Source organism: Lepidochelys kempii, chromosome 2, assembly GCF_965140265.1.
Source record: "Lepidochelys kempii isolate rLepKem1 chromosome 2, rLepKem1.hap2, whole genome shotgun sequence".
Taxonomy (NCBI): domain Eukaryota; kingdom Metazoa; phylum Chordata; order Testudines; family Cheloniidae; genus Lepidochelys; species Lepidochelys kempii.
The window spans coordinates 213,994,068-214,282,425 of NC_133257.1; the positions used below are offsets into that span (position 1 = coordinate 213,994,068).

General features: G+C 42.3%; 8 protein-coding genes and 1 long non-coding RNA gene across 19 annotated transcripts in view; 5 read left to right on the forward strand and 4 right to left on the reverse strand.

Annotated features, from left to right (window-relative positions):
* AGR2 (anterior gradient 2, protein disulphide isomerase family member) overlaps nucleotides 1-15 on the forward strand; it is a 9,048-nt gene extending 9,033 nt beyond the window's left edge. Inside the window, exon 8 of the mRNA XM_073333786.1 lies at nucleotides 1-15. This exon is cut by the window's left edge and continues 297 nt beyond it. The gene's annotated coding sequence lies outside the window, so the exon portion shown is untranslated.
* A 2,808-nt stretch (nucleotides 16-2,823) lies between these two features.
* On the reverse strand, nucleotides 2,824-31,601 carry TSPAN13 (tetraspanin 13). The gene is made up of 6 exons (XM_073333799.1): nucleotides 31,328-31,601; nucleotides 14,072-14,239; nucleotides 8,684-8,764; nucleotides 4,999-5,112; nucleotides 4,510-4,620; nucleotides 2,824-3,983 (listed from the first exon to the last, which is right to left on the reverse strand). Exons 1-6 carry the CDS (start codon nucleotides 31,388-31,390, stop codon nucleotides 3,909-3,911), a joined length of 612 nt encoding a protein of 203 aa, XP_073189900.1. The 5' UTR covers nucleotides 31,391-31,601; the 3' UTR covers nucleotides 2,824-3,908.
* On the reverse strand, nucleotides 26,396-28,861 carry LOC140907568 (uncharacterized). The gene is made up of 2 exons (XM_073333798.1): nucleotides 27,578-28,861; nucleotides 26,396-26,988 (listed from the first exon to the last, which is right to left on the reverse strand). Exons 1-2 carry the CDS (start codon nucleotides 28,134-28,136, stop codon nucleotides 26,501-26,503), a joined length of 1,047 nt encoding a protein of 348 aa, XP_073189899.1. The 5' UTR covers nucleotides 28,137-28,861; the 3' UTR covers nucleotides 26,396-26,500.
* On the forward strand, nucleotides 31,154-70,984 carry LOC140907570 (uncharacterized). Of its 3 annotated transcripts, XR_012157542.1 has the most exons (5): nucleotides 31,154-31,667; nucleotides 32,788-32,904; nucleotides 50,524-50,619; nucleotides 55,255-55,465; nucleotides 70,745-70,984. It is a non-coding gene; the product is annotated as an uncharacterized lncRNA (long non-coding RNA). The 3 variants fall into 3 exon arrangements; XR_012157541.1 differs by lacking the exon at nucleotides 50,524-50,619 and having other exon boundaries at nucleotides 31,158-31,667; XR_012157543.1 differs by lacking the exons at nucleotides 32,788-32,904; nucleotides 50,524-50,619 and having other exon boundaries at nucleotides 31,160-31,667.
* On the forward strand, nucleotides 41,656-47,997 carry LOC140907942 (uncharacterized). The gene is made up of 3 exons (XM_073335034.1): nucleotides 41,656-42,264; nucleotides 42,853-42,926; nucleotides 47,968-47,997. Exons 1-3 carry the CDS (start codon nucleotides 41,682-41,684, stop codon nucleotides 47,995-47,997), a joined length of 687 nt encoding a protein of 228 aa, XP_073191135.1. The 5' UTR covers nucleotides 41,656-41,681.
* Nucleotides 70,985-75,350: 4,366 nt separating the features above from the next.
* On the reverse strand, nucleotides 75,351-152,954 carry BZW2 (basic leucine zipper and W2 domains 2). Of its 8 annotated transcripts, none has more exons than XM_073333790.1 (13): nucleotides 151,777-151,858; nucleotides 147,220-147,269; nucleotides 123,055-123,119; nucleotides 114,361-114,537; nucleotides 111,877-111,980; nucleotides 107,008-107,073; nucleotides 100,722-100,857; nucleotides 95,131-95,240; nucleotides 93,168-93,338; nucleotides 92,615-92,761; nucleotides 88,664-88,802; nucleotides 78,845-78,967; nucleotides 75,351-75,787 (listed from the first exon to the last, which is right to left on the reverse strand). In XM_073333790.1, the coding sequence occupies exons 3-13, from the start codon at nucleotides 123,110-123,112 to the stop codon at nucleotides 75,732-75,734; spliced, it is 1,287 nt and encodes a 428-aa protein (XP_073189891.1). In that variant the 5' UTR covers nucleotides 123,113-123,119; nucleotides 147,220-147,269; nucleotides 151,777-151,858; the 3' UTR covers nucleotides 75,351-75,731. The 8 variants fall into 8 exon arrangements, with proteins under 8 accessions (XP_073189891.1, XP_073189889.1, XP_073189888.1 ...); XM_073333788.1 differs by lacking the exons at nucleotides 147,220-147,269; nucleotides 151,777-151,858 and adding exons at nucleotides 118,133-118,381; nucleotides 119,201-119,438 and having other exon boundaries at nucleotides 123,055-123,109; XM_073333787.1 differs by lacking the exons at nucleotides 147,220-147,269; nucleotides 151,777-151,858 and adding an exon at nucleotides 152,807-152,950.
* On the forward strand, nucleotides 152,011-176,171 carry ANKMY2 (ankyrin repeat and MYND domain containing 2). Of its 2 annotated transcripts, none has more exons than XM_073333796.1 (10): nucleotides 152,011-152,300; nucleotides 158,929-158,993; nucleotides 162,106-162,244; nucleotides 163,959-164,057; nucleotides 165,047-165,207; nucleotides 166,641-166,855; nucleotides 168,671-168,806; nucleotides 171,598-171,726; nucleotides 172,454-172,595; nucleotides 174,983-176,171. In XM_073333796.1, the coding sequence occupies exons 1-10, from the start codon at nucleotides 152,234-152,236 to the stop codon at nucleotides 175,204-175,206; spliced, it is 1,377 nt and encodes a 458-aa protein (XP_073189897.1). In that variant the 5' UTR covers nucleotides 152,011-152,233; the 3' UTR covers nucleotides 175,207-176,171. The 2 variants fall into 2 exon arrangements, with proteins under 2 accessions (XP_073189897.1, XP_073189898.1); XM_073333797.1 differs by lacking the exon at nucleotides 152,011-152,300 and adding an exon at nucleotides 159,662-159,914 and having other exon boundaries at nucleotides 158,932-158,993.
* Nucleotides 176,172-184,219: 8,048 nt separating this feature from the next.
* Nucleotides 184,220-231,911, reverse strand: LRRC72 (leucine rich repeat containing 72). The gene is made up of 9 exons (XM_073329549.1): nucleotides 231,878-231,911; nucleotides 224,100-224,173; nucleotides 211,570-211,639; nucleotides 208,955-209,036; nucleotides 205,977-206,090; nucleotides 195,363-195,452; nucleotides 191,115-191,279; nucleotides 188,047-188,074; nucleotides 184,220-184,419 (listed from the first exon to the last, which is right to left on the reverse strand). The coding sequence occupies exons 1-9, from the start codon at nucleotides 231,908-231,910 to the stop codon at nucleotides 184,254-184,256; spliced, it is 822 nt and encodes a 273-aa protein (XP_073185650.1). The 5' UTR covers nucleotide 231,911; the 3' UTR covers nucleotides 184,220-184,253.
* Nucleotides 231,912-278,645: 46,734 nt separating this feature from the next.
* On the forward strand, nucleotides 278,646-282,703 carry SOSTDC1 (sclerostin domain containing 1). The gene is made up of 2 exons (XM_073329550.1): nucleotides 278,646-279,049; nucleotides 281,622-282,703. Exons 1-2 carry the CDS (start codon nucleotides 278,725-278,727, stop codon nucleotides 282,035-282,037), a joined length of 741 nt encoding a protein of 246 aa, XP_073185651.1. The 5' UTR covers nucleotides 278,646-278,724; the 3' UTR covers nucleotides 282,038-282,703.
* Nucleotides 282,704-288,358: the final 5,655 nt, after the last annotated feature.

The following is a 288,358-nucleotide window of genomic DNA, read 5'->3' on the forward strand; positions in this document are numbered from 1 at the left end:
TACATTTTAAGATTTCTACAGCGTATGTTGTCTTATTTTATGGGGCCTTACTCAACAATGTATTCAAATAGTCATCCAACATTAACAAAAGAAGGCTACTTCGTTATAAGAGGCTGCAAAAGAGGTTATAGCTTCCCCACTGTAACATCCAAATACTAAAACAGATTATGATTTGAAAGCCAGGGAGGCTTCTTCTTCTCTACAGTTTTAACAGCCATCTAAGGTTCCTACACTCAAAAGGAGCCTGAGGAATATTTCCTCGCTTAAACATTAATTTTCTTTTTAAAACATTTTTTTAAGTGTACTGCAAGGATAGGAAAGATCAGCAGCTTGCAATACTGATTTGACCACCTCTCTCAAATTCTAAGGAAGTTATAGTAAAATGTCTACGATAGTAAGAGAAACAGTTGCTTGATATTATTTGCAATAGCTTCATAGTACATTTAGTTCATAATACTAACCCAGAAGTTATTTCCAGATCTATTACTTAAAATTAAAAAGTATAAGAAATTGTACTTAATGCTGAACATGAAAATTATTTACCTGTCTTCAGAAATTTTATATTGACTCTTTTTACATGTTTAGTAAGAGGAACACAAGTCTGTAACACTTGGGGCCTCTGTCAGTACAACTATGAATTCTAGTTGTTATAAAAATTCTTGTTTCATGGAACCCCTGTATGTATCCATCATTGCTGACAAGATTTCAAGTTTATATCTCCCAGACTGTGTACAACAGAGACATGTTACTCTTAACGACTGTACTTTGACCAAACAATAAGTACGCTAAGGGTATTGCTTGGAGCTGGGAGATGCCATCTCCTTCAGCTTCCCATAAGGGGCTGGTATTTGGGGAGTGGAAAATTACCAGCAGGAGAACAAAGGAAGCAGGTGCTATTGGAGGAGCATATACAACTAGAGGGATTCACTGGGACAGGAAACTTTGGGTAGGAGAGAGGAAGGGCACTGATCAGCCAAAGTCTGAGGTTTCAGAAGACAAGTCATGCACTGCAGCAAACTGACCCTGAATAGCCACAGAGACCTCTGACTCCAGCCCAAAGAATGTGCTGGAATGTTGAGGAAACCAAGGCAGGGAAAAGTATGTAAGGTTTTTTTTTGTTTGTTTTGTAAATGGACATGTATTTCTCATACAATTAAGTAAAGAGCAATAGTGGTTTAGAATCCTATGCAAAGTCTGTGCTGCTACACCTCTCATGTGCCTTTCAAGAGCTTAACTGGAGGACCCACCACACCCAGAGTTCTGGGAGAATGTATAGTTAAGCTACAGGGGAGGGAGACTGAGGGGTCAGTAGTGGACAAAGGGACTAGATACTGGACTGCAAGGTCTCAGGAGGTAGTTCTAGATAGATATCTGCACTGCAGTGAGAGCCAAGAAGCTCCAAGAAGGGCAGTGTGTGGACTCTGTCAGACTACAGGAAGCATAAAGCACATGGAAGCCAATTGTTAAATCCCCTCACAGCAGTCTAGTGACTGGCCTGAGAGGGCACACCCCTGGAACTGTGGCAGCACCTGCACAAGCCCTGAAAGCAAAATATCCAGTGACAATACCCGAGTCCCATACTTCTGACATGGGCAGTACCACAGTATCTACCATATTACTCTTGACTCTACAATAGAAAACCTTAACTCCCACCTCAGCAACACAGCAGCTGTGCACCAGTGAGCTGCAGGATACATTTTCCTATAGGAAGTGTGAGTGATGACTTTGTACACACTGAAGGGGTCTGGGATTTTAGTTATAGGGGAGGAAGAGATGAGCAACTGATATAGGCAGGTGGAGCCATGTTAAGGTGATTCTAGAGCTGGCCAGCTTTTGTTTTTAGGGGAACACAAACTCCCCCCCCCCCCCCCCCCCTTAAAGCAACCATAACAGTTTCTTTGCACATTTGACTTTGTTCTTAGTGGTTAAAAGCTTTATGACCAAAGAAGGAACCTGATTTACAAGGAACTCAATGCTCCAAGTTGGATGCAGTCTAGAGCTGATATGCTGCTCATCTTATCTACAGAAGGGCAAATAGGACCACAAAAGAATCCCTACTCACTTAACCATCTCAGGTAATAGATACTGCTTCCAAATATCTTTCTAAAACTCACAGCAGGAGGTACTACTGCTGAAAGCTTGCAAGTAGATCTGAGGGTGGGTGGCACTACTTCAGGATAAAAAACTTGTGTACTGCAAATAACTACTTCTCTGCAGCTCTGTACATGAAGTTCTTAATGCTTCTCCCTTCTGTCCCATCTCAAATCTCCACCTAGATGTCCTTATGCAATCTCAGTTTAGAAAGAAACTGAACATACAGATGCCTATATGGGTCCTATCACCTCTGTACCTGAGCACCTGCTTACCATACTAAATTCAGTTATCTCCTATTTAGTGAAGGCCCTTCAACATCCCACCCCAACCTACATTACACTTGTTTCCCTCATACTCTCCAACCTGTGCTGCCTGCGCTCTTCTGTAGCTGCTCTCCTAGATATTGTTTCTGGGCATCTTCCCAGAACTTTTTCAAGTTGAGTGTCATACAAGGAGAAGAGATGGAATTTCAGCCAAGATGGGCAGCTCCATTGAAATCCTTCACTGAAGACAGGACAACATTTAACCATAATTCAGAGAAAAGAGTGCATGTTAAAAACCACCATGCACCTTAAAGATTAGGCCTTCTGATCATCCAGTGTAGTGTATCACGGTCTATAAAGGTATCTATTTTAGCATATGAACAACTTGGTCAAGGACAGCGATTTCTTCTGAAGTTTTAGAGAGCATTCAAGTACAAGCACATTTTTTAAATTATTTTTAAACTACCAAAAATGCCACAATGATATTTTTACAATTACATTTCAAATCAAGTATTTTAAATAGATACTGAAGGATGAAGATGGGTCAGGTTTGACAATGAATGTCAGTATCACACTTTCATAAGTTACTACAACAATGAATTTAAACTACCTGTAAAAATAGTTTTATAAGAAATCTTTGAACATCGATCAAAATTTGTTACACTAACAAAATGGATCATTACCAGTTCCGATATTGTCTTAGTACCACAGTTCATTCGCCTATCAAGAAAGTTGCTTTTTTAAAGTAAAGTACTTCTAAAATTAGTTTCAATAGGTTAATTTTAATGGGTTTTCCTCACTCATTATTCTCAATTGCTTAGATACAGAGATAAAAAAAATGTTTTTATTCTCTTTAAATGCAATTCTAAAGATGTCAAAACTAAACCCTACAGAAGTCAGTTAACATACGTTTATATCCATGATCTAAAATGGTATCTTGAATTTATCTAAAAGAAAAGAAACACAATAAAGGGTTGATAAGCTTAAATATTTCAGATGTTCTCTATGGTATTTTTTAACCCACACAGCAGAATGGGAAACAGTGATTCAACAGAAAAAAAAGATTTACTGTATTTCACCCTACAGGCATTCAACATACAGATGCATCATTTTAAAGAGAAAGCATGGTTTTTTTGTAAAAACAACAAAAAACACACAAGAAAGTGTTAATGTCAGAATATATGTTGGTTGTATTTTTTTGTTGTTCAGTTGGGGTTTAAAAAACAAACAAACAAAAAAAAATACACTCAGAAAGGCAATACATTCTGGTGCCATAAAACTAACTAGAAACAGTAGACTGCAGCAATTGTTGTGATCTAACAGTTAACTATCATCTCAGAAGTGTTTACATTGCATTCAGCTACAGAATAGATATATCTATTTCCAGATAGAGAACCCAGAGGTGAAGATGGGAAACCAAAGATGACAAGCACAAACATCTCCATGTAGGAAAATTGTTTTCTTTCAGATCCTTAGCGTGCAGAAGTGCTAATTGCTAGAGAATTCATATTTTAACTGGAAAAGACATTCAGTCCTTGAGAAATTTTCCAATCAAAGAAACGCACTAGGGTTTGCACGAGAATCTTTTTGGTTCCTGTATCTATAAGTCAGCCAAACTCCCAAAATCTGCAAAAGAAGAAGATAGACACTTAGCAGTGCTTTTATCTCCCCACTCCAGGCATCTGGTTTAAAGAACAGAATATTTTCCATCGTGCCTTGATACATAAAATTTGCAAATGCAAGTTCAGGACGTGCTTGCACTGGTACTTAAGTCACAAGAAAACCCCACAAGTTCCCTTGTTACTAGTGGGAGGACATATCCTGGGAGAGATTTCATTCTAGCAACAAGGAGAAAAACCTGCATATCCAATGTGTGGGGTGTTGGCATATACTTCCCTATGACCACACCAATATCTACAATTATTGCTTACTCATTTATCTACAGTATTAACAATGTAACTGGAAAGGTGTGGCTACCACACGCACTGAAGATTAGAGACTTGGGAAACCACCAGTGCTGAAGACCACATGCCTCTTGGCAGTTTCTGTTCGCTATCCACTCTGCTTGAGTTGCTAGTCAGAAAAGCTAGACGATGTTGAATAATAGTGTTAGAGATTTCTGCAGTAAAGAATTATGCTAATGTGCACTCACCTCAGTGAAACTGAAGAAGAGTCCTATGCCACCTACAAATCTCAGTACCATTCCTGAATATTCTTCTATTATAGGTGCACATGTTAAACATCGGTTATCTTTAACGCAAGCCTGTAACAGAAGAAATTACAGCTTTCAGATTATTAAAAAAAAATGTAGCACAAACATGTGAAGCTAGCCAGAGGCACCTAGTCTTTAGATGGCATAGTTTTGCCCAAGACTGGCATTTTTAATAAACTGGACTGTAAATAATACATGACTCCTATGTCATGCTTTTTAATCAGAAGATCTCAAAGTGTCTAAATGAGGTAAGTACCATAAATGAATTGATACAATTTCAGTCTTGTGTATTTGATAATGATTTTTCAAACTATACAGTATTCCTGTAAATGTGATGATATACTTAAGCTGCTAAGCAATGGCAATATGGTTGCACACTTCTCTAGAAAAGAATAAGTAACAAAAGTTATATCTCAGTGATCTACTTACAGCAGAGCAGGTTTCACTTGAATTGAAGTTTCTGAAACCACAACAGTCTAGATTCCTCTCAATATCTTCTCTAGCACTCTTTGTGTTGTTCCATCCAACCTCGAGAAGTTGTCTCTACAAGACACAAAGTTAACACATGCATCATTTAATAAATGCTACCCTTGTTTTTTGTATTTCATTGGTGTCCATGTAGTATGCATGATACTCACAGACACAGCCCCCGCCCTGATGTATTTACAGTCTAAAACAAGCAATATACATATGTCATGAATATAATGTACAAATAGCCCAAATAGCTAAAGCAAGAAAAATATCCAGTATAAGGTTCACAGTCCGTATGGATTATCTCCACACTTTTTCAGATCTGCAGCTGTACCACCAGCAAAGTGGCAACATGAATTTGAATAGGCAGCAGGTTTAAAACAAACAAAAGGAAGTACTTTTTCACACAATGCACAGCCAACCTGTGGAATGTCTTGCCAGAAGATGTTGTGAAGGCCAAAGATTATAACAGGGTTCAAAAAAGAACTAGATAAGTTTGTGGAGGATAGGTGCATCAATGGCTATTAGCCAGGATGAGCACGGATGGTGTCCCTAGCCTCCGTTTGCCAGAAGCTGGGAATGGGCAACAGGGGATGGATCACTCGATGATTACTGTTCTGATCATTCCCTCTGGGGAACCTGGCATGGGCCACTGTCAGAAGACAGGATACTGGGCTAGATCTGGTTGGTCTGACCAAATTGGCCATTCTTATGTTCAGATCTCTCATTAACCAGATTTTAGTGAAATACTGGTTTTATTGTGACCAACGCCATGCATGGCTGATCATCTAGTTGCCATGCTCTTATTCGCTCCCTGCTGCTGATGGGTCATTGAATTGTGTCAGATACTAATGCTAAAAGTTAAGAGGCACTAACTGAAGGTGCTCCATAAAATCCAGCAGTAAAACAGTAAATTTTATGGGCAAGTTTGCTGGAGCTGGGACCTAGCACAGATCCTGCTGTGGAGGAACAAGAGTAAGTTAGTCAGAAGCTGTAGTAACCGCAGCATCAAGCTGCTCAGTTGCACTGAGTTGGCTGGTGGCCCCAGGGAAGTTCCAGAAGACTGGAAGAAAGCTAATGTTTTGCCAGTTTTTAAGGAGGCTAAACAGTATGACCAAGGTAATTAAAGGTATGTCAGCCTAACATCAATCCCACACAAGATAATGGAACAGCTGATACAGGACTCTAGCATTAATTATATTACTTTCCTTTAGTTCTTTATTAATAATCAACATGGGTTTATGGCAAATAGATCCTGTCAAACTAACCTGATATCTTTTTTTGATATTACAAATTTGGATAAAGGTTATAGTGTTGATGTAATATACTTAGATGTGACATTTTGATTAACATGGCACATATGAAATGGATTAAAAACAGGCTAACAGAGGTCTCAAAATATAACTGAACAGTGAATTGCCATGAAGTGAGTTTTTTTCCAATAATGTCCTGCATGGAGCCATTCTTGGCCCTACACTACTTAACAGTTTTATCAATGACCTGGAGGAAAAAAAACAAAAAAACAAAAAAAAACCCCAAAACACAAAAATCATCACTGAAAGTTTTCAGATGACACTAACATTGGGGCAATGATAAATAATGACGAGGACAGATTACTGTTTCAGAGTGATCTAGATCACTTGGCAAACTGGGCACAAGCAACAAATATTTTAATATGGCTAAAGTAAATGCATATATATGGGAACAAACAATGTAGGCCATACTTACAGGATGGGGAACTCTATCCTGAGAAAAAAGAAAAGGAGTACTCGTGGCACCCTAGAGACTAACCAATTTATTTGAGCATAAGCTTTCTCGATGAAGTGAGCTGTAGCTCATGAAAGCTTATGCTCAAATAAATTGGTTAGTCTCTAAGGTGCCACAAGTACTCCTTTTCTTTTTGCAAATACAGACTAACACGGATGTTACTCTGAAACCTATCCTGAGAAAGTGACTCTGAAAGAGATTTGGGGGTTGTGGTAGACAAGATGAACATGAGCTCCCAGTGTGATGCTGTGGCCAAAAGTGCTAATGTGATCTTGGAATACATAAATGGAGGAACTTCAAATAGGATTCTCGTGCAAACCCTATATTTGGCACTGGTGTGACTGCTGCTGGAATATTGTGACCCGTTCTGGTGCCCACAATTCAAGAAGGATGTTGATAAATTAGACAGGGTTCAGAGAAAAGCCACGAGAACGATTAAAGGATTTGAAAACATGCCTTATAGCGATGGACTGAAGAAGCTCAATCTATTTAGCTTAACAAAGAGAAGGCTAAGGGGTGTCTTATTTACAGTCTATAAGTACCTACATGGAGAACAAATATTTAATAATAGGCTCTTCAATCTAGCAGACAAAGGTACAACACAATCCAATGGCTGGAAGTTGAAGCTACACAAATTCAGACTAGAAATAAGGTACATTTTTAACAGTGAGAGTAATTAACCTTTGGAGCAATTTACCAAGGGTTGTGGTGGATTCTCCATCACTGAATTTTTAAATGATGACTGGATGTTTTTCTAAAAGAGATGCTCTAGGAATTATTTTGGGGAAGTTTATGGCCTATGCTAAACAGGAGGTCAAAACTAGAGGATCACAGTGGTCCCTTCTGGCCTTCGAATCTATGAATTAAAGATTAAAAGCTTTCAGAAAGGGTGGGTGCAAAGGTGAGGAAGAGAAAAAGGGAGCACCTTTCCTACTTCCACCTCACACAGAGCCATCAATTAAAGCCCTGCCACATACCCCCCTTCTCCCATGACAGCTGTCCCAGTTTTTTTTCCCCACATTAAGAGGTGTGATCACTGTCATCAGTAGCTCCAGCACAAACTATGCTTGATAACATCTTATCCATGGATGTGTAAACCTCACTAGGTTACAAAGCTTGGCTATAGAAGTGAAGCTGAATAAAGGAGGTAACCTTTAATAAATGGTACAGATTTGTGAAGTCTAACAGTTCAAACAGGATATAAACTTAAAACAAAACAAAACAAAAAAGACTGGCTCTTAGAGGCAGACTGCGGGCCCAGAGGATGGGGCTGGTTCCACGTGCCAGTGTATTACTAGATAGTCACTAAGCAGGGGGGTCAATGATCTGACTTGTGGATAGAGGGAGGAGATACACCTTAAATCAAATAGGGTTTACATGCTTAATAGACTGGATTGAATATACCTATAATAGCCATAGTTTCTGGATTATTCAATTTATTATATGGAAATGTTTTTTTCATGCGTAAGTAATTCAGTGTTAATCTAAATTTAAGATAACAGCAAAGGAAACTACTGAGTATTAGTTCAGCTTGTTCCAAATTGCTGAACTTCACATCACATAACTGACATACTTGAGAACAGAAATGTAACCAGAAAGTCTAAAAGTAGTAAAGTCAAAATATAAACCACTGAAAAGGAACACTGAACTGCATCAATGACCTCCTAGGAACCTGACACCCAGCACCGATTTTGCAGCAGTCCTTAGCTAAATAAAGGATGTGAAAAAGGTCCCCATCATCCTTTATAGAGACATATAAGCAATATACTATGCATACTACAGTTTGATCAAGTTGTCAAGGCAGCAGTACACAGCTCAAATCTACCGACAAACACATCATTTTTGTTCAACTGAAAATTCAGAAGAAATTTCTTACCTGCTGATCTTTGTTCAATGCCAAACAAGCACAGGAGACGGAAAACTGGACAATGAACACTAGCAAGAGAATAATCATGTACTGAAGAAACAGTTAAGGTTACATTTTCAAAGGAATTTTAGGTAAGCAAAGCACATGCTTAACAGTTACATGCAGAGTCAAGTATGTACATAAATGGTGCTTAAGAATATAAAAGCTATTGAGCATCTAAATGGGAGGGCTTGGCCATCTTTTGGAATGTATAAGTAAGCTATAAGGAATAAGTAAGAGCTCAACCAGACAATGCTTTATGATACAAGTTTAAAAAAAAAAATCTAGTTGCAATGCTTTGTATTTGTTTTCTATAAGTCACATGATTTTAAAGATCTAATGAAAATTCTTTATTTTCCACATATTAAAATTTTAAAAGGACTGGATCTGGGACTTTGATTCAAATACCCAATTAAAATTTTATTTTGATATTTCCTGCAACTACACAAGCTACATAAGGTTCATTCTTGCTCTACTTTAAGGCATTACCAGAACAGCCTCTTTGTGATGGAATAGCCACCTCATACTTGACAGACACTTGTCTTCCTCAATGACTCTTTAGACCACAATATTTCCCAATGCAGAGCAGATTTTACAATTAAAGGAGACTAAGTTCCAAACAAGTCTGTTTCTAAGTCAGATATTCCTTTTAACTGCAGGAGAGCCCATAGGACTTAGTTTAAACGCTTAATATTTACTAGAGCAAAGCTGTAACCACGGAAATAGAATAAATGGTGATCCTCAGGAAATATCTTTCTTGTATCAAGCATCTCCTGTATGTGTGTGTTCAAGTGTTTTTGGTGGTTTGATTACATCCAGGCCTGTACACAGCTGGGGAAAAAAGAAAAAAAAAAAGAGCTAAACTCAATTGTAAAAGTGACTTTGCAGCAAAACATGGCCATGTAGTAGTGTCACCTGGGCTTCCATACCTTTTATTCATGTGCTGCACCAGAACACGTACGTTTTCCAAGGGTTTCCTACAGGCATCTGCAGCACAGAAGCAATAGAACTTTACTGTAGCTGCAGCAGTGCCCATAAGCCCAAAAGCCTGGAATATTTGTGTCCTCTAGAATAGATGCAGTCTGCCATATATCCATTAAGAATTGGCTAAGATACAGAAGCAACCTCCCCCCCCCCCCTTTGTCCTTCTCTCCTCATCCAGCTACAGATAGGTATGGGACTAAGCTAGACTGAATACATTTTAACTTTGCAAGGAATGCTCAGGTCCCAGCTGCCCAGAAGATCATGTGAACCCATGTCATAAATATAAAGGGAAGGGTAAACCCCTTTGAAATCCCTCCTGGCCAGGGGAAAGCTCCTCTCACCTGTAAAGGGTTAAGAAGCTAAAGGTAACCTCGCTGGCACCTGACCAAAATGACCAATGAGGAGACAAGATACTTTCAAAAGCTGGGAGGAGGGAGAGAAACAAAGGGTCTGTGTCTGTCTATATGCTGGTTTTTGCCGGGGATAGACCAGGAATGGAGTCTTAGAACTTTTAGTAAGTAATCTAGCTAGGTATGTGTTAGATTATGATTTCTTTAAATGGCTGAGAAAAGAATTGTGCTGAATAGAATAACTTTCTGTCTGTGTATCTTTTTTGTAACTTAAGGATTTGCCTAGAGGGGTTCTCTATGTTTTTGAATCTAATTACCCTGTAAGATATCTACCATCCTGATTTTACAGGGGGGATTTCTTTATTTCTATTTACTTCTATTTTTTATTAAAAATCTTCTTGTAAAAAACTGAATGCTTTTTCATTGTTCTCAGATCCAAGGGTTTGGGTCTGTAGTCACCTAGGCAAATTGGTGAGGCTTTTTACCAAACCTTGTCCAGGAAGTGGGGTGCAAGGTTTTGGGAAGTATTTTGGGGGGAAGGACGCGTCCAAACAGCTCTTCCCCAGTAACCAGTATTAGTTTGGTGGTGGTAGCGGCCAGTCCAAGGACAACGGGTGTAATATTTTGTACCTTGGGGAAGTTTTGACCTAAGCTGGTAAAGATAAGCTTAGGAGAGTTTTCATGCAGGTCCCCACATCTGTACCCTAGAGTTCCGAGTGGGGGAGGAACCTTGACAACCCATAATTATGTCTGTTTTTAAAACCCACCTGTGCGGGCTAGCCACCACACAGCAATCTCTCTTGCTTGCCACACTTATACATAACGTGGAACTCATAACTGTAATATAAAGCACTAACTAATCAGGCAACTGCTCTATTTATAGGATATACAGCCTCCCGAGGGATCTTCTTGCATCCTGCATGTGCCATGCCTTTTCCTTTAAAAAAGGAAGGATTGGGGAAGAATGAGTGCAGGACAAAAAAAAAAAAATCTTACCATCTCTGAAAAATTGTGTTTATTTTGATAAGGTAAAAGCTAACTGTGGAGACTAGTCTGTATGGAGTCACCACCGCAATGGAAAAGCAGTAGATAAATGCTTTTCTTAGTGGTTTGAACAGATGTGCAAAAGCAGATCTGTAAAAGGCTGAAGATCCACTGCATAATCTACGGTCCTTTATGTACTAAGGAGCGACTCCTAGAGGTTGTCTAAGGAAAAATATTCAAAATTGATAAAAAAAGATATGTTTGGAGAGAAAATAGCGAGCTCTAACTCTGCTGCAATACACTGGACAGAATGGAAAAATATTTAGCCAGAACAGGGAATGTTCATTTGCCTTTTAATGCCTATTTAATCTATTTATTTGTATTAAAGCAACAGCCAGGAACCTGACTAGAGGATCAGGACCCCGTCATGCTAGGTGCTTTACAGACAAAACAAAGAAAAGAATCCCTGCCCCAGAGAACATTTATCTGCTGACCTTGTTAACAAGACTGCAAATTTAGATCAGCAATAAATTTTGTGATGCAGAGGACCGTCTGCAATCATTTTGATCAGACAGCTGACCTAAAAGTGGGAAGTTCCATACTCCCATTGCTAATCCCAGATTCAAAGTTAGCAAGGGTTTAAATGACAGATTTTCTGTGTACAAAGCAGTTAATTTTCCAGGCAGTCTTAGTGGGTAGGCAGCACCCTTTGTTCAAACATTCTTTTTCCTTAAGTGACTCAGAGTCTCACCTTATTACAGAACCTGAACCTGCATAAAACTTACACAGGAGACAATACAGGGTCTTTCTTCTCTTGTTTTCTTAAATCTGTTTTTTAAAATGAATCATACTGAAAGGGGAAAAAAAACCCTTATTTTTAAATATTGAAGAGGCAAGTTTTGAAAATTTGTATTTAGTTTCCTGTCGTTCATTGACAGATTTGTATACTTCTGGAAATTGAACTATTGTTTTAGCAAAATTAAAAAAGTCACTTTATTTTTCATTAGTGGACTGCACCCAGAAATCAAAGTTGGAGCTGATGAAGCTTTATCCCCCATCCAAACCCCAGAACGAAAGCGAAATACGATTATCATGATTTAATCATGGAGGGCATCACCATAAACTATTTACATAGTGCCAACAGAGCACGTTGTCAATACAGCATTAGACAAAGTCCATGCTGGGACCCCCAAGAGCCTCTCGGTGCCATCTGGCAAAGGGTTCACTGATCCGTAACAGCAACTGCTATCAGGCCTGACAAACTCACTACACTCAACACACTGCTTTCATAGTACACATCCAAAGAGGATCAAGTGCAGTATCTAATAAAAGTGTATGTCCTACTGATCATCTTTGTGAGATGTATGGGTGGGTGATATTTAAGATGTATGTATGTACTGAAATTCTATTTTAGAATCTGTGTCCCACGCAGGTCTGACAAACAGGTTTTGCCAGACAAAGATGTAGCTTCACCTGTCTGCCTTGGTTCACATATAAAGTAAGCATTGTAAGCCAACACAATGGAAGTCGGTCAACACACATCAACACAAAGATGTGAAAGCAACATGGAACCAGCACCCTAGGGCAGTGGTCTCCAAACTGAGCTGCGCGAGATCACCCCAGGGGGTGCGCAGCAGCAGCAGTGCTGACGGGCCACACTCAGCTGTTTTTTCCTTCGGCGGCAGCTCTGCACGTCCATGGCTGGTGTTCCCCTCCAGCGGCGGGTCTTCTTCTGTCGGCAGCACGTCTGCAGCAGGTCACCCTGGGGGTGCGTGAGCCTAGAAGTTTGGAGACCACTGCACTAGAGAATAAATCACAGGGGTCATCCTGACTCTAGGGACAAAAACAGTGGATTTGGGGGTGTAACAAAGCAGCAAGAGGACATGTTTTTTATCCTTCACTGAAGTACCAAAGAGAACAGGTGGATCCTAGTCATACTGATTGGCAAGGCTGAGAGATTGCTTTAGGTGAGTAACTGCTTTAGACAAAGATTCTAGCTTTTTAAAGTTAAGGTTTGACTCTAAGGATCATGTTATACTTTTTGTTTTATATGTAACCATTTCCGTTTCCACCTGTCAGCCTTACTCACTGTCTTGGGTCGTGGCTTTTGATAATAAAACTTAAGATTGTTTTTACTATAAATATATCTCAGCAATGTGAGGTTATCAAGGATCTGCTCCTGCACTGAACTGTGTGTTCCTTGGGGGACAGCAAATCTGGTCATTTCTGTGGGTGTCAAGTTAGAGGGGCTGGATGCTGCAGGGGGGTGTTTTCAGTGGTGCTTGGATACACCTATTGTTAACCTGCAAAACAGAGTCCTTCAGAGATTGTTTGTGTGGCTAATGGTGTTAGGGAGCCGACACCCAGTTAAGCACCGGCAAGTCTTCCTGTCACTGAGGCAGGAGGGTAACAAGGAGACTGTCAGTCCTGGGCACCCCAAGAAAGTGTCTTATATGCTCAATTCTAATTCAGGCTGACAAAGGACTAGATGTGAATGAAAACAAATGGAGGCTGAATGAAATAGGTGTAACCCACTTCATAGAGATCCAAAGATCCCATTGGTGCCTGAGAAATATCTTAATTTCCCTATAATAAATTCAGGGGAACCAGTTACACCAGGGCTGTCATCTGACTCCACTACAACACATTTGAGTTTACTTTAACCTAGAGTTAGAACTGTGTTATAATTAGGTCAGGGGACAAACAGGCAGTAAAAGTCTCCTGTGACTGTTATAGATGTAATGTAGATGAGTCCTTGACAGAAATAACATTCTCATCATACAAATAAAAAGGAAGCAAGAGGTTTTTAAAACAAAAACACCACACACCTACAGTGGATGAAGGGATGCATTACGGAGAACTAATTTTGGGCACAAACTGGGAAGGAGTGTTGGGGCACCTTTTTGTTCTGTGTTTATATAGCACCGAGCACAATAGGGTTCTGGTCCACAACTAGGGATTACTCTAACACACACACACACACACACACACACACACACACACTACAACTTGTGTTTGTAAATTTCCAATCAAAGGATACAAAGAAGAGTAACACCTGATGGTGTTTGACTGCACCGATCAATCCAACCAAAGCAATAAGGAACAGAAAGATCCCCACTGCAATTGCCACGCCAACTACTCGGAAACTAGAAATGAGGCCAAAGCCTATACCCCATGCTGCAATTCCAATCAGCAGCAGGCTGACCAGCTAGAAGGGAGGGAGGGGGAGAGAGAGAGAGAGAACAAACAAACGACAATTAGTATCTAAACAAAAAATAGTAGAGCTTGCTAGTACTCCTAGCACTAATGTTTCTTGAAATTAAAAGAGGATACTTCCTCTCCCTACCACTGAAAAAACTAAAGTCCAAAATATGAAGTTAACAATTTAAAAATTAGCTCCTGTAGAGTTCTCTTGTTCATAATGTGCAAGTGTACATTTACCTTTCAATATTGTGAATGTGAAGTCTGTTCCAACACATTCCATCCTCAGTTTAAGACCAATGTCTCATACCAGAGACACCAATATAACAATGGGGATTATAATAGAGTTGAGCATGCATCTGAAACAAGGATTAACAGCTTTATACCACAGATTGAGAAATAAATTAGAGTTCCAAATACCTTGTGAGAAATACAAGGTCTATTTAAAAAAAACAGGATATACTTGGCTCGGTTGCTACGTGAACAAGTTGGAAAAAAATACCCTACTTTCTAGACATATAGTCCAATCAGCACTACATCAGCGTTAATCTTCAACATTTTCTGAATTGTTGATGTTGGGACAATACACATTTACAGAGCTCAAATGCAAAGATGCTGTTTGCAGTATTTGACATGCTACTCTGACAGCAAAACAAACAGTCAGGAGTCTTGTCCTCACTGAACGTGCCTTTGGGAAGACAGCTTTCCTATGAAGCAAAGACGACTCTAATCATCACAGCAAATTCAAAACGCTCTCAGTAAGCGGTTTCCTTCCTTTCAAAGGACGGTATTCTGAAAATGCAGACTGTAGTTCAACTAGTTTACTGGAAATATTGTTTTATGAGCAGGAAGGCCCAGCCTTTCCTGTGTTCAATCTAACACAAAGAAAAGTGTTGGAGCCATGAAAAACTCCAGGATCTCTAGATCTGGGAGGGGATATGAAGGAGGGAAGTAGACCACAAATAATCAGAGCCCGGAACAAACTATGAAAGGAGCTGGGGGGAAAAAAAAAAAGGGTCTCACGTTTTAAAAAAAGAGATTGAAAACTGGAAGTGTTCTCAGTTTCTAAAACCTGGTCTTGCCGGTAATTCACAGTTTTGTAATTAAGTGCAGCTGTAAGTATTTTGCCTAGTACAACTATTTGATTTTACTAATCACATAAATGCAATCTGAATGCTACATGTGGCTTTCAATTTTCATTTAAACAAATTTACAGCAAGACATCTTCATGCTCCCTCCCTAAACCCAAACAAAAGATTTCTAACTCATCTTCAGTTCCAACATAGTTACCCAGGGCCATTTTTAAAAGGTATGTATTCAGAAGTCCCACTATGGAAGTTCAAAAAAAAAAAAAATCACATAGGCCCCGAAATACCATTTTTGACATATATAAATCCATTATGCCACTAAGGGCTTGTCTACAGGGGGCATAAGGGAAAATTAATCCAAACTAATTAAGGTATGAATTTGAAATGGATTAGTTAAACTGCCTTAAACTCCTGTATTAACACCCTCATTGAGAATTAAAATGGCCTTCATTTAGTTTAGTTTAATTCACTTCCAAAATGAATTAAGAAAAGCCAAATTAAGGCCACTTTAACTCTGAAAAACAGCATCCACATGGGGATTTAATGCTGTTTAACTAATCTGGTGTCTTGGATTTTTACTTTTACTGAACTAGGCTTAGGATAAAACTAGGTAAGCAAGACTCTGAATGACACTGGCAAACTGCCCAGTATCTCTCAAGGCCTTTTTCTGTGGAGGTAGGGAATTTGTTTTGTATTGATTTTCATAAAGAAAGACAATAAAAAGTTCAAAAAGGTAAAGATACACCTTGCATAAGTCTCTGAATATCACATGCTTCATGGGATCTCCCAAACTATTATGCAATTTTCTAATAGGTCTAAGCTGCAAGACCAGACAATGTTACATAGACGTGTTGGGGGTGGGGGATATCAGTAATAAACTAGGAAAAGACATACATGAGTAGGGAAAGGAGGGAGGAACAGGATGGGGGGAGGGAGGAAGGGAGGGAAAAAGAGGGGGTATTAGGTGGAATAGAGGTCTGGCATTCTGTAAGCCATCAACATTTTTTTAATCCAAGTTTATCTAGAAACAGGGTCCAAATTTCTTTGAAATCATAATTTAAAGCAACCTGTAAGAGAATTTGCCAATTTAGTAATATTACTTGTACAAAGGATGAAAACCCAGCTGTACTGAAGTCAATGGAAGTTTTGCCACTGACTTCAGTGGAGCCAGGATTTATTACAAGATATGCTACCTCACTAGTAATATGCAGCAGGTAATTCTCAAGCTATACATCAAATAATGAGAGAAGAAAATGAAATATAATGTACTCAACATTGGAACAAATTCAATCAGGAAGGATCATTTACTATACAGCATATCTGGTTGGGTCATAAGAGGAAGCCACTGTTCTCCTCAATTTAAAACGTTCAACTGTGAGTATATTCTTCAAGTACCATCAAATGTATCTTTACTTTTGATGGCAGTGTATTAAGATACACACTATCACAAATACCCAAACAATTAAAAAATATAGTATAGAGTAAGTGGGTCTATTTTTAGTTTATTTCCATTTGGAGTAACTGCAAGGAACCACAGACTGTGACTGTAGTAATAAGTACAAGTGGAATGTGGTAAAGTCCAGTTTACTCAAGTGGGCAGCATTCATACGTAAGCAGAAACTTTCCAGAATGAAGGATAGCTTGTGGCACTCCTCTTAGAACAGGCTAGTGCAATCAGGCTCTCATTCTCCCCTACTCAAATCCTTGGTGTCTCTGAAGAGAGCAAACAAAGATGCCTTCGGAAAGTCTGGTGGTGATGATTAAGGCTACAGTTTGGTCAAGGAAATTGTGGAATCCGTGACTTCAGCCCGCAGCAGCTGGGAGCTGGTAGTCCCACCTCCCATGGTGGCCGGGAGCTGGGGGTCCCCCTACAGCTCCCCAGCCAACACGGGCTGTGGAGGGGAAGGGCAGGGGCAAATCTCTTAGAGCTCCCCAGCTGCCACGGGCAGAGGTCCCTACCAGCTCCCAGCCTCGGGGAAGGGGCCACAGCTCCCAGGCACAGCAGGATGCTCGACCCTCCTACCTCCCTGTTTTGTCATGGACATTTTTAGTAAAAGTCTGGGACAGGTCATGGCTTCCGTGAATTTTTGTTAATTGCCCATGACCTGTCCGTGACTTTTACTAAAAAAGTCCATGACAAAAATTGTAGCCTTAGTGATGATTGCTTGTTCAACTAAAAACTGGACAGAGACTAAATGCATTTCAGAAACATTTATCAGATGACAACTTTCAGTCATTAACAACCTATACTGCTGCAGCTGCATGGTCTCCTGTGTAGCTGCTCTACACTGGCAGGAGAGAGCTCTTCTGCCGCCATAATCAAACCACACTCAATAAGCCTGTCTGTCTGTTGTCTGTCGCCAACATAACGCTGTCTGCACTGGGGTGTGTGTGTGTGTGTTCGTTCCCCCCACCAGCCCAGAACTGAAGCATGTAACTTGCCTTCATGGGGCCCTGGATAATTGCCCTGCTTGTCAGCCCCGAATGCCTGCCCTGCACTTGCGACCCCCCTAAACCTATCCTGCAACCCCCCAGGTTGAGAAACGCTGATCTAGGTGAGTTGAGTACACGCTGGAAGGCATGTTGAGTACTGCCAGGGGTATGCGTACCCCTAGTTGAGAACCACTGCTATAGATATATCAATGTCTATTAGAAAGTGTAAGGAGCCTGGAATGTGTTTTCTGTTCCTCTGCATTTAATCCGAGATCTCAAATTCATAGGCCACTCTTGCATCATATGGAAATTAAGGCTAAATGAATTCAGTTCTTTAGCTAGCTGTGATTAAAACTCCTATCAGCCCCTGCCTACCTCCTTCCTCCTGCACAGCTAAGGGGAAACGGTCCTGCCTGCCTCCTGAACCAGGAACTGGCTGAATTATGTTTGGAAGCAGCAGCAATTGAGAAGCTGAAGCAGTAATCAGATGACAAGAAGGGAGCTGGAGTAGAAGTGAACTTGGAGAAGGAACCACTTGTGCATGGAACAGACGGACACTGCCAGACATTACAGATTGTCGGTCCGTGTGGGCCTTATAGGGGAGCAGCAGCTGAGCAGGGAACCAGTGCAGAGGTGCCCAAATGAAAGTATGGCCTGGAAACCTGCAAGCACCTATCGGCTTGGAACAGAGACTGGACTGGAAAGGGCACCCTGGACACTAGGCCTGGAGAGCCCTAACTCTTGAGTGGACTGCTCCAGGGACCCAAACAAGAATCGCTTTTGCTCACTTTGAACTGTAACTTCTTAAGCCTTTGTACCAAAGATATCTGCTACCTCTTTTTCCTGCCAGTCCTAGCTAAACGCCTTTTCCCTTGGCCCAGTAACCACTCAGACACATGGCTAGCACCCACAAGACCTACACCTGAAGCACCTACAGCAGTGGTCCCTAGACTTTTGAGGGCAGTGCCCCCCCCCCCCACCGAGCTGGGAGCAGCTGGGGGGGGGAGGGGAGAGAAGATGTGGCCAGGGTAAGGGGGCTAGGGCCGGAAGTGGGGCCAGTATCCGAGCCGCAGCCAGGGGCAGGATCGGAGTCACAACTGGGATGTGATGGGGGCTGGCAGCCGGGGCTGTGTGCAGCTCCACTCCGGGGCTAGCCCCAGCCCCAGGCGGAACAAGCAGTGTCACAGTCATGCTCCCAGCCGGGTGCAGAGCCGTACCGAGCCGGGGCCATACCGAGCCGGGGCCGGGGCTGAATCAGAGCTCGGGGGGAGGAGGGACTGGGTGGCACTCTTCCCCCATGGGGCTGCCCTGAACCCACTGTGCCCCCCAAAGGCCCCACCCTACCTTCATAGGGGGGCACGACCCACACTTTGGGGTCCTCTGACCTACAGTATGTACCTTCAAGTGACAGCACACCTGGCATGCTACTGGCACTGTAGGGGTTTGGGGTATTGCCCCAACTTTCTGTCCCATTTATATAGTAGCCCACCTGTAATGTTGACTTTAGCTAAGATTTTCTCCAATATCACTCTCCATTAAAGTTTGTGTGTGTACTGAAGCAGCTATAATGAAAGGACTGGTGGACTCATGGCGATTGGTAACAGGCAATTTCACCTGTAGGTCACTGGTTTAACTAAAGGAGTGATCAAAGCCTAGTTACTAAACAACCTTGTGACGTGACAGGAAATATATGTGAAAGGAGAGAGGAATGCTGCAAGTCAGAAAAGCGGGTTGTGCCGTTGGCATGACAGTCCAGCTGAACTATGTACAATACTCGCTAGTTCAGAGCAAGTTGGGTTTGCTGCTTTTAACTGAAAGAATAATCCCCTTTTCAGAGGAATTGTAACAAAAATGCCTCTGATGTTTAAATCATGTTTTGTATACAGGTGTCAGAGGATCATTTATTTTTTGCAACTGTTAGAAAATCTAGGTGCCTGTATTTTCGTCTTTGTTGGTTTTCTGTGCCAATTTGAGACACTTGGTACCATATTTTCAAAACAGCTGAGGACCCAGTCCTCATGTTCTTTTCCACAGCAGGAATTGGAGGGTGTGGCAGCATAAAGGCAGCTTTAAGCCACCTTTGTGCCTCCTATATTCTGAGCCTTGCTAGGAGCCAGCCTAAGGGCTGCTCTAAATTGTGCTGATTTGTAAAAGCTGTCTAGGGACAATTATGCTGGTTTAAAAGAGCCAGACTATAGTGCACTCCACGCCCCTCCCTCCTACTCTTGATTTTTCCCCTGTAGCTGGACTGGCAGCTATACACCAATCACTTCCTTTCACTGAGGAGATTTCTTGGAGACCTGTTTCCTCCCTCTTTATATCATCAGAAAGGAGGTGGATAGTGCAGCAGAAATCTGGCCCAGGTGTATCTTAGACTCCACTCCCAAATATCGAGGCACACAAAATTAGTGAACCCTTTTGATATTTTGACCTTAAGTTTATTAACCAAATGACTGTTTGGTTACAACTAGTCACCTTTTGTGACTCAAATCTTCAAACTCTCATCAAAAGTACAGTGCTGCACAAAATGTAGAAAAATATATAGCAGCCATAGGCAAGCAAACCGTCACAAACCTACGCCCATCTGCTAAACCAAAGCCAAAGGTCAAAGTCTTGTTTTGACCACCTCTTGTTTCATCCAAGTGTTTGGAGATTCCTCAAGAAAGACAACTCTGGCAGCGTTGCCTATATAATCATGGTTTTGGCTTATTAGAAATCCTACATCATTTCCATACCAAAAGAGATAAAACAGGGAGTGCAGGCTGCTGGCAAATCCTAATAACGCCACAATTCTCGTAACAGCTCCTCATGGTACCCCAGACCTGTATGTGGGGTCATAGTGAGTTTAACACTAGCAGTTTACTACACATTTAAATTAAAAAAACAAAACAAAAGCCAATGGAGGTTTACTTTTTACCTGCTTGAGCAGACTTTCTACCACACAGTAAAGTCTGATCTCATGTTCTCGCATCTCTATAGCTAAATACAGACACCGTGCTCTGCTTAAGCTATTTGCATGAGCTATTGCCAGTCAATATGGAACCCGAAATATCAGAAGTTGCCGAGCTCCCCACCAGTATCTGACAATTATATAGGAAGTGGAATTGACATTAAACCTTGTAATAGACTGATGTATGGTAAATCCAAGTACATTTCCAGGTTTGTCACATGACTCTTAGAAATATTCCTAGGCCCTCTGTAGCCAATGTTATGCACTATCAAATGTGCACAAAGAAACTGGTGACAAGAGCATGCAATGGATCAATATGATTTAGTTTAGGTTAACAAGAATATTTACTAAACATTTAGAAACAGCTTCTGTATCATCATTTTGTATAGACATAAAAACTGAGTCCATCTTATAAAGCTACCTTCAAAGTTACCTTGGGTGGAGAAGGTGTTCGATATGGGGGAAAACAGTATATCTACGAATATCAAAGAGATAAGATGAGGTAGGGTTCTTCAGTACAAGCAGTTGCTGTGTAAACCTCCCCTTACTGTCTTGGCACTGCACACCCAAACTTTTTAATTAAAGACATTAAAAACTCTTGAGTGGAGATGCCAACCATAACAAGTAGTGTGGTCACTTAGTAGCTGCTTATCTACATCACAGGTTGAGAAATTCATTTTCATATTAACTCAAATGGAAATTTGCTCTGTTCTCCTACAGACTATGAACTAACCTATTACCCCATACGAACTTGTCCCATCCTGGCACAAAGTTAGAGTAGTCCTCTGGTTGCTCTTATTCCTGACTGCACATGATTCCAAGAAGCCATTGAAACAGTGAGAAATCACTGGGAAATAGGTACACCTGCCCCTGTTTACCCTGGGAAAACCCACTGTGCCAAGGGTAAGGAAGGGGTGGCAAAGAAACTGACATGGTGGCTCTTCTTGGCTACACTAGGATCTCCAATAGAGGGAATCCTTGAAAAGAGGACAGATTCACTAGCTTTGCATTGGAAGATATTTTTCCCATGATGGAGTCCACCCGCACTTGGCTAATGCTTTGCTATTAGCCATGTTCCTTGTTGTCAATAGCCAGGCTGGCAAAGGGTTGTCTTCTCAATATGAGAATTTCTGTCCTCATCCAAGATCTTTTATGAAATTCAGAGCAAATTTTATTTTCAGGTTATATTGGGAGATGGGGAAAGGGAACCTGTTGAAAAACAGAAAAAGGACGTAGCATTAATCCAGTAATTATAACAGCTGTAGTTACTATAATCCATCAGCACAACAGGCAGTGTTATAGAAATATGGAGCATGACATGACAAAGCATGACATAATTTCAAAGTAATACTAAAGTATAAGACAGTTTTACATACCCTCAGTAGATAAACGTGAGCTCAGTTACAAACCACTATCAGATATTTGGTATTTTCCATTGATTAAACAAACAAGGTGCAGTTACATCATGAACTCTGTACTAGCTAAAATTACATACCTTTAACTGGAAAAAAAAATGAAGCCACATCTACAGTAAATATTTATGTAATTTAAGTAAACATTCAATAATTTAAAAAAAAAATCCAAGTTGCAATATTGAAAGTTTTAAAAAAATTTCAAAGTTAGGTCTCTACAGTTCCTGCAGCAACAGAAATTTAACTCTTTAGGCTGTTGCTCAGAGGATACAAGACAAGTGGTTTTTGGTGGGAGGGTTGTCAGCAGGTCTTTAGTTAAATTAATCCTCACAGCAGAGCTACCTATTTAGGTTTTGATAGTTAACTGCAACTTCAATATTCCCCTTCCGATAAACTGATTAAACAAGATATTAACTGCCAGCACCTTTACTTAATCACAGTCATTAAAGAGGAACTATCTACTTAAAGAAAATCCTGTCTCATTTATGTAAGCTAATATTAGTGCAATTACCAACTGAAAGTTTAGCAGCATATTTTTCTTAATATATAATGTTATACACAAACCACATACATTTCTATTTGACAATACTTTGCAGACAGTCATTTTACCCTCTGGAATAGCAACAGGCGAAAAACCGTGTTTTAAAAAAATGTAATTGCAAAACCTCAAAAATCGGCACGGACGTGAAATTACATATTTTTTCTCCTAATTGACTAGATTTCAAATCGATGTTCCTTAAATACTGGGAAAATTGTTTTGTAAGTCTTCAGTCAAGAAAAAGCACTTAAAGTATGTGAGTAATCCCACAGGCTTCAGTGCAACTACTCACATTCAATTGACTGTATGCGGGCAGATTAGATTCCCTGTTCCCACACTGAATCCCAGTGTGGTGAGTGAGGCTCTGCATGGGCAGTCACAAATTGCAGGACCAGGACTTAAGCACATTTGAAGCAGACCTCCAACAATTAAGTGGAGGAGAGAATAAGTTATCAGCAAAACGTACTCGAAAAAGAAGAAAGTAATTAGCTCACTGAAGGCAGAAACATTTTAGACTTTTTGCAAGGTGTCAACAAAACAATACAAAAAAACCCCACCACACCCATTTCATTCACGGATTCGTTCAGACAATTTACAGCAATGAACTTATCATACTCAACAGAAGTAACTTTTCACTATTGTACCTGTAAAGTCAGTGCCAATAGTGACTTGTAATATCCTGCTTGGTTGTTTTGAAAATTAAGATATTATTTTAAAGTAACAGAATATGAATTATAAGCTTTTAGAGGCTACCGTGAGAACCTGCAATTCCCAGGATAAATTAGCTACTACTATGGAATATAAAAAGACACCTCACATACTAAGCTATATTGTCCCAATTCCAGACACAGAAATTGTTCAAGAGATGCCATCAACCAACTCATGTCAGAAAGAAATTTTTTTAGTCATGTTACTCACTCATTGGATTATTTGAAGAGGATCCATTTTTTTAAAATACAGTTTGTTTTTATTCATGCTTTGGTTGCTTTCTGCATTTCTTCCTACTTAGGGTATGTCTACACTACGGAATAAGGTCGAATTTATAGAAGTCGGTTTTTTAGAAATCGGTTTTATATATTTGAGTGTGTGTGTCCCCACAGAAAATGCTCTAAGTGCATTAAGTGCATTAACTCGGTGGAGCGCTTCCACAGTACCGAGGCTAGAGTCGACTTCCGGAGCGTTGCACTGTGGGTAGCTATCCCACAGTTCCCGCAGTCTCCACTGCGGATTCTGGAATTCTGGGTTGAGATCCCAATGCCTGATGTCGGGCTAAAACACTGTCGCGGGTGGTTCTGGGTACATATCGTCAGGCCCCCGTTCCCTCCCTCCCTCCGTGAAAGCAAGGGCAGACAATCGTTTCACGCCTTTTTTCCTGAGTTACCTGTGCAGACGCCATACCACGGCAAGCATGGAGCCCGCTCAGGTAACCGTCACCCTATGTCTCCTGGGTGCTGGCAGACGCGGTACGGCTTTGCTGCACAGTAGCAGCAACCCATTGCCTTCTGGCAGCAGACGATGCAATACGATTGGTAGTCGTCCTCGTCGTGTCCGAGGTGCTCCTGGCCACGTCGGCTGGGAGCGCCTGGGCAGACATGGGCGCAGGGACTAAATTTGGAATGACTTGACCAGGTCATTCTCTTTAGTCCTGCAGTCAGTCCTATTGAACCGTCTTATGGTGAGCGGGCAGGCGATACGGACTGCTAGCCGTCGTACTGTACCATCTTCTGCCAGGCAGGCAAGAGATGAGGATTGCTAGTAGTTGTATTGTACCATCTTATGCCAGGCAGGCAAGAGATGAGGATGGCTAGCAGTCGTACTGTACCATCTTCTGCCGAGCAGCCATGAGATGTGGATGGCATGCAGTCCTTCTGCACCGTCTGCTGCCAGCCAAAGATGTAAAAGATAGATGGAGTGGGTCAAAACAAGAAATAGACCAGATTTGTTTTGTACTCATTTGCCTCCTCCCCTGTCTAGGGGACTCATTCCTCTAGGTCACACTGCAGTCACTCACAGAGAAGGTGCAGCGAGGTAAATCTAGCCATGTATCAATCAGAGGCCAGGCTAACCTCCTTGTTCCAATAAGAACGATAACTTAGGTGCACCATTTCTTATTGGAACCCTCCGTGAAGTCCTGCCTGCAATACTCCTTGATGTAAAGACACCCACTTTGTTGATTTTTAGCTCCCTGAAGCCAACCCTGTAAGCCGTGTCGTCAGTCGCCCCTCCCTCTGTCAGAGCAACGGCAGACAATCGTTCCGCGCCTTTTTTCTGTGCGGACACCATACCAAGACAAGCATGGAGGCCGCTCAGCTCACTTTGGCAATTAGGAGCACATTAAACACCACACGCATTATCCAGCAGTATATGCAGCACCAGAACCTGGCAAAGCGATACCGGGCGAGGAGGCGACGTCAGCGCGGTCACGTGAGTGATCAGGACATGGACACACATTTCTCTGAAAGCATGGGCCCTGCCAATGCATGCATCATGGTGCTAATGGGGCAGGTTCATGCTGTGGAACGCCAATTCTGGGCTCGGGAAACAAGCACAGACTGGTGGGACCGCATAGTGTTGCAGGTCTGGGACAATTCCCAGTGGCTGCGAAACTTTCGCATGCGTAAGGGCACTTTCATGGAACTTTGTGACTTGCTTTCCCCTGCCCTGAGGCGCATGAATACGAAGATGAGAGCAGCCCTCACAGTTGAGAAGCAAGTGGCGATAGCCCTGTGGAAGCTTGCAACGCCAGACAGCTACCGGTCAGTTGGGAATCAATTTGGAGTGGGCAAATCTACTGTGGGGGCTGCTGTGATGCAAGTAGCCCACGCAATCAAAGATCTGCTGATATCAAGGGTAGTGACCCTGGGAAATGTGCAGGTCATAGTGGATGGCTTTGCTGCAATGGGATTCCCTAACTGTGGTGGGGCTATAGACGGAACCCATATCCCTATCTTGGCACCGGAGCACCAAGCCGCCGAGTACATAAACCGCAAGGGGTACTTTTCCATAGTGCTGCGAGCTCTGGTGGATCACAAGGGACGTTTCACCATCATCAACGTGGGATGGCCGGGAAAGGTGCATGATGCTCGCGTCTTCAGGAACTCTGGTCTGTTTCAAAAGCTGCAGGAAGGGACTTTATTCCCAGACCAGAAAATAACTGTTGGGGATGTTGAAATGCCTATATGTATCCTTGGGGACCCAGCCTACCCCTTAATGCCATGGCTCATGAAGCCGTACACAGGCAGCCTGGACAGTAGTCAGGAGCTGTTCAACTACAAGCTGAGCAAGTGCAGAATGGTGGTAGAATGTGCATTTGGACGTTTAAAGGCGCGCTGGCGCAGTTTACTGACTCGCTTAGACCTCAGCGAAACCAATATTCCCACTGTTATTACTGCTTGCTGTGTGCTCCACAATATCTGTGAGAGTAAGGGGGAGACGTTTATGGCGGGGTGGGAGGTTGAGGCAAATCGCCTGGCTGCTGGTTACGCGCAGCCAGACACCAGGGCGGTTAGAAGAGCACAGGAGGGCGCGGTACGCATCAGAGAAGCTTTGAAAGCCAGTTTCATGATTGGCCAGGCTACGGTGTGAAAGTTCTGTTTGTTTCTCCTTGATGAAACCCCCCGCCCCTTGGTTCACTCTACTTCCCTGTAAGCTAACCACCCGCCCCTCCTCCCTTCAATCACCGCTTGCAGAGGCAATAAAGTCATTCTTGCTTCACATTCATGCATTCTTTATTCATTCATCACACAAATAGGGGGATGACTACCAAGGTAGCCCAGGAGGAGTGGTGGAGGAGGGAAGGAAAATGCCGCACAGCACTTTAAGCACAGCACTTTGAAAGTTTACAACTTTAAAATGTATTGAATGACAGCCTTCTTTTTTTTGGGCAATCCTCTGTGGTGGAGTGGCTGGTTGGCCGGAGGCCCCCACACCGCGTTCTTGGGCGTCTGGGTGTGGAGGCTATGGAACTTGGGGAGGAGGGCGGTTGGTTACAGAGGGGCAGCAGTGGCAGTCTGTGCTCCAGCTGCCTTTGCTGCAGCTCAACCATACACTGGAGCATACTGGTTTGGTCCTGCAGCAGCCTCAGCATTGAGTCCTGCCTCCTCTCATCACGCTGCCGCCACTTACTCTCTTCAGCCCGCCACCTCTCCTCCCGGTCATTTTGTGCTTTCCTGCACTCTGACATTATTTGCCTCCACGCATTCGTCTGTGCTCTGTCAGTGTGGGAGGACAGCATGAGCTCGGAGAACATTTCATCGCGAGTGCGTTTTTTTTTCTTTCTAAGCTTCACTAACCTCTGGGAAGGAGAAGATCCTGTGATCATTGAAACACATGCAGCTGGTGGAGAAAAAAAAAAGGGACAGCGGTATTTAAAAAGACACATTTTATAAAACAGTGGCTACACTCTTTCAGGGTAAACCTTGCTGTTAACATTACATACATAGCACATGTGCTTTTGTTACAAGGTCGCATTTTGCCTCCTCCCACCGCGTGACTACCCCCTCAACCTTCCCCCCTCCCTGTGGCTAACAGCGGGGAACATTTCTGTTTAGCCACAGGCAAACAGCCCAGCAGGAATGGGCTCCTCTGAGTGTCCCCTGAAGAAAAGCACTCTATTTCAACCAGGTGACCATGAATTATATCTCACTCTCCTGAGGATAACACAGAGAGATAAAGAACGGATGTTGTTTGAATGCCAGCAAACATACACTGCAATGCCTTGTTCTACAATGATTCCCGAGTACGTGTTACTGGCCTGGAGTGGTAAAGTGTCCTACCATGAAGGACGCAATAAGGCTGCCCTCCCCAGAAACCTTTTGCAAAGGCTTTAGGACTACATCTAGGAGAACCGCAAATGCCAGGGCAAAGTAATCCTTCCATATGCTTGCTTTTAAACCATGTATAGTATTTTAAAAGGTACACTCACCAGAGGTCCCTTCTCCGCCTGCTGGGTCCAGGAGGCAGCCTTGGGTGGGATCGGGGGGTACTGGCTCCAGGTCTAGGGTGAGAAACAGTTCCTGGCTGTCGGGAAAACCGGTTTCTCCGCTTGCTTGCTGTGAGCTATCTTCTTCGTCCCCAAAACCTGCTTCCGTATTGCGTCCATCTCCATTGAAGGAGTCAAACAATACGGCTGGGGTAGTGGTGGCTGAACCCCCTAAAATGGCATGCAGCTCATCATAGAAGCGGCATGTTTGGGGCTCTGACCCAGAGCGGCTGTTCGCCTCTCTGGTTTTCTGGTAGGCTTGCCTCAGCTCCTTCAGTTTCACGCGGCACTGCTTCGGGTCCCTGTTATGGCCTCTGTCCTTCATGCCCTGGGAGATTTTCACAAAGGTTTTGGCATTTCGAAAACTGGAACGGAGTTCTGATAGCACGGATTCCTCTCCCCAAACAGCGATCAGATCCCGTACCTCCCGTTCGGTCCATGCTGGAGCTCTTTTGCGATTCTGGGACTCCATCATGGTCACCTGTGCTGATGAGCTCTGCATGGTCACCTGCAGCTTGCCACGCTGGCCAAACAGGAAATGAGATTCAAAAGTTCGCGGTTCTTTTCCTGTCTACCTGGCCAGTGCATCTGAGTGGAGAGTGCTGTCCAGAGCGGTCAGAATGGAGCACTCTGGGATAGCTCCTGGAGGCCAATACCATCGAATTGTGTCCACAGTACCCCAAATTCGAGCCGGCAACGTCGATTTAAGCGCTAATCCACTTGTCAGGGGTGGAGTAAGGAAATCGATTTTAAGAGCCCTTTAAGTTGAAATAAAGGGCTTCATTGTGTGGACGGGTGCAGGTTTACATTGATTTAACGCTGCTAAATTCGACCTAAAGTCCTAGTGTAGACCAGGGCTTAGACATTTAAACCAGTTTAAGTCAGCTGTACTGCTGTGATTGGAGTGCTTTGATTTTTAATATTGTCAGGTCAACACCCAAGGAACTGAGCAGACTCAGCATCTTGTAGGATCAGGCACTGGTGAGGCCAGCTTTGAGTAGAATACAGCATTACCAATACTATTGTGACTCAAAAATCTACAGACACAAGTCTTCTGGCTTGGTTTTACTTGACCTTAATGTAAGGCAGTGTTGGGCAACCTGCAGCTGCCGCATGCAGCCCATCAGGCTAATCTGCAAGTGGGCCGGCATACTGCGTGTTTACATTTGCAGAGCCACCTGCAGCTCCCAGTGGCGGCGGTTCTTGAGCGGATTACCCCGATGGGCCACGTTAGGCCCATGGGCCACAGGTTGCCCACCCCTGTTGTAAAGAGAAGTCCCATTTGTTTTTCTAACTACAATTACATTTCCTGCAGGGATCAGATGGGGTATTCGGGGGGTGGGTAGGGGGGGAAAGAGTGGCAATGCTCTTCACAAAATAAAACACAAGTTGTCAAAATGAGGCCTTCTCACATTAGATTGTGCAGGTGTTTAAAACAAGATAACGTAGTTCTCTGTGGATGTGTTTAAAACATGAACATGTAGCTCCCCCTTGGTGGTGCTGATCTGCCCATAGGCTCTGCAAGACTCCTTGGGCTTAGTTACTAAGTAACTGGGGGATGGAGGGGAAGAGAAGAGGGAAAAGAGGAAGAAAGTGGTGTTATCTTCCAAACACCACCACAGCCATGACACCAAAAGGAGAATGTCACTCAGTACATTGTGCAGACCTGTGAGTCTCTCTGTCCTCCCTTACATGAGAAATTAAACAGTTAACAATGTTGGACTTAGAAACACATCTTTGCATCAGTTTACACTCTTACATATTTGAGGTTTTCTTCACATCCATAACAGCTAGAGACTTACTTTTGTTTGTTAAATTAAAGCTGAGATTCAAGAGAACAAGATGCTATCTCCAGAAAGGTGCCAGTATGCAGAACTACAGCGGATTCCAAATGGGATATCCAGGCTGACCTGGCATTCCCTTACATTATTGTCAAATGTAAAAGTAACAAAAATATTAAATGCATGTTATAATGATTAAATTTAGATTTTTAGGAGATCTGTGGAAGGAAACAGTTATAACACCTCGCTACACTTCTCCCTGCTTCTGCACCAAAAAGCCTTATAATAAAAAAAAAAATTAGTTATAAATTTTGTTTTCTTTTATGTATTGGAAATAGCTACTTAGTTCTACTGGGGGAGGGGGGGTAAAATTATAAGGTTGTTTTTAAATTTGAGCACTGCAGTGAGTCAGTCATTTGCACATACAACTTTTAAATCCAGTAAAAAACAAAATATTTTACATCTCCTCCTCCCTAAACAGCCAGTACCCTACCCAACAATGTTTTGAAATATTACTCATTTTTAAAAAGGAAATGGACATATGAAATTATTGTAGGCATTTCTAAATCACTATTGCTAGAGTAGCTAGAGGCTCTTTAATATTTTCCCCTCACTGTGTATAAGTGTCTATTGAATGAACTTGCTCATATGTGCAGCCTAGATAAAAGATTTTGCAGAGCCAAAATGACATACAAGTACAGCAGTTTTACATGTAATCATGCTAAAGGGACCTCTTTTTAGCACCTTACTAAGCACTATGGCAAAAATGTAAAAAAGGAGCCTTCCTCATTCCTTCACTGGACAAGGAGATCTTCCTAACTAAAAAAAGGTGTGAGCAGATTTATTCTCAACTTTAACCAAATGACATTCAGGCTTTGCAGCGCTCTTTCCCCACTTTCTTGGTTTGGCTTGTTTTATAACATAATAAATGAGAAACTAAATGCAATAGGTGACACGTGATGATTTAGTCAGGTGGAAGTTTGGGGGTGGGGGGAGAAGGCTTCCAGAGCCTAAAGTGCACTGGTCAGCAGTTAAACAAGATAAACACCGGTCTCAAGGAGACGAAGGTGGATTTTGATCTGAAACAAGACACGTTGCTCCAGTTTACAAATCACCAGCATCACCAGCACGGCAGGATGGTTTTTAAAACAATTGGTTTCAGAGTAAACAGCCATGTTAGTCTGTATTTGCAAAGCCTCTTACAGTTTGTATGGCAACTTTCACCTTCTCTGTGTATATCTTCTTACTATATGTTCCATTCTATGCATCCGATGAAGTGGGCTGTAGCCCACCAAAGCTTATGCTCTAATCAATTTGTTAGTCTCTAAGGTGCCACAAGTCCTCCTCTTCTTTTTAAAACAATTGTAGTTAGTTAGCATTAGCAACCAGACTGATACTGAACACTGGAGACTTTACTGATCAACAAAATAGATTCACAGGCCAATCCAAGCTCCCCCCCCCGCATCCTAGGAGCATACAGATCTCTGCACCATCCCTATACAAGTCTGACGCGTGGTCAAACAACCCTGTCTGTCTCCCAGACGATTCAAGGTGGACTTCCCCCTTCAAAGAGACTGTGAGGCAAGCCGGACACCGAGACCCCAGCAGCTGCTGGTCTCTTAACTCCCTGGCCGATCGCTCTGCTCTGCCTGCACGCGCTGCCCAGCCAGGAGCAGCTGCTGATCCCGGAGGCTCCTCGGCGGTGCCCTGGCTGATGCGGAGGCAGAAGCACCGGCGCAACGCCCCAGCCCCGCCGGCTTCAGGCAGGCGGCAGCCTGAGACGCAGGGGAGCTGCTCTGCCTCCCTCTTCCCCCGAGCGGGGGGAGTTACACTCAGGCCCGGGGCCCCCCCAAGGAGCTGCCCAGCAGGGGCACAGGCTGGCGCTGGGCCGGGAGCAGCGGCAGCTACTCACCGTGTAGAGCAGGTTGAGGGCGCACAGGCAGTTCTTGGAGCAGGTGAAGCCCCCGCAAACCATCTCGCCAGCGCCCTTCGCCGCGGCGGGAGAACCGGGCGGGGCGGGCGGCCAGCGAGCGAGCGAGCGAAGGCAGGAGCGGCGAGGCCCTCGGGCTGGCGCCTGCTGTCCGAGCGCTCGCCTCTCCCTCGCGGCAGGTGGCAGCTCGAGCCCGCAGTGCGCTGGCAACTCACGCGCCCTCCCGGCGTGTCGCGCGCCGGCGATGCCGCCGCCTCGGGGCGGGTGGGAGGAGCTGCGCTGGCCGCCGCGCTCGCTGATTGGCTGCACTTCGGCCACAGAGGTAAAAATCTGCAAAGGAGCGGAGCGCTGCCGGGGGGCGGCGGCTGGGATCCGGGAGCGGCAGGGGTTCGGAGCGGATGGGCTTGGCTGCCAGGCGGCAGCAGGCGGGGAGCCCAGGTGAGGGCGGGGGGAGCCGGAGCTGCAGCCTGGGGGAGCAAAAGGTGACACGCAGCGAGCGGGATGTGCACTATTGAGGGTGCATCCGCCCTGGTAGGTGCCCACTGGCTTGGGGCGCCCTGGGGCTTGCACTTGTGCGCTCCGGCCTTAGTAGCAGGGTGCGTCTGTCTGAATCTCATCCTCCGCCCGCGTATCCACCATGCGCACGTCTGAAAACACAGGTGCAAGGAGATTACAGGCCTGATTCAGCCCTTGGGGTTTTAATTCCTGAGGCCAGGGCAGCAGGCTTGACCAGCAGGATGCCCACAGATCTAAACGATCAGTATGCAACTCTGGGTGCTAGATAAGTAGTTAGGCATAGACAGTGGGAAATAATGTAGTGCAAGTCCAAAGCAAGCGGTGCAGGTTAATAAATGAAAAAGGAGAGGTACCGAGGGAAACCTGGTCTGGGTTTGCAGAAGTTAAAACTGAAAGGATGACTAAAGAATTTTAATTGTTTCTTATGTAAGAATGTTTTCTGTATGGAATCTATTCCTGTAATTTCTGTGTTCGATTTTTGGCTGGTGTATACTCTGCTCGGCTCCATTTTATTTTCCCTTTTTAAAAAAATGAATAAAAATTATTTAGAAAGTCCTAGTTTATAGAACTTTATAGCTTCAGCATGCTGTACAAAATCATTTAAGGTCCTGGATCATGCCTTCTGATGTGTTGGGGCAATTCCTTTACTCTCTGAGTCCAGTCGACTTTAATAGGTACTGGAATACGTTATATTATACAATAGGGGCCTAATATTCTCAGAACACCTTATAAAGTAAACTAACTATGCTAACATGATCTTGCAATGTAAGTGGCACAATTTGATTATATCTGCATGAGATGTTTGTATCATAACCACAACAACTATGTCTCATGATACGTTTAAGATTGGCAACAAAAACATGCTTATAAATGGTGGGGAATGATTGTCTTTTGTTATGTTCTTTGCTTATTCATAAATTAAAAAGTAGGACTTCTGTGGCATTTCATGGGTCCCTGAGAAGGTGAAGTCTTCCCAGCTTGTGATTGAGGATAATAGAGAGAGAAAGAGAGAGACCATGCCATAACTGATGATACAATCCTCTGTGAGTACAGGAAAGGTTTTGATTTAAAATTGTTGTAGAAATATTAACTGTGCATTTCCATAATTTCTGTTTTTTAAATTATCTTAAAACAGTGGTGGGCAGCCTTTGGCCTGTCTGCAGCCTGTCAGGATAATCCGCTGGCAGGCTGTGACACAGTGTTACATGGACCATCCTCAGGCAGGGCCTGCCAGCAGCTGACCCTGATGGGCCATGTGCAGGCCTCAGGTTGCCCACCACTGCCTTAAAAAATTGTAGGTTTCCTATGGCTGTTTGAGAACATTAAAGTGTGCAAAATGTATTTCAGTAGCTGAAGGGGAAAATTGATTTTCTAGAGATGGTTAGGTGAATTATTTTTAAAATTTATCCAGGTCTAGGCTTAACTTCGCTTTAACCAGGTTTTTTTGCCTGAGAGTTCAATAGAATGGGACACCTGCTGCTGCATAGGGCAATTTTATTAATATTCTCCAAGGCCCCAATCCTACAAACACTTCATGCACATACCTTACTACATTTGAAATTAGGGTGACTGCTAACAGTAGTAAAATTAAACATGTGCATACATGTTGCAGGGTTGGGGCTTTCTAGTCTTCCTTCCGGACCTTACAAAGAGATAAGCAGGGAGTCACACGTTCCTTAGTTGTGAGCACATACACGGTTGTAGTGATCCAATGACAAGTGTTTAGCACTATAACTTTACTCTGTCCTCTCTGCATGTTGGGGAAAAACTTGTGAGGGCCAGGTCCTGGTAAATATAGACAATTGCATTTTCTTCCTGATGAATTTCACAGCAGGTCTTAAGGCATTTTAAGAAGGCACTTCAAATACATTTTGTTTTAAGTAATTTGGCTGGGTCCTGTTGGGCTGAGGAAAGCTACAGCAAGCGAATAATCCCAGCCAGCAGCAGGCTTTTTCTTTCTGGTCTGTTACTGTGATCTAGTCTCTTCGCATTCTCCGCCGTCCCCCACTCTTTCAGGTTTTGCCAGGCTTCTGCAATTAAATGCGGTTTGCTCTGACAATAGTAATGATTCTCCATTTTCCTACTGATGGATATTTACCTTTCAGTTGCCGACCAGGCATCTAGTTAAAATTTAGCAGCTATTGAGTGTTTAGATTTAAAGCTTTTAGTTGGTTGGTTTTTAAATGTGACAGGAGCGGAGCTATGCGCATTGTAAGATGACAAAATGATCCCGTGAAATGTCTTTTTCTAGTAAACTAACCTGATTACTGGGGTGAGTCTGGCCCATGGGGAGCATACATTTGGTGTATCAAGATGCTGTCTTTACGGGACCACCTTTCTGACTATACCCACCGTTTGAGACAAATTCAGAGCTAGTGTAAGCCAGTGTAAATCCACTGACTTCAACGAAGTTATACCATGTTACACCAGCTCTGAATTTGGTCATTAAGTTCATTGAGGAGTTTCCTTTTTTATTATTATGCCTGTGACCGATCAATCACACAACAATTTCTTAGATCCACTATACTTGTATATAGCCTGCCTTTCGAATGTAAAACAATTTATCCACACTGGGTATATTCTAGTACAGTAGAAAGATATGTAACAGTTCTTTATTTGTCAGAACGTTACCCTGTGTTTTGAGGAGGATTCCAAAATTGCTTTATGCTGTTATAAAATCATGTTACTATTTCATACAGAAACCTTTATGAGAGAGAAATAGAAGTCTTGAAAACTGATATTCACGTTTTTTTGTTGGACCAATGCAAACACACAGATATAAAGTTACTGTATCCTTGTTCCCTTTGTCATATTCCTGAATTATTCAACATTACCCACTGTCCTTCTTCTTGAAAGATCCATTTCTTCTGTTAATAATTGAGATACCCCAGCTTTCATTAATTAATGACAGTGTTTCTCATGAAGGACCTGATCCTACACTGAATGCCTCACAGGCCATGAAGCTGTTTCTACAGGATTAGACCCTTAAGTGTATAACAACATTTGAAATTGTTTTTCAAATATGAATACGTCCAAACATGGCTATTGCAGCATGGCTTGCATCCCCACCCAACACCACCCAGCAACCAAACTCTTAGGGACAGATCTCAACTGGTATAAACTGTCATAGTTCCACTGAAGTCAAGGGAGTTATGAAAATTCATATTAGCAGCCATCTGTCCCACGCTCTTCCAGCTTTGTTCATAAATCAAACTACCAACCTGCTATTGGGATAATCTGGTAAAATGGTTTAGTGACACACAGTTTTAAAAAAATATATATCTACAGAGACATCAAACTGTGCAAAAACCATGAGCTGTTACACTGAGCTGTTCAGTGAAAGTAGGGCCTAGGTTGTCTTATATTTTTGTGAATGCATCCCTACATGCTGTTACAGAAAACAGTCTTTCCTTGCATTTTGGGGAAAATCTTCCGCTCTAAAAAATTAAAACATTAGGTAACTGATTTTTTATTTGGGCTTAGTTTCTCTAAGCATTTGGTCCAGCTGACAATAGCATGTACCTGTCTCTTCTCCCTTTGTCTTTCTGAGGAAAAAATTCTGTATTCATTTATACTGGGCACAGTTCTGTTTTCTTAAATTTGGAGTCACACAGGTGTAACAGAAGGTGGAATTTGCCTTCTCTTTTTTGTCACTCATTCTGAGTCTTCCTTATTCCCCACTCCCTTAAATAGTCTTTGTTTCTTCCCCTTGTCTTCTTTAGCATCTTTCAGTGGTGTCCGTGGCAAATAGGACACCATTAAATTAGGCTTGAATAAAGACTGGGAGTGGATGAGTCATTACACAAACTAAAAACTATTTCCCCATGCTAATTTTCCCCCTACTGTTACTCACACCTTCTTGTCAACTGTTTGTTTGAAATGGGCTATCCTGATTATCATTACAAAAGGTTGTTTTTTTCTCCTGCTGATAATAGCCCACCTTAATCGATTATTCTCATTAGAGTTGGTATGGAAACCTCCACTTTTTCCATGTTCTCTGTGTGTGTGTCTCTCTCTCTGTATATATCTTCCTACTGTATTTTCCACTGCATGCATCTGATGAAGTGGGCTTTAGCCCACAAAAACTTATGCTCAAATAAATTTGTTGGTCTCTAAGGTGCCACAAGTACTCCTTGTTCTTTTTGCTGATACAGACTAACATGGCTACCACTCTGAAACCTATAAAAAGTGAGAGTCAGTTGTTCTTCCATGGGAAAATGCAACCGTGTGAGAGCCCAGATTGGTCACTTGTAATTCTGTGGTTGCTGTGAGTATCCTTGAGAAAAAATGTACTTACACATAAGGCTTGTCTACACTTACCATGCTGCAGTGGCACGGCTGCAGTGCTTAGTGTAGACACTACCATTGCCCTCCCATCAACACAGTGCTGTCTACACAAGTTCAGTCAGTATAACTGCGTTGCTCAGGGGTGTGCATTTTCCACACCCCTGAGCAAAGTAGTCATACTGACATAAGTCTGTAGTGTAGATCAGGGCATAGTGTGGTGCTATTCTGAGGGGACAGAGTAAATTCAGAATTACCATGGCCCAGTGCCAATACACTTCTTACAGTTTAGGACAGGCTTTGAATTAAGCCATTTTCATAGTTTACCATTCATTTGGATATATCTGAGGGGCTCGGAATGGGAAGGAGGTGCAAACTCAGTTCTTAATGAGGCAAGATTTTGATAGTTTTCAGTTAACTATGAATCAGTATTATTAAGTCAGAATCATGAGATCAGAAAGTCTGTAAGTGTCATGGTAAAAGATTCAAGTCTCCATAGCATCAATGTTTGTTTAATAAGTGATCAAACCATAAAATTGAAAGGTTGTTTGTGTGAATCTTTTTTTTGCCTATTATTATTACAAAAAATGTCTAAGAACACTGTAAATGAAAGATTAGACAGAGAAATCTTCCCCCCTGCAGTTATACTTTGTGCATTTCACAGCATCTTGTGGATAGTCAATTCCACTCTTTATCCAGTATAGTCAGTTTCCCGTGTTTGGGTGGGTCTCTGACACAGCAGCAAAGGAAGAGGGGGAAATTTTTTAAAAAAAAGAGGTGATCAGAAAAAATTAGAAGGTGCTCTCATGGCAAGAGTAACACCTTAAACTAAATTATAAGTCTTTTTTTTTAAATTGCTAGATTTTAACTTGTCTTTATTCCTTTAAGTGCAAAAACAAAGTTTTGGTTGTTAGAGGAAAAAATAAACAGCTTAATAATGTTAGTGAGTCCAAAACAAATCAGACTTGAGCTACTTGTTGTTGAACTAACAATTTTCTGATAAATGGGCTGCTGGGATAATGAATACTGAGGTTAATATCCTACTTAACTCCATTAAGATTTTCAGCAAGTTAACAGAAGCCTCATGCAAACTTTGTTCTTCAGCTGTTGTGGTTTAATTTTTGTGGAACGGACTCTTTGCTATCTTGGCTTGATTCCTGGCCTCAGCAGCATGGATTCTCTGCTTTTATAAGTAAAACTACAAATCACGGATTTTACATTTCCATTTCAGACCTGTGGCTATGATGATGTCACAGCTGGAGAATTTCTCATGTCCTTCAGCATTTGCAAAAATGGCCCATAAAAGATTATTTTTACAGATCATTGCATAGGACCCTAAAGACAAACGGAGCATTGCAGTTTTTCAGAATTGGATTCAGAGTATGTACTATAAATTGTTGGGATTTTTTAAGATGTTCATTTTGGGGTTCCCAGTCAATAGTATACATGACAGACATCCTCAGCTAGTTTAAATATACAGATTTATACCATCTGAGGATCTAACCCTTAAAATGCGCTCCTGTGCACAGATGTCATTGGTGTTTCTGTAGTTTGCTCCTACTTGACTATGGGATCATTACAGTCAGCATGGAGCAAATCTTTTTTAGGTAACTAGATATTTACTTGAACTGGCCTGTAATAGGTTTGGCATCACCATAACCACTTGCATACAGTGAGGCACATGGTTTCCCTCTGCATCTTGGAGCAAAAAAGCTGATCTGTGTGGAGAAAAGTAGTATTAACCCTGTGTCATTCCAACCCTCAGGGAGCCTCTTCACTGCTTTGGAAGAAAGCAGCATAGGGAAAGAGGTAGGCTTGAGACTATGTGTGGCATTGTTCCCTGCTCCCTAGGGGGAGCGGGGGGGGGGGGCTGGACTAGATGACCTCTTGAGGTCTTTCCAGTCCTACATTTCTATGATTCCATAAGTGAATAAGGTGCTCAGGCCCAGATCCAGAAAGGGACTTATGCATTCCCTGTTGCCCAGTGGTTTGAGCACCTCTCCTTAGAGATGTGAGTCTCCTGTTCAAATCCTGTCTCCCATCACTCAGAAGGGGGAATTGAACCCAGGTCTCCGCCATTCTGTGGTGCGGGGGGGGTCTACCCTCTGTGCTGTAAGTAGAGCCCTGTGTTCTTCACACATGTGAAATAAAAAGAAGAAACTATTAAAATGAAAAACTCACCCCACAACCGCAGTCCCTGTCCCTTGAGGCAGGGTCCAGCTCCCTGCTCCGAACATTGTGAGCCAGCACACAGGGTCTCAGTGCTGCTCAGGTTTGGCCCAGCCACCCCTTTGTCATCATGACAGAGAGACAGCTGGGCCAAATTTGAGTGAGTGGCACTGTGACCCTTTGCATCAAGTCACAATGTCCAGCTCTGAGGGACAGGAGCCCCAGCTGCAGGGTGAGTGCACAGGGCTGGACCTCCCCTTTGCCTTGGATAAAATGAAACAGGAAGTTCCTGAAAAATAAAATGAAACGTTATAAAAAATAAAAATAATTTCACACAAGGCTCTAGTTATAGAGGGGGTGGGAGGTGGTGGCTCCACCACCAGATTTTTGAATAGGTCTTGATTTGGTAGATGTGCTCCAGATTGGGTTCTGTAGGCAAGATAGGTGACCCCCACCTATTTTCCCCTGGGGTGTGGATCTCGCTCGAGCTCAGGCATGTAATAGGCCAGCGGTTCTCAAACTTTATTGCACCGCAACCCTCTTTTGACAACAAAAATACTACATGACCCCACAAGGGGGGACCAAAGCCTGAGTCCTGCTGCCCTGGGAGGTTGTGGGGGAAAGCCCAAGCCCCGCTGCCCCAGATGGTAGGGGCAAAGTTGAAGCCCAGTGGCTCCAGCCCTGGACAGGGGGCCTGTAATCTGAGACCGGCTGCTGAGGGCTGAAGCCCTCGGGCTTTGGCCCCAAGTGATGGGGCTCGGGCTTGAGCCCTGGGCAGTGGGGCTTAGGGTTTCAACTTTTTACTCGCACAAAACTGAAAACCCTTGCCCCCCCACCCCCGTCCAGCCCTTTCTTTGAGGCACTGCCCCTGTCCAGCCCCTTCTCTGAGGCCCCGCTCCTGCTCACTCCGTCCTCCCATTTCCTCTGTCACTTGCTCTCCCCACCCTCACTCACTTGCACATTTTCACCGGGCTGGCTCAGGGGATTGGGTTGCAGGAGGGTGTGAGGGCTTTGGCTGGGGGTGTGGGCTATGGAGTGGGGCCATAGATGAAGGATTTGGGGTACAGGAGGGGGCTGGGGCTGAGGGGTTCGAAGTGTGGGAGGGAACTCCGGAGCAGGCAGTTGGGGGGTGGGGGAAGGATGGGGGGGGGAGGGTTCCCGCTGTGGGTGTAGACTCTGGGGTGGGACTGGGGTTGAGGGATTTGGCATGCAGGAGGGGGCTGGGTCAGGGGATTAGGGTGTGGGAGGAGTGAGGGCTCTGGGGTAGGGCTGTGGGGTTCAGAGGGTGGGAGGGGGATCAGGGCTGGGGCAGGAGGTTGGGACATAAGGGGTGGTGGAGGCTGCGGGTGGCTTACTTCAAGCAGGTCCCAGAGGCAGTGGCATGTCCCCCCCTCCAGCCCCTATGTAGAGGCATGGCCAGGCGGATCTGCGCGCTGCCCCGTCTATGGGCGCCACCCCCGCAGCTCCCATTGGCCGTGCTTCCTGGTCAATGGGAGCTGCGGAACTGGCACTTGAGGCTGAGGCAGCGTGCGGAGTCCCCTGGCTGCCCCTATGCATAGGGCTTGGAGCAGGGACATGCCGCTTCTTCCGGGAGCCATGGCAGGCAGGGAGCCTGCCTTACCCCACTGCACCGCCAACCAGACTTTTAATGGCCTGGTCAGTGGTGCTGAACAGAGCCATCGGGGTTCCTTTTCAACTGGGCATTGCAGTTGAAAACTGGACACCTGGCAACCCCAGTGGGGCTTGGGCTTCAGCTTTAGTCTAACACCAGACCTGATGACCCCATTAAAATGGAATTGCAACCTTTGGGGTCCTGACCCACAGTTTGAGAACTGCTGAAATAGGCATCTGGCTGCCGAGAAGGAGGCAGCAGTATGCATGCCCAGAGGCTAAAACTTAGGTGCCTAGGGATCTTTTACAGTGAAAATGTAGGCACTGAGTGAATGTAGGCGCCTACAAGTTTAGGTGGCAGCCAAGCAGGGGTTTTGTGGATCACAATTGCACCTAAATTTGGGCCTTTGGTGCCTAAATCTGGGGATTGGGTTTGTGGAGCTGAGCCTCCGATAGTACAGGGATGAATGCAGTGTAAGAACCTGAATAGAACAGAAGCGAATGCTAACTCTGTGCTAGAAAATAAACTTGTGTCGGTTATGATAGTTAAAATCCTTTCTTGGAGAGAAGGAAGGGAGCATATAGGAAGCATTCTATGACAAAATGGATTATGCGCTAAACTCAACTCACTTATTTGTGAGAGGATAGGAAAATACGTCCATTGCTGCAGACCTACCCCTATCTTGCAACCTACCCCTAGAACAGAAGCTAGCTTACCAAAGGTTAGGAGATCTACTGAACAGAGAAAGTGTTGAGGATAATAATTCTGGCAAGCAATTACAACTGATTACTGATGAAACAACAGGTAGTTCCAAATTTATTAGTGGGTATACAGTATTCTGGAAAATATACTAATACTTTTGAGAAACTTATTCACTGAAATCAAGCCTGCATAATACTCTTCAGTCAAACACAGAAAGTTAAATCACTGTTGAAAATCTATGTAGAATGGAGGCTCTTTCCAGATAAGTATAGCTATAGGCAAGAATGAATGAATTGCTCAAACTGAGCCATTGAATTTCGGGGCTGGCTTTTTAATCCTTCCCCATAGAAATCCTCTCCAGCTGTGTGTATACAGGATAAAAGTAACAGTTTGGTTGGGAGGACAATAGAATTTATAGTTCTATTGATACCCTTTTCTTTTGAATGGTCTGATCCTTAGCATTTGTCAGACAAAAGTTTGTCCCCGTTATCCAGAAAGGTTGTTACGTCTGTAGATGGAAGGAAAGAGAGAAAAGAACTGAAATACCACCTTCATATTGACTATTAGTAAGATGTCTTTCTCAGAAGGACACCTTGGGGGAATGTGGGAGAGAGAGAGAGAGGCAAATAAATATTATCTTTATAGATTTGAGACGAATTCTTGAAATTTTGTGAAACTTGTTTGTATCTGAATATAAGCCCTGGTCTACACTAGGACGTTAGGTCGAATTTAGCAGTGTTAAATCGATGTAAACCTGCACCCATCCACACAATGAAGCCCTTTATTTCGACTTAAAGGGCTCTTAAAATCCATTTCCTTACTCCACCCCTGACAAGTGGATTAGCACTTAAATCGACGTTGCCGGCTCGAATTTGGGGTACTGTGGACACAATTCGATGGTATTGGCCTCCGGGAGCTATCCCAGAGTGCTCCATTCTGACCGCTCTGGACAGCACTCTCCACTCAGATGCACTGGCCAGGTAGACAGGAAAAGAACCGCGAACTTTTGAATCTCATTTCCTGTTTGGCCAGTGTGGCAAGCTGCAGGTGACCATGCAGAGCTCATCAGCACAGGTGACCATGATGGAGTCCCAGAATCGCAAAAGAGCTCCAGCATGGACCGAACGGGAGGTACGGGATCTGATCGCTGTTTGGGGAGAGGAATTCGTGCTATCAGAACTCCGTTCCAGTTTTCGAAATGCCAGAACCTTTGTGAAAATCTCCCAGGGCATGAAGGACAGAGGCCATAACAGGGACCCGAAGCAGTGCCGCGTGAAACTGAAGGAGCTGAGGCAAGCCTACCAGAAAACCAGAGAGGCGAACAGCCACTCTGGGTCAGAGCCCCAAACATGCCGCTTCTATGATGAGCTGCATGCCATTTTAGGGGGTTCAGCCACCACTACCCCAGCCGTGTTGTTTGACTCCTTCAATGGAGATGGAGGCAATACGGAAGCAGGTTTTGGGGACGAAGAAGATGATGATGAGGAGGAGGTTGTAGATAGCTCACAGCAAGCAAGCGGAGAAACCGGTTTTCCCGACAGCCAGGAACTGTTTCTCACCCTAGACCTGGAGCAAGTACCCCCCGAACCCACCCAAGGCTGCCTCCTGGACCCAGCAGGCGGAGAAGGGACCTCTGGTAAGTGTACCTTTTAAAATACTATACATGGTTTAAAAGTAAGCATATGAAAGGATTACTTTGCCCTGGCATTTGCGGTTCTCCTAGATGTAGTCCTAAAGCCTTTGCAAAAGGTTTCTGGGGAGGGCAGCCTTATTGCGTCCTTCATGGTAGGACACTTTACCACTCCAGGCCAGTAACACATACTCGGGAATCATTGTAGAACAAGGCATTGCAGTGTATGTTTGCTGGCATTCAAACAACACCCGTTCTTTATCTCTCTGTGTTATCCTCAGGAGAGTGAGATATAATTCATGGTCACCTGGTTGAAATAGAGTGCTTTTCTTCAGGGGACACTCAGAGGAGCCCATTCCTGCTGGGCTGTTTGCCTGTGGCTAAACAGAAATGTTCCCCGCTGTTAGCCACAGGGAGGGGGGAAGGTTGAGGGGGTAGTCACGCAGTGGGAGGAGGCAAAATGCGACCTTGTAACGAAAGCACATGTGCTATGTATGTAATGTTAACAGCAAGGTTTACCCTGAAAGAATGTAGCCACTGTTTTATAAAATGTGTCTTTTTAAATACCGCTGTCCCTTTTTTTTCCTCCACCAGCTGCATGTGTTTCAATGATCACAGGATCTTCTCCTTCCCAGAGGCTAGTGAAGTTTAGAAAGAAAAAAAAAAACGCACTCCCGATGAAATGTTCTCTGAGCTCATGCTGTCCTCCCACACTGACAGAGCACAGACGAATGCGTGGAGGCAAATAATGTCAGAGTGCAGGAAAGCACAAAATGACCGGGAGGAGAGGTGGCGGGCTGAATAGAGTAAGTGGCGGGCTGAAGAGAGTAAGTGGCGGCAGCGTGATGAGAGGAGGCAGGATTCAATGCTGAGGCTGCTGCAGGACCAAACCAGTATGCTCCAGTGTATGGTTGAGCTGCAGCAAAGGCAGCTGGAGCACAGACTGCCACTGCTGCCCCTCTGTAACCAACCGCCCTCCTCCCCAAGTTCCATAGCCTCCACACCCAGACGCCCAAGAACGCGGTGGGGGGGCCTCCGGCCAACCAGCCACTCCACCACAGAGGATTGCCCAAAAAAAAGAAGGCTGTCATTCAATACATTTTAAAGTTGTAAACTTTTAAAGTGCTGTGCGGCATTTTCCTTCCCTCCTCCACCACCCCTCCTGGGCTACCTTGGTAGTCATCCCCCTATTTGTGTGATGAATGAATAAAGAATGCATGACTGTGAAGCAGCAATGACTTTATTGCCTCTGCAAGCGGTGATTGAAGGGAGGAGGGGCGGGTGGTTAGCTTACAGGGAAGTAGAGTGAACCAAGGGGCGGGGGGTTTCATCAAGGAGAAACAAACAGAACTTTCACACCTTAGCCTGGCCAGTCATGAAACTGGTTTTCAAAGCTTCTCTGATGCGTACCGCGCCCTCCTGTGCTCTTCTAACCGCCCTGGTGTCTGGCTGCGCGTAACCAGCAGCCAGGCGATTTGCCTCAACCTCCCACCCCGCCATAAACGTCTCCCCCTTACTCTCACAGATATTGTGGAGCACACAGCAAGCAGTAATAACAGTGGGAATATTGGTTTCGCTGAGGTCTAAGCGAGTCAGTAAACTGCGCCAGCGCGCCTTTAAACGTCCAAATGCACATTCTACCACCATTCTGCACTTGCTCAGCCTGTAGTTGAACAGCTCCTGACTACTGTCCAGGCTGCCTGTGTACGGCTTCATGAGCCATGGCATTAAGGGGTAGGCTGGGTCCCCAAGGATACATATAGGCATTTCAACATCCCCAACAGTTATTTTCTGGTCTGGGAATAAAGTCCCTTCCTGCAGCTTTTGAAACAGACCAGAGTTCCTGAAGACGCGAGCATCATGCACCTTTCCCGGCCATCCCACATTGATGATGGTGAAACGTCCCTTGTGATCCACCAGAGCTTGCAGCACTATCGAAAAGTACCCCTTGCGGTTTATGTACTCGGCGGCTTGGTGCTCCGGTGCCAAGATAGGGATATGGGTTCCGTCTATAGCCCCACCACAGTTAGGGAATCCCATTGCAGCAAAGCCATCCACTATGACCTGAACATTTCCCAGGGTCACTACCCTTGATATCAGCAGATCTTTGATTGTGTGGGCTACTTGCATCACAGCAGCCCCCACAGTAGATTTGCCCACTCCAAATTGATTCCCAACTGACCGGTAGCTGTCTGGCGTTGCAAGCTTCCACAGGGCTATCGCCACTCGCTTCTCAACTGTGAGGGCTGCTCTCATCTTGGTATTCATGCGCCTCAGGGCAGGGGAAAGCAAGTCAAAGTTCCATGAATGTGCCCTTACGCATGCGAAAATTTCGCAGCCACTGGGAATCGTCCCAGACCTGCAACACTATGCGGTCCCACCAGTCTGTGCTTGTTTCCCGAGCCCAGAATCGGCGTTCCACAGCATGAACCTGCCCCATTAGCACCATGATGCATGCATTGGCAGGGCCCATGCTTTCAGAGAAATGTGTGTCCATGTCCTGATCACTCACGTGACCGCGCTGACGTCGCCTCCTCGCCCGTATCGCTTTGCCAGGTTCTGGTGCTTCATATACTGCTGGATAATGCGTGTGGTGTTTAATGTGCTCCTAATTGCCAAAGTGAGCTGAGCAGCCTCCATGCTTGCCTTGGTATGGCGTCCACACAGAAAAAAGGCGCGGAACGATTGTTTGCCGTTGCTCTGACAGAGGGAGGGGCGACTGATGACACGGCTTACAGGGTTGGCTTCAGGGAGCTAAAATCAACAAAGTGGGTGTCTTTACATCAAGGAGTATTTCAGGCAGGACTTCACGGAGGGTTCCAATAAGAAATGGTGCACCTAAGTTATCGTTCTTATTGGAACAAGGAGGTTAGCCTGGCCTCTGATTGATACATGGCTAGATTTACCTCGCTGCACCTTCTCTGTGAGTGACTGCAGTGTGACCTAGAGGAATGAGTCCCCTAGACAGGGGAGGAGGCAAATGAGTACAAAACAAATCTGGTCTATTCCTTGTTTTGACCCACTCCATCTATCTTTTACATCTTTGGCTGGCAGCAGACGGTGCAGAAGGACTGCATGCCATCCACATCTCATGGCTGCTCGGCAGAAGATGGTACAGTACGACTGCTAGCCATCCTCATCTCTTGCCTGCCTGGCAGAAGATGGTACAGTACGACTGCTAGCAGTCCGTATCGCCTGCCCGCTCACCATAAGACGGTTCAATAGGACTGACTGCAGGACTAAAGAGAATGACCTGGTCAAGTCACTCCAAATTTAGTCCCTGCGCCCATGTCTGCCCAGGCGCTCCCAGCCGACGTGGCCAGGAGCACCTCGGACACGACGAGGACGACTACCAATCGTATTGCACCGTCTGCTGCCAGAAGGCAATGGGTTGCTGCTACTGTGCAGCAAAGCCGTACCGCGTCTGCCAGCACCCAGGAGACATAGGGTGACGGTTACCTGAGCGGGCTCCATGCTTGCTGTGGTATGGCGTCTGCACAGGTAACTCAGGAAAAAAGGCGCGAAACGATTGTCTGCCCTTGCTTTCACGGAGGGAGGGAGGGAACGGGGGCCTGACGATATGTACCCAGAACCACCCGCGACAATGTTTTAGCCCCATCAGGCATTGGGATCTCAACCCAGAATTCCAATGGGCAGCGGAGACTGCGGGAACTGTGGGATAGCTACCCACAGTGCAATGCTCCGGAAGTCGACTCTAGCCTCGGTACTGTGGAAGCGCTCCGCCGAGTTAATGCACTTAGAGCATTTTCTGTGGGGACACACACACTCGAATATATAAAACCGATTTCTAAAAAAACGACTTCTATAAATTCGACCTTATTCCATAGTGGAGACATACCCTAAGAATTCCCTTTAGGCACATTTTAAATCCATCTTGAATTAAGGAGAGAGAGAGAGGATTAAGATAAGGATAAGTATTTTTCACCTAGAATATTGTGAGGCAGGCAACTAGGGGCTTAACGGGACAGTGTTACATCATTTTAAAAACATTTAAACAAATGTCTTCCGCAAGTTACTAATAGTACGCAGCAGGGGCCTGATCCAAAGCCTGTGGTGGTTTGTTCAGTTTAGGCCAGGATTTAGGAACGCACTATAATTATATAAACCGACGCTGCTAGGCCCAATCCGGGGGTAGAGGGGGAGCTGATGCCACTGGGCTTGATTCTATGCCCCCTGCTGGCTCACTCCCGCCCCTCTCACCCCGCTCTAGTCACGGCTCTGGATTTGTGTCTTGATTAAGGATCCCCTTTCTGTTCATTACAACAGAATCCTGACTCATTTCTGCTACAAGAGACACTGCACTCCTAGTTCCCTCTGGGGAGGCTAGCAGCTGCTGTCGTACCAGTGTTAATGTTCAGTCCTGTACTTACTGTATTGTATTCCATCCCAATGGAAGGGGGTGGGGGGCGAGGACCATTTGTGGCAGTACTGTGCACTAGCTCCTCTTTCATCCTACTCAAGTCTCAGCTTTCATTTTTCTTCTTAAAGTCAATCTCTAACAGTTATGGTGTGAAAAAAGCCTTGAAAATGTGTTCAAAGTGTAACCAAAGAAGCAATGTCTCCAAGGTTGCAGAGAGCATGAAACTGTAGCTCTGAGAAACTTAAAGTGCCCATTCATCTTAATGCAAACAGTACTTTCAATGTCAAACATCTAAGCAATGAAATTGTTACACATGTAGGAAAGGAGAGCGTTTCATATTATGAAGATGCGGACAATTCAGTGAGTGGAAGGATATTTTAGTGCCTTAAGTAGGTGGGTTTGACAGATACCACCACTTACCAACAGGGTTACCCACAGTCCCTTATTACAAGGGACGTCCCTTATTTTTTCCATCTCTGTACAACAAGATCGGGAGTAGCCGAGTGCTGCAAAAAGCAGCAGGAAATACTCTTGGTGAATGTAGGTTAGTACTGCTTATTATCAATAGTACATAATTAATATTAGGAGGAGAGGTGGGGCAGGGGTACTATTTTTGATATACAATGTTGGCAATCCTACCCAGAGAATACATTGTGCAGATTTTCAGAATTTGACCACTCTCTCTCCACTTCAACCCCAGGATCAGGAGATGGGCCTTGGGACTCTAATAACTGAGAAAGTTTGACAGAACTTTTACAATACAGAATAAGTATCATCTGCCATTCAATCTTTGTATTTCTTGCCTCACAAAGTTCTGAGGACATCAGCAAAAATGTTAAAAGCAGGTCTCCCAGAGAGACTGTGTTTGGAAGTGTCAGGTACCACAGGGCAGATTATATCACTGATTCTTCATGTATTTGTACTGGCAAATCACAAAAACTAACCTAACACTGAATATGGCTTTATTCATATGTATATCGCTTACTCTGGAAGAACCAATACATAAAACATTAGAACATATACATTGATAAACAGCTGTTAATGTTGCTCCACAAAACTGAAACAGCTTTTCCCTATGGTATATTAAGGACTAGATCCATACAATTGCTGTGCTCTACAAATTTATGTTTTGTATCACAAGAGTTTTTCTGAGCAGCTGTAGACCTCTGAAATCTTTTTAGTTAAATTGAAAAGTTAACTAAATATGCAATATGTAACAGCTACAGATAGTGAAGCTTGCATACAACAGCTCCCGCTTTCCTCTTCTTTATAAAGAGAGCCATGCCTGCATATTTTATATTTATCTTCTTTGTGTTCTTGTTTTATAGAACATTGAACTGGAAGAAGTTAAATTGTAGACTTGGGGAGAATGTGATGCATTATTCAGATAATACTTCACATCCCAGAGTTCATTTAACAGGTACTCCACCTAATGCAGTCGATCACAACATGTCAGATTAACAATGCTATTTTACCCTGATAGTACTGGGTGCATTTTGTTTTTAATGTGCAGGATCTAGATTTGATTTTTTTTTATTTTTATTTTTTTAAGATCCCTCACTGCTTTTACTTATCAGGTTCAGATGAAGGCCAGCTGGAGATGGTCTTGGTTTTCTGAGATGGTGTCAGCTGCTTACTAGTTACACTCCTTGCTAGTTGGTCAACAGGGAGTGACTTAAAGTGATCTTGAAGTGGCTGCACCTATTCTTGAGGCAGGAGGCAAGGATCTGAAAAGCTGAACCACTTGTAGGAGAACAGGAGAGCAGTAGAGGGTAATGAACTCAGTGAATCCCAACACTGTGATAGCTGGAGAGCAAGCAGCCCTCCCTCAGAAAAGTAAGTCAGGAATTGGCCAAAAAACAGGGATATACTTTCAGCTTCTTAGCTAAGTGCTCTCTAAACATTAACTATATTTACTGGCAAGAAGAACAGGAGGACTTGTGGCACCTTAGAGACTAACAAATTTATTTCAGCATAAGCTTTCGTGAGCTACAGCTCACTTCATCAGTGTGCATCCGATGAAGTGAGCTGTAGCACACGAAAGCTTATGCTCAAATAAATGTGTTAGTCTAAGGTGCCACAAGCACGCCTGTTCTTTTTGCAAATACAGACTAACACATCTGCTACACTGAAACCTATATTTATTGGCTATTTGTCGCTGTTTCTGCAATGGGACTCTGTTAAATGGATTGCGAGGCTGTTTAGCTTCACTCTGCCCCATCAGTAACTAAGGGCTTGTCTACATTACCTGCTGGATCAACAGGCAGCGATTCATCCAGTGGGGGGCGGGGGGAGGGGAGGGTCGATTTATTGTGTCTAGTCTAGACATGATAAATTGACTGCCAAGCACTCTCCCATCGACTCCGGTACTCCAGCAGGGCGAGAGGTGCAGGCGGAGTTGACGGGAGAGTGTCAGTAAATAGATCTAAGTACTTTGACTTCAGCTATGTTATTCACGTAGCTGAAGTTGCAGAACTTAGATTGATTCACCCCCGCCCACAGTGTAGGCCAGGCCTTATTCTGTCACCTTTGCTGAGATGTTGGATCTAGTTTTGTTGATACTACTTACAGTGCATCAAAACAGTATCTTTTTAGTCCAGCAATAGAGGGACACCACCGTTACAGAACTGTGCTAAATGAGTTTTCTAGACTTTTTTAGATCAGCATTTCTCAACAACCAGTCTGTGGACCGGCACCAGTCCCTGAGAGCTCCCTGACATTTTAGGAAGGCAGCTGGTCCCTGGTATCAAAAAGTTGAGAGCTCCAGACAGTTAACAGTTATTTGCATCTGCTAGGAGGCTACAAGCTACAGACTGCTTACCGCTTACTGCTTGGCCCTGCCAGCGGGACCCAAGCTGCTGCCTGATGCAGTGAGGCCTCCCTCCCCACTTGAGAGCAAGGGACCGCTACACCATGGCCCATGAAGTGATGTCTTGAAGGCTTGTCAGGCGTGCACACACTTGGATGTCTTGGGCATCTATAGAGACAAAGCTGACTAAAATCACGTAAGATGTGAGCAAAAAATTGTTCACTGGAAAGTGGGACAGCTGTGACTATAGGATGTTCTAGAGAGCCCCTGTTCTGTGCAGTCAAGGAATATTTTTGTTACATTAACAGCTACAACAAGAATGTGAGGGACATAAAATGAATACTTCTGAACTAATGAAGATGGTAACATGTTGTAAAACAGCAGAATGACTAAGCAGAAAAAAAAATACAGTTGTGGTCAGCAAGGCCTTTTCCTCAAGGATTAGTGTTGGTAACAAGAAGTTAAAATAATGTAACAATCAGAAGTAAATGGAAAATCTCACCAGCCTCATCAAAACAGTACTACACTTAAAGCTAATGATGGGGGACCTTCAGAAGGTTCTAAAATTGTTATGCTCAGCCAAACCTTCAATGTTGTTAATTTTCCACCAAATTTGGTGTATTTCTGAACTCTTCAGCTCCTGGAGTCAGATGTTCATGTGAGAATTTAAACAAAAATAAAATAAAAAAAATCATTGTTTCTAGCCCTTGTCATTGTGAAAGAAATCTGGAAAATATGACCCCAAAAGGCTCAGAATTCAGAAAGCAAATAAGATCTCAATTCTTTCTTTAGTATCATGTTTTGGGTATCTGACTCACAGTTTGAGTGAGATAGGGGCAGGCAGTGAGGGTGCGAGGCAAAGAGATTTTGATAAAATGTGAAGGAAAGAAGTGGGAGCAATAAGAGAAAACTACACTCAAGGGAGGAAAAAAAAAAAAGACTAAATGGAAACCACAATTCCTCTGGGGCTAATTTCAGTTGATTTGAAGAGAATGTAATTGATAGGGATATTTTAGATTCAAAAGCAGTGAGAGCTCTGGAAAGTGTTTTGGCTTCATTTTACTTTTTATTTTAGCACTGGCCTGCATCCTTGGGATATATCAGCTCTGGGAGATGTCAGCTTTTCACCACCAGTGGCTGTTCAGGAAGTCTATAGCAGCTTGTCTTACAGGTAACAGATCCCTTAGAACAAATCGACAAGGCAGACTGCAATACACGTAGAGATCTACACCTTTTCCGGTAGTGACAGACTGACCGTGAGAATCTGCAACAGCTGACAGAGCAGTAGCAACTGTGGTGCTGCCTAACATTAAATAAAACATCACAAATTGGAAAAAAAAATGCTGTCCAGTAAAGTGGAGTTGGAGAAGCACTTTACAGCCTGAAAGCTCTGTGGCTTCCCACTATATGATTTAAACTTCCCTTTCTGTAAATGGATAATACACAACTGTCTTTGTGTGAAAGAGGAAAGGGGGCAAATGAAAGCATGTAAAAGATTTGGGGAGCTCTCAGTGGGACACACTGAGTGTGAGTTTGGAGGCTGGAATGACTTTAAAAAAAATCTTACTAGAATTCACTGATGTTTTAGTTTCTAATTATAAAAGAGCAAAACATTTTTGATCTCTCCCATCTCATAATCGGTGCACCATACAGGGTGTGAAGGTTCTGCTTGGGGTAAGGTTTTGACCTTTTTTTTTTATCCTAAATTTGAGATCCAAACACCAGAAGATGGTGAAAGCTTCTCTTACCCAACACTTGTTCCCCCCTGTTCTTAGGATATTAAAAACCCAATCCTGCAAGATGCAGAGCCCCCATCAAATCTCAATCATCTTGCAAAGAACACTTGATACTTCTAAGAATCCAGGTCCAGATGAATTAGTCTTTCAGAAAGCTCTGTTGAAGACCACTTGCTTGAGCGATATTACCTAAATTATTCCCTGTGCACTGTATAATCCATACAATAATAGAATGAGATTTCAACATGCTACTTTTGGAGAATGATACAAACTTACAGTAAATGTATCAGCATGATTGTGTATTACTGATCCCTTTTAGTCCCTCAAGCGCATCCCTTAAGGGATAGGCCTCATGACCTTCACCCCTCTCTTCATGGAAACTTGCAGTTCAAGCATTAGGAGACTGGCCCTCTGGGTTGCAGCCCACCCTTGTTTCCGAACCATGATAATGTGACAGGACCAACTGCTTTTGGTTCCAGTGATATTTCTCTTCAGGAACTTGTGACAAGATGTTTGAAGTGACACAAACAGCATCTTCAAAACAAAGTATTATTTATTCATTCACCCAGAGGCCAAGGCGCTGGCTTTTATTTTTCCGGGTTGGTGCTCTGCCCTGAGGCCACGCCTGCACTCTGCCTCTTCCTGTCCCCGCTCCAGCCCCTCCCTGCCGTGAAATTGACGAGACAGCCAACAGTGGAAGTAAGTAAGTGAGTATCTACACCAACACTGCATCACCCTAACTATACAGACATAAGACCTACACCTCTCGCGGAGGTGGAGTTATTGTGTTGGTGTAGTAGGACACTTACATTGGCAGGACAAGGCCGTAGTGCGTACACTGACATAATTAGGTCGACATAAGCTGCCTTATGTCAGCCTAACGGTAGTGTAGACCAGGCCCCAGATTATCTCTATTCTGGGGTTGCAACTAACGTAAACATACCCGAGTTAGCTTTAATTTAGCTTGTCTAAGTTGGAGCAGTGGAGCCGCGGCAGCTTCTGTTTGCCAGAAGCTGGGAATGGGAGACAGGGGGTGGATCACTTGATGATGACCTGTTCTGTTCATTCGCGCTGAAACACCTGGCATTGGCCACTGTCGGAAGACAGGACACTGGGCTTCATGGGCCATTGGCCTGACCCAGTGTGGCCGTTCTTATGAGCTGTACAAGCACTCCTAAAACTCAAGGTAATTATTCAGGTGACAAGCCCACACAGAAACCTGTACTGCTGTGATTGCAGTTCTTTTTCTGGAGCAGTTTATTCACTGCTTTCCCTCTTTCTCCCCCATTATATCATTTAGAGGAGGCACGGTTTCATTGCTATGGCTCTTACTTGCTTTTTGGTTTTGTCCACCTTACAGATGAAATGTTACTGGCAGTAACCTAATTATTGTACCTGATTAAACCATCCCCTCATGGATTTTCACTCTGATGTTCAGTTAATTTGTACTGACATTTTTTCCTTTTTAAGTTTTCACAAAAAAATCATCAAGTTTCTCAGGGAATTTTCAACTCTAAAAGCTTCCGTGATTGCTCTGCAATATCACCACCATCACGTGCCCCAACTCAATATCTGCTAGCAACTTTTGAAACATTTAAAATTCTTTCTAGCCCGTGTGAAAACCACTGTAGTTTAAAATCCTCAGAGCCAACTGCTTTAACATTTCTTCCGTGAGGCATTAGTAAGAACTTGACTCGTCCACGTTGGTTTCATTCTGTTGTTACTTGTTTGAATGGGATAATGATTCGAGATGCTCAGCTAGCAGACTCAAATGGAATTATGTAGTCAAAGATTATTAATCAAAGATGCAGACAGCACTATACAGAAAGAAGACATACCCCTGTAGATGGTGAAGAGGTGGTAGTTTGGTCCCTTTCTCTGTACCTGGTTGCAATGCTGATAATGTTCATTCTCAATCTAACTTTCCAACACTAGTCCCCTTTATAGGGTGTGAGACAAAGAAACTGCTTTTTGGAGGAAAAATTCCTTTCCCATAATTCATTTTACCATGTGTTCTGTTTCTTAATTACTCATGAAATTTCTTGTATGATCCTCAGTTTACTTGATTGATGAGTAAAAAGGACTCTCTAACCTGGTCATTATTACTAACAACTGTGACAACCAACAGTTCTTAATGAGTTACCCATTTTTCAATGGGTGATTATTTTATCCACTACAGAGCCCATCTGCAATAACAAATATCCCTTATCAGTCACCCAGTTTTGTTTATAACATACTTCTGTAGCCACTTTTATTTGTTTGAGGGGTCTTTTCCCTGAACATCTATATTCCCACACACTTGGAGCTGCTGCTGATAATTAGATACAACCCAACACTCAATCACATTAAAAACTCCTGAGTACAGGTCACTCACAGGTTAAGAACTAATGCTCTGGGCCTTAGAATTCAAAGATACTCTTTGCAATATCATACAGATTCTGGGAGAATGGTTAATATGCAAATAACTGTAAGATACAAGAAAAAAAGGACTACAGAGATTCATATTTACTGACAATGTATATCTGATATTTTCATCTTGTGCCTCAAACCCAAGTCAGTTCTGGTTTAGATTGTAAAGTTGTTGTGTTTGTGTCTACAAACAACAATGCAATCACAGTGGCCATTTTCTCATTTCTTGCAATTACTGTATGTTACAATTCCAATAACTCACACAGAAGCCTCTTTGTCCCAAGCCTCTCAACTGAGCTGTATCATACTCTCATAACTCCTAAGCTCTATTCAATTTCTACTCTAGTCAGCTTTTAAAAAATAGAATTTGAAGTAGTTTCAGCTATTATAGCTGCCCTTAAATCCCTTTCCCCATTTTGGTGGCAGTACAATCACATTTTTTATAAAGGTTTTCCTCCCTGTTTTGTGTAAGACCACACAACCAAAAGGGAGGAAGACGACTGTATAAGGGAAACAGTGAAACTAAATATACACAAAGAAATGTTGAATGCACAAAGTGAAGAAACTGGAAAGAAAGAGAAATAGTTTGTCTCTGATCTTTGTTACAGTAACCTTTGGTGTAACCTGTATGAATTTAAATACTTACGACTGTTAAAAAAGTGTGATTTTTTTTTAATTGAAAGTGTCCCATTAATTGTTACCTCAAAACATAGTTCAAAAATGTATTTTATTCTCCACTAAATTTTGAAGAAAATGAAATGTTTTCATTTCCGTTAGGAATTTTTCACTGAAATTTTCAGTTTTCAACAACTGAAAACTGAATTTTTTGTTTTTTTGTTTTGTTTTTTTACAAAGCCCTAATAGAAATTTTCTCATGACAGTTTCCATTCATCAAAAAGTAATTTTTCATTGAAAAAACTGATGAACATTTTAATCAGTTCCAGTCACCACATTTCTTTTAATCAATATGTTAAACATCCATTTTTCTTTTAGGCAGAGACAGAGAACTCTTTAGTTAAAGGATTATTTTAAGGAATTAAATTTAGCCCTATCAGGTGGGTTCTGGGTTTCAGGCACAAATTTACATCCATGCATGAGCATCTGTTCCTTTTGTTAAAACACTGATTTTTACATGAACCCCGTCATCAGGATCTGAGCACCTCACAATCTTCAATGTATTGATCCTTAACACCTAAGAAATATTATTATCTCCATTTTACACATGGGAAACTGAAACACAGTTAAGCTTAGTGACTTGTTCAAGCTCAAGAAGTCTGTGATGGAGCAGTGAATTGAACTTGAGTCTCAGAGTAGTGCCCTGACCCCTAGGCCACCCTCATTCTCTAGAATGTAAGTAGAAAGTAACTGACACACATGCTGTCAGAAAGCTGCCCAGTGCCGGATTCAAACTCTGAGTACATGGGTACTGCTCAGGTTCACGGCATGTCAGCTTGAATCACCCAGTTACTCTGACAAGTTGCTCTCCCTCCTGCTTGTCAGTTCCATTCATGCGGGGCGACAGGGTGGAAGCCCCCTTCCGTGGGCAGTCATTCCACACACTTGATTGCATGTCCTTGTTTAGAGTCTCTAGTCACTGCTATAATACAAATAAAAATTCTGGGATATTCCTTTGTTTTTTGCATTGCTCTGGATTTCTTTAGGCATGTAAAGATGCATGTATGGAGACACTGTCCCTTTTCTGCTCCCTTGTGCCCTGTGGAACCATGTGACTTGCTCATGAAAACGGAAAAGAGACATGAGGAGCAGGCGTTTGGATGCTACAGTGAAGAAGATGAGGGCTCCTAGGTATTTGGACACCAAGACCTGCCCAACAAGGATTCACACCATCACACAGCCAACCAGTTTTGAAAGGTAAAAGACTGCTGCCTTCATTTTGAGTAATGGGTAGACTTGCAGTGGGGCACGCACAGTGGTGAGATCTTAGTGGCACTGTCTTTTCATTTTAAGGTCAGGGTCCTGTGAAACAATGTAAATGGAAACACAGTTTATAGATTTCAGAGTGGTAGCCGTGTTAGTCTGTATCCGCAAAGAGAACGAGGAGTCCTTGTGGCACCTTAGAGACTCACATTTATTTGAGCATAAGCTTTATTTGAGCATTAGCCCACGAAAGCTTATGCTCAAATACAAGTGTTAGTTTCTAAGGTGCCACAAGTACTCCTGTTCTTTTTACAGTTTATAGAGTGTGCCTCAGCCTCTGATACTCACTAGAGGGCACTAAGATTCCATTCCCAAAATGATGCTATAGCTTTTGAACAAATGGATTAAGATGCGAACAAATAACGGGCCAGTTTCATTTGGTCGTAATTCCCTCAGTGTAGAATTTGACTAACACCAGGTATGGGCTTGGCCCAATACAGCATGCTGAAATCACCCATGTAATATCCATTTAACACATCCAGATGACACAAAAGCAAGCTTGGTTCTTGTTTCAAGACAAACCTAAAACTTAGGGCAAGTTTGTCAAATTGTTCACAGATATTTTTGAAAATTCAGGCCAGGCGTGAGCAAGGCTGGGCCAAGTGATGGAGACGGATGAAAAACAAAGAAATCTCTTTGGTGGCTAGAGATGGTCCTGAGTGGCAGTGCTTGAATTGGGAAAGTTCAGCGTATTCATAGCTGGGGTTCAGGATCAGACCCATGATTTTGACCTGAAGCCAGATACAACTTGGTGGTTTCAAACAGGACTTTATTATAGGTTTCCAGCTCCATTCAAATCTGAAACTCAAAAATTCAGGGAATACAAATTCCAAAGTACTAAAAAAGGATGTGGATGAATCTCTATCTACCCAGAGATACAAAATGTAAATAGAAAAGGCACGGGGGAACTGGAAACTGAGTGCAAGGGTGGTGGGTTTTATGGATGCTTGTCCATTAGAAGGAAGACTGAGTGCACCAATTTACTTCACCCAGGTCCCCATGTAGTCTTTAGATGGTAACTACTTTTGGTCACTACTGATATGGCATTACTGTGAACTTATGACAAAGGGTCTGATGACCAGACGTCAGAGTTCTCTTATCCCCCCTTTCACCATCTTTTAAGGGTACCAGCGTTATTCGAAATGTCATGCATCCCAGCAGTAACTATTTGGGATATAGAGAAAATGAATCAACTTTCATAAATTATCAGGGTCAATTCCGGTCACTACTTATATCGGAAATCTCTAGGGAAATTGAGGTATTGCAGGGAGAGGTGTTAGAAATGCAGTATTCTCTACCCTTTGAATCAGTGTAGTTTTTATGGGCCATTCTGGTGTTGGGGGGTGTTTTTCTTTTTGTAGGCTTATAATCCCCAAATCCTTCCTCCTCATTCATTAAAGATCTGATGTCACTTTTCCTCAAACTAATGTCCCACACAAATTAATAAAAATGTCCCTGGAGGAGGGATTCTTCACTTCCAACCCAAAGCCATACTGGGTTTACACCAGTGTGGTGGTTTTCACCAGACTTGTATACATATTTACTTTATTGATGCATATGAACTCCTTGCTCTGCAAAAATATTTATTGAAGTGAATGGGTGCCAGCATATGGTGTTTTGGATCATGATCTTATGTAAATGGAAATATGGATATACTGGATAGCTCAGAGGTGGGCAAACTATAGCCCAGGGGCCACATCCGGCCCTCCAGATGTTTTAATCTGGCCCTTGAGCTCCCGCCGGGAAGCGGGGTCTGGGGCTTGCCCTGCTCCAGCGCTGCAGCCAGGGAGCGAGGTCGGGGTCTTGTCCCACTCCACACAGCTCCCGGAAGAAGCGGCACATCCCCACTCTGGCTCCTCCACCCCCACCCTCCCGCCACGAGAGCCAATGAGAGCTGCAGGGGCAGCACCTGCACACAGGGCAGCACGCAGAGCTGCCTGGCTGCACCTCCGCATAGGAGCTGGAGAGGGGACATGTTGCTGTTTCTGGGAGCTGCTTGAGGTAAGCGCTGCCCCTGACCCTCTCCCATGCTCAAACCCCCTGCCCCAGCCCTGGTGCCCCTCCTGCCCTCTGAATCTTTGGTTCCAGCCTGGAGCACCCTCCTGCACCCCAACTCCTCATTCTCAGCCCCATCTCACACCCCCAGCCAGAGCCCTCACACCCTCCTGCAACCCCCAATTTCATGAGCATTCATGGTCCACCATACAATTTCCATACCCAGATGTAGCCCTCGGGGCAAAAAGTTTGCCCACCCCTGGGATAGATGCACTCTGAAATGTTGTGGTGCTGTATATGTAAATGCCAGGTATGCATAGCACTCAACTATGCTGGCTAATGCTGAGCTGCTAAATGAGGTATTTGCACTGAGAGAATCAGGATTCTAGCAGCTAGGCAACATGGAAGTGACAGATTCAAGATGCAAAATGATGCTGTCACCCTACAGCCCTTTCACATTAGATGATCCATCATTAGCTCCAGTGCTCATTGCTGGCAATGTCGGTGAAGGCCATCAAGGGCCTCAAATGTTACAATTCAGAAACTGCACTCTGCTGATAGAAATTAAAATCAGGGCTGGAGAATAAAGTAACTTCTAAGGACCAGCTCCATGATTGCTGAATGACAGCTGTACCTAAGAAGTGAGCCTTCTTTTGTGCTGTACAGATTAAAATCCATTGTCAAAGAAAATCCTTCATAAAGCATGAACTGGAGGTCTTTTTGTCTGGATCATCCCAAATTATCACCCGCTTGCCTAGGGTGCATAACCCTTTGGCAACCTTTGAGGAAGTAGAAATTTACCTAGGGATATTACAAAACACAGATGTATCCTGCTGTTTTTATCAGCCACTTCTGGGATGGACAGAACCCAGACCATTAAGAGGAACAATCAAGGACAGTCACTTGTGGTTAATTACCCACAGCTATTATACAGTAGAGGTATAGTGCAGTAAATTGCAGACACCTAACAAATAAAGGAATCCTAATTCAATTAATAACACTCCAACCTGCAGACATCCAACATGTCCTTCCAACCTTACACCCCAGATTAGGAGTGTCTCTTTCGCACTGGAGGGTTATTCCCTGGCCTGTCAGACTCTTTGGGCCTACAGTAGCAGCAACAGATGGTCCCTGGCTGCAGCCCACACCGTGCAGTCTCCTTTTCCCAGATCCCATCCTCCAACTGTTGGAGCACTAGCAGCAGGAAGTCAGGGTGGGATTTTCAGCTAGCTCACTAACCAACTGAGGCTCCAGAGGCAGGGCTAGTCTCTTCATGGCACTGCTTTTGATATGTGGCAAAGAGGCTACCCAAAGTATTTCTGCATTGAATCAAGTGTGTGCTGCACTGGACCATATGCCTGTGTATAAGAGTGCATAAACTGTGTTGTCCCAGTGCCTAACCCATCAGGTCACAGAGGGTGGCTTTTTCCTACCCTTCAAAAACTGGTGTTTTAGTTTACTGGAGATCTTCTAGCAGCTACATCACTGCTGTGATCGTTGCCAATACCACGCCATGCGTTAGAGAGCTGTGGTATCCTAACAGCCTTGTGAAAACAAACAAGCAACCTGCCTTCACAACTAATGCAGCCGTCACACATAGTGACCTCTGAGCTCACTCACAAACCAAAGCTTTCTATGGAGTAGGAAAAGCTCTTGCTTAACCATGCATGCAAATAAGGGCCAAATCCTAAAAAGGGCTGAGCATCTGAAACTCCCACTGATAGGAAGAAGGATGGTCATGTAAGGCACTAACAGGCACTCAGAAGAACCGTTCCCAGCCCTGCCACAGACGGCGGCTGTGACTTTGGGAAGGTCATTTAATCTGTCTCTCACATTCTAATCAGTTTTTTTTTAAAAAAGACACTTATTTCTGTGCCTAAGGGTGCTGTGGTATTAAATCCATAAATATTTTGGGAGGTGCTCTGCTGATGCTTAGAAAGATAGCTGTAGGTCAGACAGATCTGGCAACGTCCTGCCACATCCTCAAGAGACATTACTGAATTAAGGTTAAGTATCTTTGGGGTCCATTGTATTAAATGAATGGTTTATGTATTATTATGGGCCTGGATTGTATGTTACCACTCTAGGTGGGAGATGTGATGTGAGGCAGAGGGTTCAAAGGACTATATTGAAATTGTGCCAGACAAGAATGGACTTGTGGGACAATAAATGTTAAATGGATTTCCTGGGGAATACCTAGGGAGAGGTTATTGCAAATTCCCCAGCTCTGGTTATACAAGAACTCGGCCTCTTGAAGTCATGCTCTGAGGAGAGGGTGATTGTCTGCTGATCACCTAATCCTGGAGGCTCACGATCAAAGGTTCAAGCTCTGTTAACGGAAGACTGAGCTATTCATTGTCCGTAGCAGATTACCACATGGGCTGATGGGGCCTGTGCCCACAGGCCCTGGCCAATTTGGGAGCCCCCGCAGGCAGAACTCTGGACCCGCCGCCCTGCTCCTCCTCTTCCCCTGAGGTCCCGCCCCCTGGCCAGGCCAGATACCAGAGCTGTGGTAGGGTGAACATATTCTCTTCCTCCCAACCCCCGTGCAGAGCTGGCCAAGCTGCTCTCCTTCCCCCTCTTTCTCCACAGAGCTGGCCCCTCAAGTCCCTCTCTTCCCTTCCTCCCAAGTGGAACTTCTCCCGTCAACCCATCTCTCCTCTCCCCTTCCTTCTGTGAGGAGCTTCCCCTGCCCCAAGCCCCTCTCTCCCTTCCCTTCACCTCTTGCACGGAGCTGCCTCCCCCCAAGCCCTTCTGCCTGCCCCCCCCCATTTTACACACAGGTATAGTAAAACACACAGAGGTTAAGTAAATTGCCTACAGTCAAGCACAAAGTGAATCAGTTATCACTGCTAGTTAGTAGGGTTGCCAACCCTCCAAGATTGTCCTGGAGTCTCCAGGAATTAAAGATTAACCTTTAATTAAATGTCACGTGATGAAACCGCCCGGAATATGTTCAACCAAAATTGGCCACCCTGCTCGTTAGAGAACTCAAGAGTCCTGACTCCCAGTCTCCAACACTTACCAATAGACAATAGTGTTTTAATAAAAAGCCTCGTGTCTCAGCTATTACAATATTTGGCACTTGGGCAGAGTTCCGTGGCATAATGCTGTGTTATGTGTTCAGCTAGCTGCAGCTGTCCACACTCACTCACCTGAAACGCCAGGCTTCAAAACTACTGTCACAAGTATCAGCAGGGTTATTAATTCAAAACCAAACACTTTATTGAAAAGATGACAACTTTAAGATAGCCACATTTTTAGTGCATTGAACCATTTTTTTCATTCATATTTATTTCTGCGCTGCCTATCTTATATTAGTGTTTTAGATTCTGCCCTGAGCAACTTACAATCTAGTATTTTTCCAATAAATACGTAGCTTATATTTAGTGTTTTTAAACTACAAGCTGCTTTATAAAAGCTGAATAATTCATCCTCACTCCCTGCTGGGAGGTAAGTAAGTAAAAATTATTTTATGATTTAGAAACTCAACAACGCAAAGTTATGCAGCAAGAAAAGATCCCCTAGCAAGGAAAAGAACTCATGTTTCTGGATCCACAGCCAGTACCCAGACACTCTGACTACATCAGCTTCTCCAACCGTTCGAAAAAGAAAATTTACATATTGTATCTAAGTTAGACAGGAACAATTGAAGTATTTTAAATTATTACATATTTTTCTTTATTAAACCAGTTGCGATAAGATAGTCAGTTCTAGCTTATTTAAAACAATAAAAGGCAGTTGTCCTCAATACCTAGCTGGTTTCCTCTCACAGCTGATTTTTTAAAAAGACTTTTCCAGCCAACCCAATACATTACATATAAGCTGTCAAGGTTCCTCCCTGTCATAAATATAAAGGGAAGGGTAAACCCCTTTGAAATCCCTCCTGGCCAGGGGAAAGCTCCTCTCACCTGTAAAGGGTTAAGAAGCTAAAGGTAACCTCGCTGGCACCTGACCAAAATGACCAATGAGGAGACAAGATACTTTCAAAAGCTGGGAGGAGGGAGAGAAACAAAGGGTCTGTGTCTGTCTGTAGTCGTCTTGGCCAGGGACAGAACAGGAATGGAGTCTTAGAACTTTTAGTAAGTAATCTAGCTAGGTATGTGTTAGATTATGATTTCTTTAAATGGCTGAGAAAAGAATTGTGCTGAATAGAATAACTATTTCTGTCTGTGTATCTTTTTTGTAACTTAAGGTTTTGCCTAGAGGGGTTCTCTATGTTTTTGAATCTAATTACCCTGTAAGATATCTACCATCCTGATTTTACAGGGGGGATTTCTTTATTTCTATTTACTTCTATTTTTTATTAAAAGTCTTCTTGTAAAACACTGAATGCTTTTTCATTGTTCTCAGATCCAAGGGTTTGGGTCTGTGGTCACCTATGCAAATTGGTGAGGCTTTTTATCCAACATTTCCCAGGAAAGGGGGGGTGCAAGTGTTGGGAGGATTGTTCATTGTTCTTAAGATCCAAGGGTCTGGGTCTGTAGTCACCTAGGCAAATTGGTGAGGCTTTTTACCAAACCTTGTCCAGGAAGTGGGGTGCAAGGTTTTGGGAAGTATTTTGGGGGGAAGGACGCGTCCAAACAGCTCTTCCCCAGTAACCAGTATTAGTTTGGTGGTGGTAGCGGCCAGTCCAAGGTGTAATATTTTGTACCTTGGGGAAGTTTTGACCTAAGCTGGTAAAGATAAGCTTAGGAGGTTTTTCATGCAGGTCCCCACATCTGTACCCTAGAGTTCAGAGTGGGGGAGGAACCGTGACATGGTGGCACAGTGGCGGGATTAACCTGAAATCATTTTGAGATCCAGTTGAGATTTTTTGAACTAGAAATACAGATTTTAAAAAGGAATTTTTAGGAAGTCCAGAAGCAGCTTTGAAACTGAAAGCAGCTTGGTTTCTCTCTGCTTTGTGGCCAAGCAGAGACAAAAGGGGATTATCTTGTGAATTGCAGGTTTTCTTTGCCTGGAGGTAGGGTACTTAACTCCTGCAGGGAAATTCACAGTCTTCCAACCCAGAGGTTTTTTTTCTTTTCTTCCTAAAAGTAAATAGGGGGTGTGTGCTCTACCCATTTGCCTGGAGACAAAAGTGGCAGGGTTTTTTTTAGGATTTTGATTTTTTTTTGTTTTACAAGGAGCACAGGTTTGAAAAGAAATTTTGTTTTTCTTCTTTGGGCTGGGTAAGCAGGTTTCCAAGTAGTTGGAGGTTTTTTGCTTTAATTTGGGCCCAGAGCAGAGACAAGGGAATTGTCTTTTTCTGTAGGCTGACAATCACTATCAGAGAATAGGTATTCTATTCCAGCACAGCAAAATTTTACAGCCAAGTTTTGTTTGTTTATTTCTAAACCTCGGGTGTAAAGTTAGTTAAAAACAGAGAGGTTAGAATGGCCAAATCCTCGGCTCGACTACAGCTGGAATTAGCCAAATTTCAGGCTGAGGAAAAACAAAGGGAACGTGAAAGACAGATAGAACTCATGCGGCTGGAGAAGGAGGTACAGGAGGCTGCCCACAAGAGGGAAATGGAGGCAAGGAAGCATGTGGAGGAGATGGAGAGGATAAAGGCCCAGCAGAATATACCAACAAACCCTAGCAATCCTTCTCCAGGTACCACTTCCCATCCCAGAAAGTTCCCCACCTACAAGGCAGGTGATGATACTGAGGCCTTCTTAGAAAACTTCGAAAGGGCCTGCCTTGGGTACAACATCTCTACTGACCAATACATGGTAGAGCTGAGGCCGCAGCTCAGTGGACCCTTAGCTGAGGTGGCAGCTGAAATGCCTAAAGAACATATGAACAAGTATGAACTGTTTAAATCCAAGGCGAGAGTCAGAATGGGGATAACACCCGAGCAGTCTCGTCGGAGGTTCAGAGCCCTAAGGTGGAAACCAGACGTGTCATTTACCCGACATGCCTACCACATTGTGAAACATTGGGATGCCTGGATATCAGGAGCAAGTGTTGAATCTCCAGTAAATTTGCCCTTCCTAATGCAAATGGAACAATTCTTAGAGGGTGTTCCTGAGGAAATAGAAAGATACATCCTAGATGGGAAACCCAAAACTGTAATCGAGGCAGGAGAGATTGGAGCCAGATGGGTGGAGGTGGCAGAGAAGAAGAAAACTGGTCGCAGTTGGAGCGAAGACCAGAAGGGACCACCCCAGACCACACCCTATTACCGGGGGCCGCCCAAAGCCCCACCTACCTCCCAAAGAACCCTCCAGACCCCTTATCGTCCCACCACCCCGTTCTCCAGCAACCCACCTCGCCCCGGTGACCCGTCAGCTGGACGATGTTTTAAATGTAACGAGCTGGGGCATGTAAAGGCCAACTGCCCCAAGAACCCCAACAGATTACAGTTCATTGCACCGGAATCACACCAGAGGTCCACAGGCCCAGATACCTCCCAGATACCCTTGGAGCGGAGGGAAACTGTGAGTGTGGGCGGGAAGAAGGTCACCGCGTGGAGGGACACCGGAGCACAAGTGTCAGCTATCCATGCTTCCTTAGTGGACCCCAATTTAATCAACCCCGAGATCCAAGTGACGATTCAACCCTTCAAGTCCAACTCTTTCAATTTGCCTACAGCCAAGTTGCCTGTCCAGTACAAGGGCTGGTCAGGAATGTGGACTTTTGCAGTCTATGATGATTATCCCATCCCCATGCTGTTGGGGGAAGACTTGGCCAATCACGTGAAGCAGGCCAAGAGGGTGGGAACGGTTACCCGCAGCCAGGCTAAACAAGCCGTGGGGCCTAGCTCTGTTCTGGAAACTGCTATCAGGGCCCGGTCAGAGGTGATGGACCCGGACCCCAGGCCAATGTCTGCAACAGCAGTAGTGGATCCAGTCCCAGACGGAACCAGTCCCAGAACCGGAACCAGCCAAACAACCAACACCAGACCCCGTGCCAGCACTGAATCCAGTACTTGCAACCTCAACACCAGAGGGCCCCACCGAACCTGAACTGGCAGCAGCCGATAACCCTACACAAGAGGCTCAGCCGGAGCCTGAATCCAAACATAGTGCACCAGCGGAGAGCGGTTCACAGTCAACAGAAACAGCTCCATCCCCTATATCGCTTCCAGAGGGACCAAGCCTATGTCCCCAATCCAATGAGGAACTGATGTCTCCAGCATCAAGGGAACAGTTCCAGACCGAACAGGAAGCAGATGAAAGCCTCCAGAGAGCGTGGACGGCGGCACGGAGCAACCCACCGCCTCTCAGCTCTTCTAATCGATCCAGGTTTGTTGTAGAAAGAGGACTTTTATACAAGGAAACTCTTTCTGGGGGACACCAGGAAGACTGGCATCCTCAGAGACAGTTGGTAGTTCCAACTAAATACCGGGCCAAGCTCTTGAGCTTAGCCCATGATCACCCTAGTGGCCATGCTGGGGTGAACAGGACCAAAGACCGTTTGGGGGGGTCATTCCACTGGGAGGGAATGGGCAAGGATGTTTCTACCTATGTCCAGTCTTGTGAGGTGTGCCAAAGAGTGGGAAAACCCCAAGACCAGGTCAAAGCTCCTCTCCAGCCACTCCCCATCATTGAAGTTCCATTTCAGCGAGTAGCTGTGGATATTCTGGGTCCTTTTCCGAAAAAGACACCCAGAGGAAAGCAGTACATACTGACTTTCATGGATTTTGCCACCCGATGGCCGGAAGCAGTAGCTCTAAGCAACACCAGGGCTAAAAGTGTGTGCCAGGCACTAGCAGACATTTTTGCCAGGGTAGGTTGGCCCTCCGACATCCTCACAGATGCAGGGACTAATTTCCTGGCAGGAACTATGAAAAACCTTTGGGAAGCTCATGGGGTAAATCACTTGGTTGCCACTCCTTACCATCATCAAACAAATGGCATGGTGGAGAAGTTTAATGGAACTTTGGGGGCCATGATACGTAAATTCGTAAATGAGCACTCCAATGATTGGGACCTAGTATTGCAGCAGTTGCTCTTTGCCTACAGAGCTGTACCACATCCCAGTTTAGGGTTTTCCCCATTTGAACTTGTATATGGCCGTGAGGTTAAGGGGCCATTGCAGTTGGTGAAGCAGCAATGGGAGGGATTTACACCTTCTCCAGGAACTAACATTCTGGACTTTGTAACCAACCTACAAAACACCCTCCGAACCTCTTTAGCCCTTGCTAGAGAAAACTTACAGGATGCTCAAAAAGAGCAAAAAGCCTGGTATGATAAACATGCCAGAGAGCGTTCCTTCAAAGTAGGAGACCAGGTCATGGTCTTAAAGGCGCTCCAGGCCCATAAAATGGAAGCATCGTGGGAAGGGCCATTCGTGGTCCAGGAGCGCCTGGGAGCTGTTAATTATCTCATAGCATTCCCCACCTCCAACCGAAAGCCTAAGGTGTATCATATTAATTCTCTAAAGCCCTTTTATTCCAGAGAATTAAAGGTTTGTCAGTTTACAGCCCAGGGAGGAGACGATGCTGAGTGGCCTGAAGGTGTCTATTACGAAGGGAAATGTGCTGGTGGTGTGGAAGAGGTGAACCTCTCCATGACCCTTGGGCGTATGCAGCGACAGCAGATCCAGGAGCTGTGCACTAGCTACGCGCCAACGTTCTCAGCCACCCCAGGACTGACTGAACGGGCATACCACTCCATTGACACAGGTAATGCTCACCCAATTAGGGTCCACCCTTACCGGGTGTCTCCTCAAGCTAAAACTGCTATAGAACGGGAGATCCAGGATATGTTACAGATGGGTGTAATCCGCCCCTCTGAAAGTGCATGGGCATCTCCAGTGGTTCTAGTTCCCAAACCAGATGGGGAAATACGTTTTTGCGTGGACTACCGTAAGCTAAATGCTGTAACTCGCCCAGACAACTATCCCATGCCACGCACAGATTATCTGGCCCAGTTCATCTCTACCTTGGACTTAACCAAGGGGTACTGGCAGGTACCGCTAGATGAATCTGCCAAGGAAAGGTCAGCCTTCATCACACAACTCGGGCTGTATGAATTTAATGTACTCCCTTTCGGGCTGCGAAATGCACCCGCCACTTTCCAAAGACTTGTAGATGGTCTCCTAGCGGGATTAGGAGAATATGCAGTCGCCTACCTTGACGATGTGGCCATATTTTCGGATTCCTGGGCAGACCACCTGGAACATCTACAAAAAGTCCTTGAGCGCATAAGGGAGGCAGGACTAACTGTTAAGGCTAAGAAATGTCAAATAGGCCTAAACAGAGTGACTTACCTTGGACACCAGGTGGGTCAAGGAACTATCAGCCCCCTACAGGCCAAAGTGGATGCTATCCAAAAGTGGCCTGTCCCAAAGTCAAAGAAACAGGTTCAATCCTTCTTAGGCTTGGCGGGTTATTACAGACGATTTGTACCGCACTACAGCCAAATCGCTGCCCCACTGACAGACCTAACCAAAAAGAAACAGCCAAATGCTGTTCAGTGGACCGGAAAGTGTCAGAAGGCCTTTAACAAGCTTAAAGCGACACTCATGTCTGACCCTGTACTAAGGGCCCCAGACTTTGACAAACCGTTCCTAGTAACCACAGATGCATCCGAGCGTGGTGTGGGAGCAGTTTTAATGCAGAAAGGACCTGATCAAGAATTCCACCCTGTAGTGTTTCTCAGCAAAAAACTGTCTGAGAGGGAAAGCAACTGGTCAGTCACTGAAAAAGAATGTTATGCCATTGTCTACGCTCTGGAAAAGCTACGCCCATATGTTTGGGGACGGCGTTGCCACCTGCAAACCGACCATGCTGCACTAAAGTGGCTTCACACCGTCAAAGAAACTAACAAAAAACTTTTTACCAAGGTTTTGGGAAGTATTTTGGGGGGAAGGACGCGTCCAAACAGCTCTTCCCCAGTAACCAGTATTAGTTTGGTGGTGGTAGCGGCCAGTCCAAGGTGTAATATTTTGTACCTTGAGGAAGTTTTGACCTAAGCTGGTAAAGATAAGCTTAGGAGGTTTTTCATGCAGGTCCCCACATCTGTACCCTAGAGTTCAGAGTGGGGGAGGAACCGTGACACTCCCCCACTCTGAACTCTAGGGTACAGATGTGGGGACCTGCATGAAAAACCTCCTAAGCTTATCTTTACCAGCTTAGGTCAAAACTTCCCCAAGGTACAAAATATTACACCCGTTATCCTTGGACTGGCCGCTACCACCACCGAACTAATACTGGTTACTGGGGAAGAGCTGTTTGGACGCGTCCTTCCCCCCAAATACTTCCCAAAACCTTGCACCCCACTTCCTGGACAAGGTTTGGTAAAAAGCCTCACCAATTTGCCTAGGTGACTACAGACCCAGACCCTTGGATCTTAAGAACAATGAACAATCCTCCCAACACTTGCACCCCCCCTTTCCTGGAAAATGTTGGATAAAAAGCCTCACCAATTTGCATAGGTGACCACAGACCCAAACCCTTGGATCTGAGAACAATGAAAAAGCATTCAGTGTTTTACAAGAAGACTTTTAATAAAAAATAGAAGTAAATAGAAATAAAGAAATCCCCCCTGTAAAATCAGGATGGTAGATATCTTACAGGGTAATTAGATTAAAAAACATAGAGAACCCCTCTAGGCAAAACCTTAAGTTACAAAAAAGATACACAGACAGAAATAGTTATTCTATTCAGCACAATTCTTTTCTCAGCCATTTAAATAAATCATAATCTAACACATACCTAGCTAGATTACTTACTAAAAGTTCTAAGACTCCATTCCTGTTCTGTCCCTGGCAAGAGCAGCCTCCAGACACAGACCCTTTGTTTCTCTCCCTCCTCCCAGCTTTTGAAAGTATCTTGTCTCCTCATTGGTCATTTTGGTCAGGTGCCAGCGAGGTTACCTTTAGCTTCTTAACCCTTTACAGGTGAGAGGAGCTTTCCCCTGGCCAGGAGGGATTTCAAAGGGGTTTACCCTTCCCTTTATATTTATGACATAAGCTATCTAGGCTTTTCTCTGCTCCTCTCTCACCAGATTCATTCCTTGCCTATTTGAATGGGACTTTTAGACTGCCAAAATTTCACCTCTTTGAAATATGTACACCCACTGCTCCCTTCCTCCCTGTATTTGTAAACAGACCTTCCCTTGTAGGAGGCTCCCTGGCCCCCCCTATGTGGAGCTGCCCTGCTCCCAAGCCCCTTTTTAGTAAAATTGTGCATTTGTCCCATTTGTTCTTGCCAACTGATGATGGACAATTGCTCAGTTTTGCAAAAAAAGTCAGAATATCCAGGGTAGGGCTTAAAAAGGGGACTGTCCTGGCCAAAACAGGGCATATAGTCACCCTAGACTGTGGTTAGAGCGGTCCAGGAAGCCTGGACAGCTCTGGGGAGCCCCGGACCCTCCACCTGCCCTGGTCAAGGAGCAAGGGTGCCAGAGAGCAGCCCCTGGCCCATGTTCCTGCCCCCCAGGGTGTGCGGTCCAGGACAGGTGGAGGGCCAAGGCTCCCTACAGCAGCCCAGGCCCTCTGGGCAGCTCTTACCATGGCCTGGCTTCTGGCTAGGCAAGGTGTAGAGCCATAGTGAGACAGGGAGGAGCAGGGGGCCCCGTGGGGGTGTGTGTATGGGGCCCAAATGTTCTTTGTGGCTAGGGCCCCAATAAATCTTAATCCACCTCTGTTCATGGTGGACATATCACAGGAGACAGTTCTGAACTTGTAAGCATGGGGGAACAGTTGTGGGTTTTGAAGGACTGACACCTACCAGAGCCAAGGTTTGGAGTTGGGATGACCCCTGCTAAGCTTTTTAGAATGCAGGTAGGTTCTTTATTGTTTTCTCTGTAACGCTTTCACCTCAAGTGTAAATGTGCTTGTTTGCAAAGACCTGTGTGGTAGCTTGTAACTGTGGGAAATACACTGGGCGTAGCCTCTGTAGATAAAGCAAAGCAAAGCAAAGCACAGTTGCTGGCCTTTCAGGCAATCTGGGTTGCTGGGGATATCACAGTGTAGACAGGGAACTGTGTAGCCTGGAATAACCCCAGTGAGGAGGGAGAGACATGCAATTCTCTGGCCCAGAAGGCTACAGCTGGGAGCCTAAAACCAGATGATTTTGGTGAACTACAGCAGGGGAATATAGGGGCAGTTACCTGAACTGTGACAGTGGGTACACAGCAGCTTTCAGGATTTGATCCAGAATTTTTAAACAAAATTCAAAAGAAAAAATGAAAATAAAATCTGTGGTGTATCAACATGTGCCCTTTTCTATACATAAGACATACAGACATAACTGTGTGTTACATGAGAATGGCCATACTAGGTCAGACCAAAGGTGCATTTGGCCAAGTATCCTGTCTTCTGACAGTGGCCAACTCCAGGTGCCGAAGAGGGAATGAACAGACAGGTAATCATAAAGTGATCCATCCCCTATTGCCCATTCCGAGCTTCTGGCAAACAGGCTAGAAACACTATCCCTGCCTATCCTGGCTAATAGCCAATGATGGACCTATCCTTCATGAATTTATCTAGTTCTTTTTTTAATCCTGCTATAGTCTTGGCCTTCACAACATCCTCTGGCAAAGAGTTCTACAGGTTGACTGTACATTGTGTGAAGAAATACTTTTTTTAGCTGCCTATTCTGCTGCCTATTAATTTCATTTGGTGACCCCTAATTCTTGTGTTATGAGTAAATAACATTTCCTTATTTACTTTCTCCACACCAGTCATGAATTTATAGACCTCAATCATATCCCCCCCCCCCCCAGTCATCTCTTTTCCAAGCTGAAAAGTCCCAGTTTTATTACTCTTTCCTCAAACCCCTAATCATTTTGTTGCCCTTTTCTGAACCTTTTCCAATTCCAATATATCTTTTTTGCGATGGGGCAACCACATCTGCACGCAGTATTCAAGATGTGGGTGTACCATGTATTTATATAGAGGCAATGTGATATTTTCTGTCTTATTATCTATCCCTTTCTTAATGATGTCCAACAATCTGTTCGCTTTTTTGACTGCCGCTGCACATTGAGTGGATGTTTTCAGAGAACTATCCACAATGACTCCAAGATCTCTTTCTTGAGTGGTAACAGCTAATTTAGACCCCATCATTTTATACGTATAGTTAGGATTATGTTTTCCAATGTGTATTACTTCACATTTATCAACATTGAATTTCATCTGCCATTTTACTGCCCAGTCACCCAAGTTTTGTAAGATCCCTTTATAACTCTTCGCAGTGAAGTCTGCTTTGGACTTAACTATCTTGAGTAGTTTTGTATCATCAACAAATTTTGCCACCTCACTGTTTACCTCTTTTTCCAGCTCATTTATGAATATGTTGAACAGTACCGGTCCCAGTACAGACCCCTGGGGGACACCAGCATTTACCTCTCTCCATTCTGAAAAATGACCATTGGAAGACATACTGATGGAATGGCACTATGAATAAAATGACTCCTTTGTGGAAGCCCTTTTCTTGGTATATTTCCATTACCATGGATGAGGTTGAGACTTTTTAAACTGTACTTTGAAATTCAGCTATTTAAAAAGGGCCTTTTTTTTTTTATAGGCACTGAATAATTTTGGAACCCATGGGTGGAGACCTAGATGCTTCAGATGCAGATGTGTGTAACCCTTCTATCTTGTGATTATTGGCAGCAAAAAGGGTCAGATTCAATATATTTTGGCTCCCTCTTGACAAAATTAAACTGCCTTAAGCCCTCACCCAGAAACCTGCAAAAACTAAACAGATGCCCTTATCAGACAGAACTTCCCCACTCCAAGACTGTTTACACTCAAATAAATCTTTACTGGGGAGAAGAAAACAGACAAACTTGGGGAAACACAGCAAGTGAGAGAGTGAGTGTGTGGCCCATGCCTGCTTGGTGTGGCACTCTATCGCCCTCTAGTGGTAGTTAGAACAGCTAGAGTTGATGAGTCTGCTAAAGCCTTGGCTATAAGAGAGATGTGTCTTTTAGCTCATACAATAGAAGCTCATGCATTAAGCTCCAGTGATCACAAGTTTGATCCTGGCTAACAATGACAGGGGCTGTCAGCATTACATATGTAAATTAAGCATAAAATACACCCTCCCCCAAGCAATTTTGGCAGCAGTCCATCTAACTCCCTTCCCCTGCTGGTGAGATTGTCCCACAGGTAATAGTCCCTTGGCCACACCACATTTACTCCTGGGGGACTTCTGTGCCAAAAAATTAAAAATTCGGTACACAATGTTTTAAAATGCTGCATATTTCATTTGTCAAAACACCACAATATACCATAATCTCTTCAGTTTCAATTATTTTGGTAATTTATTTCAAAATACCTGTCAACAAGTATGTCAACATTACAGTCAACAACAACAACAAAAGATTCCCCCAGGAGTAGAGAGTTCAAGAAACTGCTATGACAACTCAGTTCCAATTGGGGAGTGCTGGAGGGTGCTGTGTGGTGCCCCCCAGAGCCCAGACACCCACACCCCCCTCAGCCCAGCTGTGGGGCATTCCCAGAGCCCAGACACCCGGGACCCCTTCCTCCAGAGCCCAGCTGCAGGCCACCACCCCCAGTGCACACACTAGCACTGCCCTAGCCCAAAGCCTTTACTCCCCCCAGCTTATTTACTATCCCACTGGGGGACACTGTGGCCCTACCCTCCCTCACCCTTTGCCAGAGATGGGTCTCCTGGGCCCTCTCCTGTCCCCGAGTGGAAGATGATCAAAGCTGGGCAGCCAAAGTGTTCAGAGCCTCCATCCACACCAGGCTGGGTGCTCCACTCACTGTGAGCTGGGCTCTGCAGAGTCCATCAGCCCCTAATGGCCGCCAGCAGCACTGCAGCCCCAATTCGGGAGCGGGGGGGAGGACACGACACACATGAAATTCTGTACATAACATTAATCGTGCACAAATTCTACATTGCATAGTGGCACAGAATTCCTCCAGTAGTACACATTACCCATCCACCAAACCACACTCACAGCAGCAGTCCAAGTATCTCTTTGTGGAGCTGTCAAATTGTAGTGTTAAATCTTAAAAGCACGCCCTCACAAATAACTTTTTCTGTGCTGTCCTGTATCAGCCAAAGATTAAGGATTCAAATTTTCTAAAACTTCTTTGAAAATCACAGGCTATTCATCTTCAAAGATGATGTGCACTGACAGCTTCAGTAGAGTTAATGACTGCTTAGCTTTTCTGGGTCTGCATGGGGGAAGCTTCCTAATAATCCCTCCCCCCCTGCCCCCCCCCCAAAAAAACTGTTCCATACTTTTCCCACCTATACCCAACAACCCTCCAAGTTCACACCCAGGCTCCTTCCCTACATGGTGGTCTATTTTAAAGAGCAGATTGATATTTTTAGTTCTACCATTTAAACACGGTCTACTGATATTTTGAAATAAAATACAATGTATTGTGTCCTATTGTACTATGAAGCATATTTATATACAGAACATTCTTATTCAACAATCACACATTCAAAGACTAACCCTGGATCTTAATGGCACTTGCAGTATTGATCCAAGTCTGCATATCTCCAGCAGAGGGATATGAACTGTTGATATTAAATGTTGTGTTCCAATAACGCTGAGCTTTTGACCAACAGTCAGGAAATCAAAATCAAGGTAAACGTTGTCCTCCACCCCCTTCTCAAAAAGTTAAATTCAATGTGTTGCCCAAATTCTCATTTGAGACTTTTGTCAAGGTCTTAATTTATATATACTTTAATGCATCAATTCATTTTGAGGAAAAGCTATTCTAAAAATACTTATCTAGGAGCACAACATTCAGCTTCCCGAACATACTCTGGACAAGAGCTTTAAAGGACAATTCACCTGTTGCATCCAAAACACTGGACATATGTGAAAGTTGCAATCTGGAGTGATTCCAGGGATTGCAGAAGGGAACCCCAAAGCTAAAAGCATGAGTCTCTACAGCTTGAACTATAGAGCCAGTTATTTGTTGGTGGGGGCTTTAACAGGCTCACCTTCTCTTTGCATCAGGCACCGAGGGGGACACAACACAGTAACCAGTAGCTTACACATATCCACACAGTACCTGTACCTGGACATGAAAGATCTATAACTGCACATGCATGTGGACATGTCCCTTTTTCCAATAGACAAAGATTTTTAGGGAAGGTAAAAGGTGCATATACATTTTGTGAGCATGGCTGTCATGCCCTCCTTCGACAAGGTCATCAAAGATGCCTTCAAAGGTGCCAATCCAGCATAATGTGCAAAAAGGTATAATAATCCTGCCTTCATTGTGTATGTGTGTGACTAGAGAGAGACAAACACACACACACACTGAAGGCAGGACATATAGAGAGAGACAGACACACACACACGCACTCTGAAGGCTGGATATAGACACACACACACTGAAGGCAGGATTATTATACCTTTTTGCACATTATGAGGGATTGGCACCTTTGAAGGCATCCTGATTTTCAGGTTAACACAAATGTATAATCTTTTGCATACCCTAACTGTATGGTCATTTTATGCATACTGTCTTTGCTTTGATATAATGCTGCTGCTAAATAAGTTTAACAGTTCAGCAGCAGAGCTTATGCAAATACCACCCAAGGGCAGTAATGATCATGGTAAGTTTGTGTCTGCACACATTAAGAACCCCTTTAGGTCCAGCTGTGTTCGGTCATTGCATCAGTTTTCCATTGTAAATAATGTGATTATCCTGGTGTCTGCTAGTGCTACTATAGTTACTGAAAAAGTCTATTTTATATATTCTGTAAAATCAGTTTCTGCTGCAAAACTGTTGTTCTTGGCTGAAAGGTGGCATACAAGGGAATTTATTCTCTGCTTGATGCATGCTGCCTGCAGTTAAGTCTGGGTATATACGGAGACAAGAATTTACCCTTTGGATGCACTCCAGGAACCATTTGCATGTAATACTTTTCAAACGCCCCCTCCCCATTCTGTTGGGTAGTTTTAGAGTTACTAACTGCAAAATACATTGCTACTTTTCTAGTTAAGGATGCTCTTTTGCCCTTCTATAATTAAAGCCGACTTTCTAAACCCTACTAGGATCATTCACCACAATGTGGACTTAACACTTTTATATTAAAATAACAAATGAAAGTTTGTATATTTGAAAATTGTGAAGTGCACACTTGCAGTAGCTTTTCACAACACCATTATTTTTAGTCTTCATATGTCTATTACCATAGCAAAGACTTCAGATCAGTTAAGAGATTTAAGTATAGAACATACATTTTAAAAGTTATTTGCATTCAAGCTATCATGAAGGTGCCTCTCTTTGTATTACAGTTATTGTGGAGGTATTGGAATAGCGAACAGTGAAATATCTAGACCAATGAAATAGTTATAAGAACGCTGGTTTTATGAGGTGAATAGGGATGTTTCTTTGCACAAGTGACTAGTGGGGGGACAGGACCTTAACCTACACAGTCATATAGGAAATCTCTAATCTGCACGTGGAAATTTCAGTTACATATTTAAATTGGCAACCACCAGATTTATATGTATAATTATTTTGTTCATGAAAATCTGGTGGTTACCGATCATTGCATGCCATTAGATTGAGCCCACAATATTGATTTGTTTCACATGCAAATCTTGCACATGTAAAGGTCCAGATCAACACAGGTTGCAGTTTTGCATTTTCTTTGAGCGATGGGCAGATTGAGAATACCAAGTCCGGGTATCTGGATAGTCTGACCAGAACCACACTGGATCAGAGAAAATTGAGGAGGGGAAAAAATGGGCTTGCTGCCTATCCTTAACTGACTGTGGCTTTGTGAATAGTGAACTTTAAAAATACAAAAAAAGAAGGAGTAGAGGAAGTCTCAGAATAGCCTGTTGCTCAGTTTTCACCTAAGGAACGAGAAATCTGAATGCGTTTAGTGGCAGACAATAAGTCTATGAAACAAAGGCACTGAGAACAAATGAACTAAGATACAAAAAGCCATTTATACAAAAAAATGTGGTGGTGTCAAGTCACCTACACAAGCTAGTATTAAGCTACAAACACAGATCCACCAATTCTATAAACAGACACAGGAGTGTTCACATGCCACAGGACCTAAAAAGACTGCTGATAAAAAGGGAGTCCATAAGTATTTAATTTCACTTTTCCTGTATGGCTCCTTACTGAATGTTTTTAACTCTGACTCACTGTACACTAACTTAGGTGGAGTCCCAAAGAGAGCATCCAATGCCTCAGGGCTCCATTAAAGAACTTGATTCTTCTAAACAAAAGGAAAGCCTAACCTTGAAGTAAAACCTGTTTTGCTCTAACAGTACAGCATTCCCAAAGACCCTTTGACAGTAGCCTAGAGATTGTGCTTTGTTGAGCCATCTTCGTTCTCCTCGCCTTCGGATTCTGATTCTATGAGGTAAAAAGAAAAAAAAATAAAACTTTTCAGCTCTTTTTGAACAGGATTTACACTGACAGTTATATCATTATTCCTGTAAATAGCAATAATAAAAGATATGAATAAAGATTTGCCTCATGCATCACATTTCCTAGGAAGAGATGGCAGACATGGAAAGTGGCTCAGCAAGAAAAACTGCAGACAAAAACAAACAGGAATCCTTGTGGCACCTTAGAGACTAACAAATTTATTTGGGCATAAGCTTCTGTGGGCTAAAACCCAAGCTTATGCCCAAATAAATTTGTTAGTCTCTAAGGTGCCACAAGGACTCCTCTTTGTTTTTGCTGCTACAGACTAACACGGCTACCACTCTGAATACTGCAGACAGAACACTTTATTCTACTCTCAGTTATACTCCATCTATTTCAGTTGTACAGGTCTAGATTTAGAACAGAATTGGGTCACTATGGATAATCTAGACCTAACTTTCCCACAAAATAAAGTGAGTTCAAGTATACACTGGTTAAATTTAATAAAAAACAATAACTATCCATGTATAACTCTAATCTATATGTCCAGGTGGGATTGCTGCTGTCCAGAATACAAGTTACATACTGCAGCTGATGTGCTCTGTCAAATAAATCAGTTTCTGAAAACTATCACGATGCAGTCTGTTCACAAAACTATAGATGGCAGTACAATTAGACTGAGATGCATGTCAAATATTTGCTATCAAAAATCTAAATAAACCACCACACACTCCCAAACTGCCAACTAAAATCAAGTGAAAAAGTTTACATTATGCTGAATCTCTGACTTATTGTTCGCCTCTGAGGAAAGTATGTTGCAAATGCAATTCAATTTCAAACCAAACTTCTCAGGCCAAATTTAATAGTGCAAAGTCATGCATTTAGGGACTAACAACAAGAATTTTTGCTATAAGCTGGGGATGTATCAGTTGGAAGTGAGAGGAGGAAAAAGACCTGGGTGTATTGGTTGATCACAGGATGACTATGAGCCACCAGTGTGATGCGGCTGTGAAAAAGGCTAATGCAGTATTAGGATGCATCAGGCAAGGTATTTCCAATAGAGACAGGGAAGTGTTAGTCCCTTGTACAAGGCACAGGTCAGACCTCATCTGGACTATTGTGTACGATTCTGGTCTTCCATGTTTAAGGTTAATTCAAACTAGAACAGGTGCAGAGAAGGGCTACTAGGATGATGCAAGGAATGGAAAACCTGTCTTATGAAAGGAGACTCAAGGAGCTTGGCTTGTTTAGCCTAACCAAAAGAAGGTTGAGGGGAGATATGATTGCTCTCTATAAATATATCAGAGGGATAAATACCGGAAAGGGAGAGGAATTATTTAAGTTAAGCACCAATGTGGACTCAAGAACAAATGGGTATAAACTGGCCATCCACAAGTTTATAGACTGGAAATTAGACAAAAGTTTCTAACCAGCAGAGAAGTGAAGTTCTGGAACAGCCTTCCAAGGGGAACAGTGCAAGCAAAAAACCTAATTGGCTTCGAGACTGAGCTTGATACATTTATGGAGGGCATTGAATGATGAGACTCCTTACAATGGCATGTAGCCGACCTGTGACCGCTAGCAGCAGAAATCTCCAATGGACGGTGAAAGGACCGTAGATGGGGATGAGTTACTACAGAGAATTCTTCCCCAGGTGTCTGTCAGCTGGGTCTTGCCCATGTGCTCTGGGTCTAACTGATCACCATATTTGGGGTTGGGAAGAAATTTTCCTGTGGGTCAGATTGGCAGAGACCCTGGAGGGTTTTTGCCTTCCTTTGCAACACGGGGTTTGGGTCACTTGCACATTTAAAGTAGCGTACATGGTGGATTCTCTGTAACTTGAAGTCTTTAAATCACAATTTGAGGACCTCAGTAACTCAGCCAGAGGTTAGGGGGTCTATTACAGTAGTGGGTGGGAGGAGTCCACCCCAGCCCTGGTGCCGGTGGAGCTGCCTCTCCCTCCCTCTACGGCCCCGGTGCTGAGAAGCTGTTATTTCCTGCCCCAGCTCGGGGCTGAGGGGTTGGCTCTCCCAGCTACAGCAGGTGGAGCTGGTTCTCTCCCCTTCCTCCAGCAGCCCCGGTGCAGGTGGAGCTGGCTCTCCCTTCCTCCCTAATCTTGGGGACAGAGCAGTTTGCTCTCCCTGCCCCAGCAAAGTTCTGTGCCCCCCACTGATTGGGGGGCCTGTGCCCCCGCTTGCCCACCCTTGCGCATGCCCCTGCACTGGAGTAGTGGGGGGAGAATAAATAAAGTGTAAGACTACTGCCGGACACGCAAACATTTTAATTGGTCAAAGTTTAACATTCCAAGGCGTGTGTTAAAAGGACAATCTTTCAGTTATGCTGCCACCTATGTGGTGGAATTGCTGTTCATAATCCCTCCATAAAATTCTGAATATTAATAATGTTTGATAAGCTGATACCACTGTGTTTAGCAGCCACAAATAATCAGCAGCCCCAAGAAATTGAAGGAAACAGTGTGTCAAATTATCAGTTTGAACTGAGCAGAAGAGAGGGGGCAAGTCAACAGTGATAATTATACACCTGCCACTCAAAACAACTAACATGGGGCAGTCTTTAAAGGGACAGTTCACCTGTTCTTATACCAGAAGGAAAGTGTTTACCATTTGAGGGCACCAGAAAAAAGGAAATGTGGGCCCAAACACCCATTCATTTCCCTTCCCATTATTCCTTTTTTAACAGCAACTACAGTCCTTATGCCTTTACGATTGCTCTTCTCGTTCAGGAATTCAGTGCTATTCAGTGAAATTCACACGGCAGGACACATGGAATTCTAAGAGCTCAGGACTTCACATGGACACTATTAATGACATGAAAAACAGTCAGTGGTGCCTGCCTTCTAAAGACTAAGATTGTAAAGAATTTAGAGCAGGTCCTGTCTTTTACCATCCATCTGCATAGTACCTAGCACAGTGGGGCCAGGGTCCTGACTGAACCTGTAGGCACTACTATAATACAACTAACATCTTCAAAATGGAATGGCCAAGAGGCTACTAAATACTATTAACTTAAATGGAATTGTACCTTCTTCAGCATTTTGCAGCCACTCAACAAATTTCTTCATCTGGTCAAGAAATACACTTTTGCCTTTCGCAAGATGTGCTTCTTTATTCCACTTCAGGATGGCTTCTTCGCTCAGGACATCAGCTGAAATTCAGAGCAGTGGTTGCAAAGATAAGCATATTTTTATAAGACAGAAGACAAATGAAAAACTGCTAGGTTTTGAGGCAGTAAGAAGTGAATCACTTTGATCATAGTGAGGCGAGCTTTGAATCGGCATTGTACTTAACACTAGGCTGTAACTGCAGAATGTCATATAAGAGATCGCAGCTGTGTCACATACCATAAAGTCAGTCATTAACTAAATATGTTAGTCTTAAAATAAACTATTCAATGTCATGCTTCTGTAAAGAGTAATTACTCCTCTATTCAATTGGCTTTAAATAAGAGATATAAAAACACACCAATTGCAAAGGAAGTCAATAAAATCTACCTGTATATCTTAGGACTCACCTCAGTAAGAAATACTGTAGTTTCTTTTGCTGCTGACTCAGAGCTATGCAAGAGTAAAAACTGCTAGAATTGTGGTGAAAAAAATTAACAAAAATTCCATCCTAATGTGAAGTCTCTTATCTTTCCCAGCTGACTAAACAGTAGTCATTAGGGGAATCATTTAAAGGGACCATGCTCCCAAAACTCTTCTTTTAAGTGTCGAGAACAAAATAATTGAGGACAAGAGAAACATCAGGCTTAATAAACTCAGCCAGGATGCCCACTGATCCTAGCTGATGTGAAACAATAAGCTTCTAGCCCAAGTGACAGAGTTTCTGCCATCCAACCAAGTCTTGCAGCTGAATAAGTGACTGTCGTGGAGCCAATATCTGTGATGCACTTTAGCCTTCAGGGCCATTGGATGACATAGGAGGCCAGAATAAAAACAGCACCTTTGGTTGTCGCCACCATTTTCCTTTTCACGTACTGATCAAACTAACATCCTCCTCCCCATAATCAGCACATTTTTGAAAGTGATTTACATCAGTTTCTTCAGTGCTGCCTAGTATACCAGGAATATGGGATTCCCCTTGCTACCCTGCTGAATACCAGGACACAGCCATATTCTACTGTGGCACAAAGTTTATAGGCAGATGCCAGCAGTGAAGGACAGAAGAAAATTAACTGGATCAATTACAATGAAATAAATGAACAAACATCTTTAAAACATCTGTGTAAACAGAAACAGGACTGAGACCACAGACTCACTTCACATAAGCCATGGAACAGCAAATAAATAGTAGTGACCTGGATCTATTTGAACTGGTAACCTAGAACTAATTACAAATATCCTAAGCCAACCAGGTTTCAGTAGCTAAGCCAACCAGTCACTCATGGGTAGAAACTGAATACACTTGGGTCTCCCTGGAGATTTCAGATCTGCTGAAAACAAGTGAAATGTGTTTAGAAGTCCCTCTGGTCTCACAAGGACCGTTTACTATCAAAAGCCATCATCCAATTTGACATTATTAGCAAACAAACAAGCTGAAGGTAGATGAAGAGCAGGAGCGTCACACCTTTTGAAAACAGTGTGGTGGCACAGTTGTGTGCGCATGCGCAAGACTACAGAATTCCTGTTTAAGACTACGTCTGCTTGTACCTACAACCATCATTCTCTGCCCTTGTAAAAATTCAGTTCCAATATTTAGCTAAAAATGTAGCTGAACAACAAAAAATCCACTATTCTTGGAACCTGTACTCAAAAGTACAAGAAATGGTAGAGTTATGAGAAAAAATTAGATACAGGAACTAAATAAAGTTTATAAGGAAGATGTGACATTTGGCATTAAACAAATGTCAACCCAATATTCTTTACCGTAGCTCCAGCATTTTGCTGGCATTAGGTCTATAACACACATTTGGACTCCGATTTAGAGGACATAAGCTACAAGCTTCAAAAGTATTGACTTGGAACTTTTAATAGAGATTACAAATATAATTTCTTCATGAAAAAACACTGTACTCCAATACACTGTATAGCGCGTGCATGAAATTCTAAGAAATGCAGCAACCGATGATACAGATTGTCAACCTGTGCATCATAACCCCTGGGAGAAAAGGATGTTGTGACTAGCCTCCATTTTTTTCTGGCTAAGTGGGGGTGGGGAAGGGATCGAAACTTTTATAACATGGGGTCATAGGTATGGAAAATATTGCAAATGCACATCACTGAACTATTGGCCCCTATTCAGTATACCATATAAGTAAGTGCCTAAAGTTAGGCACATGCTTTCCTGAATTGGGGCTCTGAGGATCGTGGACTTGCAATAATAGTAGAGCCCATTCTAGTGGTCAAGCATTACAAAAATTAGATAGGTCTAAATCCAGGATAGTAAAAAGTCTCATTACCTGCCTGAAAGATGAGAATAGCTCCAAGATGGTGGGGGAGAGATTTGCCTGCATATGATTCTCTGGCACTAAAATGAAGTGAATGTTCCTGCACTGACAGAAAATGCACCCAGAGAAGGAATAAAAATACCTTCAGTTACAGAAATGACAGTCACGTCTTTCCTTTCATTTCTGAGAAACATCATTGGTAATTCATTCATGCCTCCAGTGTTTGTAAGGGATAATATTCTCCTGTCAGTGCAGAGATGCTCAATTAAGCAATCAGCCAGGACAGGGTGTAGTTAATGATAACCCTCTGAAGAAATGGGAACACTGGGGGTGATTTATTTTAGCTACAGTATTTCTGATTAAAGATTATGACAATTATTTTTTACATGCTGTAATAGTTTCAGTTGAATTTTATGGTTGGCATGGTTCTGTGTTGTTACATCCTCTGCCCCAGGTGATGTCAGCCCTGGAGATCCAGAGCTGGTTTCCCTGCCAGTGCAGCTAACTACTACTCCAGCCACCCACCACCAGAACCCCAGGTTAAAATCAATCATAAGAGGGAGAGGTCCCAAGGCACACTTCATTAAGGTGTCTTCGCTGCAGACTTAACTTGAACTATAACTCAAGTATTGCCCCTAGCTCAAGTCCTGTCCATACACAAAAACCCTTAACTTGAGTGAGGTGGTGCTTTTAACTTGAGTTAAGGGGCCCATAAGGTGGTACAGGCTACAGCTTCTGTTTAGCGCAACTTATCGCACTGTAGCTCATGTGTTGTTTCGCAGTGTGGCTGCTCTCACTCGAGGTAGGCTAACTTGAAAGGAGTTAAGTTAACTGTAGCAAAGACAGAACCTTAGATGGGGCTTTTTGATTATCATTATTATTATGCAAGTAATGTTACCCACAGTTTAACTGTGGCAAAATGCTTGCATTTCTGTTGTGTGTATTTTCTGCTGTGAAAGGTTCATAAGCCACCTTCCACTTGCTAGGGAAGATAATTGGAGTAACTGAGTAGAAATAATGAAATTTACCTCATAGAAAATTGTGTGTAAATTAAGCTTGAAGATCTCCTGAAGTGGAGGATTAATAGATTGCATGTTCAGAGAGGTGGTTCAAATTGGTCTATTATAAAGACCCCAAAATGAAGACAAGCAAAATAAAATCATTAGCATCTTCAAGGCCTCAGTCAGGTGCAGCAAGTGAGTGTATATCTCCCATGAGAACTCCCAATTATTTCAATCTCTTTAGGGGGTTCTGCAAGGCCAGAAACGTCTTCAGGAACTTAATAAAACGTAGCTTTAGTGGCCTTTAAAGAACAGAAAAAAGGTTTTATTCCATGTTAGGAACATTTGTTCTTCAAGGATGAAATCCTGGCTTCACTGAAGTCAACAGAAGTTTGGACGGAGACCACAGCGTGGCCAAGATTTCACCCCGGGTCTCTAAGTTAGAGATAAATTTAGTAGAGCTACAGGAGATTCTGTGCTTAATGAACATGATATAATATGCAATCCAATATTACTTACATTCAGTCTTTTCCGCACTATAGTTCAGCCGGAAATGAAGATGTTTTATTCAAGGAAAGTGTGGGCCCCTTACTGAATGAGGGAGGCAACCTCGTGACAGAGGATGTGGAAAAAGCTAATGTACTCAATGCTTTTTTTGCCTCTGTCTTCACGAACGAGATCAGCTCCCAGACTACTGCACTGGGCAGCACAGCATGGGGAGGAGGTGACCAGCCCTCTGTGGAGAAAGAAGTGGTTTGGGACTATTTAGAAAAGCTGGACGAGCACAAGTCCATAGGGCCACAGGCACTGCATTCGAGAGGCTAAAGGAGTTGGTGGATGTGATTGCAGAGCCATTGGCTATTATCTTTTAAAACTGGTGGCGATCAGGTGAGGTCCCGGATGACTGGAAAAAGTGCCCTTCTTTAAAAAAGGGAAGGAGGAGGATCCAGGGAACTACAAGCCAGTCAGCCTCACCTCAGTCCCTGGAAAAATCATGGAGCAGGTCCTCAAGGAATCAATTCTAAAGCACTTAGAGGACAGTAAAGTGATTAGGAACAGTCAGCATGGATTCACCAAGGGCAAGTCATGCCTGACTAATCTAATTGCCTTCTATGACGAGATAACTGGCTCTGTGGATGAGGGGGAAGCAGTGGATGTGTTATTCCCTGACTTTAGCAAAGCTTTTGACACCGTCTCCCACAGTATTGTTGCCAGCAAGTTAAAGGAGTATGGGCTGGATGAATGGACTATAAGGTGGATAGAAAGCTGGCTAGATCGTCGGGCTCAACGGGTAGTGATCAATGGCTCCATGTCTAGTTGGCAGCCGGTATCAAGCGGAGTGCCCCAAGGGTCGGTCCTGGGGCCAGTTTTGTTCAATATCTTCATTAATGATCTGGAGGATGGCGTGGACTGCACCCTCAACAAGTTTGCAGATGACACTGAACTGGGAGGAGAGGTAGATACGCTGGAGGGTTGGGATAGGATACAGAGGACCTAGACAAATAGAGGATTGGGCCAAAAGAAATCTGATGAGGTTCAACAAGGACAAATGCAGAGTCCTGCACTTAGGACAGAAGAATCCTATGCACTGCTACAGACTAGGGACCGAATAGCTAGACAGCAGTTCTGGAGAAAAGGACCTAGGGGTTACAGTGGACGAGAAGCTGGATATGAGTCAACAGTGTGCCCTTGTTGCCAAGAAGGCTAATGGCATTTTGGGCTGTATAAGTAGGGGCATTGCCAGCAGATGGAGGGACGTGATCGTTCCCCTCTATTCGACATTGGTGAGGCCTCATCTGGAGTACTGTGTCCAGTTTTGGGCCCCACACTACAAGAAGGATGTGGAAAAACTGGAAAGCATCCAGCGGAGGGCAACAAAAATGATTAGGGGACTGGAACACATGACTTACGAGGAGAGGCTAAGGGAAACTGGAATTGTTTAGTCTGCTGAAAGGAAGAATGAGGGGGAATTTGATAGCTGCTTTCAACTACCTGAAAGGGGGTTCCAAAGTGGATGGCTCTAGACTGTTCTCAGTGGTAGCAGATGACAGAACAAGGAGTAATGGTCTCAAGTTGCAGTGGGGGAGGTTTAGATTGGATATTAGGAAAAAACTTTTTCACTAGGAGGGTGGTGAAGCACTGGAATGCGTTACCTAGGGAGGTGATGGAATCTCCTTCCTTTGAGGTTTTTATGGTCAGGCTTGACAAAGCCCTGGCTGGGATGATTTAGTTGGGGATTGGTCCTGCTTTGAGCAGGGGGTTGGACTAGATGACCTCCTGAGGTCCCTTCCAACCCTGATATTCTATGATTTAGAATGGACTGAAAGCTTACATCATCCTACGTATGATGGCTGGCCAGTAGAGATCTGGGGGAAGAGTGAGGCTTATTAATTTTTTGTTAGACCTGTGTTGCTGTTGGGGTTGTACTGTCAGTGAGCAATTGCCAGCCTCTGTTTATCGTTAATTGTACTTTTAAGAGTGTAAAGGGTGCTCTTTTACATATTTCTTATAAATATAAATAAAATATATACACAGAACAGAACATTTTTGGTCTTTTGCACTGATAAGAGGCTTGATCCTTCTCATGTTGAAGTCATTAGCAAACTCCCAACATATTCAATGGGATTTGAATCCGGTCTTAAAGGCTCTACATGGCCGAGAATTTATTATAATTAGAGCTCTAATACAGAACTTCTTAAAGGTCTTGTTTTATTATTGGTTCCTGGCTTTAAGACTTCCAAATGCTTTTACTGCTAAACTGACAGTGGATCAGCAATGTGGAGGTCCTTATAAATAATTACCAAATTTGACTACCAGTTTCTAATTATATCAACTAAAAGAGATTATATATACAAACTTTCTTCAACAGTAATGAAAGATTAGAACCAGGACCCTCCAGCTGAGGCCAAAATGAACACCATACGCATCAGGGGTTGTTCAAAACTTGCTTAAGGCTCACCTGCAGACTCCTCTGATCCTGATGTTGCTCAGATCAACACAGTCCAGCCAGATGAACAAAGTTACACTGAGGTGCAGTGGGAGCAGGAGAGTCGGGGAAGGGAAAACCTATCGCCTAGGGCTGGCATAGCTCAGGGATATCCTAGTCACATCCCTTTCCGTGCTGTGCCAGCAGCAGGGAGGCATAATAACGTAGGGGCCCCTAGATCATCTCTAAATCACTAGAGGATCTCCTTTACATGAGGATGATCCTCTCTGGGCTGGTTAAATTGGCTTTAAAGGTCAGATTGGCACAAAGCTGCCACACTGCATGAAGAAATCTGGACCTATATCTGTACATTACAAAAGGGACAGATTTTAGAGTAAGAACATAGAGTCTCAGGTTTTCCAGGTTTCAGAGTAACAGCCGTGTTAGTCTGTATTCGCAAAAAGAAAAGGAGTACTTGTGGCACCTTAGAGACTAACCAATTTATTAGAGCATAAGCTTTCATGAGCTACAGCTCACTTCATCAGATGCATTCAGACAGACACTCTATATTTTGCTGATACATTAAGAGAAAATTCCAGGTTATCCTCTTAGAAAGCAATTCAGGTTTATGGGGCTATTTTAGCCAGAAGCGTGGGGAAATATAATAAAATTAGGATTATAATTTAGATGTTAGGAATGCCCCTGCAGGTAGTCCAAGGAAGACATTATCAAAATCACAAACAATTAGGTGCCTAACTTTCATTGTCCAACTACCATTTGCACCTTTGAAAAACTCCCTTGTAATGAATAATGTTCCACAGAGTGAGAATCCAGGGGGTCACACTGTGCACTATCCAAGAGAGTTCTGAGGGATAGTTGCTGGCATTTCTTAATCCCAACCATAGCTATTCCATATGCTGTGTTGATTCACCATACAAAGAAGATGATCAGGTACTCTGAAATCTCTCCAATTCATGGCCCATCCATTTTACGACTTGGAGATCCCAATTAAACCACAGTGGCCTTTGGGCCAAAGATAATCAGTCCTTCAGTGAGGGGAAAGAGGAGCTGCTGTCCTCTCCACATCACCACAGCTCTTGGTAACCTGGTGGACTTCTTAGCTAGTAGGTGATTGCACACGTGAAACTACAGAGATGCGTAGACCTCACAAATCTCCAAGACTCTGATGAAATAACCTGTTTGTAGCAATGGTAGGGGTGGATGCAAGCTCCACCCCTGAAATGGAGATGGTGACAGTCTATCCATGCAACAGACATGGCCCAATATCTAAAATATCCATGCCAGACTCAAATATTAAGTAGGGGTACATGGCTAGCCTTAGAGAAGCTATTCCTGACTCTCTGGGTAAAACCCAGGGAATATATCGCTTGGAGGAAGCCATGGACTGGCCCATGAAAGCAGATGTTGACATGCATATAGAAATGCTAGAGGACAATAATCCATGAGGCCTTCAACACCATACAGTCTCTGTTAAATTCAGCCTGGCATCTATTTCCAAGCGAGTATGAATATAAAAACCCTTCTTTATCATCATTATTGGTGGACCTTATTACAGATCTGACAGGCATGTCAGCACTCTGATCACTGTAGCCTCAATTAGTTCCCCCCATAATCAGTGGCTGATTAAATAATTAGCTAATCAGAAGGAGAAGCTGGGGAGGTAAGGGACTAATTAGCCCTCAGCTGACCTACCTGATAAAAAGCCAGGAAGGAAGGGTTTCAAGAGAGAGAAAGGTTTCAGAGTAACAGCCGTGTTAGACTGTATTCGCAAAAAGAAAAGGAGTACTTGTGGCACCTTAGAGACTAACCAATTTATTTGAAAGCTCATGCTCAATTGGTTAGTCTCTAAGGTGCCACAAGTACTCCTTTTCTTTAAGAGAGAGAAAGACAGGGCTAGCTGAACCTGGAATGAAGGAGCTCCCTAGAGAGAGGGAGACCACCTTTCCTCCTAGCACCCTGGCAAAGAAGAGCTGAAAGAAGTAGAGTTAAAACTGTGATGTTGCACTGTACTGGGGTTGGTGGACAGGCTTAGAATAAAATACAGCCCGCATCAGAAGATGGGGACAGCATGGCTGTCCCAGTCCTGACTGTAGTCACTGCTATATTCTGAATTGGGCTCAAACTGGCAAAGAAAGAGAGTCTATTACTTGTTATAATTTCTCATCAGATATACATTTCCTCATAAAAGCAACAGAAACATATTAAAGATATTATCCATAACAGCTGTACAAATAATTCTCAATAGCTTTGTTCCTCATGCATTTACATTGTTACTTATTTAAATTCATTTTTGGTCCCCTACACCACAAACTGAAGACAAATCTACTTAAACTATTTACGTTATCATTTGTGGCACTTAACTTAAATAACATGCAGAAAAGTACAATGCTCATCCAGCATATACAGAGTGAACTAAGGATGGAACACCATCTATTGAGGATGTATGAAAGAAAATCAAATTAGAATGTTTGTGTCTTGTTAAGTCTTAATTTTTCTCAAAAGGTCACATTTTCTATTTTTTTATGCTACTAGGGTCAGTTTATGTAGACATAATAAGGATAGGAATAAATATTGTTGACTCACTTATTTCTGCTTTCTGAAAATCTATATGAATACTTTAGTCAACAGCTGTGTGTATTTTTGAAAGTATACGTGAACACTCAATATGCACAAAAAAAATCTATACTGAGCATTTCTAGTCACACTGATTTTCCCCCTTCAACTATTTATAGCAAGAATGTTAGAACAAACTGCTTATCACCCACCTCTCACATGCAGTGCAAGACTATTAGTCTCTATGACAACCTGAACTGAATAAACGTACTAAGAAGACATCTATACTACAAAAATGAAATCCTGGAAATAAAGGCTTCTCCAAGGATCTGACAGTGCCTACCTATGGCCTGATCCTGCTTCCACTGAAGTCAAGGCAAGATTTGCCAGTGACATCAATGGGAACAGAATAATGCCCATATAAAAGCCAAAAGACCTTGATCACTATTCTTTTCAAGATAACATTGATCACCCCCTTCCCTCCCTCATACAGGTGAGGCAGCTGCACGTATCACAGTTGTGACTCCATGATTTAGGGCTACCCAGCTCCAGCATAGCTTAGAGGAGGAGGAATTTGCTTTAGCTTACTGCTGTTATTAGGTCCTTGATGCCAGCAGATCTAGCAGAACTCAGGTCTACCATATCTATTCCAACACGCAAAATGCCTGTAAACCCCCCCGCACACAAACACACACTTACATCATTGGTGAGGGGGTGGCTTGTGTAAGAAGTGCCCATGCCCACCTCCTCCATCTCTACGGCAATGGAGAATCTCCTTTTACAGGGGCAATTCTATCTCTGGCTGGTTTAAGTGGTTTCTGCGCAGACCAGAGAGACCAGCTTCAGAATCTAAATACATGCCAAACTTACTCATTATCTTAGTACAGTGTGTTCCAGTAGGCACAGGACACAATGTTCACTGTATAGCGTACTAAGGCGGATATGGACATATACCTTTGTAAAAGAGTACCACTATCTTCTGAAAGGCTTTCATAAAGTGGATGTTGTCATAACAGTATTCCTGAACCTTCTGGAGAAGAATTAGCTCTGAATGGCCTTGGGTGCTGAACACAGCCAGCAGGGGTGCATATTGCTGGAAGAGGGGGGAAAAAGGCAAATTATTTTATATAGAAATACTGAAAGTGAAAAATCACAGACACCATTACTACAATTTAACTCCTTGTAAATTTCATCTTTGGAAAAACAATCACCTAGAGAAAGATGTGGTTGCTACACTGACACCTAGAATTTATTGCCAATAATTGCAATTTTATTTCATTAGTGCCATTTACACAAATGCACAAGCTTTTGTAAGACAAAAGTTGGGGAACTTGCAATGGATTATTTTAATGTTTCACTTTGCTATTGAATTGTGTAAAGTGAAGTTATAAGACCCATTATGTCAGAGTATGGTTATTTGTATGCTGTTTGGTACAACAGAAGATAAGCAACTATGATATATGATGTTTCAACAATATTCTGGATGCTACATGTTGCAAAGAGAGCACCAACAATGTCACACACCCAGAACTGATGCTCCTCATAATCTGAAATCCCCAGTTTCACAGAGGCTTATAGAGATCATAATAAATCCAGTATGTGAAAACCATTAAATTGAACATGCTGGGGCATGAATTAGAAGTGACCTTTCCTTGTGCAAAGAACACAATAGCTTTTCCAGTACACAAAAATAAACCATTTAATACGGTACACTGGCAAGGTAGTAATGGTCCTTTTTATGACCTTTACCATAACAATTAAAGATCCAAAGAAAAAAGGTAGCTGCTCGTAAAAGGTCAGAACTCCATTTTGTTATGGAAATACTTCTCTTCCTTTTGAAGAAGGAAGTTATGCCAGTTATGACCTTATTTTCATCTGATCGTTCCTTCTAAATAGTTAGAATTTACCTTTCTTGCTTTCTCATTTCTTTCCCTCTCATTAGGGGGTTGTATTGAAATCAGTGGGATTACTTGCAACCTTAAACTTAAGCATATGCTTAAATGGTTTCTCTTCAGTACTGGGGCCAGGGTACTCGGCCCCTTACAATTTTGAGCCTGAGGGGAGACAAACTTCACCTGGTCTGCCCCATTGCCCAAATGTACATTTTCAAAGCTACTGCCTACATCATTGCCTAGATTGGTGAAAATTTCATTCCTCAACATGTCCTTTTCACACTAAAAGGGTCACTTCAATATAAGTGTGTTCATAGACTGAATTAAATAGCTTCACAGTGGGTCAGATCCTGAAGTTCTTACTTAATAAGGTCAATGGGAAGAGGACTGAGTAAAAGCTTCATAAGCACTTGGGCCAAGTATTCATGTTTCTTTTGAAAATTGATTCATCAGCTATTCTCCTTGGCAGACACACAAGCTACACAGTTTGTGTAATAAGAGCTTGGTAATTTGAGGTATAGTATTGCAAGGTTCTTTTTTCTAACTTTTATTTAAGCTCCCACCAAGCAATTACAACTACAAAAATTGCTAGAACTTAGTCAATATTAGCAAGTAAAATATTCACACCCTCCCTCAGTATACGCAAATATTTATCAACAGTGCAACAGTGCCAGCCCTGAAGTGCAAGCTTGGGGTATTGAGATCCTTCCCTCTTTGGCCCTTCAATTGTCCAGCATTTGTTTAATTGGATACAGATGTTGAGAGAGATAACAATACATGCTATGTGTCTCTATTCAATAATGTCAGTGGGACTCTGATATTGTCCAGAGATTAAAGTCTCCTGCTGCTACATAAATACTAAGGAGTTTATTTTAAAAAATATAGCCCAAATTTTTGCAGCTTTTAAAGTCAGTGAACTAGTGCCTCGATGTTATTATTCAGGAAGGGCTTTAGAGTGGAGAGATTTCAGTGGGAAAAGCAATCAGTCTTCTTAACCCTGAGGTTCTCAAAAACTGATCTGTGGGGGTAGAAGGAGGCAATAATGAGTCCATAATGCTACAGGAGCTGGCCAAGGCAAGGATTTGCCCAGGAAGGGCTTTAAGGACTTATACAACACAGAGACCCATTGAAGAGGGGCCCCTCTTTATTCATGATGATGGAAGGCCCTCTCACAACATACCAATTGGTTACAGTTTTAAAAAAGGGGCTTACAAATCTTGGGCTACCAGTGCAAGAATTTGGTTCCCACTCTTTCTGGATAGGGGCTGCAACAGCTACAGCCCTGCTAAGGCCAGGAGCCAAACTGATTCATGCAATTGGCCGATAGCATTCAAAGGCATACAGGATGTACGTGAGACCTCAGGTAGAGAATCAGGGCTTATTTTCTTGTATTTCCACTTTCAGAATCAAGCAGACAGGCCAACTGAGCAGTGGGGTGGACTTTGTATACTGGGCAGCCAGATGGAGCCTCCAAGGTATTGGCCAGTTCACACCTGGGCCTACGGAGTGAGGCAATCCTGAGCTGGCATGGAAGGAGAGGCAGGCTATGGGACCGGCTGACACTCCTTGTACACTCTTTGGCAGACTGGGAATGGACACAGAGTGCAAATATTGTTCACCTCAGTTAAAAAAGAAAAAAAGGAAGGAAAGAATCAGACACTCTGGAAACCTGGAGAGGGAGGTGAAAAGGCAGCCAAGCATATTGTCTGGAACAGCGGGGAGCCGACCCCCATCTTTCCTGTACTGTACTATTTGTTGCCGGGTACTCCCAGATATTTTAAAGTGAATAAAGCTGTAGCTTAATTAAACTATGGCCATGGCCTCCTGTTCTTCTTCCAGCATGGACAGACAATGTGCTGTTCTGGGTTGAGACAGTGGGTTTAGGTCAATGTACATATCAACAGGCCAAGCCTGCAACCTTTACACAGGCATGAGATCCCACTGATCTCAATGGAACTACTCACAAAAGTAAGGACTTCTTCCGAGAGTAAATTTTGCAGGACTGGATTACAAGACAACAATATTTGTATATCACAATGTATTGAAAAACAACTTGTCTATTTATTTCTCTTTCCAGTGTTAATATTCTGAAAGCTGTCCCTTAATACACATGAGCTGCATTGTTAATACTACACCCTATGTTTAAAAAAAAAAAAAAAAAATCTGACCTCATAGATGCAATGCTACAACTACGAATTAAGTGATTAAACCAATCACCACCCCAAAGTGGTAAATAAAGCCACTGCTGGAACTCCAAAATGCATCTTCCTGCTGGAAGACAATTGTGTTGAGTTTTTCTTCCCATCTGGTCCCACAGCTGGAAAAGGCTCCATGACCAACATGCAAGGTGCAAAACCTATGGAGATGCAGGAACCCAAGCTTTGTGTATGCTGAACACAAACCTTAGGAGAAGGAACTGAGGAAGACGGGACAGCAGTAGTGGGCAATCAATATTAGAGATTTGGAAAGGTGAGAGGCATTGTGTGCAGAGCACAGATCCATGTTATCATACATGAAACTGGAAGTTCAGCAATTTCCCAACCATCATTTAAAATATGCTTGTCTTAAAAGACTGGTGAGCATAGCCTCACTCTCAGAGTTTACAGGTTCACCAGAACTCTTCAGTGGAATTATGCTCCCCTCCCCAATTCAACTGGCTGATACTAATTCTCCAATTCTTCCCAATTCAGTTGGGAAGTACTAGCCATAATATTGTTGTGTTTTTGTTTTTGTTTTAAATGCTTCTGAATACTTTTCAGCCACATTGTAAAGTATTTGTATCCTTATGAGGTCACCTTATGTTCCTCAGTACTTTGGCCAAAAGCGATGACAGTCACCATATAGCGGGCACAGGGCATTATTCCTCATATATGCAAGATGTTGTTCTAATACTTAATATCAATGTCACACCAGGTCCTATGCCTTCCTGATTTAAACGTCCAAAAAAAAGTTTACTGACACCTGTGGAGTATTTTCTTGTTTACAGTCTTGGCACATGCACGCTCATACACACCTTTAGATGTTTAAGTGCTTGTTCTGCAACCAGCTCTTCCTTCTTGTTCCATTCAACGGCATTCATTATACACGTCCACAGGAGTCCAATCACTGCAGGCTCTGGCAGATCGTTTCTCTTCATTTCCTCTTTTACATAAAGCACTACCTGGTGGAAGAAAGAAACTTCCCACAATAGTTTGTACAGTTAGATAAAATTCTGAACTATAAATACACTAAGGTGTGGGTTATAACAGAAAAAAAGTGGAATTAGCTGCAATCACGTAAGAAAGGCATGGTTTTTCCTTAAAATACCTTATCGAGTAAAACTTGTTCATTTTTCAAGTCTTTATGTACAATGTAAAACTAAAATAATTCTAGCACCATTCTTGACAGCACAGAAGCCCTGTGATTATGTTTTTGTATAGAATTAAAATAGGAGTAAATTAAATAATTCTAAGATGGGTAGAGAAAGCCTGTGGGGTATATACATATTTCCCTATAGTCACTGTTCATTTAAGTCTTTGCCTAATTGAGTAACAGTACGAATATAAAAATAAAAAACCTCTCCCCACCTCTTTAATTGGACATTCCTGAGACAGACGTTCCTGTAGCTCTTTTTGAAGTTCTTTACGAGTCCCCAGTGACTGCTGGACTCGGAGGAAATCTGAGAGCTCTTTTAGCCGTGCATCAGTGAAGTACTTCGCAAAATGCTCCACATTCTGCCGATTGGCTGGAAATAGTTCCTAGGAGGCAGAGAATGCTTCTCTGTTAAATAAACTACCAAGAAAGCTTATGGTGAGGAAGGAGAACTGGTTAAAAGAAAATTAATGTTTGCATTTTCAGTGGAGAAACCACATTAATTTTTATATAGGCTTGTTTTAGAGATAGTTGGTAACAGAGAAAAAACTACAACTCTTCAGGTTATATACAAAGAAAAGACAAGTAATTTACAAATTAATATTAAGTCTGCATATTCATGAAAAAACCTTGAGTTTAAAATAATATTTCAAAACATAGACCATAAAGCCATCATGCTAAGATCAGAGACTATGAACACAGAGCATTTCTATATATTTACATTTTGAGAGAATATATCAGTGTGTTATTTACCATATACTGCACAAAAGTGAATAGGAATATTTCTGAGAGCCATCCAATAAATATGGAAAATTATTGCATTAAATAGACAGGACACCATTAAAATAACTCATTCACAAGTGTGGCATCATTCAGCCCATACAATTCACAGCAATAGCAGACCAGTGAATTACGAGAATCCAACCATGAAAAAAAACAGACGACAACTCTCAAGTCTGCTACTACAACTAGCATGTCATCTTGTCAGGGAGGGGATGGCAGTTATTTACAGACCAGTTCCCGGTGTCTGAAAGAACGATTCATGATCTGGATAACAGGCCTTATGACAGACACTAAAGGAGCACACTCTATTTACTTATCTGTCTTGGTCTACAAGTACCTACACAGGAGATATCATCTGATACTGAAGCCTTTTAATCTAGTAGACAATAGCATTATACATTATCCAGTTGCTAAAAGCTGAAGATAGCAATGATCAAACTGGAAATAATACATAAAGATTTTTTTTTAAACTATGTGGGTAATTAGTTATTGGAACAGATTACCAAGAGATATGGTAAATTTTTCATCACTTGGACTTTTTAAAATCAAGATTTGATGTCTTTACAGAAAAATATGATCTAGTTTAGTTGCACATTGGGCTAGAAAAAGGAATTACTGGGTGAAACTCTCTGGTCTGTGTTATGCAGAAAGTCAGATTTATAATCTGGCTTTATAATCTATGAATCCAAGCGTCTTCAGGCAAATGCAAGAAGAGACCTGCACATTAGACAGCAAGAATCAACTATTTCTTCCCAGGAACCCACAATTCTCAACACTTCAGGCTGTTGTTGATCCAAGAATTATATGCATGAACCGCAAGGCCATTGGCCTGACCACACACTGCTCCTAGTGGTTCTGCAGCTATCATTTTAGAACCACTGACTACCAAAATGCTTAGTCTTGTATTCACTTTATGAGGATATCCCAACACTATTTCACAATTTTAAATTATAGAGCTATAATTCATTTTCAAGAGTATAATAATTTCATAAACCACTGCAGCTTCACTCATGGTTTTCTGCAACTAACAAACTATGTCAATAAAATAAAATCCTCAAATACACACATACTGGTTATTTATACTCTGTTATTACCAGAGTTTCAGTGGACAGTGACAAATAAAAGTTAGTTAATTCTCTGGCTTCTTAAACTATATTCTTCAGTCTTCCTGCTATGGAAAAACAAAAAAGTGGATCGGAAAAAAATTACAGGACCTGATGCTTTAACAATGATGCAGAGACAGTAGCTCTAACATTATTACTGTGATTCAAAATATGTCAGTTTTTTGGGAGGGAGCATTAGTGGGAATTAACATTTATGACAAAGTAGCATCTGCCTTATATATCCTCCTCTTCCTAAAACAACAAAAACTCCCAGAAAATACATGGTACTTACTAGCAATCGCTTGTCTAAGTTGGCTTTTCTTAAAGAGGAGGTAACTGAGTTGGCATCTTTCTCTGCTATCCATGCTTTGAAAAGCTTTACAGCAAAAGATGCCGCAATTCCTATTTAAGAAAATAAAGTAAACAAGAACACACACTTCAGCAACTTTTGGAATGAATTAGCAATGCTTGAGAGATTTTAACAAACTAGGTAGAAAGCAAGATTGTGTGTTCTGTGGATTCTTTGTCAAAGATAACAAGCATTTACAGTTTGTGTTTAGATTTTTTTTATTTTAAATGCAATCTTATTTTCTTTAATTACTTTGCAAAGTTCACAAGTACTTTCAAACATGCTGTTTTTATATTTGCATTGAACCAATCAGATTTCCCCAATTGTTTTCCTTGCAATTGGTCTTGTTTTCATTTATAGACTATGTTAATTGTTGGATCATATTAAAGAAGTTCTGTATTAAAATCACAAATGAGTTTGATTCCCCATAGTTTAAATTCCAGGGTATTACTAATTAAGAGGTCTCTTGGTTTTTGGTACTGTTTCTCTCCCTCTTTTTGTGAAACTTGCAAGCTGCTAATTGCGTTAGTACATTCTAAGACAGAGTCTGTTCTCAAAGCAATTCACACAGAGAGAGACTCAAAGCAATGCTCTGTAACAACAGAAACAGCACCCAGAGACTCCCCACCCCTCTGTTGTATTAACAATTGTGATTAAAATAGAGATAGAGGATGTATGTGGATGGATGCCTTGGTGTGGGTAATAACTGAATGATCAGGGAGCTGCCAGCCTAAGAATCCAGTGTCCATCGGCTGAAGAAGGCGTCAAGTGGAAATAACCAGAGGACCCCCCCCCCCCCGGAGGGCAGACTGGAATCCACCCAACAGCCTCAAGAATGGGAGAACCAAAGAACAAGATAACATCTGGCAGCACAGAGCCGTCAGGAATGTGCTATCTGCTGATTGATTCAGCAACAGCATGATGAAGCAATTCCCATAGACTGGCATAGGAAGAAACTCCCATAAAAATGGACTCTAGAAAGTGAGAACTTTGGGGTCTGATTCTGCAAACCAACTTCCAGGAGCATCAGATGAGCATCTGACAAGGCCCTGCTCCCTCCTCATGTCCAGGCCACCTGACCAGTGGCTTGGCATGAGCAACTCTAAGGCTGGTAACTATGATAACAACCTTGCAGAACCTGTGTGTGTGTGTGTGTATGAATGAATGTGTGAATAAATATAAGATTGAATGGAATGTTATAGCTATAACTAACAGCTTACTAAGATTCTTTCTGTATTCACAAAAAATGTGGTATTTTGCCTTTTCCCCTTTAATAAGATCCTGCTGGTTTTTATTTTATTGGTATAACACAACGATTTAAAAAAAAAAACAAATACATGAATTTTGACAGATTTAAATAGGGAATCAGTTTAGGTAGAAGGATACTTGACTGTCTAAATAATTTGAAAGAAATTAAATTATGCACTGGAGGAAACTTGATGAAAACTCTCCAGAGTTATACAGTAAGTGCTTTATTATGATAAACCAAACACTACTTCCTTTGTAATTGGTTTAGATTAGTGAAGAAAAAATATACAGTATGTATTATTTTTTCTTCTGTGTTCCTGTATCTAGAATCACCATGGGATTGTAGCTATTCAAAACACTTATGTAATATCTTAAAGTAGGAGTGCATTCTCTTTGAAATTGCATAGGGTTTTTTACAGGTAACTTTAATGACTTTTTTTTGCTGTGTTTGCACAATGCCTAGCTCAATGGGGTTCTGGCACATAACTACAGCACCTGGGTGCTAACATCATAAAAATAAACAACAGCTGCCCCACCGGCTCCCCAATATTCATCATCTTCTCCCTCATCTCAAAATCATCTGGTTTTAAAATGAAAATAGGACATAGCTAGGTGAGCATTGGCCTGCTAAACCCAGGGTTGTGAGTTCAATCCTTGAGGGGGCCATTTAGGGGTCTGGGGCAAACATTGGGGACTGGTCCTGCTTTGAGCAGGGGGTTGGACTAGATGACCTCCTGAGGTCCCTTCCAACTCTGATATTCTATGATTCTATGATTCAAAGGAAGCAAGCATGACACAGTTGTTATTTGCCAATTTACAGACACTCATTTTCTCTCTTTTCATTTGTAGCGAATCAAACTATCTTCTGAAAAGATTATTCCCTGAGTATCCCCAAAGAGAAAGAAATAATATGCACGATTTTCAATGACATTGGTATGGCAGTTTTTCCAATCTTATGTAGTGGAACGTTGGCTGTGGGGCATGAGCATGAGACGAGTGCTAAATGGAACTGCAGATGCTCAACGCCTCTCAGGATCAGGCCTAAGACTTTTTACTTTGCATTTTAGTTTTATATTAGTGTATCAAGTTGAAATGGACATGAAGCAAACATACAGTTACATAGCCTCTGACTATTCAGCAGTGAGAAAGAGTGTGTTCGACTTACACAAGATTTAAAGAACAATGCATGCCTATGATTATGTATCTGCAAAACAGCTCATTTTTAACCACAGCTCACTCTACCAAAGTTTAAAAAAAATTAATTATGCATTCCAAAACTGAATTTGGATAAAAGACAACATAAGTCATTTACAGTTAGAAATCATTATCCACAGTTTATGTACATACCACTCACTATAGAATACGACATTCTAGAAAACTCAGGAGAGGGAAACATTCCATTTTGGGACCATAAGGATTTTTCATGCAGCAATGCCTTTCAGCACAGCTATTACCAAGATTTTGCTTTAAACCCACCTTTTCTACTGAAAGTCTGATACCTCACAGCAGCTACTTGGGCCACATGATACTTCATTGTATGGTACAGATCAATAGTGTGTAACAGCAAAAGGCTGACTGGCTGCAAAAAGCAATAGAAAAAACATGCAAGTTTTGGGGCAAATATATGCCAAGAATCAAAAGCACTAGGAATAAGTAAGGAGCTGTCAGAAGTTTAAAAAGCCTAAGAATATGGGTTCATACTGTAAGGTTTTTTGCTCTGGTTTTACACAGGGCATAAAATTGTATCCTTCAACATTAATTTGAAATTTGGCATTTGTAGTTCAAGGTAAAAATAAATCCTAAGCTTTTGTGTTTTCAGATGCCTCTTGTGTTCCTGTAACTAAAAAAGGCTGCCATTTAAAAGCACTACAGGCCATTACCCTAAAACATAGATTAGTGCTTTTGTTTGGATTTTCTCCTAGATTTATTCCCATCGTGAAAGCTGTGGGTGATGGCAGAGCAGGGCTGCAGCTGTGGCCTTTCTTTCTGTAGCATTTAGAAAACAAACGTAATTAGGGTTAGCATGCAGTAAAGGAGAACATGTTCCACTCAGAGCTGCTTTAAACAGTTGCAGTATTTTGCAGTGAACACAGCTTCATTTTAAAAAATACCTTTGTAAAAAAGAAAAGTACAACATTGCCAGTATGTGTATGAGTTATGATGGGAAACCCACATTCACAGACCAATCTGTTGGGTGGGCGGGGGGGAGCATCTGGAAAAATATTAAGTCTCCAAAGCAGAAGAAATATCACAACGCACCATAAGATTGAAAGAACAGTTACTTACCCTACCGTGGCTGTCTAAGGTTATGTAACACTATCAATCCCACTGTAGATGCACAGGTGCCTCATTCATGCGAGTTCAGATTTTTTTAATGGGAGTGTCCACTGGGGTCACATATGTGCACTGTGCTTTTTTGTGCTCCCATGCAAGGACATAAAGGGCAGAGTGGCCATGACTTTCCTTCATGTATCAAAGACTTTGTTTGCTTAGGAATCAAACTGGGGATGGCGGACACGTCCGGGAATCCACACTAACACCACCTTGAAGAACACTGTTAACGCAGGGTAACTGTTCTTTTTTCTTCGAGTATGGGTCTGTGTTGATCTGACTGGGAAGCAGTACCCACCCAGGATGGTGGGAAATGAAGAATTTCAGCTGTACCCAACATAGCATTTGAGAAAGATCAGTGGGCTGCTCCATGTTGCAGACTTGATGTTTTATGGAAAAGATACACCAGCCAGATGGTAACACAGTGAGATGTATTGTGTTATGGAGAGTGCCCTTAATAGAGCTGAACAAAAGGTTGGTCTACTTTAAAATGCAATAAGTAGCCAAGGATCTTGGTATTGGGGCCTGGATAGGATCCAGACCATGTTGGACTGCCCTTTCTGAGAACCATTTCTATTTAGAAGATTTTTCAGGTGGATGTTTTTCTTTCTGTATCAGGATTTTCTTGACCTATAGGGAGCAGTCCATGGTACTCAGCCAGCCAATAGCCATGCTACCAAATGCAGTAACTATGGGTCTGGGTAAAGCATCTGGCCATGGGACTGAGAGATCAGGTCTGGACAGTCTGGGAGCTGGATCCGGGATGGATGGTCATCTGTAATAGGTATATCAGCCAAAACTGCCTCAGCCCATATTAGCTACAAGAATGACCTTTTGATCTTGGAAATCACTCTGGGTATCAAGGGAATCAGTAGGCAGGCATAGAGAAGTCCTCTCTTATACTTCAGGGGGGAAGGCATCTGGCAATAATCCTAGAGTTAGACCCCATCTGGAGCAAAAGTTCTCATACTTGGCATTGTCTCTGATAACAAACAAGTATTATGGGGGTTCACTAATGATAGCATATCTGCATGGACCATTCATGATTGGGCATGGGTTACCTGCTCAGGAAGTCTGCTGGCTGATGCTGACTGCCAGGTGAACTGCATCTCCATAGGACTTGTGAGTACTTGCAGAGAAGGATTTGTATACCAAAGACCTATCTACCAAGGATGTGTCTCTCCGCCAGACAGAACAGGCATCAATTATGCCCATCAATCAGGGGGATGTCAGTCACAGATCAGGCAGGGTTTAAACCCTGAGGGTTTAGAGCAGTGGTCCCCAAACTTTTTATGTCATGAGCCCCCCCCCCTTTACCCATAATGGACTTTGTCCACTTTCCCCCGGGAGCTGTGGTTGGGAGTGGGGCCAGAGCCGCAGCCAGGGCTGGAGCCTGAGCCGGAGCCGGGGCCAGGAGCACAGCTGCAGCCGGAACTGCAGCTGGAGCTGGATCTGCGGCTGTGGCCAGGGGAGAGCAGAGCTGGGTGACACTCCTTCCCAACCCCTCCCTGAGGGCTGGCCTGGGCCCCACTTTGCCCCCTCAAATGTTCCTCTGTGCCTCCTTAAGAGGGACACACCCCACGGTTTGGGAACCACTGGTTTAGAGTCTGTCATGATGGTTGGTGTGAGGTGTCTCACTCTGCTGTGCAGGGCTAGCTATTTTTTTTTGGAGGGGGAAGCATTATTAATATATGTTGTTTGCAATGTAGCTGTTGCTGTGATGGTCCCACGGTATAAGAGACCCCCACTATTGACTTGAAGAAGAGCTCTGTGGAGTTCAAAAACTTCTCTTCTTTCACCAACAGAAGTTAGCGCATTAAAAAGATATTACTTCACCCACCTTGTCTCTAATATTAACGTATGTTGTACAAAACACATTTCTCCCCAAACCTATTAAAGCTAAAATCAGAAAAAAAAAATTTAAAAATAAAAAACACAACACACAAAAAAATTACCTTCTTTGACAATGTTGTCAGTGAAAAGGCTTGTCAATATGGCAGCAGGAAGTGTTCCATTGCCTAACAGGATCCCAGTGAGCATTGCTAACTTTGTCTGCTCCGTTTCAGAAAAGGCTTTAAGGAACAACAGGAGCTGTGGATCAGATCAGACAAACAGGCATATCTGAGCCACAGAGAATGACAATGTGTCGTAAAGAACATTAAGGGCCAGATGATGAACCCCTTACTTCTAAAACAGTCCCACTGAAGTCAATGGGAATGCTAGTGGAGTAAAGTGCTACTCACCAGAACCATAACAGAATCTGGCCTGAAGAGTTTAGCATCACACATTGCCACATTTACAGGAAATGCAATTACAACAGATTCTCTCGGAGCTAAAATTCAAAATAATTTCCTAACTTAAGCAATACTGATATCCTTGATAAAGCTGACAAAGGAAATGCAGGAACCTAAGTTGCTTCTGAGACCTCATCATTCCCATTATTAATTACAGTAAGGCAGCAAATTGGTTTGAGAAGAAAATACAAGCTTTCCTGCTGTGTGAAGCAAAAGAAGATTGTGATTCAAACAGAAAACATAAGAAAATCTGAGATGAAGAGGACTAGAAGACTTATAAATATATGGGTGAGAAAATACTTGGCTACGCTGTTTTTTCCAAAGAAGGTGCAGACTGACTCCAGAGTAGCATGGCAGCTAACTGGTTAGCAGGAAAAGTTATTTAAAGAACGTTATCAAAACCAACAGATCCAGGTCGGGGAAAAATGGAATTTATATTTTATAGCACCAATCTAAAATGTTCATTTTAAATTGCATTTGTTTAATCTACTGTAACCGTGAATTACGATCAATAGCCACAGGAACACTGACATCAGGAGACCTATTAATATTCTGTATATAGAACCCAAAGTGTTCAGACAATAAGCACGCTGGAAAATGCCAATGGTAAAATAACGGCCAGGGTCAAAACTCTCAGAAGCCAGAACATTTAGTGTGAGAGCTGAAATCTATTTTTAAAATATTCCAATGTAATGCCAGTGCAAATTATCTGATTGATGGCCATGGGGACTTAAGTCTTCTTTATCCAAGCCTTTAAATGTGCTACCTGAAACGTAACCTTGAGAAAGTGAAAGTAATTCAGAACTTCCAGTTTGAGACTGCCAGCAAAGCTGTTAGTAAGAGGGAGGCATCTTTAGTTTTCCCCTACAGATATTTGCTTTTCCTGCTACATCACCCATCTCTTTGGTCCCCATTTTGGCGAATAAAGAAGGAGGATTATGTATACCCCTTGGAAGCCAAATTGGGTGCATTCCCCATTTTAGCACTTCAAACCAGTATTAATTTCTGACCATCCTACTCTTGATGTGCCGCTTGCATTGTTGTGCATGTGACATACAAAAATCCCTGGGACAAAGATTTTCAGTAAAGTTGCACCCAATCTTCAGTAAAGTTGCACCCAATCACATCAGGTCTGAAGTCTGGGCAAAAAGCTGCTATTTTTAAAGCCACTACTACTGACAGCAGAGTTCCACACTCCTATAGGCTGCACAGAGAGGGAGATTATAAAGGGAACAAACATCTTTAACTACCAAAGCACTAATAATAATAGGAACACATTGCTATTATTCAGAAACATTTTTTCACAAACATTTGAAAAATGACACAGGGAAAAAACTATTACAGCTCTTTCCATAAAAAAATAATGTATTATAGTATTAAAAACCTACAACATCAATATTTATAAATCCTTCTGAATTTCAGAAATCTACAAATTGAACTTTAGCATTTCTTGAAAGGTTACTGCAAGATCTGAAGTCACATAATATTGTTTAAGTGTTTTCTGTTTCTTCTCACACCACACCCCCAACCAAACATTCTTCTTACAAAGGTCTTTTGGGACAGGTTCTAATTAAAAAGTTATTTAAGTTTATTACATTTCAATACAATATCTTTGGGGCAGGGACCTTGCCTTCCTGCTTGCAAATGCCTAATACACTGTTGATGCTGTAAGAATATTTGAACTAATAAAGTTAAAAAAAAGATAGCTCTGAGAACCTTATGTACAGGATCATTTTCTTAGTTCCAGGGTATTATTATACAATCCTCATTTAGCTGCAAAATGCAGCCTAAATTAATTATTAAGGAAAAACTTCAAAATCTTTAATTAACCCACTTAGGAACAATAAAAAACCCCACCAAGATATTCAGATCTAAGCTGTTGTGAAAGTAATCGGCAACGAAAATCTGTAAGAGCTCTTCCTTTACTTAACACTGTTACTAACCTCTGTTGGGGAGTTACAAAATGCCCAAGTTATTTCAGAAGAGTTCCGAACCTCCCACTGGATTCTAAGTGGTTTATAACCTACTGATAGACTGTATTTGGTTCTGAATGTAAATTGGTTCCCAATATGAAAAACAAGAAGTATGACTGACTCCAGTACTATATTCGTAGCACATCTAAAACTCCTACTTATTTCAGTGGGAGTTTTAACTGCACAATGGGCCCAGGATCAGGTCTATTGTGCTGTGTTACAAGACATTTTTTTTTTTAAACCTAAAGTGAAGTTCCGTGCAGTATAAGCTATCCACACATATCCTATGTAAACAAAAAGGTATATGGACTTCTCTTGTAATCTGGAAAAGCACAAAGATTGAGAAGACTGTATTCCTCCATACACCTACAAAGTGCAGTTATTCCTGAATAACCCCACTTCCTGAAGTGTGTTATTGCTTTAAGATTCACAGAATTGTTTTAAAAATACTTGTCAGCATTGCAAAATAAAGCACTTTACAGATCCACAGAGAAGCACAGCAAGCTACCTACAATACCCTATGATTGTGTCAGTTCTGTTCTACTCAGCATCTTATGCCTAATCCATATTTGATCTCTCAGAAAGCCACCTTTCCGGTATCCTTCTACATAGTTTCAGAGCAGTTACTTTCATTAGGGAAAGAGAAAAAATGACCCAAGTTCCTTGTACCATATCCCACTACTTGCACATACTCCTGTACGCCTCATTTACATTTACTGGTAAATGTACAAAGATCTACAGATCTGCCTTTAGCACGATGTTTATAATATTCTTCCCTCCCTCCCCCGCTTCCATGACGGGAGGGATGTTAACAAGCCACCTCACCTTGAATGGTCTTTTGAAATATGTGTTAACTATTTATGCTAAACAATCTGTGTTCTACCTTGTATTTAGCGGTGACACTCAGAGTACCTTTCCTAGATCTGAGGAAGAACTCTGTGGAAGCTCAAAAGCTTGTCTCTCTCACCAACAGAAGCTAGTCTAATAAAAGCTATTATCTCACCCATCTTGTCTCTCTTACTTGGGCTGTGACAGTTCACCAGGTTGCCTATTTACATACAGGATCTGTGAATTACTGGCATGAACTTTAACTGACAATATTAATAATAGAGGGTTAGCAAATTTAATCACTGTGCAAGGACACCCTTTCCAACAATTTTTGAAATTCCTTGCATGAAATAAAAGTCTAGATTAAAAATTGCTCATCAGAGAGAAATTGCTACTGAAATCTGTGGCATACTTATGCAATTGGGAGAAAGTCCTTATAAAAAAATCCTCTTTTTTAAGTCTCTTTTTCAATAAGATTTGAAAGCCAAAAGCAGACATGAAAGGGAAATGCTTCTCAAGGTGCACAGGACTATCAGTGATCTTTTGTAATAATTATGAACAGGAAGAAATATAATATGACCCAGTGAAAGCAAGCACTAAGAGTGCACATTGCCACCTCAGCCAATCTCACCCTAAAAAAAAAAAAGTAAACATTCCCCAAACACCACCTGCTTGAGTAAAGTGAGACTGCTGGTCTGGCCCTGATTTTCAGCATGACTTTTCCTACCCCAGTGGAACTTTCCACCAGCACTACCTGAACACTCTAAATTGGATGATGCAACTGCCAGAGTATCAATTTCACTGCTGGGACAGTCACAAACCATTTCTGGTGGTATCATCAAGGCATCACTTCTCGTGTCTTTCTAAGAGTAATGTAGATTTATCTCCCTTTTCAACTACCAATTTCCATAGGAACATGTTTTAGGAGAAATCCTGTTTATCAACATCCAGGCATGCATTTTATTGCACATTAAGGAAGACACAGTAAATATTTGATGGGAAAAGGTCTAACATACTGAAATACCACCACAATAAATTACTCTATAGGTTGGATGGTGGCTACTTGCAGCGTAGGTGCACAAAAAAGAACAAAGTGGACACAATGAGCCTTCTTTGTGATCCAGTACAAAGGGCAACCATGGTGCTACTAGGGAGCACAGGCCCTAACCCTTGCCAGCGTCCTCATGGGTTCCAGTTCTCTGAAATGGGATGGAGAAGAGAAGGGTGCCCCTTCCCACTCCCCTGGCACTGGCAAATAGAGCACCAGAGTAGGCTCTTGATAGCTCTCATCCAACTACTAATCTAACCCAGCCTGATATCTAATTAAATTGTGAGGCCTGAGAAGACCACAGCCTGGGGAGGTACAGCTGAAAGGTACCGGTAAGTCTTATTTGTTAATCTGGAGTAAGCAAAAATAGCCAGATTTGCAGTCCTGGAGACTAATACCCTCCAGTAATCCCCAAGGATTAGCGAGCAGTAGTGCAAGATTTCCCTCAGGGCTCTGACAACACGCTTCAACCCTAATATCAAACAGCCACCATGAAGGGTAAGAAAAATATTTCCACACCCAGTTAAGTGTTGGAATAATAAATTTATATAATTTAAATTATAAATTATATAATTAAATAATAAATAAATGTGTTAGTCTCTAAGGTGCCACAAGTGCTCCTTTTCTTTTTGCGGATACAGACTAACAAGGCTGCTACTCTGGAATCTCTACTGACATTGCTGACAAGGGTAACTATAAATCTTTTTTCAGCTGAGTTACTTGCCACTGGAGATGGGATTGATACCAGTTCACATGTGCTAGAACACCAGCAATGCATTTTAGGTAACTACTTTATCACTACTGATTTGAACTGATGATTATCAATCCTTTTTTTTAAAAGCTTCAAATTACTTTGTATTGACCACAACCTGTAACTGGCATGATTGTGCAATATGCACTCTTAAAAATGCACAAAACTCAAAGTGAAGCAAATTACAAAGCAAGTTAAAAAGAAGAGGCAGTTTGAAGTGACATGGTATTCCTTTGTTAAAGATGCAGAACGCTTTCTGTAATTTGAATGCAATGAGTCAACATTTCTCATTTCAATGATTAAAATAATTAACAGCAAGAACATCAGATTTGTGTAGGGAGCAGAGGTAAATTGAGTTCTACAATGAGTGATGCACTAAGCAATCAGCATCAGTTAAAAGGTATATGGACCACAACTATAAAATAGCCTCGTGAACTAGCAAGAATGTGCAAATAAGAGCCAATATCCCTAAGCCACTGTATTTGTAAAGGGAGTCAGTTTGACATCAGAAAGACACTCCCTCACTTTTTCTGTGCATGATATTTAATACTTGGAACAGTATTGCATATTCTTGCTCATTTTTATTAAATGGAGATATTTTAACCACAGGAGAAGTTATACCCACATCAGCACTGGCCACAGTTTTATTATTCCAACCATTAATCTATGATATTTTCTATTAATTCTGGCCAGAAGAGTGTAAAAGTGCAAACATTTCTTCACAGATTTCTTCAGCCTTCCATGTATTTCAGTAAATGCCACAATTCAAAACATGACCACCACATTCACTGAAGTCTAAAGTAAGCAAATACAACAACAACTCTGCCGATGTGATACTTGGCTCTTACCATGTCACAGACATGCACTCAAAGCCTCCTAAACACCTAAGGGCTCATTCTGCAACCTATACACACCAGACTAGTCACAACTCATACAAGCAGTCTCACTTCAATGCGTGGTAGATTTGCATTCGCTACACAGAAAATATATACTAGGAGTTTGATACTACTCTGGGTTCTGTTGATATAGGGCCTTGGTGGTGAAATTCATCCCAATGAGTACTCTCCAGGTGGTTCCACAGCCATCAAGCACCACAGGCTGAGATGAGAAAGTAGCGGGCACAGGTAGTCAGGGGAGCCAAGGATGCACTGACTCAGCACGTGCCCTGGACAATCTCCACAGGCAGTGCTCTTATAGCACCTCAGTTACAAACTAAAGCTACCACTTCGGGGAGTTGCAGTTTGCACTCTCTGACCCAGCCAAGTTAAATCAAGACAAGAATATGCAGTTACTTTGGACAGAGGGTAGGTGATATTAAGTCCAAAGAGATACTGGCACCAACATTACCTTTTTGATTTCCTCTTCAAATGCCTTTTCCAGATATTTATATCTCCTGATTAGTTTATTGAAGACCTAAATACAAAACAGATTAAGTTAGAGGGATAAAAACAGTCAGCGTATTTTATAAGTAGGGGGCCAGGAACTAGCACGGTCTCTGGTAAGTCAATAAAGAACACTCATAACTTATCCGTGATAAACCTTGGAATACAGATTTTTTTTTTTAAAAAAAAGATCTATTCCAGCTCTGAGGAGAAAGAAGTAGGGATTAGTGGCTTCTTATGCGTTTATGTCTTATTATACGATTTTCCTTTAGATATGACCAAATACACTGCGTTTCCAGGAAACTAGCAGCTACCCAGTACAACAGGTGTTGTGCGCATTTGTGTGACAATCCCTTGTCTCACAAGCTACCATGACAAATGTTCTGATTCCCAACCTCTCATCCCTGTTCCCCTCTCTTCTCTCTCTCTCCAGTGCCCCTACTTCCCTTTTTCCCCATTCATAGCTCCATTTGCAGGAGTGAAACAATGAGGATGTCCCCACTTTGCATACATCCTCTAACAACACAGCTGCCTGAGAAGGCTGGGGGATTGAACAAATAGAGGGGGGCCTGTAATGCCATGATTTTAGGGCTGAATACCTTTAGTAATGCAGGCTTATTAACAAAGACCTTGACACAAAGTATCATAAAATGCTTTATGATCAGAGGCAGAATACTTTACAGTTATTATTATTTACAGTAAGTTATTTTAAAAATCTTTTCAGGAACAACTATGCAAGAAACCAACAGTCAGTGCTATTGGAGCGTAACATTAACATTCTGGTAACTTTCAGATTATTTTAATAGGACTGTCAAGGTTCCTTCCCCACTCTGAACTCTAGGGTACAGATATGGGGACCTGCATGAAAGACCCCCGAAGCTTATTCTTTCCAGCTTAGGTTAAAAACTTCCCCAAGGTACAAACTTTACCTTGTCCTTGAACAGTATGCTGCCACTACCAAGTGTTTTAAACAAAGAACAGGGAAAGAGCCCACTTGGAGACGTCTTTCCCCAAAATATCCCCCCAAGCCCTACACCCCATTTCCGGGGTAAGGCTTGATAATAATCCTCACCAATTGGTACAGGTGAACACAGACCCAAATCCTTGGATCTTAAGAACAATGAAAAATCAATCAGGTTCTTAAAAGAAGAATTTTAATTAAAGAAAAGGTAAAAGAATCACCTCTGTAAAATCAGGATGGTAAATACCTTACAGGGTAATCAGATTCAAAACACAGAATCCCTCTAGGCAAAACCTTAAGTTACAAAAAGACACAAAAACAGGAATATACATTCCATCCAGCACAGCTTATTTTACCAGCCATGAAACAAAAGAAAATCTAACGCATTTTCTAGTTAGATTACTAACTTAACAGGAGTTGGGAGGCTGCATTCCTTTGATCTGGTCCCAGCAAAACCATCACACAGACAGACAGACCCCTTTGTTCCCCCCCTACCTCCAGATTTGAAAGTATCTTGTTCCCTCATTGGTCATTTTGGATCAGGTGCCAGCAAGCTTACCTTAGCTTCTTAACCCTTTACAGGTGAAAGGGTTTTGCCTAGGGCCAGGAGGGATTTTATAGCACTGTATGCAGAAAGGTGGTTGCCTTTCCCTTTATATTTATGACAGAGTATCTTAATTCAGGGCCCCAAACATTTTGAACTTTTCATACAGACCCTTGCATTTCTCACTCCCCACTGAAAACCCCCTCCTCACCTCAGCAGGTTCTTCCCATGTCTGTATGTGTATGCATACATATCCTTTTCTAGTACAGTCAGAGAATAAGCAGAAGGGGTTCTCCCTTCTCCCCATACTGGCATCTTCAGGAACATCTCCCATCTATTCTCAGTTTGTTTTTAATTCTTATAGGGGATGGCTGGGAAGAGATGGCAGTGGGCCTTTCCCTGTTCTCTCCTGAGGGGACAAAGGTCTCCTCCCACTAGGGGCTCCCCAATTCTCTCCCCTCCCCTCAAGATACTCCGATCTTTTTCCCTCAGATCCACGTCTGCCCTCTATTCATGTCTGTCCTCCACTTGTCTGTTTCCCTCTCTTCCCCTCCCATAACTGCCTCCGTATCATCTGTCCCCATTCTGTCTCTTTATCCTTTGTTCCCTGTCCTCTCCATCTGACTGCAGCACTGGTAAAAGGTGGAGGGCAACAGACTGCGACTGTGGCTGTACTGGCCTGGGTGTGTTGGGTGTTGAGAGGAGAGAGGTTGAAAATCAGTGCTCTCACCACTGTGCAGAGCCAGCACCAGGCTTGTGACTGACATGGCATTCGACTGGGAGGGGGAGGTGGTTTACAATAAATATCATTTAATTTTTTTGTTGTTGCCAGGTTATTGTGACCTGGAGGTAAATGACAGAATCGGTTTATTCCAATAATGTATTTTTAAAAGGCTGTTAAGAGCCTATGACTGGCACGCTTGTTGCAGAGCAGCAGAAAATGAAATAAAGGATGAATTATGGCCATGTGAAGAGGCATACTGATATGGAAATGTATAGTTAATTAAGATGTGGAAAGAGAATGAAAATCATGAGCTAGGGTTTTTAAGCCTTTTGCGTTTTAAAAAATAAGAAAATGTTACATATTATGACACAATTTGTAATGTGGAGAAGTGAAGTGTTTTGGGATACTTAGGGCATGTTTACATTGGAATTAGGCACCCGTAGCTGGCCCGTGCCAGCTGACTCTGGCTCGGGCTAAGGTGCTGTTTAATTGCAATGTAGATGTTCAGACTCAGGCTCGAGCCAGAGCTCTGGGACCCTTCCCTTCCACCTCGTGAGCCCGAGCCAATCAGGTGACTTGCAGGACTTTTATTCTAGTGCTGACATAACCTTATAATGTGCAACAATAGTGTCTACAAGGACCAGCTAATGTGCAACGTGTTCGTGCACTTTAGAAATCATACCCCTGCTGTGCACACAGGGCTCGTCTACACAGAGCAACAAAGTGCCATGCAAGTAGTGGCATTACTGGCACATTTAAGAATCCTCAAGTATGCACTGGCATAAGACTGGCCTGCAGGATTAAAGCAGTTCTTGGAGTTACTTTAACAGTTATTTTAGCCTTAATTTCACTCCTTCATGCTAGAGTCAAACCTCTGTTTCCTGTTAGTCCAAAAAGAGTTGGCAGAGTCAGTAATGGAAGCATCAATTCAGTTATTAACGACAAATACTGATTTGTTTTGCTGACTTTTGGTAGAACTACTTTCACTGTGCTGCATTTCTAGTCCCTTCAAACCTCTTGCCTCTACACTTAAATGCAGATTCTATTGCAAAGCTAAATTTCTGATATTTCCAGTTATCATTACCAGACAACTTAAAAATCTATCCACGCTGAAGAACCAAAAGCAACAATTTTGTGAAATAAATATTATGAATAAAGATATTCTTAGAAAGAGTGGCATATTCTTAGCAAAGGGTGGAGTGGCTAAACATGTTGCTTGCTACACAAAATAATTTCACTCCTCCAGGTAGACTTTTTAAAGTAGCCTCACACTTCTCAGCCAACATATGCTATTCAAACAATTCTTGAAGCTAGTGCCCTTTGTATGAGTCTTGTGAGGGTCTGTAGATCACCTGAACACGTTGGCAGGGATAATGGTTCTTATTCTTTCATGTACTGTATCATGTTACAATAATAATTAGATACATAAATACTATTTACAAAATAACAGATACTGTAATTTATTATATCTGGACACACACTAATGAGATTTCATTTTTTTAAATTTAGTTTTACTTACATGCAGAATTATAGGGTGGCTCATATTTTTCTGTAATGACAATGCTCATCCTTATTAGAATATTACAGATTATTATGTACTGCTATTAGTCATCATTATTTGTCATACTCCACTAAGGAGTTACGTGATTTGAGATATTCTTGCATAACGTCTTAAGGTTCGTTGCTTATTTGTATTTATTTCACATAGGCCTATTTTTCCAGTCCTGCAAACTCTTATTCTTGTGAATAACCTTTTCATAACATGTAGAGGGTCACTGACATCAACTGGACTATTTGTGCAAATCCCGATTACCTGCATGAGGAAGAGTTGTAGGATTAGGCTTTAAATTTTTCAGTCATTACTCTTATGTTCCATATGTTAATTATATATAAACTTGCTAAAACCTCTAATAAAATAACTCTGTATGTAGAAAAGGACAGCACAAACTAAAGAGAAGAATAGGAAATGATTGACAAACCTCACAAGAAATATGATCAAAGATATATGTTTGACAGCCCTATAATTGTCTTTTAAAGGAATTGTGACCAGATAATTCTCGAAATCCTTTTTCTTATCTAATGCTTATAGATTAGAGGGAACAAAGGCAGATTAGTACCTAACTATACTACTTAACTCCTTTGTAGTTAGTCTACTGCATGGTCAATCTGCAGATTTATTGCTATTATGGGATGTTAGATGGGGTGGGTTCTGAGTTACCCAGGAAAGAATTTTCTGTAATATCTGGCTGGTGAATCTTGCCATATTTGGGGTCGGGAAGGAATTTTCCTCCAGGGCAGATTGGAAGAGGCCCTGGAGGTTTTTCGCCTTCCTCTGTAACATGGGGCATGGGTCACTTGCTGGAGGATTCTCTGCTCCTTGAAGTCTTTAAATCACAATTTGAGGACTTCAATAGCTCAAACATAGGTGAGACGTTTTTCACAGGAGTGGATGGGTGAGATTCTGTGGCCTGCGTTGTGCAGGTCAGACTAGATGATCATAATGGTCCCTTCTGACCTTGGTATCTATGAATCTATTATCTTTTCTAATGATTTATAAACAGACTACAGTGGCCTGTCAATAATGGGTTTCCCTTCCTACCCTGACCTGAGCATAGTTTCGGATAGTGTCATGATCTTCATCTGCAGAAAATACACAGTGGCTGGTCATCTTGGTCTTGTCATTGTCATCTATGCGTGTCCCTCCAGGGGCTAAAAAGAAAGATAAAAAGCACAATAAAGATGCATTGTTCAGATAAGGCCCCTAAGACTTACTAAAGCTTATAACCTCTTAAGTATCACTGAGTTCAAGGTGGAATGAAAATGGGCATCAGATGCAACAGCAAAAAGAAAAAAAAAAAAACCAGAGCACTATTCGATTGTGGTGGCATTTGGCACGTATAGAGAAAGGAACAATCAGGATTTCCACACTGTGCCACATCCTACAGACCACTGAGCCTATAGAGGATTGAGAGTCATGACAAGAAATCTTGGCTGGCTTTGAGTGGTGAGTGCAGGATGTGGTCCTGTGGGGATTACTGGTTGGTGCCAACTACCTGATAAACATACTGGCACTTTTGTGTTAATTTTCATCCCTGTTTGCAAACATATTAATGTAATCTTTTCTGAAGAAAACTATTAGCACATCATCACTTGTTTTAGGACTCAGAAAATGCTGCTAATCTCTTTACTGCTTACCATACCTAGCGAGTACATTTAACCATATTAAAACTAGCTTTATTGGCATCAGATCTGTTCAGTTATGGATTGGCATAGTAAAGCAGAGGTAGGCAAACTACAGGCCGAAGGCCACATCCTGCCCACGGGACCATCCTGCCCGGCCCTTGAGCTCCGGCCGGGGAGGCTAGCCCCCGGCCCCTGCCCTGCTGTCCCCCCTCCTCTACAGCCTCACTTTGCCACGCCTCCTGCGCTCTGGCCCGCCGCTCCTGCCAGGGAGTGCAGCGGCGTGGCTGCGAGCACAAGCGGCGCGGCAAGGTGAGGCTGCTGCTCTGAGCGGCATGGTAAGGGGGTGGGGAGGTTGGATAAGGGGCAGGGAGTTCCGGGGGGTACTCAGGGGACAGGGAGTAGGGGGTAGGGAGCAGGGGGGGTTGGATGGGGTTGGGTCCCGGGGGGCAGTCAGGGGACAAGGAAGGGGGAGTTGGATGGGTTGGGTGTTCTGACGGGGGCAGTCAGGAGGTGGGAAGTGGGAGGGGGCAGTGGCCAGGCTGTTTGGGGGGACAAAGCCTTCCCTACCCGGCCCTCCATACAGATTCACAATCCCGATTTGGCCCTTGGGCCAAAATGTTTGTCCACCCCTGTAATAAAGCTACAAGCAAATAGCATAGCTATACACGCTTGCGTGACCAAACTCCAATCTGCACGTACTAGTATTTGCAAGCAAATCAAGGGGTGCATGTAAACATTCAGAGTTGGCACATACTTTTGACAGTCTAGCTTTTAAGTATGAAATTACTTTAAACCCCCTTATATATTTAATACCAATAACTGATGTATTTTAAAGAGACCATTTATAATTATACTAACTATATTGTATGCCGATACAACATAATAGTAATTTAATCCAGGAATAGGTCTCAGTTCAAGCATGTCAACAGCCCCAAGAGAATTAGGGTCATAAACATTTTGTCTCCTCTACCATTTTTATGCCGATATATTAATACTAAGTTTCAGGGGACAGAGCTGAGAACTAACTTTTTTCTAGAGGAAAAAGCAGACAGTGGAAATAACTAGATAAAGTTATGGTGTGAAAAAGGTTATTGATACAGGTTTGTTATCAAGCACCCCAAACAGAATGTGAACATAAAAGATGCTAAAAAAAAGTGTCTCCGGTAAAATTAATATTGAAAATATAGACCATTATGCTTTAGGAAAATCTACTAAATATAAAATGGAAAAACACAGAGTTGTGATTCAGACATAAGTGCTAGGCAGCTGATTATTTATTGAAAACTACTTCTGCCTACCAATCTTCCCCCAATAAATTTGTTCAAATTGTCTCTGGTTTTTTGTTTTTGTTTGTTTTTTAAATCAGCAGCTCGCTTCTGCATCATTACTATTGATCGCCCTTTCAACAGGCTGTCTTCATTTGTTTGTACTCCTTTCCCATTTGTAATCCATAAATCCTCAGTGCTGTCACGTCTTCAGGATACTCACAAGTTGGGACAGCATTTCTGAAGGTCTCAAGTTTGATTTTCCACTCTTATCCCAGGGGTCATGCAGATGTATTTCAAGCTGGCTTTTGTAGCTATTGCATGGGTGGGAATGATTAGAGTGGAAATTTTCCTAGTACATCAAGGGCTCACATCTGTGCTTCAGCAGTCAATAATGCAAATTATTTGCTCTCAATTCTCCAGTTAGTGACACAATAGAGTTTTCATCCAGTACCATTATGCTGAAATATTTTGGAGTAGATTTGGGCTGATTGCAGACTAAATAAGTACCAAGATAGACAGAACCGAGGGTAGATTTAATAGCTTTCGTGGAGCGAAGTGTACACTATTTAACCACATTCCTCCACTAAAATGTTATGTACAGAAATTTTCTAGCATCAACAAGATGCACAAAAGTTTACCTAACATGCTGCCAGCTATCAGGATATCAAAGAGTGTGTCAGCATAGCGACGATAATCTAGCCTGGAGCCTGTTGAGTCCAGAAACTTGGCTACAGCCTCCAGGTCATTACCAGCTTCATTGAGGCCTTGGATGATTGTATCCCTGAAAACTGTGGGTTCAAATTTCTCCTTTTCATCTAGGAGAGGAAAAAAAAAAAAAAAGTCAACCAACCATCTATCTGCTTAGATTTACATATTAGACAACAACTGACACGTCTGTGATATGGGAGCATAACATATGTTTCCCATTCTGGTTATCCTATTTCAAAAGTATCCGTTGGCTTTTGTTAGCTCTGGGAATGGTACTTTTTCTTGCCCCTTGTTTTTCAAAAACTAAAAAGGAACATGCACAACCAACCTTGGGAAAATGAAATAGAAGAAATCCATTAATGCAAAATCATATAGTATATATGTACAATTTTCTACTGATATTTCTCTTATTAAATGTATTCCTCAATATGTTACTATATATGTTGTTAAATTAGATGATAAAAATACATGCTATGCAAAGCTACCTAGTTAAAAGTGCTGCATGAACTTTCAGTTTTTCATTTTCTGATGTTCTTCTTTGAATTTTAACTGCAACTTAATTCATGCACGGACATATGCAAATCTTGGGGAAGAGCAAAGATCACAGCAGCCAACAAACTCTTATGTTCTATGAGCACAGAGGAGTGTGGGTGGGAGGCTACATGGTGTCATCATCAGTTGTTTCCCAGATTCACAGAGAGCAGCAGCTCTTGAAACAGAGAAGAGTGACAGTCAACGATGCAAAAAAGAAAAGGAGGACTTGTGGCACCTTATTTTCTTTTTGTGGATACAGACTAACACGGCTGCTACTCTGAAACCAGTCAACGATGCATCACCTAGTTCAATCTCCAGGAGAAAACCTTGATTAAAATGCTCACTTTGACCTTCAGACAGCATCTTTAAGTCACGGTCCTTAGTCATAATGGATGCCCTTGCAAATCCAGATTAAGTTTAGACATATCCAGTGGTGAGCTGGAGCCAGTTCGCACTCGCGTGCGAACTGGTTGTTAAATTTAGAAGCCAGTTTAGAACCGGTTGTTAAAGGGGTGGGCAAACTCCGGCCTGCGGGTCACATGCAGCTCGCAGGACTGTCCTGTCCATCCCACCTGAGCTCTCAGCTGGGGAGGCTCCCCTGTGAATTTTTACTCACCCGGCAGCACTCCGAACCCTCAGTGGCATTTTGGCGGTGGGTCCTTCACTCGCTCCGGGCCTTCGGCGGCACTTCGGCAGCGGGTCCTTCAGTGCTGCCGAAGACCCGGAGCGAGTGAAGGACCCGCCGCCGAAGTGCCACCAAAGGCTCGGAGCGACTGAAAGAACTGGTTCTTCAGTTTCTGGCAGCTCATCACTGGACACATCCACATATACCTCCTGTTGCTTCTTTCTTTGATAAACTAACAAGCTGCTAATAGGTAGCCAAGTACATCTGAAACCTCCCAGCAAAGCAAGTCCTGATTTACACTCATGTTCTTTGAATGGCTTATGTCTGAAAGCATGTCTACACTACAATCTTAAATCAACTTACATTAGGTCGACTTACAGCCACTACAGTGATTACTACAGTGGCTGATGTCCACACTATCCTCCTTCTGTTAGTGGTGTGTGTCCTCACCAGAGCACTTCCACTGACTGAAGAGAGGAAGTGTGGGGGGCTGAGAGCCAGGGCTCTCAGTTCCATGCATCTTCCCACTGGGAGCCCTGCTGTCCCCCTGGGCTTCTCGCCTCCCCACTCCCTGCCCAAAGCTGGGTGAACAGCCACCCTTGGTTTCTCGCCACTGGCGGGGAAATTAGCACCTGGAGCCCAGCTGGCTGCCATGTTCCTATTGGGGATCTGAGAGCCTGGTCTGCTGCTGAGCTCCTAGCGGGAAGCGAGGAGACACAGGGCAGCCAGGCTCCCAGCCAGGAGCATGGAGCTGGGACTCTGGGTGGCAGCAACACTCCCCGTGGGGAGTGGGGAGCCCGGGCAGCAGCCCAAGTTGGGAGCCTGGGTGGCAGCCTGGCTTGTAGCAGAGACCCAGCGGAGCCCTGTAATTGACAAGACAGCCAACAGCTGATGTAAGCGACGCAGTGTCTACACATACTCTGCATTGTCCTAACTACACTGACATAACTCCACCTCCATGAAAGGCGTAGGGCACTTACATTTGTGGGACAGGCTATAGTGTATACTCTGGCATAATTAGGTCAACGTAAGCTGCCTTACGCCAACCTAACTGTGCAGCATAGACTAGGCAGGAGGGTGTTTAAACAGAAACAATCATGAATTTTACATAGCATTTTGTCATCTGTTTTAGATATTGGTGGCAAGTCATAACAGCAATAATTACTTAAGAATATAATAGACTCTGCACATGAAGGAAAAAACCTCTCATTTACTAGTAAGAATGAAGATCTATTAAAAACCTAATCAAGTAAATGGCTCTGCCACTGCACCCTTAAAACTAGCTCTACTCAAACTACACCTCCTATTGGAGCAGGACCCAGAAGCTGTGGGGCATGTAATGAAAATGCTCTGCAATGGTTGGTGAGGAGTTTCAGTGTAGGTATTGATAATGAGAGTAACTCAATGGGGATTTTGGCAGGGCATTAAAGGGAATGGAAAGAAAAGAGAGGGCTTTGTGTGAAAGTTAGTGCTCCATGAAAATTCACTGAAAAAACCGTAGCAGAGTCATTCTGAGTAACCATGCTGCTTATTCACAGATATCTTGAGCCTCCTAGGGTCCTTCCCAGCATGGACTATAAAAAGCAATCATTTCACCTTAACTTGTAATAATGCCCAAAACGTTTTTATTTGTGCACAAGCAGCACAATAGCAGGAGCAGAATCATGAATGCTACCAAACAACCAAAGGAAGTACAAACTATTCCTCCTTGGGGAACCACAAGAGTATGTATTATTCACATGATATCAACAACATGCTAGGTGCTTTACAGACAGTTATGAAGACAAAGTCCGTACCCCTAAGAGTTTTAAACGTATAGATATTTTTATATTTTTCAGACAGGCAGGTTTAAAAATACCCATTTAATTTAATTTGGAAGGTTTTACTGTGTCTAGCACTATGGGGGCTGCGGACCACAGTGCAACACAAACACCACCACCACTAATATTTTCTACAGTAGTTTTAAACCCAGATACTTTTCCTGCCTACAAGCCTTCTTCCCATCTGGAACGTTCTACTATTTTCTTCTCTGTTGCAATCTAATGTGTGTAGGAAGAGGATTTTTTTTTAATTGCCTGAAAGTGATACACACCATTAGTGAAACGTTGTTTTCCTAACAACTAATGTCCCTAGAAGTGATGTGCTGAACCAGCACAAAAAGCTGAATAAGAAGCTGTCATCCTGGAATAGGAACAGCATGTGAAGTTGTCAAGTGCATAATTAGGGCCAGCTAGCAGTTCCACTCATTTCGCTTCTAGAAGTCACCCTCTTCCCCTGGGTACACATGCACCACATCATAAAATACATTTGAATCTTACTCTTTAACAAATGAATCTTAACCCTTCAACAAAAGACTCACAAGCCAGGGAAACTGAATTCATTCCTCCACAAAATCCATCCCGTCCACTTTCGGACCTCATTTTACTGTATGAGTGTTTATTTTGAATTTCTACCGAACAATTTTCTTCCTGAAGGGCACCTTTTGCTTCACTTTTGATTCCTTTTGCTTCACTTCCTCCTGTGCTACGTTTACCCATACTCACCAACTTTCTGGCTAATAGCATCTGCATGGTTCTTTAGTTTGCCAGACTGTGTGTTTCTGAAGGATATACTCCCATCTCCGGTACCACAGGAATAGATCTGGGTCTCATGGGCCTGCATGAAGCACTGCCAATATGCCACTGGGCCCATGTGACACCTACAGTGTTTTATGTGGGCATGTGTTTTTCTAGCCTGGTCAGGCACTGGTGATTTTGCTCCAGATCCTACCCCCTCTCACACTTCACAGGAGCCTGAAACAGAAAAGGAAAGGAATACTCTGTGCAGTCACATCTATGCTCCAATATAGTAGGCTTGCATATATCTGTGCCATATGCACAAATCCTGGTCTGATCCCAACTATTGCAAATAGGACTACTGAAAAAAATAGCATTCAGTAGGAGTGTAGGAAAGACTGCACTGAGTAAGAGTTCACTAGAATTTTCCTATTTGTGCAAATAACCAAATAGTAGAGGCCGGAGTGCAACATTTAGCGACACCACCCAGGAAAAGCCCAAAGGGGGACTCCATCTCAGGGTATCACACCTTGCAACACCACTCTAGTTCCCCCTGCCCCACTCTCCCTTCTTCTGCTTTAGTAATTTTAACTCCTAGCAACTAAAGCATTGTTAACAGATTAAGTTAGCAATTTCTTTAGTTGCCAGCAGACAACTAAGCTCTTCAGGGAAGGAACTGCATCTTACTAAATGTTTCCACAGCACTAAATACATTTGGAGTAATACAACATAACAGTTAAGCAGGAAGCAAGCTGAGAACCTGCCTCCTGAAAAAAAAAAAAAAACAGGCTTCTTCAAGGTTTTTCCAAGTTTGGCATCCTAAAAACAAGCCACCCAGAATCCAGTCACTTTGGCTTGGTCTACACTACAGAGTTAGGTCAATGCAAGGCAGCTTGTGTCAACCTAACTCTGTAAGCGTCTACACTAAAATGTCACTCCTGCCGATGTAACTCACCTGCTATGCCGATTTAATAACTTCACCTCCATGAGAGACATTGCACTTAGGTTGACGTAGTTAGGTCAACGCAGTGTCCGTGTAGATGCTGCATTACTTACATCGACTTTAGTAGCCTCCAGGAGGTGTCCCACCGTGACGGCTCTGGTCACCGTTTTGAATTCCACTGTTCAATGGCCGCAGGTACATGCCCTTCCAGGAATGCCAACAACCACCTTAAATTGTTTCTATGTCCCACAGCAGGCTAGCCTCCAAGGAACTGTCATGTTTCCCACAGCAACACTGGCAGGGTTGGGAGGTTGGCAGAGGGCAAGGGGAGCCCAAACAGACAAAACATAGCTGGGAAGAGAGTAGCAGCAATGGTTCCCATCAGGCTAAATCCTCTTCAGAAGTTGACATGCTAGAGCACCACATGGGCAGACCACGACTAATGGCCCTGGCCATTGAGGACCTTGAACTTGATTCTTGGGCCACTTAATTAGGGAAGGTTTGTTTTGCTGAGGACACATGAGAACTCCTTAAAAAAAAAAAAGGCACTAAAAACAACAGTGCCACCAATGAAACGTGCATAGGAGTGGCATAGTAAGCCATATATTTTAGCTATTAGCAGACTATCATAATTTATTGGAGGAGAGGTCAAGGGACATACAGCTCCAAAAGCCTCTCCAGAAGAGAGGAACCAATAATTTAAAAGGATGCACACCGAAACTCATTGTAATTAGCTGCAAACAAACAATATCATGTAACTGTTCTGATAAATCCATTGTAAACCAGAGCAGTTAAAATCCCGGTAAAATTACAGATAATAGAATCAATTACTATAGCTGCCAGGATATAGCTATAATTCATATTCTCTCTCTCACACACACACACACACAGATTTTGCTCACAGTGGTTTCTATAGTATCACATTCATTATTACCAATTGTTTCTCTTTCCAGTTAAAGTGAACTAGCACCATTCCTGGTAAGCAGCCCTTTATTGGCCCAATTCCCAGACTAAACACACAACCTACAGCAGCCAATGATCAGTAAAATACATTATAAAATGCACTGTGCACTCATAGGTTATATTTCACTAGAATACCTTGGTGATTTTGGCAAACCTGGTGCCGGCTCATACCAAGTCCCCAGGCCTCAATGAACTCTGACAAATGCATAGCTGGAAACCAGTCTGGCTTACCTGTGCGGTAGTACTGTTAAAATAGATATTTTAGTTATAAGAATGTGTTTAATTTTATGGAATCTTATAGGATGCTGCATGTATTAATCCTACTTATAATATCTGTATCCCATATTCTAAAGTAATGTTTAAATGTTGGTTCTGCAACTTTAACAATGTTTGCTAAGACTGTAAATCCCACACAGTAAAGGAGAAGCATTTTACCAAGTGTGAAGTGCTAGTTTACAACAAGAGCGGTTATCTCCTCTCCCAACAAAAGAAGGTCTACAGGCATCAGAGAAGCCATTGTGGACAAAAGACTCTATAGGTTGAAGAGGGTAATGCAAAAGCCTTCATCCCATCACAGCTTGAACACTATGAGAAGGGAATAAAAATACCTGTTGAGAAATTTTTATCCCTATGCTGCTTGAACTTGAAGAGGCAAAGATTTCTAAGCATAAGCAAGGGATCTCCTCCAGCTGTCTAGTTTGAATTAGCCCTAAAGGGCTTATAAAACTTGCATATTATATCAGCTGTCATCATCTTTTGGAACCTAAGACTGTATCTCATTTTTGTGTATGTGTTTACCTGCTTTAGCCTTATAAACTCTCTTATTTCTGTTCTTGATTAATACCTTTAGTTAGTTTATGAAAGACTGGCTATAAGCATTGTCTTTGGTGAGAGATCTAGGGTGCACTTGGCCTGGGGTAAATGACTGGTCCTTTGGGACTGGGAGTAACCTGAATATTGTTGTGATTTTTGGTGTAAGGGACCATCTGTCACAGAGGCAGGTTTGCCTGGGTGGCAAGATAGATTGGACTACTCACAGGGACTGTCTGTGGCTCCCTATTAAGGCTGTTATAGTTTCTGAGAAGTTCATACTTGTTACTTGGTTGATGAAATCTAAGTATAGAACACACCTCCAGTTTGGGGTTTGTGTCTGTTTCTTGACAGTCTGCCCTGATGTTGGCATTCATGGCCATGAGCCACTCCAGGCAGTGTGACAACCTTAATAAGTGGCATCAGCATTATTTAGACTATGTCAGGGTTCTTGGGTCTAATCATCACCCTGTCCTGTCATGTGGCATGGTCCTTTAAGAGGCTGGCAGGTTTGATACATATTTTAGAGACACACACACAAACCTGGAAGATGTTGGGTGAAAGGAAGTGGTCCCAGGAGTAAGAAATGTTTGCTGGGGCCAGGAGCTTTGCAGATAGGGTGGTACAAGGCTCTCCCTCTCACCTCACTAATTGGGGATGAGCAGAGAGAAGGGGACCAGCATAAAGGCTGCCTCCTCTCTCATAGCATTGCAGACACCAGGAGACACCAGCAGGGAAAGCTGGCCTGCTGAGAAGCCTGAAGTTTAAGGAAAAGGGGTCAACTGGCGAAGCTAGTAAAGGCTGTACAACTGGCTAATCTACAACCGAGATCCAGAGAAGAGAGCTGGGGAGACTCCTGTGTAAAGAGAAACTGCTGCAGTAATTAATACAACCCAGTCTTCTGCTTAAGGAAGGACTGAAAAGGGGTAATCCTGAGAAGGGTTTCCAGATCAGAGACTGTTTCAGGTGCAGAAAAGCAGAGGCTCCTGAAGGAAGGAGTCATCGACCCTTAGTTGGACTAAGCCTAAGGCAACAAATACCCCTGGGTATATTTGAGCAAGGCTCTACTTGTGCTTATGGCTGTCATTAATAAATGAGACCCTCAGAAGGGAGGCGCTCTTTGATTACAAAGATCTGTCTGGACTTCTTTGTAACCCAGGTGAAGGGAAGTTATACAGGGATCACCTGTGACACCATGCCTGACAGAAAGGGGGCACACTGGGTGACCCCTTTTCCATCACATAAATATAATACTTTCAAAATTTATGGAACCTTGAAAATAACGAGGGAAGATACTTGGTTATATTTAGACACATTTAATATTAAATTATTAAAACCCCATATGAAAAGGAATTTATTTTGTGGTATGTTAATTTTTTTAACGTGAATAAAAAAACAAACACTCTTAGAATCCATTGTCACAGTAAAAAATAAATATTGGAAAAAATGCATTCTTTAACTGTTTAAAGAATATTTAAGTTTTCAGACTGTTATCATAAAAGAAAGCACTATATGCCCATGGGATATTTGAGAGGTAGGAAGTTAGCTTCATTTTAGAAATCAGGGGCCCATTTTGGGAGATTGCGTAGATTTGACTCTAAAATCCTCATTAGCTGAAGTTCATTTCTGAACGCTGCTTGTCTTTTAAGAAACCCTTGGTAGTTGTGCTTTCTTAATCAAAAATGTGCCTTTACAGTGGCAGCTGGAAGAAGTGTCTAATCATCCTCAACCATTCTTCCTAATATCCAAATCTTCTGTAATCCTGGTTAAAAACTTGCTCTTCCCAGAGGCTACTGCACACTAATACAAACAAAGCCAAGCTGCAAGTGTCTTATATGTAATCCTAAATGTATACAAAAAGCATAAACTTTAAAAGGAGCAAAGAGTCCTGTGGCACCTTATAGACTAACAGATGTATTGGAGCATAAGCTTTCGTGGGTGAATACCCACTTCGTCGGATGCATAAACTTTAGTTACATTAAAAACACTACAGTATCCTTTACACTTGTGGGAGAATGGTGGTAGGTAGGAGGGGACACCTTAATCCTACTAAACTTCAGTTACTCCATCTGCTCGTTTTTTAGTCCTTCAACATCTGCATTTCAAATGAGAGGACAGCAGGCAATGCTTTATATGACTGTGATAATTCTAGTCACCTTCATGAAAAGGAAAAAAAATAAAGCATTTATCCTACCCCTCTTCCTAGTTTTGAACCGCTGGCCTGTTAGCACCGGCTTCTGATGTTTATTCATAAAATTTCTGCAAGAGAAAGAAAAATAGTTTAACTATGTATATTAATTTAATCAGAGTACTTACAGACGACACGGTCATGTGACAGTAAAGCAAAAAAGAAATTCATAGAATCCAGCAACACTGATGAAAAATTCATGTAAAAATTAGTTTTCATTATTTTAAAGACAAACAGCACTATAATTTTAACATATTCTGATTGAAATTTGTTTCCCTGACAAAGCTTGGTTCATGAAAATACTATAAAAATGGAAGCTTTCATTCTACACAGAAATTTACCAGAAAATAATCTCAAAAGTTATATTGTCACAATATCCTTTGTCTTGCCTCTATTTCAAGAAATGTAAATTAGAGAAATTAATTACAGTATCAGATAATGAGTCTCAGGACCAAAAATAATCCTAGCTCGAATAAGGGCTAGCTTTAACCAGCCATAGGATCTTCTGTAGAATCATGATTTGTAAATTCATGAGCTGTAGCTCACAAAAGGTTATGCTCAAATAAATTGGTTAGTCTAAGGTGCCACTAGTACTCCTTTTCTTTTTATATAAATTGGCATCATTGTAATAGAATTTCCTGATTTCAAAGATAAAAAACAAAACTAAAACCCAGCAACACTTAAGACTATATTGAAACCTTATTATCTGACCTAGGTAAGGGACAACAGGGTGCTTCACTGGCTCAGGAGCAGACCAAACTGTGATTTACAAAAGTCACAATTCCTCCCCTGACTGCCCCTCCCTCTGAGGAGGGAGTAAATTACTTCACCCTTTTTCAGAGAGCAACTCACTCTTGTCTTGTGCACCCAGTCAACTACATAGGCTGGCAGGAAGGGGAGCACAGAGGCATGGATCCTCCCACTCTCTGCCACTTCACTACCTATTTGCTTGCAGGGAGAATAGCCCCCGCTGTCCTCATGAGCAGACTAAAAATCTGAGCAAGAAAGCAAGGGGGAAACTGACTCCCGGGTATAGCCAACAAAGGGCTGCAATAATCTAGCCCTTAGTGATGGAAAAACAAATGACAACTCATGCCTTACAGAGTCCCACTGAAATCAATATGGGTTCTACAAAGATGTTTACAGGATCAAGTCTTTGGCAAATATTTCTTCCAAACACCAAATATATTTTCCTGTCCTATTCAAGTGTTTATAACCATGACTTGCATATTAGCTACTGAAGAACTGGGAAGAGATGTTATCGCCTTCTGTGTCCTGCACAAAATGGTACCTAGTTTTCCTCCATCAGCAATTTTGTATTTAAATAGATACTTGAAAATCTAGACGGCATTCCATTAAATAATATCAAGCTAGGACGAATATTGGGCCTAAACTACTGGAGAGTATCCCTTACATACAGACCTCAATTAATGTGAGATTACTCATTCATAATTATTAAATAGCCTATTATCTGATGAGCACCGCTATTCTTCAGTTTTACTAAGTATATTAGTATAATTGATTTAATTATATAGCTATATTTTGCATAAGCTTCACATCCTATATTGACAAATGAATGCAAATAAGTAATATAGAGTGAATATAATGACGTTTCATAGTACCTATCAGTTCTCTTAGATCTCCCCCCCATCCTCCCCACAGAGGAGGTTATTGTTTGGACTGAGTAAGCCATTTCACATAATTCAGGACATAAAACTCTACCAAGATTCTTGACTCATCTGAGAGCACCCTAAAGTTTTACCTTTCACAAATCTTGTTTTTTTGGACCGTCAATAAAACTTAACAAAAAAACAAAACAAAAAGAAACCCCACACAACCAACCAACAAGTTTAAACACACACCCACATTTACACACAGATACCCTACCTCATTTTAGGCCCATTTGTTTACAAATGAAATAGAGAAGATTTATTCTACAGCAAGTCTCACTCATGCTACTGGTTTCAAAGCACACACTACACATGCCATCACCTCCTCCTAGGCTGAACAAAGTGAATTCTTGGTTTCACAGCGGGACAGATTCTATCAATTACAAATTACTGTACAGAGTGCAGAAGTAGAATCTGCCAGTTAATTGGTTGTCTGTATCCCAGTAAATTAGTTTTTGAACAACCCTCCCAACAATGCTCTAGTGATATAATCTACTCCAATTTCTGAGATGTCTATCTTTTCCAGTTATAATTAGGGCTGGAAATTAATCACAGTTAGGGCATGTGATTAATGTAAAACATATAAACTCAATTTAAAAAAAAGTTATGATTAATCATCGTGTTAATCACACTGTGAAACAGTTATAGAATACCAATTTAAATATAAATATTTTTGGATTTTTTTCTACATTTTCAAATATACTGATTTCAATTACAGCACAGAATACAAAGTGTACAGTGCTCACTTTATATAGTTTTTATTACAAATATTTTCACTGTAAAAAAGATAAACGAAATAGTATTTTTCAATTCATCTCCTACAAATCCACTCAGGCCTACTTCTTGTTCAGCCAATCACTATGACAAACAAGTTTGTTTACATTTACAGGAAATAATGCTGCCTGATTCTCATTTACAATGTCCAGCTACAACCATGCCATGCGAACGCCTGTTCTGAAAATGAGAACAGGCGTTCGCATGGCATGGTTGTAGCTGGCGTTGCAAGGTATTTCCATGCCAGATATGCTAAACATTCATATGCCCCTTCATGCTTCGACTTGTAGGCTCTAAAATTTCACATTGTTTTGTTTTTGAGTGCAGTTATGTAAAAAAATAAATTCTACATTTGTAAGTTACACTTTCACGATAAAGAGACTGCACTACAGTACTTATATGAGGTGAATTGAAAAATACTATTTCGTTTATCTTTTTTACAGTGAAAATATTTGTAATAAAAACAATAAAAAGTGAGCACTGTACACTTTGTATTCTGTGTTGTAATTAAAATCAACATATTTGAAAATGTAGAAAAACATACAAAAGTATGTCTAATAATAATAGAATACCAATTTTAGTTTAACAGTGTGATTAAAAACTATGATTAAACACAACTATTTTTTTAATCTTGCCATTAATTGCAATTAATTATTTGGCAACCCTTATGTCGTCACTAGCTGCCCTTCTGTTGGTCGTTCCAACAGTGTTTCACTTTTGTAACTCAGTAGATCAGTCTTTTCGAGTCCAGAGCTATGACTTATATGGGTTTATGAAATGACAGCACACCTGAGAGAAAAAGCATAAAGGGCCAGAAAAGTTTAGAGTCATGATTGGCTTTGCTGCCTTCAAGTTGTAACATAAGAAAAGACCTAACCAGCAGTTACAATTTTGCATACTGAGAATATCCTCTCTCTCAAAAACAAATGAGCAAACAAGCTACAGTTTTACCAGAAATTAAGAACATTTCAAAGAAGGTACAGTTAAACTGCTTAGCCAAGCCTCTGGCGATGAACTTGCCTACTTAAGTCCCAGGCAGACTGCAAAGAGCTACAAAAGGATTTCTCAAAACTGGGTGACTGGGCAAACAAAATGGCAGATGAAAGTCAATGTGCATAAATGCAAAGTAATGCACACTGGAATACATAATCCCAACTATACATATAAAATAATGGGGTTTAAAATTAGCTGTTACCACTCAAGAAAGATCTTGGAGTCATTGTGGATAGTTCTCTGAAAACATCCACTCAAAATGCAGCGGCAGTCAAAAAAACAAACAGAACGTTGGGAATCATTAAGAAAGGGATAGATAATAAGACAGAAAATATATTGCCTCTCTATAAATCCATGGCACACCCACATCTTGACTACTGCGTGCAGATGTGATCGCTCCATTGCAAAAAAGATATTGGAATTGGAAAAGGTTCAGAAAAGGGCAACAAAAATGATTAGGGGTATGGAACAGCTGCCGTATGAGGAGAGATTAATAAGACTGGGACTTCTGAACTTGGAAAAAAGACGACTAAGGGGGGATATGATAGAGGTCAAAAAAATCATGACTGGTGTGGAGAAAGTAAATAAGGAAGTGTTATTTACTCCTTATAACACACAAACTAGGGGTCACCAAATGAAATTAATAGGTTTAAAACAGCAGCAGCAGGTTTAAAACAAAGAAAAGGAAATATTTTTTCACACACCGCAGTCAACCTGTGGAACTGCTTGCCTGAGGATGTTGTGAAGGCCAAGACTATAACAGGGCTCAAAAAAGAACTAGATAAATTCAGAGAGGATAGGTCCATCAATGGCTATTAGCCAGGATGGGCAGGGATGGTATCCCTAGCCTCTGTTTTCCAGAAGCTGGGAATGGGCGACAAGGAATGGATCACTAGACGATTACCTGTTCTGTTCATTCCCTCTGGGGCACCTGACACTGGCCACTGCTGGAAGACAGGATACTGGGCTAGATGGACCTTTGGTCTGACCCAGTATGGCCGTTCTTACGTTCTTACTTTCATTCTGAGAGTTAAAATCAAGGATGGTGAATGAGATGGTACAGTGAAGCTTAGAAAGCGTTGTAGGAGCTGAGGCTCTCCAGTGAGTAGAGTCCAGCAGTCTCTCTTCTGGAGTGCTCAGGAACTTCAGAGGAGGATGGAGAAAGACAGATATATCCCTTTACCAACGGACACCATATCTAGAGTACCAGTAAATGCTTTCTGCATGAAGTAGACAGATAATACTGCCATCAATGCCTGCAGGTTTTAAGTCTTCCAGCTAGTGACCAGCTAGATTTGACACATCTATTTTGCCCGTGTAACAAGCAATCATTTGTGATAGAGTTTGATGTGTACTAAAAAATAAAAAAAAAATAAAAAAAATCTGCATTTCCATAAGTCTGCTACTAATAGTGGATTTTATGTTTGTGTTCTGCTAGTCATTGTAGTATCTCATTTGGTTGGAAATAATGTTCTCACTGCAGCAAACATAAGGATGTTAGTTTCAAGAGGATACAGAAACCTTCCAGCAATCTGGGAAAGAAAACAAAGCAAACCATACAATATGCATGAATTAAGTCTATTGTCACAGCCCTTCAAAGCATAAACAAGCCAGAAGACTGGTATTAATACACCTTAACTCCATCAGTGAAAACACACCAGCTTTCCTTTGGGGCAGCAGAATGGAAAACCAGCCTGCCTTCCCCTCAGTGAAGTAGATAAAACTTCCCAGCAGCTGTGCAGTCTTACATTTTTACATTAATTTCTACTACTGTACATTTTCCTTGTGGTGGGGGATGGGGATGTCTCTTTTTTCAATACTAGAAAACATTTTTCACATACCTGAAGCTTGACAATTAGATTTTAAAATTGTTTTTCTGGACATCAAAGAGATGCCCTTTAACAGAACCTGGGAACAAACAAAACTTCCCACTTGCGGTAAATTTAATCAACAAAGGTTCAGTCCAACAGCAGTGACTCTTGAGCAGTTATTAGGAGAAGCACAGGATTTGCCTTGTTCTATATTTAGCTTTAAATGCATTGCACTCTAATCTGCTCCAGTGAGGGTCAGCCTTTATAAGGGACTCACTAAAGCACTGGCCCAGGAGCAAAAGCACTTCCATCAGGAAATTGCAGAAGCGCTAGCATGAGCAAAACAGTTCCTTTCTAAAGAGCTACATCTAACACCCATCCACAGTGCAGATAAAGAACATACACATCTTGAATATTAAGTTGTATACAATGTGTTGCTCACAACAAAATATACCTATAATGTATAATGAGGCAACAAAACACTCAGGACCTTGAACTTTTACATAAGATCTCCACACTGAAATGAGCCATTTTCAGGAAGCTCAGTGCCAAAGGAGAGTTCTGTAATTCCAGCTAGAACAACTCTAATTGTTTCTGGGAGCCCAGAAGTACTGGGGAAAAGGAGGAACACAGGAAGTCGTGACTCTTCAGCATGCCTCTCTCAGCCAAGTGGAGTTCCACAAAAGTTAGGAGTGGCTGGGCAGAGGTTGGGGCATACCTGCCCTTGATTCTCTCCTCAGGACCCAAAAGATCTCTCTGCAGAAGTTAATGCTGCTAAGGACAGTCTTGATTTCTGCTCCATATCCAAAAATGTTTCCAAAACAGGAGAGATATCAAAGACAGAGATAGGCTGCCTGCGGCAGAGTAGACTGGACAAGATCACAGGGCAGCCCATATCACATTCCAGGAGGGTTCCCTATGGATCCTGGGGATAAGAAAGGACAGGAAGCTCTTCAAACTCATTTCCAAAATCCACTGAACAGCAAAAAAAATACTCTATAAGATGAACCTCGCCTAGTTCCTTGGGTTCTCCGTCCTCCTCCCATGCATGATAGTATGGATGGCTCTGATATAGCAGTAAGAAATCAAACCTTTTGTAACTCTCTCTAGATCAGGGGTGGGCACACTTTTTGGCCCGAGGGCCTCATCTGGGTATGGAAATTGTATGGTGGGCCATGAATGGTCATGAAACTGTGGGTTGGGGTGCAGGAAGGGGGTGAAGGCTCCGGCTGGGGTTGCGGGTGCAGGAGGGTGCTCTGGGCTGGGACCGAGGGGTTTGGAGGGCAGGAGGGGGATCAGGGCTGTGGCAGGGGGGTAGAGCATGGGAGGGGGTCAGAGGTGCAGGCTCTAGGCGACGCATACCTCAAGCGGCTCCCAGAAGCAGCAGCATGTCCTCCCTATGGCTCCTAAGCAGAGCCATGTCCAGGTGTCTTTGTGTTCTGTCCTATCCTGGCCAATGGGAGCTGCAGGGGTGGTGCTTGTGGCTGGGGCAGTATGCGGAGCCCTCTGGCTGCCTCTACGCATAGAAGCTGGAGGGAGAACATGCTGCTGCTTCTGGGAGCTGCACAGACTGGGGCAAGCCCCGGACCCCCTCCCCAGTGGGAGCTCGAGAGCTGAATTAAAACATCTGGAGGGCCGGATGGGACCCCTGGGCTGTAGTTTGCCCACCCCTGCTCTAGACATATCTAGGACAGGTCTTTGGTTACAAAAGGAGATAGCACTAGTTGCTTATATTCTCCTGAAAACTGTCTGTAAATTTTCACGAGTTCAACCCACTTCGCGGTCTCTTTAACCTGTTTGATCTAACATCACATGGCGAAAGGGGCAAAAACAAACAGTTGTAGCTGTTTAGTAGTCTTTATAATTAGATACTGACAGCTGGACTCAAATGCCCTCATTGCCTTGAGCCTGCTTATGGGAGTCCTAAATTAACAAACAGTGACAGGCTAAATGGTTCAGATAAAAGAAAAGCAACAAGCTCGAACCAAAACCACAATCTGAGGTTTGGGGTGGGAAAGTGGGGAGAGAGAGAGAGGGGAAACCAAAATCAAGAATTAACTTTTAGTTTGTTTATCTAAAACCTTCATAGCCCTCTTCATTTTCTGCCAAGACTAGAAGCTGAAATATCTACAAGCCTCAGTTCTTGTAAGATATCAAGCTTGGACTGAAAACAGGAAATATTGGAAACCTATTTCCATACCACATATTTTTAAAAGGCATTATTTTAGTCTAATTATCTTAACAGAAGCTCTGAAGCATCCAAGATTCTCCAAACACTATTAATATGCCCAAGATCAAAGTTATATGTAACAGCTGGTCCACCACAGTAAAATATCACCATAATGACCACAGAAAGTGGTAAATCAATGCCAGGCATTGTCAAACGTGAGAGACTGTTTAAACTCTGCTGAGATTTTGTCTGTCTACACTGGGAATTTTAACAAAATAAGTTATCCGCTGGGGTAGATTGCAACACCAGGTATAGACAGCCTTCTGGTTCCCGCTGTGGCGCTCCACACCATGTTGCGTAGACCTGTGCTGAGCATGTTTGATTGCCGCAATGCTAAAAGAGCTGCTGGAGCCCCATTAATACCAGGATTCTCAGTGGCACAGACATTAGCAAGAATTGGAATTCTTTCCCCAGTATAGACAAGACCTATAAGGCATGAGTGCGCCACACCATCAAGTTATAGAGAAACAGAGCCTCCCGCCAGTATTTTTCATTGGCCATCTTTAATCTGCATGCGGAAGATCAGATACCATGACTAGGAGGTTTCTGAGTCTCTATACTTCTGGGAAATGTATTAAATGTCTCTAATCTCTCACCATCAGTCAAAGCAGCATCTTTTTTTGGTTCCAGGCTCAGATTTTAAGAGCCAAACTACCAAGTAATGAGTTGCAGAATTCCAGTGGCACAAAGAATCACAGAATTGTAGGACCAGAAGGGACCCCGAGAGGTCTTTTAGTCCAGTCCCCTGGATAACACTCAAGTACTATTGAGATCAGTGGCCGTTCTCCCACTTACCCTATCTGCACCCCTGCCCCAAAGCCAGGAGCTAGACATGGGCCAAGAGTGGGGCTGGGGCCGAAGCTGCGTCCATCGACGAAGGTGGGGCTGGGAACAGAGCTGCAGCCGGGCCACAGTCGGGAGGAGAGGCTAGGGGCAGGGCCAGATGTAGGGCTGGGAGCTGGGGCCAGAGCAGAGCTGGGGATGGAGTGGGGCTGCATGGCACTCCCTCCCCATCCTCCATGGGAGTTGGCCCTGTCCCCACCGTGCCCCCCGCCGGAACATTCCTCCACACCCCCATAGGGGGGCACACCCCACAGTTTGGGGACCACTAATCTAGACCATCCCTGACAGGCGTTTCTCCGTCATGGGAGATTTTTAAGAGCAGGTGCCACAACCTGCCTAGACAATTTATTCCAGTGCTTAACTACCCTGACCATTAGGAAGATTTTCCTAATGTCCAACCTAAATTGCCCTTGCTGCAATTTAAGCCCATTGCTTCTTCTCCTAGCCTCAGAGTTTAATGAGAAGAATTTTTCTCCCTGCTCCTTGTAACAACCTTTTAGGTACTTGAAAACTATTGTGTCACTCCCAGTCTTCACCAGACTAAATAACCCCAGTTTTTTCAATCTTCCCTCAAAGGTCATGTTTTCTAGACCTTTTATCATTTTTGTTGCTCTTCTCTAGACTTTCGCCAATTTGTCTACATCTTTCCTGAAATGTGGCACCCAGAACCGGACACAATACTCCAGTTGAGGCCTAATCAGCGTGCAGTAGAGCAGAAGAATTATTTCTCATGTCTTGCTTACAACACTCCTGCTAATACATCCTAGAATGATGTTTGATTGTTTTTTTCAAGTGTTATACTATTGACTCATATTTAGCTTGTGATTCACTATGACCCCCAGATCCCTTTCTGCAAAACTCCTTCCTAAGCAGCCATTTACTACTTTGTTTGTGTGCAACTGATTGTTCTTTCCTAAGTGGAGTGCTTTGCATTTATCCTTATAGAATTTCATCCTATTTTCTTCAGACCATTTCTCCCATTTATCCAGATCATTTTAAATTTTAATCCTATCTTCCAAAGCACATGCAACCCCACACAGCTTAGTACAGTCCACAAACTTTATAAATGTATTCTCTATGCCATTATCTAAATCACTGATGAAGATATTGAACAGAACTGGACCCAGAACTGATCTCACTTGATCTGCCCTTCCATCTAAACGGTGAACCATTGATAACTCTCTGGGAATGGTTTTCCAACCAATAATGCACCTACCTTATAGTAGCTCCATCTAGGTTGTATTTCCCTAGTTTGTTTCTGAGATGGTCATGCAAGACACTATCAAAAGCCTTACTAAAATCAAGATATACCACATCTACCGCTTCCCCACTATCCACAAGGCTTGTTACCGTGTCAAAGAAAGCTATCAGGCTGGTTTGACATGATTTGTTATTGACAAATTCATGCTGTTACTGATCACTTTATTATCTTCTAGGTGTTTGCAAACTGATTGCTTAATTATTTGTTCCATTATCTTTCTAAGTACTGAAGTTAAGCTGACTGATCTGTAATTCTCTGGGTTGTCCTTATTCCCCTTTTTACAGAGGGGTAAATATAGTGCCATTTTCCAGGCCTCTGAAATCTCTCCCGTCTTCCATGATTTTTTGAAGATAATCACTAATTGCTCCGATAGCACCTCACTTAGCTCCTTGAGTATTCTAGGATGTATTTCATCAGGCCCTGGTGCCTTGAAGACATCCAACTTGTCTAAATAATTTTTAACTTGTTTTTTTCTTTGTTATTTTAGCCTCTGATCCCACCTCATTTTCACTGGTGTTCACTATGTTAGAAGAGCTGTCCTGAGCAATCCTACTAGAGAAAACACCACATGCCAGTAAACAGCACACAGCTCTTTGTGCTGTCTGCAAAAGTAGCAGAGATTTAGATTATGAACTAACAAAACCTGTAGGTGGAAAATTCATAAATCCCTTTCAGTAGTGAGGAACACATTATCATAAGGAGATGACAGGTTAGAGCAGATGTAGCTGGATGTGATGTAACTATAGTTTCTTGCCAAATTCTTGTCAAGCTTCCCACTGTGATATTTAGCTGGTGTTCAGATTCTTTTTTCCCCTCTACCTCCACAGTCATATCAGAGTGAATTAGTATAGTGTGTGAAGAGCAAAACCAAGGAATACCTTTTACGCAACTTATAGGCTCATCACAGTTGTCGCCAGACAGCAACTGCTGCAATTACAGCTGTAAAACATTTTCTGTTATAAACATTTTCTTACACCCATAACTTTCTGAGAAATTCACCTGAGGGGAGGAGGGTTAAACCTTTCCAGATTTGGTCTCTGTCAAAAGGTGAAAGTTCTTGCTAAGTCTGAGCTAATTTCACTGCTGGCCAGTATTGTCGTAAAGAGTAGCAATGTCGCTCCCTACAGCCAAGAAGTTTCACTGATGCTGGTTAGGAAAAAAGAGCAGCTAGAGATCTAATCCTCTGCTGCTTCTGAGCCAGGAGATGGGGAGATGCTGGGGGTGGGAGGGACTCTCCCTCTCCTATTATATACCCACCACCATCCTCTCCTCCATGAATAGCGTCACTCTACTGGAGCAACAAAGGGAAACTGCCAGGACCCGATCACTTTCATGGCCATTTGGGCAGCAGAAACTGACCAGTATCCTGTTAATTTCAGGTTTTACAGTAATATGTACAGTATTTCCAGAGTCATTCCCTGCCCCACCAAAAGAAAATATAGGTCTTACAAAAGATGCCAGCTCAAGAACACCAGAGACTGGAGAGCTTTATTTAGCCACAGCACAAATGCAGCAAGAGAACAGCACTGGAAGCCTCCACATTTACCTTGGCATTGTGCCTGGAACAGCCAGCACTAGGGATGAGAAGTTAGAGCCTTAGGGGATAGTGCACTTACTTAACGAAGATCAGATTCTGATACCTTCACTCACACCCAGTAGCACCTTACTCCACAAGTAACTTAGATGGGACTACTTATGGAATAAGATGCTGTTTAACAGGAGCGTACCAAAGTCTGGTCCTTAATATTTAAATAAGTGATCATTATTAATCCTGTGTTTCTCTGCTGGAAAGTTACCTCCTGTTTTATGAATGGATTTTTCTTATTACTGTATAGCACATGAGGCAACTACATACCGACCTCTACTTTCATATTTGGAAGAGTGCCACAGTTGCCACTGGATATCTTGTTAAGATAGTGTAGTGGCAGATTACAAAATATAGTAGGTACTAAATATAACTAGGGGGAAATTTTTCTTTATTATTAATGCCTGGTGAAATTAAAACAAAGAAGAGGGTAAAGAGTATACCATCATGTGTTAGCTGCTGACACTTGAAAAACTGAGTATCAGTAACGGAAGTTTTTTCAGAAACTGTGATTAGGCACAGATAAAAGTTAGTTTTGTGAGGATGATGTACTCCCAGAAACTTTTAATTTAGCATTCTTCTTGCAAGAGTTTTGTGCTGCTAGAGGATGTCAAAACAATGTACATTTTGGAATACTACAGTATTTCTAAATAAGATACCTGACTGGTGTTAGGTTAAGGTACAAACTCACAGCTGGCATGTCCTTCCAGAACAAATATCTCATGGGAGAAGAAGTGGATTAGAGGTGTTGGTATAATTAGGGGTCAAATTAGAAAAAAAAACCTGAAAGTATAATACTCTTCCAAGCTTCACACACAAAATCCATTCCACTTACACCTGAAGCCACTCAATACATTTTTCAGATGTTCAGACTATGATTTTTCAAATGCATGGCTGTATTGTTTAGCCTTAAAAATGTAAGCAGAGTTTATCCCAGAAACCATAATGGCTAGAGACTAAAAGAAAGTAAATTGAGATTCGGGTGAATAAGCCAGCAACATGAAAGAGGTACCAGTATGTTATAATGCCACATCTTGGCCCAATCTAATTTAAACAAACTTTAGCAGAGGCGGTTGTAGCAGAGCTAGTCCATAATGCATTTGGGAGAAACCTATTTATTAGAGTTACTCTATGGTTTTTCTATTGTAGGAGTAATTTATTCAGGAATTTAAAAGGTTACCAGACACCTGCTTACAAAAGTACTATGCCAGCTAAATACAAGACAGTATGAAAGAACTTGGGTGATGAAAGGGAGCACCAGCAACCCCCACCCCACAACCCCGACACACACCCACACCACCCATTGGTAAAGGGGAGGACACAGGTTCCTACTAGGGTGCTGTCCTGGGACCCTGCACAAGTGCTTCATCTTCTAAACCAGTCTCTGGCTTGTAGGTACTTGATAAGTTTGAAACTCCCCATCTCCATGCTGGAAGCTAGAAGGATCCATTTTCTCCCTATGTCCTCTCTTCCCAATTCCTGGAGTCTCCTACTGGACAGAAGTGGGTTTTGCTATTGTCAGCAACACCAAGCTTCTGGCTGGTATGACAGAGTGGGGTCCTCTTCTACACAACCCATCTCTTCTGCTTTGTTACGTCCTCCTCCCCAACAAATAGCTTTTAGTGCTTGCCTCTCCTGCTACTAGCTTTCTCCAGAAGTAGCAGAATAAATAACATTTTTTCAGTGCCACTGCTGCAATTAATAGCACCAGTAAAACTCATCTGAGAGACTTCACAGTTTCATTTTTCTGATACTTAAAGTTCTTAGCACCAGCAAAGGCAGTGGGGCTGTCCACTGACTCAGAAATACAGCATTGTAGTAGTGGAAATCCTTGTCTTCAGAAGGATAAAGGGCTAGATTTAAAAAACATTGAGAGTAGATTTTTACAGGGAAAAAAGCCTCCAACTGCCAGGAGAGTTCCCTACTCGTCATTAGGTGGATTTTTCAAGCAGTAACCATACAGCAAGAACTCTAGTGGCAAATGATACTCCTCTAAGAGAATCTGCCTTCCTGCCTTCTCAGCACAGCTCCTGCCTGTCATGGAGAGAGAGAGAGAGAGAGAGAGAGGCATTTTGTTAAACTATTCATTTATTTTGTATATATAGGCTTTTTACTCGACATAAGTATGTTGCCTACGCTTTTACAGGTTTATTTAATCAACTAAACACACATACAGGAAAGAGTTATTAATAGGCAAGACATTCTATGTTTTTACGCAGTGAAAGCCTCTGCTTTAATAAAAGCCAACTGCTATAAGCAGCAATGCAAGTTTTACAGTAGGATTCTGTTCTTTTAGAGAAGGTGCTAGATGAGGCAGATCACCAAGTTAACATGTTCCTTTTTAACCTCAGGTTTATAAAGCAGTTTTGGGAAACCTGAATTCTAATATTCCCTGGTTAAAAAGATACAGTGCAGGATGTAATCAGCAGTGATGTTGGATGTTATGCATATGTAGAAACTAACTCAGATACTCTAAAAATGTCAGTTCATGTCAATTATGCTGTGAGCAATGTTCACTTGGAAAGAGAAACCCTACAACCAATTAATAACACTCCATATCTCGTTACCAGTCTCCTAATCCCTGTGGCTATTTCTTCTCTCTCATGGTTGGTTAGTTACAATCCAGAAAAGACAGATATTTTCAGAGGGGCCAGTAATATTGGTGATATAGTTATTCCTGAAGTCCATGATCTAATATAAACCAGTAAATATTCAGATGCACAGAGACCACTTTATCAGACATACTAAGTTTGTTTTCTTGGCAGTTACTGATGTAATTCTGTTCAATACAAGCTGTAAATACATAAGCAATTTTGTTGCGGTCATTTGGAAGTTGACGTGCAATCATTCAAAATACAAACGGCAAAACAAAAATAATAATCAGCTATAATCATCTTTCTGGGCTAATTAGGTAAATACACTACCTACAGCATTAGAGCAAATACTAGGCCACCATTTAGCAAATGGAGCCACCGTGGCTGCATGTGGCCACCAAGGGGTTTCCCTGCAGCCATGGCAGTTTCCTGGGCAGTGGGGAAGGAAGCATCAGGCCCTCTCCTTCCTCCCTGCTGCTCCTGCATGTGCCGCCTTTCTGGAGACACAGGTGGGACACACAACGCTTAAGGAGCAAGGTGAGTTGGCGAGGAGGGGGTGAGAAGGCGAGTGGCAAGGAGAGCAACCGGTGGGAGGGCCTGGCAGGGGAGTAAGTAGGCGAGGGGTGAGCCTCCAGCAGGGTAAGGAGGCAGGCCGGGGGGGCTAGCTGCAAGCGGGGGAGTGAGGAGATGAGCGGTGAGCCACCAGCGAGCAGTGGTTCTCGCACCAGGCTGGGGGTTGAGGAGGGACACAGGAGCCGGGTATGGGGTGAGGAGGTGAGCGGCGGGTGCATGGGTATCAAGTAGAGCCCCCCCTTTGGAGAGGCTAGCCCCCAACTCCACCCCATCTGCCTGTGCTCCCCCTCCCCCAGCAGCTGGAGCCCCGAGACCCACTGTGCCTGCAGCCACAAGCCCCCCACCCAGAGAAGCCCCAAGCACCCCTCCCCCTCCACAGCCGGAGAAACCCCGAGCCCCACCAATTGCCCAGAGTCGTCCCAGGCCAGCCACAGCCATGCCTCTCCTCCCCTCCCCAGAACCAAGCCACCAGATATCTTTTTCATTATTATTTGGACTTCTATTATGTCAAAGCATTTTTAAATTTATTTCAGAATTGTTACATAGACAACCACTTTTACCAAAAAAGCAAAAGAAACAATAATCAAAAAGACAAGAGTACAAAGCACCTTATTTGTGTTTCTATTCTGTTAGGTCCAGTAATGAGAGAGATAACTGTGCATAATTTTTATTACTGAGTCTGCAAAAAAAATCCCCAAACTGTACATAACTAGATTACAATGATTTGGATGTATATGTGTGCATATTATTTTATTAACTTTAGGAAAAAATAAATAATTTTAGGAGAAAGCGTCAGTGTGGCCACCAGCAAGAGTCAGTGGCCGCAGTCTGAGGCCACCAAAAAAATTGTTGCAAGAACCGATGTATTAGGCACAATGCCAACATATGTAGGTCACCTGCTCACCTAACAAAGCAATTTCACCACCTTCATTTGGACGGCAATTAGCCCCATAGGAGCTCATATTCTAAAAGGAACATTAGTGGAGGGAAAAGAGGGAGTAAAGAAATAGATGGAAGAAACAGGAGACAGTGAACAAACAATGAAGACAGATATCTTTGGATATTACCCTTCAATCAGTGATAAAAGTATCTCAACCCAAAGATTATCTAGTTGATCTAGAGAATCCAAGATTCAGAATTACACAAATCTTAGCCCATGTCCATTTTGGAATTAAAATAATTAAATAAAAAACATGGTGGTGAAGTTGTTCCTTCTTCCACCAAACAGGTATGTTATGTAGTGCTGAGGATGAAGATACCAGTGCATGAAGGGACAATAATGAAGACAGGTCATCACTTTGAAAAATTTCAGATCTATGATTATAAAATTCTTCTCCTCATTTTGAAAAACTGTGGAAAGAATTCAGTGAAGTCAATTTGCCTCAGAAGTGCTCTGACTGTGGTGGGGGAGGAAAGCAAACATTTCACCTCTGTTTGACATCAGTTAGTTGCTGTGAAAATTCTGATGTCATAATCATAATCTTTACTTTAGGTGGAGAACAAACAGCAGGAGCAGATGAAATCAAACAAAGATTTTCCTTTCACAAAAGTATTTACCATTATAAAGAGTGAGTGAAGAGAAGTAAGTTATTCTAATCAGAATGGACCAAAATCTACTTACAGTGGAGTGAACTCAGACTAACGCTATTGACTTCAGTGAATTACGCAGGGCTTACACTGGTGTAACTGGTCAGAATTTGAGTCAACATTTCCCCCTTTAAGAAACCCAGCCTAAACTAGATGTTGTCTCACCAGGACAAATACAAGTAACACAGTGACCTGGGCCAGTCATCTTGATTCACCACAAGACTCAACATTCATGTTTATAACATTCCAAACTGAATGCTGTCACAAGTAATGAATACATTTTTTGTGCATTTGTGACTTGAAGCAACAACCTTTTGGTAGCAGAGAGAAATATAAAACTATAGGAAATATATGATGCCAGTAACTTACCCAGCCTCTGAAGTGGATAAAAACCTCCAAATTCTCACCTTCTCAGAGATTCCTCATCCATTAAAACTGGATTCAGACCTCTTCCTTTTCTCCACCACCTTCCTCCCACAAGCAAAATCTTCACCAAGGCAGCTGATTTTGCATTCTTTGCATATACAAAACTGCCATTGGGAACAGGAGTTTTGAATGTGAAAAGTGCACTACTGAGGCCCCTGGAATGTCATTGGTGTCAGGAATATAGAATCTGGCCCTCATTATAGCAGAATCTTTTGGTTTGAAAAATTTCAGGTTTCAGAGTAGCAGCCGTGTTAGTCTGTTTTCGCAAAAAGAAAAGGAGTACTTGTGGCACCTTAGACACTAACAAATTTATTTGAGCAAAAGCTTTCGTGAGCTACAGCTCACTTCATCGGATGCTGTAGCTCACGAAAGCTTATGCTAAAATAAATTTGTTAGTCTGTAAGGTGCCACAAGTACTCCTTTGGTTTGAAAAAGTTACTCAAGAAGGAGTTCATTTTTACAGCGGTCTTAAAAAAAAATCTGTTCGTAAAACATCAAAAAAAGCAAAACACATGCCTTAAGGAATGTTAAGGTGATGTTCCAATCATGTAAATGTATACTTGTTTAACCTTCCGCACATGAGTAGTCCCAACAGAAGTGAGTAACTCACTGAAGTCAATGCAATTAGTCTGAGTTTATCCCAGGGTAAACAGATTCTTGTTCATTCTGATTAGAATAATTTCTGTGTTCCTCTTCACGCACTCTTTAAAATGATAGCTATTGTCAGGAAAGCAGAATCTTTATTTGATTTCATCTGCTCCTGCTGTTTATTTTCCACCTGAAGTCCATTTTGTATTATTGGCATCAGAATTTTCACAGCAACCAGTTGATGTCAAACAGAGGGTTATAACTTCAGCTAACGATTAAGCAGCAGGAGCAGACAAACTATAAAGACAACCAAGACCTTGTTTTTATGCATATGCATTCTGTAAGAAGAAGAAAAATTAAAACAGAAGATAATGTATTGTGACAGGTTCGGGACAGATGGCTACAGGAGAGCGATAGAAGGCAAATATATTAGCCCTAGATTAAGCAGTCCCCTTTTTCCTGAGTAAGGTAGCAGGGGCGGTTCCAGAACAATCAGGAACTTGCCAGAACCAATTAAGGCAGGCAGGCTAATTAGGAAATCTGGAGCCAATAAGAAGCTGCTAGAATCAATTAAGATAGGCAGGCTAATCAGGACACCTGGCTTAAAAAGGACTTCACCTCAGTCAGTGAGGGGCGCTGAGAATGAGAGGGCGTGCTGTTGGAGGACTGAGGAGTACAAACACTATCTGGCATCAGGAGGAAGGTCCTGTGGTGAGAACGAAGGCGCTGGGAGGAGACCATGGGGAAGTAGCCCAGGAAGTTGTAGCTGTCACACTGCTATTACAAGAAACACTGTAGACAGTTGTGATCCACAGGGCCCTGGTCTGGAACCCGGAATAGAGGGCAGGCCTGGTTTCCCCCCATTACCCTTCCCTCTACTGGATAAAAGAGAAGTTGACCTGGACTGTGGGTCCCACCAGAGGGGAAGGTCCCTGGCCTGTCCCGCAACCCACTAGGTGGATCAGCAGAGACTGGAGATTATTCCTTCTTTTTCCCCATGCTGGCCAGTGATGAAGTTAGCTGAGTGAACAGCAGGTTTGAGCCACTAGCAAATGTGGCCAAACTGAGGGCTGCCATGAATCTCTGAGACGAGCAAATCTGTCAATAAGTGCAGGACCCACCAAGGCAGAGGAGGAACTTTGTCACAGTATATAAAAAATTAGATATGCTTTTAATCAATATTTATTTCAAGTTTTTCCATGAAGCATCAAAACCCACAAAATACCTTTCATGAAAAGTTTGTAAAACAACAGTATAAGAAAAGATACAATTTCTATCAAGAATACTTATAGTAAGGTTCTGATATACAGAACATTTGCTGAAATGAAGGTTTGCAAAAGAAGAGACACTGTGCTGATATTGGAAATGCCATGACAACGCAGACGTCAGGTGGATCCCCAACATGTTTGATTATCTGCTTTGCTATGCTGTGCATGACAAAATTGTTCCTTGTGTTATTTTTCCTGTGGTATATGGAACTAGCCACAGAAACATACAAAATATTACGCTTTCTCTGTAAAATTTTAAACTTGAATAATCCAGTTTCCATTTATTATTCTTTTCCCACACTATACCTGGACTAAAATTTAATTCTAGATTACATTTGTCCACGAGTTTAAATCTACAAACTAAGATCATAAATATGTGATGATGATTATTAATACAGCCATATAAGGGTGTTGGGCACTTTACAAACAAGTAAAATACATCGTCCCTAGCCCAAAGAGTTCACAGTCTAAGGCCTTGTCTACTCTCCAACTGCTTTACTGGCATAGCTACACCGCTATAGCTATACCTGCCGAACCACCTAGTAGACACAGATTATGCCAACAGAAGGCATTTTTCTGTTGGCCTAATAACACCATCTCCCCAAATAGCATTAGCTTCCCCAACAGAAGCACTCATCTGTCAGCATAGCTGTGTTTGCACTAGGAATTTGGTTGGCAAGGGTATGTCAGCTAAGGGGTGTGAAGGTTTTGTTTGTTTGTTTTTAAAAACCTCTGACTGACATAGCTATTCCAACAAAACTTTGTAGTTATACCTATCCTAAGTTTAAACAGCACAACAAGTGATAGGAACAGACAAATGAAAGGAAGGATGAGGGCGACAATGATGAAATCATGCCTTAGCTTTGCTTTATTACCCATGCATCTGATAGATATTTGTGAAAAGCAGAATTATTTATGAATGATTTTTATTGTAAATACAATCAGATCATACATTTTGCACACAAATATACTACATTAATGTGACTGAAATTTCAGGTTGAGAAATAGTTTTATACTTTGAAGTCAAATAAAATAGCAGTGTAAACCTTAGGAGCTAGAAGGCAGAGTGATTAGCATGTCCCTTCTCTAATTTGTATCTGCTTTTCTGTACTACTGACATGCAGTAACAGTGCAATCAGATTAAAAACAAAGCCAACTGAGTTGTGGCATAGTGTGCTGGATCATTTTACAAAACTGTCTGGGTTCTCCAGAACTGTATGAACACATACACATTTTAACTACCACTATTTCACCTACACAAGTGGGAGCTGTACTATAGGGAAGACTGGAGCATGGTTACTTGACGTGGTGGCAAAAACGCCATAAGCTGTCAGAGGCTAAAGCCTTGTCTACAGTAGAGCTCCCACCACATTGACACCAGCACAGCATCAGTGGGAAATTGTGGAGTAAAATTCCCTAGTCTAGCCTGCATTGTGAATTTAAAGATGACATCATTCTGTTTCACTTCACTTATAGTACTGTGGTCCTGTTGATCACCCATATTGTTAATAAATTACATCCTTAGTAGAATGCCTTATTCTGTAAGAAATTACACTTTTACAATCTAAATTGAATGTCAGTATTGAGTCAATTTATTTTTTAAAGTTACTTGAAAATTTTCTATAGGAACAGTATGATATGGCATCAGGTTTTCAGGTCTGAAATCAGCGAAATAATGGGGCACTTAGATCGGTTTGTGGTTGCGTGGGGGGCTTGATTATTATTAGTGTTTATTCAAATCACAATAAAAACTCTTTAGGTTGCATCTATTTGAAGTCTGTAATGACAACTCACATGCGCCAGTTGTTCCTAATTTTATTGCACATTCTTGCTATCATGAGTACCCAGTTAAATCCTACCATACACCCACCCTGTCACTGCAAAAATTATTCCCAGTCAAAGGAATTTCAGCACAGTTAAAGGCGTGTGCCATTTTTCTCCCCACTTCGATGCTGTCTATAACATTCAAATGTTGTCAGGATCTATCAACCAACAGTAAATTGCAGCCACTGGGAACAGAATGAAAGAGTCAAAAGGGACACAACACAATGGGAGAAAAAAAAAAGTGTCCCTGGTAAAACGTTAAATGTTGCAACTATGCTGCAATCAACTGGACTACTTTGTTTATCATCCCAAGACTGAAAAATGTATTAGGGCTAAATAAATAATCTGTCCAAACTCAAAAGACAGAAAAAAAAAATAAAACTGTCAGCTGGGGTTTTCACAAATGGGGGATGGAGATGGGACGAGACAGTTCATTTGAGAGTAATTCTCTGAAGATACCACTGAAGGGGGCGGGGGGAGAGAACTGTATAATACCAGACAATTTCAAAGCCATGGATGGGTCATAGCTTATCACAAGACAGTGAGAGAAAGAATAAGTCATTTCCTGACAATGTTGTCTCCCGCAGCAATGAGATGGGGAAGTGGATACCTGCACAGTTCCAGTGCTTCAGATACCTGACTCCGCTAAAGAAGGGAGTAGGTTTGGTTCTAGAAAACTACTAAATAAATCACTATGTGTCACTAGAACACAGAACCTATGGGCAGGGTCCCATGCCACAGCAACAGAATTTATCACATAATTGTTCTTCAGCGTGAGCTTTTGCTTTTAAGTTCTCTCTTATATTTAAGGTTGTGAAGAAAGCCTCCGCTCCCAAACATGAACCAAAACGTAGTTTTTCCATGTGCGCAGACTGAAAAAGTATTTGAGAAGTGTGAATCACTGAATTCATTTAAGTTGTTTATTTCTGAAGCCCAATTATGTCGGTCTAAAATGTCAAGATTACTAGCTATGTCACTGCTAATCATTTGAGCAGATATTCAGCTACTGTGATTATCTCAGTCCTAAACCACATCCCAACCCTTCTTGCGTGTGAACAGACTTAATAGTCACCTACTCGGATGCTTAGATCTCCAGTTTACCCCCAACAATTTCTAGATATGTATAGTTATTAATTATCTATATAAAAATCTGCAGCACATTGAAAATTAATAAATTAGGGGCAGAATAGGAGAAATGAATGATATAAAATTGATTGTATTATTAATTTCACTAAATATCTTCATTTTTTTAGTTTATCATTCATACAATGTCCATTCTGCCGTATTGGAAAGCTAAAGAAATCCTGTTCCACTTACCACCAAATATGCTGGGCCTTGACTATAAACATGAAGTCACCAATAACCCTCTGCCACACACCTGCAGAGGTCTAGAATTATGTGGGTAGGGCTACCAATTTCTCCCCCTTTTCCCGTGTTTCCTCTGAACAGATAATGTATTTAATATGGTCTATGTGTCATGTTCCTGGAGTTTATCTTTACTGTCAACTAGAACCACCACCAAGTATAAACCCCACTCATCAGTCTCCATCTTTCCCATTTTCTAAAGGTTTCCCTGCATGACCTCTAAGGTTTTCATTGCATAACTTTCCCAACCCTAATTTTTTCTTCTAGCCATGGCTAATTTACCCTCTTTTATAGCCTGGTCGGAGCTAACAAGATCCATTTGCTAGCATGACTCATCACATAATTATAGTGCACCTTTACACAAGACTCAACTATCTGACATCAGGATAACTCAGTTCAGGAGACCTACGTTCCTATGCATAGACCTAAAGTGGATCATCCTGTTGCAATGAATGTAAAGATGTTCACTGTGTGAAAATCCTTTTTAAAAAGAATTTCCAACTTCCAAAGCTCTATGAAGCATAGAAACAAAAGGCTGCCTCTAGGCAAGATTTCTATCATGTGGTAAGAATAACTACCAATTTATTTTCCTAGCAGAACTTTCCTGTGTTCTCGGAAACTAAAAATCAACAGAAGAGTAATACAGTATTTAAAAACGTTCACCAAGAGCTTCCTATGTAACATATAAATAAAAGTTACTATATGAGAAGAGCATATCCTGTGCTGGACTGGTAACAAACTGAACAAGAGAAAATTGCAACATTGTTTACCTACAAATCACCAGCTTTCTTCTTGCACATCTCATCTAGCTAGCCTATCACCTAATTATTTTTATTCAAGTTAGGTAGTATGTGTCAGTAAGGCCCTGATACTGCACAATTTGAACCACAGGGACAGATGCTTGCACTCTTATGGATCCATTGCAGGACTGGGGCCTAAATCACTCTATTCTTAGATCAGTTATGTGACACAAATACATAGCATCTCTTCATCACACTTGCCTTGTTCCACCATACCCCAACATAAAAAAAATAATTCTATAAAAAGAATCTTTACCACGTACTGACTGTAGGGTTTATATATATTTTTAATATCTCTACCTCTGTATAAAAGGATATAAAATGTATTTTTTTCCAGAAATAAACGATGTGGAGTTATATAGCACAAAACACATGTCCCTGAAATATTTTTATCCCCAGAAAGTTCTTAAGTTAACTAGTTTGTCTGTTTTATAATAGAGCAAAGCTGCTGAACCACTTAAGGCCAATAAACATATTTTTGTCTGAAAAGTCTTGAGATGCATTATTTCTGACAAAATAATGGGTATGTCCCAGGGTCTATCCTTAGAGCAATCAGATTAGTTTTCTGACTTGTGAATCATGAAAGAGACCCAAAAAAGCAATCATATTTTGAAGTGGGACAACAAATTTAGAAGTGTCCTTAGACATCACAGACCAGAAAAATAGTCCACAAGCACGCCAAGGAGAAACACAGATTTTTTTCATTTGTCAACTTCTTTCCAATGTGGCACTATTACTGGATATTTCAGTTGCCTTTGGATGGATAATCAGTATTTCCAGAATAATGAAAAACAACTGTAACAAATTGGGGAAGAAATCATATTTTTCAGTGATTTTTAAGCATTCAAGCAAGTTGTATCTCTTCCCAAGCCCACATTTAAAATATTCACCCACATAAACCCTGAGATGAAATATATAGTATCTCTGACATCTCAATATGGAACTGTTTTTATTTGTAGACTCTAACAGTGACACACACATAGATGACAGTTTATTGCCTTCAGTGCAGCATAAATAAGGGGTCCTTAAATCTGAGCAATCAGAATGAAAATTCTATGAACAAGCTGAGAAAACATCAAAAATAAACAGGCAAGCTGAGCTTAATAATCACTCAGTGCACAAAACATTCCTAAATAGTCATGTATAAGGACAGAAAGCTGGCTAGATCGTTGGGCTCAATGGCTAGTAATCAACAGCTTGATATCTAGTTGGCAGCCAGTATCAAGCAGAGTGCCCCAGGGGTCTGTCCTGGGACCGGTTTTTTTCAACATGTACATTAATGATCTGGATGGATTGCCCCTCAGCAAGTTCACGGATGACACTAAGATGGTGGGAGAGGCAGATACACTGAAGGGTAGGGACAGGGTCCAGAGTGACCTAGACAAATTGGAGGATTGGGCTAAAAGACATCTGATGAAATTCAACAAGGACAAGTGCAGAGCCCTGCACTTAGGATTCCATGCACCGCTACAGGCTTCAGACCGACTGTTCTATAGAAAAGGACCTGGGGATTACAGTGAAGAAGCTGGATATGAGTCAACAGTGTGCCCTTGTTGCCAAGAAGGCTAATGGCATATTGGGCTGCATTAGTAGGAGTATTGCCAGCACATAGAGGGAAGTTAGGTAGATTACATTTACAAAATTTAGTTAGAGCACATTTACAAAGCAGCTAAGGTTTTTTGTTTAAATTATGAATGGAAGAGACTATGGCAAACTGTGGCAATCCAAACAGTCCCTGTAATTAAAAACTAGTGGACAGAAGAGGGGTAATCTGGAATGTGGGTACAATAAAACAGAATCCACAAGCACTTGTATATTTATTATAACAGCAGTAACAAAACAAGACATATGTTATACATCGATGGACTTCATTGATTTTTGAAACTCAGTGAGGCAATTCACACCACTGAAACAACGGAGTAAGATTTAAACACCACAAAAATATGTTCAGATAAAATAATGATCTGACTTGCACCTACCAATGGAAGAAAATTCAGTTGGTTGATTAAACAATCTCTTAAAAGATTACCTATAAAAGAAACAAAAAAGAGCACACACTCAATTTCTCTTGATGTTTCTTAAGAATTTTCAAGACAAGAAGAGACTTTTTACTTCCCTGTTTTCGTTAAGTTTCTTGGGTGACTAGGGCTATGTCAACACTACCACTTATGTCGGCGCTTCTGTAATATCTCTTGTGTAGCTGCTCTATGCTGATGGGAGATGCTCTCCTGCTAACATAGCACTTCCCACACTGGCGCTTATGTCAGCAAAACTTACGTCACTAAGCCCTGGTCTATACTACAGAGTTAGGTAAAATTTAGCCGTGTTAGGTCGATTTTATAATGAATGCGTCTACACAAGCAACCCCGTTCCGTCGACCTAAAGGGCTCTTAAAATTGACTTCTGTACTCCTCCCCAGTGAGGGGAGTAGCGCTAAAATTGACCTTGCTGGGTCGAATTTGGGGTAGTGCGGACACAAATCGACGTTACTGGCCTCCAGGAGCTATCCCAGAGTGCTCCAATGTGACCGGTCTGGACAGGGCTTTCAACTCCGATGCACTAGCCAGGTACACAGGAAAAGCTCCAGAAACTTTTGAATTTCATTTCCTGTTTGGTCAGCGTGGAGAGCTCAGCAGCACAGGTGATCATGCAGTCCCCCCAGAATCGCAAACGAGCTCTAGCATGGAGCGAACAGGAGACACTGGATCTGATTGCTGTATGGGGAGAAGAATCTGTACAGGCAGAACTCTGATCAAAAAGAAGAAATGCTAATATATATGCCAAAATTGCACAGGGCGTGATGGACAGAGGCTACAACAAGGATACACAGCAGTGAAAGTCATGGAACTCAGGCAAGCCTACCAAAAGACAAAGGAGGCAAACGGTCGCTCTGGGTCAGAGCCCCATACATGCCACTTCTGTGATCAGCTGCATGGCATTTTAGGGGGGGACCCTACCACTACCCCACCACTGTCTGTGGACACCTGCAAGGGGGGAGTCTCACGCAACACAGAGGAGGATTTTGTGGATGAGGAGGCGGAGAAGGAGGAGAAGGAGAATGCGCAGCAGGCAAGCAGTGAATCCATTCTCCCTGGCAGCCAGGACCTTTTCATCACCCTGGAACCAATACCCTCCCAAGGCAGGATCCCCAACCCTGAAGGCAGAGCAGGCACCTCTGGTGAGTGCACATTTGTAACTAAAACACAGGGTTTAAAAGCAATAGTGTTTAATGTTTGATTTGCCCTGAAGACTTGGGATGCATTCGTGGCCAGTACAGCTACTGGAAAAGTCTGTTAACGTGTCTGGGGATGGAGCAGGAATCCTCCAGGGACATCTCTATGAAGCTCTCCTGGAGATACTGTGAAAACCTTTGCAGAAGGTTTCTGGGGAGGGCTGCCGTATTTCGTCCTCCACAGTAGGACACTTTACCATACCAAGCCAGGAGCAAATAGTCTGGAATCATTGCAGCACAAAGCATGGCAGCAAATGGTCCTGGTTTTGGTCACATTCAAGCAACATTCAGTCTTTATCTTTCTGTGTTAGCCTCAGAGAGTGATATCATTCATGGTCACCTGGTTGAAATAGGGGAATTTTTGTAAGGGAACAGTAAAAGGACCCTGTTCACGCTGGGCTGTTTGTGCTTGGCTAAAAGGGATCATCCCTGAGAATAGTCACGTGGTGGGGGGAGGGGTGAAGGGATCATCCCAGAGAATAGCCAGGTGGTGGGGTGTGGGGAGCACATCCACCCCAAAACCGCAGCCCCTCCTTTTAAATGGTAAACCCAACCAACATTGGTTGCTATGGGAAAGGAGGGCGCTGCAGTTTGAAACCATTCCCACATGTTATGAAGGCAGAAGAAGCCAACCCTGCGTACCCTTTGGCTTACCAGGGCTGCCTGGAAACCGAATTCTGTTGATTTTAATTCCAATAGGCAGCAGAGACTGTGGGATAGCTTCCCACAGTGCACCGCTCCGTGAGTCAATGCTAGCCACGGTAGTGAGGACGCACTCCACCAACTTAATGTGCTTAGTGGGGACATACACAATTGACTGTACAAAATTGATTTCTAAAATTCGACTTCTATAAAATTGACCTAATTTCGTAGCGTAGACATACCTTAAGGGGTGTGAAAAACACACCCCCGCCCCCAAGCGACATAAGTTACACCACCATAAGCACCGATGTGGGCAGCGCCATGTTGGCAGGAGAGCTTCTCCCATCAGCATAGAGCAGCTACACAAGAGATCTTACAGAAGCGCAGCTGCATCAGTACAGCTCTGCTGCTGTAAGCTCTCTAGTGTAGACATAGCCTAAGAAAAGCATATTGAAAGCTCTCTGAGCCCTCAGCTAGAGGAATGGAGAGTTGGATCCTTAAAAAAGAGCACTTTTTCCTTCAGTATTTTTATGGAGAAGTTTCAGAGAAGAAGTTTCACAAGAATTATTAAAGGACTAGAAAACATGCCTAAAAGTGAAAGACTAAAGCTTAGCTTGTTAAAGAAAAGGTGAAGGTGACTTGATTACAGCCTGTAAGTACCTACGCAGGGAATAGAAATGCAGTATTAAAGGTGTCTTCAATCTAGCAAAGGTATAACAAGATTCACTGTCAGCAAGCTGAAGCTACACTAATTCAGTCTTAAAATGAGGCACAATTTTTTAAACAGTGAGGATAAGGAACCATTGGAACAACTTACCAAGTGTTATGAAGAATTCTCCAACACCGGCAATTGTTAAATCAGGATTGAATGTTTTTCTAAAAGATATGCTCTAATTCAAACAGGAATTAATTCAGGGAAGGCCTATGCATGTACAAAAGCAGCATGTTTAAATTGTTTTATATAGTTAAATAAAACTACCTTAAATGTTGTGCTGTATACACAAGAAAAAAAAGTTTAATATGTTTTGCATCTAAAACTAGCTGATTTATTAACAAAAGAAATTATCTGTAGCTAATGGAATGAACTCAATGTTTCTGGTCACCACATCCTTCAAGATTTTAGAACTACAAATCTCATCATCTAACAACTTGTTTTTATTCATACTGGAAGAGGAAAACAAGCTTTGTAGCTTTTTCAACTCTCAGTTTCTCAACTTCGAATGAGCTAGTTATTGAACTGAATTAGCAAAACAAACTGAAATGATGATCATCTCTGTTCACCTGCAGAAGAGGACAGTGTTGTCTACAGCAGGTTCAGCACTTGAACACACGCTAGCCAGTGCTTAACCAATGACTCCCATCAGCACAGTAGGCGGACGTTCTTTAAAACATTAGCAGCAAACATATGCTGCCTGAATATTTTAATTTAATTTAAATTTTAATAGATTATAATAAGTTTTAGCTTTAACTTAGGTTGTCAGTTTGAAATTTAATTTTAAATAGGTGTTTTTTTTTTAAATTCATATTACTGTTTTTTTAAAATCCACCCTGACTGAATTACTAATGTGGGAAGGAGGAAGCAGAAACAAGTAGTGTACAGGTCTTCTTATATATCAGAAAAACAACAGAATGGCACAAACCTATATTTTCCCTTTACAAGTCATTTAATCCATTTCACATCTACTAGGTAGTTCAAGATAAATTGTCAACTGGAATTTTAATCTACCATATCCTGAATAGACTCTGTTGTATTTCATGGATCTGTTAGTTTTACATTGGGCCTTTAATTCATCCTCTTATAACTGCAATGCAATTTTGATGGATGGGTATAAATAGGTATAAAGAGTACAAATGCATATTTAGTAAAATTTCCAGCTGCGTATTTTCACAAGTCTTGAACCTGGAGTTTTGATGGGGAGAAAAAACTGTCTACCTGAAAGCTAATTAACTTTGTGAGCATAAAAATAAAATAGAACTGGACATATTATAAATGAGGTCTGTTAAAAGTACTTTAAATAAACCCCGGAAGGTGTTACTGACCCACAGGTCAGCAGACACCTGCAACCACAATTTATAATTTGCACTCCTAAAAAATGACCTCAGCCGTTTTATTTTTAATTATATAGTGATATATTTAAAATAATACCACCAGGGTCACAACGCACATCCCAGAATTCATGCAGGAGGCATATTTTAAAACACAACCAAGCCGGGAAATCCACCTACCAATTGGGTGGGGGCGGTTGCTATAATGCAAAGGCTGCGATCCCCTAAACTCCAGTGGTTCCGGGGATCCCTGTTTGAAACTGCAGCGCTCCCAGCAGCCGACCCACTGCTCCACACAAACTATTCTTTCTGTGACACTGCACAACCAGGCAGCCACCTGCTTCATCACAGCCCGTGCAACAAGGGGCAGCGCAAGGCTGAGCCATTTATTTCCACCCCCCTGCAGGGCTGCCGTGCCCGGAGAGCTCCCACAACCACCACACGCAACAACCCACCCCAGCTCCAGAGGGGCCAGGCGGCTCGGTGCTGGACACAACTTGCGGACGATGGACACACGCCCCCCCAGCCAAACTCCCTCTCGCTTCCCCTGCCCGGGGCGGTGCCTCCCACCTCCCCTCACGCTTCTCCCTGCCAGCGGATCCCCCGCCGCCCTTACCTCCGGGGGCTGCCCGGCCGCAGGAGCGCACGCCGGCACGCAGCAGCCGCACACAACGAAGCGGCGAAGAACAGCGCCACCGAGCTACATTGGCGCGCCAGCGCTTCTCCCCGCTCCCCTGGGCCGTACCATCGGCCCGCTAACGCGCGGGGTGGGGGGGGGAGGATTGGAAGGGAGACGCCAGGACCCGACACCCCACGCGCGGGGCCTGGGCCCTCCTCCACGCTCAGCTCGCGCGGCCCTTTGTGCTCGGAAATCGAACCTCCTCCGTGCGCTGTGAGGGGTGGCCGCCGTCGCCGCCTTTACCTTGCCCCCCCCCCTCCGCTGGAGGGGGAATGGTTGGGCCCCCAGCGGGGAATGGAGCTGCTCCGAGGGCTGGGGAGTAGCGGGCACGCGGGGGCGCTGCCGTGTCTGGCCCCGCCGCGAGGCCAGCGCGGGGCGCGGAGGCGGCGCCGCCATGGCTCCCCCCCGGAGAGGCGAGCTGAGCCCGGCCGAGAAGGCGCTGCTGGCGGTGATTGCCCAAGGTGAGGCTGCCGCTGGAGACGGGGGGCAGGGGGGGAGGCTTTAGCTGCTGAGCGCGGCCCGCTCGCTCGCTCGCCCCGGTGCTTGGACTGAGAGGCGGGGAGAGGCTCCTGCACTAGAGGCCGGGAGGAGCCCGGCAACCCCGCGAGCCCTCCGGCGCCCCGGGATCGCTGCAGAGCCAGGGGGCCGCTTGGCCCCGCGTTCGCTGGGCTGGGGGCGGGCTGAGCCGTACTACGGCGTTGGCGGCTGGTTCGCTCTGTGTTAACGGGGTCGGGGCCTGGGTCTGGCGCTGCCCCGGGGTGACTGTGGTTTGCCCGGGGAGAGCCGGGCATGGATAGTGCCGCTTTGATGCTCAGGTCTCTCGCCTCGCAGAGACCTGCCCTAGAAAGGGGGGTGTCTGTTTCCGCTTCCAGGGTCACTCCCGCTGCTGCAGCCCAGCTGCTCGCCGGGGCGGAGTAAACCCCAGTGGCTCCCGCAGGAAACACCAGCGGTCGATGGGGCTACTCACCGTTGTATTCCCAGGCAGGCTGGGAGCTGGGTCCGTGTCGCCCCCCAGCCCCCACAAAAGGCATTGCGGGAAGCAGTTGAAACACTCATCGCCTGCGCCCTGAAGGGCCGGGAGCTGCAGACCTTCCTGCCTCTCTCTCTTTCTCTGGCCCAGGCTGCAAACCCAACAGGTGTAGGTCACTGCAGCCCTATTTCCATAGCAAGCTCTCTGCTTGAGCAAGCAAGAGAAGAAACTAATCGGTTTCCCAGGGAACCAGCTGCCCTCTTCCCTGTTATTTTCCCTCTTGCTCGTTTTCCTCATACCCAGAGCCAGATTTAGGGGCACATGACTGCCTGGGGTGCCAGGCTTACGTGACGCTGGGCTCAGGGGTGCTGGGTTTTTTTGTCAGTGACAGAAGGGAAAATAGAATGTTTCAGGTATTCCGTATGTGGATTTATTTTTCACTAACCTAGACCTTTGTAGAATCTCATAGAACCTTCCACGCTTTCTGAGAACTACATTTTCCTCGAACATCCTACAATGTTGTTAGCCATGCGCTCGCAGGTATATAAGGGGCAGGGCATCGCCAGTCAGTCAGTGAGATATAAGACTGAATCACAATGGAGTGAGATATTGTGAACCTTGTTCTATTGTGTAATGGTGAAAGTGTACTTGTGTTTTAAGACTTGAAGAGTGTAAGTAGCAACTAATAAAGGACATATTTAATGAGACACCAGAGATATCTATCAAACCCCTAACTATGCAGCAATATAAAAGAAATACTATTACTAATTTTGCCATGCTTAACATGTAATATTTGATGACTTTCTAAGATTGAGGAACATAGAGTTTTGCACTCACTAATAGTATCTGTTTTCCCCTGTAAAAAATAAAAGATGCCCCCAAAGAAGCCTTCAGGAGCTCAATATAGGAAGTAAAAAGCTCAATTGCAATCTAGTTTGCAGCAAGGGGCAAATTTGATGGGAAAATATCTGAAACAGAACAACATAGACTGGACTTGAGTCCAGTAGTGACATCCCAGGGCAAAAGAAATTGAGCAAAGCATAAATGATGGGAAATCCTATTACTAAGAAATTAGCAGATTTATCTGAAGATAAGGAATGGAAATGTGAGGAAAGTGGTGGAGAATCGTCCAGTTTTCCTGGCCACATACAGGAGAGTGATGATAAAGAAGAATGTGGCTCACATGAAAAGGAGAGTAATGACAAAGAAAAATCTGGTTTACGTGAAAAGGAGAGAAATTATAAAGAAGAATCAGCCTAGCATGATAACAGAAACAGCCGTGAGAAAAATTGCACACCACAGATTGATACATCAGAGCCTGCTTTATGGCCAGCAATCCTAAACTCTGTAGATATTGATCATGCTGGGCCCGGCAAAATCGACGATAAGACGTTTCCAGTAAATGAGCAGTTCTCAAAGTCACACTGTGAAAAAGTACTTGAGAATGGTGAGAAACTGAATCTGCGTTAGTTAGTTTACTTGAAATTAACTGACAGTGTGTTCTGGTTTTGTTGCAAAATATTTGACAAGAATGCTAAATTGTGGCTTGTGCTTTCTGGGTACAGTTACTGGCATAATTTCGCTGATGCTCTGAAGCAACCCAGCCATTTTATGGCCTACTCCAAAAGGATGGAGGTCAAGTCCAGGCTCAAGCTGAATAAATGCACAGATGCAGAAAACCAGCCCATTAATAACGTAGAAACACAACACTGGAGGAACATGCTCAAGTGTCTGATCTCAATTATCCTGTTCCTTGCAATCAAATAATTAGTCACAGTGAAAAGTTGTCATTTACAGGAAGATTATTTGACAAGGAGGTCTGTATCCAAATGAACACTTTATCTGTTTCTGGTCTGTGGATGACTCCACTGGAAAAGGCCGAACAGAACTGTTTATGAACATTTTGAATAAGAATAAAATAAAGCTTCAGGATTGCCATGGCCAAGGCTATGACAATGGCATGAACATGAAGGTAAGAAACAGTGGCATCCAAGCAAGGATCCTTGCACTGAATCCAAGAGCTTTCTTCATGCCTTGTGGCTGTCATTCCCTCAGTCTGGTTGTCTCTGATGCAGTGTCATCTTCTTTAGATTCAGTATCTCTCTTCAGAGTAAAGCAAAGGATATTCATCCTGTTTTCACCATCAACTATCAGGTGGAAAATCCTCACAGACAGGGTTACAAATCTGACTGGGAAGCCTCTAAGTGACACTTTCTAGGAGAGCCGCATTGACAGCATAAGGCCAGTAAAGTACCAAGTGACTGATATTTACAACATCCTGATGGAACTGGTATGGTCGAGTAAAGCCAAGGCCGGAATCTGACACGAGGCACAAACCAGATCACTGACTTCAAATTTCTGGTCTCAGATGTGGTTTGGCACAATATCCTGTTCCAAGTAAACCTTGTAAACAAGGCATTACAAACTCAGTCAAAGGACACTGCGACCACCACTACTACTTTGATGAGAAGCTGTCTTGATTTTGCTGTGGCCTGCAGAGACAACAGATTTTAAGATGCTATCAGTGCCAAAGAAATGGTGGAAAACTTAGGAGTTGAGCCTGTATTCACCAGAAGAAGAGACAGTTTGGTTACGAAGGCAGAGATGACGCGACGGCAAGTTCAGAAGAAAAATTCAAGAGGGAGGTTTTTTTGTTGACACTGTTCGAGTGTCTATCGAAGAAAGGTTCGGACAAATAAAGCACCACGAAAAGTCCTGTGTTTTTTGGTATGACCTTAATAAGCTGCTGGAGGACAGGAAAACACTTTTGAACAACTGTATGGATGCCGACACATGGGGAATGTTTGGACGTCGATGATAACAACCTCTATGTTGAATTGGACAACATCCATCACATTTTGCCACACAGGAAGCACTCTCCATCCCAGGTTCTCCAATTCATTTATGATGCAGAGCTGAAGGACACTTTTCCTAATGTGTGGATAGCTTTGAGGATTCTGCTTATGCTGCCAGTCACAGTCGCAAGTGGAGCACAGCTTTTTGAAGCTCAGGTTCATTAAAACATATCTTCGATCGACGATGGCCGATGAAAGACTGATATCACTTGCTACTTCATTGCTTGAGAATGCCATTGGCCAGTCTTTTGATCTCTCTGACGCAGTGCTTCAGTTCATGAGGGCAAAGGCAAGAAAACTAAAACTTTTGAACTAAAGGACTAGGGTTAACATTCTAAGGCTATCACCTACTGTAACACTATTTAATGCTGGTCCACCCAATGTTGGTGCACAGTTCAATTTCTTGATAGTACATTTCAGTTATTCTTAAAATTAAATAGTTTCTATAAGCTTAGAGGAAATTAATTTTTTGTGTGCTTCTATAGGCAAGAATACAGATTTACATATCCTAGCATGCAAATTTATCATCTTATAAGACAGGGATAAAGCATGCACGCAAATCGTGCATCAAAGTCATGAAATGGGCTACAAATGCAATAAAAAATAAATTAACAAATGGAGGGGGAATGCCATTTGGTCTAGGGCTGGCCCTGCTCACACACTACTACTGCTCACAGGGATCCATGTGGGCGAACAGCTTTTTATACCTATTGGCGGTGACACAACAGTCACACAATGCTGGTTCCTTTCCGTCTTGTCCTAGCTCTACATGAAGGAACACAGTAATTCAGGTTCTGAATCAGCCCTGCCCCAGATTTAGAGAGGATTTACTATATTGTGTAGTTGGTAGGTGTGGGGATGCCTCTCTGCAAATTTTTACAGTTACACACAGATATTCTCCTGTTGTACACATTGCACTAGCATGTTTCCTGGCTAATATCTAAAGGGCTAATGGCTTATTTGTAGTGTGTTTCAGCATGTTAACTTCTCAAAAACACTTGCCATCAAATAATAGGATTGCTGGGCCCTTAATATTTTTCATCTGTTACTATCCTGCCCAAGGAAAATGACATCGTTTTTCACGCTGATCTGTGGCTATATAGGATCCAGATATGTAGTTTCCTGGATATACATATATGAAGATGACCTGAGGATGAGCCTGTTCTACAAATTGCTGATGTCTGCTTCCTTGTTTAGTTCCAGATGCTGATCACTTGCTATTCATAAACAGCAAGTGGAAGAGGGGCCTTAGGTTTTTGTTTGCCTGTTTGTTCTGCAGAGAGACTTTTGGAGGGAGGGGGACTATCTTGAAATATAGTAATTTTATTTTAATCTGCCTGTGACTTTTTAAAAGCCAGAACAGGAAATTATGTTTTTCTTTTGCCTAGTAGCAGATGAAAGTGCAGGAAAACTGATTTTACAAGGAAAATGGGGAAATTGACTATAACCAGGCTGAAGTCAAATGCACAAAGTAACCCAACTGAGTGTGATGGGAGGGGAAAGGAAACAGACTTTTTTCCTTCTAATTTCTGTCAGTTACAGTAATCTTCAGAATTACTGTTAGCAATAGTAAGCAAACAACTTGCAGATAGTCGACACTGTGATCGTGTTCATTTTTCTTGGAGGAGCACTATTTTCCAATTACTTTCAGTTTGCACAATTATAATTACTTAAAAATAAAACTTTAAGGCAAGTAAATATAATTTTAAAACTTTGCCATAAGAATATTAGCCACATCTTAAACATGGATAAGCTTTAAAATATTTTCATCCCATTCTCGTTATAAGTGTAAGCAGTGATGGAAGGTTCTGTGCTCAGGCAACGTGAAGTCCATAGCCATAACATTGTTTACAGTTACATTCCAATTATATCTGGAAGACTTGAATTTTAGGGTAGGTGGGTTGGTTTGTTTTTTGGCCAGGGTAGAAAGGGGTTTTGCAAATGTAAACCAAAAAAAAGAGTAAATTATAAATCATTCTTCATTCTGACCAACAAAGATTTAAAAGCACAGTAATATCTCTCAATCAAATTAATATTAAAAGTTATTGGGAGAAGGATGTTAGTCATTTGTTAAGACTTTTTGACATCTACAGGTACATTTATATACAATACCTTAAAACATTTCCTCTGTATTTATTTACCAAGTCAGAGCTGTCCTGATGCAACTTATGAAAAAAGATATATTAATTTCCCAAGCTCAAGTTTATAGAATAGGCTAATTGCTTCACATAAGCAATTTTCTTTATTCATAGAATCATAGAACTGGAAGGGACCTCGAGCAGTCTAGTCCAGTCCCCTGCACTCGTGGCAGGACTAATTATCTTTCTAGACCATTCCTGACGGGTTTGTCTAACCTGCTCTTAAAAATCCCCAATGATGGAGATTCCACAACCTCCCTAGGCAATTTATTCCAGTGCTTAACCACCCTGACAGGAAGTTTTTCCTACTGTCCAACCTAAACCTCCCTTGCTGCAGTTTAAGCCCATTGCTTCTTGTCCTATCCTCAGATGTTAAGAAAAACAATTTTTCTTCCTCCTCCTTGTAACAGCCTTTTACGTACTTGAAAACTCTTATCATGTACCCTCTCAGTCTTCTCTTTTCCAGACTAAACAAACCCAGTTTTTTTCTATCTTCCCTCGTAGGTCATGTTTCCTAGACCTTCAATCGTTTTTGTTGCTCTTCTCTGAACTCTCTCCAATTTCTCCACATCCTTCCTGAAATATGGCGCCCAGAACTGGACACGGTACTCCAGTTGAGGCCTAATCAGAGCAGAGAAGAGCAGAAGAATTACTTCTTGTGTCTTGCTTACAACACTCCTTTTAATACATCCCAGAACAATGTTTGCTTTCTTTGCAACAGCGTTACACTGTTGACTAATATTTATCTTTTGGTCCACTATGACCCCCAGATCCCTTTCCGCAGTTCTCCTTCCTGGGCAGTCATTTCCCATTAATGCAAGTCTTCTAATTACGGTACTCTATATTGATTTTGAAACTTCTTGGCTTTTAGCTTCTTTTTCTTTTTAGCTTTTTTTAGCTTTTTAGCTTTTTTTTCCTCTTTCTTTTAGCTTATTATTCATCCCTGAGTTTCTTCATGCTTGGTAACTTGACAAATTTAGTCTGAGTATTTCATTTAAAATCAGAAATAGAAAGATTTTGCATTGCTTTGATTCTTCATTTCCTCCCTTTTAGCCCCTTACTTTTAATGGAACACCATTTTATTTTATTTTTAACTTTTTTTTTTTTTTTTTTTTTTTTTTTTTAGGAAACACTGAAGAAGCTGGAAGGCTCTTGGGCAGCAAGAATGTCCGTGTCAATTGCTTGGATGAGGTACAACAAAACTTCTAAATTAAAAGTATCTTAGTGGGTCTAACAAGGAGAAGTATCCAGTTAGAAATCTATTTAGAGGTTCTGCACGCTTCCAAGGAGCTAAATAACTATTATTTAGCACATAGGAAGTGGCAGACTTCTAAATAGCTTTTCAACCTGCAGCTATTAGTAAGCCTCTGAACTACTCTTAATCTATAAAAATATTTCAGAGGATTAATATCTTTAAGCTTAGATACAGTATGTGTTCTCTCTCAAATTCTGCACAGGTTTTGTTCACAGGTGTAATGGTATAACACAAAGCCCACAAAGAGTTTATAATCTGTATTTCCTATTGCAATTCTTCCAAATTTTAATTCTGAAAGAAGTCATGCTATCACAGGTTATCCCTGCATCTTCAAGCAAATTCTGAATTATTGGATAACTGTGCCATCAAAACAACGGTGCTTTGCCCCACAGCATGCAAGCTGGCTGACTAAGGAGCCAGTGGCATTGACTAGCTCAGAAGTGGGTACAGTCCTCTTTAAGGGCAGGGAGGGAGGAGAGAGGACAGTACAGAAGTCTCAAGAACCAACACAGACCAATTAATATGCAACATGTTAGTCTAGGGTTACCATACATCTGGGTTTTCCTGGACACAGCCTCTTTTTGAGCTTCCTTTCTCTGTCCAGGCAGATTTTTCAAATAAAAGGAAATATCCAGGGTTTTTGCAGAGGAGACAAACTGCAGCTCAGAAAGAGCCCCGATTGGTCCCTCCCCTGCATCTGCAGCTGATTGGTCAATTCCCCTGCAAGCCACAGATGCCAGATCTCGCCCACCCAGGCCCCAACTTCCAGGTCTGGGGAGGGGGTCCTGCAGGGAGGTGCTGAGTGACGGCTGTTGCTGCATCCTGGGCTTGCACCAGCCGCCCTGCTACCACGACAGGTACCCCCTCTTACCTCAGCTCTCCCCCACTGTAGCAGGGTCCTCTTTTTTGGGAACCTGAAATATGGTAACCCTGTGTTAGTGCATGTTAGAAATCATACCGTGTAGAGTGCATTACCCCTAGACATTGTCCAAGTCTAAGCTACACTCCCTTTTCTGCCAACCGCCCCAAAAAAACCCTTAAGTCCAAAAACTATACGACAGTTTTAATCAGATATCTGCTCCCAAGGATTATTATGCAGGATGTTAGTTCTTATCTATATTTGGCCCAATGCAGTTGTGGGGGGTGTCAAGGTTTCTGGATGCTTTCTTGAGAAATGATTGTTAAGGCTACAATTTAGTCACGGTTATTTTTAGTAAAAGTCATGGGCAGTAAACAAAAATTCACAGCCTGTGACCTGTCCATGACTCGTACTATATACCCCTGACTAAATCTTGGGTGCTCTTGGGGCAAGTGGCAGCCCGGGGGTGCCACAGGGGCTCTGGAGCTGGGGGGCACCTCAGGGCAGGGCGGGGGGGGACCAGCGCGTGGCCTGGGACACCCCCCCCTTCTGCTATGCGGGGGTGGCAGGCTCCCTACTGGCTCTGCATGGCAGCATGTTCCTAGGCAGAGGCATAGCCAGGGGTCTCCACACACTGCCTCTGCCCTGAGCACCAGCTCTGCAGCTCCCATTGGCTGGGAACCATGGGCAATGGGAGCTGCAGGTGCAGACAACACGAGAGCCCCCTGGTCCCTCTGCTTGGAGCCGAGGGAGGGGCATGTCACCAGTTCCAGGGTAAGCATTGCCCAGAGCCCTCACCCCCTCCCATGCTTCAACCTGCAGCCCCAAGCCCCCTCCCCTCCCACACCCAAACTCCTGCGCTGCTGCATGGTGGGGCGTGGTGGCCTGAGACTACCCCAGCAGCAGCCAGTGCAGCTGGCCCAGGGGCTGCCCAAGCTGCTCAGGGGCCCCTGGGCCAGCCATGTCAGCCACTGCAGAAGTCAGAGAGTTCCCGGAATCCGTGACCTCCTTGACAGACTCGCAGCCTTAATGATCATATGCTTACTGTTGACCCTACTGCATAGCATTAGACACCGTCCCCCAGACTGCACGTTTCCTTTCTGTCTCCGTTTGTACCAAGAGGGAGGCAACAAGCTAGACTGAGCTGGCTGCATCCACACAGCTGTCTAAACTCAATCTAGATCCATTACAAAATGGAGACTGTCCCTTCCAGACACTTTCATTTAGAAACTGTGACTCACTAAAATGCATTCCTCTCAATTCTCCAGTATTAGGAGGGGGTACACTGCCATACCTCATACTCTCAATTAGAAGTGTTTGTAATTTTCATTCACTTTTCAATCAAGGTCAGGTTATAGTCCTCACAACAAGTCATCCTGGTTGCTAAGGTTTCCCTTAAGATTAGGCTAGAATGGGGAAGTATACACTAACGTAGCTACATAGGTGTAGTTGCATCAGTACAAACCCCTAACGCAGACACAGTGAACCATTTACTACAGCTTACCCCTTTTTTTGCACTAGTGAAGTGGGTTTACAGAAGGGGTTAGAACCCATATAACTACACTGATGTAGTTAACCAGAGAAGTTCTAGGGAAAAACCTTCAGCTACTGGCTGAAACTTTCCCTCATATTTTTGGTATTGTGAATAGGTGGCGAGTGGGAGGGAGGAGGGGTAATAAAGTTACAACTCCATCAATTATAATTAAGAATTGACAGCATGACTTTCACAGTTGGGTGTCGATAAATCTTGGTAGTAGAAAGACTGAGAGGAGCCTGAACTAAATATTCTTACTCCCACATGTATGCAATGGAAAAAACTTTCATTTGCCAACCTAGGAGGCTGGCAACTTTCCTAGGTTTATAGGGTATAATCTGTGTTTAACACTAAGTACATGTAGAGATCTTTGGCAAATGGTGATAGGTATTTTTGTTTTTTGAAGACTGAATTGCATGGTAATAGTACAGAATAAAAGAATAAACCAGTGTAACGAATGAGTGTGAAATCCATTATACATATAGTCCTTTTACCCAACACTTTGCTTTATGGTTTGGTTTTGTTAACCCACACGTCAGATGAGGCATTGTACATGGGTATGTAATTACCAGGTGGGAGTCTTGACCAGTACAAAGATCCATAAATGTAATTACCACAAGTGCATATATTTCTTTCTTGGTTCTTCTCTCATTAGCATGGCATGACCCCTTTAATGCATGCAGCATACAAAGGGAAAGTTGACATGTGCAGGTTGCTTTTGCGGCATGGAGCGGATGTTAACTGCAATGAACACGAGCATGGATATACTGCCTTGATGTTTGCTGGACTCTCAGGTAAACTCTTTCCAAATCTGTATTTTCAAATTTTTATAATACTGCTATCTGGACGACAGGCCTGTGAACAGGTTGCAATAGTTCATAATTCAGGACGCTGCCTTAGGATGGAATAATGAAAAGATGTTATTACTTAAGGAATGGGTGGGTCTGTGTAACTGCAGAAGTGCTAGTACAACCCAGTATGCAGGAAAGATGCTGTTGACTCATTTTGTCCTATATTAAGTTGATTTGCTCATCTATTTGAGGCATATGCTATATAATTCCTACGGTGTAGGGAGGAATACTGCCGTACTTAGTCCTGGAGCCTTAAAATTCCATCTGTCGTGCAATGATTTCCCTGCACAGCAGCATGAATTCTGTTTAATTACATTGAGTTCCTATGAAAGACACTCCCTTTCTGAAGGACGGGTGGATTTTTAAGACTCCCCAACTGTAGCTTTTAATAAGCAATGCCATTTTAATATTTCTGAGGCGTGTCAAATTCAGTCTTCCTGTTCAAATAATGGCTGCAAGCAGATTGTAGTTCCCCTGAATGTGTTCAGCGAAACTTTGGCAAGGGATAGATCCCTCACCCAATTTCCTTTCTCTAGGGATTGATCACTAACAGGTCACTGTGTGTATCTGATTCTTGAACTTTGAGCTCCATTTGTTATTTGTCACTGGTTATATGGCATTGTTTCTGTTCCCTGATTTAGATGAGCAATAATTCTCTTAGAATCAGGAAAAGGGCTTTAAATCTCTGAATGAGGGGTAGAAGATAAGGATTAGGGAAGTTTGACTCTTTTTAAACTTCTTCCTTTCTGGGTCACTCAGATCTTTCCCAAAGCATAATTCCTAGAGACATTAATATAAACTCTTAGCTAGGTGTGGAGACATTAATGTAAGATATTAGTTAGATGTAGAGTAAAAAATCAATGGCCCACAATCTCCAGTATGAATACTCCTGGATGTTAATTTTCAAATTTTCAATCTTTGAGCTCAAAAAGAATGTGAGCCCAACTGAAGCAGTGTCACTCTAAAATTAGAGCAAATGCAAGAAACATTTATATTCTTTTCTCCTTTGTAGTCACACCACCCTAGTCAGCACTCCCACAAAAACAGAAAGTAAAGGAAGAGCACACCTGGAAAATAGAACCAACAAGCCTGGTCACAAGTGTCTTTATTAGTCTCCCTGAAGGGCACCAGTTAAGTGATATAATTTTGCCATCAAATTTAGCTTCATCTTACTTATTTGATATTTATCCCAGCCTGAACACCTAGTTCCCATTGGGAAGAAAGGAACAATCCGTTCTCTGCTCTACGCTTTGGCTCCATAATAGTACTGAATTTGTTCTTCTCTTAGAAGACAGGATGCTGTAGTAGTGCTGTCAAGCTAGAATAGCGGGCCTTGCATCTATATTGCTACCCACTGTGGGGTCAAATCTTGGCATAGAGAGATACCACTGAATTCAGTGAGAATTGAACATGCATAAGTTAGGGAAGAATCTGATCCTGAGAGTGTGAATTTTTGTTCCTTCGGTTTTGCAAATAAGAGAAAAATACTGCTGGCTCTTTAATCCACTGTTTTAAACCAAGGACATCAAGGATTTGTTGTGTCAATGTTGTCCCTTTTAGGTCTTGAAGTTCAATCTGAAATTAGCTACTGGTCTTCTCAAATTATGTGCATCTACAAAAGACAAAACTCTGTTATGTCTTTTCTCTTCAAATACAGGCAGCAAAGAAATTACCTGGATGATGTTAGAGGCTGGAGCAGAGACTGATGTTGTCAACTCTGTGGGAAGGACAGCAGCTCAGATGGCTGCCTTTGTGGGTAAATTGAAATTATCTCCTAATTTTCCCCAGGGCCATAAGATTATATGGTTTGGTGGATTAAACGGTTTATTCTTGGAGGAACATTACTTCACATTTCTTCATTAATTGATTAAAAACAGGATCAAATTTTATCCCATGTCTCCTCCTATATGAGTGAGCAGTCAGTCATTTTCATTCTCAACAACGTTACAACATCTATGATCCTCCATTCTGCTGAAATCTGCAAAGATAGTTGCTGCTGTGCTAAAAGTGTATAAATTACACTGAGTCATCACTTTTCAAACCATAAGACAGACTGTGAAGTTCTTAAGATGTTTGAAGCAAAGGTATGTGTTTCAGGTTTAAGGCAACATCTGCTAGTCCAAATAGACCCTACAGTAACTCCTCACTTAACGTCCTCCCGGTTAACATTGTTTCGCTATTAGGTCACTGACCTATTAGAGAACATACCCCTTTGAAGTCCTGCATTGTTCCCTTATAACATTGTTTGGCTCCCCCTGTCTCCGCCCGCCCGGTGCTCCTGCCAGGGACCAGATCCAGGCACGGGGGCTTGCCCCACTCCGCCCGCCCAGCGGAACGGGGCAAGCCCCCATGACCCCACCCTGATCCCCGGCTGGAATGGCCAGCAGGCGGAGTGGAGCAAGCCCCCAGTCTCCGACTCTGCTACACCCCTGCCTCAACCTAGCTTCACAATCATTATTGGTGAGTACAGTATTAAATTGTTTGTTTAAAATTATTTAAAACTTATTCTGCATATGTATATAATGTTTTTTGTCTGACAAAAAAAATTTCCCTGGAACCTAATCTTCCCCCCCTCCCCCCCATTTACATTAATTCTTACGGGGAAATTGGATTCGCTTAACATTGTTTTGCTTAAACATCATTTTTCAAGAACATGTGCTAAACCAGCTCATGTGGGGATGGGGGGGGGGAGGAGTAATAACGAAATTACATTTTCACTCTTAATGACTTTTTTTGTTGTTCAAGGTCAACATGATTGCGTAACCATCATCAACAACTTCTTTCCACGGGAAAGGCTAGACTACTACACTAAACCACAAGGACTAGATAAAGAACCAAAACTGCCAGTGAAGTTTGCTGGGCCTCTTCACAAAATTATTACTACTACAAACTTGCATCCTGTTAAGGTGCAGTAATGGGTACATCTTCTTTATTGGCATAGGACCAGATTCTGTAACTCTTGTGTTGAGAATTATTTTATTGATAAGGGGATTACTTGCAAAATAAGGTGATCTTTGAAATGAGAAGGCATGGCAGAATCGGCCCATAATTAAGAACATTAAATCTGAGATATCAAACTAAATGGTATTATTGCATACTGTGGTTTATACTTCATGCTCATGCAAGACACCATGAGATTTAGTATGGTACAGGTAAGTCAAGAACTGAGTTCACATCTCTGGTCAGAGAGGTTCATGCTCTTGAAATAAATGCTTAAACCTATTTTACATGTCCTTCATTCTTTTAGTGGAAAATTCAGGCAACATCCAGTCTTAATGCTAACTCACCGTTCTTTCAATTAATGTGTGTCACAGCAGATGTCTTCTTACTACTTTTTTTCTTTAATCACTATTTCATTGCAGTAATGTCTGCTGCTGCAACTTATGAACATATGTGCTATACCTTACGGCTTATTTCTATGTGTAGCTCAGGAAATAAGTAGCCTTAAATTCTTACAGCTTGCCATTGAAAGCTAGCATTTGTCAGCTATCGCCAATCTGAGATACCATAGTTTCCATCTGTATTTAAAATAAGAAATAGTTCAGGTACCATTGTGGTATCTATGGCATGTGGAAGCAGGTAATTATGTACAGCATTACTTAAGAGTAGCAACTTGGGCACCTGTCTTTGAAAGTGTTTAGTTCAATATATGAACAGTCTATTTACTACACTCTAGGCTTACTTTAGGCTAGCTCCAGAGTGGTAAACTTATATCATGCAATGCCATCTTGTACATGCACCTCAGAGAGGGGGATGTTGGGCCAGGGTAATCATTATAGTGTTTGGAGATAATGGTTACACTGTAAATGATTTTAATTCTTGATGCAACTTTCCTTTTTTAGATCTGTTTGCAGTTATTGACCAGTCTTAGGGCAGGTCTGTACTCGAAGCGCTACATTGGTACTGCTGCACCACGCCTAGTGAAGATGCGCTATGCCTACGGAAGAACGCTCTCCTGCGGGCATAATTACTTCATCTCTGTGAGAGGTGGAAGGAATGTCAGCAGGAGAGGGTCTCCCACCAACATTGTACCAGTGTGGACAGCACTTAGATTGCTGTAAATTGTGTTGCTCAGGGGGGTGTAGTCCTGCCCTTAGTTTTGAAAGTCTTGGATGGTAACTATGAATTACAGTATATTTATTACTCAGTAATATGCTCCATTAGCAAAGGAAGGGGAGCACAACATAGGAAGAGAAAACAGACTAAAAAATGGAAGAACATCAGAAGCCCTACTAAAGTTAGCTATTTTCATCCATCTAACCTATATGCTTTAACTCACATGCTTAAAGGAAAAAAAGAGTTCCTCATTACATTAAACTCTCTTCACTGTTCCCTGTAGATTGTGCTGCTGGTCAAAGAGAACCCCCTCTTGGCAGAAGTAGAAGCACTGCTGAAATGCTACAGGGTGTTGGATCTGATTTGTGAGAAATGCATGAAGCAGAGAGATATGAATGAAGTACTGGCTATTAAAATGCACTATATCAGTTGCATCTTCCAGAAATGTATTAATTTTCTCAAAGAGCGAGAGGATAAACTGGATGGATTAATCAAAAGGTATGCATTTATACAGAATTTAAAAGGAGTCTGAAGGTCTATACATGAATTTTATACATATAAAAATAATGCATCTATTGGGATGAAGTGGAGCTGGAGCATTGGTTAGTTGGGCTTTTGTGGTTTAAAAACTACCAAGATTAAATTGCATTGTTTGAAAGACTCCAATTTAACATTGTCCAGGGGAGCCCTGATCCGTTACCACTCGTATACAAAAGGCATCCAGTAGTCATTACTCCTGGGGGAATTCTGCACCACTGTGCAATGCAGAATTTTGTAGAAATTAATGTTGTGTGTGCAGAATTTCCTTTTTTCCCCACAGAAATGGGCTGCAGAAATGTTGGCCGCCCCTAGGGGCTGCTGGACCCAGCAGAACCCAGCTCACAAACAGAAGACAAGGCTGTTCGGGGGAGGTAACTGGAGGGTTCCCAGCAGCTGCACTTCCCAGCACAACCTGAAGGAAGGAGGCAGCATGCAGGAAACTCCGTACAAACCCAGAACCCAGCATCATGCTGTTTTGTTTTTTTTTTCCCTCTGGATCCCTGGGCTCTAGGAGAATAGGGGATGCAAGTGTTTGGGCTGGGGGGGACCGTGGCTGGGCTCTGGGGTGGTGGCAGGGGGCAGAGAAACAGGAACTAGGTTGTTATAGGGGTGGCTACAACTCTCTACTCCTGGGGGAATTTTTTGGTGTCTCTCTATTCAGACATACCTGCTGACAGGTATTTTGAAATAAATTACCAAAATAATTGAAACTGGTGTGATTATATAGTGCTATTTTGACAAATAAAATTTCCAGAATTTTAAAATGTGTGCAAAAATTTTAATTTTTTGGTGCAGAATTCCTCCAGGAGTCACTCATGCAGTGCAAAGAAGGGTGCAGTCATCAGCACTGAATAACTGATAGGGCACATGGCTGGGTGGGTTAGACTGGCTTGGCCAGGGTCCTGAATGCCCTTGAGCACTAGAAAGGTAGGTGGTGCGTGCGTGTGTGGAAGAGTGATGCAAGCTACACTTTCAAATGTATAGCGAAGGTCACCTTTGAGCATTTTGCTATCTACTCCACTCTGCTCCCTAGCATAGACTTTGGCAGACATAAAGCAAAAGTCCTATTTAAAGCCAGTGGAATTTTTGCTTCTAAGCCAGTTGGGTTTGTAAATCTTGGGTGGGGTTTTCAAAAGTGCCAACAGGCTATTTTGATTTAAGAGCTTAACTTTCGATGGTGTTGAGCATCTGGAGTTCCCACTGACTTCAATGGATGTGTAGGTGCTTCTGAAAACTGGGTTATAAATGAAGCAAATAATCCTGTCTCTAAAATATTAAAATCAATTAATATAGCAGTGATTCAAGAATTAAGAGGATAAATAAGGGAAAAGACGAGATAAAATAGCTTAATGAAGTCAGGACAATAATGTGGTATTACTAATAGAATTTTAAACAAGAACTGTGCCTCCATGTCTTATAATTTAAAACAAAGCAAAGTCTCTCTAATAAGCTGTATGTCTGCCATTGCTGATATTGGGCTAGATAGTTGAAACATAATGGGTCTAGGTTTCCAAAACTTAGCTGTAATTATTATTTAATACTTCAGAATTGTTGTGTAATTACATACAAAGAGCTTCATTTGCATTTTTAACTTCACTGTGATTTTGACACTACAGAATTTACTTTGAATCTGAATTTTAGCATAAAGTTGCCGTATGAGGAAGGAAGCCAGGGGACAGCAGAATGAATAACACCTTGGACCATGCTTGTTAGTAAACGCTAATCATAAGCTGCTAGTGGATTTTCATTTAACTTTTGCTTTAAAAATTTCAGTCTATTGAAAGGCAGAGATACAGATGGTTTTCCTGTGTATCAAGAGAAGCTTATCAGAGAGTGCATTCGAAAGTTTCCTTACTGTGAAGCTACCCTGCTCCAGCAGCTGGTGAGAAGTATTGCTCCTGTTGAAATTGTAAGTGTCTCTCATGAAGCAAATAAGTGCTATTTTATAAACAGATTAACTTAGATATCCCACATAGTAAAAACCCTGATATTCAATTGAATTTAACATGTCTTTTTGTCCCTTGACTTATGTCCTCTAGGATGCAAAAGTTTTGAATGTCCCCTGAGATATTTTTAAAAAATTGGGATTCTAGGGAATTCTTCTGTATCAAATACAGTAGAAGTTCTCATTCCTGACAATTGGGTTTCCTCTAGTTTCTGTTTCCCTACTGTGGCTTTGACTGTGGATCATTATTAAAAATCTTCACATCAGAAAACTAGAGCATTTGGGTAGGAGGGGGGAGAGACACTCTCCCTGTTTCTCTTTGCAAAACTCACTCCATAAATTCAGTGGTGTTAGATAGCTTAAGAGCCTTCTCCTGCACTTGGGCAAAACAGCAAGGGGTGGAAGGACTGCAGGATCTCCTGGGACTCTTGCAGTCATTATTTCCAGTGGGCCAGAAGTGGGTGGCAGTAAGTGATGGTAACTTGGAAGAAAAGCATCTTTTTGAAGCTGCCTTTATGAGCAGAAGAAGCAAAATGAACAGCTGTTGGTGTCCAGTGCCATGAATGCCTAGTAAGAAAACTAACTTTACATCTTCGCATATGTGTCTGATAGGAGACTATCTTTAAAGAGTATTTTAATTGGCTTATAATAAATCTTGTACAAGAGACTTATTTTTCAGAGGAAAGCACATCAGATCTATTTCTGAAAGCTATGCGGTACGTGTGTTAAGATTGGGATGATGATTAATTTTGTGACATGACTGTTATACACTATAATGAATTAAAAATATCCTTCATCTTACAGGGATCCGATAAATGGGACTGTTCTGTAGTTTAATTCCTGCAGTAGTCATCTGTACAATTTATCAAGATCAGAACAAAAGGCAGCACAATGATTTGAATGTTCATACACTGTCTCACACTGTTTAAGGCATGCTTACAGTAAACACTTTTTTTTTCCAGGTTTCTTCTACTTTTTTTTTTCTATTCCTGGCAATCTCCTCGTCCCCTACCAACGCCCTTCAAAGAAATCTGTTTTGTTGCACAGGCTTTGACACTTTGGGGTGTATCTATAAAGCTCTAGAAGAATCTATGCTATCAGTTACATTTGTCCAGGAGTACTTGATCTTAGGCATGCACAATTATGCAGATTCAGTATGAGAAAAACCCAGCCTCTTGTGTAGCAATTACCATCTTTCTCAGATGATTTTAATGGTTTTAGATTTGTTTTTGAGCTAGAACAACTTGTTTGGTTCTTCAACCACGCCCCCAGTGTTAGCATCATTCCAAGAAAGGATTCTTAACACTTTCATAACATTACCAAAGGTAGCATATAGTGATGGCTACTGCTTGTACTTTTTGAAGGAGAAGGATGTCTGCACATTTTATCTAGTATTTTAAAGATTCCAAGTTGCAAATATTCAGTCTGGAATATTTGAAGACATGGGGCACTCCAGTATGTCAGTGCCAAGAGAAACGTCTCTCTCGGGCCAGCACAGACACTAGTTTGCACAATCCTGCTGCATATTATTTACAAACTGCCAACCCTAAGTGAAAAGAATATCACAAAGTACAGTTCATTAATTCATCCAACAAATACATTAAAAGGATGTTTTAATTATGACACAACTAAAACAATGGAACATCACATATGTTCTCTGATATCAGGACACATGGGCATATCTGTGAAATAAAATGAAGTGGTGCCCCATTATGCAAAGATACTGGAGAACTTTTTCACTAGATGCCGCAAATGGGAGTCAATACAACAAAAAATGTACATGTTAATTTCAGCAGCATTAGATACAGGAACAATATCCATTGTTTCCAAGTGGGGAAAGAACCTCAACAGGGAAAGACATACTCTTTTAACGTTTCTTCAAGCAGTGGCACATAAGTGTTTAAAAAAAATCCATGGGAAAAAGCTTTTTATTTATAGGCTCACAAAGGACACTTTATAGTAAGTGCAGGGGTTACAAGAAGAAAATATTCAATGTGACATTAAGTCCCTTGTGCTCTACCTAAATCCACATTTAATTCTAAAGTGGTACTGGTAGATACAGTTTTTCAACTGTAAATATGCTTCATCAGAAGCATAGCTGCTCCTGTGTTTGTGTAGTATTATTATCCTTTAGGGCTAATGCTGCCCAAGACTAATGGTGCACAGCTGCCCTTGAAGTCATCAGGTGTTGTGCATGTTTAGCCAAGGGTAGAATTTGGCCCTTTGTATCATAGACTTACTGGACCAGCTACATTATTTTGAAAGCTACTATAAAAGCTCTGAAATCCTGGCCATCAGTGTTTTCGCAGATCACATGGTGCAAAGGAATGGTGAGGGAGGATTTTGCACATCCACTACTTTCTAAAGTGATGGCAGGATGAGAATGTGGGTTTAAATATTAATTCTAAACTGGTTAGCCTAAAACTGGATTCAGGCTTCTAAGATGAAATAAAATAATTTCTATCCCCCTTCATTAGAAACTGCAGACTAGACACATATTCAGCTGTAGCTTAGGTTTAAGTGTAATGAATTATAGTAGTGGAGGATCCTGCATTACAGCTGCGTTCACATGATTAGTTTTCTGTTCCTGTTGCTGCTGTAGAAACGTCAGTGAAAATGCATAGAGCCACCAGGCTTCTTGCTCTTAAGTTACAAATTGCCAAAACTTCGTGCTAAATGTACATGTCATATTTCTGCAGTCCTTAAATTATGTTTTTTCTCCTCCTTATTGCCTAATCTTTTCCCCTTCCCTCAGGGCTCTGATCCTACTGCTTTCTCTGTACTTACACAAGCTATTACTGGCCAAGTGGGCTTTGTGGATGCTGAATTCTGTACAACCTGTGGGGAAAAGGAAGCAGACAAAAGATGTTCCGTATGTAAAATGGTAAGAGACTGTCGTTGAAGTTTAAAAAATTTAATGCCACTGGAAGTTGAAGATAGACAAATTCAGACTGGAAATAAGGCACAATTTTTAATGGTGAGACTAATTAACTATTGGAATAATTTACCAAGGGTTGGGGTAGATTCTTCATCAGTGACCATTTTTTAAATCACGATCAGATGTTTTTCTAAAAGATATGCTCTTGAAATTATTTTGGGAAGTTCTCTGGCCTGTGCTATACAGGAGGTCATACTAGACGATCACAACAGATGATCCTTTCTGGCCTTGTAATCTGTGAATATATTACTGCCAGTCTGGAAAAGGAAGGTTACTTACCAGTAACTGTAGCTCTTTGAGAAATGCCCCTGTATGTTCAGACTCAGGAGATACAAAGCACCTTCTTATGGTGCAGGTATCTTGAATCCAAGAAGTAAGAATATTTAAAGCCCCAAATAAGACACTCTGGGTTAGAGGGTGGAGTTACAATACATTTTGGATTTTCTAAATTAATTACAATAGAACAATAGTTTCGTTTCTGATATAATGTATAGAACACCCATACTGTGTGACCTTAACTGTTTATAATTGTAATTTAAAAGAAGTACTCTTAGGTTACATAACATACTGTTCCAATATCCTGATTAAGTTTGCAGCTTTAGCTCCCCATAAAGTTAAACGATTGTAGTGCCCTGTTATATGAAGGTGAAGTAATGGCTCTGGAAACTTTCAGGTTATTTATTGTGACCAGAACTGCCAGAAAATACACTGGTTTACCCACAAAAAAGTTTGTAAGACGCTGAAGGAGGCTCATGAGAAGCAAGAGCTAGAAGCTGCCAAAGAAAAACGGAGACAAGAAAAAAAGCAAGAGAGAGGTTAGGATCAACAGTTTGCTAACTAAAATTAATCCTGCACTAACAAATTCTACTACAAGAAGCAAAAGTAAATTCTGTTACTGCACGTACTAAGGGAGGTTTAAGAGACTGTCTTGGTTGGTAGAAAAAAATGGCAGTAATTGTTGGAATGCTTGACTTCTTACTTGTGAAAGCATAACTTTGTATCCAATAACAGAAATACACATGACTCTTGAGTACAATAGGGCACCAGGAATTCTAACTTTACTGTTTCAAAATCTTAAAGCTCTGATCAAAAAAATACCCCAAATCCTAAACTAGAAGACCAAGTCACAAGTTGAATAATAAAAACAAAACAGCCAACCACACACTAACCCACTGTCCAAAAGGTTAACTCAGAAGTTAATTCTTTGCTATATTGTGGGTATGGGGAGAGGAACAAGGAAGTCTTGTGTGAGTACGTATGGGGGTGGCTATTTGGTTGTTTTGGGTTCTTTCCTTACAATCACTAACAAAATGACAAACTCTGAAGATCATACAACAGAGTAAAAATGCCTAACACCCTTCCTCCAAAATAATTTTTCTGTATGTAATTCAAAGGAAAGTCTTTGAAGTAGAGTACATGCTCATTCTCACTTCCTGTCTCTTAGCACCCCTTTCCCATTTTATTATCACCATTTTATATGTTTTAACTTTATTGTCAGCAATTACAAAATACAGGAGCCATGTCATGCTTGCCTTACTCACAGGAGAGTAGCTCTGAAAATACTACTGCAGGGCAGTTATTAGTATATCAGGAAACAACTCCACCTGGTGACCATCTCATGTAAAATTTAAGGAGCCAAAATGGGCTTTTTTAATCACTCTGACCCCTAAGTAGACTTCCATTTCCCTTTATAAATCAGGGTCTCTAATGCCCCAACCACTTAATTTGGACATGCCAAATATACTTATGCTTTTCCCCAAAACCCCTTTTGGAAAGTCTAAGTATAACATGTGGCTCCTTTCAGCCTGGTCAAACAATAAAGGTCAGGATAGCTTATTCTAACCAACTTTTTTGGCTTCAGTTTGATTTTTAATAGACAGAGGTTCTCTGGTACATCTAACAACCTCTTATGCAAACCTGCATTTGCCACTTTTCTCACAAAACCTCCTTAGTTCTTTTTTAAGTTGCAGAATTATTTCTTGGAGTCAGCAAGTCATGCTCTGGTTTTCCATTCCTTGACATACCAGGTTATTGGATTAGAATAACTTTGAAATGAAAGTTTGATTGAGTATGGCACTAAGTTGACCTATTCACCTAGTATCATAATAGCGTGTGCCAGTTCCTGCAGTCATAACAGAGGCAAAATTAATTATTAAAGAGAGAGCATCATGGGAAGCTTTGTCCGAGTCAGGTACCCAGGATTGTTTCCAACGTAACCTAACATCTCCTTAGGCCAGGGGTGGGCACATTTTTTGGCCTGAGGGCCACATCTGGGTATGGAAATTGTGTGGTGAGCTATGAATGCTCATGAAATTGTGGGGTGGGTTGGAGTGCGGGAGGGGGTGAGGCCTCCGGCTGGGGGGTGTGGGCTCTGGGGTGGGGCCAGAAATGAGGAGTTCAGGGTGTGGGAAGGGACTCTGGGCTGGGGCAGGGGGTTGCAGTGTTTGGGGGTGAGGGCTCCAGTTGGGGGGTGCAGGCTCTGGGGTGGGGCTGGGGATGAGGAGTTGGGGTGCAGGAGGGTGCTCTCAGCTGGGACTGAGGGGGATCAGGGCTGGGGCAGGGGGTTGGGGCGCAGTAGGGGGTCGGGGGGGCAGGCTCCGGGCAGCACTTACCTCAAGCAGCTCCCAGAAGCAGCAGCATGTCCGCCTACGGCTCCTAAGCAGAGGCACAGCCAGGCGGCTCTGCATGCTGCCCTGTCCACAGGCGCTTCCCCTGCAGCTCCCATTGGCTGCAGTTCCCGGCCAATGGGAGCTATGTGCTTGGGGCTGGGACCCTCTGGCTGGCTCTACACATAGGAGCCGGCGGAAGAACTTGCCGCTGCTTCCGGGAGCCACACAGAGTGGGGCAAGCCCTGGACTCTACTCCCCAGTGGGAACTCGAGGGCCGGATTAAAAGGTCTGGAGGTCCAGATGTGGCCCCCAGGTCGTAGTTCGCTCACCCCTGCTTAGACACCCTAAGCAAAAAGTGCTTTGCTCACCCCTGCTTAGACAGAACTCCCGTGTCTGAGGTCTCTTAACGTAGTCCTGCTTCGTTATTACGTTTAGAAGAATAAATATTAGGAAACTTGTTGATAGCAGGGTGAATAAACTTCTCAGTGAAACAAAGAGAAAGTACCTGCCAAATTCAGCCTTAAGAATAACTATGCCGCTTCTTGTGTGGGTGTTGATGAGATTTGTGAGATGTGTATGTCTTTTTTTGTTAGATGAAGCACAAGCAGCTGATCCTAGTTCCACAAATGAAGAACAGTCAGACCCTCACCCAGGAGCTACCAAAGAAGTGGATCTAAGTCATGCAGTTGACAGAACAGAGGAACGTGTGCTTAACAATGAGCCAGCAGCCCCACAACCTCGTCCTGACAATCAGTCTGAAAGTGAGACTAGCTTAGCTGACATTGCTGTGCAAAAAGTTCAAGAAGCTGAGGAGTAAGATGATGGTGGGCAGAGGACAAGTGTCTTCACTGAAGTCCCTGTACTTCAATGTCATGAAGCATATTCTAAATTCAATATGTTTATAGCCCTCACTGCATAGCATATGCAAGACTTCCTGTGTGAGATAACATATGTCTATTTTTTCCTGAGTTAAGAAATAGGCTAGTATAATCACATACTTTCGAGCCCATTGTAGGTTGTCAAGACAAGTCATTTATACACTGGTCAATACTATATTTGCATATATCCCTCTGGTTGTATCTACAGTAAGTGTAGTAAACCTATGAATATCTGTGGAAAATGAGCCACTTGCTAGTGAAATGGGAAAATATTCAAATCACTTGGATTATCCTTGTTTTCAAAAATTAAAATCCTACATATACTAAATTAAAGATTTCTCTCCACGTGCAATAAAGGTGAAGCTGAGAGAGGCTTATGAAGTCATATGGAAGTTTAGCAGTTAAATTGCTTTACAACTGTTCACATCTTTTTTTTTTTTTGAGTCTTCATCTGGATTCTGAACACTCTTCACCGTTCTTTACTGTGATGAGTTAGTTTCCACTATTGGTGCACAGCAATATATAATTTGTCTGTTTTGTGACAATTTTCATTAAATGATACTGCTGACCCAGTTGTCTCAAGTGGACTGTGAAATGTATCTTTCAAATAAATTACTTATTTGTTCAAAGAGACAAGACAAGTGAGGTGATATCTTTTATTGGACCAATTTCTGTTGGTGGAAGAGACAAGCTTTTGAGTTTCACAGAGCTCTTCTTTGGGTGTGGGACAAGTTGCTAGGGATAAGTGGCTCACTGATGCTCTAGGAGACCACTTCAAGTGAAGTGGGCAATTATTTCTTTAAAGATATTCAAGTCTATCACAGACCAATGAAAAGATTAGACCCAAGTTTTTAATATTAAACATTTACATTGACTAGAGTTTCAGAGTAGCAGCCGTGTTAGTCTATATTCGCAAAAAGAAAAGGAGTACTTGTGGCACCTTAGAGACTAACTGATTTATTTGAGCATAAGCTTTCGTGAGCTACAGCTCACTTCATCGGCTGCATTCAAGATAGTTTCTAAATTCAGTTTTAAGGAAAAGGTTTCCTTTCTAGTTTCCTTTCTAGTACACTGAGATTTTATGTTTATGAAATATTTGCTAAGCATTGACCACATGCTTGATGGCCATACAAGACAAAAGGGTGACGTCCTGGCCCCACTGAAGCCAATGGGAAAATTCCCAGTCACCCTTGATTCTGTCACCCTTATATTTGATGAGTGGTACAGTATGTCATGAAATCAGTGGGACAGTTCACAAAGTAACAGGTTTTAGAGGGGTAGCCGTGTTAGTCTGTATCAATAAAAACGAGGAGTCCTTGTGGCACCTTAGAGACTAACAAATTTATTTGGGCATAAGCTTTTGTGGGATATAACCCACTTCATCAGATGCATGGAGTGGAAAATACAGTAAGCAGGTATAAATATACAGCATGTGAAAAGATAAGAGTTGCCTTACCAAGGTGAGGGGGTCACCCCTTCTTCTCAGCTGTTGGGAATGGGCCACATCCACCCTAATTGAATTGGCCTCGTTAGCACTGACCCTGACCCCCCCTCTTCCCCCCCCCCCACTTGGTGAGGGGCTACTTCTGTGGCTCAAAAAAATTTTAGTCTCCAGGGCTGGAAAAATAAGAGATTACTACTTAGAGCAGAATTTCAAAAGAATCTAAGGGCAGGTCTACACTACACCAGGATTGATGTTCTGAGATCTGTCCACCAGTGGTCGATTTTCTCCCATTGACCACCTGTGATGTAGAGTATGTATGATGTACCCTGCGGTAACTCAACCTAAGGTACAGCAACTCCAGCTATGTGAATAACGTAGCTGGAGTTGCGTAGGTCAACTTACCATGGTAGTTTGGACACAGCCTAGAGGAGTTAAGTGCCCAAGTACTATTGAGTTTAAATGGGATTTGGATGCCTAACTTCCTTGGGCACATCTGAAAATCCCAGTTTTTGAATCCTGTTAACTGCCTTTTAAAATGATTGTTATGGAACTTTTTATAACCCAGTTTTATCTTTCACTCTGCCAGCCAAACTTTCTTCCTGCTTCAGCAGGGCCTCACTGAAAAATCCGACAATTGGGAAAATCATAGAAGATATGGGTTGGAAGAGACCTTAGGAGGTCATCTCAGAGCAGGACCAACACCAACTAAATCATCCCTGCCAGGGCTTTGTCAAGCCAGGCCTTAAAAACCTCTAAGGATGGAGATTCCACCCCCTCCCTAGGAAACCCACTCCAGTGCTTCACCACCCTCCTAGTGAAATAGTTTTTCCTAATATCCACTTGAGACCATTGCTCTTTGTTCTGTCATCTGCCCCCACTGAGAACAGCCTAGCTCCATCCTCTGGAACCCCCCTTCAGGTAGTTGAAGGCTGTTATCAAATACCCCCTCACTCTTCTCTTCTGCAGACTAAATAAGCCCAGTTCCCTCAGCCTCTCCTCATAAGTTCCTCAGCCCCCAATCATTTTCATTGCCCTCTGCTGGACTCGCTCCAATTTATCCACATCCTTTCTGTAGGGGCGGGCCCAAAACTGGACGCAATACTCCAAATGTGGCCTCACCAGTGCTGAATAGAGGGAAATAATCACTTCCCTCGATCTGCTGGCAATGCTCCTAATAATGCAGCCCAAAATGCCATTAGCCTTCTTGGCCACAAGGGCAAACTGCTGACTCATATCCAGCTTCTTGTCCACTGTAATCCCCAGGTCCTTTTCTGCAGAACTGCCACTTAGCCAGTAGGTCCCCATCCTGTAGTGGTGCATGGGATTCTTCCGTCCTAAGTGCAAGACTCTGCGTTTATCCTTGTTGAACCTCATCAGATTTCCTTTGGCCCAATCCTCCAATTTGTCTAGGTCACTCCACCCTATCCCTACCCTCCAGCGTATCTACCTCTCCCCCTAGCTTAGTGTCATCTGCAAAATTGCTGAGGGTGCAATCCATTCCATCATCCAGATCATTAATGAAGATGCTGAACAAAACAAAACAAAAATACTGAGATGGGGGGGAAAAAACAGGTCCTGTGCAAACAACAACTCTCAAGGAGCTGAGGATTTGGGTCATGGGCTCTCATTGTGCTAGGAACTGTGTAAACATCTTATGAAGATACCAAAGATCTTACAATCTGATTTCAAGTGAGACACAATTAGTGAGTATATCAAACAGCACGGAAAAAGGGGACAAAATAAGAACATAGTTATGTAAGTTAGTTATCACTCAATGTTGGTAACAATACTTAGTCCTCATATAAAACTTTTCACCCATAGATCTCAAAGACCTTGCCAAGGGTGTGTGTGTGTGGGGTTGGGAGGTAAGTATTATCCTCATTTTACTGATTGGGAAACTGAGTACAAAGAAGTGTCAGCAGTGTGCCCTTGTTGCCAAGAAGGCCAATGGCATTTTGGGATGTATAAGTAGGGGCATAGCGAGCAGATCGAGGGACGTGATCGTTCCCCTCTATTCGACATTGGTGAGGCCTCATCTGGAGTACTGTGTCCAGTTTTGGGCCCCACACTTCAAGAAGGATGTGGATAAATTGGAGAGTCCAGCGAAGGGCAACAAAAATGATTAGGGGACTGGAACACATGAGTTATGAGGAGAGGCTGAGGGAGCTGGGATTGTTTAGCCTGCAGAAGAGAAGAATGAGGGGGGATTTGATAGCTGCTTTCAACTACCTGAAAGGGGGTTCCAAAGAGGATGGCTCTAGACTGTTCTCAATGGTAGCAGATGACAGAACGAGGAGTAATGGTCTCAAGTTGCAGTGGGGGAGGTTTAGATTGGATATTAGGAAAAACTTTTTCACTAAGAGGGTGGTGAAACACTGGAATGCGTTACCTAGGGAGGTGGTAGAATCTCCTTCCTTAGAGGTTTTTAAGGTCAGGCTTGACAAAGCCCTGGCTGGGATGATTTAACTGGGAATTGGTCCTGCTTTGAGCAGGGGGTTGGACTAGATGACCTTCTGGGGTCCCTTCCAACCCTGATATTCTATGATTCTATGATTCTATGAAGTGAAAAGACTTGCTCAGGGTTGCACAACAAATCAGTTGCAGAGCCACCCAGGAACAGAAACTAGGTCTGCTAACTCCTCGCCCAATGCCCCATTCTTCTCTACCATACTGCCTCCTTCTGTGATGGTCCAAATGATTAGAGTTTGTTTAGCTAGAAAGAAATGAATACCGTCATCTATGTAAAACTGTTCCATGTCCCCGCCAACATTAGCAGTTTTAATGTCAGTGATACAGTGGAAGTAAGCCTTGAGTTGGAATTTGAGAGAACAGTGACTAGAGGATCAAGTTTCAGCCATGTTAGTCTGTATCGGCAAAAAGAAAAGGAGTACTTGTGGAACCTTAGAGACTAACAAATTTATTTGAGCATAAGCTTTCGTGAGCTACAGCTACTTCATCGGCTGTAGCTCACGAAAGCTTATGCTCAAATAAATTTGTTAGTCTCTAAGGTGCCACAAGTACTCCTTTTCTTTTTGGAGGATCAAGGCAACCAGTTCTGAGGTGTGTCTCCACATGTATCTCATCTATTTTCTAACCAACAGCCATTTCACCATAAAATCCTTCTAAGGCTACACTTAGAAAATTGAACTGACTACCAGGCACAGCATTCAAATAGGATAGCCATATTTTTGAATGCCTATGACAAAAGGGCACCAATTAGAGCTGGTTGAATTGGAACATAAAATCAGAATTGTAGAATTTCCTACAAAACAGAAAGACTGGTTTCCACCCTGCTCTAGCAAGAAACTTCCTGTGAATATTGAGTCTGCCCTAAAAGAAAAGGCTTAAAAACCATGCATGCACACATACACAGAGCAAAAAAACCTAAAGTGACTAAAAGCCGGCTAATCTCAGAAACTGTAAAGTATTCATGATTCTCTAGCATGTTTATCTCAATTGCATTAGGGATAGAATTAGGAGCATGTGGAAATTTACCTTATGGAACTCTTCTCTTTTGTGTTATAGTGGTTTGCACTGCACCTAAGACTTTAAGGCCCAACTGTGCCTGCAGCTATGTGTACCGTCCCCACTGATGTCAACAAGAGCCATCACAGGCAAAATGTAGCTGTATAGACTGTTATAGATTAATAGACTTGTATATACGGTGGGTGAAATGACTGTTGACCTGACCCCATCCCATTCTGCGGCAAAATCTATGTACTATATGCAACATATGCAAGAGCGGTAACGAAAGAGGCCTACAGGCCTGCGTCCTGTAAGACTTGGCTTAAGCTAAAAGCATTTCCGTTTGCTGGGCTGTGGCATTTGACCCAAATAACGGACTAGACCAATCTCTAGCTAGAAAAGAGCCAAAGGGCCTAAAGTCCCTAGCTGTCCATTATATGCACCCTCCACCCTGCAAAAGTCCCTAGACAAAACGCTGCCACAAGCAAACCACAGATCTTGATAATAACGTGCGTCAGCACAGTGCTAATTATAAAACTGTTTTTAATTATCTCCTTATAAGGTTTTATTAACAATGCTTGAGTGCTGAAAATAATTAATAAGGAAATGTATCATTTGGCTTGGATTTTAACCTATATAAAACTGGTATTATAGGGGCAGGGCAGAAAGAGACCAGGGTGGCACCTGTGTGTGACCATCTCTGTCTCCCTCTCCCTGCATGCTTGTATTCAATAAAAAACCTCAGGCTGTTTGAACCAAATAGATGGTATGACTTGTTTTCCACAACAATATTAAGTAACTACTTATGTAACATAAGAAGAAATGCACACCAAGAACTGGGCATGCTGGGAGACTAATTCTGTTGATATGGCCTACCAGGACAGCTTTCTGTAGCCATTTTGTCGCCAAGAAAGTTGACTAGTATTTAGCTGTTCTTTAATCAAAAAACTTTTTGACAGTAAAATAGTATAGCTCCCTTTTTTTTGTACTGACTTCCTGCTTCTTCTTTGCAACAGCATCATTATAATTACATTAAAAATAGGTTAAAAGAACATTAAAGTTGCAACGTCAAGCACTCAAAAGTTAAGAAATGCCAGAGTTAAAGTTGCCTCTGCAATCTTAATTTTTGCATATGTATTAGATGTTTGCTTACATACTACTTTTTTTCCCACAGGACTTTTACCTCCAGTTCACAGGACAAATGGTTCTCTAGATAAATCAGGGTTGTATAGTGAATGAGGCTGTTGTCAGTACGAACCTTGCTTGTCTCATTTGTTGCAGAAGTTGGAAGATGTGTCGTGAACAAGGTAAAGGACTGCAGAAACAGCAGGGATGGTCTCATGGTTAAAGCAGTTGAATGCTGCCATGGGGAACTGGGAACTTCTATCCCTGCCTCTGTCACAGAGTTCCTATGTGATGCTAGGCAAGACATTCAAATGAAAACGTTCACAGTTGGCTGCTGATTGTGTATTCCTCATTTCCTTGGTGCCCAATGTGAAACAGATGGGGCCAGATATGCAGAAGTATTGAGTGCTCACAACTGCAAATGAAGACAATTGGAGCTGAGCTTTGACCATAGAAAGTGCTAGAAAAATCATAGGTAGTCCAGATAATCAAGACAAGTTTGGCCTTAAATATCTGTGTCTCAGTTCCCCATCTGGAAGATGGGGATAATAACACCTAATTGCACAGGGTTATTGTAAAGATAAATTCATGAATGTCTGTGAAGCACCCAGATACTATGGTGAGAACACAAAAATGCCAGGAGTAAATTACTAATTTTGTATTCAATGCAAGGTGTATTCGGTGTGTGGTAAATAAGGCCTGGGACCACAAACCAAATGACAAGGATTCAAAAAAATATTGAAAATATTGAATAACTATCTATTGTGTGGCCCTGGGTCCTTCAGAAAAATAACATATGATCATACAATTAAAACTGTATCATAATACATATGCACAATAGGCCCAAGTTTAGACTGCACGGCCATCCTTAATTCTGGAATTTCCTAATATTTGAATGCTTGATTTTGCAACCTTATTTTTCTTTTAATCTAGTTTTATGGCTATAATTTCCTAATTTAGGGTTTAAAAAAAAACTGAAAAAAACAAATTGACCCCCAACTTGGGTAGTCAGCAGGTTTAGACCTTTAATTCTACAAGACCTCTGCCATTTGAGCTAATGGAGTAACTGATAGAAATAGTAGGCTGTTATCATCTATGTGGACCAGCCACTAGATGGGGAGGACATACAAACACACTTGCCAGTGGGTTTCATAGCTATTTTCTGACAGCAGAGGAGTATAGAGATGCAGGTCTTCTAGGTTCAATTCTAGGTTCTGGAGGAGAGTGTATCTGAATGGTTATAGACTTTTCTGCACCTGTCCCTCCCACACATGCCTGTATCTTTCTGCCTCTACTTCTATCCATCCTACCTTGGCTCTGTCTCTCTCTCCTCCTATCTACCCCCCACCTTTCTGCTCCTATCCAATCCTGCACCATTTGGCTCTTGTCCCTGCCCCTATTTGTTTCTATCTAATCCCCTCCATCCTCTGGTTTATGCCCTCCTCCTGTTCTATGCCTATATGCTCCTCTCTGCTCTTCTCCCTCTCCTTGCACCCTACTACAGCTCCTGTCTCCCTCCACTAGCTCCTGTTCCTGCTGTCCCCGTTCTGTTCCTCCTCACCCTCTGTCTTCTGAAAGACACCTTCCCCATATGCACCTCACTTCAATCAGGCAGCTTCTTCTTTCTCTTCCATATTAGCAGGGGGAGCATTGAGAGCACAGGAGAGACAGTTTCCTTGCTGTCAGTTCCAATGCTTGGTGGCACATAGGCCCCTGGCAGTGGGGAGGAGCAATCAGAGGGAAAGTCGTGCTTGGGTCCCTACAGCCCTAGGCTGGAGTATGCTCAGTGCACACAAAATCTTCAGAGAATTTAACAACATGAAATTTACTTCTGTAATTGAGTAAATCAGAGTGTAACTTTACATTGCAACTGTCCCAGTGCAATGTACTTCCCTCTTCCCCTGGAGACTGAAACATTTTCTTCCACACCACACTCAGCTTCATACTGCTGTGAGATAAAGTATTAGATCCCTTCTAACTGTGAATCCTGGGATAAAGCACCTACAGTGTTTAACTGCTGGGATGCAGGCCAGTCTCTGTGGACTCAATCATGGCTCTCTGATCTACCAAAAGCTCTCCCCTACCCCACATACACTGGGAGATAAATCCTGCCTTTCCTTTGATGGAACAGCTCAGAAGGTTCTCCATGAGATCAGTGCAATAGAGTTTTCCCATGAGGAGTGATTAATACGTCTGTCTGGCTAGATTGCTAGTGTTTCACCTTGACCACTATGAGCACAATTGCAAAGACAGGTTTCTGGCCAACAGGAAGTAAGAAAGTTTGGGACTCTTGTAAGAAGCCAGCATGGACTTACCTTGCCTCTTCTCTACATTCCTAATGTGATTAACTTTCCCCTCCTGCCAGTTCCAAACACTTTCCTTTGAAACAGCAATCAGCAAAGGACAAAAGTGGATTGTAGCCGGAGTTGGGAACGGGGCTAAAATTAAGATATCAATGATAAGGACTATATACCAACCTTATACACTGAGAACCTTGCAATGACTTCATTTGGGAAAGAGAGAGGCCACATGAAACCTTAATCTGACCTGGAAGTGTTGGAAACTAAGGTGGTAAGAGAAACCTGATTAATTTAGAAAAGAGGAGGCCAACCAGCAAAGAATATCAAAGATGAATACATTCATCCTTAGTGTCCTAAAAGTTAATGTAAAGGTTTGCTTTGTTAATTTGTCACAACAGACAATATTATACTCATGAGAATTCAATTAGTGGCAACATTATGATAAAGTTACAGCAAATCTGTGACCGGCATTTTCTAACCTTAATCCTTGAATTCCCACATTTGAGATTAAAGGAAATGAATTTAGAATTTTCCTGCTGAAAGTTCTTTTAATCAAGTATAAGTTATAGCATACATGTTTTATGGATATTAACTTACAATAAAAGTTTAATATCCAACATGTAGGTACATATTTTCCTAAGGAACCAAACAGTTATCTGAATTTGACTGTCAATTTCTCAGGAGGTTCTTCTGGTTTGTTTTCAAGGCGTATTCCTAAACTGGTGGATATTTTATTCCAATCCACAGAGGAAAATTCCATTATAGATCTCTTCATTGCCCTCACAAAAACAGCATCTTCAGGGTTCGCAAATGGAACTCTACAAAAATAACAAAACAAATGTAAATAACTGACATGATAAAAACAATTTTTCCTAACCGCTTTGGAATTATTTTCTGGAAACAGTTATGTGGAAAGTAACGGTAGAGACAATTATTGATTAAACAGACTAGTCTATAACTACTTACGAAATTTTTTTGTACACTTCCTCTCTAAATCTTGAGATCAAAATGAGACAAAACAAAAGAGAATCAAAAAAGGCAGCGTCAGAGAAGTCCAAGTAAAAGAAACTTTGTTCTGATTAAACTAAATGCAATAAACTAATTAAAATGTATTTTCCTTAACTTTAAAAAATAAGTGAACTCAGTGCAAAAAGATATATTAATACAATATTAATTGCTCAGAGTTAACTTTCACAATATTGCCACATTTATACACAGGAATATGATTCTGTGCATATAGATCTGGTTACAGTAGGATTTATAAGTGAATTTTATGACTTGTATGTAAGCAGGGTCTGAATGAACTCCACTCTGACAGCTAGCTGGGGAGGGGTAGAGACGTCAGGAGCAATCTGTATTTACATGAACACACCTACTCTGCCAAGATATACAGCAGATAGAACTGTGTTGCTCAAAGTGATCAACTTTGGCTGGTGTTGGGTTACAAATAACTTTAGTATTGAATACTAAAGGAGTGAAATGTTGTTATCAACATTGTCTTTATTGTATGAATAAAGGGGCTCAGAACTGTGCTTAACCTATTCCAAATGAGGGGGTCACCCTCAGCTGAAAGCCAGGGGCTCAAATGCTAGACCCCTGTGAAAGTAAGTGAGAGTGGAGATGGGTGTCCCAGCCATGAGATGTAGACTTTCTGATCTGGTTTAACCTGTTCTTCCCTACAAATAGTGCTAAATAGGCTTAATTAGGAACCTTTTGTTATTTCAAATACTCAGTAAGAGCTGAAATCACCTGTGGTAGAGAAGTGTTTCTGCCCAGCCTGCTGAAAATCACTAAGAGAGTGATATACAGATGTCACAACAATGACGCAGGTGGCAGCAGAAGGTAACTGATGGGCAGCCAGCAAAAGTGGCAAGCAGTCAGTGAGTTACCATGGCTGATGAGATGGCTAGGCGGCAAGAAACCGTGACTGGCAGGGCAAGTGCTCAGATAGCGGAGCAAGCAAGGTGCCTTCTTCCCCAGGTGGGAGGTGAACTCACACAGATGCAACTCTGAACCCTGGGTCCTCACTGACCAAGGACAACCACTGTGATTGGGGTATGGTGAGGAAGCAGAGGGGGGCACAGTAAAGGAACTTTTGGTTGTGGAAAATCTTCTGCCCCACGCACTCTGGGGTGGGTGTCCTGCGCACAGTTTTATGTTTATGAATCCTCCTTGTGGCATTTTCCTTAATTAATGTCAGGTGACTTCTCTCCTTTCATTAAAAGTTTCTTTTCTAAACTCAGACTCTGTGCTTGCGAGTGGGGAAATATTGCCTCTCGGAGGTGCCCAGAGGTGGTGCGTAATTTTCCTAGGTTACTGAGTGGCGGTTTGAGCCAGTTCTGTGTTGTATTGTTGAAAAGGAACCCCTGTACCTGGTTGTTGCTGGCCTCACCTGGCAGAAGGGTTACATGTACATGTAAAATCTTAATCATTACACTGCATTTATAGTCTCTTTTGCAGGTGTAAGTGATCACACACTTAGGCAAATGCAACTGATGTTTATTTCATTGTGAGTCTTCTGGATAATCAAGGTGCAAACTTCTGATTAGCAGATTTTGAATCCAAAAACTGAAACTCCATAAGCTCGTTTTGTGCCATGTCATACTTTAGTTGTACCACAGGAGATGTGAGCTGTAGACTCACAATCAGTGAGGAGAGTAGAGGCAGAAAGAAACTCGGCAGTACAGTCGTTCTCATATAGAGGTGCTCAGGTGTTGGGCACGGTATAAAAACTGAATAGAAAAGAACTCTCTGCATAAAGGCATGTACACACATTAGCATGTGCCTAGCTTTAATTGTGTGAGGAGTTCCACTGACTTCAACAGGTCTATTCCAGTGCTTATAGTTAAGTACCTTGTGGAATCTGGGACCTGAGCACTAAAAGCAACAGAAAGTATATGCAGCAAGCAGAGTGGTATTGAAACCAGCATAGAACTCTGTTTTCTTTATGATTTGCCTGATTGCATAGCGCCATACTCAAAGTGGATAGTTACGTATACTTAGGTTTTTAAAGGAAATGGTAGCGAACTTATGTGCACTAACATGTGTACATGCTAATTTTAAAAATATATTTCTCAACAATGTCTATGTTTAAAACATAGCTACTCACACATGTTGCTCACTGATAAATTAAAACAAGCATGAACTGTTAAACTTGTAAAGTTTCCTCATAAAAAAATTGCATCTAAAAATGTCTGAGCATTAATAGCATCCTTTTCCCTACCACAACACTGAGAGAGAACTAAGTTTTATCTTTATTTCTATTATTCATGAAAAATCCAACAAAATAAACCAACTGTGGGCTGCGAAATTTCATTCCACAGGGCAGCATGTTTTCCAGGAAAGTGCCTATTTAAGAATAGGGAGTTAGAAGGAAATTCTCTCACCCATTTTATAGCAGAACTACTCAGTTGCTCTAACACATTAATGTACAATATTTTTAGCACTTAGTCCCGGTGTGGGCAAACTATGGCCTGCAGGCTGCATCCGGGCCACCAGCCATTATAAGCTGGCCCTTGAGCTCCCACTGGGGAGTGGGGTCGGGGGCCATTCCACGCAGCTCCCGGAAGCCGCGGCATGGCCCATCTCCAGCACTCCAGCCAGGGAGCAGGGTCAGGGGACTCTCCACGCAGCTCTCGGAAGCAGCAGCATGGCCCCCCTCTGGCCCCTGTGCAGTCCAATGGCTCCCTCTAGCACTCCAATGGGAGCTGCAGGGGTGGTGCCTGTGGATGGGGCAGCATGCAGAGACACCTGACCGCACCTCTGCATAGGAGCCAGAGAAGCAACATGCCACTGCTTCCGGGAGCCACTTGAGGTAAGTGCTGCCCGGAGTCTTCACCCCTGAGCCTCTCAGAATGCCCCAACCCCCTGCCCCAGCCCTGATCCCCCTCCTGCCCTCCGAACCCCTTGATCCTAGCCCGGAGCACCCTCCTGCACCCCAAACCCCTCATCCCCAGCCCTACCCCACAGCCCACACCCCACAGCCGGAGCCCTCCCCCTCCGCACCGCATTCCCCAGCCCGGAGCCCCCTCCTGCACCCTGAACTCCTCATTTCTGGCCCCACCCCAGAGCCTGCACCCCCTCCCACACCCCAACCCCAATTTTGTGAGCATTCATAGCCTGCCATACAATTTCTATTCCCAGATGTGGCCCTCAAGCCAAAAATCTTGCCCACCCCTGACTTTGTGTTTGATATTGCAAAATGAACTGCTTTTATCATACACCTCATTTCCTAATCAGCAATACTACTGAAAATGCATTCAAGATAGCAGCAGGTGGATTGTCTCATCACTGATGGACACAGTGGTTTATCCCACCACAAAAAAGAGCAGACTATTTTTTAAAAGTTTCTGCCTTTTTTGTTTGTTTGTTTTGTAGGAGCAGTGAGGATTGAGTGAATACTTTTGATGTGCAAAAACAAAAATAGGCACAAACAAACTACTTACTTATTTATGTGATTTGCAACTTCATAACCTGTAACAACAAATTTATAATAAGTAGTTAATATTTCTACAGCACTTTGACCATTTAAGAACTACGGTTTGTTCTAGCTCCCATTGACTTGAATAGTGCAAGATCAATCCCTAGGAGTGCTAGCCATTACAACTAAACATTAGTAGTTAAATAAAAATATAGGCTATAGCTTCCTGGTTATTAAATGTTTTCTTCTGACTGTATATGTTGTGTCATTATTCACATTTTACTTCCCCCCCAAAAAATGCTGCCATACATTTTTTTCTTTAAAAGAAATGATAGCACCAACCCTCCAATAGCAAATCAATGTGAACATATGGTGAAGAAAAAGATACACTGTTCAAAGATATCAGTTTCTAATTTCCCAGGGGTCCTTATGAACTATGAGGGGAAAGATTAAAAATAACTCTTTCAACCTGCATTTTAGAAATTATTATTAAACTAGTAAAGCTTATAGTCATTGTTTTGCAGATGATTTAAATCTATGCAAAACATTACACTCAAAATCACTTGCAAATAACTTATTATCAAGTCCAAACTTTGCACTCTGAACTCCTGAAATGCGTTTATTAGAACCAACTGCATGATGTTCAGTCTACAATGAGAAAATGTGTAAGTATTTTTATCTATAGTGGACACGGTATTGTAGATAGGGCATGAGAGTTTTTAGAGCAGGCTCAGGTGACATGACAGTAGAATCACCTGTGACCTTTCTCTACTACTAGAGAATCCACTGTTGGTAGCAGTGAAGCTGCAGCAGTGTAAAAAGTTGTTGTCATTTTGGTTATAATATAAACCCATTTTCAATGGCTCCTGAGTTCCATATTTTGCTGTTTAAGAAAGTCTGAGGCTGAGTGTAGGCTAACTTCAGTGGGACTAAATCACATGCTTAATGTTAAGCATGTGCTTTGCTACATCAGGGTCATACTGCATTGTTCAAGCAGATATTTTAACAACTCTTAACAAATTCCTCCATACAAAAAATGCGCCCCCAGCATTACAGTGGTCGAGCTTACTAATGTATATGCATAACAGTGCTTCAGAGAGTCATCTCTGCTTACCGGACTGATTAAAGAAAGTTTTGACTATTTTTGCTCCATTAAATTCAGAGATATAAAAGAGAATTACCTGGATCATATTTCAGGGCTTGTCTATTGGGGGGGAGGGGTTACTCTGTAGCTCTTTGGTGTGCATTAGGTAATGTGAAATACGCAAACCACACTAATATCATACACATGGAACAGTGTGCCCACTTTTAATGTGCATCATTTTGTGCACACGATGGTGGTTTGCTGAGTACTAAGGGCATGGTGTTCTTGGAGAGTATCCCATTATCCTTTGCTTTGTTGCTAAGCAATATGCATTCTGGGATTTTTCTTGCTATGCATTGTGGGATGCATAATGGATGCCAGGCAGGTTCAAATTTTTTTAAAAAATCACAGGCTTCCTCTGTCTCTCTACCCCATATTTCTTTTCTGGGCGAGCTAGTGCCATTTTCAAATTGCTGTCAGCCAGCATGGACCCTGCAATCAGTGGCCCCCTCACGCTCATCCTCTGATGAGTTTTACTGATTGTCCTTGGTGGAGTGGGGAAGAAAGCATGCAGCAGGCTCCAAACTTTTTCTGGGTATGGTGGTCATGTAGTTGTGGAAAATCCTGTCCAACTCTTCAAAAAATGGAGAGGTTTCATGTCTCCTGTTGGATATTTTCCTCTCATCCCTGGTTTTAATATAAGTCCTCCTGAGCTGTTTGCTCTTTATCTGGTACTGGTTGGCATATGATCATGAACCCTTGCAGACATCTGCTTAGCAATCTCCACAAAAAGATATAATTCCCTGTATAGACAAGATCACAGCTTGTCTAGAATGAGCAAATCGTTAATTAAATTCCAACTGCACACCCAAAGTGCATTCATTTACACCTGCCCAATCCCATGGAAGACAATGGGATTGCATATTTGTCACTGAACATAATTCAAAGCCACTACGGTTCATGACTGTACCTTAGGCCAGAATTTGGTTTGCAGGATCTTTACTAGTAAAGATGGTGTGCAAGACAAAAAGACCCCTCTAAATTTGACAATTTGAAAAAACATCATCCTTCTTTTAAATGGATCAAATTTCATCTGGACTCACACAGACCCAACAAAGATGATATGCTACGTTGCCATTTTTAGAAAATCACAATTAAGAGCACAACATTTCTAAACTTCTACAAATAAAACAGGTAGGGAGAGATGTTAAGTATGTAAGTCTACTAAAAAAACAAACTTTTGTGTGACTGATATTTCTAATAGGTATATATTTGTAGTATATTTTAAGCAAAAGGCTCTAGACCTAGAGTTTTGTGTATTTAGATGCTATAGAAAAGGCTGATGCACCATCTGCAACACTATTTAAGAGAGAAACTCTTTTTCTTTGGAAGACTGAAAAGGTCTAAAATGTCAAATAAGCACCAGGGGCACCAAAACTCTAAACAACCGGATCTGTCTGTGACAGATATTCATGAGACAAGGTGGGTGAGGTAATATCTTTTAATGAATCAACTTCTGTCGGTGAGAGAGACAAACTGTGGTACTTACACAACAGAAGTGGTCCAATAAAAAATATTACCTCACCCATCATGTCTCGCTAATATCTTGTGACTGACATGACTAAACCAACACAGCATAGAGACATTCATGGTCAGTACACAGGTACAGTACCCTGGAAAAATTCATTTCCCTGTTAAATCTGTTCAGAAATGTGAGTAAAACCTTCAACACGAATGAGAATACATTTTGAAAAGATAATGAAATTCTATTTTGAGTAGCTGCCTTAAAGGCAATTCTGTTATTCCAGAGTTTAATTAAAACACATAGTGTAATATAAAAATTAGTAGAAAAGACACATTCACTGAATGTTGCTACAGTTTGTTCATTAAATAAAGAAGCAATCTGAGTTCATAAAGCATATCTATTTCATTATTAAGTTGGTGAAAATTATTATTTCTAATTCAAATTACTTGGAAATATATGTTTTTCCCTAAATCATTATAAATACCTGGAGACAGCAGCAAACTTTTGGCGCATGGAATGCTTCTGGTAGATACTGTCTTAGCCATCAATGGCATATCTATTCTCTTTCCAAAACCTATAGATTGGAGAACACGGGACCTTTCATGGTTGTAAATATGTAAAGCTGATTCCCTTTCTTTTTGAGTAACTTCTGTTAAAAGACAAATAAAAACTGTTACCCTTTCTATACTAATGAATAATATCTAAGCTTAGCTGCTTGCTAGTATTCAGACAAAAACTATTTTCTCTACAGAATTATGACCAGATCCTCAGCTGGTGTAAATTTGTATAGCTCCACTTATTTCAATAAAGAGAGATACTGATTTATACTGCCTGAAGATTTTGTGTGAAATCCTGACCCACTGAAGTCAATACCAAACTCCCATTAATTTCACTGGATCCAGGATTTCACCCCTAGACTCTGTTTACATGGTGTTTAAATGCATTATACTAGAGAACTAAATGAAGTCTTAAATTGTAAGATTCATATCCATAATAAAACAGAATTCCAGTTCAAAGTCAATAATAATTCCCACCACTCAATTACAGAAAGTTGTAGGAGTACAATCAAAAGAAGTTTTTCAGCTTCATTTGTCCTTTTGTTTGAAGATCACTTGTAAATTTTAAACAAAGAGGTTAAGATTGTAAATCAAAAGGAGAATTTTGACATTAAGAATATGCACCACCTGCTAATTTCAGCACTTTCAAACTGGGATAAATGGGAACTAAAGACTCAAAACAAGAAATTCTAGCAGAAGCAATTTGAATTCAGTAAAGTGTTTTAATATTGATGTCTAGGGGACCAATTAGAAAGGAACTGCAGTAGTTACGCCTGGGGGTAACAAAAGTGTGACCAAGTGTCTTGTGTAAATGAGGAAAACAAGAGTATATTTTAGTAATGTTTCATAGTAAAGACAGGAGTTCGTAATGTTAAAGAAATAGTTCTCAAATTGACAGTCAAGGGTAAAGTTTGGTAAAAAGTACTGCCTAACTTCTTAATTCAGGAATGATCATTGTACTGTGGTTGTACTTAAAGGAAGATTAAGTCCATGAATTTAACAAGATTATCTCTGGACTTTGTAAATATCAATATAGTTTCCCTAAATTAAATTATAGCCAGTTCTCCTCTTTCCAGCAATGGTCCTCATTGCAACAGTAAGAGAAGTACTATCCTGAATACTGAAAAAGTTATTCTGAACAATGCCAAATGTACACTGATAAGGCCTTAACTGGAGTTGTCAAGGTTCCTCCCCCACTCTGAACTCTAGGGTACACCTAGGGTACCAGCTTAGGTTAAAACTTCCCCAAGGTACAAATTAATTTTATCCTTTGTCCTTGGAATATCCACTGCCACCACCAAACTCTAACTGGGTTTACTGGGAAATGCAGTTTGGACACGTCTTTCCCCCCAAAATCCTCCCAACCCTTGCACCCCACTTCCTGGGAAAGGTTTGGTAAAAATCCTCACCAATTTGCATAGGTGACCACAGACCCAAACCCTTGGATCTGAGAACAATGAAAAAGCATTCAGTTTTCTTACAAGAAGACTTTTAATAGAAATAGAAGTAGATACAAGTAAAGGAATCACCCCTGTAAAATCAGGATGGTAGGTACCTTACAGGGTAATTAGATTAAAAACATAGAGAATCCCTCTAGGCAAAACCTTAAGTTACAAAAAAGACACACAGACAGAAATAGTCATTCTATTCAGCACAATTCTTTTCTCAGCCATTTAAAGAAATCATAATCTAACGCATACCGAGCTAGATTACTTACTAAAGTTCTAAGACTCCATTCCTGGTCTATCCCCAGCAAAAGCAGCATATGGACAGACACACAGACCTTTTGTTTCTCTCCCTCCTCCCAGCTTTTGAAAGTATCTTGTCTCCTCATTGGTCATTTTGGTCAGGTGCCAGCGAGGTTACCTTTAGCTTCTTAACCCTTTACAGGTGAGAGGATTTTTCCTCTGGCCAGGAGGGATTTTAAAGGGGTTTACCCTTCCCTTTAGATTTATGACAGGAGTACTGTGTCCAGTTCTGGGCACCACACTTCAGGAAAGATGTAGACAAACTGGAGAAAGTCCAGAGGAGAGCAACAAAAATGATTAAAGGTCTAGAAAACATGACTTATAAGATTGAAAAAACTGGTTTTTTTAGTCTGGAGAAGAGACGATTGAGGGGGACATGATAATAGTCTTCAAGTACATAAAAGGTTGTTATAACGAGAGGGTGATAAATTGTTTTCCTTAGCCACTGAGGAAAGGACAAGAACCAATGGTCTCAAATTGCAGCAAGGGAGATTTAGGTTAGACACCAGGAAAAACTTCCTAACTGTCAGGGTAGTTAAGCACTGGAACAAATTACCTGGGGAGGCTGTGGAATCTCCCTTATTGGAAGTTTTTAAGAACAGGTTAGACAAACACTTGTCAGGGATGGTCTAGATAATAATTAGTCCTGCCTCAGTGCAGGGGACTGGACTAGAAGATCTATTGAGATTCCTTCCAGTACTACATTTCTATGATTTCTACATTCAGAAATCGGCTTGAGGTCCACCAGCAAACCTGTATCTGTATAACAGAGAAGTGCACATGCAAATTGTAATGTGGGCCTAATCTTGCAAACCATTATTTGTGAGGACAATCTTTCTCAAGTAGAACCAGCAAAGTCAAAAGAACTGTTTTATTTTTAATATTTAGATTGTGGTGCAGCCAAAACTCTGTGCTCTGCTTCTCAAACACTGAGAAAGAGTCTGTTTCTGTCTGGAAGAAAGTACACTGACAATGCAAAGGGGGAAAGTGATGTATCGTACAGACAAAATGATTATAGTGATGATAGATGAGTCTTATTAGTTACACAGTTATAATGTAGATTTTTAAAGTTAAACAAACTAAATTCCTCTCATCCCACCAGAATTAAACTCACTCATTCTCCCTTTCAGTAATTCCTAGCTTCAATCCTATGGGTGAAATTTTGTGTTGTAGAAGAGGCGCAGTAAAGAACTGATAGCTGAGGAGGATGAGGGGGGAGGTCAAAGATGGCTTTAAGTCACTTTACATCCTCCTGATTCTGAGCTACTCCAGGTCTGTAGTGGCCCCCAGCATAATTTAGAAAAGTCCTGGGGTGTTGTCCAAATTATGTCAGCCTCCCCGAATGGGCTGTGGGTAGCAGCACTGCCCAGAATCTCCACAACACTGTGTGCTATGGCCCTTCCCACCACTCGACCCCTCCCATCTCAGTCACACCCCATCACTAGGACTGGTGAGAGGGTACTGAGCCTCAGGTCTTGGACCAGAAGAATTCTCCCCTGGCCAGATCTGGGGCTTCAAGAGCCCCTTTATAGCACTCCAGCCCTATCACCCAGCATAAAGGGACTGGAGCAGGGGTGAGAATCTTACCCATTGTCTCCAACATTCCTCCTCCTAATGTTCAACCCCCTTCCTCCACATCATTGAACAGTTCACTCAGATGACAAAAAAGTCATGTAGGTAAATACACAACTTAGGCATTTATTGAAGAAGTTGATCTTTAGGATCTATTTCTTCTGTTGCATCTACAAGAAACGAGCTTATCGAGTCATTAACTTATGTATTTGATTTACTTCTTCTGTTTATTCTCAAGAGTAATGGTGGCAAGATAGAGCCCTACTTGCCCAGGTTTCACCTTGAGGGATTGCTGGGAGAGATGTATGGATAATAGTTTTATTTGTAGTGGGCTGAGCCAGTTTTATGTGGATAAGATCAATTAAGAAATGTGCATGCATTTATTTAAAATCTACAAAGGTGTGCAGACCTCTGGGTGAGCACAAACTGAAATAAACTGGCCATTGTACATGCACTTACCCAATTTGCACACATGACAATAGGTGCGTATTTCTGAATTACTGACATTAACTTCTCTTAAATTTGGTCCACAGAATTTTATGTAAGACAAATGAGATCTCAGAGTGGAGACATACACATTTTAAATAGCAAAGAAGCCAAATCTTTTAGTCAGTTTCAACATGAAAGGTCTGATATCAAGCAGAGAATTGTTTAGTTCACAAACTCTACCTCCGTGCAAAATCTCACAATTAATTGGATTAAATTCACTATACATTTTGGTATATAAGCAAGAAGGAGAAGGAGGAGAGAAGGAAGAAGGAGAACAGCCACAGGAAGAATTCACCTACTTTTCTAAATGGGCTAGAGTCATAAGTGACTGTCAATGCACTGTGAAAAGAGGAAAGGAGTCCTTACTCTTCCTGTCGAGGAGTTGTACTGAGGGAAGGAAGTATGTCACATAAAGACGGTACCCTGGATCTTGTGACAGAGGGTTGTGAAATAGATCTGCAAATGTTTCAGGGAGGAAGAAAAAATATAAAAATTAACAAGCCTGGGAAAATAATCACCATTTGGCAAAGTTATTGCAGAAAATACAATTAAATACACCCAAATTGTTTTTATACTATGAGCCAAGCCCTGCAGTCTTTAGTCAAACAAATTCCCTTGCCTTAATAAGGACTGCAAGATTTGACCCATTATGAAATGTTTAATGAAAATAAATGAATTAATGTGCTGAGCCTTTGAAGTTCCTGCTTAATCTTCTATGATTAACTAAGAGATCTTTGATACACTGACAAATCCATAAAGTTTTTGCCTTTGATTTTCTTATGTACTATAAGATAAGTATAAGTACATAGCAGTTTTACCATATACTTGGAATATAAAATGTGAATGACAGTTTTCTGACTTGTGAATATATCTAGTTGGAAATGCCTTAGACAACTACAAATACATATCAAACAATGGGTGAAGCATACAAATTTCAAAAGTGCTTAAGTCATGTAGGACCCTAAGTCTTGTGCTCCTAAATCATTTATGTCCTTTTCAAAATTTGGCTCAATCACTCAATCAGAGTTCATAATATTTATTATGTGAACAAACAAGCCCTTTTAATGGAGGTATTTATTTTTCTTTGAAAGACATATATATCAACCCAATATTGCCATTTTGCCAGGAGTGGACACACAAAGTCTTCCTAGAACAAATGCAAAATCATTTGGGTTCATGGGAATGATGTCACAGGACACACTAAAATTCAGTGGGTACAAAATGGAGACCAGCTCATTCCCTGGTTGACTGGCAAGCAGGAAGATATGGTTTATAAAATGGGTTGTGCAGCAAACCTGTTTCTTTTCTTTACATGACAGCTGTGTCTGGCAGCCATGTAGAAGAGAAGGTGCTATCTGGCCAGAGATAACTACTGTGATGTACAATATTTCAAAAGGAAAGGATAGGAGTTAAATAGTGGAGCAGGACCCACCCTGCATGGTGATTAGAGGTGAAAGAGAAATCCTCCAAACCCGTTAGTTTCACCGCCATCAGAGGGCCTAAAAGCCACGCTGGAATTTTCCTCCCCCTCTTAGGACCTGTGTGGCAGATACTCAGCTACTCTTGGGGTATCTACACTGCTGACTGTATACATGGCCAGGCACGCAGTTGTATCCAAACTACCCTATTGTTCATCCAGAAACCCCTGAAGTGTGTGTCTCAGGGAAAGTAGATGCCGAGTTAGCTAGCTCACCTGAGGAGGTGTGGATAGGTGCTCGGGTGAGTGGATACATGCCTGGATGAGCAGTGGCCCAGCTCACTTAGCACTGTGGATGTGGTGAAGAAGTGGGTACGAGATCTCAAGTTTCAAGAGCCCTCCACTCCAACAATTCACAGTACACATATCTTCCTGCTCCTCAGTCTATAAAGTTCTCACTCCCCCTGCATACAACAGAAGTAGCATGCTGCAGTGTCCAAAGCTTACTAGCATTCTATTTCAGTGTCCACAGTTCAGTATCACAGATGAAAATGGCAATAGCTCAGTGATTGCCTGTAAGCAAGGAACACTCTCCTGACCCTTCTGCCTATGCTCAGTATGGTGTTTGTAAACCCCATTACACCCTGTCCCTTTTTTTTACTTTTCTTTTTTTCATACACAACAATGTAGGAAAACTGTCAGTACAGTAAGTTCACGAAGGCATTCAGTATTGTATTCACTCACTTTACTGTATTGCATTGTAATGCACGATAAATAGGTACATTGTAATGTAATCACATATGCATTTACTTTTCACCGCAAGGTTGTGCACAGAAATGAACAAGCAATTGAGTACACTACAGAATCCCATCATTTCCCTGATGCACATCATAAAATAACATCAAGGACAGAATGGCAAGTTCTGCTACGATTTCTCAATTGATTCCCCATTCTGTCATTGATCTTACTGCATTTTTGATTTCTGGAAAAATGCAATATTTAATTTACATATGTACCTTTCAGAATTAAGGTCATTTAACTGCCTGTTGTGTAGGGAAAATTCAATCCATAATTTATGGAAGATGAATGTATTAAAAAATCTGAGACAAGGTGGGTGAGATAATATCCTTCATTGGACCAACTTCTGTTGGTAAGAGAGAGACAAGCTTTTGAGCTTACACAGCTCTTCAGGTTTGGGAAACTTACTCAGGACAGGACTGCACTTAAAACAGTACCGCTTTACCAGTGGTTCAGTGAAGACACTACTACGCTAATGGAAGAGCTTCTCCCATTGGAGGAGTTAATCCACGTCCAGAACAGACAGTAGCTATCTCAGCAGGAGAAGTCCTCCCATCGACAGAGCACTGTCTACACCAGGAACTAGGTCCGTATAACTGCATTGCTTAGGGGTGTGGATTTTTCACACCCCTGAGTGACATAGTTATACTGATATAAGTTTATAGTGTAGACCTGGACTCAGAGTGTCAAAACTAAATACAAGATGGAACAGATTGTTTAGCATAAGTAGTTAACACATATTTCAAGGGATCATTCAAGGTGAAATGACCCATTAACACCTCACCATTCTTAGGGAGGAAAGGGGGAAAGCCAAGACAAACAAGTTTGTTTACATTTACAGGAGATAATGATGCCCGCTTCTTATTTACAATGTCACCTGAAAGTGAGAACAGGTGTAACCCATGGCATTTTTGTAGCCAGCATTGCAAGGTATTTACATGCCAGATATGCTAAACATTCATATGCCCTTTCATGCTTTGACCATCATACCGGAGGACATGATTCCATGCTGAGGACGCTCGTTAAAAAAAATGTGTTAATTAAATTTGCGACTGAACTTCTTGGGGGAGAATTGTAAATCCCCTGTTCTATTTTACCTGCATTCTACCACATATTTCATGTTATAGCAGTCTCGAATGATGACCCAGCACATGTCGTTGATTTTAAGAACACTTTCACTGGAGATCTGACAAAATGCAAAGAAGATACCAATGTGAGATTTCTAAAGATAGCTACAGCTCTTGACTCAAGGTTTAAGAATCTGAAGTGCCTTCCAAAATTTGAGAGGGACAAGGTGTGGAGCATGCTTTCAGAAGTCTTAAAAGAGCAACACTCCGATGCAGAAACTACAGAACCTGAACCACCAAAAAGGAAAATCAACCTTCTGCTGGTGGCATCTGACTAAGATAATGAAAATGAACATGCATCAGTTCACACTCCTTTGGATTGTTATCGAGCAGAACCCATCATCAGCATGGATGCATGTCCCCTGGAATGGTGGTTGAAGCATGAAGGGACATATGAATCTTTAGTGCATCTGGCCTGTATATATTTTGCAATGCCGGCTACAACAGTGCCATGTGAATGCCTGTTCTCACTTTCAGGTGACATTGTTAACAAGAAGCGGGCAGTATTATCTTCTGGAAATGTAAACAAGCTTGTTTGTCTGAGCGATTGGCTGAACAAGAAATAGGACTGAGTGGACTTGCAGGCTCTAAAATTTTACATTGTTTTATTTTTGAATGCAGGTTTTTTGATATAATTCTACATTTGTAAGTTCAACTTTCATGATAAAGAGACTGCATTACAGTACTTGTATTAGGTGAATTGAAAAATACTATTTCTTTTGTTTTTTACAGTTCAAATTACTTGTAATCAAAAATAAATATAAAGTGAGTACTGTACACTTTGTATTCTGTGTTGTAATTGAAATCAATATATTTGAAAATGTAGAAAACACCCAAAAATATTTAAATAAATGGTATTATGTTGTTAACAATGCAATTAATCGCGATTAATTTTTTTAATCGCTTGACAGCCCTAGTGGAAACCCAATCCATCACAGTCCCCTCCAGCTTCAACCATAATAAAACCTGTAACAATGGGTTTCATACAGATGTGCAATGTCATAAGCACAAACACAGCAAAACCCCCAGCCAGATAAAATCAAAACACGTAAAATGCACTTGTGGTCTGTACCTAGTGTGACAGGGTCAGGCCAGATGGCTACAGGAGAGTGATAGAAAGCAGATATATTAGCCCCAGGTTAAGTAGGTCCTTTTCCCTGGGTAAGGTAACAGGGAAGGTTCCAGAACAATCAGGAACTTTCTGGAAACAATTAAGGCAGACAGGCTGATAAGAACACCTGCAGCCAATCAAGAAGCTGCTAGAATCAATCAAGGCAGGCTACTCCGGGCACCTGGGTTTAAAAAGGAGCTCACTTCAGTTTGTGGTGCGCCCGTGAGGATCTGGGAGCAAGAAGCTGAGAATGAGAAGGTGTACTACTGGAAGACTGAGAAGTACTAGCATTATCAGACATCAGGAGGGAGGTCCTGTGGTGAGAATAAAGAAGGTGTTGGGAGGAGGCCATGGGGAAGTAGCCCAGGGAGTTGTAGCTGTCACGCAGCTGTTACAGGAGCCACTGTAGACAGCTGCAATCCACAGGGCCCTGGGCTGGAATCCCTCCATCCCCCCAACTCCCTGCTTGATACTGGAGGAGTTGGACTGGACTGTGGGTTCCACCAGAGGAGAAGGTCTCTGGCCTGTTCCCCGATCCATTGGGTGGATCAGCAGAGACTGCGGGGATTGTTCTTCTTCCTTTCCCTATGCTGGCCAGTGATGAGGCTAACTGAGTGAACGGCAGATCTGAGCCACGAAAGTGGCCAAACTGAGGGCTGCTGTGAACCTCTGAGGCGAGAAAATCCACCAATAAGCGCAGGACCCACCAAGGCAGAGGAGGAACTAGGTTGGCATGTAACATCATGCAAAGTTAAATTAGTTTTACAGAAAGGTGGCCCACAGCAGCAGCACAAGTGAGATGCCATCTTCTGTCTGGCATCCGGATTTGTAGGCAACTCCAACTAGCCTTGAGCCTACCAAATGCTGCAGCTGCTGAACTTGAACTTGAATTCCTTTTTTTCAGAGCCACTGACATCAGGGTATGGTTTCATCAGCCATAGCAGGAGTGGATATGCAAAATAATAGTCGGCACAGATACCCCGTTCATAACATTTCTGGGTCCCTGCTTTCCCCTTCAGGTACAAGCCAGATCTCCACAGCCTAATGTTATTAAAGTTTCCTGAACTTCCCATGTTTGTGTTGAAGAACTTGCCTCTGTGGTCCACCAAGCCTTGCATAAGAGTGGAATATTATCCTCTGCAATTCCCATACTCATTTGCCCCTTCTGGTGGGTGAACTATGAGCACGAGTGCCATTGATGGCCCCAGCACAGAATGGGAACTCCATCCTCTGAAAACTAGCTATTATTTCAGGCATGTTTCTTATGCCAGCCACCAGAGGTAAAAGACGGTGTTAATGGCTTCACAAACCTCAACTACCATGAACCCAACAGTTAAGTTTCCAACTCCAAAGTGATTTGCTAGAGACCTGTAGCTGCCCGGACAATCATGACACACTTTTGTATCACTATGGCTCCCTCAATTGAGTGTTCTGGTGCTGGAGGGTTGGTGCGAGTGCCTCACATAGCTCTATGAAGGTCTGTTTCCTCATGCAGAAGACCTGGCGCCACTGCTGGTTGTCCCAAGTCTGCAAAACGATGTGATCCAATCACACCATGTGAGCTCTCCTATACCAGAAGTGACAATAAACCAAAGGGTATTCCATGGCACTAGCAGCTTTCATCATATCTGTCCAGCCTGTCACAAATGAACTGCCCTCATTCCTTATGGCCTGCTGTTTTCAGTGACTCAGAAAATGCTGTCAAAAGGCTATTCAGTGTCTTGGTGAGTGCCTATCTCACTACATAAACATTTTTCTTGCAATAAGGAGCAAGAGTAGGACCAGCTCATCCAATGGATCCATGACTTCCATCCAGTTCTTCAAGGATAAAAGTGAGGGGCCACATAATCTGGAAGTGCCATCGGCACATATGTGAAGTCGGGGAAAACTGTTTTCTGTGAAGGGGTCCAGGAAAATACTATATTCCAGTCCAAAAACACACCACAAATCAGTTCTTAGAGTGCCTCTGTATGTCACAAAGAACCATGGGATATGAACCCTGAAATGATAGTGCTAAACTCCTGTACCTAGAGCAGCAGTATGAATGCAGGTACATACTGTTGTACAACGTCCAGCACAACAAATGTGGACTCTTGGAGCAGAGATGCCTGGCTCACGCCTGCATGAATAAAATCCAGCACTGAGGTATGCACATCCTGTAGACCAGGGGTCAGCAACCTTTCAGAAGTGGTGTGCTGAGTCTTCATTTATTCACCTTAATTTAAGGTTTCACGTGCCAGTAATACATTTTAACGATTTTAGAAGGTATCTTTCTATCAGTCTAGAATATATAACTAAACTATTGTTGTACGTAAAGTAAATAAGGTTTTCAAAATGTTTAAGAAGCTTCGTTTAAAATTAAATTAAAATGCAGATCTTATCAGTTTAGTGTGATCCTTGCCCTTGCTTTTCCTTTCTGAGTTTTCCAATGTCTGGCTTGTATTTGAATACTTTAAACTGCACACAGGCTTCTGAGTGCTCAGTTGTTAACTGGCTCTGAGAGGGACAGAGGATAGATTTCATGTCTGAAAATACCTGTTCACACAGGTATGTGGATCCAAATGCTGAAAGCATTGCAAACGCAATTTTCTTCAGTTAAATTTCACTGGAACGGACATCCAGCAGGTCAGAAAAGAGGCCCCATGATCTCTCTCGGTAGCTTCAAGTGCACTCCGCAGATCTCCAAACTTTGATGCCCACAATTCTGAGCTTTTTAACTGAATGAGCTGCATTTCGAAATCTTCAACACCCATCCACTGAAATACAGACAAATCCAAGTCGCTTTTGTTGAACTTTTCAGGTTTAATTAGAAAAGAAAGCATTGGGCCAAATCGCTGGAAATCTTGAAATCTGTCGCAAATTCTGATTCCAGTTCTTGCATGTACATTCTAATCTCAATGTTAAATGCAGTGCGCTGTTCCATGTGGCATGATAGTGATGTAAGCAGCAAATCAGGACTTAAAAATATCCCAGTACAGTGGAGCTGGAACAATTTTTAAGGTGGGGGTGCTGAGCTGTGCCCCCTCTTGCCCCTGTCTGCACCCCTCACTGCCCCAGGCTGGGGCCAGTGGGCCACAGCTGGGGGCAGCTGCAGAGCCCCGGGACGGCGGCCAGGACCCCAGGCTGGCAGCAGAGCCGCCCATACCGGTGGCCGGGACCTGGGGCTGGCAGTGGGCTGAGCAGAGTCGGCGGGCAGTACCCCAGGCTGGCAGCGGAGCCCCCAGGACCAGTGGCCGGGACCTGGGGCCAGCAGCGGGCTGAGTGGGGCCGCTGGACGGAACCCCAGCTGGCAGGGGTCCGGTGGCTGGTACCCCAGGCCAGCAGCGTAGCCCCCGGGACCGGTGGCCGGGACCCAGGCAGTATGAATGCCACTGAAAATCAGCTCGTGTGACACCTTCGGCACGCGTGCCATAGGTTGCCTACCCTGGTGTAGACATACCCTAAGGCTGAAACAACTACTGTGGATTATGCTAGTTCAGTGGTTATGGAGAGAAAGGTGGAAAGAGGGATAAGATATTGAGGCAAACAGCTTAGTGAGATTCATAAAGGATTATTCACTTAACTGAATAAAGACAGAATCTGCAGATGTTCTACACAGGTTAGAAAGTTATAAGATGTCAATCCTTCTTCTTCAGGGCATAAAGCAATTGCCAGACAGGATTGGTGAGGAGACACTCTCTTATGTTATGGAAAGATGCTACTGGCCAGTTGTGTTTTGGGGGCCCATAGATATAGGCAGGATATGAGAATGAATATTTGGTCTTTTCCATGCTGGAAATGACTGTGTTTATAATATTTTGTGGTGGGGGGAGCGCTGTGAAATATCTGCATTCTTCTTATGCTCCTGGTAAGATGATTTTTTAGATCAGAATTATTATTTTTTAATCACTGCATTTAATTGTATTAGGAGAACCACAAGATGGCAGTAATAGAGTTCCATTCTTACTGCTGCAGAGTTCAGTCAGTACATTCTAAAACACTATATAGCTCATAAACCTACACTATTGAATAAAATGAATGCTACTGTTTGGGAGAGATAGCTCTTTAGGAAGGGAATCCCAGAAGCACCTAAGCCTTAGGAAAATTTGATTTAGTTTTGGATTTGATGTAATATCATTTTGGAATGGAGTGAGGCTTCAGAAAGGGAGATTTTCAAAGGCACAAATGACAGCTAAGTACCTAATTCCCATTTACGAAAGACTCCCTCACCACCCAGGCACAAATATGGTCCCTCTGGTTCCTGTAATCTTGTTTGAGAACAGCTGGACTATTTTGTTGCCAGTTCCAAAAATAAATCTTTCTAGGTGCTCTGTCCATCAGCATGGTATCATTGTATAAGAAATTTAGGTTCAGTTCCTTGGCTCCACCACACAGTTTCGGTGTGGCCATAGGCTTGTCTATCTTGTTCATTTAGAATTTAGCACAATGGGAAACTTATCCTGGCTGGAGCCTATAGGCACTATCATGATTCAAATATAGAAAAGAAGAACCACCTAGTTAGAAGTAGCAGCTGGGTACTGTTGAGGACTCATATTTATGGAACTTGTTGCCTCTTTCTGTTTGCAAGAACCTGAGTCTGGTGATCTTCTGGCAGAGTGAAAGGTGCATTTATTAAGTCAGTCTTTTTCACTGAGCCCAAGCCAGATTGTGGCTGGCCCTGGCACAGCAGAACACTGGCAGGAACACAAAGAGTTTGTATGCCAAAAAGATGGGGTGGGGATGAACTGAGGCCATGACCATGCCCTCCACTGCGCATGCTGCTTCCCCTGAAAGGGTGCACTGGAAAGAAAGCCAGCCTCAGGAGGTACAGTTTTTCCATGAACAGCTGCAGAAGTGCAGCTGCATACCATGTCCAATGTAGGGCTGTGTCTAAAAGGTAAAAACGAGCCCTAAAGGAGGGATGTAGGATACTTTGGCAACTGATGTAGCTATTGGGATGAACAATAACAGTTTACTGGGCTGCTCAAATAATAATCCCCACATGGGTGCTTAATATTAAATTGATATTAAATTAACATTAAATTAAATTATATGTCCAGATGTTACATGAAGGGTGCTGAGTAAATTTTGTTTTTAATTGGACTATCCAACAATAAAAGAGAACCATCTAGCAATAATAGGTATCTTCTCATTCCTAAAGTAATCTTTATTTCATAAGAAGAATATTTGATAAAGGATAGCCACAGAATCTGGCTAATTCACACTAAAGACTGGTAGGCTAAGTTCAAATTTCCGAACGCTGCAAATTAGCAAGTAAGCAAACCGATATTATTTATGAAGTAAGGATACTGCTTAAAAATGTACTCTTGTTCATTTATTTTACTGTCATTTGCTACTAATGTGATAATGAAGGGTAGTATACTGTATTTCATTAAAATAATAGTCTTCATAATGTGAGACCTCATTATCACCTTAATATAAATTCTTGACTTGTATAGGTTATAAAGTGCAGTGAGTATATACTGTATAGTGCAATAGTATTTTCCCCTATAAAATGGACTTTTTTCCTGTATCCATAAACGAGAATAAAATTTCGTATCAGAGCAAGTTGGAGTGTTCTAGCTTTTATTTTTATTTGCTAGTGGTTGGACTAATGGGAACTACATTATCACGTCATTATGACTGATGTATGCATCATTTCAGCATTAGAACATTGCTTTGAATTCTTGCTATGACTGTTTGTTTCACAATACTGTGAAGCAAACTGTTTGTGCTTGTTGAAACTCCCTGTTAATTGCTTTCGCTATAACACTAAATCCAACTGACAGCACCACTGAGAAATGAGATGTCTGTCCAACTTTTGTCCAATCGTTTCAAACAACTTCATTTTTAGAGGTCTATTTTTAGATTTTACACATAACAGAATAACTTACAATAATTTGACTGGTATGTTGTCTTTATAACACTTGACTTGTTTTTCAGTTCTTGGCTCAGTTTCAGGTTCAATTTAAAAATGTACTTTTCAAGCCATCTTTTTATTTCTTGCCATCAAACATCCAGCTTTTTGAATGCATAAGCTAGGGGTTGATGATATTATACACCTCCATTAATTATGTTACTAAGACATGAAATTAGTTTCCTGTTTCTTAAAGTTCTGAGAGCTTGGTATGATCTATGAGCACATTCCTTTAGGAAAGATGGAGAAAGACTGCTTATACTTTCATTTTCAATAGGTTAATAGCATATAATCCTACTTCCCTTGAGGCTACTTCACGCAGTACAACTTAGTGGCGCCAGCACTGTCTTGTTCATGGTAATTTGAAATTTCAGAGACTACGGTTATTTCATTTACCACTTACTCCACACAGAATATCAAAATGCCTACACTAGTTAAAACAGATATTGGTATGCTTAATTTAAAAAATATTATTGTATGAGAGAATCCATTTACTCTGAAGAAAAGAGGAGGAAAATATCTTGGACATCTAAATGATTTAGTTCCATTCCTACTTATAAAAATGTCTGTTTTTTCCCTAATTTCCAATGTTACTGATTGCAGCTATGCATAATAGAAAGTAACACATTACTTAGGGTCTGCAGACTTATCATTCCCTTTAGTTCCTTCACTGTTGTGTCAAGGTTTTTCAGCTGGTTGTTGTGAAGCAACAAGATCTGCAATGCACGCAAATGTTTCAGAGCACCTGAAATAAAATGTATTATAATAAATGATTCTCACCATAGCTGACTACCTTGACTTGCTAATTTGTTTGGCTATGCTACACATTTAGTTTGCCATCCTAATTATTCATCAACTACATACAACACTTCTCATGCTCACTACACTCATCCTCTGTTTCAGCAACTCTACTCCTTGTTTTTCCTCCTTCTCTACCTCATCCCAGAAATTTTGCATCCCTTATTTCCTCTTTTCTATTCACAGCATTTGCATCTTCATCTCTTTCTTTCCCATCCCCGCTCACCTACTTCTCTCCCCCACCCTCATATTCAAAAATCTACATCCAACCTCTACTGCCTTCTTCTTCCCCTGATAGCCACATCTATCTTGGATCATCTATCATCCCCACCCTATCATACCAGTTTCACCCTTCTCCATTACCACCTCTGCCTCACAGGCTCCATATTAACCAATTTCAACTCAATTCCCTCTGGAACATTAGCTCCACCTCAAATAATCTTACATTTAAAAAAAAAAGTCACCACCAGTCCCCCACTTGCCTGCTCAGACTATGTCACTCCCCTCACTAGGGTTGCCAGATGTCCATTTTTTTATTGGAACACCCGTTCGAAAAGGGACCCTGATGGCTCTGGGCAGCACCGCTGACCGAGCCATTAAAAGTGTGGTTGACGCGGGCCTGGAAGGCTTCCTACTTGGCTCTGCACGGCTCCCAGAAGCGGCGACATGTCCCTCGGCTCCTAGGTGGAGGTGCAGCCAGGTGGCTCTGTGCACTGCCCCCTCCCTGAGCACCGGCTCCACAGCTCCCATTGACTGGGAACCGCAGCCAATGGGAGCTGCGGGGGCAGCGCCTGTGAGCGGAGGCAGAGCACAGAGCCACCTGGCCATGCCTCTGCCTAGGACAGGGGTAGGCAACCTATGACACGCGTGCCAAAGGCGGCACTTGCACTGCCCGGGTCCTGGCCACTGGTCCGGGGAGCTCTTCATTTTAATTTATTTTAAATGAAGCTTCTTAAACATTTTAAAAACCTTATTTACTTTACATACAACAATAGTTTAGTTATATATTATAGACTTATAGAAAGAGACCTTCAAAAAACGTTAAATTAGAGTGAATAAATGAAGACTCGGCACACCACTTCTGAAGGTTGCCGACCCCTGGCCTAGGAGCTGGACTAGGGAGCCGCCCAGAGCCTGCACCTCCTCCCGCACTCCAACCCCCTGCCCCAGCTCAGAACCCCCTCCCACACTCCAAACCCGTTGGCCCCAGCCCAGAGCTCCCTGCTGTACCCCAAACCTCTCATCCCCGGCCCCATTCCGTTAATTATGTTACTAAGACAGGAATTAGTTTCCATCCCAGAGCCCGAACCCCCAGCAACCTTACCCCTCACCCATTTTGTTTTGCCAAAGAAGCCAGACTTGCTGTTTCTTTCTCCCACATCTTGTTACCTTCTTCCATACTGCCCCTATGCTTGGAACAACCTCCCATTCCCTTCTTAAAGATTCACATTTCCCATAAGTCCCACAAATACTAACCAATGTCATTTAACTTCCTTCTCTAATCTAACATTATATAAAGCGAGATATAAAATATTAACATATACAATTTTTTTAAATACTAAGGGACAGATTCTGTGACAAACTGAAATAAAAGTCCTTGGGAGATAAAGATGGAGCTTCACAAGAAGACAGTTTTGCAGAGTAACTTCACAGAGTACAATTGTACTTTAAATGTAAGTGACAATTATACTGGTAGGGAAATTGCAGAGCCTTTGCGGACACACTACATACGGGACAATGTATTACTTTACTATCCTTTCGTTTCATGGTATGTCTGTCAGCCTTGTCAGTTTACTATCATATACATTTATATGGTTTCCAAAGGGTACTTTTAATTAATTATGAATTGTCTGACCAGCAAATCTTGCATATTCATTTGAATAAGAGAACTTGCCATACTAGATCAGAAATGTATTTTGATGGCATGACTTTTTCCACCAAAATGGTGTACTATGCTTCCAGAATCAATATATTTTCAGTTCACTTTTAACAAAAAATATAAATGCAGTCTTACTAAATTAGTATTGTTGATTTCAACCTACTTGTCATCAAGTGGCCTCTTCCAAGCACCCCATGGCCTCAGAGCAGCCTGCAAGCAGCCTCTCACCTCAGTTTCCAATCTTGGTTCCTCAAGTCTTTTACAAATCTAATAACAACAGCCCTCTTCAGGGTCTGGTTTAACTTAAAATTCAAAAAATAAACACAAAAGTCTTCCCTCCAGCCTTAAGCTGGGCACAGCCTGCAAACTCCCCTGGTGCTGTCCGTGCCTGGTCTTGCCTCGTCTCAGACCAGGCCAACTTCCCTCTATCGCTCTGCTGCCCATTATAGGGGAATCAGCTCCTCCATATCCAGCTGGTTCTAATTAAATCCCATACATCATCCCAGGTGTGGCAGGGAGGACTAATTGTATGGCATTGGCCAGCTCCATGCCTCTGGCCCTTACAGGGCAAGACACCCCACTACACTACTATTTACATTTTAAAATAGCCAATTAATAACAAAAATAATAATTAATAACAGTAAAGGGCAAATTTATCCCTAACTGAAGTAGATACAATGAATCTGTAGCAACTTACATCATGGCTGAATCTGACCCTAAATATCACTGTATAATCACTCAAGTGTAATGTAATAAATCTTGTTCCTAAAACATCATTTTTGTGTATGCTGTTACAGACTGGGGGATGTTATTTTCAGCTACTATTAGTCAGTCACTGACTACAGACCACCTAAATCAAACTCACTTAGCTTGCTGATACATAGAAAAAAACTTCACGTTTTTGCTCTAAAGTTTGAAATATAAGACATTACCTGCTATATCTATGAGCTCATTATTGTTGAGGTAGAGTTCTGTCAAGCAATAATTATTGATCAAGAATGTTAGCTTCTGGATCTGAAATATGAGAATTAGGGAAACGGGTACCTGTCAGTCTAATTTTAATTTTGGAGAACTATATATTAATAAATTGTGTATTTTTAAAGAAGTATTTTTTCCTGTTTCAGTGAAAATGGTCCCTTGTTTTAGGACTTCTTTGAGAGCTGAAAACTTGTCAATAATATTTATTATGTGTGATAAATACATATAGAATAACTTTATAGAACATCCTTATAGAACGTTCAGACTCAGTGATTTAGTTTTTGTATTTTGGAACACACTTTCACTGAAAAATACTGGTGCTCAATTAAACTTTCTTAGCTATCGGGAAGTTTTGTTCAGCTGAAATACTCGTATTGTGAGAAGAATCTCCTCGCATAATACATAACATTTCTGTGTTGATTTAAGAATATTCTCAAAGGTAATATCCTTAGAATAAACTCAACATCCAAATTAAAAATTACACCAGCACCAACTGATCTGAGGGAGCATGTATTTGTTCTAGGTTCCTGAAAACATTCAAAGTTTAGTTAGGCTTCCAAACCACACAGATTATAATTATAGTGAAACCTGTATGTATAGCAACCTCGAGGGTCATCTATTTTATCCTCTGATGAAATCTCAGCCTATGAGAATTCTTATTTTTTCCATATAAGTAGAGGTCTACTTAAATCACACAGAAATCACATATTTTTTGCAGGTTGGTCATAGTATAAATAGCAAATTTGCTACTTATGCTGTAGCCAACTCATGAAAAATGTATGATTTCTCCACAGCATTTCTCAAACTGGGGGTCCTGACTCACAAGCCTATTGTAGGGGTGTCACAGTATTGCCACCCTTACTTCTGTACTACCTTAAGAGCTGGGTGGTCGGAGACTGGCGGCTGCTGGCCACCCAGCTCTGAAGGCAGAGTGGAGAATGGCAGCTGCTGGCTGGGCATTCAGCTCTGAAGGCAGAGTGGAGAGTGGTGGCTGCTGGCTGGGTGCCCAGCTCTGAAGGCAGCACCATCACCAGCAGCAGTGCAGAACTATGGGTAGCATGGTATGGTATTGCCACCCTTATTTCTTGGCTACTGTTGGCAGTAGCATCCCTTCTTGTCAACTGTTGAGAATAGCCCACTTCTATCTTAATTGAATTGCCTCATTAACACTGACCCCCCACTTGGTAAGGCAACTCCCATCTTTTCATGTGTTGTGTATTTACATCTGCCTCTGTATTTTCCACTCCATGCATCTGATGAAGTGGGTTTTAGCCCACGAAAGCTTATACCCAAATAAATGTGTTAGTCTCTAATGGTCCCACAAGGACTCCTCATTGTTTTTAATTTAGTCTTTGTTACTGTTTAGGTTTGAAGATGGGGAATATGGACAAATGAGTCTGATTTTTGTCTTCTTGATCAGCAGGTTCAATTTTGCTTGGTCATCAAGAAGGCCTATCTTCTCATACTTCATGTCCTTGTACAAAAATGCCAAGAACTAGTTCAGCTCATTTATGTCTCCATAATTAAAAGAGTTTTTCAACATTTGAATAACTACAAGTCTTTCAACAGAGTTGACATGAGATGCTTTATCATTAATGTTGGCTTGAGGCAGCAGAAATCCATGCACTCCTAAGTTATGTGGAATGTATACTAATTTTTCTGTTCTTCACAAAACTGCATACTTATCTTAGAAAGTACTGCTGCACACAGAGTCCTCAGATACTGAGCACATTTGGAAATCATGTGAACTACAGAACAGTAACTTATAAAAAGTTTTAAATGTTTTAAACTACTATGGGTTATCAATTTTTCAGTGCAAATTGATAGTTATTTTCATTTTTTTAAAGATCAGTGAATAAATGTGCAGATTTGCATTTGATAAGGGTAGGGAAGGGCATGACCTAGTTTTGTTGCCAATTAGCTGATTTTTGAAATATTTTGGTTTTGGGTGTTATACTTTGCATTTATATCAGACCTTCCATCTGAGGGTCCTGACTACTTTACAACATTGCCTCAAAGCCCGTAGGGGATACACTAAGTAGTATAATCTTCATTATACCGCCCTAGGGCACTGGGTGTAAGGCATATATCCACAAAAGTAGTTAAGCACTAAACCTCAGACTTAGGTGCCTAAAGCTTGGGTTTACATGACTAAAACCCAGTTTTGCCTCCACTTCAAGCCACAAAGCTCCCAGTGTACACTGTAGGTGCCTAAACTCATCTAGCACCTACATTTTCAGGGTAAAAGTTCCCTAGGTGCAGAAATTTCTGCCTCTGGGCACACTCACCACTTCCTCCCTTTAGGCATCCAGATGCCTGTCTTCCATCTAAGCCTCAGAGTAATTCACGAACCAGGGAAATAAAGGCATTCAGGGAAAGACAGACTTAAGTCGCATGTGGGTCATGATCTGGTAGATGGCCTCTGAGCACACCTACTGGAGCAGGTTTCATTCAAAATCCAGGAGGAGAACGTGGTGGTGGTAGTGTTTTAAAATAGCAAAAGTATTAGGTAGTAATAAAAATTTATTTTAGATACCAGTATTCATATTTTAACAAAATGTCTTATTACCTTATTGTTGTTAAGCCACAAATACCTTAAGATCTGAAATCGTGACAGATTAGGGACTTCTTTTAGTCCGCTGAGAAGAAAAAAAAGTTGTCCAACTTCAATATTTATTAATTACTCTGTAAATATAATTTAATCTTCAGTCAAATTATACTATACAAACATTATAAAGCAACAATTTTACAGAGCCTTTAACAGAAAAAGACATACAGAATAATATGACAGTGGTAGTGTAGTTATGATCAGTGCTTGGGAGTGCAATCAACCAAAGTAGTAAAAGTAGTAAAGAAAACTCATTTGTAAAGAAAATAATATCTTAATTTTTTCTAAACTGAATTCAATTTCTCCGAAGAAAAAACTAATTTAAAAAAATTATTATTACAGCAGGAATCCCAGCTGCTTTGCTTTTCCCAGAAACACTGCTTATGACACATGAGGAGAATTCTTCAATTTGGGAGGACACCAAGCCAATGGGAAAATTTTTACTCAAGGTGTGGCCTGGAGCCACCAGACATGGCTCTAAAGAGGAAAAGATGGAAAACTGAAACCCAATAAATGGATGGACATATTTCTGAGCAGACCTGATATTTCTAGTGTTAAATATTACTTCTCTAAACCAAATTCTCATTAAGAATTGGTGTTGTACTCAATATAGGTCATGTAATTACCTGGGCTATGTAAACACATGAGAAGGTTACTCATCCTGTGCAGTAACTGAGGTTCTTCAAGATGTGTGTCCCTGTGGGTGCTCCACTTCTAGGTGTGGCAGCGCCACCCTGTGCCTGGGATTGGAGATCTTCAGCTGCAGCACCTGTCATACCGCACATGTGCAACCCCCCCGCCCCCGTCACACTGTGAGTGGGGCGTATATATATACCTCTGTGCAGTCCGACCACCCCCAGTTCCTTCCCTGCTGCAGAGCATATGTTTTTGGCTCTGAAGCAGAGGGGAGGAGGTTGGGAAGTGGAGCACTCATAGGGACAAACATCTCGAAGAACCTCAGTTACTGCACAGGGTGAGTAACCTTCTCTTCTTCTTTGAGTGATATCCCTATGGGTGCACCACTTGTAAGCAGCTAGCAAGTAGTGCCCTTAATTGGAAGGCTGGGCCTTCGGAGCAACATTTACTGTTGATGATAGGACCATATGTGGCATCGTGCATAATAGCATAGTAATTGGCAAACGTGTCTGTTGATACCCATGTAGCTGCTTTGCAAATTTCCGCAATGGGGGCATTACTGAGAAAACTTATTGAAGTGGACAATGAACATGTGGAATGTGTTCTGATTGTGGTAGCAGGTTGTCTTTTGTGGAGTTTGTAAGATAAACGTATACATTGCGAGATCCACCTTGAAAGGCGTTGTTTAGATATGGCTGTGTCTCTGGATCTTTCAGTGTTGGAGAGGAATAATCGTAGTGGTTTTCAGAAAGGTTTAGTCCTGTCCAAGTAAAAAGATAATGATTGTCTCACGTCTAGGGTGTGTAGAGCCGCCTCCAGCTGATTACTGTGAGGCTTCAGGAAGAAGCAAAGAAGGTGTATTGGTTGGCTGAGAGGGAAAGACGTTGGAACCTTAGGTAGAAATCTTGGATGTGGGCATAGTGTAACTTTGTCCTTATAGAACAGTCTGTATGGTGGATATGCCATAAGGGCCGTGATTTCGCCAACTCGTCGGGCGGAAGTGATGGCAACAAGGAAGGCCATTTTCACTGATGCACATAAGAACAGGTTGGCATTGGTTCAAATGGGGGTTTAGTCAGAGAACTTAGGATGAGGATGAGGTCCCAGAGAGGGATCGGGTCTTTTATGTGGAGATAAAGATTGTGCAGACGCTTCAGAAAACATTTCGTAAGTGGATGTGTAAAAATGGAATGACCATCTATGGGACAGTATAAAGTAGTGACTGCTGCCAAGTGTACCTGAATGGAGCTGGTGGATAATCCTGATTCTTTAAGGTATAGCAGTCCAGGATAAGTGGTAGCAGAGCGCATGTTACGTCGCCTTGGTGGAAGGAGCACCAGCATTGAAATCTAGTCCATTTGTGAACGTAAGTTCATCTAGTTATGTCACACCTGCTATTCAAAAGTATCTGTTTGACTGCATCCGAACAGGTTATTTCTGAATCCCAGAACAACGGAGGAGCCAGCCTTTGAGACGCAGCATCTGTGGATTGTGATGGAGAATGCATCCTATGTCTTGTGAAAGAAGCCACGGTGTTAGTTGGAGAGAGATTGTTTGGCATACCGTCATGTGGAGTAGGTAAGCTGTGGCCATGTTGGAGCTATTAGTATGACATGAGCTTGATCCTCCTGTATCTTGCAAAGTATTTGGAATAGGAGGGGCAATGGAGGGAAGGCATAAAAGAAAGGTATCTCATGTTCTGAGAAAGGCATCTCCGAGAGATCCATGTCCCAGTCCCACTCTGGAACAGAACTGAGGGCAGCCGGCATTGTGCTATGTGGCAAAAAGATCTATGGTGGGGAAACCCCATCGGTTGAAGATGGGCTGAAGTGCTCACATATCCAGTTCCCACTCGTGATCGTGGGAGAACCTCCTCCTCAATATGTTCATGGTGGTGTTCTGGTGTCCCGAAAGGTATGCTGCTAAAATGATGATGTTGTGTTGGATACACGAGTTCCACAATTTGAGTGCCTCTGACCATAAAGAGTGAAACCTCAATCTACCCTGCCTATTGATGTAATACATGCAGGCGAGATAGTCCATCATGACTCTGATGGTATGAGTGGAGGGAGGAAACATCGGCAGGCACTGCAGATCACTCGTAGTTCTAGGAGATTGATGTGTAAGGTGGATTCGGGTTAACGACCATCTGCCCTGCACTGTGTGATCATGGAGATGCGCTCCTCAACCGATTAGGGAGGCATCAGTTGTTAGGATCATGGTCAGTGGTGATTGGAGGAAAGAAACTCCAACAAAGGCATTGTTAGGCTGTGTTCACCAAAGTAGTGAGTCCTTGACTCTCATCAGCATGGATAAAAGTTTGTGGACGCTGTATTTGTGGGGGAGATATATGGTACAGAGGCATGCCTGAAGACATCGAATATGTAGTCTTGCATGACTGATCACGGAAATGGCTGCTGCCACGTGGCCTAGAATTTGGAGGCACATTCTGGCAGAGATCTGGGGGCAAATCTGTGCACTGGATACCATACACGAGACTCTGTGAGGTAGTAGGAAGGCTCTGGCTTGTATGGCATCCAACTGTGTCCCAGTTAATTCCAGTTGTTGTATTGCATTTGTGACGTTCCCCTGGTGTTATCTGGACTGGTGATCTGCTAGGTCACTCCAATCCTTGACTTTGGGAGCCAGCCTTACCCTGCTCTGCTGTGAGAACCCCCATTCCTGAGCTATTCATGCACAGCCTCTGGCATGTGAGCTGCTCCTTGGCTTGTGCAACCAAAGTGACACTAGCCAATATCTCCAGTCCCAGGCACAACCCTAGGAACCTCCGTCTTGCAGTGTCCAGTTATGCCCACTGGATGCTGCAAGCTTATAGGAGTTTGTCAATTTAACAAAGAAATTGATATGTACCAGGCTTGTTATCCCAAGAGGAGTCTCTGACACACTTCAAACCAAACGCACTGCTTCAGGTAGAATAAACAAACAAATTTATTAACTACAAAGATAGCTTTTAAGTGATAGGCAAAAAGTCAGAGTAGTTACCAAAAGAAAAGAAAATATAAACACGCAGTCTAAACTCTCAACCCTATTAGACTGGGAAACATTTAGATTAAGCAGTTTTTCTCACCCCACAACTCCTTGTTTCCTTAGGTAGGCAGTGACTCCTGCAAGAATCTTGGCGAACAACCAAGGTGCTGTCCATAAACAGCCCAAAAGGTAGTACCTTGTACTGGTAGTGGTCATCACCCATGACAAATCAGAGAAATCCCCTTGGGTAGGATGTATTGTAATATGAAAGTATGCGTCTTGGAGGTTGAGGGCTGAAAAACAGTCCGCCTGTTCCAGTACTGCAATAGTAGTGGAAAGGGTAACCATCTTGAAGCATGCAGTTTGACTAACTTGTTTTAGACTGCGGAGGTCCAGGATGGGTTGCCAGCCACCAGATTTCTTCCAGCTCAGGAAATAGTGGGAGTAGAAACCCTGCCCCATGTGCTGGTAAGGGACTGGTTCCAAGGGTCCCCATTCCATAAGATGATTTATTTCTCCCCATAGAATGGAATCATGACAGGAGTCCCTGAAAAGGGTTGGGGAGAGGGGGTGGTGGGGCAGGATAGTTACGAAGGGGATGAAGTATCCTTCCTTGATAATCTTAAAAACCTACTTTTCCAAAGTGATGAGTCTCCAAGATGGGAAAAATTGAGCTGGTCAGTCACCAAACTGGTGGAACGTTGAAGATGGTGGGAATGACTGGAAGAGGGGGAGGCCTCTTGGGGCCTCCACACTTCAAAACTGTTGCTTCAGTGGGGGTGTCTGAGAAGTAGCCCCTTGAGGAGTGGGCTGTCTACATTTGGTAGGAGGCCTTTGTCTTCAGCGCTGGGTGTCACAGTGTTGTTGAGGAATGTACTCCTGTGGTTGGGACCGTCTCTTTGGTGCTGGCATGTAAATTCTGAGAGAGCGGAGTGTGGCTTGGGAGTCTTTAAGGGAGTGCAGAGAATCATCCGTGCACTCTGAAAATATTTTCTGGCTCTCAAAAGGTAAGTCTTCTACTGTGGTTTGTACCTTCTTAGGAAAACCCGAGAGGTGGAGCCATGATGCAGTCATGATGGATCAGGCAGTGGTGTCTGCATAGTCTAACAATGCTCATAGGGTTGTACGGGCTAGGAAATGTCCTTCCAATATTAGGGACTGGAATTGCTCTTTCTTGGCCTCCAGTAGGTCATGGCAGAGTTCCTCCAATTTGGAGTAGTTTAAGTAATTATACTTAGTCATGAGAGCTTCGTAGTTTGAGATTCTAAATTGGAGCATGGCTGATGAATACGCTTTGTGTCCAAATAAGTCTAGGGGTTTCCACCTCTGTCTGGATAGCTAGAATGGGATCGGCATTGACGGCCTCTCTCTTGCACCACACTGACCACCTAAGAATTTGGGATGGGGCACTAGAAATCCTGCATCCTCCATGGAACATATTCTTTTCCGGTGCATTTGCAGGTCAGAAGGATGGATGCTTTGCCAGAGCACCTTCGCTGGGTCAAGAAGAGCCTCATTGATCGGTAGTGTGATCTTGGAGGAAGAAGATGTGTGGAGGATATCAAGCAGTTTATGCTGCTGGTCCTTGACTTCCTCCAAAGGAATCTGCAGGGAGTCTGCAATCTTGCAGAATATGTCTTGAAAATGTCTGAAGTCCTCAGCAGATGTAGGGGGTGGAGGAGGAAAAATGTAATGTCGGTGGAGCCTCCTGCTCCTGTTCCTCTTTCTGAACTTCCTCTTCACTTGGTATCGGCGGGGGTTCAACCAGCGGATGGAAGAGACCGATGGAGAAGGGATTGGTGTAGGTCTCCAGCTTTGCTCCCTGAGAGGGGGTCCTGAACTGTGCTCTATACATGGCCCAAGGGTTCCAATATGGCCAATGTGGAAGGAGTGTAACATGTGGCTGCATCTCAAGTGGTACATGCCAAGATTGTGGACCAGATGTAGACTGTGGATAGTGAGGATGAGCAGGTCTGATTTGCCTAGTAGATGAGGAAGCGATGGAGCCCTCCTCTTCCTCCTCCTCCTCCTCATTGCTGGGGGAGGGAGGTGCCATCCTCAGCGGAAAATGGGAGGAGTGTCATGAGTCTGGAGAGGAGGATGGAAGTGGTGGGAGGTCAAGTCGAAGGAGTGGAGACTCAGAGATGTTAGAGACCAGCAGTCTTTATGGTATCTAAAGTCTCGTGGAGGGGGGGAAAGCATCATCGGTGCAAGTGTACAGCTCGGTGCCGAAGGAAGGGTGTATTCTCCCAAAGTGTCAGTAGATAGCACCAGACACTTGGTCAACGCTGAGGAGTAGGTCAGTGCTGATGACTTGACCGGTGCCAATGATTTCGATGGTGCCGAGGGCTTACTCAGTTTTGTTGTAGGTCTGCCCAGTTAGGGTCTTTAGGCTGTTTCTTCGTATTGGTACCAGAGGTACTTGGACAGGCCCTGGAGCTGTGTCAGATGAGGTTGAGGCAACAAACCTTGCCAGGGATGGTGTTCTAGAGCAGGGGTTCCCAAACTAGGGAGCGGGACCCCTCAGGGGGTCGCGAGGTTATTACATGGGGGGATCGCGAGCTCTCAGCCTCTACCCCAAACCCTGCTTTGCATCCAGCATTTATAATGGTGTTAAATATATAAAAAAGTATTTTTAATTTATAAGGAGGGTTGCACTCAGAGGCTTTCTATTTGAAAGGGGTCACCAGTACAAACATTTGAGAATCACTGTTCTAGAGGGGTGCCTCAAAGTGTGAGGAGGGAGCACATTTCTTTTCATCCAAGCAAGAGATGACCTCACAGAGCATGAAGGCCTCTCCAGGGAAGAGTCTGATGCCAGTCGCAACAATTTCTCCATGAGGAGAAGTTTTAATCTAATGTCCCGGTCTTTTCTGGCTCTGGGTTTCAGAACAAGGCAGTGCATACACTGTGGATGGTCATCTGTTACCGGGAAGGTGGCCCCGCACGAAACGCACCTCTTAAAGCTGGAGGATCTGGGCATAAGTATGAAGGAAAAAAGGCTTCCTGGTCAGGAAGGATGGGAAGCAGGGAAAACAGAAACCTAAGCTATGAATTAACTGTAAAGGTAAAGTTAAAAAAAAATGTTTATAGATAGAAGGAAGAAAGATGAAGAGGAAAATACTAACTACACTACACTAATAGGTTTCAGAGTAGCAGCCGTGTTCGTCTGTATCTTCAAAAAGAAAAGGAGGACTTGTGGCACCTTAGAGACTAACAAATTTATTTGAACATAAGCTTCGCAAGATACAGCTCACCTCATCAGATGCATCCAGTGGAAATGTGTGTGGTGGCACCTATTGTTTCATGTGCTCTGTGTGTATAGATCTCCCCACTGTATTTTCCACTGGATGCATCCGATGAGGTGAGCTGTAGCTCGCGAAAGCTTATGCTCAAATAAATTTGTTAGTCTCTAAGGTGCCACAAGTCCTCCTTTTCTTCTTACTACACTAATAGGTGAGTCACTATCTAGTGAGATAATACGAGAAGCAGGCTCTGCAGTGGATTCTGTCCCAGAACAAAGGCGGTAGAGAAGGAACTGGGGGTGGTTGGACCACACAGTGATATATCTGCATCCTGCTCACAGCGCAAGAAGCAGGAGGGGTACATGTGCAGTCCAACAGGCACTGCTGATGAAGATCTCAGATCCCAGGCACAAGGGCACAGCCACACCTACAAGTAGAGCACCCGCAAGGACATCATTCAAAGAAGAAGTCATGGTTACTGTTACACTCCTCCTCTCTCCTGCATTCCCTCCTATTTTTTGATTACACTCACTTAGTGTGTCTTGTTATAAATTAGACTGTAAGCTTCTTGGGGCAGGCACTGTCTCTTTTGTGTTTAAACAGCAACTAACACAATGGGGCCTTAGGTCACTAGGGTAATATAAATCACAATAAACTTTCCTCACCAGAAAACCCAAGTTGAGCTGCCCAATAATTCTTGTAATACTTGCTTCTCCCTCATCTTTCACTTCCATAAAGGATTTTTATTTCCTCTATGACATTTATCTTAAAATAGATTTTGTAAATAGACTTGATCAAGTTGCAGGATCAGACCTGTGTTTGGTAAGGAAGCAATAGGATCAGAAACGATTAACGTCACATCATCAGCCCAAAGTGCCAATTGATTTGTTTGTGAACTAACTGTAAAACTTAGACTTTGATTTTTCTGCAATCTTTCATGCAAACTGTTCCCTATCCAGGAAAAAGAAAAGAGGAAAGATAAAACTAGACATCTCTGCTTAGTCCTGCTTTTAAAAATAATCTGCTTGAAGCATACCCCACCAATGTAGGGTAGGATCATAGAATCATACAATATTAGGATTGGAAGAGACCTCAGGAGGTCATCTAGTCCAATCCTCTGCACAAAGCAGGACCAACACCATCTAAATCAGTGGTTCCCAAACTAGGAGTGCCATTTGTTCAAGAAAAGCCCCTGGCAGGCCGGGCCAGTTTGGTTACCTGCCACGTCTGCAGGTTCAGCTGATCGCGGCTCCTACGGGCTGCGGTTTGCCGCTCCAGGCCAATGAGGGCTGCGGGAAGGGCGACCAGCATATCCCTCGGCCCATGCCGCTTCCCGCAGCCCCCATTGGCTGAGAACAGCGAACCGCGGCCACTGGGAGCTGCAATCGGCCAAACCTGCGGATGTAGCAGGTAACCAAACCGGCCCAGCACGCCAGGGGCCCCTAGTTTGGGAACCACTGATCTAAATCATTCCAGCCAACGGTACATCTATACTACAAGCTGGTGTGATTCCCAGCTCAATCCCTGCTCAAGGAGACATACCTGCACTAGCTCTAATCAAGCTAGTGCACTAAAAGTAGAAGTGTAGCCGCAGTGGTGCAAGAGGTTAGCTACTCTGAGTATGTATCCATCTGAGACTATAAGTATGTACTTAGGGCAGCTAGCTGCTCACACCATCAATGCTATGTACTTTTTAGTGTGCTAGCTCAATCAGAACTAGCAGGTATGTCTCCTTGATCTGGGAATTGCACCCCCATTCAAAGCATAGCCATACCTTTAATCTGGGTTTATGCTCTTCCATTTTTTGAAGACTAGACAGTTCAATACAGACTGACAGTCCTTTGTTAATTTGGTAAATCAGCCTTCCTTAAAATAATCCATAGACATGATCCTGCAAACACTTATTCACATGTTTTACGACTGTGAATAATCAGTAAATTGATTATTTAAAGTAGTGAAATAAAGCATGTACGTGTTTATTGGATCAGGATCTTCATATTTACACTACTCTTTTACAGGGCTATTGTATGATTCTTTTATATAGTTTTATTTATCAAATCCTGCATTATTTCACAGTCCATCAAGCTGAAGTTTCTCTTTACTGTCTCTTAGGAGAGGAACTGTCTTTGCGCTTCCTGCACTACTCTTAATTTTATAAACTACGTTTTAATTCACTTTCTTCCCTCCCTAATAATATGCTCATTTTAACTATCTCAACTTTTGCTCTGTTCTTTCTGGTACTAAGGCATTTAAATGGCCTCAAGTAGAGATTAATTCCTTTCACATTTTAAAAAAGCCTGTCCCTTTACATATGCCTTCCAGCCTTTGCATGTCTTTTACAAACTCATCCTTTTTGGCCTCCAGCATTTCTTTCCAGCTTTCAGTGTTCAAAGGTACATTTTTTCATGTCCCCTTAATAGCACTGGTTTTAAAATATAATTTCATCTCTAGCTTGACAGATTTTAATAATTTATTTTTCATCTTCTTAGTTTAGCCAGCAGAACATTGTGTCAAGTCAAAAATAAGGGGATATCATCTGATACTGAGACTGGCTGAGGTTGAAGGACTGCATACATTGGAATGGGAAAAACGATCCCTTGCTGAGCATACTGATCATTTCTATATCTGCCATCTGATCTGTTCTTTTTATTCCAGAGCAAAAACTGTTGCAAGAGGACTACGGTTACACATTTATCACTCCAAAATCAGGAAACACAACTGGTAAGGTTACATGCAGATTTAACTCTTCACCCTTATGTGTATGCATAATAATTTTTAATTACATGATCACCTGCTATTAATCAAATAATAAAAAATAGTATCACATATCTTTTTCTACAATCATAGATGCATCTTCTAATTTTTTTCCATTATTTTATACTTAAACTAATTTTATTTTCAAAATGGTTTATATCTTTATTGATTTATACTTTCAATGTCTTAAGTTCTCTCTAACTTATATATTTTAATAATTTTTCAGCACCAATATACAATACATTTTCTTTTCAAACAGTAGCACAGCCTTTTAGGTGCAATTAAGGGAATGAGTATTTTAGGTGCAATTCAGAGGATAAGGCAGATTTTTAGAAGTCCTTAGGCACCCAAAGTTACAGATAAGCGCTGAGCAGGATTTCCAAAACCACCTAGACCAAGATCCTCAAAAGTATTTAGGCTCCTGACTTCCACTGAAATAAATTAGAGTTAGGGGTCTAAATACCTCTGAGGATCTAGGCCTAAGTCTGGCCCCTTGCGCCTAACTCCCATTGAAATCAATCTGGGCAATCAATGTAAATCCCTGTAGGTACATATCCTTACCTTTAGACACTTAAATACCTTTTAAAAACTGGCCCTATATTATTATGCTAACGTAGCTGTGTAAACATGATATGCACAGCGCAAGTATTCTTAGGTGCAATTACGAAGTTGTAGCCAGGAGCACAACAATTTCTGGATGAGTCCTTAATCAGAAATTCAAAGTGAGCCTCTAAACAAGTTTCAAGTGTCCCCTTTTCTGCACCCCATATTTTATGGCACCCTATCAAAATATTCATCCTAACACATCACCTAATAATCAGTCATTCTCCTTCCCATCAGTTTCCTGGTGTCTTTGACCCCTCCCAACTCCTGTGGTATCTCTCCCTTTCCTTCCTATTTCTCCAAAATCTCTGGCTACTTGCTACAGTCAGCCTCACCTCAGTCCCTGGAAAAATCAAGGAGCAAGTCCTCAAGGAATCAAATCTGAAGCACTTAGAGGAGAGGAAAGTGATCAGGAACAGTCAGCATGGATTCACCAAGGGCAAGTCATGCCTGATGAATCTAATTGCCTTCTATGACGAGATAACTGGCTCTGTGGATGAGGGGAAAGCAGTGGACATGTTGTTCCTTGACTTTAGCAAAGCTTTTGGCACGGTCTCCCACAGTATTCTTGCCAGCAAGTTAAAAAAGTATGGGCTGGATGAATGGACTATAAGGTGGATAGAAAGCTGGCTAGATTGTCAGGCTCAACAGGTAGTGATCAATGGCTCCATGTCTAGTTGGCAGCCGGTATCAAGTGGAGTGCCCCAAGGGTCGGTCCTGGGGCTGGTTTTGTTCAATATCTTCATTAATGATCTGGAGGATGGTGTGGATTGCACCCTCAGCAAGTTTGCAGATGACACTAAACTGGGAGGAGAGGTAGATATGCTAGGTAGGAATAGGATACAGAGGGCCATAGACAAATTAAAGGATTGGGACAAAGGAAATCTGATGAGGTTCAACTAGGACAAGTGCAGAGTCCTGCACTTAAGACGGAAGAATCCCATGCACTGCTACAGACTACAGACCAAATGGCTAGGCAGCAGTTCTGCAGAAAAGGACCTAGGGGTTACAGTGGACGAGAAGTTGGATATGAGTCAACAGTGTGCCATTGTTGGCAAGAAGGCCAATGGCATTTTGGATGTATAAGTAGGGGCATTGCCAGCAGATCGAGGGACGTGATCATTCCCCTCTATTCGACGTTGGTGAGGCCTCATCTGGAGTACTATGTCCAGTTTTGGGCCCCACACTGCAAGAAGGATGTGGAAAAATTGGAAAGCTTCCAGTGGAGGGCAACAAAAATGATGAGGAGACTGGAACACATGACTTATGAGGAGAGGCTGAGGGAACTGGGATTGTTTAGTCTGCAGAAGAGAAGAATGAGGGAAGATTTGATAGCTGCTTTCAACTACCTGAAAGGGGGTTCCAAAGAGGATGGATCTAGACTGTTCTCAGTGGTAGCAGATGACAGAACAAGGATTAATGGTCTTAAGTTGCAGTGCGGGAGGTTTAGGTTGGATATTAGGAAAAACTTTTTCACTAGGAGGGTGGTGAAACACTGGAATGCGTTACTTAGGGCGGTGGTGGAATCTCCTTCCTTAGAAGTTTTTAAGGTCAGGCTTGACAAAGCCCTGGCTGGGATGATTTAGTTGGGGATTGGTCCTGCTTTGAGCAGGGGGTTGGACTAGATGACCTCCTGAGGTCCCTTCCAACCCTGATATTCTATGATTCTATGATTCTACAATTGACACTAGGTAGTAAAAGAAGCCACTATAGCTATCCTACTATTTTTCTAGATAGCAGAGAATTGCTCTCATGCCTGGGAACTCCAGGGCCATTTCAGGAAGTGAGGGATGGACAACATACAGATATGCAGGTTCTTAGCCAACAATGCTCCTGTACTCTCAACTTGTGCTTGCCTTCTTTCTGCTTCTCCCACCCAACTTTACAAGCTAGTCAGACAGACGAAGAGCAGCCTGTGGAACCTGATTTCTCTCCTTGTACTGGAAGGTCCTGCAGAGCACTCTATGAACTCATGTACTTTCAAACACTGCTAGAGCTGGATCTACATCAATGGCTGAGGCAGTTAACTACTTAACTGTGAAATTAGTTGGCCTATATATGTCAGCAAAATTTCACTATTTCTCTCTATTTTTATACCTGCTCCACCATCTGTTGTGTAAGTATGATTTACTGTGTGCTTCAAATACAAATAACTTTCACAAAATATCTGACACACACAACACTACAAAAAACTAACATACACAGTGTCATCTGGATCTATTAAATACAAAACCCCTCTGTATTAGTAATATAAAGTGTACTTACTGTCCCGCAAGGTACAACACTGAGACATCCATATCCCTCTTAAAGCCACATATCTTTAGCTGATTTTCTATTGCCTGATAACAAAATTAATTTATCAGACTTCATCCCTGTGGGTAAAGATCTTGCAAGCAATAACAATATGGTCTAAAGCAGGGGTCTCAAACTCAATTTACCTTAGGGCCAGTGCCAGTCCTCAAATCTCCCAGCGGGCCAACAATGTCACCTCGCTCCTTTGGCCGCATGCCGCCCCGGCTGACTCTGCCCAGCGACTAGTGACGCTGCCTCCATGGCTGACTCTGCCCAGCAACTAGTGATGGTATCTCTGTCCTTCTCCCCCAGCCAATGGGAGCTGTGGGGGGGGGGGCGGCACCTGAAGCAGACAGAGCCAGCAGCGAGGCTGCATGGGTTTCTATTCCGGGCGGGGAGGGGCATGTGAATCTCTCCTGCCCCCCTCCTCCACCCAACACTTTTTTAAAAGTTTACGCGGGCCGCAGTGGGGAGGTTCTCAGGCCACAGATGGCTCGCGGGCCAGGACTTTTGAGACCCCTGGTCTAAAGTAGAGAGGTGAAACTGGAAGCTTCTGTTTTAAATTGATAAAAAGACGACAACTACAATTATGGTATATACTCTTAATCCAGTTTTTCTTATCCTTGTCATATTTGGTTCTTTAAATAGGTACATTGCTACATATCTGGGGGAAAACACATCTGCACAAGTAGTGCATTCTCAAGGGCAGGATTGGGACAGAATAAAACCACCACACTAATTCTTGCTAATGACCAGCAGACCCTTGTAGATGATCAAATCTTGAAGATTAATAAAGTGCAGATCCTGCAAACACATATACAGCTTAACTATACACAATGAATATTAATGTACACAGATAAATTGTGCAGGATTGGACCCTAATTAATTAAAGATGATTTAAAAAAACACAACTACTCGATCACAAAATGTAACTTGTCCATTTATTTTGACAAACGTAGTTTTAATTGTGATTTTTCATGGTATACCATACCAGTAAATTACCATGTTATATTTTATAAAAGCAATTAAGTCTTAACAACATGAAGCATCATTATGGCTCTCGGCTTTTAAGACTTTGCTGAAACATAGGAGAGAACATGAGATTTTCTGCCAGAATTAATAGGTTTACTATGGGAGAATTAGCAAGGTTTTTACTATATACTGCAATGTATGCAATGTGTCTGAGCCCTGGTCTACAAGAGGAGTTGAGGTCGAATTTAGCAGCGTTAAATTGATTTAACCCTGCACCCGTCCACACGACGAAGCCCTTTTTTTCTACTTAAAGGGCTCTTAAAATCGATTTCCTTACTCCACCCCTGACAAGTGGATTAGCGCTTAAATCGGCCTTGCCGGGTCGAATTTGGGGTACTGTGGACACAATTCGACGGTATTGGCCTCCGGGAGCTATCCCAGAGTGCTCCATTGTGACCGCTCTGGACAGCACTCTCAACTCAGATGCACTGACCAGGTAGACAGGAAAAGAACCGCAAACTTTTTAATCTCATTTTCTGTTTGGCCAGCGTGGCAAGCTGCAGGTGACCATGCAGAGCTCATCAGCAGAGGGGACCATGATGGAGTCCCAGAATCGCAAAAGAGTTCCAGCATGGACCAAATGGGAGGTATGGGATCTGATCGCAGTATGGGGAGAGGAATCTGTGCTATCAGAACTCCGTTCCAGTTTTCGAAACGCCAAAACATTTGTCAAAATCTCCCAGGGCATGAAGGACAGAGGCCATAACAGGGACCCGAAGCAGTGCCGCGTGAAACTTAAGGAGCTGAAGCAAGCCTACCAGAAAACCAGAGAGGCAAACGGCCACTCCGGGTCTGAGCCCCACACATGCCGCTTCTATGAGCTGCATTCCATTTTAGGGGATTCAGCCACCACTACCCCAGCCATGTTGTTTGACTCCTTCAATGGAGATGGAGGCAACACAGAAGCAGCTTTTGGGGACGAAGAAGATGAGGAGGAGGAGGTTGTAGATAGCTCACAGCAAACAAGTGGAGAAACCAGTTTTCCCGACAGCCAGGAACTGTTTCTCACCCTGGACCTGGAGTCAGTACCCCCTGAACCCACCCAAGGCTGTCTCCCAGACCCGCCAGGCGCAGAAGGGACCTCTGGTGAGTGTACCTTTTAAAATATCATACATGGTTTAAAAGCAAGCATGTTTAATGATTAATTTGCCCTGGCATTCATGGCTCTCCTGGATATACTCCCAAAGCCTTTGCAAAAGGTTTCTGGAGAGGGCACCCTTATTCCATCCACCATGGTAGGACACTTTACCACTCCAGGCCAGTAGCATGTACTCGGGAATCATTGTAGAACAAAGCATTGCAGTGCATGTTTGCTGGCGTTCAAACAACATCCGTTCTTTATCTCTCTGTGTTATCCTCGGGAGAGTGATATCATTCATGGTCACCTGGTTGAAATAGGGTGCTTTTCTTAAGGGGACATTCACAGGTGCCCGTTCCTGCTGGACTGTTTGCCTGTGGCTGAACAGAAGTGTTCCTCGCTGTTAGCCAAGGCTAAGGGGAAGGGGGAGGGGCTAGCCACTTGTTGGGGGGCAGGCAAAATGCGATCTTGGAACGAAAACACATGTGCTATGTATGTAATGTTAACAGCAAGGTTTACCCTGAAAGAGTGTAGCCATTGTTCTATAAAATGTGTCTTTTTAAATACCACTGCCCCTTTTTTTTTTCCTCCACAGGCTGCATGTGTTTCAAAGATCACAGGATCTTCTCCTTCCCAGAGGCTAGTGAAGATTAGAAGGCAAAAAAACCGCACTCGTGATTAAATGTTCTCTGAGCTCATGCTGTCCTCCCACACTGACAGAGCACAGACGAATGTGTGGAGGCAGACAATGTCAGAGTGCAGGAAAGCACAAAATGACCGGGAGGAGAAGTGGCGGGCTGAAGAGAGTAAGTGGCAGGCTGAAGAGAGGGCTGAAGCTGAAATGTGGTGGCAGCGTGATGAGAGGAGGTAGGATTCAATGCTGAGGCTGCTGGAGGATCAAACCAATATGCTCCAGCGTATGGTTGAGCTGCAGGAAAGGCAGCTGGAGCACAGACCGCCGCAACAGCCCCTATGTAACCAACCACCCTCCTCCCCAAGTTCCATAGCCTCCTCACCCAGATGCCCAAGAACGCAGCGAGGGGGCCTCCGGCCACCCAGCCACTCCACCCCAGAGGATTGCCCAAGCAACAGAAGGCTGGCATTCAATAAGTGTTAAAGTTTTAAACTTTTAAAGTGCTGTGTGGCCTTGTCCTTCCCTCCTCCACCATCCCTTCTGGTACTTCTCTCCTCCACCACCCCTCCTGGGCTACCTTGGTAGTTATCCCCCTATTTGTGTGATAAATGAATAAAGAATGCATGAATGTGAAGCGACAATGACTTTATTGCCTCTGCAAGTGGTGATCAAAGGGAGGTGGGGAGGGTGGTTTGCTTACAGGAAAGTAGAATGAACCAAGGGGCAGGGGGTTTCATCAAGGAGAAACAAACAGAACTTTCACACCGTAGTCTGGCCAGTCATAAAACTGGTTTTCAAAGCTTCTCTGATGCGCACCGCGCCCTCCTGTGCTCTTCTAACCTCCCTGGTGTCTGGCTGCGACTAACCAGCAGCCAGGCGATTTGCCTCAACCTCCCACCCCGCCATAAACGTCTCCCCCTTGTTCTCACAGATATTGTGGAGCGCACAGCAAGCAGTAATAACAGTGGGAATATTGGTTTCGCTGAGGTCTAACCAAGTCAGTAAACTGCGCCAGCACACTTTTAAACGTCCAAATGCACATTCTACCACCATTCTGCACTTGCTCAGCCTGTAGTTGAACAGCTCCCGACTACTGTCCAGGCTGCCTGTGTATGGCTTCATGAGCCATGGCATTAAGGGGTAGGCTGGGTCCCCAAGGATAACTATAGGCCTTTCAACGTCCCCAACGGTTATTTTCTGGTCTGGGAATAAAGTCCCTTCCTGCAGCTTTTGAAACAGACCAGCGTTCCTGAAGACGCGAGCATCATGCACCTTTCCCGGCCATCCCACGTTGATGTTGGTGATATGTCCCTTGTGATCCACCAGTGCTTACAGCACTATTGAAAAGTACCCCTTGCGGTTTATGTACTCGCCGGCTTGGTGCTCCGGTGCCAAGATAGGGATATGGGTTCCATCTATGGCCCCACCACAGTTAGGGAATCTCATTGCAGCAAAGCCATCCACTATGACCTGCACATTTCCCAGAGTCACTACCCTTGATAGCAGCAGATCTTTGATTGCGTGGGCTACTTGCATCACAGCAGCCCCAACAGTAGATTTGCCCATTCCAAATTGATTCCCGACTGACCAGGAGCTGTCTGGCGTTGCAAGCTTCCACAGGGCTATTGCCACTCGCTTCTCAACTGTGAGGGCTGCTCTCATCTTGGTATTCTTGCACCGCAGGGCAGGGGAAAGCAAGTCACAAAGTTCCATGAAAGTGCCCTTACGCATGCAAAAGTTTCGCAGCCACTGGGAATCGTCCCAGACCTGCAACACTATGCGGTCCCACCAGTCTATGCTTGTTTCCCGAGCCCAGAATTGACATTCCACGGCAGGAACCTGCCCCATTAGCACCATGATGCCCACATTGCCAGGGCCCATGCTTTGAGAAAAGTCTGTGTCCATGTCCTTATCACTCATGTCACTGACGTCGCCTACTCGCCCGGTATCACTTTGCCAGGTTCTGGTGCTGCATATACTGCTGGATAATGCGTGTGGTGTTTAATGTGCTCCTAATTGCCAAAGGGCTCCATGCTTGCCGTGGTATGGCATCTGCACAGAAAAAAGGTGCAGAACGATTGTCTGCCGTTGCCCTGACGGAGGGAGGGGCGACTGACAACATGGCTTACAGGGAATTAAAATCAACAAAAGGGGTGGCTTTGCAAGAAAGTGAATGGCCCCCTCAAGGATAGAACTCAAAACCTCAAAGATAGAACTCAAAACTGGGTTTAGCAGGCCGTTGATTTCACAGAGGGAAGGAAGGAGGGAGGAGAAAATGAATACAAAACAAATCTGGTTTATTTCTTGTTTTAAGCCACTTCATCTATCTTTATACATCTTGCTGGCAGCAGACTGTGCAGTACGACTGCTAGCCATCATCAATACCTGGGTGCTCGGCAGAAGGCGGTGCAGTATGACTACTGGCCATCATCTTCTGCTATCTGCAGATTAAAAGACAGTGAACTGCCGGTAGGACTGAATCACCATGAGACGAAACAAGGAAAATGATCTGGCTGAGTCACTCCCATGTTTGCCCAGGCGCCCGGTTAAAAGAGCACCAAGGATTACGTCGATGATGGCTACCAGTCATACTGCACTGTCTGCTGCCAAAAAGCAATAAACTGCTGCTGTGTAGTAATGCAGTACCACGTCTGCCAGCACCCAGGAGACATACGGTGATGGTTAGCTGAGCGGGCTCCATGCTTGCCGTGGTATGGCGTCTGCACAGGTAACTCAAGAAAAAAGGCGCAAAACGATTGTCTGCCCTTGCTTTCACGGAGGGAGGGAGGGAACGGGGGCCTGACGATATGTACCCAGAACCACCCGCGACAATGTTTTAGCCCCCTCAGGCACTGGGATTTCTACCCAGAATTCCAATGGGCGGCGGAGACTGTGGGAACTGTGGGATAGCCACCACAGTGCAATGCTCCGGAAGTCGACGGTTGCCTTGGTACTGTGGACACACTCCACTGACTACATGCACTTAGAGCATTTGTGGGGGGACACACACAATCAACTGTATAAAAATGCTTTCTACAAAACCGACTTCTATAAATTCGACCTAATTTCGTAGTGTAGACATACCCTGAGACTAGTTTGGTGCAAAACTTCTAAAAAATCTATTTATAGTATATAGTAAATTATATCTGAGATTAGTGTGGTCCAAAACATCTGAAAAGTTAAAATCTATCTATAGTATATAGTAAACATAGATGTTGACTTTACTTTAAAAATACAAAATTGCTTGGGAACATTGACATATGGCAATATGAGTATGTTACAATCTTGCTTCTCGGGGGATGAAGGATTTTGCAGTTTGTGGAGTAATTAGAGCTAGCTACAAATTTTAATGAAAAATGGAAAATGTATTGCACAAAAAATGTTTTCTGACCAGTGGTAATAATGATCAGATGGTTTAAAAATGCATATCAGTACAACTGCGGAGCACAACTGTTTGTAAGTGAAACATACACAGCACAGTTTTGACATCTGGGAGAAGGTTAGGGAAAGTTATTTCTTTTCCTTAAATCCCAGTATTTCAGCCTCCTTCCTCATTCCCTCCTTATCCTTCAGGCGTGTAGTCCTCCCTGCCTACCCTTTCCCAGCCAGCCCTCCCTGTGTTCCACAAGAACCTGATGAATCTAGATCCTGGTCCGAGTGCTGCAACAACTTTCTGCCCATTCTGCTGAGGAGGGTTCTAGCTGTGCTTGCACAGGGCCCAGATTTGCAGCTTCTCCATACCAGATATTTTCTCACTGAATCTCCCTCACTACCAAAAAGTAGTTTATAGGATAACTCATACTAAGCGCCATAATCCAACATCCATATCTAGCACAATTTTACAAGGAAGAGGCAAACATGGGAAATAGAGCAGACAGCTGATCATCCAGCACATTATCTGATCATCTAGCTGCCTGGATAATACTATTGGGATTGAATCTGGGACCGTAAAATTTGGACAATCCTGATATTCCGTGACATCTCATTACACTAGTTGTGTGTCAGTTTCTTCCTAACCCCTTGAGGATGAAATGGAGAGGTGACATGTTGCTGTTTATTTTACAGGTTTTTCTTGTAAGGATGGGATGGAGGGGAAGTTGCTGCAGGTATCAAAGCCTCTTTCCCTTTAGAGATAAAATGGCATAAGGGAAGAGTAGGCAGTCTTATTCAGCTGGGATGGCAGGGTTTGAAGATTTTCTGTACATGCTTCTCTCACTGCAATAGGGATGGGATGGAAGGTGATTTTGCTGTGTGGGTCACTGCCTCTCACCCCAGTGGGGAGAAGTTGGAAGGGGAGGTTGCTGTGTGGGGGTCACTACCTCACTCCCTGGGGAGGGTGCTGGGGGTCACTGTCTCACCCCAATAGAGAGGGCATGGGTGTTACTGTGGGGGTCAGTTTCACCCCACACGGGCACGGGATGCAGGGATTGCTGTGGGGGGTCATGGTCTCACCCCCCTGGGGGGTTGCTGTGAGGGTCACTGTCTCACTCCCATGGTAAGGGTGTGGGGGATTCCTGAGGAGGGTCCCTGTCTCACCCCCTTGGGGAGGGTGTGGGGGATTCCTGTGGGGAGTCCCTGTCTCACTCCCATGGGGAAGGTGTGGGGGATTCCTGAGGGGGGATCCCTGTCTCACTCCCATGGGGAAGGTGTGGGGGATTCCTGAGGGGGGATCCCTGTCTCACCCCCCTGGGGAGGGTGTGGGGGATTCCTGTCGGGGTCACTGCCTCTCTCCTTCGGGGAGAGGATGAGGGGTCAGTGTCTCACCCCAAAGGGCAGAGGGAGTGGTTGTGTCAGCCGCTCCCCCACACCGACCGGGGAGGGAGGGAGGGAGGGGGGAGTTGCGGCGGGATTATACAAGGGCGGGGATATACCAAACGGGGTTATGCAGAGCTGGGGGCGGGGCAGTTAACGGCTTGGCTCCTGCTCCCCACTAACGGTGGAGAGGCTGGCGGCTGGGCTCAAGAGCGGGGCGCAGCCGCCCCCGGAGGGGAGGCGGGAGGGGCTCACCTGGCAGCTGGTGCCGCTGCGAGTAGCCGCCATTTTAGCTTCAAGTTCCTAAGCGACCGGGGCTCCTGGGGGCGGGGAAAGAGCAAAGAGGCTTCAAAGCCGAGGAGGACGCGGGGAGCCGGGAATTGGGAGGGGAGGGGGCCGGGCTGCTGGGGGCCGGGAGCGGACTGGGGCGGGGCGGCGGGGGCGCGCGCAGTTAAGAATCTCACTCACTGGGAACACGCGCGCGAGGGGGCTGCGAGGTGATGGTGTGGGAGTGACAGCGAAAGGGGCAGCGTAGGTTTGGGCACGGTGACAGTAGTGGGAGGATGTGTGGGGACATGATGGGGGTTTGTGACAGCGCTGGGACTAAATAATATCATAAAACTGACTGGGTGCTTAGTTGAAAGATTGGTGCTGGAACTAGGGGTGAGCCGCACCCCCTGGCTTGAAGTGGTTTCTATTATATACAGGGTTTACTGTTTCCTTCAGTGGCTCTCAGCATCCCCACCATAAAAAGGAGTACTTGTGGCACCTTCGAGACTAACAAATTGAGTAGAGCATAAGCTGTCGTGGGCTACAGTCCACTTCATCAGATGCGTATAATGGAACATATAGTAAGTATATATATATATAGACACACAGAGAAGTTCCATTTTATGCATCCAATGAAGTGGGCTGTAGCCCACGAAAGCTTATGCTCTAATCAATTTGTTAGTCTCTAAGGTGCCACAAGTATTCCTGTTCTTTTTGCAGATACAGACTAACGTGGCTGCTACTCTGAAACCTACCAGTATAAAAATGTTTCCAATACCCTTGAAGAAATAGCAAAGGTCTAACAATAGAGTGGCATCCTGAGCCTCCACAGGGGCCCATGAATTGAAGGCAGATCTAGAGGGGTTTATGTGGGAGGAAGGATTTCCAGCAGCTGAAATAGCTACTTTTAGGTAGCTTGTCTACACTGGTACTTTTCAGCGCTGCAACTTTCTCACTCAGGGGTGTGAAAAAACACATATCCCCGAGCGCTGCAAGTTTCAACGCTGTAACGTGCCAGTGTAGACAGTGCACCAGCTCTGGGAGCCGTGCCAGTGTAGACAAGCCCTCAGTTAGAGTTATGTTCCTGGATGGAGCCTGTGCCCATAACATCTGAACTCTCCTCTGAGTTCATTGTTTGAGCATTGGGGAGAAAGAAAGAAGGGTGGTATTAAAGTCAGCGTGCCTTGGTATGAGACCTCAGGGAAGAGAAAACCTGAGAGCAACAGAAAAAGCTTGATGTCATCTTTGGCTTTACTGGGTCTTACTGGTTTATGATCTTGAAAGACAGGATATTTTTGACAGCCCTGTATTTCTGTCATTATTTGAGTAGCAGCCACAGGTGTTCTTGGCAGTTGAGCAAATATCTGTGAGCTTTAAAGTACAACAAATTCATACCACTTACACCACTGATTTGCAACTTACAAATCACATTCACACCTTAATACATGTATTCTGTGTCCATTTCCTTCAACACATACTTTGCTGTGAAATAAAATGTGTTCAATTTAACACAGGTTTTAAACCAACTCAAAATATTTATGACTTCCACATGTGCGAGCAGGTGTTGCCGTGTTATGTATACTACCATTTATGCTACATAGATTGAATGGAAAATAGCATAAGGCCATTTCCAGAGACCAAATATATATACGTGGGACAATGGAAAATGTTTGATCTAGCTGCAATGAAAATCTGTCTGAAGACTTGGAATTATATTTAGAATTTCAGTTATATGGAGTTAACAGAAATAGGTGTTACAGACCATGTGCAATTAATAAAGAATAAGGATTGTGCATGCAAATACATAAATAAACTACCACTCATGGAATTAATTATGTGCACGTCCCTGCTTGTTCAGATCACTAAAAAAATTGATGGAGTGTATATGTGGTGGATGGATGGAGCTACAAATATATTACGTGAATGAAGTTGTCATAGAAAAGTTGTGTGAGTAGCTTCCATTCCAGCCAGTGGCTTTAGACAACTGAAAATCTTAAATAAGAAAAATTAAATTTCTTAAGAGTATGTAAATAATAGCAGGAAAGTCTTTAATCACTCATTTTAGCTGCTAAAATACCTATTGGGACTTGGATTGAAATGGTGCTTTACTGATGATGAGGAAATGTTTGAGAGGTAAACAGGTATATAGAAAGACAATCTATTCATTTTAGATTTCACAGAGGAACAAGCTTTAAATCAACACAACAAAGCTATTGTTTTGGAACTCTGTAAGGGGAGAAGGCAGTCAAAAATGGGAACCATGCTTTCATCTATAATGGTAAAATGAAATTTCCAGCAGTTGGATTTTTGAACACACTTTTAATGTGAAAATGCTAATCTAAAGAGAATTCCAGCCTGGAGCTTGAAGTCCTTATTCAGGCACAACTCCCACTTAGGTAAGTGGAACTTGAAAAGAGTATATTTACACTTTTAAAAACAAATCAAGTATTTTAAATAGTGAGTACATATAATCTTACCTCCTACAACCATTACCTGCCTGGCCCCTTCCCTTTGGATGTTTTTCCCTCTATTGCTGGATCCATCACTTACATTTTAAGATGTTCATGGATGTGACTTGTTATATATGTGTATTGTGGTAAGTGCTTAACACAGTTGTGGGTGCTATTAAATTATCACTTTTGTTGTATTTTGAAATGTAAGGTCAGCGCCTATATCTGTTTTTATGTTAATATACAGCTGCAACAACAAGCCAGACATTCTCCCTCTTAACAGTACCATTATCCAACAGCATTAACTTGCGCTCTGCTCCATTTTTCCAAAGAGTAGTATGAGCAGTGAAGCATGGTACCAGTGTAACGGTTGTGATGGGTGTGTGACATACCGGGCAGGGCACAATCCAGACTAATGAACAGCTGTGTCACCCCTGCCCTGTAACCTGGGGTGCACTTTACAACGTCCTGCTGATGTGGTCTTCAACCTGAACTGCTCACAAACAGCCTCCAGCATGTCGGTCACTCCCAGCTATCTCTGTGTGTGCAGCAGCCAGTCAGCCACACCTTGACTCATACCAGCCTTCGTTATGCTGCAGGGGGACCCCAATGCCCAGAAATATATGTCCGGTACTGCCCAGCCCTCTCCTAGATAGTACAAATATATTAAGTCCATTATTCCTTTAAGGGAATGCTGTGCCAGTTTATTATTTTAAATAAAAGAAAAGGAGTACTTGTGGCACCTTAGAGACTAACCAATTTATTTGAGCATAAGCTTTCGTGAGCTACAGCTCACTTCATCAGATGCATACTGTGGAAACTGCAGAAGACATTATATATACAGAGACCATGAAACAATACCTCCTCCCACCCCACTCTCCTGCTGGTAATAGCTTATCTAAAGTGATCACTCTCCTTACAATGTGTATGATAATCAAGTTGGGCCAGTTCCAGCACAAATCCAGGTTTTCTCACCCCCTGCCCCCCTTTTTCCAAAAACCACACACACAAACTCACTCTCCTGCTGGTAATAGCTCATCCAAACTGACCACTCTCCTTACAATGTGTATGATAATCAAGGTGGGCCATTTCCAGCATAAATCCAAGTTTAACCAGAACGTCTGGGGGGGAGGGTAGGAAAAAACAAGGGGAAATAGGCTACCTTGCATAATGACTTAGCCACTCCCAGTCTCTATTTAAGCCTAAATTAATAGTATCCAATTTGCAAATGAATTCCAATTCAGCATTTTCTCGCTGGCGTCTGGATTTGAAGTTTTTTTGTTGTAAGATAGCAACCTTCATGTCTGTAATTGTGTGACCAGAGAGATTGAAGTGTTCTCCGACTGGTTTATGAATGTTATAATTCTTGACATCTGATTTGTGTCCATTTATTCTTTTACGTAGAGACTGTCCAGTTTGACCAATGTACATGGCAGAGGGGCATTGCTGGCACATGATGGCATATATCACATTGGTGGATGTGCAGGTGAACGAGCCTCTGATAGTGTGGCTGATGTGATTAGGCCCTATGATGGTGTCCCCTGAATAGATATGTGGGCACTGTTGGCAACGGGCTTTGTTGCAAGGATAGGTTCCTGGGTTAGTGGTTCTGTTGTGTGGTATGTGGTTGTTGGTGAGTATTTGCTTCAGGTTGGGGGGCTGTCTGTAGGCAAGGACTGGCCTGTCTCCCAAGATTTGTGAGAGTGTTGGGTCATCCTTCAGGATAGGTTGTAGATCCTTAATAATGCATTGGAGGGGTTTTAGTTGGGGGCTGAAGGTGACGGCTAGTGGCGTTCTGTTATTTTCTTTGTTAGGCCTGTCCTGTAGTAGGTGACTTCTGGGAACTCTTCTGGCTCTATCAGTCTGTTTCTTCACTTCCGCAGGTGGGTATTGTAGTTGTAAGAATGCTTGATAGAGATCTTGTAGGTGTTTGTCTCTGTCTGAGGGGTTGGAGCAAATGCGGTTGTGTCGCAGAGCTTGGCTGTAGATGATGGATCGTGTGATGTGGTTAGGGTGAAAGCTGGAGGCATGTAGGTAGGAATAGCGGTCAGTAGGTTTCCGGTATAGGGTGGTGTTTATGTGACCATTGTTTATTAGAACTGTAGTGTCCAGGATGTGGATCTCTTGTGTGGACTGGACCAGGCTGAGGTTGATGGTGGGATGGAAATTGTTGAAATCATGGTGGAATTCCTCAAGGGCTTCTTTTCCATGGGTCCAGATGATGAAGATGTCATCAATATAGCGCAAGTAGAGTAGGGGTGCTAGGGGACGAGAGCTGAGGAATTTGCTCCAACCCCTCAGACATTGGTCAAACTGGACAGTCTCTACGTAAAAGAGTAAATGGACACAAATCAGATGTCAAGAATTATAACATTCATAAACCAGTCGGAGAACACTTCAATCTCTCTGGTCATGCAATCACAGACATGAAGGTCGCTATCTTACAACAAAAAATCTTCAAATCCAGACTCCAGCGAGAAAATGCTGAATTGGAATTCATTTGCAAATTGGATACTATTAATTTAGGCTTAAATAGAGACTGGGAGTGGCTAAGTCATTATGCAAGGTAGCCTATTTCCCCTTGTTTTTTCCTACCCCCCCTCCCAGACGTTCTGGTTAAACTTGGATTTATGCTGGAAATGGCCCACCTTGATTATCATACACATTGTAAGGAGAGTGGTCAGTTTGGATAAGCTATTACCAGCAGGAGAGTGAGTTTGTGTGTGTGGTTTTTGGAAAAAGGGGTGGGGGGTGAGAAAACCTGGATTTGTGCTGGAACTGGCCCAACTTGATTATCATACACATTGTAAAGAGAGTGGTCACTTTGGATGGGCTATTACCAGCAGGAGAGTGGGGTGGGAGGAGGTATTGTTTCATGGTCTCTGTGTATATAATGTCTTCTGCAGTTTCCACAGTATGCATCCGATGAAGTGAGCTGTAGCTCATGAAAGCTTATGCTCAAATAAATTGGTTAGTCTCTAAGGTGCCACAAGTACTCCTTTTCTTTTTGCGAATACAGACTAACACGGCTCTTACTCTGAAACCTATTATTTTAAATAGTTATTCAGACACTTCAATTTAAACACACTGGGTTAGACAAAACAGTAAAACAAGTTTATTAGTTACAAAGAATTTTTAAGTGAGTACAATTAATGAAGCATCAAAGTCAGAAATGGTTATAAGAAAAATAAAGGTAAAATGCTTAGTGGTGCCTAACAACTATGTTAGACTCAAAGCAAAGTTTTCTCACAACATGCTTTCAGCAGTGTTACAGACCAAACTCTTTAGGTTAGGAGGACCCTCCCCCAGAGTCTAATGGTTGCCTCCTTTGTCTTTTCAGGTGCAGAGAATGCTATGGGCAGGGAAAGGGAGAGTGGTGTCTTGAGATGCCTGCCCCTTCTTTTTATAGTCCCACTTTGAGAATCATTTCCAGTTGGGAGCAAGGCGACAGGCAGTCTGTGTGGAAGGAAACTCAGTGTTGTTTCTTTGCTAAGACATAGATTTTTTGTCCCTGCTCGCTTTCCTAACAAAGAATGGCCACTTAGCAGTAATGGTCCATCAGCCTTGTTTACACCTGGCTGAAGTGTCAGCTTGCCCTTTGTGTCTGAGGAACGGTTTAGCCACTCTCCCCCCAGACTTATCTGGCAAACATACTTTTAGTCATGATCTCAGCTTATGTTTATAACTTCACATATAATGCTGCTATGTGCATGTTGCCATGATATTTTTAATCAGCAAATTATGAGTTTTTAAGTGATAGCTCTTATACCATATAAAAACATTATTACAATAGTGTGTAGAGTGTGAATAGGGGTATATTCTGTCACAACAGGGGAAAGAGGCCCTCCCTATTCCTGATTTACAGTAGCAGCTCAGGCTTTTCATGTGGTAACAGCATGTGGCTCTCAGGAAAAACTTCGATCCTGCACATTTTACTGCCATAAGACTGCCAGGCCAGCCCAACAGATTCGTCATACTGTAGATATCAGGACTTGAGAGGACCACTGGGTCATCAAGACTATTCCTCTCTACAGTATTGGAAACCACACCATTTCATTTGTGGATCTGTGATACCTGACTTCCTTATCTCTTTCTCCAAGTAGCCCTCCCTGACTATCCTTTTGTAAAGGATAAAGGCTGTGACCCTTGGAATGACTCCTGACCCGCAACTGATTCTACTCTGGGTTCTGACCATTAGGTCAGACTGCCCACATTACTGGCCCTAACACACAAAGTTAGCTTAGCTATTCTCAGTCAGAAAATTGCTAGTTTAGGGTCATATAATAGACAGTTTTTTTCAGAAGACTTCTCCATTGATTTCAATGGGAATCCCATTGAAAAACTGATGGCACAAGACAATCCTTGAAATTTAAACCTCAGCAAAGTGTAATGAGAAAAGTATTATTTGCTCAATAGCTATGAAGGACATTTAAAACATGATGTTTAGTGATTGATATTTTTAATCATTGAAACACTGTCTTCTGCTAAATTGAGTCATTCCTTAAACTTGAACCTCTGTTTACCGTGAATTAAACCTAGTGCCTCATACTGCTCTCACTGAAGTCCCATTGACTTCAGTAAGTGAAGGATCAGACTTTCAGTAACCAGATTGTTTGTACTATAAAAAATAAAACCACCCCTTATTTGGACAGTCCTGATTTTTTTAAGTTGGTATTAATTTGAGTGGGCAGAGCACTGGACTGGGAGTCAGGAGCCCTGGATTCTATTTCCAACTCTGCAACTGATTTGCTGTGTGACCTTAAGCATGTCATTTTATTTCCATCTCTCTGTTTCCCCACCCAACATTTGTCTGTCTTGTCTAGTTAAACTGTAAATCTCTGCCCTGAAGAGCTATCTGTTATGTTGTATTTGTACAGTACCTAGCAAAATGTCTGATCTCATTTAGGGCCTCTACAGCTAGACCCTATTGTAATACAAATAATTAATAGTGGTAATAACAGAAGTTCTCATGTAATTAATAAATAAGGAAAAGAAACCTACATGAGAAAGGCCTTTCATTAGGTACTTTTTTCTCCTATAAATGTTTTTTATACTTACATTGTTGTTGATATGCTCCCTAATCTACCTGCATATTTATATTTAAAAAGTTATATCAAGACCACCTACTTATTTCACAATGCAATTGTATTTTTTTGAAATAGGTTGAATAATTTAGAATAGAAGAACATATAGTAGTGTTCAGAAGATATATTGGGAACTGTGATGCTCCACTAGGCACCTATCTGCATCATTTGGCTCCTAAATTCCTTTGAAAATCTGGCCCTATATCTTTTTTCTTCAGTATTAAAATTAACAAAAGCCTAATTTGGTCATTTGTACAGGTATTTGTTAAAAAAGAACTAGAGAAAGTGTTCCATAAAATGTACAAGCCAATTTATAAAGGGAGTAGTGTTGTCTCAGACTTATTCTACCTCCATTATTCAGTGAATACACAGTAAACGCCATTAACATTTTTGTTCTCTCATCCATTACACAGCTATCTCCTGTTTTGAATGTAAGAAAAAAAATCTGGTAATCTCAAATACCATTGTGAGGTAACTGTTGGCAGATACTAGCTTCTTATTAGTAAACACTGAAGCCTCTTGATCAGACCATTCCTGAACATAGGGTGGAGTATATACAGTATACTGATGATAGTTTGTAGTATAGGCATTATTGCAGGATCCTGCTTGTTTGGTCTCTTCACTGGACAAATGTTCTTCCAGTAGCTGGACATGTCAGAGCTACCCTATCTACTACTCTTGAGAGATGCCAGAAAAAATTACAAAATCCCCAGAAACTCAACTGTGCTGAGCCACTAGGGCTCAGACTACACTGGAACATTTTTCTACAAAATTTCCCTCTCTTGCTAACATCATTTCAGCTCAATTGGTGCCAGCAAATAGTTGGATTTTTTGGAGGATTTTTTAAAAAGGCAAGAAAATGATGGGATATGGGTGGCATTATGGGATGGAGAAAGTTTCATGTTGGGAGCTTGACTCTAGATGCCAGAGATTCCTCCATGAGACATTTCTACCCCACAACACACTGTGAAAAAATCCTGAGGCATTGTGCCAGACAGTGGTGCAGGGCACAGTGGTATACATCACACTTCACATTAACACGAGCACTCCTGTTGAGTGTGCACAGCACCAATGCAAGCAGCTAATTATGCATGCGGACAAGCAACATACTAACTTTGGTGACTGTACACCAGCATAACTTGTGTCCACCAAAGTCTGTAGTGTAGAAATGTCCTGAGAATCTCAGTGGAGATGGGTTGTTTGCATCTACAAATATATAACACCAGGCCATCCAAACTCTCTCTGATTAGGTCTAAAGGGCACAATGTTAAAAACACCAGCAAAGGCCAGCAAGTCATTGCCACCACTGGTGGACATGAGACAGCATTAGCAAGAGTGGAGATTTTATTTAAAGTGATGCTAGTGAGGTAACAGATTTTCCCAGCAAAAATCACTGTGAAGGAAAAGAAGCAAGCAATCTTTCCTTCCACAAAACCTGACTCCTAATCTTTATTGGAACTGTTTTTCTTTGCTTCTTCTATTAAATGTCAAGTGACAAAAGCAACTTCAGCATAGAATAGCCTCATAAAAATTAAAGAATTTTCACTGGCCTTCTTCAAAACTGTGCACAAGGCTCAGATAAATCCCATAAATCTTTTAAAAACAGCTTCAGCAAAGCTAGAAGACAGCTCTCACTGAATTTCAAAATGGCTTCAGAAATTGCCCCAATGCCAATTCATCTTCCACACAGTCTCAGGTAGCGCCAACTAAAATTTTAAAAAAGGCCTTGCAACACTTTAAAACAGCTCAGCCATACAAACAAAGCAGTCATAATTCATAGTTCTCATGGAACAGTGGGTGAAGACAAATATGCCTGCAGCCTGCCTTCCAGACAACAGCGCAACTAGACCAGTCTACTTTCAGTGCTCTGATCGCCTTCTGCGCTGAACAGTTGGTCTTTACTATGTAGGCCCGGAATGAACTCCTTGAACCTCAAATGGATAGCTGCATTCAAACATCATCAGTTTTAGGGACCATACCATTTTGTGTTAGGAGAAAGAGAAAGGAACAGAACATGGATAAGGGAAGTTTTAAAAAGTAATTGAAAAGAGGAAATAGTGCTTCTGACTTCATAACTCCAGCACAAAAATTCAGCTGCAGGTAAATGAAGAGAAAGCAGCACCTTCCTTCAATGACATTTTTTGCCCCATAAAGAGTACTTTCCCTTTAGTGTGGTTCTCTGGGGAAAAGAGGTTAGGTGAAATCCTGAGCCTAATAAAGTCAGTGGAAAAACTTCCATTGACTTCAACGGGTTCAGGATTTAATCATTTATTATAGCAACACTGTGTTTTTCACTAATGCCTTCCCTGCTCTGCCGTCTCCTCATCTGCTCTTCCTGCTGTTCCACTAATGCTTTCTCTCTCCTGTAAAACAAAAGGTTGTTAATAGAGAGGGCCTCAAACATAATCATAGGATACTAGGATAGGATCAATTCAAAAATGGAGGATTTTTTTCTGACCCAAAAGAAGACTTTTACTTAGCTCTTATTATATAGACAGAGTTTCATCAACAGATCTCAAAGTATTTTACAGAGAAAGGTATCCTAATCCCCATTGTATAGATGGAGAAATCAAAGCCCAGAAAGCTGAAGTAATTTGTCCAAGATCACACAACAGATCAATGGCAAAGCCAGAAGAAAAAAAAACAACCCTAAAGTATCTTGACTCCCAGTCCAAAGCTCAAACAACACTGCCTTCTGTGATTTTTTTTTTTAAAAAAGCTTTTAGGTTGTGATGTATCCTAAGAAATTTGCGCCCCAAAAGTAATTTTTTGAGAAAGTTATCAGTGACTGAAAATCAGTATGTAGAAGGAAAATGCCATTTCAGCATTAATTCAACGTTTCCATGATTCTCTAATCCTGAATTCTGCGATAAAGTGAAGAACATTATTTTATAATAGAACATGGTGATATTTTCTCCACCTCAAAAACAAAAAAGGCAATTTGCTTTGCATCTCATTTTTGAAAAAGCAGATGTTTTGTTATGGAACACGTATGTAGTAAAGTAATATACAAAACAGAAGACAAACTGGAAGCGAGGCTATATTTTAGGAACATATTTTCACATTTAGGTGAAACAGGCACAACATATAAAATGGGAATTTTTAAAGAAGTAAGTGATGAAAATCTGAATGTCTGGATTGTGCAGGCTTGTGTTGATTTTGGACGTTGAAAGATTATTAACTCTGGAGAATGACTGATGGGACTTTGTCTTCAATACTCAATTGTCAATATAAATATTATGAACTTGTTCAACAGTAAGGAGATTGTTTGGCATTTTTGCAATGCTCAGAGTGCAATCAACCATAGATTATGAGTGCTGTTAGACAATGTGTGTTAGTGCATAAAACCGATTAATTATCCCCACTGGCTAGGTTATTCTGGCACTGGGACTGAAAAACTTGTTCTATCATGAACTGTATGTACCTCAAAGATACAAATGAGATATGTAATTGTTTCTCTTTAATTATTTTAATATAAATTGCAATCCCACCCATAGCTAGCATGGGAATATCTGCTCTACAATTTTCACACTTCTGCCTTATGGGTTGTGAAACTTAGATGGGTATTAAAAGAGGCACTTTAGAAAACTGGTGTGTATCTTGAACATGGTGCAACTATTAAACAATGCAAAAATGCTCTGTAGCACTGTTTAATTAAGAGTTTAGGCAATTTGAAGTCTAACAGGCATAATTAACTCTCAAGTGAAATGCTCATATGTAAAGTTTATTTCTCATGCCATTATAGGTTCCAGGGCCGGAAAGGACCATTATCACCTACTCTGTCATCCTGTATAAGACAGGTCATAGAACTTCCCAAAAATAATTTCTAGAGCATAGTATTTTTAAAAAAAAACATCTAATTTTGATTTAAATATTGTCAGTAATGGCAAATCTACCACAACCCTTAGAAGTTGTTCCAAGGATTAATTACCCTCACTGTTAAAAATGTATGCCTTATTTTCAATCTGAATTTGTCTTGCTTCAACTTCCAGCCATTGGATCTTGTTATACCTTAGACTGCTAGATTGAAGAGCCCATTATCAAAATATTTGTTCCCCATGTAGATACTTATAAACTGTGATGTGTCACAAGTGTTATGCCTCAAATCTGAAATCCTAGACAGACAATAGTGTTTTTGCAGCATTTGCGTGTACCGTGTGGTGCTCATGAAAGTGAGAGAGTCACCACATATTGTGGTCAAGTACTCTGCAAAATTCCATCCACAATTCAGTCAGTGCAGCTCTATCCTGACCTCTGCCATCCCTGCTATTTTAGTCCTGAGTCTCTTCAACAGACATGGACAATTCTGCCTAAGTATGTGCCCTGCAAAGCTAGTCATATGAAACTTAGCAGCATCAAGGAAGCTTGTTGTTGAGAGCTACGCTGGGGTCTCCCATAAAGACAAAATATTTGGAAAAGGAAAACTCATTATACTCATCACCCTACATAGCACTCCATCTTATTTAAAATGGTCAAAGACCAACTTTTCTTGGACAAAAAAAGAGTTATTTTTTCATTCTTGGTTCTTAATCAAACTCAGAGCTAAATTAAAAATGGCATATTCCCTTTCTTCATTGATATGAGGCTTAGAACAGATGGATTTTTGTATAGTCCTTGCTATAAATCATATTTCAGCATGTATACCTGAATCATACACTTAATGTCTTAAATTTAGAGTCATGGCCTTCTGTTAGAATGGCATGGTGCCTACTCACTTGTTGTTCTAACCCTTTCCACAGGAAAATATGGCTACATAGTAAAGACTTTAGAAGGATACGCCATCTCTTCTGTAGGAAGTCTCTCCTGTGTTCCATTATAAATATGTTATAGCAGTGGTTCTCAATCAGGGGTACTCATACCCCTGGGGGCACACAGAAATCTTCTAAAGGGTACATCAACTCATCTAGATATTGGCCTAGTTTTACAACAGGCTACGTAAAAAGCACTAGCGAAGTCAGTACAAACTAAAATTTCATACAGACAACAACATGTTTATACTGCTCCATATACTATACACTGAAATGTATACAATTACAATACAAATGTATACAAATGTATACAAAATACAATATTTCTATTCGAGTTGATTTATTTTAATATTTATATGGTAAAAATGAGAAAGTAAGCAATTTTTCAGTAATAGTGTGCTGTGACACTTTTGTATCTTTATGTCTGATTTGTAAGCAAGTAGTTTTTAAATGAGGTGAAACTTGGGGTACGCAAGACAGATCAGACTCCTGAAAGGGATACAGTAGTCTGGAAAGATTGAGAGCCACTGTGTTATAGGAAAATACTGCTCACTTTGAGTCCTGGCAATCCTATGGCGGACAATGGCAGATGACAAAGTGAATCACAAAGGAGTGAATCCAACAGTTTAAGACATGTTTGTCCTTGCCATAAGAAATAGGAAGCCATCAAAAGGGGCAAAAATTTTGCAGGTCCACAGCATGTGGTACACTGTCTTTACCTATTGAAGATAAATACAAATTAAGACCACACATTTTTTTTGCTACTTGTGGCCATAAATTGTCTGAGGGGATAGGAGATTCTGCTGAAAGAATGGGAATGTTTAATTAGGAGTAAAAGCTGTCAGATATAAGGTGGGAAGTTACACCTTCCAAATTAGAAAGAAAAGGTTTCTTCTCAAGCTCAGAACCAGCACGAACCACCGCAGTGCTGGAAGGTAAAGATGAGGAGAAGAAATGTTGATCACCAGAAAAGGTACAAATAAACATGCCTCAAAGTCTTTGAATCATAGATCATAGACTTTAAGGTCAGAAGGGACTATTATGATAGTCTAGTCTGACCTCCTGCACAACGCAGGCCACAGAATCTCAACTGAAGTCCTCAAATCGTGGTTTAAAGACTTCAAGGTGCAGAGAATCCTCCAGCAAGTGATCCGTGCCCCACGCTGCAGGCAAAGGCGAAAAACCCCCAGGGCCTCAGCCAATCTGCCCTGGGGAAAAATTCCTTCCCGACCCCAAATATGGTGATCAGCTAAACCCTGAGAATGTAGGCAAGACTCACCAGCTAGACACCTAGGAAAGAATTCTCTGTACACCTAATCTTTCACATATTGATCGAGTATTGTACTAAAATATGTTTCCCACAGATGGAAAACAAGTTGAACGATTTATAACATTCCTCAATTTGAAAAGCTACAGTGGTGAAGAAATCACAAATCAAGTACAGCATTATCTGTGCCAAGTTTGCAAAATAGATTTCTCAAAGTGCCGAGGTCAATTTTATGACAATGCTGCCAACATGTCAGGGCGTTATCAAGGAATACAGAAGAAGCTTTTAGAGTAGAACAGATATGCCATATTCATACCATGTGCTGCACACTCTCTCAATCTTGTTGGCCGCAGTGCTGTTGATTGTTGTTCAGTGGCAGTAAGTTTTTTCTCAACAGTCCAGTTACTTTATACATTTTTCTCTGCCTCAACACACCGATGGGTAGTTCTTAAAACATATTTGGACAATGATCATGTGTTGAAATCTCTTTCTAATACTCACTGGGAGGCATATAAAGTGGCAACAAGTGCAATTCTGGAGTCCTACTCAAAGGTTGTGGATGCATTAGAAAGTATAGCTGAAGACCAATCACAAAAGGGAGAAACTATAGGAGAGGCAGAAAACATTGCAAACAAGATGCAAGAACTAGAGTTTGTATTCATGCTGACCATGTGGAATGAAATTTTACAACACTTTTACCACACAAATCAAGCTCTCCAAGAAAAAGAACTGGATTTGAAAACATGTGCAGACCTCTGTCAATCATTCGCAGACCACATACACACTTTGAAGAATGATTTTGAAAGATTTGAAGACATATCAAAAGATATCTTGCCTGATACTAATTACAAAGAAGCTCAGTCCCGCAAGCGAATCAGGAAAAAACAAGCAAATGATAGTAGTGCAACAGAAACAGCATTGAATCAAAGAGACAAATTTCACGTATCTACTTACTATGCTATAATTGATACAGTTGAAGCTCATATGAAGAGGAGAGGTGAAGTGTACAAAGAAGTATCAAGTAGATTTTCTTTTCTAAACGATATGTACTTATCTGATGAACAATATTCACAAGGTTCCCAAAAGCTAGTTGACTCATACCCTGTTGACTTGAACAACTTGAACAACTTCTCTGTGGAGAAGTACGGCAGTTCCACTGTTATATGCGTGCAAAGTTTAATGAAACAGGAAAAATGAAATTCAGCCACACTAATTTTCATGACACAATATTGAAAGACGGAATACACTGTGTATTTCCAAATGTAGAGATCGCACTACGTATTTTTCCAACACTGATTATTACTAACTGCTCCACAGAACACTCTTTTTCTCAGCTGAAAAGAATAAAAAACCCTCAGAGACAACAATGTGTCTGGACAGGCTTGATTCACTTTCCTTATGGTGCATGGAAGCAGACTTGCATTGTCAGGTCAGCTTCGATGAACTTATCCAGAATTTTGCAATCAGAAAATCTAGAAAGAAGCTATTTTAATTTCAGCATACATGTAAATTTTGTGTCATTTCGAAAAATAAAATATTATTTTACGGTATAGTATTGTTTTTATTTTGAATTACATATGGGGGGGCACCATAAAATTTTCAGTGCTTAGGGCCTCTAAAGTGCTTTCAGTGCTTAGGGCCTCTTAATCCGGCCCTGCCTCCCTGGTATTTATTCCTCTGATATATTTATAGAGAGCAATCATATCTCCTCTCAGCCTTCTTTTGGTTAGGCTAAACAAGCCAAGCTCTTTGAGTCTCCTTTCATAAGACAGATTTTCCATTCCTCGGATCATCCTAGTAGTCCTTCTCTGTACCTGTTCCAGTTTGAATTCATCCTTCTTAAACATGGGACATCAGAACTGCACACAGTATTCCAGATGAGGTCTCACCAGTGCCTTGTATAACGGTACTAACGCCTCCTTATCTCTACTGGAAATACCTCGCCTGATGCATCCCAAGACCACATTAGCTTTTTTCATGGTCATATCACATTGGTGGCTCATAGTCATCCTGTGATCAACCAATACTCCAAGGTCCTTCTCCTCCTCTATTACTTCCAAGTGATGTGTTCCCAACTTATAACTAAAATTCTTGTTATTAATCCCTAAATGCATGACCTTACACTTCTCACTATTACATTTCATCCTATTACTATTACTCCAATTTACAAGGTCTTCCTGTATGATATCCCGGTCCTTCTCTGAATTGGCAATACCTCCAGCTTTGTGTCATCTGCAAACTTTATTAGCACATTCCCGCTTTTTGTGCCAAGGTCAGTAATAAAAAGATTAAATAAGATTGGTCCCCAAACTGATCCCTGAGGAACTCCACTAGTAACCTCCTTTCAGCCTGACAGTTCACCTTTCAGAGTGACCCCCTGTAGTCTCCCCTTTAACCAGTTCCTTATCCACCTTTCAATTTTCATATTGATCCCCATCTTTTCCAATTTAGCTAATAATTCTCCATGTGGAACCGTATCAAATGCCTTACTGAAATGGAGGTAAATTAGATCCACTGCATTCCCTTTGTCTAAAAAATCTGTTTCCTTCTCAAAGAAGGAGGTCAGGTTGGTTTGACACAATCTACCTTTTGTAAAGCCATGTTGTATTTTGTCCCAATTACCATCGACCTCAATATCCTTAAATACTTTCTCCTTCAAAATTGTTTCCAAGACAGATGTCAAACTAACAGGCCTGTAGTTACCCAGATTGCTTTTTTTCCCTTTCTTAAAAATAGGATCTATGTTAGCAATTCTCCAGTCATACAGTACAACCCCTGAGTTTACAGATTGATTAAAAATTCTTGTTAATGGGCTTGCAATTTCATGTGACAGTTCCTTTAATATTCTTGGATGAAGATTATCCTGGCCCCCCAATTTAGTCCCATTAAGCTGTTTGAGTTTCGCTTCTACCTCAGATATGGTAATATCTACCTCCATAGCCTCATTCCCATTTGTCTTCCTACCATTGTCCCTAAGCTCCTCATTAGCCTCATTAAAGACTGAGGCAAAGTATTTGTTTAGATATTGGGCCATGCCTAGATTATCCTTGCCCTCCACTCCATCTTCAGTGTTAAGTGGTCCCACTTCTTCTTTCTTTGTTTTCTTCTTATTTATATGGATATAGAACCTTTTACTATTGGTTTTAGTTCCCTTTGCAAGGTCCAACTCTACGTGGCTTTTGGCCTTTCTCACTTTATCCCTACATGTTCTGACCTCAGTAACGTAGCTTTCCTTGCTAATCCCTCCCATCTTCCACACCTTGTAGGCTTTCTGCTTTTTCTTAATCACCTCTCTGAGATGCTTGCTCATCCAGCTTGGTCTACAACTCCTGCCTATAATTTTTTCCCCCTTTTTTGGGATGCAGGCTTCAGTTAGCTTCTGCAGCTCTGACTTGAAGTAATTCCAGGCCTCCTCCACCTTTAGATCCACAAGTTTTTCCGTCCAATCCACTTCCCTAACTAATTTTCTTAATTTTTTAAAGTTAGGCTTTTTGAAATCAAAAACTCTATTCACAGATCTATTTTTATTTATCCTTCCATTTAGTTTGAACTGAATTAACTCATGATCACTTGAACCAAGGTTGTCCCCTACAACCATTTCTTCTATGAGGTCCTCACTACTCACCAAAACCAAATCTAAAATGGCATCCCCTCTTGTCGGTTCAGCAACTACTTGGTGAAGGAATCCATCAGCTATCATATCCAGGAAAATCTGAGCCCTATTATTATTACTAGCACTTGTCCTCCAGTCTATATCTGGGAAGTTAAAATCTCCCATGATCACACAATGCCCCTTAGTATTTACTTCTTCAAAAACTTTAAAGAGGTCTCTATCCATATCCAAATCGGATCCCGGCGGTCTATAGCACACCCCAAGCACTATCCCAGGGAAGGCTCTAGTAGCTTTCTTCGCCAATGTGATTTTTGCCCAGACAGACTCTGTCTTGTCCATTTCATCGCTTCTTATTTCTTTACAGTCTACCTCATCATTGATATTCAATGCTACTCCACCACCTTTACCTTTATTTCGGTCTTTCCTAAACAGCACATACCCTTCAATACCTGTAGTCCAGTCATGACGACTATTCCACCATGTTTCTGTTATCCCTGTAATATCTGGTTTCACTTCCTGCACCAGTAGCTCTAGTTCCTCCATTTTGTTACTGAGGCTCTTCGCATTGGTGTACAAACATCTTCATTTTTGCTGTTTGGCTTCACTCACATTCTTTACCCGATTGGGCACAGACATTCTACAGCCAGTATTACCTATTAGATTGGTATATACACTGCCCTTCTGCCTTATGTCCATTCTCCTACCCACAACTGTATCCTTTCTTACTTCGTTTTCTTCCATCTCAAGGAGAAAATCTGGCGTGAAGATCACCTGGACATCTCCCAACCATCTCCCGCGTATTCCTAGTTTAAAGCTCACTTGATCAGTTGTGCCAGCCTCCATCCTAGAAGTCTGTTTCCCTCCTTACTCAGGTGAAGTCCATCCCGAGAGAACAGTCGTCTCTTCTGAATGCTTCCCAGTGGCCATACATCCCAAAGCCCTCCTTATAGTACCACTGCTTGAGCCATCTGTTGAGCATCATAATCTTGTCACACCTTTGTTGCCCTTCTCTAGGATCCCACTGAAGATCACCTGAGCCTCGATTTCCTTAAGAATCTTCCCCAGCCTGGCATAGTCTCCCTTGATATGTTCCAGTGAGAATCTGGCCGTATCATTTGTTCCCACGTGAAGGATAATCAATGGATTCTTTTCTGCTCCCATTAGGATCCTCTTCAGCCTCAGGTCCACATCTCATATCTTAGCACCTGGCAGACAGCACACCCTTCTGTTCTCTGGATCGGCTCTGGTTACAGGCCTGTCTATTCTTCTCAGTCTATTCTATTCTCAGTAATGAGTCCCCAATCACATAGACCTGCCTTTTCCTGGTGATGGTGCGATTCTCCAGTCTATCCCCTGTTCCATCTGGCTGCAAGTCCTCTCAATTCCTGTTGTCCCTTGCGATCCTCTGCAACCCATCCTGTATCCTCCTGGGGCTCATATTTGGTGTTGTTATCTCCATTGACTCTTGCCCTCTTCCTATAGGACTAGCTGCTCTTCTCTTCTTCCTTGCCCTCTCACCTTCAGTGGCCACCTGCGATGCCCCTTCTTCATTTTCCAACTCCACAAACCTGTCCTGAGCTCTGTTTCTCCTTCACTGGCCCGTCTTTTCCTCTGCCTGGTTCTCCTAGTCACATGCGGAAGAGTTTGGAGCAGTTCAATATGAACTAACATAACTAACCACCCCATGTGCATATCTGTCTGAGACCCTACGTGCATACTGACTGCTCATACTGCAGTGGGCTGTGCTGTTTTTAGTATACTAGCTCGATGAGAGCTAGCACAGGTATATCTCCTTGGGCTGGGAATTACTCCCCCAGCATGTCGTATAGATGTACCCAAAAACAACTGTAGCTTCCCTTGATAGATAAATTGCTGCAATACCAGCTAATAAATATATTAGAGCAAAGTATAAATATTATGAAATCATAGATAAATGTACAAAAGATGTTAAGCTTTGTAAAGGCGAAGCAATGCACTCTGAAATGTTTCCTGTTGTGCTCATGAATGACAATACATTTTAAAATACTAGGCTAGCATTACTAGAAAAATCAAGCTACAATCCTCAATATTAATGTTGTGAGCCTTAGAAATAAAAGCAACAAGGCATACTTATGTCCAACAAAGGCAGTTCCCCCCCTCAACCATAAAGCAGTCGTCAAATCAATATTTTGCAAAACTTAACTTTTCCCTTGGCAATTACCTTAATTTCCTGGGACTCAGGACTCAGAATTTTTTGGGACTCAGAATCTGCTGAGAAACTGCTAAACAAATGAAAAAAATGCGTTATCTTTTTGTGCAATAGTATCTAATTAAGAGTTGATAGCCCTATCAATAGGCAGCTTTCAGTCCGACAGGCATTTAACCCTAAGATTGAATGCTCATATGTAAAGCTTATATAGTTATGTTTTTTGTCAAAATTGTTTTCTTTATAGGTGTTTAAATTCTACTTAACTGAATTATATTAAAGTAAAAAGCTGGTCTACATGTTTGAGGCAGCTCCTGTAAATGATGTTTTCTCTTTAAATTAAGATTTCTAAGATATTGAGTTTGCAGTTAGATTACTGAGGTTTAGATTTTGGGCTGTATATTTTAGAAAACTCCATTTGGTTCTATGCTCTACCATGTACTACAAGATTGTATGCTCTTGCCAATTTATAGCCAGGCTACCCTGTAAGCCAGCATGCGAGAATGTCACAAGTTCATTATAGCTTGTTGGAAATAGGGTGCCCATAATCTTTCCTATCAATAATACAGTGCTTTATTTTACATTTATGAGGTAAAAAAGTCCATGTCTATAAAAATTACCAAGCCTATAAAAATTACTTTGTTGGAGACCAAAAAAAAGGCCTAGTTGTGTGAGAATTTTTAGGATGAGAATACAATGATCAGTAACTTTTCTTTTTGATGCAGTCAGCTATAACTATACACAGATGTATCTATTCCTTTAACTTTTTAGAGAATCTGGATGCTCATACAAAAGGTAAAAATTATAAATAAGTTTTTCAAAGCAAAATTACCAATACTGCCGATATCATACGTAATATCATCTTCCAAATATTAAGGAGCTCCACAAAAAAGAACTGTGTATAATCTATTAATCTAAAACTCTGATACTTCCCCCTGCTGGAAACAATTAGTATTACAGTCTGCTCTGAAAATTAGCAAACCCAGGCTCTGTCTGAGCAAGAAAAAAGAACACTTGACACAACTTTTTGTATTTAGATACCACAATACTATGCACTTTTGAAATATATAACAGATAGAAATTCAGATGGTTCAGGCTTCAAAATTCTCAGTTTCTCTATTTTCAAGTTAATTTGCTGCTCAACTTCACAGACTCCTCGTTAGTGTACTGACATATATATTATTTCTAGGCATGTCCAGATGAGTCATATTGATACATTATGGTACTTGTGTTCAAAGGGAGGTTTGAGCCCATGTTCCTTGGTAGTCAGGGATAATTTGTAAAGACATCTACATTCTTGAAGGATCAGTTTCAAAATAAAACTTTTAACCTTCAATCTGAACAACATTGGATAAAATTGACACTTGACGCTACAAAAAATTGTGGGAGTGGGTGGTCCTTACATAGTAAAGAGCAGAACTTGCTTGCAAAGTACACATTTGCTTCTACTACAGTTACCCACTAGATGGTGTTCCTCAGACATGCCATTTTAGAGCTGACTGAAAGATGAATCACTCTAGTTTTATTTCACAGCTGCCACTGCCATAATTCTGAATCCCATAAGTATGTCCAAGTTGAGTGCTCTCACAAGTTTTTCAGCTTTAAAATTCAGCAAGATTCTATTTGTAGACAAAATAAATGTTAAGGTGTAGGATAATTCACTTTTGCATGTTTTCATTTTTTAATTAATCTTAGTAGAGACATTATAGTGTGCATGTTCTATAAACAATTTAGAATGGACTCTATTGAAAATATGTACTGCATAGTTCATATTATATAGGAGCTAGAGATGTTGAATAGTGGAAAAAATATTGGCCATGCCATATTTAACACAGATGAACAAACAGAATAGTTTCCTTTCTTCTGGAACAAGAGATGCAACAGTCAGAGAGGAAAGGGTATAATGAAGGATTCTAGTGAATTTCCACTTACTGTATCCCATGAGTATAATAACATGAGGGAAAGGAGATATGATAGCATAAAAGGGCAACTCTTGGGATGCATCCGATAAAGTGAGCTGTAGCTCATGCTCAAATAAATTTGTTAGTCTCTAAGGTGCCACAAGTCCTCCTTTTCTTTGAGCAGAATTTGGTTCCCAAAAACAAACTGTATCCCTTTACATTTTCTGCTAGCAAATTGGCTAGACAGGAAAACATTTTTATTTTGAAACCTATTTCTGAAACCTATTTTTATTTTAGTTTTTCTGTTCATGTTAAGTATGGTTTTATCAAGAGTGTCTTGCCTTATTTGTCTGTTAACTTGATTGTAATATCTCAAGGGTATGGGCTGTCTTAATGTCTGTGCACAATGCTCAGCAAAGCATACTTCAAACACAAAGTCCAGGGCAGGGAGCTGGACTTTATGATTTCTTGAGGTCCCTTCCAGCCCTCTATATCTATGATTTTAAGGTTTTAAAAAATGGGAGCTAAGTTAGGTTGCTAAATCAGTAATTGATTTGCAAGAGTGCTGAGAATCCCTTAGCTTCCACAGAGGTAAATGGGAGCTTCAGGGTGGTCAGCATTTTGACATTTTAAGCGGAACAATAACAAAAAACTAAAACAATCAGTATTTTGTTTTTTTGCATCACTGAGTAAAGACCATAAAGAAAAACAAATTGCTAGTTAGTTGGAGAAACATGAACTGAAGTCTGCATATAACTTCACAGAGAGAAAGCTAAGGTACAAGTAACCGTCAAAATTTGAGATTCCTTAAAACCAGCAGTGAACAAGGCAAAGAAGAAAATCCAAAGTGAGAAGAGACAGAAGTAGAGAAAGCAGGGAGAAGTGGTTTCAGATAGCAAGACTGAAAAGCTACAATCCAGGGTGTGGCTATCAATGAAACCAGCATGTTTGCAATTGCTTCTAGACCTTATAAAACCCTTAGGAAGCCACTCTATAGCAAAAAAGACACTAGTGTATTGAGTGAAAGACAAGTTTTTAAAAGACTGAAAGACTTTGTCTGTGAAACAATTCCATGCCTGAGAGGGAAACACAGAGGCCTTATGTTCTTATCAAAGTATTATTAGAAGTTCTGGACCCCCTACAGCTGTGCTAAGAGATTCTGGTCAAGTGGCTGAGGTAAAGCTGAGAATTCTGATGTGATAGTAGTTGGTAATGATGCACTGTCATATTGAGCTCCAACTAGAAGGCAAATAATTAGTGTGTTATGTAATCACTTGTGCTGGTGAGAAGAAACTGTACACCCTGAGTAGCTAAGTATCACACACACATTTTGTTTCCTTGGATTTAACCCTCTTTTATTCACCAGTAAGAGTTTTCATTTTTTGTTCTTCATCACCAGCAGACTTTGCCTGACACCAAGGAGCAATATGGTTCAATATCTAATGACTTAGACTTGCCTTTGTGTGCCCTTGGGGGACTTAAAATCCCGGCACTTAGCTACTGATATGCTCTTGCATACACAAAGGCCCCTAAACCACAAGCTGATCAGTGCAGATGGGACTCTGTGTTATGGACCAGGATGGTGGCTGTCTGGCCTAGTAGTCAGTAGGAGTCAGGTCTAGTGGGCAGAGCAAGCATCAAGGTTGGTGAACAAAGCTAGGGGTCAGCACCAGAGTCAGGCATCAAGCCAGAGTCAGAACCAGGAATCAATGCTGAAGGTCAGATACCAAATGCCAGAGCAAAGGGACAAGCCAGAGTCAGAAGTTGGAGGCCAGGGTTGGAGCCAGGGCTGGTCACTGATGATTGGAGGTGAGGTGTAAGGGCAGGAACCTGAGGAGAGGCAAGGATCAAGCACAGAGCAGGAGAACAGCGGGAACAGGAGCCTAAAAGGAATCAGGAACAAGGATGGGTGAAGCCACAACAGAAACCACCCTGTTGCTCAGACAAAGTTCCTGTGCCTCCTTCTGGCTTAAATAGTGTATTTGGGCCAATTGGTGGAGCTGGGTGATCCTCCAATCAAGGGTCCCATGAGTGGCATCTTAGCTGAGGCTATGGTCCTACTTGCTCCTCTGCTTCCTGGATTTCAGTAGATGCTGGGTGTAGGCCAGGATGTAGCAGCTGTTTGGAGAATCCTAAGCCCGGGTTCAAGACCCAGAACATCACACTATGTATCCACTAGGCAGCCAGTGAAGTTGACAGGCCTGTGTGCAACTGCAGGAGTCTACCCATATGAAGCAGTTTCCAGGATAGTAGCCACAGTTTGACAATCCTTATAGGGAACCTAAATCCATGGTCTCATACTTAAGGCTCCCCAAAATATGCAACCTCTTTCCAAAGCACACATCAGTTATACAGTCATATCAGTCACCTTGCTGAAAGTTCTGTGGGTACATAAATTCCCTTTGTGTGTCCACTGAGGCACAAAACTCCACAGTCATATGCTTGTCTAGCTTTGACAGTCCTCGCCTCACTTTTTAGCATGTTAGCATTTTACTTTGAATAATTCCAAGACTCAAGGGATAACCTGTCTATTACTTGCTCAAAACACAATGCATTTCAATGAAATCAACTTAAAGATTCTGGAATTTTTACTGTAAATAAGTAGATATTAGGTTTGCTTTCAGGTAGGAAGGTAGAACTGGATTATTCAGAGCAGTGGGTGGCACAAGACCAGAGTCAAATTCTTCAGTCAAATTTAAAAGGGGCATTTTTCTTGTTCCATTGTGTTTGTGCCAAATAACTGTCTCAGTAACCCATTTTTTTTCCACTGAGTAGGCTGCAGAAGAATCAAGCTTTCTACTTTACAAGATGTGACAAGGCTTCTAGATGACGGCCACATGCAGATTTTTTTTTTATGATCAGCTAGAACATCACATCACATGAAACATTCCACTTTTATGCTGCAGACTGTTTGATTGTAGTGTTCCTAAACTAGAATTTTCTCATACAAGCCTTGACATTTTGTACTCTGTGTACAGTAGCCATTGTGTGAAAGCCTGTCAGGCTTGTCTACAAAAATGGCTCCTCTCAGGGAAGTAAACAGGGTAGCTAGAGATTGCCTGCCTTTGAGGGAGTGAAGCAGAAATAGGAAGGAGAGAAGTAAAAATGTAAGAGGTGATTTGATTACAATGTATGAGTACCTTCACAAGGAGAAAATAGCAGGTACCAAAGGGCTCTTTAATCGAGCAGAGAAAGGTATAACAAGAACCAATGTGTGGATGTAAAAGCTGGACAAATTCAAATGAGAAAGTAAGTACAAATTTTTAACAGTGAGGGATAATCACTGGAATAAACTGTCAAGGGAAGTGATAGATTCTCCATCTCTTGAAGTCTTTAAATCAAGACTAGATGCATTTTTGGAATATATTCTTTAGCCAAACACAAATTATTGGGCCTAATAGCAGGTAACTGGATGAAATTCTATAGCCTGGGATATACAGGAGGTCAAGCTATGGATCTATGGATCCATGAGAAAAATCTATGGATCTATGAGAAAAATCCTCAGGAACTCAGGAGAAACAGGATCCCACCTTTTGTGCGTTTTTCCATAAAGAAAAGAATAACAAATAGTAGCTTTAACAATTTTTTGGCAGTCTGCTAAATTTGCCATTTTCTTTCTATAGCCACCTTTAAATTTTCCAACCAGAAACTGCAATTGATATAATCCTATGGTTTCCGGTATTTTGCCGTACTTGCTTAGTTGTCCCAAGAAAATAAATCCATTAATGTCTTGCATAGCCAACAGGCTGGGATTTGCAAAGGTGCCTAAGGGAATTAGACACTGGACTCTCATTAAAGTCTGTGGGAATTGGATACCTAACTCCCTAAGGGTCCTGTGAAAATCCCAACTGATTGCATGATCCTACTGCAGCTATAGTCCAGGAACAAGAGAAATTAGCTTTCTCCTGACAAAACAAATAAATAAATACCGGACAGGCTGTTTTGTTGTGTCTTCCCATTTCTTAGACAAATGCTCTAGAGACAAAGACATGTTGTGTTAAAGCTTAAAGACACAAATGGTCTAAAACATTAATAAAAAATTCTCTACTCTGTCAATAGACTTTGTGGGGGGAAAGAATGACAAGTAGATTTTCTTGGACAAAGCATCCCCAGAGATGTCATTATCATTGCAACCTTTCAAAATTAAAATAGATTTCTTGCCACAGACTTTAAAAAAGAATACAAAAAGCACAAGCTTTGTTAAGAGTGGAATTTACCACATATAGGAAAAAACAAGGAATGAAAAACTATTTTTAAAAAAGAAATTAATTCAACTTTTATAAATTCTGTGATCTGTACTGTATGAGCTGTGCTTGAAGCATAATTGTTATATTGATAATTAGTTACAATATTTAGAAAAGGATTGACTAATTGGCAGGTATGAGATAGCTGACATCCATTTCCTCCTTAAAAGTGATTATCAGTGCTTTAAAAAAGTTAGATTCAAAATGTCATAACTGAAACACTTGTCTCAATACATAAAAATGCAGTTTCTATTCAATATGTTATTTTTCATTTTCTAGCCTAAACTCATTTATTATGCAGTCTTACACAGCTGCCAAATTCCATCCCAGAATTGGCAGCACTTCAGTGATGGGTGAAATGGTTCCTGAATACACTACATCCTGCCATACTTATGCTAATATAACTTCAATTGAAGTCAGTGGGAGATCTTTGCTCTGAAGAACTAGAAGATCAAGTTGTGTGTCAAGCAGAGCCAGATCAATTTTTTTACCCATTACTTTTTTTGCCAAAAGAAAAAAAGATTCAAGTTAACCAGAACATTTCAGAAAATCATGCCAATTTTGCTGAATCGTTTCCCATGAAATGAAAAAAAAGAAAATCTCAGAACATCAAAATGAATTCAAACAAAACATTTTGATTTTTTGGGCTAAATTCAGGTGTCATTCACAAAAAAAGGAGAACCAGGTGGTGTCATGTGCTTTGGATTTTTCAGTATGCTTGATACACAGTACATAAATGTACAGTATAATATTTTCCTGTGCACAACAATTTTGTAGGCTACAGAAATAAGCATCTATTACGTCCTCTGCTTTCTTTCCAGAACAATAGAAAACCCACCACTGTTACATATCTAAAGTAGACATTATTACTATGATAAAGTTTCTTATGCACAATTATTTTTTGATTATATATATATATATGTATGTATGTAGTTAAATTATTTATATGGTTGTTGTTTTATATTCATACAGAAAAATGCTAGATCTCATCTGCAGTAGTTAACAATTTATGGCCCAACCCCGCAAAAAATTGTGTTTGGGCAGACTACTAAGCCTGGGGAGACCCACAAACTTCAATGGTGGTGTGGGAGGCAGACTGTGTGCCCGGGATGGAATCCCACTGACGTACACAGGCTCTGCCCAGGAGCAATAGGCCATCATCATGCAACACATTTCAGGATTGAGACCTACATCCATATATATCTGGAGGGGATGGGTTACTGGTCTAAGCATCAATTTTAGGATACTAGACTCACTTAACCAAAGCTTCAACTCTTAACAGACTCGATTTATTAGTCTCTAAGGTACCACAAGTACTCCTCGTTCTTTTTGCAGACTCTATTCAGAACTTCAACCTGCCAATGTACTAATTGAACCCATAAGTTTATTGTAACATTGTACATGGTGTCTTTCTGAGAGATACCTTAAAACCAAGATCCTGTCTGTTCCACCCATATATCAAAGACCCATGGTACTTTCTGTGAGGAAGAGGGTTTAGTCCTGGTTCCTTAGCCAAAATTTCACCTGCCCGTAACGATGCTGGTTGTGCTCCATGCCCTGTTACTGCTCTTCACACAAATGCATGTAGTTTGCAACGCCTGTTGGGATCTTTCAGGATGAAAATGTAAATTTATAAATGTAAAATGTTATATTATTACAGCTACCTCCATGAGAAAGGATGTGTTTAGCAGAATGTTTGGAAAGGCAGTTTAGAGAAATTTACTATGAGTTTAATTTTGTTTCCAAACTGAAGTCACTGGAGACTCAAACTATTAATCTTAAATCATAACTGCCAAATTTAGAAGAGAGGAAGATTCCCCTGCCCCAGTTTAAAAGGGCATTTGAAAGTTACCTACATTACTAGATTTTCCCCAAACTCCAACCCACACACCTTGGGCCAGAGAACCCTAATTGCCTCCCTACCAGGCTCAGGATTGCCAACCCCAAGCATTTAAAAGTCCTGAGTCAGGCCCAAGACATCATGATATTGATTTAAGAATTATGAAATTAAAAAAAATAATAAATGCAGGATTCTTTTTATTTGTCATCTGGTGTTGGAGCCCTAGCCAATTACATCTTAGGGGGTAGAGCCTGCCCTTTCACAGCACTGGTGCTGTCATGTGGAAGAGGGGACTCCACAATACAAATATTGTGCTTGCCTAAAAACTGAAAGACTAGATTTTGGGAGCAAACTTAAGTTTTCTTGCTCCTCAAGATGATGAAGGTAACAAGGTACACAAAGAAGATGTTTCAGCTAGGAACCAGAGTGGCTTTGGTAAGGCGTAACACTTGTTGCCATAAGGGGCCTTTAATAAACAGTGTGAGGTATCCACCAAGACAGAAACACAAAGGACAGTCCTGAGTCTCCTGGGATTGTCCTGCTTCCTTTAATCCTTGCTTGTAGGACAGTTAAAGAGTCCTGAGTTAATTTCAGGTATCGTTGCATCTTGAGGTAACATGACAAGGTGATGTTGAGTCTTCAGCATGATGAAGCGGCATCATGTCATTATGTCACAAGTGATGCAATATTACAAATAGGGATGGGATGGGATGGAGGTCATTCCCAAAACTAAATTTCAAGGGAAGCCCCAAATTCCTTAGACTGGCACTGCAGCAAAGACAGCAACAACTGCTTGATGCATCAACATTGAGATACAGCGACTTCATGGTGCCCCATAGAATGCTCTCTTGTCTTCTTACACATAGAAATATAGTCCCAGAAACAAATATCCATAGGAAAGAGTATTTGCTGGAAGGGATATAGGCTACTAGGTAATGAAGGAATGAGTTGGACCATAGGACCCTAACCTTTTGTCAAGTGTAATGAGAGAAAACCAATTCAGATCATTGGAATGAGGGCTGAGGAGGGACTACTCCTACCACATAAAAGGCATCACTGTGCTGACATGAGTAGCAATAAACAAAAAGTTATGCAGAAAACCTCAAAAATGTCAAATATTTTAAATAACTGGATAAATCAGATACTTTATAACCATAATACTAATAAATATGTCAAGATCTTTTTTACATGGAAATCTGAATCCAATAACACTAATTAAATAAAAGTCAGTAAAAAGACCACATTGGAGTCTATAGTTATAGGGTTATAGTATATTCTTGTTGTAACTGGTAAAAGATTATTTTCCCTTGTCAGTGGTAATATGCCTTTATTTATGATTAAGCCTTTTAGACCTCATATGCCATCTACTGGACAGAGGTTTTAAATTAGATTAACATGTACACTGTGAACAAGAGAGACTATGGTGATATTGCTATTTAAGGCATATGCTTTGCTTTTGTTTTACATCACTGAGAGCCTGATCCAAAGACTTAATAAGCTTTCAATAGGATTTGGGTCAGATCCTTATGTACCAAGGTGGTGACTCTCTTAGGAAAAACACAGATAGATAGATTTTCCTTTTGTCCCATTGTGACATAATATACCTACCTTAAATATTTCATCACTGAATACCAAAACCTTCTAATGTACATTTTTCACAATGTGGATTTTCCAGCATGCAGAAAGAAAAACTACTTTCTCACTTTCACACAGCCCTTCTGTTCTGTGTACAGTATTTAAACATGTTCATTCATTGTTTGTCGACTAGATGATGAACAATAATGTAATAATTACTTGTCTTTGCATCAGTTAAGAAGGAAAAGGTAATTAAATGTTCAAGTAAATTAATTCCTGTAGCTCATTTTAATATTTTATTACATTATAATGATACTGGGTAATTACATGAATTACATGCTGGTCTGCTAAAACCAAAAAGTTTTACTTTCGGTGGATACTGGGGAGGACATCTCTATTTGATGCTGTCCATGATATTTTCAGAAGGAGCAAAATGTGTGTCTCCTGCACAGTTTCTAATATATAACCTATGTAAATACTGTAGAGTGCATGTAAAAATCAGATGCAAGTCTGTGTCAGACACCAGGATGTGGGCAGTCATGGCTGGTGACTGGAGCAGAAGTCCAGGAATAGGTGCCCAAGGTCAGAGCTGGAGTAAGAGGCCAGATGCCAGAGCCAAGGGTCAGAGCCAGGATACCTGGAATGAGGCGAGGCATGAGCTGGGCTCCCAGGCACCATCTTCTAAATTTCCCCGGGGGTGCTCAACGCCTGCTCAGACCCTGCCCCCACTCCACCGCTTCCCCCAAGGCCTCACCTCTCCCTGTGCCCACTCCAACCCCTCTCTGCTTCTTCCCAGCCTCTTTCCGCCCCATCCCTCCAGCATGACCAGTCCCCACTCTTCCCCCTCTCTCCCAGCAGTTCCATGGCATACAGGAGGCACTGGGAGGGACGGAGGGGGAGGAGTTGATCAGCGGGGGCTGGCGGCAGGCAGGAGTGGGGGGAGAGAGGAGAGCTTGGCTGCCATTGGGAGCTAAGCACCTGCTAATTTTTCTCCGTGAGTGCTCCAGCCATGGAGTCATAATGACATGGAGTCAGCGCCTATGGCTGGGTTTGGAACAAGGCAGTAACAGACTATTGCAGCCCTGGGCAAATGCTTTTGAGCAGCTGCTGCACTGCTCTTGCTGCTAATGCTGCTGAATTTAAGAGCCAATTGGCTGACTCTTCCAACCAATCAGTCAGTGTAGCCAATCAGGCAATCCAGCAGCTGTAACTGGTAAATACAGGCCAGCGGCACTCATTAGGTTGTCCAGAATCAGGCTCTGCTGAAGACCCTGATTCCACACCATCTGGATTTATGGTACAGTGGACACACTTAAAAAATTCATGTGGGATTAGAGACATTACATCTCTCTAATCTCTCATTAGAGACATTACATCTCTCAGAGGAATAATGCTAGAACTGATAATATCTCAAGAATCAAAATGGCCTTTCGAATGTGCTTGCCATGTGTGTCTTCAAAATAAACTGTACCTGTAATAAATATAAAGGGAAGGGTAACGACCTTTCTGTATACAGTGCTATAAAATCGCTCCTGGACAGAGGCAAAATCCTCTTACTTGTAAAGGGTTAAGAAGCTCAAGTAACCTAGCTGGCACCTGACCAATAAGGGGACAAGATACTTTCAAATCTGAGAGGGTGAGGGGAAGGCTTTGTTTGTCTGTCTGTGTGATGCCTCTGCCGGGGACAGATCAAGAAAGCAAGCAATTCAACTCCTATAAAGTTAGTAAGTAATCTAGCTAGAAAATGCGTTCAATTTTCTTTTGTTTTTGTTTTTTTTTTGCTTGTGAAATTCACTGTGCTGGAGGGAATGTGTATTCCTGTTTTTGTGTCTTTTTGTAACTTAAGGTTTTGCCTAGAGGGATTCTCTATGTTTTGAATCTGACTGCCTGTAAGATTATCTTCCATTCTAATTTCACAGAGGTGCTTCTTTTACCTTTTTTGTTTCTAATAAAGTTCTGTTTCTTTTAAAAGCCTGACTGATTTCTCTATGATCCTAAGACCCAGGGGTTTGGGTCTGTGATCACTTTGTAACCAACTGGTTAGGATATTATTCTCAAGCCTCCCCAAGAAAGGGGGTGTAAGGCTTGGGGGAATATTTTGGGGGAATAGGAACTCCAAGTGGTCCTTTCCCTGATTCTTTGTTAAATCACTTGGTAATGGCAGCATACTGAATCCCAGATACAGGGAATTTTGTGTCTTGGGAAAGTTTTAACCTAAGCTGGTAGATATAAGCTTAGGGGGTCTTTCATGCGAGTTCCCACATCTGTACCTCAGAGTTCAGAGTGGGGGAGGAACCTTGACAAACTGTACCACAGAAATGACTGTATGTAATAGTAAATACTGTGAAGAGCATACTGTAATCACACAGCTACCAAGATCCTTGATCTAACCAGAACTGTCCAGGGTTCCATAATCCCATCCCATGTATTCACAGCCTTTGCAAGTACCTCAGCTGCTGTAATTTGAAGGGTTTCCCTCCCCCAACCCCCAGTAGTGTTAGCCTTCTGTGAGGAAAATACGCTAAAACAATGGGGTAAAGGGAAGGAATCCTCAGCCTCAACATAAACTTCAGGGCTATAAACCAGTGGTGGCAGGTTGTAGAAATTTTGGTGGTGCCCAGAACCTGCCCACCCCCCCTCCAACTCCATCCCCCACCTGCCTAAAGCTCTGGGAGGGAGGTTGGGTTGGGGGAGGAGGTCTGGGGTGCAGGCCCTGGGCTGGAGCAGGGGATTGGGGTGCAGGAGGGGTGCAGGCTCTGGGAGGGAGTTTGAGTGCAAAAGGGGTAAGAGGTTGGGCTCTGGAAGGAAGTTTGGGTGAGGATGGGGTCTGGGGTACAGGCTCTGGTAGGGAGTTTGGGGGCAGAAGAGGGTGAGTCGGATGGGGGTAGGCTCTGGGATGGAGTTTGGGTGCAGGCTCTGGGCTGGAGCAAGGCGTGGGGGTGTAGGAGGGGGTGAGGGGTGCAGGCTCTGGGAGGGAGTTTGGGGATTGGAGGGGGTGCAGGCTCTGGGAGGGAGTTTGGGGGCAGGAGGGGGTGTGTGGGAAGGGGGAGGGAGTGGGGTGGGGCTGGGGATGAGGGGTTTGGGAGGGGGCTCAGGGCTAGGGCAGAGGGTTGGGATGAGGGCTGTGGGGTGGGGCTGGGGGGTTCATGATGCAGAACGGGGCTCAGGGCTGGGGCAGAGGGTTAGGGTGCCAGGGGATGAGGGCTCTGGCTGGGGCCAGGGATGAGGGGTTTGGGGTTTGGGAAGGGCTCAGGGCTAGGGAAGTGGGTACAGGTGCGGGGGGGGGGGTGAGGGCTCTGTCTGGGTCTGGGGATGAGGGGTTTTGGGTATTGGAGAGGCTCAGAATTAGGGCAGAGGATTGGGGTGTGTGGGGGGTGAGGGCTCTGGCTGGGGGTGAGGGCTCTGGGGTGGGGCTGAGGAGTTTGGGGTGCAGACAGACTGCCCCGGGGCTGGGGCCAGAGAGGAGGACTCTCCCCAGCCCTCTCCCCGCCAGCAGCAGTTAGCTCTGGGGGAGGGGCCACCTTCTCCCCTCTGGCAGCATACTCACCTCGCACCACTGTCACTGCATGTGCTCCTAGGGCCCCTCTCAGGTCCGGGAAGCCCCCTCGCCTCCCCTGTGGTGGGTGCTGGGGGTGGGGCTGCCATCACATATTCATCTCCTCCCCTGCTGCTGCTCCTCACTGTAGCCTCACTGGGGGTGAGGGGTGGGGCAGGAGCGGTGACTGTGGGCGGCGGGGGGCCCCTGTGCTGGTCGAGGGTCCTGCCAGAAAATGTAAGGGTCAGAGGTGGAAGGGCAGGGGAAGGGCAGCGTGTCCTGCCACCAGTGGATGGTGGGGCACTAGGACCCTGCAGCGGCAGTTGATGCTGAAAGCCAGCAGAGCGTGGAGCTGCAGGGGAGAGGCAGAGATGCTCTGGGACCTAGGGGAAGTGTGCGGGGGCAGCAAGTGGGGTTCGGGAACACACAGGGGAGGTGCGGGGGGGCGGCAGGTGGGGCCGGGGGAGAAACCTGGCCCCAAACATTGGTGGAGCCGGGCCCCCGGGCCATGAATATTGCTGGATCCCGGGCACCACAGGCCCATACAACTCGCTGCCCCTGCTTGCAGCCAGTTACTGTGTTGTAAAGGTTTGGGGGACCTAGCAGATATGACTCATGCTCTCCTGTTTAGGAGGATCTGAACCATGTGTACCAAACTCACTGGCCATGTAACCAGGGTGCTGGCACTAGGGGTGATCTGGGTGTGGCAGCACCCCCTGGCTTGAAGTGGTTTCCGTCATACACAGGATTTACAGTTTGGTTCAATGGCTTTTAGCACCCCCAAGATACAAATTGTTCGAACGCCCCTGCATGTCACACTTGCTTATGACATGCACACGCTCCCTTCGTCATGTTCCTCTACGGAGGCTCATCTCAGATGCCATTGCAGCAAGGGTAGAAAGGAGTTTGCTAAGTTCTCCTAGGACAACTGTTCAGTAGAAATACACAGGAGTGGCTCTGTGTATTGGTGTAAATGGCTGAAGTCAATAGAGGTATGACAATTTACACCTAGCAAGGTTCTGCCCCATAGTTTCTGCTATGCTTATACATGGCTCACTAGAGCAAGCTGGCAGATGTTTCTCCTATGACAAGAGCAAGAACATGACCTGTCATATTAGTAGTATGGTACAAAGCACAGTGCCCCTTGTAGCTCTGTAATTTCCCATTTTGTATGAAGTTGCCTACATGGAAATGAAAGAAAGCAAGTGGAGGTACTCTGCAAGACTGCTTAGGAGCCACATATCTGTTTGTTAATTACAATATATACACACAGTCATTTGTTATGAAGTAATTAAGTTATATAAAGTAAAATGTTGTGCATAATACAGCTGCTGTTATAACAGAATTTGAGAGAGACTTGGAGATAAATGATCTTGTATTTAACTGTGATACTGTGAGTACGTTTCCCAGACCTCTAGAAGAGTTCTCTGTAAACTCGACAGCTTGTCTCTCTCACCAACAGAAGTTGGACCAATAAAAGATATTACCTTGCCCACCTTGTCTCTCTTTCATCCAAAATGTCTGGGGTGGTTGAGTGACTATTTCATTATGTAAAAGAGATTAGGGGTTGGATGAAAGCAAGCTGATCGAGAATAAATCCAGATGAGAATGAAATAAGGTTAACTGGGCATGGGAAGCAATGGGAAGATATAGTGGAGATTATTTCAGCACCCTGGAGGGACAGATGTACCCGCATTTTTACTCAGGTTCCCAGTCTGTGGGTTTGTTGGATCCCAGCTGTTCCAGGATGTCCAAACACAAAGGTTGTCAAGAGTTATCCTTCTCATTTGTGCTTGGCAAGTGGCTACAAACTCTTCTTTCAAATGTGGCCCTCACCACATTAGCCATGTTTAAATCACTTACAGACTGTGCTGTACCTGAGGCTAAAATCTTGGGCAGAATGGAATAACCTGTTTAGTAAACAGTACTTCATGCAGCGAACATATTATTTCAGTGGTCCACAATTTGCACTGGCTGCCATTTCATTTTCAGGTGAAGTTTAAGACATTGGTTTTGACCTATAAATTCCTAAATGGTTGGTGCACAGACAATTTGAGAAACTCTCTCTCTCAGGCCATGTCTACACAGGGATAATCAGAAAAGTTAAGATGAGTCAATGCACATAAATTAAAACATGCTAATCCGCAGGTTGGACATTCTCATTCAGGAGCAAAATGGCTTTAGTTCACGGTAACTTAATCCTTTGAGGATTTTACTACGAATACCCTGACACTGTTGCCCTTTCATTTAAACCAGGGGACTGGTAATTCCAGAGTTGAGGACTTTTCTTTTAAAAGCTGTGACATCTTTCAGTTCATTTAACTCTCCCGTCTAGAAAATTGACCAGGCCAGAAAGAGCCGGGGAGAAAGAGCCTGAGAGAAAACATATGTCTTGAAGCATAACCTGTGGTGTAAGTTGAGGGAATGCATTCCAGAGTTGAGGATGTTTCACTAAGGAAACACTGGCACTTGCATTTAAACCAGGGCACTGGTAGCTTGGAAACCTCATCTGTTCACAATGGCCATGGTATCTTCCAGTGAGGATTTGTCTACATGGAGGATTGGCATCCTCAGAGGATTAAGTTACAGCAAACTAAGGCCATTTTACACCTAAGTGAAAACATCCACACAGTTGTGAGATTAACATACTTAAATGTATGTGCATTGATTTCACATCTTTAGTTGATTTGCTGTAACTTTCCTGAGTGTCCTCATGTAGACAAGCCTGCACTGTATGATATGATGGCCATTGTGATCAGTTGAGGTTTCAAAGCTACCAGTCCCTTGGTTTAAATGGAAGCATCACGGCTTTCTTAGTGAAAGGTCCTCAACTCTGGAATGCACTCCCCCAACCTACATCACAGGTCATGTTTCAAGACATATGTTTTTCTCCCAGGCTCTTTCTAGAAGGGAGAGTTAAATGGACTGTAACTTTCATAGATTCTGTAACGTCGATTCTGAGTTTAGGGAGTTTCGAAGGGGCTTTTTGGTTTTGGACACTGCTCCAGTTACAGGAGTGTGTAGCGGAAAGAATGTTGAGTTTTATGAAGGCTTTTAATTTTTTGATAATGAACCAATGGATACGTATTTCTTTGTTAATATTGTGTACATGCATCCAGAGTTTTGGATGGGTGTATTTTAATGAACCATAACTACATTAATTTTGTACTAGGTTTTATTCCATGAGCCTGATTCTATTCTGGCTCACACATCATCTGCCAAATTGTTAACAAATTTCTGATTGGCCAATCTTTACTACTGGTAATGGTGCATGAGGCAGAAAGAATACAACTAGACACTCAGATCCAAGGCTGTGTTGGCAGTACTGGTAATTAGGAAAATATAAAGCTTTTTTTCACTTTTCTTTTTGTCAAGTAAGCAATTACTGTAATAAATAAATAAATATGGAACCTCACAATACCATTTTTAGGCTTTTTTCCAGAGTAGAACCACAGTTTAAGAAGCTGTAGATTGCTACTGGAGGATTGTGTTACCCCCAGATTTGGCTTTAGAGAATTAAAAACATATCCTTTCCGGAAACCCAGACACTGAATTTGTCTCTGTGGGTCTCCAGAGAAAGGCCTGCCATTTCCACTTCCGAAAAGAAAAGATTATCATACCTGAATAAAAGTTAGTGCATTCTGAGGCAAAGGATAGCAAATATCTTGCCCTGGAACTCTGTAATTTTCAATTACATTACAAATATTAAAATTCTAATTTGGGGACTCTGTCCTCAGATACTTCCTTAACCTCAATGGGAATTGTGCCTATGTATCCTATTGAAGAATTTGGCTCTTAAGGTCCTGCATTCTTTGTGCGGACATTTTCTTTTCTTTAACAAAGGACACACATGCACTAGCAGAATCCTGAATATATTAGAACTAGATTGGAAACACAAAGTAGCAGGTTTTTTTGGTTCTGATGAGGTAAAGTGGTTTCCCTGTAGGGATAAAGGGTGGTAGGCGGTGGAAGGAGGGAGAGATTTCATTACAGATTCCTGGTAAGCCTTGTTTTTAATTTATGACTATATTGCTGGGTCACAGAACAGGCTTCACAAATGTTTGCTTAGGAAAACCTACAACTATGCCAGATTTTGATACCAATGATACTGCAAAGAATGACCTTGAGTGGATCCTGCAGACTACGTGGCTCTGGGAAGAAGGATAAAGGAGTTTGAGGCACAAGTGGTGTTCTCGTCCATCCTCCCTGTGAAAGGAAAAGGTCCGGGTAGAGACTGTCGAATTGTGGAAGTCAACGAATGGCTACGCAGGTGGTGTCAGAGAGAAGGCTTTGGATTCTTTGACCATGGGATGGGTGTTCCAACAAGGAAGAGTGCTAGGCAGAGACGGGCTCCACCTAACGAAGAGAGGGAAGAGCATCTTCGCAAGCAGGCTGGCTAACCTAGTGAGGAGGGCTTTAAACTAGGTTCACCGGGGGAAGGAGACCAAAGCCCTGAGGTAAGTGGGGAAGTGGGATACCAGGAGGAAGGGGAGGGTTCCTGCCTCATACTGAGAAAGCGGGACAATCAGCAAGTTATCTTAAGTGCCTATACACAAATGCAAGAAGCCTGGGAAACAAGCAGGGAGAACTGGAAGTCCTGGCACAGTCAAGGAATTATGATGTGATTGGAATAACAGAGACTTGGTGGGATAACTCACATGACTGGAGTACTGTCATGGATGGATATAAACTGTTCAGGAAGGACAGGCAGGGCAGAAAACGTGGAGGAATTGCATTGTATGTAACAGAGCAGTATGACTGCTCAGAGCTCCGGTATGAAACTGCAGAAAAACCTGAGAGTCTTAAGTTTAGAAGTGTGAGCAAGTGTGGTGGAAGTCTGCTTTTGACCACCAGACCAGGGGGATGAGGTGGACGAGGCGGACGAGGCTTTCTTCCGGCAACTAATGGAAGTTACTAAATCGCAGGCCCCGGTTCTCATGGGAGACTTCAATCACCCTGATATCTGCTTGGAGAGCAATACAGTGGTACACAGACAATCCAAGAAGTTTTTGGAAAGTGTAGGGGACAATTTCTTGGTGCAAGTGCTGGAGGAACCAACGAGGGGCAGAGTTCTTCTTGACCTGCTGCTCACAAACCGGGAAGAATTAGTAGGGGAAGCAAAAGTGGATGGGAACCTGGGAGGCAGTGACCATGTGATGGTCAAGTTCAGGATCCTGACACAAAGAAGAAAGGAGAGCTGCAGAATACGGACCCTGGACTTCAGAAAAGCAGAATTTGACAACCTCATAGAACTGATGGGCAGGATCCCTTGGGAGAATAACATGATGAGGAAAGGATTCCAGGAAAGCTGGCTGTATTTTAAAGAATCCTTATTGAGGTTACAGGAACAAACCATCCCGATGTGTTGAAAGAACAGTAAATATGGCAGGCGACCAGCTTGGTTTAACAGTGAAATCCTTGCTGATCTTAAACACAAAAAGAAGCTTACAAGAAGCGGAAGATTGGACAAATGACCAAGGAAGAGTATAAAAATATTGCTCAGGCATGCAGGAGTGAAATCAGGAAAGCCAAATCACACTTGGAGTTGCAGCTAGCAAGAGATGTTAAGAGTAACAAGATGGGTTTCTTCAGGTATGTTAGCAACAAGAAGAAAGTCAAGGAAAGTGTGGGCCCCTTACTGAATGAGGGAGGCAACCTAGTGACAGAGGATGTGGAAAAAGCTAATGTACTCAATGCTTTTTTTGCCTCTGTCTTCACGAACAAGGTCAGCTCCCAGACTACTGCACTGGGCAGCACAGCATGGGGAGGAGGTGACCAGCCCTCTGTGGACAAAGAAGTGGTTCGGGATTATTAAGAAAAGCTGGACATGCACAAGTCCATGGGGCCGGATGTGTTGCATCCGAGAGTGCTAAAGGAGTTGGCAGATGTGATTGCAGAGCCATTAGCCATTATCTTTGAAAACTCATGGCAATCGGGGGAGGTCCCGGACGACTGGAAAAAGGCTAATGTAGTGCCCATCTTTGAAAAAGGGAAGGAGGAGGATCCAGGGATCTACAGGCCAGTCAGCCTCACCTCAGTCCCTGAAAAAATCATAGAGCAGGTCCTCAAGGAATAATTCTGAAGGACTTAGAGGAGAGGAAAGTGATCAGGAACAGTCAGCATGGATTCACCAAGGGCAAGTCATGCCTGACTAATCTAATTGCCTTCTATGACGAGATAACTGGCTCTGTGGATGAGGGGAAAGCAGTGGACGTGTTGTTCCTTGACTTTAGCAAAGCTTTTGACACCGTCTCCCACAGTATTCTTGCCAGCAAGTTAAAGAAGTATGGGCTGGATGAATGGACTATAAGGTGGATAGAAAGCTGGCTAGTTGTGTTGGGCTCAACAGGTAGTGATCAATGGCTCCATGTCTAGTTGGCAGCCGGTATCAAGTGGAGTGCCCCAAGGGTCGGTCCTGGGGCCAGTTTTGTTCAATATCGTCATTAGTGATCTGGAGGATGGCATGGACTGCACCGTCAGCAAGTTTGCAGATGACACTAAACTGGGAGGAGTGGTAGATACGCTAAGTAGGGATAGGATACAGAGGGACCTAGACAAATTAGAGGATTGGGACAAAAGAAATCTGATGAGGTTCAACAAGGACAAGTGCAGAGTCCTGCACTTAGGACGGAAGAATCCCATGCACCGCTACAGACTAGGGACCAAATGGCTAGGCAGCAGTTCTGCAGAAAAGGACCTAGGGGTTACAGTGGATGAGAAGCTGGATAGAAGGCTAATGGCATTTTGGGATGTATAAGTAGGGGCATTGCCAGCAGACCGAGGGAAGTGATCATTCCCCTCTATTCGACATTGGTGAGGCCTCATCTGGAGTATTGTGTCCAGTTTTGGGCCCCACACTACAAGAAGGATGTGGAAAAATTGGAAAACGTCCAGCAGAGGGCAACAAAAATGATTAGGGGACTGGAACACATGACTTATGAGGAGAGGCTGAGGGAACTGGGATTGTTTAGTCTGCAGAAGAGAAGAATGAGGGGGGATTTGATAGCTGCTTTCAACTACCTGACAGGAGGTTCCAAAGAGGATGGATCTAGACTGTTCTCAGTGGTAGCAGATGACAGAACAAGGATTAATGGTCTCAAGTTGCAGTGGGGGAGGTTTAGGTTGGATATCAGGAAAAACTTTTTCACAAGGAGGGTGGTGAAGCACTGGAATGCATTACCTTGGGAGGTGGTGGAATCTCCTTCCTTTGAGGTTTTTAAGATCAGGCTTGACAAAGCCCTGGCTTGGATGATTTAGTTGGGGCTTGGTCCTGCTTTGAGCAGGGGGTTGGACTAGATGACCTCCTTGAGTCCTTCCAATCATGATATTCTATGATTCTATGATTTTCTTAGCTGATTTGCTGTAAAGTGTGTATTGTTAAATGCACTTCACACAATCACTTAAACAATTAGAAACACAAAGTAGTGTACTGAGACACAATTAATGAGATATTATAGGAAGAGTTCAATTAATAAAATGCAAACTAATAGGAATAGACTTTAAAGTCCCTACTTAGTTTCCACTACATCCGTTATCCAATATCAGGACAAGTCCCATTGAACTTATTGGCAGTTTGTCTGATAAAAGAATGAGTATGAATTTCAGGGTTTGTCCCTGGGTGTAAAATTTTCAAAAGCAACTAAGTGACTCATTGAGAGTCAATGGGACTTAGGCTCATAAATGTCTAAGTCTCTTTTGAAAATGGTGCTTTTCACAATTTTACCCTACATTAATGAAGTTATTCTGAATGTTGGGTAATTTCTCACTCATAAGATCTCTTACTATTTCTTCTGTTTTTTCCTAATTCATGCAGAAAGTAATAGTCGATTGTAAAATACGTTTTGAATAATGAGGATATATAAAGAACATGATTGACTGAAAACAAGAACATTTCAACTCCTTCAGTTATGGCCCTAAAAGTCCATTGCAACAGTTGAAGAAAAGGTGGCAGTCATAGTTAATACAAGGAGTACTTCATTGTTCAGTAAATGTTCCCAGGTTTACTAAATAAATAATTTCACTTTCCAGTCAATATTTAATGTCTTTTTCAATAAAAGTCATAAACTGATTCCTTAGCAACAATATGAGCCTACAGCGAAAGCCCACCCTAATTTATTCTGTCAGCATTATGTTGGAACAAAAGTAGAATGAAATAAAATTACTTATGCAAAAATAGAAGGAAACATAAATCAGAACTGATTATTCATTCTCAGTAATGAAAACATATGCTCCTGTTTCCTATTAAATCCTCAAAATGTTTGAATAGATTAAAAGTTCCAACAAAAATGAAAGTGCCCTTTTATTTAGAAATGACTCTTCAGTCTGATTTTTGTTTTGCATCTCTGTTTTCTTTATGAGCTTTCAAACCATGCACCCTTGTTGCACAACAACTCTTTTAAGTTCTCAACAGTTTTACATTTATTAAAATTTTATGTTGCTTTTGGACTAGCTCTGTTATCATGCTCCAAATCACGTTTTATGCTGCTTTGAAGTATGTTACTTCAATATGCTCATTGCTTAACAGAAAATAGCCTGATGTTCGCTGCTGTTTCAAGGAGCAAAGCAATACATGTCAACATGTTGGGTTCTTTTGCAGTCACTTGTCTGAACTTTTATTCCTCCTCAAAATGCCTGCATTTTGAAACAAGTTAAAGGTGTAATATACTAATGGTCTACATGACTCGAATGGTTAAAAAAATGTATTTGTTCCCTGCTGCCTTCATTTCAACTCACCCCTTTAATTGTAAGCATTGCTTTTTCTGTCAGTGCTGTAATTAGGTGGGCTCTTTTCCACTGTGAACCTCTTTTAAAATGCTTCCCAAGTTTTGCTAAAAATTGGGAATTACTCATTACTTTTTGAATGTACATTTAATGTGGAGGTTGCAAAGCTACTGCACTGGTCAACTCATTTGTACTTGTCCATGCATATCCTCCTTTTCCCTGTGGATGTTCTGTGCCACTAGACAGGGCATGTGCTCTACACAAAATTCTGCACTTTAGATATCATCATAACACCCGGGACAAATGGGGAACAGGATCCTGATAGACATAAATGGTCATAAATTCATATAGTATCCAGGGAATTCTCTTTTATGAGATTTATAGAAAGTACACATTGAATTATTCTGCACACAATGAGAAGACAGTGTGTATATTTTTCTATCCCAGAAGTTGCAGGAAGTAATATTTAATGTGTGAGTAACTGTGACTACCCTTCTTTACAAGAACATATACATCTGATGAATGATATTATCAGTAAATTGTGAGATCATTCAGAAGTGTGACTATTCAGATGCAAAAAGTAGTCAGGCAACAAAAAGCATGTATCTGTAGCCTCCAACACTACCTTTACTTAATTATTTTGAGAGTTATGTAATGTACTCATCACACAATCTATGGGCACATGTACAAACATTTAAAACAAACCACCTAATAGACTCACACCTTGCTCCAAGGTAAAGCTTTGTACTTTCCCCACAATTACCCCTTTCAAGGAAAAGTCTGAGCAAATAGTTGGGCCTTATACCATGCCCTGATGTCAATAGATTCAGGATCTGATGAACCAATGGGGGAAGTGGATTCCAGAGTTAATGCCCGTCTCTCTGAACAGCCGAACTCAAATTCCCAGACATTGAACCCTACGTTTGTGCCCCGGCTGATCTCAACTGTCAAATGGCACATAAACAGTAGGGGATTTATCACTCAGGACTCAAAACAGATTGGGCCTTATAGATCAATAGGAATATCTTGAATCCTACCTGGAGGCAAATAGGAAGCCAGTACAGGCTTCAAAGAACTTCTTGTAATATACCTATGGCCAACACTGCTAATTAAGGAGGGAGCAATGTTTTATATAAGCCATAGCTGCTGATCTGGAGAAGGGCAGCCAGGGTAGAACACGTTGCAGTCTAGAGGTCACAAAGGAATGGATAAATGTATCTACATCCATATGAGAAAGGAATGATCACAATCACCTGATCAAAAGTGGCAAAAGATATTTAATTCTGGGAATCTATGAAGAGTTGGGCATCAAGAAACACTTCCAAACTGTGAACTTCTTTTACAAAGTGTGAGCAAATCTCCTCATGTACCATCAGCACGTCCATCTTGTCTCGACTGAGTTGCATGCATCCGATGAAGTGGGCTGTAGCCCACAAAAGCTTATGCTCAAATAAATTTGTTAGTCTCTAAGGTGCCACAAGTACTCCTGTTCTTTTTGTGGATACAGACTAACACGGCTGCTATTCTGAAACCTTTCATGACAGTGACTCTTATACTGATACCCCTATCTCATCCAAGCACTAAAAATGCATCATCTGGGTATGATGCATCATCTGGGTGTGATGAAAGACAAGACAATCATCCACATACTTACAACATTGTAGCTCAAATTATCTCACCATCTCCTGAAAACCCTCAAATCCATGTCGAACAGGAGGGCTGAATGAATCAAATCCTGTGGAACATCACAGGAGAGAGCTCTTGGGACAGATTTTCATGAAATATTTTGAACATATGGAAAAGCAAGGTGTAAAGATGGGTCTAAAATAATAAAAACAAAACAAACTATCTACAACCAACTGGCACATGGGGGAGATGGGATCTTTCCCATCACCACCAATTTCAAAAGTGAACTGAACTAGTACTCCTTCAAGTTTTCAGGAGGCCTGTCTTAGGTTTATCTTCACTAAGCCCAGCAGAAAGTTCTGGGCAGTTCTAGGAGGTTTCATGTATCCCCATCTTGCAAGGTGCTGAGCAAGCAGCCCCAACTTCCATTGAAGTCAGCAGGAGTTGAGAGTTTTCTTAGCACTTTACAGTATTGGCCCCATAATCACTAGAAAGAAAATTCCCAGTATTTCTCTTACAAAAAGGAGAAACCAGTGCCCTACCCCTATCAGAGAAAACAGTTCCCTACCCAACCCAAGGAATAACCATCTTCCTTCTAAAAAGAGTTACCCTGTCCTCAGTACCAGGGATAACTGCACAATAGACACAGTCCTTTTTAAAATTTGTATTGTGATGTTTGGGCCATACCAGTCCAGAAAATATATTATGGGAAAAGTGTGTGACGCTCTTTATAATCTGCAGTTGGGGAGAAAAATTAAGATAAAATTTATAAAACACAAAAAAGCATATATTTGGTTTGCCACAATTACAGAAAAATCCTTTACTAATATTACTAATTTCATAATATACATACTTTCTTGAATAGCTTAAAGGAACCTTTACTTTATAACTGGTTTTTAGAAAGGAAGGTGATTTAATAATGTCTGTATTTTTGTGGATGAATTTAATGTACATTAAAACAAGAAACTGATAGCCTTGACTGGAGCTAAGTACTAACCAAGCTTCTCCACACATAGGTCTGCTAGTAGATCTTGCAACATTCTTGTTATTCCAGAATTGGGTGGGTCTAGTCATAATACAAGCAGATATTAATCAAGCTTCCCTGCTTGACACAGCTCTGCCAATACACCTCACTTCTGCCTTGCAACATGCCAGTTATTTCTCTGTCTCTCAGGCATAGCCTGTCAGCTGAGTGGTGATTTTGGACCTGCTCCTGTTATTGAAGTCAATGGTAAAGTCCCCATTGATTTCAGTGGTGCAGGATCAAGGTCTGGGAGTTGTAGAGAAATGTCCATTGGGGATTAGGATGAGATGAACTCGTTTTCTTAGTGAGTTACTTTGGTTTTAACCCAGGTCTTTAAAGGTAATTCTTTGAGCCTGGTTCTGCTCTCACTACAGCAGTGTCAATCCAGAGTAACTCTATTGATTTCAATTGAATTACACCACTGTGAGCAGTGGCGGATTTAGAGTTAGTGGGGCCCCGTGCGCAGCTTCATTTTCGCCCCCCACCCCCACCCCTCTGGACCCAGCCAAGAAAAAGAACATTCTCTCTTATCTCCCTCCCCACCACCATTTTTCATTCTTTTTTTCTTCATCCTCCTCCTACATTATAAGTAATGGGAAGTAAATTAAAATAAAGTGAGGTACCTTAATTGGGGCGGGGGTAGGGGTGCAGGAGGAGATGTGAGGGTCAGGTTCTGGGAGGGAGTTTGGGTTCTGGGTGTGGGCTCTGGGGTGGGGTAGGGGGTTGGGATGTGAAAGAGAGTGTGGGGGTTGGGCTGTGGGAGGGAGTTTGGGTGTGGGCTCTTGGCTGGGGCAGGGGGTTGGGGTGTGGGGGGGGTGAGGGGTTGGGCTCTGGGAGGAAGATTGGGTGTGGGGTGCGGGCTCTGGCCTGGAGCAGGGGGTTGAGGTGCAGGAGCGGGGCAGGAGGGTGGCACTTACCCTTGAGCAGCACACACTCCTCTGGCAGCGACTCCTTGGCCGGGGTGTGTGTATGTCTCCGCGCTCCGCTGCCTGCAGGTGCCGCCTCTGCAGTGCCCATTGGCCGCAGTTCCTGGCCAATGGGAGCTGCAGAGTTGGTGCTTGGGGTGGGGGCAGCGTGCGGAGACACACACACACACCAGGGGCCCAAGGGACATGCCGGCCACTTCTGGGAGCGGCGTGGCATGGAGCGAGGGAGGCAGAGTGGGCAGGGAGTTGCCTTATCCCTGTTGCTGGCACCTCTCTGTGTACCCTTCGGGGGAGGGAAGCAGTGGGTCTCTGTGCGCTGCCCGGGGCAGGGGCAGCGTGCAGAGCTGCCTCCCCCTGCCAGGGGTGCACAGAGATGTGCCGGCGGCTGGCCGCTTCCAGGAGCAGCGCAGGGCCACCGGCCGCAGCATGCAGGCAGCCTGGCTGCCTGAGCCCTGCTACACCACTGGCTGGGACTCAGGGGCAGATTGTCAGATGAGATTTGTCCTGCATGTTGGGGGCCCCATGGCACAGCACAGTTTGTTTCATGGTAAATCCGCTCCTGAGTGTGAGTTAAGAATCGACCACTAATGTGTTACCTTTTGTGTGATCTGACTTCCTGTGGGGCTGTTGTGTTACTTCCCCCTAGAAAAAGTTTGCTAGTAAAATCTTGTAGGTTTTAAATATCAATAGCTCTAGTTTTCTTTATAATGAATGCCAAATTCACCACTGATGTAAACAGGAATTGGTTTCATTGGAATTACCCCAGTTTATACCAGCAGTTGAATTTGGGCCACAGTTTTCTGTTCAGCATTTTATGGAATATTGAGTAAGTATAAGATACAAGCAAAATGTTATATGTCAAAATAAGGCTTATTCTTTCCTCTATGTAATAATTTATTATTATATGAAAAATATATTTACATTTTAAAAAAAAATGTTTTACTCTTCTTGGCAGTCTACTAAACAAAAGGAGGTGAGTCTGGTGAGTGAGTATAATGCAGGTCTATGAATATGGATGATTGTATTGAGAAGCCTGGAGGAACATCTTATTACCGGTGGTGACACAGAACTATATACTTATAACTCCCTGCACATGGAGAAGCCAATGCTCCCCTAACGTAAGTACTTGTGGCACCTTAGAGACTAACCAATTTATTTGAGCATGAGCTTTCCTGAGCTACAGCTCACTTCATCGGATGCATGCCCTGGAAACTGCAGCAGACTTTATTTATACACAGAGAATATGAAAAAATATCTCCTCCCACCCCACTGTCCTGCTGGTAATAGCTTATCTAAAGTGATTTGTGCTGGAAATGGCCCACCTGATGATCACTTTAGATAAGCTATTACCAGCAGGACAGTGGGGTGGGAGGAGGTATTTTTTCATATTCTCTGTGTATAAATAAAGTCTGCTGCAGTTTCCAGGGCATGCATCCGATGAAGTGAGCTGTAGCTCAGGAAAGCTCATGCTCAAATAAATTGGTTAGTCTCTAAGGTGCCACAAGTACTCCTTTTCTTTTTGCGAATACAGACTAACACGGCTCTTACTCTGAAACCTAATGTAAGTAGTTTCTCTAGCAATAGTCCCTGTTGATCAAAGCTGCATTATTTAAATCTATCTGGAGAGAACTTTACATTTTCCACAGTGTATTTTTTGAAAAGTCTTATTCTTAATAGCTAAAATATGTGCAGCTTGTATATTTTGTGTCATATTTTCATTCTTTACAAAGCTGGCCAGTTCTCCCAAAGGCACATCGTAGGAGAGGGAATAGCGACTTTGTACAAGAGGAAGAAGACAGACACCCAGTTACACTTTGTTTCAGCCGCACCACACAAAAATCCCAGACATGCGGGGAGCTTGGAATGGCAGAACAGAGCCTGCAGGCTCTACCTCGGTCTGCCTCCAGCCATACAGTTCACAGTTTCCTGACACCCTCAAAGCCCCAACGAGGAATCCTGCAATTAGTGTAAGCAGGCTCCTCCTTTACTGCAGTCTTCTTTTCGATTGGTAAAATGTCGCTGCTGGCTCATGTAGGGAATCCCACCCCTTCTCCGTGTTTTCATTCCGAATCAATCCACAACTTTACACCTGCATGAGTGCCAAGCCTCTGTGGATATATAAGGGAAACCTTCAAGAGGCATTTCAGAGTTACAGGGAAGAAGCGGAAGGAAAGGAATTCACCCAGCTCGGTCAGGCAGAAACCGAACCAACCATGATCCTCCCTGCCATTCACTTCTCCGGTTTTCTCCTCGCCTGCGTCTTCATGAAAAGCTGTTTGGCTTTCAAGAATGATGCCACAGAGATCCTTTATACACATGTGCTCAAACCTGTCCCAGCGAGCCCGAGCAGCAACAGCACGCTGAATCAAGCCAGGAACGGAGGCAGGCATTACGGCAACACTGGATTAGACCGTAACAGTAAGTGTTTCACTTTCAGCGCTTCCCATCCCTTGCTACGCCTCTGGTAGGGTGGGTTCATGCCTAACCAGTGTAAGGCTACGTTTCTGTTCGAACCCATGTCCAGTTTGCAGTAAGAACCAGGCACTGGTCGGTGAGCACCTTTTCCTTAGGCAGGTTTCAGAGTAGCAGCCCTGCTACTGTCTGTGTCCGTAACAAGAAGAAGAGGAGTACTTGTGGCACCTTAGAGACTAACAAATTGATTAGAGCATGAGCTTTCCTGAGCTACAGCCCACTTCATCGGACTCACTTCACTTCCTAGGCAGTGATCCCTGAGTGGGGTATTTTAACAAAAGCCGGCTGGATTTGTTGCTCCCCAGAGCCACACAGGCAGCCTGGCATTCTGGCTTTGCCGGGACACGTTTTATCCCTGCACGTTCCATCACCCCGGTGATAGGTCAAGGAAAATAAAATCTACAGTGAAATCCAGGGAAGGAAACTATGTCCTGTTAGTTCTTTACTCCCTCTGGGCACACACCGACCAACTTCACCCTCAACGTGTTTGGGGCGTCACGTGACTAACTGTAGCTCAGATGCAGTCATTTAAACCGGGAGCTCAGTTTATGATGCTGCTGCAGTAGAAAAGAGGAGGAAGGTAAAGAAAATGGGGGAGATGACATTTGAAATGTGCTTGCTTTCTTAGCTCACTCACCCTGGCTTTCAGTGCCGCAGTGTGTAGGTACAGCATCCTGTCTGGGCTACTTCGGAAATGTAACTCTTCCAGGCAAAAAGCTTTTGATTTTGTTCCAGCTTTTTGTTTTTCACTTCCTGGTTTAGCACTTACCTGCTTAACGCCGCTAGCAAAAGTAAACAAACAGGCTCACAACCTACCTGTGATCTCTGCTCCAAATTACTTTTTTATATATATATATATATTAATGTTATGGGATTTTCTCCTCCCGATTCTCTGCGGACGTGGAAACCTTTTTCTGGCTTGATCCGTTCCCTCCCATCCCCACTTCATTAAGCTGAAATGAAAAACCGACCCACATTCATTCAGTAAGAACAGCGGCATCGCTGGAAAGCAAAGGCAAAAACTGATGGCAATATCCTTCAGCAAAGCCAAGACGTGTCAGCTTTTATGAATACGGGTGGTTTAACTGCACAGGAAATGTCTCGTCATTATGAGATTACTGGAGCAGCCCAGTAGGTATTCATTGTCAATGACCTGTCACTACGGGAAAGCTGAACCTGTACATACATAAAAACAGAAGGCAAGACAAATCAAAGCTGTGATCAGCTGCTTCCAGGTACATTCCTGAGCGCAGCTGCAGGGAAGAAGGAGAGCGTGAATCATTCAAGCCAGTCAAGCAGTCCAGAAACCAGTCCTTTTGTAAATCATCTATCCAGAACAGTCTTCAAATTCCTAATCCCCCCTGGACTGTGCAACTTGCAAGCAGTGGGACAAGGAGAAATGGTTGGCTTAACTCGATGTCTCTGATTAGAGTTTGATTAAAAAACCAAACCAAAACAGAAGCATCTTGTAACTGATGGGGTGAGGTACCTTCAAACCCTTGTATCTGTACTCTAAGGTATCATTCTAGGGATTATTACTTCTATTTTTAAAAGCATCAATGGTGAGCCCTCTTGTATAATATGTGTAAAATCTCCAGTGTACATTTCCTCGAGAAAGAGGAAGAGAACAGCCAGTGAAGGATTGCATATTATATTACCTTCATGTCTAAGTGTAATTACTGAACTAAACAGTTGTGTTTATTGCAGTGAGCAGAGCTGCACATAATAGCAGGTATAAACATGCCTATATTTGCAGCTCTGCACCTTTATACCATGTCAACTCACCTAGAGAACTCAAAAGTTGCCTCAGGATTTGCAGTATTCCCTCTATTAGGTATAAGAAGTATAAGGAATACTGTACATGCTAATGTGTTATCCTTAAGACAAAATGACCAGTGTACAGGGTTAAAAATTTGAAAATCATGTGCAAAACATAATTTTCAAACACAACTTTTATTATTTATAAAACAGTTTTTCTTCAGAACACTAGCCTTCACTGGAGACGAAACCCATAGCAAGTATGACATTTTAAAATAGAACAATTCTTTATTCAAATGCATTAGAATAATTTCTAAAATCCTGAAAAACACTATTTTTCACACTAACGGTCCAACAGAGTTTTACCAAACATCCCAGAGCAAATTCCTTCTAAAAGAACAAGCAAAAGACACTTCAACCCCAGGGCATTTTTTCCCTCCATGCACCTGACCATAGGGGGCTTAGAATGAAATTGCCTCCTCTACTGTGACTATATTGCTCCTGCAGTGCTATGACATATATATCATTATTTGTATCATGATAGCACCTAGAGGCCCCCATCATGAATCAAGGCCCTATTGTGTTAGGCACTTTATACATATATAATTAAAAGATCATCCCCAAAAGCTTATAGTCTAAGCCTGTGTCATCAATTGCTATGCATGCTGTGATCATTTGAAAATGAGCTGGAGTCTGAAGAATGGCTTAGGAAATGTTTTCTTTATGAATCTCAATGTTCATTGTTCTGTGCGTTTTGCAGATCGCGTTCAAGTTGGCTGCCGGGAACTGAGATCCACCAAGTACATTTCAGATGGCCAGTGTACCAGCATAAATCCTTTGAAAGAGCTTGTGTGTGCTGGTGAGTGCCTCCCTTTGCCAGTGCTCCCCAACTGGATTGGAGGAGGTTATGGAACCAAGTACTGGAGCAGAAGGAGCTCCCAAGAGTGGAGATGTGTCAATGACAAAACTCGCACACAGAGGATCCAGCTCCAGTGTCAAGATGGAAGTACAAGAACCTACAAAATAACCGTGGTCACGGCCTGCAAATGCAAGAGGTACACCAGGCAGCACAATGAGTCCAGCCACAATTTTGAGGGAACCTCTCAGGCAAAGCCCACCCAGCACCACAAAGAGAGAAAAAGAGCCAGTAAATCCACCAAGCACAGCTCAAGTTAGAAGTCAGGCAACCCTTCCCCCAAAACTTAACTCATCTGTAACCATCTTCTTTACAGATCTGACTGCTTAAAAGACAAGTCTGCCATTGCTGTGTTCTCACTTGACGGTGCATTGCTTTGACCAAACTCAAAATGGCAGCATATGGACCTTTTTGGTGATTTTCCAAATGCTCCAGATGGGCAGTACCACAAGCCTTCCAACCCCACACAATGAAGTCTTACATTTTTTTGAGGTGTGGAGGCAAAGAATTGTTCCCATGAACATTCACTGAAATTATATTTTTTAGAAAGGTGCTTTGTTGTAAGTTTTCATGGGAACAGTTGATTAGCAAATGTCTCTTGCCTTCCAAATAATATTTTATGAACTTTTGACACATTTGCTTAAAAGCAGCAATCAGTAACTGTTGTCAGTTTCATTCTAACAAAACAATGCCTTGCATGCTGATCTTTTTCTTCTGTCTACCAAAAACTAAAATATGCATGGCAGCAATTGAAAAGTAAAGCTGAATAAACTATTTATTTGTCACTGTAATTATTTAATAAGCTTTTTACATGTAATTTTTTTTTCAAAATGTTCATCTTATGTTTTATAGCGTTTTCCATGTATCAAAGTATTTTCTTATGATTTGTGACTGGATTAGAATATACATTTTGTAGATAATGTAAAAGAGATGTTTTGGCATTCTTGGTATGTATATATATATATATATATTTCATTTTGAACATTAATAGTTTTGGGTTTTATTTTGCAAGTAGCATTTTGAAAACTGTTTTGTGCATCATAAGCTCTGTATTATTTTTGTTTAAAGTGTGCAATCAAAAGATAGAAATGACTTTCTTTCAAATTCATCCATTTCGCTCTCTCTTTTTTTTTTAACAAAATAAACAGTTATAAAGATGTATCGTCTTTGGGACTCTAACATGTATGAAAATGCACACATTTTTGACCAATCATGGCATGCAATCTAATAAAGTGGGATGTTTTACCTACTTGATTGAAGGCAAGTGCCATAAAAAGTCTTGCAGCAATATTTAGCATAAAAATAACCTTTCAATGGATTCCTTCCGCTTGTAGAAATCTTATGTGACCTTCTAACAGCTGGTGCTTATTAGTGGTCCAAACCAGGCTCATATTTAACAATTCTCAATGTGTACATTGTAGAAAATAAATATATATGGAAGGTTTTACAAGCTAATAAAACCACCCCAATTTATTTATATTTCTCCATTTATGATTATAAATTACAAACTTATGGTTAAAATAGTAATCAATATAATCTTTCTTCTAAACACAATTTAGTCTTGCACATTCTTCACCAAATGTTGTGAAATATGTAGTAAGCTGTCAAATTTTTCAACATAGACTGTGAATCATGTTGGTTACCATTCAGACTATATTAAGACTGAGATGATTTTCATCAATACTTGTATTCAATGATTACTCTATATTGGGGTAAACAGTAAGGGCTAGATTCCCCAACCTGCTGCATCATTCTCAACTGGTAGCATTTTACACCCTTTTAGCACAGATGTAAATGGCTATCCAGGGAACAGGGCAATGGAGAATCTGGCCCTAATAAAGAATGCTGTACAAAACTCCTCTTTGACAGAATATTTCGATCAGTCCACCTTACATTTTAAATAAATAAGGCTCAAGAACTGTATTGTGCCATCATTTTTAAAGTGGAACTCCTCATGGTTATTAATGAAGACCTCTGTTTAAAAATGCATGCCACAATTTGGCTCCTAGGATCCCAAATTTTAATGACTTTGCAAAAGTCTTTCTAATTACATTTGCTTCCCTTTACCCAATTTTTTTAAGAACACATATGAAAGTAACATTATGTATGAGAAAAAAAGAGAAAACGTTCTTGTAGTTGTGCTTTTCTGCCTATGGGGTTATCACCTTAACTTTGGAAATGGAAAGAGAAAAAGATGAAATCTATCATCCTATAGAACACATAGCGTCATATATTTAAGGAAAAAATAAATAAGTTAATAACCAGATTGTTTTCTTTAAATTAACTTTGGGAGATCGTGGAAATGCCAGACTAATCAGCCTGGAAATGGAGGGCCGGAATCTCAATTATACCAAAACCTCTGCACACCACTCTGGCAGCTTAAATAATCCTTCATTTACATCCGGTTTAAGGCCCTTACACACTACAAGAGGGGTGTAAAGGGGTTTTAGTGTAAATGAGAAAATGTTTTTCCACAAAACACATATAGCCTAGGCAGCAGTATATCTGGCTTCACTATGCCTTCCTACTAAGGAGTCTCAACCTTATTAGGAAGAACCACCTCTAGCACTGAGAGGGTAGTTTAGTCTCCATTACAATTCAGTCTTTGTCTTCTTCACTATGTCTACACAAGGATAGTGGCCCTTTTCTGACAGTGGTGTCAGCAACTGATCTCCCTTGGTTCTTACCCAATTGATGTTTAAAATGTGTCGACAGGAAAAACCATACCCAGCATTGTTACAGAAAAGGTCTGGCATTATGGTCTAGCACGTTTCTAATACCCTTTTTATAATGATGTTGAAAATGATTTTATTCTTTCTACACTAGCAGCTAAACTATTTTCAGGACCAGGTTAGGGGGGACAAGGAGGTCTTGTGAAGACAGAACCAAAAAGTTAATAATGTTTTTTGTTATTGGACAGTTTTTGGTCATGTGGAGACTAGGAACTAAATTAAAACTATCAACACATTTCACAGGGGACACAAAATAGCCGTCAATCACTACATGCAGCCAACACAAAGAGGTTGTGTGTGTTCTATTACCTATTCCCTGATCAACTGAGTTACTAATCCATTAAACGGAAGAAGGATGGTCTTGTGGTTGAAACTGGGCTGGGATTCTAGCAATCAAGGGTCAATTCCAGGTTTTAGAATCACAGAATCTAATGTGAGCTGGGCAATTCTGTCCCGTTCATTCAGGTTGAATAGTACTTTACTCATCAATTAAGTCAATGGGCTACTCAAGGAATAAAATGCTACTTAACATGAATGAGGATGGGAAAATCTGGACCTTGATCTCTCACCTTCTGTAAAATGGGAATTATATTCCTTTCCTATCTCACAGGAATGTTGTATGACAAATCCATAAATACGCAGAAAGGGCTGTCATAGATTACAACCCCACAGATAGAGCAAATCCAAGTCTTTCATTTTTATGAGTAAGGCTATTCCAAATGCCAACAAATGTATCCATTTTTCACACTAATCTTTAGACATTTAGGGCTTGTCTACATGGCACAGCAATGCACACTAGAAGAGCATGAATTCTAAAGCACACCGATGTATTGTACACTGACTGCCCTGTGTAGACCCTGAACTTTTAGTGCACACCAGCAAGGTCTACATAAGCCAGTTAGTGTGTAACATGTTGATGTGATTTAGAATTCACACTCCTCTAGTGTGCATTGCCACATGATGTAGACAAGCCATCGCTCAAGATGAAAAAGCACCGAGGATTAGGATAATTAACTAACTTCGAAGTCCGGAGTTAGTCAAGCCAATAGAAGTGTGTCTGCTTACGCATGCAGTGAATTTGACTCTAACGTGATTGGAGTACAATGCTCATAATAATAATAATAATAAAAAAGGGGATGACTATCATGTCCCAGTCTTAGCTTCCCTCTATGCACAGTGAGTTTTAGTTGTAAAAATAATAACTTTAATAATGATTCTACTCTTCAGAATACTATTCGTAACTTTACACCAGATCATCGGTTCTTGCAGTAACACGTATAGGGGTCTTAGAGGGATGGACAAGTCTGAAAGGAGAAATTTCTATGAGGACCTCTTCACAGTGTCTTGCTGGAGGAAACGTGGTTTGCCCCCCCCTCCACCCAGAAAAGCCAACGGGGTCCACCCTCAAATTGGGTAGATCTCCAGGGACTTGAGGGAGGCCAATGCCATCCTAGTGGAGTCCCTGTGTATCTGCAGTGGCTCTGGCATTGCAGGCCTTCCTTTGCTCTCTGGCATTGCATCTCCCTTAGCCATGGGAGTTCTGAGGAAAGAATAACTAGAGACCTGAGCTGTACCATTCACGGGGCTATACAGGGCAATGTGTACCATTCCCACCCACCTCTGGGCTCCAGCCTGCCTGCATCTCCCTCTGGCCTGTATAGTCTCAGTCCTTTCTTCTCATGCTGAACTTGAATGCACAGAGCCCCATCCATAGGTTTCAGATGAGAGGGAAACAATGATGTAGAGTCAGTTGACTTCCCTCTTCCAAATATGGAGATTCCCCTCCCTGTGAGGATGCAGTGGTATGATCTGGGCCCGTGTTGATAATTAGCTCTTGGAGCCATGCTGTTATAGTTAAATGAAACAAATACTAACCTTCAAAAATGGAATTGAAATCATTTAATATATGATCAATAATATTATATTTAGTCAGATTCATTCAGCCTCTGTTGAAAAGGACAGAGCTTTAGGCCAGACCTTGAATGTTTTCATTGAAAACTAGGAAATGTAAACAGACAAAAGCAGCTTGTAAATGTATTGAATAAATACAATGTAGAGGCAGATTAGGTCATTGTTACATGAATAGATAGTGGATTTTCTTCTACAGAACGTATAGAACCTGTCTATGTAATATGCTCCTCAATGGGTGGGGTGAGGAGGCCCGGGGCTTCTGAAAATAGTGTTTCTCTGTAGCTATTGTAACATCAGCCTATAATGTAAAGTGATATCTTTCATCTCAGTGCTTTCTATTCAGTGGGTAAATAAATACTTTTGTCTGCCCTCCTGATTGATGGACAACCAGTCACAAGACAAAGGAAGATATCTCCACTCTGATGAAATGTGGGTCCTCTGCAATCCAATCTCTAGAAAAAGCAAGTTAGTTTTACATTTAAAATCTAGTATTTTTTTTTAATTTTTTTTAAAAAGCCTGCTATTTTCATCTTTTGAAAATTAAAGCTGAACACATTCAGTACAATTGGGTAAGATATATCATTATTTCATTACTTTTCTGTTGATGACAGTAGCCCACAGCAAAGGGGCAAATTGATTTATAATGAATGAAAATCAATTTTCCACAGACATTAGAAACCAGATGTTGATTGTTTTGATAGCACTGTAACTACTCAGAGGAAAGGGAATGCTGTGGAGTTGCAGGGGTGGCGTGGGGATGTCATTAGAGCATTCTCCATTTTGGAGGTCAAAAGTGTATGACTCTTGTAGGACAAAGATTAGAAAGGCCTTTAAGAGGCTTATTTATTCACTTTTTAGTAATAGTCACATACCCCTTGTTTCTTCCTCACCAGCAGCCTTGAAATCAGAAGTGCCAAATACAAGTTCAGTCATTTATTTGGAAATAAAGCAGACTTTTGAATAATACCCTTGGAAATAGCTACCAGATTTCTGTTAGTAAATCTCTGTAGTCCTCCTAAACTTGACCTTTACATCCTTCCTGAGGAGGTACAGCATTAATCACAAAGGGACTGTTCAACACATTCCAATGTGGGATTCTTGTTGCTACAGTATTAACCTGGAGGTGTTTAGTGGAAAATTATAAGGAGCCTTCAGTGCTGGAAAGCATTCTCTTCTCATGATGCACTTCCTTTCCCGTAGGCCAAGCAGGGGGCTTTGATTTTAATTTCATTGACATACATGTAAATATAGCTCCAGGTTAAAATTGGAATTTGTCTACAGATTTATGAGTCAAGCAGACATTCTGTCACTAGATTTGTTCATTTTACTTGCACATCATCCCAACAACAAGAAACCTGCCTGAGCATCTTTCTGAAAGACATCCAACCTTTCAGATCATTTCACATCTGAGCTGTCTTGACGCATTAGTTCCTCCCCACTCTTACAATTTTTGTAAGTTATATTGCCAACCACCTGGAAAATCTTCTTCAAGACTTCCAGTTACAAGTAATTATTCTACTTTCCCTTCTTAATTAATGCTGGTCATGCAATACAGCACAAACAATTACTTGAAATATTTCTAAATTTATTCTTACCAAATTTCTGAAAAATCTCCATAAACATGTAAATATATCATTAGTTTTTAAAAACGCATAGTTGACACACATATAAAACTTTAACAGGTAATGTAACACTGCATAAATGTAAGAATGGGTACATGTAATTTATACCCCCTTTAAGGCTTCTTTAAACTGCCAGAGTGGTGTAAAGATGTGTTAGTGTAAATGATAATCAGTTCTATTGATTTCAATGGAGCTGTTTGTGGAATAAAGTACTATACAATATACATATAGGTATCAAAATCTGCTTCACTGTAAGAGAAACTTATACCAGAATATTCTATAAAGTTGCTGTGCTTACTAGGCATTGAGGAAGCCA

Excerpts from the sequence above, each read along its gene's own strand:
- LRRC72 (XM_073329549.1), bottom strand. The coding sequence starts at position 231,910 with ATGGCGGCTACTCGCAGCGGCACCAGCTGCCAG. Across the intron at positions 211,640-224,099 it reads GTGTTGTACCTTGCGGGACA|CGGACTAAAAGAAGTCCCTA; the intron begins GTAAGTACACTT and ends TTTTCTTCTCAG. Across the intron at positions 184,420-188,046 it reads GTTGCAAATCACATAAATAA|AGTTCCATTTGCGAACCCTG; the intron begins GTAAGTAGTTTG and ends TTATTTTTGTAG.
- LOC140907942 (XM_073335034.1), top strand. The coding sequence starts at position 41,682 with ATGCAGAGCTCATCAGCACAGGTGACCATGATGGAGTCCCAGAATCGC. Across the intron at positions 42,265-42,852 it reads AGGCGGAGAAGGGACCTCTG|CTGCATGTGTTTCAATGATC; the intron begins GTAAGTGTACCT and ends TTCCTCCACCAG. Across the intron at positions 42,927-47,967 it reads TTAGAAAGAAAAAAAAAAAC|AACATTGAACTGGAAGAAGT; the intron begins GCACTCCCGATG and ends CTTGTTTTATAG.
- LOC140907568 (XM_073333798.1), bottom strand. The coding sequence starts at position 28,136 with ATGCAGAGCTCATCAGCACAGGTGACCATGATGGAGTCCCAGAATCGC. Across the intron at positions 26,989-27,577 it reads AGGCGGAGAAGGGACCTCTG|CTGCATGTGTTTCAATGATC; the intron begins GTGAGTGTACCT and ends TTTCTCCACCAG.
- ANKMY2 (XM_073333796.1), top strand. The coding sequence starts at position 152,234 with ATGGCTCCCCCCCGGAGAGGCGAGCTGAGCCCGGCCGAGAAGGCGCTG. Across the intron at positions 165,208-166,640 it reads CAAACTTGCATCCTGTTAAG|ATTGTGCTGCTGGTCAAAGA; the intron begins GTGCAGTAATGG and ends TGTTCCCTGTAG. Across the intron at positions 168,807-171,597 it reads GTATTGCTCCTGTTGAAATT|GGCTCTGATCCTACTGCTTT; the intron begins GTAAGTGTCTCT and ends CCCTTCCCTCAG.
- TSPAN13 (XM_073333799.1), bottom strand. The coding sequence starts at position 31,390 with ATGGTTTGCGGGGGCTTCACCTGCTCCAAGAACTGCCTGTGCGCCCTC. Across the intron at positions 4,621-4,998 it reads CAAGTGAAACCTGCTCTGCT|GCTTGCGTTAAAGATAACCG; the intron begins GTAAGTAGATCA and ends CTTCTGTTACAG. Across the intron at positions 3,984-4,509 it reads TCTTCTTCAGTTTCACTGAG|ATTTTGGGAGTTTGGCTGAC; the intron begins GTGAGTGCACAT and ends CTTCTTTTGCAG.
- SOSTDC1 (XM_073329550.1), top strand. The coding sequence starts at position 278,725 with ATGAGTGCCAAGCCTCTGTGGATATATAAGGGAAACCTTCAAGAGGCA. Across the intron at positions 279,050-281,621 it reads CACTGGATTAGACCGTAACA|ATCGCGTTCAAGTTGGCTGC; the intron begins GTAAGTGTTTCA and ends TGCGTTTTGCAG.
- BZW2 (XM_073333787.1), bottom strand. The coding sequence starts at position 152,895 with ATGAGTGTTTCAACTGCTTCCCGCAATGCCTTTTGTGGGGGCTGGGGG. Across the intron at positions 114,538-123,054 it reads GTTCAAAACTAGGAAGAGGG|ATGAAAAGGAGAAATTTGAA; the intron begins GTAGGATAAATG and ends TTCCTCTCCTAG. Across the intron at positions 75,788-78,844 it reads GCTGCAAAATGCTGAAGAAG|AATCAGAATCCGAAGGCGAG; the intron begins GTACAATTCCAT and ends TTTACCTCATAG.